At 40.6% G+C, this 288,358-nt stretch overlaps 3 protein-coding genes and 1 long non-coding RNA gene across 20 annotated transcripts; 2 read left to right on the top strand and 2 right to left on the bottom strand.

Moving 5' to 3' along the window:
• Positions 1–8,013: 8,013 nt before the first annotated feature.
• On the top strand, positions 8,014–57,991 carry GUCY2C (guanylate cyclase 2C). 2 transcript variants are annotated; one of them, XM_030003104.1, is made up of 28 exons: positions 8,014–9,612; positions 10,387–10,543; positions 11,466–11,578; positions 12,891–12,958; positions 16,871–17,086; positions 19,494–19,615; positions 20,486–20,582; positions 23,275–23,389; positions 24,602–24,737; positions 26,934–27,019; positions 27,453–27,564; positions 31,532–31,613; positions 33,926–34,031; positions 34,587–34,649; positions 35,249–35,320; positions 36,271–36,375; positions 37,624–37,710; positions 42,452–42,584; positions 44,360–44,497; positions 48,130–48,218; positions 48,951–49,042; positions 50,646–50,804; positions 52,195–52,387; positions 52,780–52,954; positions 53,877–53,975; positions 54,736–54,830; positions 55,465–55,541; positions 57,398–57,991. In XM_030003104.1, exons 1-28 carry the CDS (start codon positions 9,490–9,492, stop codon positions 57,570–57,572), a joined length of 3,285 nt encoding a protein of 1,094 aa, XP_029858964.1. In that variant the 5' UTR covers positions 8,014–9,489; the 3' UTR covers positions 57,573–57,991. The 2 variants fall into 2 exon arrangements, 1 of the variants encoding a protein (XP_029858964.1); XR_003921705.1 differs by lacking the exons at positions 54,736–54,830; positions 55,465–55,541; positions 57,398–57,991 and adding an exon at positions 53,012–53,111 and having other exon boundaries at positions 52,780–52,918; positions 53,877–53,902.
• Positions 57,992–62,150: 4,159 nt separating this feature from the next.
• On the top strand, positions 62,151–102,909 carry PLBD1 (phospholipase B domain containing 1). Of its 2 annotated transcripts, XM_030003209.2 has the most exons (11): positions 62,151–62,279; positions 69,897–70,116; positions 76,849–76,932; positions 78,856–78,994; positions 85,681–85,845; positions 87,028–87,172; positions 93,865–94,065; positions 94,178–94,318; positions 99,627–99,812; positions 100,942–101,048; positions 102,659–102,909. In XM_030003209.2, exons 1-11 carry the CDS (start codon positions 62,204–62,206, stop codon positions 102,824–102,826), a joined length of 1,632 nt encoding a protein of 543 aa, XP_029859069.1. In that variant the 5' UTR covers positions 62,151–62,203; the 3' UTR covers positions 102,827–102,909. The 2 variants fall into 2 exon arrangements, with proteins under 2 accessions (XP_029859069.1, XP_040976517.1); XM_041120583.1 differs by lacking the exons at positions 62,151–62,279; positions 69,897–70,116 and adding an exon at positions 70,171–70,351.
• Positions 102,910–103,563: 654 nt separating this feature from the next.
• LOC115336368 (activating transcription factor 7 interacting protein) lies at positions 103,564–222,415 on the bottom strand. Of its 13 annotated transcripts, none has more exons than XM_030003208.2 (14): positions 164,582–165,639; positions 152,058–152,144; positions 147,550–147,695; positions 146,241–146,378; positions 144,321–144,386; positions 143,515–143,588; positions 142,908–142,996; positions 140,933–141,571; positions 139,265–139,332; positions 122,695–122,773; positions 115,348–115,503; positions 114,207–114,392; positions 110,435–110,547; positions 103,564–108,996 (listed from the first exon to the last, which is right to left on the bottom strand). In XM_030003208.2, exons 1-14 carry the CDS (start codon positions 165,630–165,632, stop codon positions 108,580–108,582), a joined length of 3,309 nt encoding a protein of 1,102 aa, XP_029859068.1. In that variant the 5' UTR covers positions 165,633–165,639; the 3' UTR covers positions 103,564–108,579. The 13 variants fall into 13 exon arrangements, with proteins under 13 accessions (XP_029859068.1, XP_029859067.1, XP_029859060.1 ...); XM_030003207.2 differs by having other exon boundaries at positions 115,348–115,506; XM_030003200.2 differs by lacking the exons at positions 103,564–108,996; positions 110,435–110,547; positions 114,207–114,392; positions 115,348–115,503; positions 122,695–122,773 and adding exons at positions 133,110–137,887; positions 211,545–211,625; positions 212,183–212,349.
• Positions 222,416–236,167: 13,752 nt separating this feature from the next.
• Positions 236,168–262,912, bottom strand: LOC115336349. 3 transcript variants are annotated; one of them, XR_003921727.2, is made up of 6 exons: positions 260,794–262,912; positions 259,172–259,217; positions 256,989–257,119; positions 251,649–252,114; positions 250,587–250,659; positions 236,168–236,272 (listed from the first exon to the last, which is right to left on the bottom strand). It is a non-coding gene; the product is annotated as an uncharacterized LOC115336349 (long non-coding RNA). The 3 variants fall into 3 exon arrangements; XR_003921725.2 differs by lacking the exon at positions 236,168–236,272 and adding an exon at positions 239,018–245,701; XR_003921724.2 differs by lacking the exons at positions 236,168–236,272; positions 251,649–252,114 and adding an exon at positions 239,018–245,701.
• Positions 262,913–288,358: the final 25,446 nt, after the last annotated feature.

Below are 288,358 nucleotides of genomic sequence, written 5' to 3' on the forward strand. Positions count from 1 at the left end.
TCCGAACTGCATACAGTAGCTGATCTCTCTGGCAAACCCTGGATAATTTTCAAGCACTGCCTGTTTCCTATAGCATCTCTGACATTGCAGTTTGCTGCAAATAAAATAGATCTTGTTACAGAGGAACACCGTGCGGTGGAATTCCCCAAACTTATTTTTATATTGCCTGAATTGCACCATTAGCAATTCCAGGGCAGAGGACCGCTACTGCTGATGGCTCAACTAGCCAAAAAATACATGTCCACAGACAGGAATAACGAGGTATCTACATTTCTGCTGTTTTTCCTTCACTGAGAAGAAAAATTCTTTGCACTCCATCAGAAAAAAAAAGAGGCTTTTTTTTGTATGAATAAATATATCCTGTCACACTGTAACATAGTTGGTTACATCTGTAACATAGTCCAGCAGTAAAGAACTTCATGCTGCTTCTTCAGAGTGTGGGTTCCACGTTCGCCTTCTCCTGATCACTTCAGGATGGCTTGACCCACCACGATGATACACCCGGCTCACAACTGTCCCCGAGAGGTTACTCTGCAACCAGGAACCATGGGAGGACAACAGCACCGCGATGGCGTCCCTTGCTTATGAATGTGCTTTTGTACCACAGGCCGTAAAGAAGGAAGGCAAATAATCTACTCTCCCAGAGAGGATTTCTCTGCAAGAAATTAATTTTGAGTTAGTCAGTCAAAGTGATAAGGAATGTGTGCTAGTCATTTCGTCTCCTTTTATAGCTCTTCTGTATTAAGTAAGGTATTATTTCTGTCAGGAGGAAATTAATTTTCTGTAAATAATTCTGAAATTATTTGCCTTTTCAGAGATTTGATTTTAAGTGGTTTTTTTATGTTGTCAAGATTGTATATACAGACTAATTCATATAATACAGATATCTGTCCTCTTATCAGTTGTCTAGGATTTTCTATTATCTAACAGAAAAAAAAATTCAGCAGGCTAGAAGGCTTAAGAGTCTCCTCTATCAGAACCCTGTGAAATCAAGAAAAACATCTAGATTGACAGGGATATTGTAAGATGCCTTTTTCCTTTCGGATCTTAAACAATGCCTCAGGAGTACTTCATTTCAAACTGCAAGAAAATAATAATTGTTGTAAATAACTCACAGTAATTTTCAGTACTGCCATAGAATATTCTGACTCTGTTCAGTAAGCTAGGAAAACTGAAGATTTTGGGTTGATTTTTTTTTTTTACTGTACAAATGCCAAAGTAAACTGGGTAAAGGAGGAGAAACAAAAGGAGCAGAAGGTGTCACTGGTGAAGGTGTCATATTTTTCAGTGAAATGCAAGTAGACAGACAGTACATTAGGCAAGATTCTTATTTTTTTTAAAAAGTAACTGAAAATATAATTTTACTACATTGCTTTCTTCCATTTTTTATACAGATTCTTTCACGAGATCCTGCTGTTCTAAGAAGCAACATACTAAATACAGCTAAAATATTGCCTCGGAAGAAAGCTCTCAGATGCTCCACTGGTTTCTCCCATTTCCTAGTGGCTTCCTGAATTCTTACGTAGTGGGACAAAAGCTGGGGAATGTGTGAGAGCTAACAGATGTGCAGTGTGAGTGGGTTAGCTGTGGGCACAAGAAGGACAGTGTCAGCTGAGATAAAAAAGTAATAGCAGCCAAACCAGTTCCCTTTTATTTGCAGACAATACTTTTCATGGCACCAGTGGGACTCCAGCATCTGCCTGCTTTGTGGGAGGGATTTTCTTGACCAACAGTTTTGTGATCACACAGAGCAGGAAGTGCTCAGAAGCACGACATGTTTCTTTGCTGCCTGCTTTTTGCCTGTCAGGGGGGACTCTGATGGGAGACATCTAACCTTAACTATGCTTTGGAGGCAAGTCCCCTCAGCACTGCCTGTAGACACACACCTCTTCATGTATAATTTTGTTGCCTCCAAAAAGATAATGTGTTCCATAAGGGTTAGCTTCAACTGAGCTTCAACTCACCTGCAAGATGAGAAAGTAAAAATTTATTATAACTGGACATAATAGTCTGGCTTCCAATTACAAAACTGGAGACATGTTATACGTAAAACAGAACTGTAGGTTACATTTAATAGCAAGGATCCTTCTTAGCTGCTTCAGCATGACTCAAATGGAGTTCTGGCACGTTCTCAGCAGGCAAAGATGTGACTGCCTGTCAGATCATTCCCTCATAGGTGAGGTCTACAGCAGTCTTAAAGGACAAAGTGATGAGTTTGGTTGTGATTGTAATCAATCAAAACCATAGACTTTGCCATCAGAAGGGTTGCTAATTATAAATTGCACAAGTCAACAGGTGGGCCATGGGCTGAACATAGTGTAAAAATTATCTCCTGACTTGTAGAGGTGCTACCTGTACATAGTGTGTGAGCAATATAAGTACGGGGCAAAATGCTAGAATTTGGCATTATGGCAATTGGTGTGGACTCTCTGCATACAGGAATGGTCTAAAACCCATTCAGAGCAGTAGGAGTTTCCATTCATTTCTAATGTTCACTAAAGTCAGTTGTGTAGCAAGACACATGTAATTTAATGCTGTATTCTCTCCAGCATCATATTGACCAAAATATTTTTGGCCTGTCTGGCGTAGAAATTATTATTAAGATGCAGACCAAAGTAGGCAGAGATGTTAGAAACTTTTCTTCATCTGAAATGCCAAGATGACATTTCATAAATTAAAGACAAGTCAAGAAGTTCAGCTACTCTATTAATAATGCTGGAAAACTGCTGCAGTTCTTACCATCACCATTCTATTAGCCAGTGGCATTATCTTGGAGGCTGTCAGCTGTAAAATGATTAATGATCATGTTTATTCCCACACAGAATTGCTGGGAGAGGGAATTGACTTACATTGATAGCAGCAAAAGGGAAGTCATGCACCTGTGACTAAACACCAAGATAAGCATCAGAGAGTGTAATGAGTGTTTAAATAAAAATATCAGGGAGTGGAAAGTGAGGTCTAAGAAAAGGAGAGGAAGGAGGGGAAGGAAAGAAAAAAGGGAGAGAAAGAAAAAGCAAGAAGTGGAAAAAAAATCATCATATACCAAAGCAAGAGGTTAGGAAGTGACCTTTGCATCAGCAGAAATCACATGCTTCAAATTCTGTAATGTCTGGGTACGATCATGTTTTTTCAGTAATGATGTTTCACCATGTTCTGCCTCTTGTATCTTTGAAAATGCATCTGACAACATCTCAATATAAATGATATGCAAAAGCGAGAGCAATGAAATGCTCCCCTGCTAAAGCTACAAAGGCAATACCCTGAGATGAGTAAATGGGAAATGATTCCTTTAAAAGCAAGGAACTTGAAGAATATTTGCTTCTTTTTTATGGAGTCAGCAACATCTGAGCCTTAATCCACCCTGAATAGACCACCCATGATGAGAGAAGGTGAAATATGTAAGTTGACAGCAAAGACCAGCCTGCAGAGGTGACAGATCATGTGCGCGTTTACTGCTCTTGTCAGGTCTCTATTCCCCAGCTCAAGAAAGCAAACAACAGTCATGTCAATTAAAGACCTCCAAAAGGTGAAATGAAAAGTCATAATTTTTATCTTTATTTTGGTAGGGGAACCTCTTTTTTTAGTTTTCACTGGTGTTTGTGTCTGTGATTGTATGGGTTTGTGGGAACTGGACCTTCAGAATTTTCCTGATACTTCCAGCACCCAACCTGTCATCAAGATTCAGTCAAGTTAATAAAAGTAACTTAAAAGCTGTCCTTGTATGGGATTTCAGCATCACATTTAGGTAAGTATTTTTGAAGTTTATGTATGTAGAACCAAGGGAGGGGAGGCGAGACAACCCGCTGATCCAGCACAAGTCAGTGTCAGAACTGAAAATACAATGCATGATCAGTTGGATCCATACAAACTTACCCAAGCCAGAAAACCACATCATTGCAAGTTGCAGTTGTACTTGTCCAGGACATGTGCTGATACATCTGCACAGTATTCCACTGCCATATGGATTTATAGGATCAAGAGTGCACTAGCTTGAAGATCTCATAACTCCTTCCCATCACATAGTATAGCCGTGTATAATGTTTAATAAAAAGAGTTTAAGAAAACTGAAGTATGTGTCCAAGACATAAATTATTACACACTCAAGACATTTACCTTTGTAAGGAAAAACAGAACAGATGTTTGCACATTAGAAATAGCTTACATTTGTTACTTGACAGAGCTGTGCCCTGCTGAGTCTAACTGAGAGGCTAACTGTTACGCTGAAAAGAAAAATATGTCCTGTCACTCTGGAAACAAAGTCGTTTAGCGAAAGACTACAAAACCAGCAGTTAAGAGGAAAGACTTCTTACTATTTATGTCGGTAGTATACAAGTTAGATGGATGAATAATCACTTCAAAGTGTGTATGTGTTGGGAAAGGGTTAAAAGGGAGAAGACTTTCTTAATTGAGCTAGATGTTTATGATACATCGGATATTTAGCTTCATCTTCTGGTATATGGCAACAAAGATCAATGGGAAGATGGGGCCACCACCCAAGCTGCTGGTAGTTTGATGCAATTCCTATTACAACTTTTCTTATCCTTGTCTGTTGATTTCCTCTTACTAGATTGGTAACTTCTGATGAGAACAGTCAGTGCTTTGCAGCCTAATTCCACTCTAATCTGTGGCAGCAACTATGAGCTCCAAGAACAGACCTAAACTCTCGATAACCTGTGGGAATGGCAATATAATGATGACTTCACCAGGATCTGTACTGGATCAGGATCATGCTGTACTATCAGGATCATACAACACATGACCCAGATATTTGCATGCTGTTTTACAGGCTTGTTGTTTATCAGTAGATAGTTTCAGTCACAAAGAATAATGTTTGTAAAGTCTTTATGTTCTTGTGTGGTAAATGAGAAAAAACCGATCAGTTCTGAAAAGTCAACATAGCTGCTATGCAGCTGCTATACATGTATACTATATACATATATACAGCTGCTATATATATATACTATACAGCTATGTTTGTCATCATTTACATTACTGTCTTCTAAATCTGGATAGTAGAAATATTGTAAAAATCATTTAAAAGACAGAAAAAAATGTTTTCCTGTCCTTGGTCTTCTCTGTAATATTGAAAGTTAAAGAAGACTTCTTTATACTATACAGTCTAGACCTGTACGTTACTGACATTAAATAAACACAGACATTACAGTACTGTAATATTTTCTTTTCTGTCTGTAATCACATTTGTGATTCCAACCTCAAAACTGGAAAAAAAAAGGAAACTGAAACATTTCTATTTTATTTTTCTTCAATGTGATTTTCTAAATCTTTTTAAAGACAGGGTAAAAGCCCCAGATAATCAAAATAATTTGGAATCAAGCTTAGTAATAGTTGGTAGAACTTGAAAACAACATTGTTTGAAGTTTTTCTACATTTATCCTGTTGGCTAAATACAATCAACTACTGCAACATATAATGTCTCATGCAAATTTTATATTAAAAATTCTGCATTTTACAGAAACAATATTGACAACCTCATTTATTCAAAAACATAGGCATGGCCACTGAAACCAAGGAAATTTGTTTTTTAAGTGAGAATTACATACCTAAATGTGTCCGCTGTTGTTTTTATTTACATATCTTTTCAGATTTTTTTTTTAAAGTCCTTTCTTCAGATTTCCCAATTTTGCAACACTAGAGACTTGCAGCATCTCTTTTATTTTAATGGAACCTCAGATTCTTGTGTACTGTCAAAGATCCCAGCTCTGGAGAAAATAAATATAAGATACAATTGTGAAACTCATAAGTTGATCATAACGATCATAATCACATGACACTAAGAAAATAAATAATTGTAGCAAATATGTAGAAAAAATTTCCATTTTAAAGGACACTGTCAAAATATTTTATTCTGCAACATAAAACAATGATATCACAATGCATGTTTCTTTACAAAATAGTTGCTTGAAAAATGCTACATTAGTTGTCTTTGGTACCAAAGAAATTGAAGATGAACTTACAATATGTCTACATTGTCTTCAGACTTACTAGGACTATTGGTGCCAACTTCCACAGTAATAGTTTGACTGACTGGGGGCAGCTGATACTTTTACGTAAGTCTTTGGCTCTTCTGAGCTTTCTGAAATTTTCATTCCCTGTCTTCTCTCTATTTTCTCCTCTCTGAGTGATCAAATGGAAATAATTATTTGTAATTAAGTAAAAAAGAAAGTAGGCTACATGCCAGTGAAAAGATCCTAAAAATGAATGTGGTAAAGGTATTGGACATACACAGTGCCTTGTTCTGAATACGGTTGCACTTTTACAATATGAGCTGGATGGGCAAAGGTACTCTGTGATGCCCAGGTTGGCTTATCATTCCCATTTTTCAGGACTCAGACTCTACAAAATAAGCCGTTGAAACGAGGAATGCCCTGTCACATGGACCATTAAAAAAGGACTGGAAAATGTTCTGTAGAGCATAATTTTACATAGGCTGAGAGATTTAGAGGAACAAGTCTTTGGGGTTTTTTTTGCTCTCATGGTTTCTTTTTCTCTGTCTGAGTGTCTTTGAATGTTCCAGAAGACTGAGAGAACCTCTCAGAGTAGTTTTAGATCAGGAAGTCAGTGCTGATTATTTGTTTCAAATACACCCTATAATATCTGGTTGTTTATTATCCAATAAAACAGAGGGCAGAACAAATAGTGGTGTAGAATCAGGCACTAAAAATCACTTTTCACTAAAACCAATGATAAGTTCTCCACTGAGTTAATTTGAGTTGGTGTTTTTAATCTGACACAGATTATAAGAACACCCACAGAGACCTATTATGGTGTTTTGTAGCTATGAGATATATGCACAAGTATTATTGTTGTTGGTGAGGGACTGAATTTTATCTTCAGACAAATAAATACAGGGCCCGCCTATCCGAATCTTAATCGTCCCTGTGATTCTGAAGGCAGAATAAGTGATAAACTACAGGGTTTGTATTCAATGATTGAAGGGGAGACCTCCATCAGCTGTTAATAATGGTAGGATTACAAAGATGAGGTACTCAAACTGATGTACACCTAAGAACTGACTCTTTGGATAGATACTTGCACTTAGTGAAGATATTTAATGCTAGGATCTTTTTTACCTTTCTGACAAGATGATAACAGTAGCTGATGCCTAGAAGCCATAGCTAGAAAAAAATGCACTGGGGATGTCAGGTGCAGCTTCTTAGCACCTTATGCCTTAGAAAGTAATTAAACCTCGACTCTTTTAAGAGAGAATAAGTAGTTCTAGAAGATGTGTTTTAAAGATATTTTTGGAATAAATTTTGTGGCTTATCCTGCGAGTGTCAGGAGAGGTTACATTAGGCAGGATATTCATTGTGTTTGAGTGTCTTGCCCTGTGCCTCCATGCTGTCACATTCTTTTGGAGGAAGGCAGTGTCATTTGCATTGCCTTCAGGATGCTCCCATTACTTGTAGTTCTGTTGTAAGACAGTATTTCTAATTAAAGCTGCAGTCACCTGTAAGAGCCAAAAAGCTTTTTTTTTTATTTCCTCTGACACATAATTTTACTCCTGTGTTTCTGAACTGTATCCCTCCCTGACTAATCTTTGAGGTGTGAGAGCTGGCTCACGGTTGGAGAGAAGTTACTGAGAGAGCAGAGGCAGTGCCCTGAAGAGATGTGGAAGATTTTTGGGGGTATCTGGCTGGTTTGTGTCACTGGTAACCTCTTGGTTTTATAAACTGCTAAATCGGACATTACAAAAGAATTAGATGAAGTTGGCTAGGATCACTGGGAACTTAACTTCATTCTGCAGCCAGCGCACCATGAATCGACTGGCATTGATGTCTCACCTCTTCTATTCCCCGGGGACTAAAGATCCCTCAGGCACAGGCAGCACCAAACACAAATATACAGAAGTTTTTGCTTTTGCTTGTGGCAGGCCCATCAAATTTTGTGCTTTACACGTATGACTTACTCATTTACTTTTTCTTCTCTCCACCCTCACGATCATCTGTGGTATCAGTAACTCTCATGTTTACAGCATGATGCCACAGGTTTTCTTTGTCTCTCTTATGCCATGAAGCAGATGTTACTGATCAGTGTGCCAGGCAACTGTGTCTAATGTGCAAAGCCCCGAGGTACAAGGGAAAGCGTGGTGTTCGGCCGGTTCTGGGGAGTGCTTGCTTCACCCCAGCTGCAGCCTCCTGCCACGCTCCCTTCTGCTTCGTGTCACCCAATGCTCAAGGCGTGCTCCCATCATGGGACTTGACGCTGAGAGACTACGCACACCGGGCAATTAAAAAGTTGAGTGGTCAACAACTCATTTATAACATGTTCCGGCTGGGGACTCCCTGTGGCACTGTGAAGGCAGGGAGCAAGGGAGAGAGTAAAAAGAAATGCTGTGCTAAGGCTATAGTTGATTTTACCTTTTGTTTTTAAAGGATGTTTTTAAGCTGCTGTGCAAACCAAAGAAATGTGTGAATAGATACGAAACCAGGGAGACCTCAGTGCCATTACATACTCCCTCTGTGACCAGCAATGTAAAATGCTCAGTTCTACTTGCATTATCCACGCTGGCTAACTGTTTCTCTCAGATAGGCTAAGAGTAGTATAAAAATGCAAATCTTACTCTGCTGAAGTTAATGACAAATCTCTTATTGCCTTATATGGGATACGTTTCAAGGATTTTGTAACTACCTAGAAAATGGGGCAGTGACAAGCAGATGATCTCAGCGTGAAAAGCGATATTCCATTCTCGGTCTGTGGCTCTAGCCAGCCGTACTAGTCCAGATATTTACATGACAGACTGCTAATTTAGAATTACTGTATTACTAATTACAAATGCTAGATTAGATATGCTGAGGTGTTCTAGGTCTGCTCTTAAATGCTGGTTCATGGTCTCCTCTGTTGTTTGGTATAAGAAAGATTCAAGCAATAATCATTTGGTGTTAAAATAGGATAATGTAAAAAGTCTGTGCAAATATATTTGAAGTGTATTCAACACCTTTTAAATACAGGCTTTGAAAGAAACCATGCAATTGCAGCTCTGTTTTATATCAAAAGCATGGTTACTTACACTGCTGCTGATTATTTTCCTTGTCTTAGAATTATTTCAGGAAGGTAATAAAAGCAAACTGATTTATTATCTGACAGCCTCAGTCCAGGTTTCAGTAGAAAAACAGAAGCTGCTGTAGGTGTGCATAAACACCCCAAATTCAGACCAATCACACTAAGTACTTTATTTAAATTTGCCTGTTGATTCCTTTTACCTTGCATTTCTCCTTTGTGCCCAGACTTATCCATAAGGCTTGTGGGATTTTTGTCTTCCCTTCATTCTACCTACCTTCCCTGAGACCATTCTCAAGAAAAATACTCAGGAAAGCCCAAGAACCTGACCCAAGAACAATGCCACAATGTCCTTTAGTGTGTGCCTTTTAGCGATGCCATTTATAATTCAGCTTTGGTCCCACAGGTCTGAGACGTTGCCTTGAGCTTTGCTAATCCTTACCTGATGCAAGAGGTTGCATTGCATAAAGCATGAGTATGTTGGGCCCCCATCTGAGCAGCCATCTGGCAAGGTGGAAGTGGGCAAGGAGACCTGTGCTGCCTGGGAGCAATGTGTCTGGGGCAGACCTGGGGCACTTTAGTGTGCAATGCTGGGTGAGTACAAGCGGACAAGCTTTGTGCTGAGTCTACTCTGTAAGTAAAAATGAAAGCTTTGGTCTGGAGGACTGCAAGTCAGACATTTTTGCCAACACAAGAAGTGCTTTGATGGTAAAAGCTAAAGAAATGAAATTGGTAACTTATCATAGAAGAAAATATACCCTTGATTTATGAGCCCAGCCAGCACAGATGGTGTGGCAATGTAACCAGAGATATAGGGCAATGCAAACATGAAGTAACCATCTGTTTTCCTCTAGGCTTTAGCGGACCTTGTATTGTATTTCCATTTTAAAAAGTCATCTTTACAGTCCATTTGTCCCCTCCCCTTCCTTCTCTCAGCTCATCCCTGTGATGAAGAGTTAGTGCCCTTATCAGGCAAGGGTTCAGGTAATGCTTCAGTTTTATAGCCTCAGCCTTTCCATGAGCAAACATTCACAGCAACCTTTAACCTCTCTCCTTTCCTGAGTTTTGCTGTTGCTAGTTTTTCACAAACAGAAGTGCCACCTAGTACACTGGAGGGGTGGGCAGCGGTGAACCAGGGAGGGGGAGAGGGAAGTGCCTGAGAGAAGGATCCTACAGGTTGTCTTTGAATATACTGCGTGGAGATCTCTTTTATCCTATCCAAGAACAAAACCAATGTAAAATATCTGAAAGAAAGAGGTTTGGAAGAGAAAAAGAAAAGAAAGAGCACACACAATGGGTCTAAACTGAGCAATAATGAAGCAACGGATGTTGGGTCTGGCCCTTTGGCCTTTGTTTTTCTCGCTCCAGCTGCTGCAGCAAGTTGGTTCAAATGAGTGTAGCAACAACAATTATGTGATCAATGTGATGCTTATGAATTGCTCGGACTTCCCATCAACTACTGATAATTTGAAATTAGCGGTGAAGCAAGCCTTGAAAAGGATACAAAATGAATTCCAGATGACAGGTAAGGCAACGGGTGTTGGTTATCCCTCTCCTGCTGTGGTTTCTTGTCAGACTTTGTGTCACAGCTTTCTACTCATCTGACCTTCAACAAACTGCTCCCCAGACAGGCTTCTTGCCTGTCCATTCACCTTATGTCGATCTTACAGAAATAATGACCTCCCTCTGTAAAAAGAGAAGTGCTCTACAGATGGGAAGAACCATATTTGCTTTCATGGTGTTTGGGCAGACTCTTCCTGCATGCTTTTCTGGAGATGTTCAGTTGGGATTGGGAACATGGGAATTGCTGAACTGGATCAGACAACACCAGTGATCCATCTAGTGTAGTAACTGGGATGCCCTTGCTTCCTCTCCTGGTGGGATTAGCCTCTACTTTCTGAAAATAATTTTCCTCTTGACCTCATTGGTTGATCACATTATGACTTGAAGCGTAAAGAATCTGCAGTCCATATGTCACTGCAGATGATGCTTTTATTTATTTTGGTATCTTACCTGTCCTTTCAGTATCACCAATCTACTGTCGCTCTCTAGAATATCATGGGAAAAAGAGGTTCTAATGAAATGATACCTATTCCCTTTCTGCCCTCTAGTTGAAGAGATTTTGTCCAATTTTATTGGAAAGTGGTCTCTCAGCTACTTCCTACAGAGCCTTAAAAAATGGCTCTAATAATGGCCAACACTAAAAGTACTTCGTACTGAAAGTACTAACACTCAGCAGAAGTTGTCAGCAGTCCACACTAGAGCAAATTCTACAGTCTCATGCTAAGTAGTGGGGGTTAGGTGGCAGGTGGACTTTCTAGCAGCTTTTTTTGTGGGAGATGTCCTAGCATAAGACTGCTCAGACCTGTGTCAGAAGAAGAGGTATACAGTGTATTAGTGGTTATCTGCAACTCATGGTGCTGTTTACTTTTACATTTGTGTTACAGGGGAGAATGTTACAGTCAATGCCACCTTCCACACCTTTACCTCATCACTCTATGTCTCACAAGGCTGTCGTACCAGCACCTGTGAAGGCGTGGAGCTTATCAAGGAAATTTATGTGAGTAGCAGGCTTCTTTAAGTTGATTTCCTAAGAAGACAAGCCTTTTTTTCTTTCTGTGTGTGTGTGCACATGTATCTCTCTGTCTTTCCTTATTAACTTTTGATCCTGTTCTTCAGTTCCAAACAAATTTGACAGGGAAGTGAAGTTTTCAAAGAGAAGATGTTCCTGTAGGTTTTGTGAAGACAACCAGGCAAATACTGGAGAGAGATTCAATGAATGCTTCCTGGAGGCTGTCATTAGACAGTTAATTGCAGTGCTGGCTAAAGCTGCCTTCCGCTGCAGGTTCCTTTTCCTATGCTTAAGTTGTCCTCTTTTTTATATCTGCACCGCCCTTTGTGTGGCCACATAGCCAAAGCAATCCATTTAAAAAAAAACCAACAACCCACCAACCAAAAAAACCACCCAAAAGCCCAAATCCAAGCCCTCAAACAGCCCAAACAGAGCAAAAACCATCCATTTCCAACAGGATCAGACCCTGATCTGGTTCACCATCAGTTTACACAAATACACAAAAGAGCCCTGCCAGGATGGGAACATGCAGGCAGAGAGATTATTAGGCTGGCACTGATACCAAAGAAACATGTATGGAACTATGCCCAGAGGGCAAAGATTAAGTGCTCACTTCTCACTAGAAGTCACGTGGGAGAAACTATGGGAACACCCTAATATGGGGAAAAGCTTCGGTTAGAACTGGCGCCTTACAAGCAGCTGTGTTTCGGTGGATTTTCTCTGTCTAATAACTGCCACCTCTGAGTGAAGCTTTGTTAATCCAATGTGAATTCTCAAATCTACCAATGTATGAGCACATGCTATAGTCTTTGTTAAGAAGTCCCTCATGACACACAAAGCTACGGGTCAGGCCTCCATTTGGTGGTCATGAAAGGATTTTTTTTCATACAAGCTTCATATGCACATATCTAATAATTTTTCTGATACACGGTATCTTGTAATTCCAACTCCTCTTTCTTCTGCAAATGCAAGCACTGCTGGGGGGGTGTAATTTCATATGTGCAATTGTAACAATTGCAACATTTTAATCCTAACTTGCTGTCTGTCTCTTAACGAAGGTCATACTCGCAGGCACTATTCTGTCCTCTGCCTTTTCTCAGCTTTCTGTGATTCCTCCCTCCTTCACTCTAGGTTTGTTCTTTTAACCTTTCTGTAGTCCTTTGCTACTCTGTTCTTGCTTTTGCTGGGTAAATTCTGTGACGCCTTCTGAAATCCTAAAGTTTTCTTCATTCTCCCATCCTCCTCTCTCTGCCAGTCCACTGCACTGTCCCCACTACTGACCCTTTCTGATCTCTTGTAGGATACTGGCACACTTGGCTGTGTCATCATAGGACCCGCTTGCACTTACGCCACCTACCAAATGGTCTCGTAAGTACGACCTCTTCCCCCCAAAATTGTGATGTTAAAGATATCAATTGCTGAACAAAGTTGTTTTGTGTACAACAAGCCAGCAGAGACATTGGGGTTTAGGATACATCAGACACCTCGAGGTCTACAGTCAAGGCAGTAAGACTCTTATGCATAGCCACTATGTTTGGTATGGAGAAGAAAATCCCCTTCCAAAGCCCATTGATGAAATCCCATTGCTAGCAGGGAAATTTTTCTAATTGCTGACAGTAAGTTGATGGATTGATTAAGGGCTCAAAAGACTTAACTCTTCAGCAACTGCAGCAGGAAAGAGATGTTAGCTTGAGCCATGTAGACATCGCAGTACTGCAGCAACAGGGGTCCTTCTGGGTGGGTGTTCAGTCATTGAGAGGGGCCTGAGTTACACATATTAAGAGAAGATCCAAAACCTCCAACCGTCTTCTGTAAAGAGTGTTTAGATGGGGAGCAGCCAGTTTCATCCTAACTCTTCTGCCTGAGGAAACATTCCTGAAGAATGAATCTCTTCTACTATCGTATTATACATGAACCTGTATAATTCTATTCTGTATTGTATTATACATTAATATGTTCATTCTCAGATACTAGGAAAACTGTAAGCTGAATCTGCAGACTTCTAGCATAAATCAATTAACCACCCCATCAATCGTGACATACAAATCCATGTTGTTACCCATGTGAATCACTTCCCTTTTTAAACTTTGGTAGCCTTTTGGTTTCACTGAGAGATACTGGGAAGATTGAGACACTTTTACCTCAAGCTTTATCTGCTTTTATCTCTATACTTTTCCTTGAGTGGCATGATGTGATGGGTTTACGGTCAGTTCATCACATGTTGTTTTCTGCCGCTTCATCCTCCTCAGGGGGAGGACTCATCACACTCTTCCCTGCTCCAACGTGGGGTCCCACCCACGGGAGACAGTCCTCCACGAACTTCTCCAACGTGGGCCCTTCCCACGGGCTGCAGTTCTTCACGAACTGCTCCAGCATGGGTCCTTTCCACGGTGTGCAGTCCTTCAGGAGCACACTGCTCCAGCGTGGGTCCCCCACGGGGTCACAAGTCCTGCCAGAAAACCTGCTCCGTGGGCTCCTCTCTCCACAGATCCGCAGGTCCTGCCAGGAACCTGCTCCAGCGCAGGGTTCCCACGGGGTCACAGCCTCCTTCGGGAAACCCACCTGCTCCGGCGTGGGGTCCTCCACGGGCTACAGGTGGATATCTGCTCCACCGTGGACCTCCATGGACTGCAGGGGGACAGCCTGCCTCACCATGGTCTTCACCACGGGCCGCAGGGGAATCTCTGCTCCGGCGCCTGGAGCATCTCCTCCCCCTCCTTCTTCACTGACCTTGGTGTCCGCAGAGTTGTTTCTCTTACATGTTCTCACTCCTCTCTCCGGCTGCCAAATCTGCCTGTCCCAACTTTTTTCCTTCTTAAAAATGTTATCACAGAGGCGTTACCGCTATCGCTGATTGGCTCCGCCTTGGCCGGCAGCAGGTCCATCTTAGAGCCGGCTGGTATTGGCTCTCTCTCGAACACAGGGGAAACTTCCAGCAACTTCTTACAGAAGCCACCCCTGTAACCCCCCCCCCGCTACCAAAACCTTGCCAGCAAAACCAATACACATGACCAGAAGTGAATGCAATGTTACCAGTGAACACACGTGATTGATTTATAGAAGAATTAAAAGAATAAGTTTTACACATGTATAGAACCATGGTGAAATATTATGCAATATACCCCTTTTTATCCATAGTGCCTCCTAACTTTGTGTTTGCTTTTCTATCTGCTGGATATGGAGCTGCCCAGAATGATGCCAAAGTCTTGTCCTCAGACTCTGACACGGTTAAACCAGTAAAACCTACGCATAGCGGAAGTTTATGCAAAGCAATGAAGAACGCTAACAAACAGGCAGCTGGCTTTTGCCCGTGGTGTGATAGCTTTGCAAATCAGAACAAGTGCCTCACTTCACAGCACTTTAAGTGTGGGAAGGCCGTTCCATGGGCAGCGGGGCGGGAGTGCCCAGGGCCTGCGGCGGCCTGGCCTGGCTGCTGCCTGCGCTTGGCCGCTGCTCGCCGGGTTTCATCTTTGGCTTGTCAGAGGGACATTAGGCAAGACTGAGTGTTAACTGCAAGAGCTCTGTAAGCACAGCGGCTGCTGGGATGTTGCGACAGAAACGTGGAAGTAAGAAGTGTGGTTTGTGATTAGTCTGCCTGTCTTCCTCCAAATTCTTCAACAGTTCTAATTCAGGAAATCATTGGGCAATGATTAATGGGATGAAATTTAACAAGTCCAAATGCCGGATTCTGCACCTAGGATGGAGTAATGCCGGGCACAACTATAAACTGGGAGAGGAGTGGCTGGCGAGCAGCCCTGCAGAAAGGGGTCTGGGGGTGCTGCTTGGCAGCAGGCTCCAGAGGAGCCGGCAGTGTGCCCTGGCAGCCAGGAGGGCAAACTCCATCCTGGAAGGCATCAAACACAGCATAACCAGCTGGTCAAGAGGGGATTATCCTGCTGTATTCAGCGTTGGTGCGGCCTCACCTTGAGTATCATGCACAGTTCTGGGCCCCACCATTTCAGAAGGATGTGAAGGTCCTTGAATGTGTCCAGAGGAGGGTAACAAAGCTGGTGTCAGGGCTGGAAGGCATATCCTGTAAGGAGCGGCCGAGGACTCTGGGTTTGTCTAGTTTGGAGAGAAGGAGGCTGAGGGGCGACCGCATTGCTCTCTGCAGCTTCCTGAGGAGGGGACGTGGGGAGGGAGGTGCTGAGCGCTTCTCCCTGGTTCCCAGTGGTAGGAGGCGTGGAAATGGTTCAAAGCTGCACCAGGGGAGGTTTAGACTGGATGTTAGGAAGCATGTTTTTACAAGAGGGTGGTCAAACACTAGAACAGGCTTTCTAGAGAGGTGGTCGATGCCCCAAGCCTGTCAGTGTTTAAAAGGCATGTGGACAATGCCCTTAATAACGAGCTTTAGCTTTTGGTCAGCCCTGGATTGGTCAGGCAGTTGGACTAGAAGATCGCTGTAGGTCCCTTCCTACTGAAATAGTCTATTCTAAGTCAGTCAGAAAAATGTCCATTTCATTAGTGAAATACTCTCCCTGGCATTACTTATTACATCATCTGTGTCCGTTTCTGTTGCAACAAGTATAACCCTGTAATTTGGTAAGTGGGCTTTACCTGGAAAATCAAGTTTTGTCACAATAATGCTAACAACTCTAATGGCCATGTTTTTTGCAGGCAAAACTCCCTGTCATAAGAAAACACTTACCATACAAGAACTAAAATATTTTGAGTCTAGTCTGATAAGATTGCAGCACAGGAAAATACTTCTATCCTTAAAAACTTATTGTCTCTGTGGATAAAAAATATCTTTGTTTTACAAATTCCCTGCCAGCAGAGGGTTGCCGTAGATTTTTCTTCCTGAATGCTGCTGGTTTACAGCTCCTAAAATATGCCATAGTGAAACGAAAAGACTTTCCTTTGAGTCGTTGGAGTAAAGCTTTTTTGGTGGCAAAAAGCTGTTACCCTCCAGCACCACCCCAATAAAGAGGTCTAATCTATCCCATGTTAATGGCAGCTAGGGAGCAGAATCGGATGGGTCCTTGAGCGTTTGGACTTCTGCCACAGCCCTTGGGCTGACATGGTGCATGGTACCTGAAAGGGGCCAGGGAACAGGGGGCAGTGAGAGAAGCTGCCTGGACCCGTTCAGCTGGGCTTTTCAGTGCCAATACTGACTCAAAATCTGCTTGTGTTCTGAATGATCCTTCCGTTTCAGGTTCAAATTGCTGTTAAACTAAGGCAGGGCACAAGAGGAGAGGGAGCTGAGGATGGAAATCATGTGGTAGCTGCCTTGGTGCGACAGCAATCCGTTCAGACTTGTCCTCTTGTCTCTCCCTTCAGAGTTGAAACAATACTGAGCCTGCCTCTGATCTCTGTAGGGAGTTTTGGACTGTCCTGTGACTACAAAGTAAACCTAACCCGCCTTTTGACCCCAGCCAGGAAAGTAAATGAATTCTTCTATTATTTTTGGAAAGAATCTCAGCTGCCGTTCAAAACCACAACTTGGGAATCTGCCTACATTTACAAGAGGAATGAAAACTCGGAGGCGTGCCTCTGGTAAGATCTGGATCCACCTCTGACCTGGCTGTTGATAAACTCCATCTCCATCCTCAGACATGTTGCTTATGAGCTGTCCTTTGAGTCCTACATTTTGGGAGGTGCCTTATGGCTACCAAGGAATGAGAGAAGGAAAAGATGAATTATACCCTTTAGCTGTACTTCATATCTGAATGTTTCACTCAGTCTACTTTTAAGTATTCTCAAGCCTTGGTTTTTCCTGTGGACAGCATAGCCCACATGTTGTCCCTGCTGGAAATACCTGTTTACTGCATCCTTAATGTAAATAGTGTGACATAAGAGGCTTCTCCATCGGGCTCTCCATAGATGCTTTTTTAGGTCAGGGGTCTTATCAAGCTCTTGTAATGTTTTTCCACATTAATGGCTTCAATCTGTGGGCATGCTTGTTACTCCAAAACATTTCTGAAGTTCAAACTCTACCTTTCTTTGAACAAAATGACCCCCAATGGTTGAAGAGTTTAAGCTATGCTCTCACTGGTTTGGAGCAAAGGAGACAGTTTTCACTTTGTGACCTGAAACATCAGCCTGTGCTCGATTCTCAAGAATGCTGGGTTTCCTCCTTGCCTAAAATCAAAGGCTATTTTTAGTCAAATAGAATCTTTAATATACTGAAATTTATCATTATTCTTCTATTATTGACTCTTCTTTAATTTTCAGCTCATGTGAGTGTTTCTATGCTCCTTTGAATTTTTTTTTCCGATTTTGGGACATAAAATGCTGATAAATTAAAAAAAAAATCTCGTTTCTGCTACTAATTTTATAAATGTAGCACGAATGCAGCTAAGAATTAATGGAAATAACTATTATTTATCTTTCTAATTCATAAGCTGAGGAACTTGCAGAATTTTAAGCAAAATTTATGACTCTATTGGCTTCAGAGGGACATAAGCATGTACTTCGAGAATATTTTGCATACAGAATTTTTTTTTTTATTCTGAATTAAGGGGCCTAAAAACTGATCTCCAGTTCACTGTTTTGTAGATATTTAGGGACTTTTATTGTTTCCTCATTCTTATTTAGTATAGATAGCAACTTGATCACATGATGTAATTGCTATGCTCACCTGTCTTTGATGCTTTGGAACATCAGTGCACTTCACTTATCTCTTATGACAACCCCTATTTCTCCACGTTTGCAGCTATAATTGCCAATGCACTACACACACTTTAGCTAAATCCCTTTAATCCTGCAGGTTTCATACCTTTCAGGGAAGTCAATGCACGTTAAGTTATTTCCCAAGTGTTTCTTACCTTGTCTTTATTAATATGTCTGTTCAGGACCTTCTTTATGACTTCAGAATTGTTCAAGCTCCTTTTCTTTATTGTTGAATTAACAAAAAAATTTTAAATTAATTTTGTATCTCTGCCTATTTTTCATCTTAATTAGTTGTAAAAATGCATCTCATGCTGCTTTAATAGAAACTGTTAGCTTGAAGGTTTTTCAACTGCCTAATTTAAAAAAAATCCATTTTTGCTAAAGCACAAGTTATACTGCATGGGCTAACTGTTTTCCCCATATATGTATAAAAATAAGTGAACACCCACAGTGATAGCAAAATCAGGTTATGTCTTAACTATGCATATATTCCTGTAAATTAATGGTTAATGATTCTGTTCCTGAAAAAAAAAGGAAGCAAAAGATATTTAGTAGTTTATAAGGCTGGGATCTCAGTGTTGCTAGATCAAAAATTAAGCAGTTTGAAAACAAAGAGATGTCTTTTGGTTTTCCCTCTGAATTAACTTTATTTCAGACAGATTGCCTCTTCTCAGACACAACATGTTGAGGCAAGATTAGGATTTAGGAGTTGGCTGGTTTTGCTTAATCTTTAAGCTAGCTTTTACTCACTTGGTTGGGTTTTTTTTTTTTTGCTGTCCTAAGTTTTCCCCTTTAAGTTTTAACTGAGTCAGTATAGGGTTTTTTTGTTGCTACTTTCCTTCCTTCACTTCTCTCACAGTCAGGGTACATGTGTGTTTTTTTATCTCAGCTCCCATTTACTCCTTTGAACCTTCACATGTGTCTTCTAAGATTACCACTGATGTCCTAAAACAGCAGTACTTCCTGGCATTGCCTCCCAGTTAGTCTCACTTACTGTAATTTCCCCATATCCCTGATTTCTTTTCTTAATTGTTAATGTCTTATTACATCATTGTATTCCCCAAACCCATCCTTTGTACAACCAGGCTCAAATACCTCTGGGTGACTTTCCAAACACTTCTTTCATGCCCTGTATTGATTTTCTCTCCTCTATTGCTGCAGAAAAAAATGTTCTGTACCACCTTACAAACACTCTTGTGTGCTGTAAACAGCCTGTCTCACATTTTGGCTTATTTAGGAGAATGTGAGGAGCTAGCAATTTTCTGACAATATCTGTGCTCCCTTGTGCCAGGTACATGAATGCGCTAGATGCTGGAATCACACAATTCTCTGAAAACCTGAAGTTCAAGGAGATTTTAAGGACTCCAGAGCAGCTTAAAAAAACTGTGCAAGATCCAAACCGGAAAAGCAATGGTAAGGGGTGGCTGAGGGTGCACTCTCCCCTGCAGGTAAGTTGATTTTCCCAGGAAATCAGACACACCCCTCAGTTACATTTTAGGAATAGTCTTTCCACAGAAATGGTGGATAAACACAGGTACATCATTTCACATGGATTCAAACTTAAAATGGCATGAAGTTCCTAGATTCCTCTCTCCATCCCCATAAAATATGGGGGAATATCCTGGTTCCAGAGAGCTTTTGGGGTGAATTGTCCCATCTAGGCACAAGCTCCATTTTGTGACAGATTCAGAAATCCGGGAACCACAACTCCTCCTAAGAAGGGCCTTAGATACTACAAGAATGCTTAGCTCTCTACCATTCCTGTGTTTGCAGCCCTGGTACATATATGGGCCTCATATGTGCCATTAAGGAGCACTTCTTCTGGAAGCAATGCATCTAAACTAGAAAAATGGATGAGGAAATACCTTGTCTTCCCCTAAGACTAAGCACCTGGCATCAGCAGGCCAAGTGAGCGCGAGAGTAATAAGTAAGCCAATGAAACTATTACCTGAATGCCATTTAGCTTAGAAATGTTCATATTCAGTAGTCCATATTGCATCAGAACTGCCAATGGTTATTTGAGTGAGATAATGGTAGTGCTGTGATGCAACCAGACAGAAAATGGTGCAGGCTTTGAGGCAGCTTTTACCACTTTCCCTCAAATATCGCAGTCTTGCTGCAGAGAGGCTGTAGTTCCGTGCCTGGGTCCCAGCACAGCGCAGGTAATGTGCCTTAGCCCAGCATTGCTCTACTGCCTGCTGCTCAAGCATGGGGGAGCAGGCAAATGTCCTCTTCTTGTCTGTACCTTTCACCAATCCCTCTCCATTTTTGCCCAATCTATAGTGATCATCATGTGTGGTTCTCCAGCTGACGTCAGCACAGACCTAGGGACGGGGGAAGTGGATAAGGACATTGTTATCATCCTGATAGATCTCTTCAAGTAAAGTATCACCTTTGCTTTTTCTCTTTTCTCTGCAGTTTGCTGAAGGATAGAGGTAACGGAAATAGTCTGAGTGGAACTGTTTTGTTGAAGAAATGCTCTCTCACAAAATGTTTTCCATTGCCGTCTTTCCTCATGTCTTGCCATTTAAGCTACTTAGTATTTAATTCATGGCACATCCTCTACAACATCTTCTTTAGTTCATGTAATATTTTTCTAAGGCAGTGACAGAGCAGGTAGGGTTAATGTCATCCTGTGGACTACCCAGTACAGGAAGCCATGCAAGAACCACAGAGTCCAAAGTTGGAATGGTCATGAGCTGTTCATATGAGATATTGTACATTTTTCATACACACTGTCCAACCAGACAATTATGTAAATGTGGCTTTCAGTATATTTTTCTAGGCTCCGTTTATTCCATTTTAAAATGATTTACGAGTGGTACAACTGTCTCTTCCACTTTATAACTCTTCCACTTTATAACCATCTCTTCAACATCTTTATAACTACATAAATCTAACTTTTCAGAGATGTTTCTTAGTATAAAACCTAAGTTTTCTGTTGTTCAATTTCATCTTTATATTACTAATTACAAAATCTTTATAGATGAGGCCTGATATAAACTGGCCTTATACATGGTAGCCTGAAAAGCTTTGTCTGTATATGAGGACCGAGGGCTGATCTCTGGCCCTAAGCCTAAGTGACACAGCACAGCTCACATCCATATGGCTAAGCGTAGATGCCCAAACTGCCTTTTGGGTATGGCTCCAGTCACCGTAGCAAGTCACAATCTGGGAGAAAGCTAGTTGGCCAAGACCAAAACCATTCCCAGGACTGTGCTGGCAGCTTAATGGTATGGATGATCACGGGGCAAATGTATGTGCCCATGTCTCGATCTTACTTATTTCACTGTTGATGTAGCAAAAGAATCCATGAACTTCCAGGGCCTGTGGGAGTTCCCAGCCCTCACATCTAAAGCTGACCTTGCCAGGGCAGGGCTGAGGCACTTTGGATTAATGTCTTCGGTCATTTAACCTTTGGGTCCAAACTGGAGCCTGTGGTTCTAGTTCTAACAGGATCTTCTCTGTCCTGTACTCTTTCAGGTTCACCATATATATTTTTCAGAAGTGCCTCTAAGAGCTTTAGACTTTCCACCATTTTGTCCAGGCACTAGGAATTCCCAGTTGCTTTTCCTGAGGCAACTGGCCACAATTCCTGTTTCTTTGCAAATGCACAATGGGAATTATGTACATGAGTGCTTTTACTTACTGGTGTTGCATGTATAATTGTCGCCTCACAATAGGTGAGGCCCATTAGGGGTTTCTCTGCTGTGATATGCATCCTTCTGATATACCCAGCTGCCTCAGCCCATTTTATCTGCTGCCCTCCTTAAATTTGCTACATACCCCTGATTTTGCTGAATATCTCAAATCACGTTCTTCTTCTTAAAACAGAAACAAAATACAGACACATGTGTTTGATCCAAACTCAAGTTGTAGGAGAAGACAGTAGGCAATTTCCCATGCTTCTCCAGGAGTCAAGTCCCTCAGACAAAGTGACTGATTTAAATTTTCTTCAGCTCTGAGCCCTCTTGCAGCCAGGACACAAACACAGTGTTTAAGCCTCCCTCAGGGGAGGTGGGATGCTGTAGGATTATCCAGCCTGGTGGAGTCTAATGAAGCTTCTTTTTCACCTGGCTAGTTCAGTCCAAGCCTAAATGAAAAGCACTTTAAAGTTCTTCAGGGTGAAAAGTGCAATGTAAAAAGGTTCAGGGAAAGGCAGGAACAGGGCTCTGGTGTCAGGATCCCATCTGATGGCCATGGAGCAGACCCTGTGGTCTCTAAAAATGCTTAATACAGTACTGACTGAAAAAATAAAAGGATGATCAAACACAAATAATGAGAGAAGGCTCATACAATTATTTTTTTTTATCAGTGTAGCTATAGCAATGACAGATGCTGCCACTTGACACTAATATCTATTACTAAATTCCTCTGTAACATGTGAATGCAGTGGTTGCCAGTCTGCGAAGCACTTCCAGATGGCCTGTCAGGGTGATGAAACCTAAGATACCTGAAAGCTACAACCTTTTCTGCTTGTTTTAGCATAGTTTTCAAGTTCACATAGTTTCCTGTGATTTTCCTAGCTCACTGAATTAAAGAAATAAATCAATAAGCTGCTCTCTGCACCTCTCCAATTGTTTCATGCCCTCCTGTTAAATGCTTTTAGTGCAAATCCTGCTGTGATCAATTCTAGCAATTCTAGCAAAAGTAGAGGAACATGCAAAAGAGTGCAGAAACATGCACAATAACATGAAGAAACTACAGATTCTGTGCACTACTGTGGATTCCAAGAGACTCAGTTTTAATAAATATAAACTCCTGCTTGAAAGAAGAGGAAATAAACAGGACAGAAACCAAACAGTTACAATAATAGCAATAATTCACTGCAAACTTTGAGTTTCAAATTGCCATATCTCTTTGATATTACCTTTTAATGTAGCTAAGCACAGAAGCTGGCATCAGGGAATGAAAAACATGAAGAGTTTTGTCCATGATGAAATTTTATTTTTAGAACTACTGTTTTCACCTGTTAAATAACAGTGCCGCTGGGGACAGGAGAGTGATTCAGTCATGGTTACCACTGCCCCCGTTGCTGATTGTTCATGGGGTTCTTGTGCTTTGCTTTGCAGTAACACGTACTTTAGGAACAACAGCTCAGTCCATTACATGCAGAATGTACTTGTCCTGACTCTGCCACCAGATAATTACAGCTTGAATACCATGAAGACTGAGGATGCCATCCTGGTAACCACACTGTTTTATATCTGATTATTGCATTCAGTTAATTCATGTTCATGCACTAGGAAATGAAAACTAAAAATGCAGCTGTAATCATCCCCCATCATGCTTCTATGCTGATATTTTCTTATGTTATCGTGGGATGACATTTTATCCTGTTGTAATGATGTAAAAATATTGTGTCATAAGGCAAATATGCAGGCTGTTATATTCCTGCTTTGTGAAGTTCAACTCAAACTTTTAATTTGGTCTGCAAGTGTGATGTTCATGGGGCGTGAGGGAGAGTTATAGATACATGGCCTTCTGACTCCACATCTGAGTGACTGACAATCTTACATGTAGCTGCAAGGCATCACTGAAGGACGACCTATAGGTGTAATTGAGACGTGAGCATGGAAAGTTCAGAACTAACAATCGTTGACTGATTTTTGTGTGCAGATATATGTAAGTGGTGGCAACCATTGCCGTTTCTGTCCAGGGGCTTTCCAGTTAAACTTCAAAAACAAGAACTTTTTTTTTTTTCTGTAGGAAATACATATTTTTTTAATTTCCTGAAAAGCAGAAACTATGCAAACCCTGCATCTGCTTAGTGAAACTGATACTCCTGCCGTCTGCCCAGGAATCAGGCTAAACATGTAGACTTCCTCCCAGGATTTGTGGCTTTGAGCTCCAGCTCTCCAGCAGGCAGCCTGAAGCTTCTGGCTGGATTTACAGGGCTTCCAGATCCCCCAGCCTAGGCTCAAGGCTTTTTGGGTGCCAGCTCTATAGCAGGCTGCTGGAAATTCTGGCACAGCTCCTTGCCCCTGAGCTGTGGCCATCTGGAAGCCCAGACTTGCTGGCATCACACCAGCTTACCTGCACAGAAAGTCTAATCCAAAGCCAGGGGCTTTGGGTCTCACTAAGCAGACCTGCCCAGAACCTACAATGTAGCATTTCTTGAATCCTCTGCGCCACGATCAGCATGCTAGAACTTTACATTGGCCTCTTACAAGTTTTCACCACATCCCTGTCTTCATACACCAAAAATATATTTTGTTTATCTTTACTTTTCCAAGGGAGGACACTGATGTGGCATTGCCCATCTACTCACTCAGTGTTCAGCAGATTCTGGTCTTCCATGCTGGAGTTTTTGCCAGATGGAAACCACCAAAGATACTGTAGCTTTAAGGCAGAAACATGAACTCTCAAATTGCCATTTTCCTTTTTCTTCTGTTCTAGATGGAAGATGACTTTTTTGTTGGCTATTTTAATGCTGTCTTACTGTTTGGACATATTCTGAAGAAATTTATCTTCTCCCAGATCCCAGTGTCACCCCTCAGTTTCATCAATGAATTCCGAAATACCACTTTTGAAGGTAAAAAAAAGGACAGTCCTGTGCAGGGTTCACTAAATTGATGAGGGGAAAGAGATTTGGTTTTAAGCACTCTTAAAAGAAGTAACTTCTACATTAAACAAATCCAAGCCCTTCAATAAGTTTTATTCCCACTCTTTTTTCTTTTTCTACCATTTTTTCCAAGGATGTTATCTTCAGTATTAGCAGAAGCACTACATAGCAGTCATGCAGAATCACCTCAGTGCATGCAACACAGAAGACGTAGAAAGTCAAAATGACGATCATTTGAAACATTGCAATTAGCAAGACTGTTTGAGGACCAGGCTCCATTCTGGGCTGTTGTGTCTTTCCTGCTGCTTTGAAGTACAAAGCACATTTAAAGAATATTGCTACCTAAGGAGGGGTGGGGGAAGGAGGAGAGACAGAGCTTCCCAGCCAGCAGAGATGGAGGACAGGGACGAGGATCTGAAGCTGGTGTCATTCTTTTGACAAAGAGCTGAGTTCTTTATAGGGAGATGATTTGGAGAATGAGAAAGGGGCTAGAAGAGTGAAGCATACAGGTGGGTTTCAGAGTCCATGCTTCCTCCAGAGGCAACTTGGCATTCAGGTTGTTAGTTTGTGACAGTGGCGTTTCTAAGCTTTCCCCCAAAGGTCCAGTCTTTACTTGAGTCCAGTATGTATAAAATATGATTGATGTTCAAAATGACTCTGAAGTCCACTTAGCTAAGCTTTAATGAAGTAGTTTCAACCTTTTTCCAGTTTACAAAGCCATCGTAGGCCTGGGTGCCTGCAGGGTGAGTGTAAGCCAGCTGGCAATGGGTTGGCTCTTCTTAGTCAACTTTCTTGTTCTTCTCACAGGTTGTCTAGCACCAGTGGGCTTTTGTAGGCCACGGGCTTAAAATCACAGAATTCATTCTTCTCATTAGGAGAAGACAAAGGCAAGACTTACACAAGAAGTGACAACATTACCTCTCTGGGAGCAAAGTCCCAGCTGTCACTTCACATCAGAGATCTGTACCAAAATGATGACTCAAAGCTTTGTGTTTATGTCCCATCTGCTTTCAGCAAACACATGTGTAGAAGTTTCCTGGGTTTTCCTAATATAGTGTAACAGGTTTTGGGCTTAGCTTTGCTTTAACCGTGGTATTCCAAACCTAGCAAAATATAGTTTACAGTAAACTCATCTCTTCAGTTTCACTCTAAATTTGAAAGGTAAGTTGCACAAACTTTTTTACTTATTCAAAACAAATCTTGCACTCACATTAGTGATGGGCTTAGTTTTAAAAAAAAAGTCCTGAAAGTGGCAGGTGTTGAACCACCTTCATTCTTTCTTGTGCTGGAGGCTGGTAGAGTAGGGAGTTCATACCATAATTACTTTGATATTAAGAAGGTAGACCATGAAAAACTTAGCATCAGTTTCTGAGGTGAAAAGGAAGAAGGTTAATGCCCAACCTAAAATAATGATGATGCTGAACTTTAGGAAAAATAAAATTAGTCATCAGCAACAGCAGCAAAAGAGCAATCTGAAGCTGATCAAAAAGACTCTCCGGAAAAAATGAAGGTGAGACTTTCAGGAGTGGTGGGTATTGGCTAAGCTTGTGCTCTTGTTGAAATGACTAACTTCTTAATGAGAGCAAAGTCAAGCCATGCTGAGGGACTTAGGAAGTTCCACCTTAAAATCCTTGGAATGTGCTACATAGGCAAATTCTCAATCTGCACGTTTGTTGACATACAGAGGCAGGAGCTTAAAGGGAAAAAGAACCCGGTTAAAACAGTATAATTAGAGCCAAGCAGGTAGCTCTCAAAAGAGTAAGGGCAATAAAAGTATCCCTATATTTCCTTTCTTGCTGATAGATTCAAACTGCAGGTGGAAACAGGCAATTTCCCTTCTCACTTCTAAAATGGTCCCTTCAAGGGAGGTTTCTCTGACATTCTTCGTATGCTGAAGAAACCTGACAAATATATTTTTCTATAGCTAGAGGGAGACTTTCCTCTTCAGTGCAGTCAGTTCAACACCTTTTATTGGGTTTTGCAGAGAAAATGTAGTGTGCTATTAAGGGAGAAGTAGTGCCACACTAAGCTGATAGGTATTCTAGCATGTACATGAAGAAGAAAAACATCCCAAGCATGAGAAATCCTTTTATTTATCCCATCCTTCCTGCCACTATTTGTGTTTCCGAGAACACAAGCCCTCTGACTAATTCCTTGTGTCTACAGGTGTACTGGGTCCTGTGACTCTAGATGAATTTGGGGACATTGATACCAATTTGACTCTGCTGTACACGTCACAGACTGCAAATCATGTACGTATGTCCAGGGAGCAACTGTTCAGCCTTATATATGAAAGGAGAAACAAAATGCCCTGTACTATTGCATAAGAATGATGAAAATAACTACACCAGAAGTGGTGGCATACCAAGGCATGCCGTGCATGCCAAGAGGGGCTCGTGAGAGGCATGCTGGAGACTGACAGGATTGATGTCATCTGGTGATTCAGTAAGTGAAGTGCAGCTGGTATTTTGTGGGACTGAAACATTTCTTTTCAGAGAGAGGGGAGGAATGAGGAAGAATATGGCAGCCAAGCATATGGCTATGCCGAGATATGCACCACTGTAGCAAAAAGACCAAGAAGTACTTTGAGTTTGGGCAATACATTTATTAAGGGTAGTTTGAAGCAAGGGACAAAAGAGGGAGAGCACAGCTGCTGACTGCATTTCTTCCCTCCTACACCCATAGTTCAGAACTCTTCTGTATTTCAACACTCAAAAGAATGAGACTCGCGCAATGACTACCAGTCCGGATTTTGTCTGGAAGAACAACAAGCTTCCCAGTGATACTCCAGGCTCTGGTGAGATGCCCATTAAACCTACCTCTTCTTCGAAGACAGGTCACACAGTCCTAAGATCCACCTGCTGTGCGATCCAGCATGCAACCTTCACATTGCCCCCAGCCAGTGACACCAGGAGCTGGGGGCAGAACAGCATCTTTCCTTCCTCTGCCCCAGCCTGCCATGTTCTCTGCATCCAGCCCAATTCTAAACCTGCATTTCTGTTTAGGCACTACTAAGTCTTTCATGGACTCCATACTGTACCAGTGATTGTGGAGAATACCATGGCGTGTTTGGGAAGAGGTGACCCCCAAACATAAAACCTTCACTAGAAGATGGTGGTGGTGTGAATCGTTTGAAAGAATGTTCAGGAAAGACAGCAGAATTAAGGTTATGATGAGTTATCTGACTCTGCATTTCTGTATTACTGATGCAGCACGGTGGCTTCTGCTTGCCCCTTTCTCCTTGTTGTAGGGAGCTGGGGAGACAACAGAGCACTGTGCAGGTTCAGGGTACTTCTCTGGAGGGGTCTCTTAGATGAGCTGGCTCCTTACAGAAAAACGATGGGAAACTAGGTTATTGCACTATCTCCACTCAAACTTTAAATCTGAAATCCCAGAAGTCACCACCTCCTTTTCTTTTGAGATCTTGGTGACTCCTGGATAGAACAGTTGAATCCCCTTGTAATTCAGCATAGCAGAGTAGAGCCTTGGCAGCCTGAGAAGACTGGGATTGTTTCCCCAGGTAGAGTGCTGTCACATGGTGATTGGCAATGGAAAGGTATATTCTTCAGGGTATGATATGCAGGATAAAGATTATTGCAGTGGCAGTGGTTGCAAGGTTTAGTGCACAGTGGGTTAGTTTTCACCTGACTCATTCCCATCAGTGAGTGTCCAAAGGTGTCACTGTTAAAGGTCCAGCCTCCATTAGCTTGCTGTACTGCTTACCTCCACTAGCGAATATTGCAATGCAAACCAATAACTGGAGGAACAAACACCATCTGATAACTAAAAGTCTATTCACAGTAAGATGGTACATGGATTCAAACACTTTTATTCCTCAGTAAAGTAAATCAGATGGATTCAAATTAGGGCTTGCTGCTTGGCCCCAGCCTTCTCAGTGTTTCTCCAGTCCCATTCTCATTCATCCCTTTGTCCCCACAACATGCTGTGCTGTCAGAGGATCTCTGTATCTTTAAAACATTCCCCTGAGTTCATCCTTGTTTGAAGCTGCTGTACAAAGGCAAAAGAAAAATGTTTGGGAATTGCAGAAAACCAGTGACTACAAACTAGCAGCTTAACATTCAGCACTCAACAAAGGCCTGACTTTGTAGCCAAGCTACTCTAAATCAAAGTAAAACCACCTTCCACAGGCACTTGATTATTTTGTTTTCACATTTCTAAAAAATAAACCTTCCTTCAGTGTGATTCTAAACAAATATATTCCCCCAAAGGGCAACTTTTTATGGCCAAAGTTTAAGTAAATTTAAGTACAGCCAAAGCCAGTCAAAACTTTCCAACCAGAACTATGTTTCTTCCTCCAGGGAGGTGAACAAACACAGCAACCAGAGCCCTGCTCCTTCCTAAGCTGTAACTGAGAACAGCTGATGCAGTTCTGCTACCCTCCTTCCTCCTGGCATCCCTTAAAAAAAGGTGCTTCATCCACATTTTGCCATTATTCAGAAAGTTTGAACCCCTGCTCTAAACGTGGATAAGGTCAGCCTTCAAATACACAAAGGTTTCTGGTTCCAGAGGACCTGGAAGCAGTTAATTTGTGATGCACTCTCCCTTTGTGTGTTGTAATACCGAGTGCCAGGAGGTGGTAGCAAAGCCTCAGGAACGGGAAATTGCTGTCCCACAGAGTTTCCATGGGCAGCTTCGACCTGCTGATTGTCAAGCTGCAAACCCCTATTCACAAAGTTTAAGTTTTAGAGAATTCGTAGGAAATGGCTTTGCACATCCTTGTGTATATGTCGTTTTATCGTGGTAACTCAGTGTCCTTCCTTGGTGGAGGGAAACAGTAGTACTGACAGTTCAATGGAGAGCATCAGACTAACACTAAGTTACTCGGAGGCGCTGCGACTGATGCTGGGATGAACACGCAGAAAAAAGGTGGGGAGATGTGATACACAGAACAAAAAATCAAAGCCAGAGAGCTGGGTCCAAAATCCAGGTTCCTAAACTGAATTCTATGTTAGATGCAGACACTTACACTGGTATGTTCAAAATCCCTGCCCAGCTGGTGTTTGATTCTGGAGCTAGTGTGTGTCTTGTTGCTTTTTAATTTATTGATTTTGACACTTTATCATTTTCCTGTGTGCCTTTATTTCTGTTTCTAGGCACATGCAGATGTGCATTAGCCTCAGTAAAGCTGACTAGTGCAGCTCTTTTACTGTCCGTAACCAACATGGCAGTCTGCAAAACTAGATTCTCCTCTGCCATCTTTGCCTGGAAGACTTGCTCAGTAGGGTAGGTACACTCTAGATGTGTGACCACCAGACAAAGCTCTGCCCTAATGGCTTGTTGCTCTTCAAAGGAAGTTGGTGGCCACAATTTTCCTTCCCAGTACCCCTGAGCTCCAAGAACTGACCCAAGATAGGCTTCAGTTCACCTTTCCACATTAAGACAATAAAAATTACAACCTTAAATAATCAGTTCCCAACCTTGCCAGTTCTGCCTGCCTGCTCAGGACTAGGACCCTCATGTGATTTTGGGTCTAAGTCCTCAGATGCCTGAACAACTTCGTTTTCAAATTGTTTGGCACCTGGCAGCTTCCAAGGACACTAATCTGGCAGTGCTGCACCAGATTAACTTCCCTCTATAGCATACAAATTCCATATAGTCCGCTCAGTACCACTTGTCATCCCAATGCAGCATACAAATGTGTTCAGGAATGAGTCCACAGTCTCCAAAGCTCTGTCTACAACAACTACAGAATCACTTTAAACAACTGGGGCGATAAGGAGCGAACCCAGGTGCAAAATTTTGGAAAGTTTGTGTATGTTAAAAGCTGTACCATGATCTTCATCTTGACCTCTTCTTGGATAACAAGTTCTTGTGAGAAAAGCCTTTCAAATCCACAAGTGGCTGTACTCTGTATCAGCTGAAATTCTGGGTGGAAGCTGTGGTCTTCAGGTGTATCCCATCCTGAAGCAAATTATATCAGTAAAGACTCTGAGTGACAAAGGTATGGGTACTTGTGGTAAATTCACTGTCAAAGGGACCTGTCTTTCACACTGGGTGGGTATCCAGCAGAACTGGAAAGGAAAAGACATAGGTTATAAAGCCTGAATCAGAAAGTCATCAGTGAGTATTGTGTTTAATGGTAAAAAACATAGGGACCAAACCTTTGTTCCCCAGTTCAGAGAAAGCCTTATCCAAATAAGTCAATGAAGAGCCCATTTTGCATTAAGGCCTGGGTATGCTGGGGGAAAACAATGTTTCCTGCCTGCCAGTGACTCTGATTTCAAATGGTCAACTGGTTACCCCATCTACATCCCTATCCCACAAAGAGTTGTACCCAAGGTTTGCCTCCGCTATCTTAAGTAGTTACTGAAAGGAGAAATTTGGCTACTTCATTTTTTAAAATGTGGTTACTAAGAAAAGTCAGCTTTATTCCTGGACTATCCCAGTTTGTTTTTAAAGAGGAGAACACCTGGAAACTCTGCGGCTGAGCTGATGTGAGATTTAGTGCTGTTTAATGCACCTCCCACCTGGGTGTCCCTACAGAGTGCCCACGCCTCAGGTGGGGATGTAAGACTGCACTGCTCCAGGTCATGCTTCAACCCGCAGTGAAAGAGGCAGGCATATGTCATCTCTAGGCAGTGCCGGACTTTACCAAAGCCTGTCAATTTGGATGTGACCAAAGAATATCCCTGCTCAGCTACTGTGACTTGCACATGTGTGGGTGAGGGTAATTTCTTAAATACAGTATTGTTTTTCAGTGTCCTTTGTCAAGTTGTTTATTTTTCAATTTTTCTTCTCTGCAGGCCCACACATCTTGACCATTGCTGTCTTTACACTCACGGGAATTGTGATTCTGGTTTTGATCATCTCTTTGATGATTCTAAGGTACCAACCCCTTTGGCCCTCTGTTTGTCCTTGAACAGTTTTCCTCTTAGGGCCTTTGATCTCTGCTGAAGAGCCATTCATTAGCTTACCTTACATAACTGGGTGATTGCCCTCAGTATGAACTCTTTAGTATATGCCAAGTAGTGTTTGCATCCATAGTGTTGTTATGTCAGGTTAATAATCAAGGTAGACGATGCAGCAAAGCTCAGAGTTTTTGCATCTGCTAAAAAGCTCTGATTCCTGTACATACTCAGAAACATACGTTACAGAACAATCTTCAGACTTTTTCCACTTACTGCCCATCCTTACCTTACTTAGGGTTCACTTAAGTTTCTTTAACCTATCAGTGACATAAAAGTTCAATCTAGAAGGAGGTATTTGTCTTGAGTCACTGTAGGAATCGAAACACCATGAGGTTTTGGTGTTTTCATTGCATGGATCCATCCATCCCCGGCTCAGTCCAACTCCTCACATACAGACTTTTCTAACAGCTATAATTTCATACACAGTTCAGCTTTATCGTGATAGAAAAAGGAGAAATCAGTGATGTCTCCTTTGCTGGAAGAAATGCCACCCCATTTCCAAAGTATATGATTTTCTTTCATATTTAAAAAAATTGTCTTTACTGTGCATCTGTTTTCAGTAGCTCAGCATCCCTCTTTGCTATATATCTGAGAACTTCAGAAAAAGTGAGAAAATCAGGTCTTAAGAAAACTTGATTAGAAACAGATACTACTGGGTCTCTTATTTTGAGTGGACCAGTCTGCCTTGCTAACTAAAGCTTTTCACAAGGGAAAAATCAAAGATGAAGGTATACAACTCTTACACATCCAGTTGTACTCAGCAAATGGAAGAGCTAATCATTGCCACATCTAAGCACTAACATATAAACAGACATGTAAAGTTTGTAATGGCTACGAAAATTGATAAAAATCTGTCTGGAGACAGTTTGGACTTGTAAAATGTTCTGTACTCTTCCATATTTGCAGATGCATAAAATCTAAAGATTCTGTTTAGATGATTAGATTATTATTGTATACATATCACTGTAATATTCCCAAGCATCAAATATAGAATAGATGCCTGAGGATTTTTTAGAATAAAGCTTGCCCTTTTAGTGTTGAAATAATAGCAAACTTCTCAACTATAATTGCTACTGAAGAGTGTTCCCTAACAAGCAAAGGAGAACAGAGACTGAGCTATGAAAATGAACAAAATGCCTCATTATTCCTTCTTCATCTCTCAAGTTTCTAGGACGCTTGAACTATCCCACACCTCCCTGTGTAGTTCTGACCGCTAAGTAAACAACCAAAGTCCTGAAAAACACATAACTAAATATTAGACCAAGTAGATTTTCATTCAGTTTGATATGTACTTAATCACCAGCTGATACCAGTTTCAATTGCAGTACATCCTGGTGATACAGCTTACAAGACTGAACTGAGAAAAACAGTTCTTGCCACAAGAACTCCCTTTTCTTATACATGTGTGAGCTAAAATATGTTGGAAAAGGGAATATTTGTATTATTAGCCAATACCATGGGTTCTCCCATTTGGAGCATTTGCCAGCAGTCATCAGGGTGTTGGGATTCCCCTGCAGTCCCTCCAGTCAGTCCTGTGGTTTTTTTAATAGAGGAAGGACTTGCACGGCTAAGTGGGTAGTTTGATAAGTGCTAGTCTTCTTGCAGCTTTTCTCTAAGAGAAGACAGAGTCTGCTCTGAAATTCTGCAAGGGAGGCAGCAGTTTCCTTCTCCCCTGAGGGAGAGGGCTCTTCCCTCTGTCATTTTTTACAAAATGTGCAGAATACAAGGGACATGCACAAAAAGGCATCTCATCTCAACACTCTTGCTACCTCTTCTCCTCACATTGTATTCACACCAGCTCTTACCATCCAGTGTTGATGCCAGGATTTCCTTTGGGTTGCATTTGTTTGTGGGACCTCACTTCAGAGTACATTCAGTAACACAGAGGAGAAGACTATATAAAATCCAGACAGCCCTGTGTGCTTTAAATTGTTCTGACCTCCCTTGAGACACTGGCAATTGCCTAGCAGTTGTTCTGCTAAATCTGTTCTGTTGTTCTGCTACGTCTATGGAATTGAATGAGAATTTAGGCTTTCCCAAAGCTAGAGGAATTAGAGCAGCCTCAAACTGGGAAACTGTACAAGAGTCACAGGGCTTGTGCTCAAGCCTTACCCACCTGACACTCCATCCTTGTGTCATCCTCACACTGGAAACTTCCCTGTCCTAATCTCCTGTTGTGGGTTTCGATTCACTGGGAGGATGTTCTGAATGAGTTCACTCCTTTTGCAGGAAGTACAGGAGAGATAATGAGCGTCGGTGGAAGAAATGGTCCCATATACCGCCTGAGCAAATCTTGCCTCTGGAGACCAGTGAGACAAGTCATATTAGTTTGAAGGTAAGAGAAGCATGATGCCTGAATCTAGGTCTTGGATTCTGTCTTCTAAAGACCATCCATCAATGCTGGGGTGTTGGCATGCTCCAAGTGCAATGCAGGCTATGGCTCTGGTAGAACTAGGATCTGTGAAAATTATTTCTTTTTAAATTTTTTTTAACCCTCACTTGGTGTATTGAGGAAAAAAAGAGATTATTCTCCATCTACTGCTCCCTAATAGAATGTATCTGTTTCCCAACAGTCAAGCTCATTTTGTGATGGGGGAACAGGCTGGGTATTGATTTCCAGTCTCTTCCACACCACCACTGTTACAAATAATATCCCTGTGCTTTGTTATGCCTCTCCAACCCCCAAAAACAGGAAAGCAGCAGGTGGAGGCCACGGCAGCTGTGGGAGCGGCATGGATGTCTGGCACTTTCTGTGGCATGCAGTGGCACTCCCTAGAGAGAGAGACTTATGCTTCTCTGTGTGGTACACACTGACGTTACTTATCTCTCTGGACCTGCCAAATGGGGAGTAGGTGATAATTGCAAGTTGATTATTATTCTTTGTTCTCAGATCGATGAAGATAAGAGACGTGACACCACCCAGAGACTGCGCCAAGGCAAATATGACAAGAAGGTAACCTGCCTGCAGTGTCCACACTCCCTCCCTTGGCTTAGGAGGGCTCTTTCTGGGAGGAGATTGTTCCTCTCCAGAGACAATTCCACCTCTCCCAACCTTGCAAAATGGCTTGATCTTACGGAAGGAATAAGCCATTTATTCCAAATCAGGTGCTTTGCATTTTGCTTACTGACAAGAGGCAAAATATTTGACTCCATGAACGCCTAGCCTAGTCCAGAAGTGCAGAAGCAGAAACAGAGGGACCTGAAATTTGATACATTTTTGGTACCAAGGAGATGAACGGATTAATGGAGGACAGGCCATTTACATGGCAATTCTTGTACAATCAGTAGAGCTATCTGCCTGACTGAGATATATTCATGTTGAGTTAAAATTTGCATCATTGACAGTTCTAAATAGTTCCTATCTACCTGGTAAATCTTTTGAAGGAAATACAACTCCGTTACTTATTAGCTGATTAACTGATACTCCAACAGCTAAGCAGTAGACAGGTGTTTCTGAAGTATTTCTGTGTATGGACATTTCTTGGAAAAGAAAGATGAATTGCTGTTGTACTAAGCCTATGATTTTTTTACCCACTGTTATTTTTTCTTCAGGTAGTGATCCTAAAGGATCTCAAACACAATGATGGTAATTTCTCAGAGAAGCAAAAAATAGAACTGAACAAGGTAACTGTTGCATGTAGCAACTGGACACTGCAGGGTGGGATGGAGCCTATGAGTGAAGTCATTGCTTTCCACTGTCAACTCCAACAGCCATTGCTTGTGCATGTTTGTGAGGTGGATGGGTAATGAGTTCCTCAAAGGATATTGCTTGATGAACTTTCTCTTTGTGTGTGTGATCTCATCACCAGTTCAGAGTCTGAATTATATGCCAGTGAAGCTGAGGATGAATGAAGTAATTCATGCTCTGTCATATGGCCTTCCTAAACACATTTTTATAGCTGATGCTAAAAGGCAATGCACTCTTTTTGCTCATATCATGCTAATTCATTAGTAGCGGAATGTTGTAGTTAAATCTTATTATTGAATGCCAAATGCAGCTCTTTAAATATAAGTAACTGTCTGCTGACTTGTGCATACAGACTCTTCCAACATGACAAATGAATTTGGCTGCAGTACTGCATCTTTTCTGAATGAATAGTTTTCCTTTTTACACAACACAGCTATACTGCAAATTCAGTAAGCTCTAAAAATACCTCAAAGTAAACTACAGTTGTCTATATAAATGGACAAAGTCCATAATATCATGCAGCATCATTAAATTTTTATTACTTGCTCATTTACTGAGTGATTCACAACATTCTGTCAGTCATAATGGCTATTCTGGTCAACTGGGAGGTTTGAGTAGAAAGGCAATAATGGAGACTATAGTGGGCTCTGGAATTAATTTGCAGTATCCAACAGCAGCCACTCTTATCTCCCTAATCCAGAAGGCTCTGGAATGACAAATGTCTTCAAGCACTTCACTCAGTGCCTTAGTACACACTGGTTTAAAGGAAACTCATACATCTTATCAAGGCCTGAGATAAAAAGCCACATCACACAAGTATCCTTGACCTGTGTTTCTGTGCTAACAATGATTGCTTTTAAAAATAGATGCAACATTTCTGCTCTAGCTCCTGCAGATTGATTATTACAACCTGACCAAGTTCTATGGCACTGTGAAGATAGACACCATGATCTTTGGGGTGATTGAGTACTGCGAAAGAGGTTCTCTGCGGGTAAAGAATTTTGGAGCTCTCCTTCCACCCCCAAATTATCAAATTTCAAATTAAGGAAAAAAATCCACATCTCTGTCTCTGGCCTTGATGCTGCAGCCATGGATGGAGCAAGTGGTGGCAGATTTCTGACTCAAGTTCCCTCTCCCTTGCTCGGTTCTCTCCAGCCTTCCCCAGGTGCTGCTGCAGCTGCCATCAGTTTGATGGTTCTCAGCAGCCAGAGGATAAGGTGAGGTGCAAGCAAGGAAAAGTACAGGCAGAGCTGTGCGCAGGCAACAGCAACAGCCAGTATTTTTATTGTGTCCCCTATTGGGAGCATATAGGATATAACTTGTTCTTTATTTTCCAGGCTGTAGCTGTTGTCTCTGCTGATGCCCTTGTTGACCCCATAGTGCCCCCAGAGTGTGAAAGAATAGAGAAAAGGATATATTCCATACGAATAGGGGACAAACAGTTTGAGGCTGGAATATGGCAAATCCTGTGCTGTAAGGGACAACAGCCTTTCATTTCTGTTTATAAAAAGAAACGGTAAATTGATGCCTGGCAAGTGTTATGGAAAGACTTACTGTTTGTTACTACCAATATTATTTCAGCACTGATCATGAAGTAATGGTGGCATCAGCTCTTCTGCAGGCACACATGGTCTCTGATTCTGAGTTCATAGAAAGACTCTCATCAGTAGCGGTAGTCTCTGGAACAAACTCACAGCAAGGCAGCAAAATAACAGCTCTCTCTCTAGTTCTTTTCTTGTAAACTGGCACACTCATGGAGGTTTACTTTTAGCAATGGAAATCATAGTGGCTGGAGGAACTGTAAATGACTGGCACTTTAAGATAAAGGAACAGTCTAGTTTGAACTGATAAAGTCATGAGTAAATTGGTAGGAAATGGACTGTGAGCACAAACCACAGAGATTCCTTTCCCTTCCTCTTGCACACCTTGCCCATTTCTGTCTCAGCTATTTTGCTTTATTAAAGACCCAGCTTTAAAAGCAAATTCACTATTTATCTTTAATTACACAAAAACCTCTTTTCTGGAGTCCTCAATTTTCTAGCTCTGTGTAAACCTAAAATATATTTCATATTCCCTGTTTTCTGAGTCAACTCCTGCTCTAGTGCATGTACTCCCCATAAAAAATGAAGGGCTACCTCTTTCAGTCTCTGGTTGAAAGGCTATGTGATTTAGATACTCATATCTCATCTTCTCCTTTTTCCTGATGGAGTTTAAAACTACTCTTTTCTTCTCTTCACAGGATGTTTTAAATGATAAAATCTCCTACCCTGACGGCACATTCATGGACTGGGAATTTAAAATCTCCATCATGTACGATATTGCCAAGGTAAGCGGGCTACTGACAGTGCACTGTTAATCAACCTGTCTGTCTTGCCAAACAGATCCTCTGGAGAAGTGAAGCTCTCAGGGTTTTCTCCTTTCCTTGCTAGAGGATGTATGCCTTTCCACTTTTTCCTCCTCTGGGGATAGGTATATGGGGCAGGAGGAACCAGTGGCTCTCAAACTGAAGGGGGAAATGGGAGCCAGAGCTGGCTTTGGGTTCTTTATAAATAAACAAATAAAATATGCCCCAAAGAAATGTGACCCTCTTGTGGTTTAACCCCAGCCAGCAACTAAGTACCATGCAGCCACTCACTCACTTCCCCCCACCCAGTGGGATGGGGGAGGGAATCAGGAAAAAAAAGGTAAAACTCGTAGGTTGAGATAAGGACAGTTTAATAGAACAGAAAGGAAGAAACTAATAATGATAATAGTAACAATAATAAAATGACACTAATAATAATAAAAGGATTGGAACATACAAAAGAAGTGATGCACAATGCAATTGCTCACCATTCACCGACCGATGCCCAGTTAGTTCCCAAGCAGCGATCCCCCCAGGCCAACTCCCCCCAGTTTATATACTGGGCACGACGTCACATGGTATGGAATACCCCTTTGGCCACTCTCTGTCAGCTGTCCTGGCTGTGTCCCCTCCCAACTTCTTGTGCCCCTCTAGCCTTCTTGTTGGCTGGGCATGAGAAGCTGAAAAATCCTTGATTTAGTCTAAACACTACTTAGCAACAACTGAAAACTTCAGTGTGTTACCAACATTATTCTCATACTGAATCCAAAACATAGCACTATACCAGCTACTAGAAAGAAAATTAACTCTATCCCAGCCGACACCAGGACAGACCCAAAGATGAGAGTGTTACAATCTGTTGACCAGTGGCTCTGATTAGTAAGTAGGGCCTGTGCAGTCACAAGACCTGCAAAACACACTGCTCTCTGGCCTCAGGTAAGGCATATAAAGGAAAAATGTGGTTTTTCAAAATGATGAAATTATTCCAATTTGGATCCAGAGACAGGATAAACTTTTTCTAAATAAACTGTTTATTTTGCATCCTGATTTTCTCACTCACTAGAGTGAGAAACTAGAAACTAGAGCTATCCATTTCAGGCAGTTCGAGAGGGAAGACATTAATCCTGTACAGAAACCAAGACTCGTTTTCAGTAGCTTTCAACAGATCTTTACGTTTTAGGTCCTTGTGGTAGGAAGACTCAATATGAACAGTAAAGGAAATTCTATTCTACATTAGAGACTTGTATCTGCTTAGCTGGTAGTTAAGGAACCTTTATAATTCACAGGTATAATAATTCATTATACCTCTGCAGGTAACATAGAGAATTACCTCTGCCTTTTTTCTAGTGATCAACTGCTCTCCTCTTCCTATTGTTGGTTTGCAGTTGGACAGTCCTCCCATTTCCCTACATGCATCAGTTCAGATTTGGTCTCCACGATGAATGACTCCACTGTGTCTGTTCTAAAGAGATACTGAAAATCTTGCTCTTTATTAAAGCCCCCTTAATCCAAATTGTCACAGTTTGTTGGCCTTGTTAATGACTTTCAAGTTCAGTTAATGTTCAGCATTAAGTTTCATTTTAAATAGCAGCAGCAGAGTTTCCCTTCCTCCTTATAGCATATCAAAAACCACGGTATTTTTTAACCCTTTGCAGTTCACCTTCAGATGTTTCCTAAGAAAATAGGGATTAGTACTGGCTCTGTTTACGAGAAGGAGAGAGAAATCCCAGTCGCTCTGAAGGAAGTGACGAAATGCCCAGTGACTGCACTGGGACTGGGACTTCACAACCCCACTGCACCATTGGTAATGGGGACAGGACATGGAGTCTGAGGATGGGTGGCTCACCGCATCTGTTCTGTGGAATGACTCCTGAGCATTATTGGCCATGTTAGTAGAGATGGTTCACAAAATCTTCCTGAAAACTTGTATGTACCTAGGAATATCAGGAAACTTACTGTCATTTGGATGATCTGCCAGCCTCTCCTATTCCTTGACCTGATGGTGTGGTGGAGCCTCTGGGACCTAGACGTTTCCATTAATTTCTTTTCTGGCTTTTCCCAAACCACAGCTTCCCAACCTCCAGGCACCCTGTCTATTTTTACTTGAATGGCTTCTTGCTTTACATAAGTCACTTCATAGCCCTTCAGCTCCAGTTCCTCTCATTCCAGCACCTGCCCTTTTCAAGACCAGCCCCAGCTCGCCAGGCTGTTAAAATCCCTGTGACTGGCTCCTGCAGTTCCTTTGCCTTCCTTTTGATATGCTTCTCCCTCTCCACACCACCACTTTCCTACAACCTGCTTTTACCGTTGCCCAGACAGTCCTCAGGCTTTGCCTGCTCTTCATCTGGCACAGAAGCTGCTGCATCAGTGTTTCTGAACAGAGGTTGAATACTTTCTATTCCCTGGTACAGCTAGACTATTCCTAGAGCAGCCCTTAGTCCACTAGAGGAGGTGGTGTAGGCAAAGGAGAAGCCCTAAAATGGCTCCATTTACTTTTTTTTTTTTTCCTATTTTTTGCTATCTTTGCTGTCTCTAAGTCTGATGGCACCACCTGTAGCTACATGGATTTGGCTACATGTGACCAAAGAGCTCTGATGAAAGGTCTGCTAAGAAGGAATTGCAGTAATCAAGCCTTGCAGTTATTAGTGCACACACTGTTGTTGCAACACTATTTACTAAATAAGGGGCTGCTGCAGGATATTGTGCAAGGGATTGTAATATTCCTGCATTGTGTCAGGAAAAGGGTTCTCAGTCAGAACTAAAGCTTCAGAGCAGAAGTTACAAGAGTGCCTCAAGGATTTAGGAGTACTGCACTGGAAGTTGTTATAAATTTTGAGAACCACATTGTGGGTTCTTAATAGGCTCTGTGTTTGCAGGTAAGTGCATAGGATAGTTGGAATGAAAGAGGAAAACTTTATCAGGCACATCTATAAGACTTCTGCCTCCAGAAATTGTTAAGAAGAAAGCCCTGGTATAAAGAAATCAAAATTACCTTTGCCTGCCATTTGATGCTGAAACTGATTGGGAATTCTGCTGTAGCAATGGGTATATTTCCTGGCTGATGAAAGAATGAGCTGGAAGAAGGCGCAGCTGGAGGAAATAGGACCTAGAGCAGGCAAAACATCCTGGATAGTGTCATCAGGGCTGCATGAGAAAAGCTGCTTAATCAAGAAATGTGTTCCTTGGATATAGTGTGCACACAGTCTCTGTAAATTTTGGCATGATCTAGATAGGTCCAGGATAACCAGTCCAACGACATTCTCCAGGGATTGCATCTCTTGAAGGCTGCTTGTGTCTTAGACATACATCTACTGTGCCCAAAACTCAGCTCATGTCTCAATGATCTCTTGCAGCATTTGCTGATCCATTCCCAATTACAGGTATCCAGTATTTGGAGAGAAAACCCAGCATGTCATACTGTGTATTCATGACCACATGAGCTAGGTAACCCTGATTAAAGTCTATCTAGCTACCAGTTATCATACAAGAGGATGAGCTATACATGTAGGAGTCTAAGTGGAAGACCATTCAGAATATAGATTGTGCTTCATATAGTGAACTACAGGAAAGAGGACTATAGGAAGAAAAACAACAAGCAGTAGGCTATAAGCAGGTGTGAGCTTAAGTAGTTCAGAAGAGAGAGAGGAAACAGAATAAACAGTAGCAAGAGAGTGCAAATTAGCATACCTACTTCCTTCTTCAGTTTATGCCCACTTACTGATGTCCTTTTCCTGCTATGCCTCAGTGCTGGCCCCTTCTCATGTATTGCACTGTATTCGAGTGTCTTAGACTAAATGAGATAAATTCAGAGGTTATCAGTAAAAACAGGCAAACTACACACCCTTGTATGCCTGTGTGTGTTGTGAGGCGAGTCTGAATCTCAGGAAAATATAGCCGAAACTGCATCTGCCAGTCCTCATGGTGCCCAATTCTGAGTTTAGCTCATGGATAGCTGATATGTATTGACTAGTACAGAGAAAACCATAATCAGTCTGGTCAGAAGAGACCTTTATGGTCGTCTAATCTGATCCCCTACCTTAGATGTCACTGCTCATTGCAGGGGGCGTTGAACTAGATGACCTTTAAAGGTCCCTTCCAACCCAAACAATTCTACGATTCAATATAAGCCTTAGTGCATTAGACCACTCTTTAGCCCTCTGCTTTGCTGAAGAGGATCTGCTGCAATGTTTCTGCATGAAGTCTCTGGTGTATGGTAATCTTCAAAGATGATACAGATAAAAAGAGCAATTCCTCACACCTATGGTGTCCATTGGATGAACATGTAGTTGGAAGAACTTTTTTTGCGTGACATTCCAAGAAATCTGTACAAATTTACCAAGAAAGCATTTATTGCAAGTGAAATCAAAACTTCTGCGGGAGGAAATAAATTTTTCTAATTGCTTGTGTTCTAATCTTATCAAAACCCAAGCTGCTATGTCAGACTTTTGTTAACTAAGAGGAAGGATAGTCTTCCACAACATGATCCATCTCCTTGTTTCTTAACATTGACTGTTCCTGTCATCTTGGAAAGTCTCCTCTGTAAAATAATATTTGTTTCCCTCCATGACAGGGAATTGTGATTCATGCATATCCATTGCTGATGAAGGCCATTTAATTACTTGGACAGATATTACACTAATACTTCACATTCTTGTTGAATCTGGTAACAGCTGAGTGTCTCACATGTAGTCCTGCTTTCCTCCTCTTTTATTATCAACCACAGGGGATGTCTTACCTGCACTCAAGCAAAACTGAAGTCCATGGCCGACTCAAATCCACAAACTGTGTGGTAGACAACCGCATGGTAGTGAAGATCACTGATTTTGGCTGTAATTCAATTCTGCCTCCAAGGAAAGGTAAAAACAGTACCCAGTTCGACTCTCCTTCATGGTTTACAATCCAATGGAATTTTCTTATATTCATAGTCCAGTTGGGCCTAATTACATCTTGCACACAGTACAAAACATACAATATGATTTTGTTTCATGTAGCAGTCAAATGATATCTGAAAACACTGTCTTCACTTAAATAACACAATGAAAGACAATTATTAGCAGGTAGAGAAAGAAATCAGGCAGTGTAGGTGAGAAGGAAAGGAAAGATGTATTTTCAACTTACAGTTTAGAAAACAGATTTCACATGTGGCTGATATGCAAGAAACATTTTCAGCATCCAAGGCCTTCATGCAAATAGCTCTCTTCAGCAGTAAAGCTGAACTTGTGTGAAGAAAAAAAGGAGTTAAGTACCACATGATCTTGTCACTGATCAGATGCACGTGTTACCACAGTGCTCTGTGATTTAATTTAAACATTAACACTTGTGACTCTGATCATCCTTATATGCAATGATAAGCTTAATGTTTTTCATTCCTTAAGTAGGAATCTAGCAATTTGTGTTCAATCAGATTGGAATAATTTTAACAGCTTTTCTTTACATTTTCTGTTCATCTCATATTCATAGGACATTTCTGTGAAATAGAGCACTCCTTTCTACTCATCTTTTCCTTCTTACTTGATCTTGAATGAAAAGATGAGCCCATCTGAAATTATGTCATCTGAAACTGTATAGTAGAGCTTGGGGTATAATGAGCACACAGCACTGTGCCATAACTGCAGTATATGATCTGGGAAGAAACTGTGTTTGCAACTGGGTTGAGAGAAAATTTTTACATTCAGACACAAACATGTTCAAGACTAGCAATGAGAACATAAAAAAAGAGTAAGAAAAGTGCACTGAATGTAAATGCTCTATTCATTCTTCATTTTACAAATCTCAAATTTATATTATTGTTACATTGTAATGTATTTCTCTTCTTTCATTGCTCACAAGCAGCCTCAAAATTTCTGGTTACTAGATTTCCTTCCTTGAAGAAAACTTACTGTTTCACAAGAGATCTACAGGTTTATTGTGGCTGGATGTTGCAGCCTGGTATCGTAACACTGTCTTCAAGGTCACTGTGTGCAGGTCACTGTTATGACACATCACCAGCATGTCATAACAAACTGTCATACCATGGCAGCATTCTGGTTTTGAGGTACAATGGTGCATGTTGCACTAGAAATACAGATTAATAATTTCTGTAGAAAGAAAGTGGTTATGAGCAGGTAATATTATGTCAGGCTCAAAAGCACTTGAGAGTTATTTCAATAGATTCATGACATCAAGGCCGCTGGGAAATATTAGAGTCTTCTCATCTGGCATCTTGTATAACAAACTCCATTCATCTAGCTCAATAATTTATGGCTCAGATTTTTTTTATAGCACTGGCATTCCTTGGTCTTATACAGATGCATAGGCTATTTCTAAGAAGCCCGTGAAAGCTAGCTAAGAAAAGCAAGTTCATTGCCAATAATCATAACTTTTCTGGAGGTGTGAGCACCTCAGGTCAGCAAATCCCAGACAATTGAAAACTACCACATCAGAGGTTTATCTAACCTGTATTGATGTCAGCTTTTCAAGAAAAATGCTAAAGCAGGAAATAAACAGTACCAGTGGGCTCTGGGTTTGATATGGAAATAGTAAAAGGAAATATCACTATAGACAATGTATGCTCTGACAAGGATCACCCTTTTTCAATTACTTCTTTCCCTTCCCCCTTTACCTCGTCCCTCATTGTCATATGGATCTTCAGACCTGTGGACAGCTCCTGAGCATCTCCGTCATGCTGATGTATCTCAGAAGGGTGACGTGTACAGCTATGGGATCATTGCCCAAGAAATCATCCTACGCAGGGAGACCTTCTACACTGGACACTGCCGGGACAACAAAGGTAAATCCACAAATTTCTTCTCCATTGCAGCCTTCTGGCCTTTTGGGATGGTGTAGCTGTAACTGGCCCATTCTCCACGTTTTGTGAAAGGCACTGTCTCTGATAGCTTCTTGAACTGCTGCTTCTTTCACTGTGTGATGAATGAAGAGCCTCTTTGAAGGATCTCACTGTGGGGGCAAGTGTCCTTATTCTTTTGGTAAATAAAGTTTGCATTGAGTTTTCTTGCCCTTTCTTCTCCCTCCTCACCTTGGCCACAGCATTACAGAAGTTAATGTCGTACAATGCTGTCCAGATTTACTGTAACATTTAAAGGCCACGAAGGTTTTTCTATTATGAATGGTGCACAACATATAATAATTCACTCATTAGGCTTCATAAATCAGCAATGTCAACACAGAACAACAAAAACTCAGCAGCATGACACAAGAACAGTTGGCATTTAAAAACTGGCAATTCAGATGTTATTCAAGCCTGTCAAAATTAACTTTAGTCATTTAACTTCTGTCAGAAAAGGCATCTCCTCCTGTAGTGAATCCATTAAACCCTTTTTTGTGCATTTTGTGACATTGTTTTTGAGTGGCTAACAGCCCAGTCAATCCCAGGCATTATTATATATTAGAACTGACATAAAAGCATGTGTGGGTTTGGGATTTTCCTAGTGACAGTTACCAACAACAAGTTTAGACATTGCCTTTACCTCTGAGTCATTCTGATAGATTCACCTCACATTTGTTAAAACATCTAGCGCAGCAGCTGGACAGCCTACTAGCTCTTTTCCTGAGATACATTTGAGAATAACTTCTGGGGCATGTTCATCATCCTACATTATCACAAATCTATGTTCATATTTGGGGAAACACAGTATTTCACATCACCAACTCTTTAATATAAATGTGGACCTAAAAGAGATTAGAAATGCCTGTTCCCTTTCAAGCAAACCCTTCAGGACTCCATGCTTAAGATAAGGTAGAGAAAATAAGTCTTTCTGTTCCTTTTTCTTGGGAAGAGGCAGGCATAATCCTAATTAATGCAAGGATTTTACAAATATTACCAAAATAGATGGAGAAAGGAAAGAGCAATGCTGTTCCTTGCTCATTTTGACTTGAAAAGCAAATCTATAGCAAACTATGGATTTAACTGTTGGTTGAGCAGTTACAGTTTTTCTGTGTTATGTTACTGGTTATTTAATTGGCCTCAGACACAGTGTTTCTGGGCTCTTCTGAGATGTGGTGGCATCCTCACTGCTCTGTGTTTGACCCTGGCTGTCATAGTCACAACCTGGTTCCTTGTTTTAACTTTGACCTGTTTCTTAACACTGCATTTTGTCATTTTAAAAGGACAGTCCCTTTCAAATAGCATTAGGTTAATCCATCCAGCTGAAATTTTTAGCACCTCCAGGTGCTGTTGCTGGAGATAGTCACACAGATCAGCATGTTTAGTAAGACAGCAATAAACTCACGGGGCCTGAAGCCTGTTTGGTATGTCTGGGTTCAGTGTAACTTAAAAAAATACCTGCTTTGTAAACTTCAGTTGAAATTTTAAGTTTTCTATTCAGTGAGGAGATTGTTTTCTCCCCAAAGCTTTTTCCTTAAAAGCATTACTGGATGTCTAAGATATATACGTTGCTGATCTAATGGCTTTTGGTGTTCTTGTTTTTTGATTATGCAGTTTGAGTAAATGTGTTCAGCCTAGTTTCAGCAGTTCATCAATTTTCATGTAACAGAAAGGAACGAGTGTTGTTATATATCGCTGAAGTGGCTCCTCATTTAAATGTCTGGATTCATTCATTAGCCAAGAAAAGGCAGCAAGAGGGCAGACCATACTTATTCAAACAACTTTGAATTTTGTTTGTGGCATCATCTAACTTTGGAAGAGAGTAGCTCAAACTTGGGGTGTCTATTAATTTACAAATATCTAAGATAAAAAGAGGGAAAAGAATACCAAATTAGAGTCAATGGTAACAGGCAAAGAAATATCCCTGTTGCGTGTTAGACTCATTTGGTTTTTAAGTCTCCTGCAGAAAGTCTTTCAATGGCTAGGCTATCAGAAGTTAATCTCTGCAAGTTAGAAGACATGATATTGATATTTCAGGACAACTGATATAACTGCTTCTCCAGGACTTCATTGGCAGCAGCAAGGACTATGTTCAGATTTTAAGAGAGTTGTTTAAAAAACCCTGTACCCAGCCTCCATCCAACAACTTAGGAAAACTAAACTCAACTTCCAGGTATTCAGTGAGCCAATCTTCTCAACATGCGAATATGCATCAATCAACTTAACATACAATAATGTTGCTACTAATGAGAGAAAAGAAGTCCCACAAAGATGACGGGCTTTCAGAACTGGATTTCTAATGTAGAGAAGTAACTAGGTCAGAGTCTTCTTCACTGACTTCTCTGTGAGACAGCTGTTAGGCCAGCTGGTTGCTCCACTCTTCTGCAGAAACACCTTATTCACTGCTCAAGACTGTGAAATCTTGTCACGTACTGACACTCAATTCAGGCTGCCTCCTTGTTCCACTACTTTCTGCCACTGGCTAATTGCAGTGTTGCTAATAGTTGCTGTTACTTCTGCTCTAAGGTGTGTGCGCAGCGTGGAAATCCAACACATTCCTCTTGCATGCATGATACTTACACAGATTCTTCTGTCCCTCAGCCCCCAGAAGACTTCTTAGCAGTGTTTCCACTCCATAGCATTTGGGAGACTCAAGTCTCTTGCTCCTTCTCTAGTCTCTCATTTCTGTACCACAAAGCTGGAAGCTACTGTATCTTCTTAGGGTGATCATGAACAGCGGCCATGCTTAGGCAGCCCTAGCTGCTCAAGACTTGCACCTACCATCACGATTACAAACCTTCCTCAGCTCATTATATGTTTCCTCCAGTAAATTTGTCTCCCAAATATAATCAGACATTATTAATAAATGTGTTTCATGCTTGTTCATGGATCCCTTTCTTCCCCCCAGAGGTAAAAAATTGCTTTTCTTTTTTAACTCCCTCCCTCTGGAACTCTTGACACCTGGAGGAGAAGGACAAAGAGAGATTTTTGCTTTAGCTCTCACTTACTCTGCTTAAATCAAGTTGTGCAAATGCAGCCTGCATTCTGATGTGTTCAGAATCCAAAAAACATTCATAGAACAGATTTCATGAATAAGAATATAAATGAGCTAACAAATGCAATGTTTTTAAACCATATATATTAATAGCCTAGTTTTAAGGAAGCTGAGCATCTGCAGGATGATTTGAACTGCTCTGATGAGAGTTGTATGTCTCCACACTTTTGATCAAGTTGCAATGGGCTTTCCACATTGTATTTTACTATACTTCATGCTGAGAGGCACACTAATAATGCCTAACATTCATTTGGGAAGGTGCCATAACCATGTCTACCGTGACCAATAAATACTCATGTACATTCCCATTCATTTTGCTTTCAGGGGCCTTCAAGCCAGCCAGTTTTGATCTTGTGCCACATATTTAGAAAAGCTCCAAAGTTGAAATTCACATCAAAATGAGGGAACTGTCTTCAAGGCTTCTATTTGTACAGTAACTCGTAACATCTTAGGACACTATCTGTAAAGAATGTCCTTCTTATGTTTTTTTTGTTTAAAACTTTACATCTTTTTCCTGTGTTAGAGAAACTTTACAGAGTAGAGAGCGGCAAGGGAGTGAAGCCTTTCCGACCAGACCTGACCTTGGAAACAGTGGGAGAAAGACAGATGGAAGTAAGCTAATAATTAACTAAGCCATTTTCTGGGTGAACGGCGGAAGTCCTGGCCAAACTAGAGCCCATGATCATGGGAGGATGAAAGCTATGCACATTTTATGCCAAATGCCCTAACCTCATGGGAAAAAAACAGTATTCTATAGTTGTTAGCAGTGAAATGAAATACAACACATGAAAATTATTTCACTGGAAAGAAATGAACGCTTATATGGTACAACTCTTCTGACCTATTTTAGTTATCTTTAAGATGGGATGAATCATACCTCACATATACCTCTCTCCACTGATTACATAGCCCCTAAGGCTTCTTGCTTAGGTGAAAATGTATTGCAGACATCCACATATTCAGCAATGAATCCCATTCTTTCTGGCTGAATCACCAGTTTCAGAAAAAACCCAAACTCACGATATTGGAAAAATAATTACCACAGCATTTACCTCCATGTCAATAACTGTATCTGGCACTAACTGCAAGGCTGGATCCATTTACTTGCCTTTCATTTATGTATTCCAAGTTCAAGTTAAGATCATGTCACTAGTCACCACAGAGTTAAGTTTAAGATACCTGCAATGAGTGTCCTAACCATAGACCCAAAACAGTTAGTCACACATTTTAATAAGTTGCCGGTCAAGAGTAACCAGAAATTCCCTAAGGAACTAGTGCTGTTTAGCACCATTATCCTTCTATATCCATTACTCAGGTGGACTTTCCTCAAATTTTTGTTTGAAGGTGTATACACTAGTGAAGAGCTGCTGGGAGGAAGATCCAGAGAAAAGGCCTGACTTTAAGAAAATTGAGAGTACTCTGGCTAAAATATTCAGGTAAGCAGCAGAGGCTCTGTTTTTTAAGACGCTCCAAACTCCTCCTAAGTGTTAGAAAGCTCATTTTAGTGTGTAAGCTGATTATGATTTAGTCAGTGGAAAAACTGTGTGTCTTCACTTAGAACCTCTCTTATTCTTTGGCAGAAAAGTAGGCAAGCCCGTGTGTATGTGTATGTACATGTGTGTACATGAGCATCTATGCATGTATTAGCTGAGTGAGGGTAAGGTGATCACCATACCTCAAACTGGTACATTGTGAAAGTAGCAAGCTGGATAATTAGAGATTTAAACCATTCAAGTAATTCACCCCCTGTCTCTAGTCAAGAGTTGGATAGTGACTCATGTCATCTAAGTTTCGGGAAATGAATGTACATAAATGTTTGGAGGATGATTAGAAAGTTTGGATGAACTGGGTTGTGGCCATAAATGAGTTTGGATGGTCCCAAATTAAGCTGACTAGAAGTGTGGGGTTGTAACTCACCAGAAGTATTAATTACAGGGTTTTGTTGGTATAAAATTGTGGGATAAAAAGGGCCATAGCTGGATGAACCCTGTGGGGTTATACAGGCCCTTCACCTGGCCAATGCTGCATTGTTCCTACAGAGTTTGGTCTGAATTAATTATTTCGATGTCCAAACAGTGAGCTTTTTATAATTTTTCTTGGGAAATTGCTCCCCAGTTTTTAAAGCTCTCCTCATCAACAAGCCCCAACAGTACTCACATCATTTTACATGTTATATGGGCAGAAGGACAACTGCATTATGCATAACTGAATGTATCAATTGAATAATCTTACTGCAGCTGAATAGAAAGACGTCCTGGTTCAGCTCCTAAGCCTCCATCCTACAAAAGCAAAGAGGTTGCCTCTTGCCACGTGCAACATGGTGTTCTCATCATGGGGGGTCTAAGATGGAGCATCCCTGACATAAAGATCTGTTTAAAGTACGAGTGGTTGTACGATACTAATCTGACTCTTCCAGTCAGCCCAGCACCATTTACTTTCAGGGTGCTTTGGCAAGTGCAGGCTGCCCAGACAAACAAGGGTTATAAGTGGTTCATGTTACCATACTTCTGCTTCCAGGAGGTAGTAGGCTGGAGTCTGCAGGATCTTGTGAGCAAAACTAGCCCATGGGCTGCTAATTGTTCCATTGAATTGTTCTGTCTTCTACACAGGGAGCCCCAAATTATCTTAATCCTTCCAGCTGAAGTGCCCATCTAAACATTATATGCAATTTTCTACCTACTATCTTTAGCTTCCTCTCAGGATTCAAGCTTGTCAATTACTTTTTACAAATGAATGTTCATGGATTGCCCAAGGTAACCTGGAGTTGACAATATTAGCAGGGCTAGGTGATTTAAGGGTCCTTTAAGATTTACCAGCTCTAAGTGACAAGCGTGGATCACAGACTTTCAATTCATATACCTAAGCCCTCCAAGCAAGAAAAAGAATGATGCACCTGAGGCACTTTGCATTCTAACTACATGGAAGTCAAACACTGGAGAAGTTTTCTGTTGCTCCTTTTTTGCCTCTTTTTTGCCTCTCTCAATGATGTGCTTCCATCAACCTTTCTTGCTGGCTCCTGTGTATTTCTGTTACTTGCAGTAACTACCATGGCCAGACCAATGAAAGCTACATGGATACCCTGATCCGTCGTCTACAGCTGTATTCCCGGAACCTGGAGCACCTGGTGGAGGAAAGGACAGAGCTATACAAAGCAGAGCGAGACAGAGCAGACAGGCTTAATTTCATGTTACTTCCAAGGTAACTGGCCAGGAGGATTTTCACTGGCATTTTATTTACATATATCACGTGATTCTTGGTGAGTGGGGTTGGGATTAATATTAATCTTCCATTTCCTTCCCCTCTGATCTGATCCTGCTGGGGAGGAAAGAAGAAGAAGCTGTCCTTGAGGTCTCCACCCTATGGTGGAGTTTCATGCCAAGATGGTGCTGGGACCCGTTATCTTCTTCCACCTCTCTTCAAGCACAGAATCCCATTTTCCATCACAAACCTCTTTTTCACTGCCTTCTGGGGAACACATAGATCTACAGTGATCCCACATCACAGAGCTCTGTTCTGCTCCAGCACCTCGCTAGGTAGAAGGAGTGTCTCCAGCTGGAGAGCAGGAGTGCAGTCCAACTTCAGGCTGGTAGCAATGCAACAGAGGGGCTGAAGTGGCCTGGGCCATACTGGGCCAGACTGGGCTAGATGGATGCTTCAGAGTATGGTATAGGACAAGTATTATTGATAGTAGAATATCGGTAATGCCAGTAATTTTGGTATTGCAATCATTTGGAATAGTAAAACTATCCTGGTATGTCATTACTAGTTTCAAGGGTATTTAAGTAGTCAGAGTATTGATTTTATGACTCATCTAAAAAAAAAAGTGTCTGTTCAATCCAGTTTTTGAGGAAAATTTGAAATGATCTAGCTGTGTAGACTGTGCAACAAGGAATCCATGTTTCCTTCCACTCTTTGTTGTTCCTACCACTCTATTATGGTCTCCTTGTAGATAGAACACAACATTGTGCAATACCTATAATTTTCTGGGTCTCTGTCAGTTACTCTCTTCTAATATCTCCTCTAGGAACAGATATTTTCTTGGACTTAGAAATGCAAGAAAATTAAGGTCCCTCTGAATAGATATTGACTGTCATGGTATTGAATTTTTGTTCCATAAAATTATCAGACTACGATATCTCATCTGAAATCAGGATGAGGTGATGTAATTATCAGGATGAAATTACTTCTGTGCTGGAGAAACAGAAAAATACGTCTGTTCTTACTTATTGTGTGGCTAGAATATAGGTCTACATATCAGAATTTTCAGAATTTCAGTTTTAAATTTGAGTCAATATCCCTATTTCTGATCTTAGCCAAAAAGCTCAGTTGTCTGTGCCTCAGTTTCCTCACGGCTATTAACATACTTGGATTTTGTAAGGCTGTAGCGCATTAATTAACATTAGTAAGTGCTTTGAGGTCCCTGGCTAAAAGGCATTATGAGCATCTAAAATGTGATTACAGTGGCAGTTTTCTGCAAACTATTTGATGTTTCCTACACAGAAAGCAATGATGTGGTTTGGTTGCATGAAAAAATACCTTTAATATTAAACACCACTCATCTGTCTTCCTGCCTTCTCTATTTCCACAGGCCAGTAGTAAAATCTTTGAAGGAGACTGGCCTGGTAGAGCCAGAGCTATTTGAAGAAGTCACTATCTACTTCAGTGACATTGTTGGCTTCACCACACTCTGCAAATACAGCACCCCTATGGAGGTGGTAGATATGCTGAATGATATCTACAAGAACTTTGACCACATTCTTGACCATCATGATGTTTACAAGGTGATTATGTCTGCACTTTTGCTCAGTGAACAACCAGGGGACACACAAATCAAATTGGATGATGTGGTAGACTTGGGAATCTGCCTTCTAAGCAAAGACAAAAGAGAGAAAAACAGGTCAAGATGACCTCATTTCAACATGCTTTCAGTGTGCCTGCTTATAGCAAATTTTCTATACTAGGTGGTCACAGATTCATTAACTGGAATGCTGGGTACAGTTATGAACACTTATATACCAAAAAGGTGTCAGCTACCTTAAACTAATCAATCCTGCTGTCCAGGGAAGAAATGTTTGATCATAAAAAAGAGGATCAGATAAAAACCTTTCTGCTTTTAACCAAATATGTAATTTGCTATGTCTGCAGGGAGTGAGTTCTGCTTTTGTTTCTACAGGTGGAGACCATTGGTGATGCTTACATGGTGGTGAGCGGTTTACCAAACAGGAATGGCAACCGGCATGCAGTAGACATCTCCATGATGGCTCTGGACATCCTCAGCTTCATGGGATCTTTTGAACTGAGACATCTGCCGGGTCTGCCTGTTTGGATTCGCATTGGAATTCACTCTGGTACACAGTAGTGCTAGATGACAACAGTGACAATGTATTTGCCTTGTTTTTGAACAGAATAGACATCCATAGAAGATCTGGTAGTACATCACATGCAACTGCTCTCCTCATGAAGAATCAGGTTGAAAACAATGTACCTGGAGGAAGAGCAACAGAAGTAAATAAGCCACTGGTTTGCTCCCCCGTAGTGAAATAGCCCATACTCATTAATTCATAGCTTAAGTCAGTAGCTAGGAGGAGCACCTGCCATTGTTCCTGGTATGATTAAGCCAGTTGTATCAAATAAGCCTTCACAGATCGCTCCTTCCTGACCAAAGTGGAGATCAGCCATGGCCAGCTATGCTTGTCTAGCCAAAAAGTGCAGGCCTGTATATTTTGCTTTGGAGGCAAAAGTTCTGTCAAGCCTATGTGGGAATTAATGTTTGAATTTATCCATAAAAATACTTTTTATCAAAGGGGAACTGTAGATAGCTCAACAATCCCAAGTACTTTGGGAAATTTTATCTTTTTATTTCCACAACCACCTGAACACCAGCTGCCAGGGGAGGAACATATCAGTGAAAGTGACTGAGGCACTGGGAAACCACTTGAGGCACTGCTATGCACCCCTCCATAATGAAGCTTATTCTCTTTTTCTCTTGCTTCCAAAACAGACGGTTAGTAACTGTACTTTGCAATATAAAAAACTGTACTGTGTCCCTTTTATGCTCTTATTGGATTACGCAAGACTAACAAAGCTAGGCTTGGCTTGGAGTGGAAGGGGAGACCACTAGATATTTTGGGAAGTGAGGTACAGAGTATTGCCATTGGTGAGGAACGCAGAGTTCTAGCAGGCAACTGTGCTGCTCTGCAACAGTGAGACACCCTCCAAATGAATAGTCTCTTAATCCACCTTTTTTCATCCTCTGCATCCCACTTCTAGGTCCATGTGCGGCTGGTGTGGTTGGAATAAAAATGCCTCGTTACTGTTTGTTCGGAGATACGGTGAACACAGCTTCGCGGATGGAATCCACAGGCTTGCGTAAGGATTTAATTTTAGCTGTCAGTGTAACAGGACCAAAGGCTATTGGTTAGTTTGTGACTGAAGTATCTGTTTTCAGCTGAGAACAATTTATTATCAGCTTGCAGAAGTTTTAAAGATGAAGGAGCCCTATTTGTTTTGATTACCAATTATTTCACTGTTCTGCTGGCCAACAAAGAATTGTTCCTTCTTCATGCTTCAGTGCTGGTAACAGGGAGTACCTAGGCTGGATTGCTGGCTGAGTTCCTCTAGAGGATATGACACTTACGGGTCTGGAATTTAATTTTACTCTATGAATTGCAGATTTTAGTTCAACCTAGAATTGTATTACAGCTTTGTTGTGTAAATTTTAAGTATATTTTAAGTTGAAGCAATTATGCCTTCAACTTCACCATTACAGAACTCTGGCAAGAGCCAGTTTGCCTTCCTTCTGCCCAGTGTCTTCACACGACTATTCTCTATATAGGTCACTCCCAATTATTCTTTTCCCTTTTGGCATCTAAATACTACAGATACCATGGTCACCTGTATTTCAGATCAACGGCTGTACCACCTATTCCTCCCTAGATACAATGCTATGTAGTGGAGTCAGATTTTTTTGTACAGCAGTGTAACTGACTCTCATTTAATTTGACTCTCAGAATTCATGTTGATAATAATTGGAGGACCTTCTGCTATAGCACCAGTTTTCACATATACTTAATAGGATTATGTGGTACATTTCCAGGCTGAGCTTTCATTGTCTTTTTTTTTTTTTAAGCTTTAAGGATTCATGTAAGTGGTTCCACTATTAATATCCTGAAAAGAACAGACTGCCAGTTCCAGTATGAAGTGAGAGGAGAAACGTACTTGAAGGTAACCTTTACCATGCAACACAGAGAAGAGGGATAGTATAAAAGTATTGTATAGCTGAGAGTACCCCACAACTTGATTAACAGCTGGGGAACAAGGGTTACAGATCAATTGGTATCCCAGTCTCTAGTGGTTGAAGACTCTTCTATAAAGACAATGCAGGCAATGAATAGCTCCCCAAGTCATGAATTAAAGCAACATAAAGATGTGGAGAATAAATGAAACATACCATTTGTAAGAGAAAATTGTGGAGTGAATGAGTCTGATGGAAGGGAAGCTGAATCTATTGTTAATTTGCTCATGCTCCGATATCTGTCTATCTACCAATCCATTTATTTCAGTCTATGACATTTGGCAGATGTCTGTACTTGGGAGCTGATGGCAGGCAGCACAAATCACTTCTCCTACGGCATGTGTCTCAGGTCACAGAACAAGGGAGCGGGCATGCAGCTGCATCTCCCCCGTTACTATTCTTCTCAATGTGAATTTTAATCCTTTGCTGTCAGCATCAGTTACTGAAAACAAGAAAAGGCAAACACGGCAATGTGCAATAGAGTATTATTTAAGTAAATTAACTACAGGAAATTGCATTCTAATCCTGAAATTGTGCTTTGTCTTCTTTGTCATACGTATTTAGGGCAGAGGAACAGAGATTACCTACTGGCTGACGGGTACTGAGGACAAGAAATACAATCTCCCAACACCTCCTTCTGTGTAAGATGGTCTTTATATGTGAAAAGGGAAGAGAAATTCCCAGTGCTTGCGCTTTAGCCTTCACTGTTCCTCCCTGGCACTTGTGGGTTTGTTATACCACTCAGCTTGCCTTCAGCAGTCAGAGGCTTAATAGTGTATGTGCATATAAACATATGTAAATATGCATGACATGGGACTATGTGTGTGCTGAAGGTTATTTGTATATATAAGCGCTTAACAGGTTCATTTCCTTGGAAGGGAAGTAAGACTTACAGGACAAGTTGCTGGTGCGGTAAGTGCAAGAGGTGGATGGAAAAATGAAAAACATTACTATTCCCAAAACTTTAGTCCTAATGGCACCTGTGTGTGACAGTACAGTGAGAAGATAACTGCAATTGAATATGCAGCTCTCTGTAATACCATGTTATGCCTGTGAGCTCCTGCGGGGGAACTTGTAGGAGGAATGAAACTTGCAGGATTTCAAGCAGTATTCGGCTAGAAGAGGCAGACAAAGTTACTGTAGTATTGCACAGGCATAAAGTCTTTAAAAATTGAACAAAATCTTACTTTCTAACACATAAGAGATAAGTTATCAGGAAAAAAATATGAGGTTGATGTCCTGGAACTGAGCTATCATTTTGCATTAGTATTGAATAAAACATAGTAATAGCGGAAGTGTTGTTTTTGAGAAACTATGCAAAACTGAAGTCAGGATAACTGGCTGCATTTATTTCATGCGTATATCACATACAAGTACTGCATAATTTCCTGCAAACTCACTAAATGTGGAAGTTCCTCACTTTCTGCTCTAAACTCCTGTGTACAGTCACTCTTTACTAAGAGGGAATTTGCTGACATCTGCTTTGAAATGACTGTTTCAGTACAACTTGAAGCAATTCTATTGCAAATTGTAGTTTGCTGGATACATTGGGATCCCTTACGGTGAAAGGCATAAGTAAATGTTATAGCTTACTCCTACTGCAAAAGTTTTGAATCTTACACAATGTGTCCATTGCACAAATAAAATTCTGCCCGTTTATTCCTATTACCTAAGAGGAAAGAGGAGGCTAAGAGAAAGATAAAGGTTTTCTCAGGACATTTGCAAAACAGAAACAATCAAACTTTTAATCTACTACAGAATCTTATGAACTTTCATATTTTTAATGGGAAGTCCAAGTGTTTGTCTCTGGGCTAAGCAGGAAATACTGCCAAGCCTAATTCTATGGTACATCTCTTTTGTAAACTCAGAACTCCTTTTTTTTAATTAATATGATCTGTCAAGACTATCAGAATTATCAAATTGGCAGTTATTCTGGAATTCAACTATTGAAAGTACCTCTTGAGCTTGATGTGGTCAGTGATGTTTTTGGTTTTGCTTCCTCATGTAGGCTCTGACTGATAAAATTGCCCCTTAAAATTGTTATATATGGGGTACTCCAGCAAAAGCCAGATACACTGCAGAAATTTATGAAAAGCTGGCAACTCTGTTACTGAAGGCCACCTGAAGTTGAATAGTGGAAGTGCTGGTGCCAGGAATGGTGTTGAGAGCTAGAATCTATTTTGATTGCGAGTGAATCTAATTTATGCCTTCCTTTTCATGCAAATGATCATGATTTTTTTCAAAGTCGGTAATGACACAGCTACAGACCTCCTGTCCAGAGACACTGATCCGTACTATCTGGAAAAATCACATGGAAATCCTGAATTATATTCCCAAATCCAGAACCTGTATTTGGTTTTGCCCACAGTTTTTATAAGTAGTGTGTGAATATCATTAAGATGAAAGTGGAATAGAAATGTTTAAAAAACACTGGGGATCTGGGGATGACTAAAAACATGTGAATCACTGAATTTTTTTTCCATCCTGTTGCTTTTAGGGAGAACCAGCAGCGGTTACAAGCTGACTTAGCAGAGATGATAACCAATATTCTTCAGAAAAGGGAAAACGAAGGATCCAAGATGCGGGAGCTTTCACGGGTAGCTAGCTACCGATCAGGTACCCTGGAATACCTGCAACTGGTCAGCACAGAGAATTCTGCCACATATCTTTAAAACTGGATGTCTAGTATGGCTCAAAAAGCTGCAGCAACTCTCTGGAGTACTTAATGTGAAGGCTGGAGGCTTACACTCTCAGCTAGAGGAGAAAGAAAATGCCTTTTCAAGCATCCTTTCTACCATCTGACCTGCTATCAGTAAATCAAACCTCTCTTCACTGTAACGTTGAAATTATCGGGTGACTTCAGTAGGACACATGCAGCCCGATTTGAGCTAAATGAAAATATCTGCACTTGAGTCTGGAATATAGTGGGTTTTTTTGTTTTGGTTAGTTTTTAAATGTGATAGCCTGTTCAATAATCCACTTCCGAAAATATTCACAGCAAAGCCTTAATTTGTCATGATTTTTAAATGTTGTATTTAATTTGTAATTTTTATCTGAAGAAAGATTTGCTGTAATATATTTGAAAATAACATTAAACATATCATATGTAAATCCTGGATATGCTGCCATTTTGCTGCTTCTGTTGTCTTCCCCTGTGTCTCATGTGTTTTGTTTAATCAAGTTGACTTTCTTCAAGAGACAACACTTCTGTTATTTACCTTGGGAGATTACTCCAGAAGGTGTATGGTTTCTAAAGCTTATCTGAATCTCTTGGGCCTGCAAAATGAAACTGGAAATCTTGTAAAACCAGACACTTTCATATCTTTTCTCCACTTCTGCTTCTGCCCCCAAACCAGAAGTGCAACAGAAATGAAGGAAACAAACTTATCTGAAATTCTTAAACCTCAGAAACTTTCAATTCAACTTTTGGATGAAGTTTCACAAAGAGGCAGAACTCAGGTTTTACTGAGATGACTCGCTCATTAACTGCCACCATGGCATTTATATTAATAAACAGCTTTAAAAAGCAACCAAAGCACAAGGGATGCATGTAAAAGAAAATCAGCATTCACACGAAGAAATAACTAGTGAGTGAAACTTTTGCAAAGGCCTGTTGTGCCTTGGTGGCTTTCAAAGCAGAGCTACTTCTTCTACCATTGTCAAATATTGGTCAGTATTCAAACCCTAAAACTTGGTGCAAAATCATTCTTTTATGGATTTGAACAGCATCTTTGTTCAAGTAAACAACTGAAAATTTTTTAAAAAGAGCAAGCCAGTTGCCTGTGTTTTTTCTTTGTCAACCTAAACTGGCTTTGTAAGAACACACACACACACAAAGAACAACCTAGGTGTAAATAGACAGATCTGAAGTGCAAAGATTCCTGGAAAAATTAAATCAGGAGGTGCTGCAGGGCTCATACTCTTGCCTAATGAATGCAAATACCTACACCCAGGAACATGATACAGACAGAAGGAGCAGATAGCATGTAACCAACAGCCACAGCCTTCAGATTGTCTTAAACTTGGACTGGCACTAATACTATAACATTACTTCTTCAGTCTGTGTCCTAATGGAAGTGTTCATTGGGATAAGGATAGAAAAAAATGTCTGGTATTCTAAAACTGGTATGTATTGAAAAGACTACCAGTACAGTAAAAAAATATAGTCTGCTATTTCCTACCCTGTGGTGCCAATCATAGAATCATAGAATTGTTTAGGTTGGAAAAGACCTTTAAGATCATCGAGTCCAACCACCAACCCAACCACCACCATGTCCACTAAACCACTAAACCATTTGCTGAAGTGCCTTGTCTATGTGCTTTTTGAACACCTCCAGGGATCGTGAGTCCACTACTACTCTGGGCAGCCTGTTCCAATGCCTGACAACCCTCTCAGTAAAGAAATTTTTCCTGATATCCAATCTAAACCTCCCCTGCTGCAACTTGAGGCCATTTCCTCTCGTCCTACCTCCAGCCACCTGACAGAAGGGACCAGCACCCACCTCACTACAACCTCCTTTCGGGTAGTTGTAGAGAGCAAAAAGGTCTCCCCTCAGCCTCCTTTTCTCCAGACTAAACAACCCCAGCTCCCTCAGCCGGTCCTCATAAGACTTATGCTCCAGACCCCTCACCAGCTTTGTTGCCCTTCTCCGGACATGTTCCAGCAACTCAATGTCTTTCCTGTATTGGGGGGCCCAAAACTGAACACAGGACTCGAGGTGCGTCCTCACCAGTGCCGAGTACAGGGGAACAATCACCTCCCTGCTCCTGCCAGCCACACTATTTCTGATACAGGCCAGGATGCTGTTGGCCGCCTTGGCCACCTGGGCACACTGCTGGCTCATATTCAGCCGGCTGTCGACCAGCACCCCCAGGTCTTTTTCTGCCAGGCAGCTTTCCAGCCACTCTTCCCCAAGCCTGTAGTGCTGCATGGGGTGGTTGTGACCCAAGTGCAGGACCCGGCACTTGGCCTTGTTGAACCTCAACAAGCTTCGTCTCTATGTCTGCATTCTTGGGTGTGACCGCTGTGCTTCTTGGCACCACTGGACTCTTCTGGTTGCTGTATCTGATACGCTCAGCAAGTGTAGCTGTAATGCACTGACAAGCGCTGGACTCCTCAAGCCTGAAGAAGCCCACTACTACTATCTTAAGCAGAGCTGCTCTGATCTTTGAAGTGAATTAAGTCTGTTTTTAAAAGAGGAGTTTTGTGGGTTTCATCCTCGACACCTCTGAGATATAAATTATGTTAGAGAAATGTCTGCTGACACTGATTGAGACAATTAATTTAAACAGTGTTTAGTTTTCAGTAGCTCTTCTCTTTCCTGCATTCTTCAGATCATAAATTTAATATAATTCTTTGAAGATAGTTACCTTAGCAATGAGTCAATGGACCCAACTTCTGGTAGTGTGGTTGTGGTGGTGGTTGTGTCCCTGGCCATACCTGTCACCCATATGTGACAATAAAATCAGTTTTGACTACCCTTTTTAAAAATTTGCTCCTGGTTTCTGGATTGAATCTGTCAGATTCAATGTCTTACCGTTGCATCTTGTTATCGAATGTTAGATCAAAGAGCCCTCTACCACCAGAAATCTGTCACTGAAGGTCCTTCAATTCACCTCTCCTGTTTTTTTTAAGCAGTTATATATATATAACAGAAATGTTATATTAAAAACCTAGTGTGAGATATAATTTTGTTCTCCAAGTGGAAAGGATTTTGGCTGCACCATCACCATCCATTTGAACTTAACTCACACCCCCAAAAATTCTGTGAATCCCTGAGCTGGGAGCATGTGGAAGTGAATCTTTCCAAATACACAGCTTTGGTCATATTCAGGCCCTCCCCCTGTCTCCATCTCATTTTTGTCATGCATCCGCACTCTCCTCCTGTTTCAGCATTGTATATTTGTGCTCTCTATCCTAGTTTGCATGTGCCTCCAATTCCTGGCCATGCCCATCACTTGTACACAGAGAATCTTGTTTTAAACACTACTTTTTTTTTTTTTTTTCCCTCTGGTAATCCTATACAGGGAATTCTATGGAAAATATAATTTTTTATTTTACTTCACCAACACAGTCAAACTGAGAGCAGCATGTGGCAGAGGTGAATTTCTCACTGGAAAAACCTTTGGAAAATATTCCTCCAGAGCAAACACAGCATCCATTCATGATTAGACATTTAAGAGTTATTTTTCACTGGGGAGGCAAAAAAAAAAGTAACAGCACTGTGTTTTATCCTTATCTTTTGCTGAGAAGTAGCCCAGAACAAAACAGCGATGGGTATGGAAGGACTTCTGCCGCCGGCAGTTGCGTTACAGTGCTCTCACCCTGGGCTTGAGGCCAAGTCTTGCTGTTTGGCCTGAGCTGGCTGGCGTGTGACCTCGTTATCTGAAGCTATTACAGGCACCGGTATCAAATTTGAACTATCTTAAACAATTACCAAAACACAAAGTCCTAACAATGGCTGTTTTAGGACAGTGGTAGAGTATCCAACACTGGGGGAGAAGAAAAGGCAGCATCTCAAAATGATGTGAATCACGGGGGCAGGGCCTGTTTCTATCTGTAAACGCTGAGAGAAGGACCATCCCTCAGCTTTTCTGCTGAGACACATGCAGCGGTTGTTCTTCCGAACAGGGCCGAAAGCTGCTCTTCCTCTGATGCAAAACGCATAGTTTAACAAGACGCCACCTCACTCATGTTGCTTTACGGGGCCCTTTCCTGATAAACCTTCACCCCTTTTTGGTTCATCACCCTCGCCAAGCCCAGTGGCCCAGCAGGCACCAGCCTGCGGCTCCCTCCTCGCCGCCGCGAGCCGGCCAGCGTGGCGGGCAGGCCCGACCTCAGCCCGGAGCAAACCCCACATCCCGGCCAGGCCTCGGCGGCTCCACACAAGCGCCTGGGCCCTGGGCTTGCAGCTCCCTGGCGCCTTCTGCCATCACCGCCAGCACGACGGGCTGCAAGGCGGCCGGGCACAGAGGGCAGCGGGCAAGCCGGGCCGGCGGGGCGGCCGGCCGCCCCGGGCCCAACAGCCGCCTCGGGGCCTCTGCCGCGACACTTCGGGCGGGAAGCGCGGTCCGGAAAGCGGCCGCCGCTGCCGGCCTCCCCGGGGCACGTCCCGGACCCAGAGGGGAGAGGGCGGCCGGCGCGGGGGGGCAGCCCTCGCACCGGCAGGGCCACCCCCAGCACAGGGCGCCGGGGCGGGCGCCGGAGGAGGCGGGTGCAGCGCTGAGACCTGCCCTGAGCGAGGGAACTTCTTAAAGTCCCGCCGCCTCCCGGCGCCCAGAGGAGGCGCGGAGGAGCAGCAGCATGGCCCGGCTCGGCGGCGGCGTGTGCTGCTTCTGGGGGCTTGCCCTCCTGTGGGCGGCGGCGGCGGGCCGAGCAGGTGAGGCAAGCGGCGGGGCGGGAGGCCGGCCCTGAGAGGGCGGCAGGGGGGCCTCGCCCCGCAGCCCCCCCCGCCCCACCCCGCCGCGGCGGGCGAGAAGGGAGGGAGGCAGCGGGGCTGCCCCCAGCCCCGGGGGTGCCGGGCGACCGGGAGGGGCTGTCCCGCCGGCGGAGCCCGGCTCGGGGCTCGGCGCGGCCCGCCCCGGGGGGCCCGCCCCGGAGGACCCGCCGGGCTCCGCGCCTCACCTTGAGCAGCTGCGCCTCCTCCGCGGCTGGCTCCGGCGGGAAAGGCCCCCCGTGCCGCCCTGGAGACGGGTGCGAGGCGGCGATGGGCCTCGTCCCCCGGCAGTGTCGCGGCGGTTAAGCCCGTTCCCCTCCCGCTCCGGCGGGACCCCGCAGGGCGGGGAGCGGCCCGGCGGCCTCCGGGGCTTGCCCGGAGAGCACCTGAGAAGCGGCCGGCCGGGGCGGGCTCGGCCGTGGTGCCTCGTGGGCGTCAAGTGCTGGCGCCCGGTTCCCGCGTGCCTTCGGAACGACTTTGCCGTTCCCGGCATGGGCGAGGGGATCCAAAGTAAGAATCTGACAGATGGGAAGCTGCCTTGGGCACCCAGCGGTGCTGGGTTTTAATGTAACACGTGTGCGCGGGAATCATTTAGGATGGACACCTCGGTTGGGTGCTGTGGCCTACCGCGGGCTGCAACTTGCATCTTTAACAGAGTTGTAGTGCCAGCCTATGGGTATAGGTCACCGTCTGTGTTTCAGAATTTGTACCTATGCATGATCTGATGCTTTCTGAGTCGATAAACTTGTGTTGCCGTTACAGTAAGTAATTCACCAGTATCTGATTAACTTAAAAGTTGAAGTTGTTTTCTATGGTATAAAAATCAAAGTTGTTTTTTATGGTATAAGCACCACTTCATGCTAATTTTGTGCTCGCGGTTGCTTTTCATCATATATTTGCATAATATACTTTTCCAGTCAAAGTTGTAAGGCTCAAATTAGGGTAGTTGACTAACTGAAATTTTTGTAACGCTTTTGATCTTCCTCTGTTGACTGAGAGTGCTTTTCTGTCTCCTGATTCTAGAGCTTTATTCTTGCTCAACTTCAGAGTCAGGTTTGGATGCAAGCAGAATTTGGCAAGTGCCATAATGGTGCATTTTGGTGAGCTCCACGGTTTTCCATAGAATCTCGTCTTCCTGCTTAAAAATTTGGGTTTCTGCTTGGTATGTTTGAGAAACATTGCACCTGTGGACACACGCTCTGATAGCTAACTATGTGCTAGAAAAGATAGGCCAGTCAGGTGTGAACATAGGATTATTATTATTATTATTGTTTTTTTCATTTCAAAGTATGAAACAGGTTTACCAGCAACTGGAAGGATAGGGAAAGGAGTCACTAAAGAAGGGAGTTTAAGAAATGCTGAGCAAGTGTGGAGTATGTGAAAGTGAAGCTGCCTCTGGAGGGTCAGTAAAAGTTAGTGACAGACAGCAGCCATTTAGAGCAGAATGCCCATTAGAGAATTCTGGATACCATTTGTACTGACGGTAATAGTAGGTTGTTGGGGAGCAAATCTCAGCAGGAGAGTATCTCCCTATTCTGCTGCTTTCAGTGAATTCTGAAGATCCTAAGGGCTAGATTCAGTGCTTATCTTCTGGAAAATTCCTAGTTAATTTATTAATTGCCACAAAACAAGGAGAGATTAAGGTAACAGTTGTTTTAATGTCCAAAATGTTACAAGCATCTCATTTTGCCAATGGTCCTACCTCATCTTGGAGGCCTTCTTTTCAAGCCTTACCTGAATTGGCAAAACCTTTTACTGTACTGTACTGTATTAGCAGAACTGAAGGAGGGGTCAACTGTGAATCATGCAGAGGGAGTGAAAGGAAGTTTGGGGTATAGAGGTGGTTTCAGCTAATACCTGACTGATTGCTCACATCATAGTTCAAGTACTGGGAGAAAACTACCAAGTAGCAAATACAAATGCCTTTAGGCTATTTAATGGTGTAAACTTGGCCTTCAGCACTGTGAATTGTCTAGATTTTTTTTTTTTAATTGGTTCATTGTTCTTTAGCATTTTGAACGCCTTGAAGGATCTTCATCATGCTGGTTGGAAACTGTTTCTAGAGAATTTTACTCTGGTAAAAATGACTTAAATTTAGGGACTATGAGAGGAGTGAAGCTACTTGTGAAATTATTTTTGTTTCCTCTGTGGATGACCTATACTGGGGACCTATAACTGTTTTGGCAAGTTTTCTGCATCAGCTAAGGTTTACCAGTAAGTGTCCTTGTGAACATGAAAACCATACAAGACTCAAACTCCTAATTTATAGTTCACATTTGAATATTGCTTCTCTCTCATGTAAGCACAAATCAGGGGATTAGGCTTCAAATAATGACAGGCCTGTTAGAGGCAAATTGAAAAATTACTTAGACCTGAAATGTATGAGGAAATAGGGTGAATTAAGGCTAGTAGAATAGAAAATGCAAATACCTTATATTCAAGGAGAACAAGAAAGCATTTACACCTTTAATTGAAAATTACTGGGTTTTGTGTTAAGTTCTTGTGTGGTTTAAGCTAATCTCTAAAGAAGTCCTGGGGTACTTAACATTCATTTTTGTAATGGATTCCAATCATAACTGTACTTCGAAATCTCAGTTGTACTTTAGAGGTATACAACCTTTTTAAACAGTTAAAAGGATGGTCCTAAAATTTTTAATGGGAAGATGGGACAAGCTCTATCAAATTACAAAACTGAACAGAAATATCAGATGCTCCTTATTATGGTTGACCTGAAATATTTAAATACTACACTGTCCTAATGTAATCTTTACTACTGAACATTAGCTGTAGGAGAGGGTATAGTGAAAACAGGAGATGTGCAACTTTGTGCTAGGTTTTCTGTGTTTCGAAGTTGTGCAAAACTAGTTTTCGGTGAAACAGAGTGATAGCTTCCTTATTTAGTGGAAAGTTTATAGGTGGAATCAATGAAATACATTTGAACACCTCTACAAAAAAAGGCTTCACCTTTGAAAAGCCATAGATAAAAACAAGCATGTAAAATATAGATAAAAATCAGTAGTTAAGGAAGCCAGTGGTTTTCCTATTATTAGGAGATGCTCACAGTTGTTAACTTAATTTGGCTTGTTACATGCAACCTGACCAGTGCTTCATTGCTTGTGAGTTAGCTTGTTTCTCAGACTAAGGAAAAATATGAATATTAATTCTCACCCACAAACCTTGTAGCTCTTTCATCTGCAATAAAAAGGGAGTTCCGTTAATTTCTCTAATCTGAAAGTCCAATAGCCTATCTAGATATATGTATGTTTTAAAAACAACTTATGGCTGGGAAAGCATAAGGAAAAGCAGCAGTACAGCAAGATGGCCCAATACAACTGCTGGAATAAGAGATGCTAGGGCCCCTGCCTCACCCTCCAGAAATAAACATAAAAATGCCAAAATTATTCAAGGGGAAGGGTCCTGTTGTTGCAGGACACATATGGGATTGTTTGGAAATGTGCAGTTGCTTCTTGTATATCTATATTTCATGTTATACTTCAGTTCTGGATGGTTTTCTTGTCAAGGGTAGTGCTGCTAGTTTAGATGAACACAGATTAAATTGTAACAGACTGAGTGATAGCAAATGCTTTGATTACATTGTAGTGTAAGCATGTTTTAAGTGTACACAGATTTATAAGCTTGTAGTTTTAACTCCATCTGTAGCAAGATAAGTCATTATCTTCTAAATTATAACAATTACTGTATGATTATATATGTGTTCCTTGAAATAAACGTAGCAATTTCATATGTAGGTATTTGACACTTTAGACCAGGGCAATTAGATTTGCAGAAACTGACATGAAAATTAATGAGGTGAAATGGGATGATGAGTGGATAAGTTGGAAAAAAAAAACCCCAAACCAGTAATGGGAAATGATCTTTTCCAGCATCACTGTTAAGCTGCATCTATTACAGCTACCTTGATGCTGTTCCTCCAAAGGCCTCTCCAGGTTTGTTGCAAATTATCCTGTAATTTAATGTTTCCCCTTCTCTCCCATCCTCTTCTAGTCTTGGTTTTCTTCAGTTTAAATTTGTCATATAGTGAAGCTGGGGCAGGGCAAACTCCAAGGGTAATTTTAAAGTTTGTTCTGACTTTTGAAAATAGCTCTGCATGTTTATGCTCTGGCAGAGCATAAAACAAAGAAACACAGCCTGCCGTGTTAGAATACCTGTGTTAGATCAGTCTGTCTGGCAGCAGCATCAGCCTTCTTTTAAAAAAGAAAGCAATGGCTGTTTTGCTTTAGGCAGAAGAAGGTTTCTTTGACAAACCTATTTAGTCTGTGGGCACTACTAACAATACCCAGCTGCCCAGTTCCTCTTGACTACTCGCCACCTCTCTGGAGCCTACTGAAGAGATGGGAAGAAGATCGTCTTTTTCCCCTACTTTGTTCTTGCTCTTTTTACCTATTCCTCAGCTGTCTTTGTGTACTGGGCACGTGGTCTGTCTCTCCTCTGCCCTGCAGTGGGCTTCTTGGTTGGAGTCAGCCTTTCCCTTTACTGCTGGATAGGTTAGTTGTGTTCTGCACTGACCCCTTGGAGCACTTTTTCACAGGACCTCCCTTTCCCTGACCTCTTTGCTTATGTGAGCTTTAGCTGTGTAAGACGGCCTTTGGCTGTCTTCAGTGATGACCCTTATCAGCCTGCTCTTCTTTTTATAGATTTTCAGTCTGAGTGATTCCCATGTTTACCGTTAAGCTAAAGTAGCAGTTACCCCATGTATTACTAGAAGATAGTTAAGGAGACAACAGAAAAGTAAGATTATAGCTGCTTGAAGAGTTATCCAGAGTCTGTCATGTCTCAGTCCTTTAAATAGCCTCAGTACCTGGCAGACGAAAAACATGTTTTTAAACACTGTGTTCCAAGTTCCTGAAATGACTTCATCTCTAAGTAGAGATTCATGTAAAAACTTCTATTCATAGAAAGGGTGGGGGGGAACCCAATTCCTTCTCCATTAAAATTCTGTTCTTGCTAATGCTTTTCCTGTCCATGTGAGAAGTGTCTCTAGTACATCATGAAGACTGACATAGTGGTACAAAGTCTAGCTGGAGGCCAGTAACTAGTGGTATATGCCAGCGGTCAATGCTGTTCAGCATCTTCCTTAATGATTGGGGTGATGGGGCAGAGTGTACCCTCAGCAAGTTTGCTGATGATACAAAACTGGGAGGAGTGGCTCATACATGAGGTGGTTGTGCTGCCATTCAGAGACCTCAACAGGCTGGAGAAATGGACTGACAGGAAGCTTATGCAGTTCAACAAAGGGAAATGCCAAGTCCTGCATCTGGGAAGGAATAACCCCATGTACCAATATATGCTGGGGGGCTGACTGTTTCGAAAGCAGCTTTGTAGAAAAGGGCATGGGGGTCCTGGTGGACGCCAAGCTGAACACGAGCCACCAATGTGCCCTTGTGGCAAGAAAGCATAACTGTCTTCTGAGCTGCAGGAGGAGTGTTGCCAGCAGGTGGAGGGAGGTGATCCTTCCCCTCTGCTCAGCATTGGTAAGGACATGCCTGGAGTTCTGGGTCCAGTTGTGGGTTCCCCAGTACAAGAGAGATCTGGAGCTACTGGAGAGAGTGTGGCAAAGAGCTATGAAGGTGATTAAGGGACTGGAGTATCTCTCATGTGAGGAATGGCTGAGAGAGCTGGGACTGCTCCACCTGGAGAAGAGAAGGTGCAAGGGGGATCTCATCAATGTGTAAAAATGCTTGGGGGGGGGGGGGGGGGGCGTAAAGAAGATGGACCCAGGTTCTTTTCAATGGTGCCCAGTGACAGGACCAGAGGCAATGGGCACAGACTGAAACACAGGAGGCTCTCTGAACATTAGGAGATGCTTTTTTACTATGAAGGTGAGCAAACACTGGTATGTGTTGCCCAGAGAGGTTATAAAAATCTCCATCCTCGGAGATACTTAAAAGCCGTTTGGATATGATCCTGCGCAACTTGCTCTAGGTGACCCTGCTTGAGCAGGGTGGTTGGACAACATGACCTCCAGAGGTCCCCTCCAACCTCAGCCATTCTGTGATTCTCAGAAAGAAACAGTTTTAGCTATTCTTGCTGGAACACTAGGAGAGAACAGCTTTCCGGCTGTTGAATGACACAAATTATTCCACAGTCTGGTAAAATGGATGAAAACTGGCTTAAAGCGACTGAGTAACTGCTATGTCAAAAAGTGATTAGTTGGTGAAGGAGTTTGGTTCTTGGAAAATGTTTTTGCTTTTTTATTCAAATAACTCATGGCTTTTCATAAAAATAGCTTCTTTATGTTACGTTTTAGAATACTGAATAAAGTGAGTGCACTTAATTTGAAATCAAACTAGCTGCTTAATCACAAACATTTTACTTGCAGCTTTTTGAAGAGCATTAGGTATTGTGCTGGCATTATATTGCCTTTTTTATAGCTCCATTATCCTAGCATGCATACTAAGTATTTTGTGTGAGATCATCCAGAATTAGATCTAGCTCTCTATTTTGCAGCTGTTATGGGCATGATGCACAAAATGAATTGTTGTGAGGAGTAGTAACCAAATTGTAGTTTCTTTCTATAAACTGGCAGGACTAGTTGCCACACTGGAGAAGGGTCGGGGAATAAAAACATTGCTAGTTTCTCAGTAGTTGTAAGCGTTTATAAGCTTAGCCCTTAAACCTTTTCAAATAATTCTGGGAACTCTGACTCATGACTTTTGAACTCTTTTCACTTGCAATACTATAGTAGTGATTTGGTCAATCATGAATAGAGATCTGATGTAATCAGGTCCCATTTTAGGGAAGGCTGATTTAGAGTTGTAGGTTTTTTTTGGGTTTTTTTTTTTTTTAGAAAGCAGTTTACCTTGCTCTTTGTTCTTCAGCTCAGCAGGATTAAAACCCAACTAATGAAGAATGTTTCTTAAACAGCAGTCCAAGCAGAACTCTGAGCAGTCTAGTGCCCTTCCTTCCCATACATTTCACACTTGTGATCAATTCTATTCCAGCTGGGTGATGGGGATTGTGTGTCTTATAAAGGACTGCATACCTGTGGTGCTATTGTCTTTAAGCTTGTGATCCACTGAGTTCTAGCGCTCCTGTTTGGTAATGCCACCTCCAGGATTAGTTGCCCAGAAAGACAGTTTAGAGAACTTTTGTAGCCTTTTGAATCTTTAGGTGGAAAACAAAGTCAACAGTAATTTGTAATCCTTTGTAGTTGCTAAGGCATGCTGTCTTCTAAAGTTACTTTCAATAAGATTTGTATAGATTTTCTGCTGGGCCAGGTAAGGAAATACGTTTCTGAATTTTATGTCAAGACTCAGCTGTGTTGGAGCTCTATACTGAAAGAGTTGTAGATAATTTCCAGAAGAGTAACATGAAAATATTTAGCTGTAAGCTTTTGTCTTGGTAAAACTCCAGTTAGTTCTCATGCCACTTTTCAGTATGTTAACATTAGTATTGCTTTCCATAGTAGAACTAAACCTGAGGGAAAGCTATCAAATTAAATTTTTTAAATTGCAAAAATACTGTCTTGACATTTCAATATTAGATAGGAAATACCTACTCATGTTTGTTTGTTTCCCTTGCCCCCTTTCTTCACCATAGAAATCCGCTATGCAACTGTGTACTGGAATAGAGCTGAAAAAACACTCCAGGTCAAGAACATACTGGACAGGAGTGGAGATGCCTATGGTTTCTACAACAACACTGTACAAACAACAGGTTGGGGAGTTCTGGAGATCAGAGCAGGCTATGGCAGTCAGACATTAAGCAATGAAGATATCATGTATGCGGCTGGCTTCTTGGAAGGCTATCTCACAGCTCCGTAAGTACCTCAGGAAGCAACTCAATGTATGACGCTTCCAGTGGATTTCTGTATACTTGTGAGTTGTTTGTTTGTGTTTTTCCTTTCCCTTAATTCCCATCCATTTAAACTAACCATATATTCTGCAGTTGTGTGCTGCTCTTTTAATTAGTAGCAGGTATGAAGTATAGCATCTTCATTATGGGATCAAGATGTGCCCTCTCCTTCTCATCCTGCAGGCTCTCCTAACACCTTGGTGAGATAGATGAGTACTGTATCTATATTACTGATTAAGTAATGTAATCACAGAATAGTGTATGTCTAAGGAAGTGCGTAAGCCCTATGTTTTAAATAATAACTATTCTTTCTGCTACCCCTTTTGTAATCTCCCCAGCCTGTAGTTACGTGACAGGCCAACAACAGATGAGATAATTGAGAGCAGATCAGGCAGGGAGTCATGTTGCTAGCAAGGGCTGCAGGGCTTCCTTAAGGACCTTTTTCACCAAACACTGTCAAGAAACTGCTGGGGAGCAGATACTGAAACTTCACAGCATGGGGAGTTTAGTATCTCTTGGAGAAGTTAAAAAAAAAAATGCTGATATACTGATAGGCCTGCAAGCAGACTGGTGTGTGTCTAGAAGGGTCAGTGTACTCCTGAAAGCCTGTTGAAGAGAAGATGAGAGACTGAATATCTCCTGCGATGCAGATCTATGAAACTGACAGAATTTTATAGTTGTTTCGAATCCAGAGCAGGTTTTTTTTTTTTCCTAAAAAAAATCCAACCAACCAACCAAAAAAAACCCCAAACAACCAACCAAAAAAACCCCCCAAACCCAAACCCTATTCTTTCCTTGACTAAGTTGGAAGACAGTATGGCACTGTGACATACTAACTGGTAGGATATAGCTGGTGATATAGCTAAGGACATGACACATGGCTTGTTGAAAAAGGTCCGTCTTTTCCTCTATCAAGTTAGTCATAGGAAAAGAAGAATTCCCAAATTCTGATGCATGGCTGGGGAATAGTTGGGAGATGCTTGTGATGGATGCAGTGACATGAATTTGGCTTCACCAGCTTTGCTTCCAGAACACTGAAATAAATACCCATAGGCTGCGTTGAACAGGCCAGCAGGGGAAGGTTGTCTGTCGAACAATTGTCAGATATGGCTGCTGGACAAGATTATATTAATTTAATTAGCAAGACGTTTTAAGATCAGTTAAGATTTATGGATAGTTCTCTGATCATATGATATGTTAATGTGACTCTCTACTAGATTTTGCTGGAGACACAGCTAGGTCTCTGGAGAGTATAAAGGAATTTCAATAAAGTAATAATTGTCAATAACAAAACACTTCTGAGGGAAAGAGTAAAGGAATCCTAGAGTTCTGAGTGTATAGCCTCTACTCCAGGCAGGAAAGGAAATGAAGTATATGAGACATCTGGATGTGTGGTGTTGGATTATTTGGCGCAAGAAGTTACTGTTATGTGCTATTCAGTCAGTTTATTTAAACTACGTATGGATCTGGGGGATGCTAACATTACATTTAGAATATTGTTAAAATTGGGTATTGCTCAACACATTTTTTTTTTTTCACTAAGGCTTTACCTAGGTGTGCTAATCTAAGTGGTTAAGCTTAAGCTTTGTCATACTACATAGAGAGCCCAATCTATGGTAAACCCAATTGCATGGCAAGTAGTGTTTTAGCAGCAACAACCTACACTCTGTTCCCCTTTGCCTCCACAGTAGATTTGTGAGTCTTTCTGGCTGTCTTTTAAACAAACTTAAGTATATGCCCATTCCTTTAAACACGGTTTGAATGTGAAAGAGTGTCTGCAGGGACTTTATCTGATGTCTTAGTCTATGCTTAGGTTTAGGGGAGGGAGTTTTTCCCTTTGTTTTTTTCCATGGGTGTTAAGTGAAGATCCACAGAAGTGAAGGTACTCGCAAGTTACTCAGCTCAAGGCTTTTGCTTTCTCTAGGTCAGATGCTTACTGAAGCTGGTTCTTAGCCCTAGCTGTTGTTACTGCAGGGCTACCAACTCCAGCACTGAGTGGCTCTTTGTAGAGAAGTGGCTATAGTAGACATAGTAATGAACAGAGATCTTAAAGTCTGTGGAAGTGAAGTTGAGGGTTTGTATCAATGTGGAGAAGCAGGGTTTGAGACTTTGGCTTTTAAGCAAAGAGGGAAACTCAACTGTTTTAAAGGAGTTTAAGTGTGGGAGTGGGTTAAGATACAAAACCAGAAGTAGCCAAAGCCTTTCTTTTCTGAGGAAACTGAGAAAACCTGAAAATGCTTACCATCATTAAAATGACTATCAAATACTATACATACCATCTGAATTTGGGTTTTGGCTATGTCTTTGCCCCATTGTACATCTATACCTGCAGTGGAAACATATTTCTCACTGGAGGTTATGAATATAAGCTTTTTCTGTCAGGTCTTGTAAAGCTATTTCAGATAAAGAGGGCTTCTCTTTGAATAAAGAGTATCTAAGAATACCTATTGAAAATGTTCCAGCTAAGGAGCAGAGATGAATTAGCGATGTACTCCCCTGACCCTTGAGAAGATGGAGAACCTATTTCTTCAGGTTTTAGCTGTATGACCTTGGTGGGTTTTTATTCAGCAAACTGCAACTAATGAATCCTCTTATACAGTGTGTTTGCAATTTCCTGAACCACAGGAGTAGTGAGAACTCACTAAGTTTGCAGATGTTAAGATTGCTCTGAGCTCTATTTCTCCTTTATCTTGCCTAGAGATTCACAGAATCCTAATTAACATGCAGGCAGATGTTCTTTGTTTGGGACAGTTACACAAGTCTTCTGAAGTAAAACCAGGAAACGGTCTTTCCCAATCTGTAACTCTATTCCCATCAGACTGCCTGGCCCATTCAGCCTGTCTTCAGGGAAGCTCTCTAGCACCATTGTGACTTATGCGAAGGTGTCTCTAAACACTCTCATTCTGCTCTTGCAGGCATCAGTGTCCGCAGTAGCTGTGCACAGCTCAAACTTTCTTTTTAAAAACTTGGTAACAAGGGAGAGTGTAACAGTGCGTTTGGCTGTCGTGAAAGCTTTATTTGCATCAACAGCCACTTAGCTACCAGAGGGAAGATGCTAGTGTCACTTGCCTGTGCAAGCACCACCTTGTGTGGCTTAGGTGCACCCCCACAATGTGAATACATTGGGTATGTCTGGTAATTGAAGTGCCCTCTAGCACATTGCTGCCTGTAGCCTGAACAACTCCAAGGTCTCCAGCTGTCTCACATCTGTTTGTGGCAATGACTCCGTGAAGTAGAAATGACCCAAGGTGGCTCTTTGCAGAAACCCTGAAGTCTTCCAGGAAGAACTCTGATGTGGTGCATTATTGGGAAGGATATATTGCGAGCCTGATGCCAAGTTGAAGTACAGATTCCTGCAGAAGTTCTCTAGTGAGCAGGAGCTCCCGCTTGACAGTGCCTGCAATTTGGACATCTCCAGGAATTCTCAGCTAGCTCAGTTCTTCCATTACACTTAGGGCATGAAGGAGGGTTTCTAGACACAGCTAGGCCTCATGATGTAAGCAAAAGAATGACAAAATATCTCTTCTAAAAGTGTATGCTTTGTCCTTAGTAGGAACCTAAGCAGAATGTAAGACAACCAGATTTTAAAAAAACCAAACCAACACCCCCCCCCCCCCCAACCCCCCCAAAAAACCCAACCCCAAACAAAAAACCAACCCCAAACCCCCTATGCTGGGACTGTCTTATTTCAGATTACTGGGGAAGAATTAATCTGAGCTGTAGCTATATAGGTATGTGGTAGAAAAAGCAGTAACTAAGTTAGTCAGACCTGTGTACCAGTGAGGGTAGAAACACAGGCCTTTTCTAGAGCATGATTCATCTTTATAGTGTTGGCACCTGATTCAGACAGTAGCTGTCTATTTTGAAAACACATAGTTAGGGGTGGAATAAATCTAATTCTAGTGCTTGTAGTGTCTGGAGATCAGACATTTGTTTTTATCACCAGTCTCCCACCTCTCTGTAAGGTCCAGTCCTATCATCCAGCCAAAGATGTTTGCTCCGGTTTTCTTGCGTATGAATTATCTTCCCCCATTACAAACAGAAGTGTTAATGAGGCCTCATTTTACTTGGGGAATGGCAGAGCACATCCAAGTCCATGATGTTAAGCACATACTTTTAATCAGTTCCAATTGTGGCATGTTAGGTGCCTAAGAGCAGTATTTAAATTTGAAGCAACATTAATTGTACTCTTTTCTGATATGACCTCAGCTCACCTGAGTCCTGTCATCTTTCTCTCTAATTTGAAGAAGCAGGGCTCTGCTTTGCTGTTTTTACGCTCTGAATTCTTGTCCCAGCTTTGTAATTGCCTTGTGTTTGGCCTTAGATACAGTTGCAAAGCTGTACCTTAACTATAATGATCCAGTTTACTTCAGAGGGTAATACCCTTACAAAACATGCAAGCCACGTGCATAGAAGTGTTGTTAAAGCAAAAAAAGTAAATGGAGCAACTAGGGAAAAAATTCTCCATAACCTTGGACATTGAAAAAAGAAAAATAAATTCCAGGAATTGTCTGTCCTCTGTTAGCATATACAAGAGGGAAGGCCATTAAAGAAGCAGTTTTCAGTCCCCCAATTCTGAACTAACCCAGTCTTTACATCAGTCATCACAGCTTAAAGATACTACTAGTGTAAAATCTGCCTTGTGCTCAATAACCTTTGAGTGCAAAATGAAGAGAGTAGAGCTGATGGTTGAGCCTGGAAGCCTGATCATCTGTTCTGGCCTAGAGAGTGATTAGAGTAGTATCCTGGCTGGTTTTATCCTCCTCATCTGGTTGTCATCCCGAAAAGACCATCTGTCAGAAGGACTGTCTCATGCTATTTGCTCCTCTTCTCTAGTGCCGTGAGAGCCCTGACTTGTATGGAGTATGTTACGCTATAATTTCCTTCCTAAAATTACTTGGGATTTTTATTTGCCAAATTCTCTGTGACTGCAGGGGTGGAGAATATTGATCTGTCTCTTTGTCCTCTTCAAGAAGTAGGTTATGATTATGGCATGTAGTCTTGTATTACATGGGAGACAGGAAACTCTAGAACTAAAATTGATACTGTAGCTGCAGTTTCATGAAAGGTGTAATGGTGTGAAGCTGCTGAATGCTCCCCTCTCTTGCCCCAGTACCTCCTTCCATGGAGCCAATCCCTCCAACTTGTGTCTGCCCTGGGACTGATCAGGCTCTTTCGTGCATCAGTTCATCTACTAACACAGTAGAGAGCTGCCTTCTTGCACCAGCTCCGTTGCTACGTAACAACCCAATTCAAACTAGAAACTGCCAGAAAAGTAATACATGTTTTTTGCTGGGTTAGTGTTTTGCCTGAACGCATGCAGACAGTTAGATTTTGTAGTCAGAATAGTACCAGAACTGAGATGAGAAGCAGCAGGGTCATGCAATCAAGTACTTAAACAGCTGGGAATGGGGCAAGGGACAGAAAGAGAGGGGAGAAGGTCAATGGATGATTCTCTAGTCATCAGCAAACTATTCAGTCATCTCTGGCTGTATTCTCTAATTATGCCCTGAGGGAAACTGGGAAGAGCTCCTGTCTGCATCCCTCTCAGAGGAAGCTGCCCTCATGAGTTTCAATACAGGGAATTCTGTCCTGCTGGCATGTGCTTTCCTCGAGGCTGATATCTGTTTCTTAGTTCTGTTTGCTTTCTTTCAGCACTTGGTAGGAGCTAATTTTACTGATGACTGATGTAGTTCTATCAACTCCAGACCTCAGCAAAATAACTTTCTGCTGATTTCCACCTAGAACTGAATATTCCTTTTCTCTCTTTTTTTTTTTTTTTTTTTTTTTAATTTAGTGGCTGAAAAATTGTTGGTTAAGTTTGGCCCAAATTAAGAAATGTTGAAGTTTGGTTTTGGCTTGAATCAGACAATTACGTTTCACCTAAAATGGAAGGGTGATTTTTAACTTCTGGACTTCTGAGCAATTTTTGGCAGTTGATTTCATCTTGAAATGTAAAGGACTTTGCTTCAACAAAACAAACAAAAAAGCCCCAACCAACCAAAAAAACCCTTGCAAATTTTGTTCGTATTAGTTAATGGGGATGAAACAGCTAACTGAATTCAACAACAAACAAAAAAATCACAATAATTTTGGTCTCCATAAAGTTGAATCTGTTTAGAGCTGGCAGGAGTGTGAGTTTCTGTGGGAACATGTAGGATCAACTTGCACATACTTTAAAATAGAGATATTTAGCTTAATCAGAAAGGAAGGAATATGATTAATGGTAAGTAAAACCTGCTAGATACCTGGCTGAAATTACCTCTCACAACTGAATCAGCAAGTTATATTCTCCTCACCTCTGTGTTTTTTTGGTTCCAAATAGAATAGCTCTCCAGCAAACTGTTTCTGTTGTGCTTTAAATTAATGTGCTAACACTGTGAAGATGCTTCTGGCCCACAAATATTCCCCAAGTGTGGAATTTTGCTATGAAGTAGTTCAATCTCATTCTTGCTTACTTTCCATAGTACAGTAGTTTGAGCAGGTATTAACAAGGTCGTTTATTTTAAGTTAAATTTCAACAATCCATTTGTGTTACCTTTGCTGTTTGTCATGCACTGAAGTAATTTCTGTGATTAGGAAAAGCTTACTTTGTGGACTGTGTTGCTTGTCTATCAATGCTTGCTGATCAATGGGTTGATAAGCAAAAAGAAGGGCAGATGCAAAATAATAACTTCTGCTACTCTTGTTCTTTCAGGCACATGTATGACCATGCTGCAAATATGTATCCGCAGTTAATTAAGAATCCCACCATTCGAAGTGGAGTTCAGAATTTTATGGCGTATGTATTTAGTTATTAGAAAAGAAATTGTTCAAGACTTGGGGTTGGAGGATGACAGAATTTTCGAGGGTTTTTTATTCTCTTCCTTATGGGCTAAAGAACATATATGCTTCCTTTCCCTCTGATTGAATGCCATTGGTATGAAAAAAAAAATATCTAAATATACATGAAGAAGGGCATATGCCCTTCCCTAATTCCGATTCTTTCAAAGAAATGTTTAAAGCCACTGCTACAGATGGATGTGGATAATGCCAATGAATTCTGAGGGTCGTTCTAGTAAAAATAATTTTCTGAAAAGCTTGTATTTTGAATGTTACGCTGAACAGTGTGGTCTCCTGGAACCTTAATCTTTTTAGCATTGTGTATCCTTTCCTTCCTCTGTTAGGTTTGCATTTTGTTTATTCTACCACTGATGTAAATTCTGTTCTAATCATAAAAGTCCTGATTCCCTTTTCTCTTCAGCTGTATAAATCAAAAGTAATTCTGCTCAAATAATGCAGCTACACTGGTGGGAAACTACAAGTGGGAGAAGAAGCAGGCCAGGTACTGGGAAACTCAACTGTGTTTACCAATTATTTTAATCTCCTTAGACTTATGTTTTCTTCCCTTACAAATACATCTGTGAAACCTTGGTCATTTCTGGGGACTATTTTTTCCATCTTTCCCTTGTTTTGTGCTTTCCACAAGGGGTTATATATCTAATTCTGGTTTTGGTGTACTTATATAAAGTTGATTGGTTTTAGCTTATCCAGAAAGAAGAGGAAAAAAAATCATAGCACTCCCTTGCCATTGTTCTTCAGTATTGCTGTCCTCCTTGTGAGAAAAATGGTATAGCTACCATATCAATATGTAGGTTTTTTTTCTAGATTGACTGAGCATAGCAGCTGTATCCCCCAAAATGTGTTGTTGGATGGAGGGGGGCTATACTAGGTGGCCTTTTATCATTCTTCTATTGCCTATATCCTGGACTCCTGCATCACTGCTTTACTTTACAGCAGTTTTGCAATAGGGGCTGCTGTGTTGTCCTGGAAGTCTTTAGCCCTGAATGCTCTGACCATATCCCAGTTTCCTCTGACATACTTCATGCACCTTGTTATTTCCAGAAAGGTAGATCTGGCTGGTTTTATCACCCACATATTGCTGGAAGAGTTTGCTTCCTTGCCAGGTTCATTCTCTTTGTTGCTGCTGTAAGTAAAGCTGGATGGATAGATACAGGAGGATGGAAGAAGGTGGAATCTAGTCCTGACTTACTCTTAACACCTGTGGTTCTTCTGTGGCCCTTTGTCCACAGTAAAGCAGGGAACTCTGGGAGATCCTTATAACGTTGGCTGCTCTTGCCATAGGGTCTGTTCAGCTTGTGCTGCCTTATGCTCTAAGCCTGGCTAGTAACCTCTTGATTGGATTTGGCACATGGGATGGTTGTGTTTGGCCTCCCACCTTTTCCTCAGAGGAGCCTATCAGTGGTTCTTAGGCAGTGTTTGAGCACCACAAGCAGAAAGCCTTCATTGCACTTGCGCCTAGGGGAAGGAAATAGGCTCTTCAAAGGTCAGTCTATTTTTTCCTTAAATAGGCATTTAAAAGGGAATGGTTCATCTGACTTATCAAATGCTTGCTTCCCTTTACTGACTATAAGGGATGCTAGATCTGATGTAGCAGAGTCCCCCCCAGAGGTGGAGTCCAACTCTTTCTTTGATACTAAAGTCTAATATCTAGGCACGCTACTGTAGGGTATGTTGCATGGATCTGAACATTTACATGCAGAGGATATAACATTTAAGTTGCAGGATTTCCAAAGCATGATTTGCCTCAAAACACTAGGAAGCTTGGATCATCTGGATCATAATACATTTGTCTCTTCCCTGCATTGTCAATTATACTCTAAAACAAAACCCAGAAAACCCCAACCTGTTTGTTCCTCTGCAGGAAACAAGATCAATGGACAAGACAACAAATCAGAAATAATAAGGATGACCCATTTTGGAGGCATGCTGGCTATATTATTGCACAGTTGGATGGTCTGTACATGGGAGCCCTCGAGTGGGCTAAACTTCACAAACAAACAGTAAGATTACTGCATCTCTTTTTCAGTAGCTGGGGATGGGATGTCAGAGGACAAAGATGGGAGAAAGGAATATGATTTAAAAAAAAAAAAAAAGAGGATAATCAGTGGCAAGTACTCATTCTGCATGCCATTCTACAAAAACTTCAGTGGCTGTTCAATGTAGGTAATGTGACTGAGCACTCGGGTCATGCTACCACAGATGCTTTGTACTGGACTTGGAACCCTGGGCGCTCACGTGCTGATTAGATTGGGGGTGGCTTTTTTTATCCATGAGTGAATGTTGGAAGGACAGACACTTCTAAAGTGCTTGCTGTTGTCACTTTACAATTGTTACTGAGCAAATGACCCTCTAGGTATAAACAGTAGCTGCAACAGCATGAATGAGCATGTGGGGAGTGTGTTAAAGCTTTCATTCTTATTTCCAAGCATCAGATTTCAAATCTTAAAAGCCTCTCTGTTTTGGAGTATGTTTTAGATTGCTAAATGTCTTCTCCTTTTCTGTCTTCTCAGTCTCCCATTACAAAATACATAGTCAGTGCTGTGGCCAGCCAAATGGGGTAGGTTTTTTGTTGGTGTTTTTGTTGTTGTTGTTGTTTGTTTGTTTTTTAAAGATCAAATTAGAATTGTGTTTTGGATCATCAGCTTGTGTGTAATAGCACAGCTCCTTTAACTCCAGTAGAGCTATGGCAATTACAAGGCTGTCCTTAAGTCAAATGTCTAACAGGTTTCTCAGTGTGAGAGGGAGGACTTGAGTATTTGTAGTTGACCCTTTTTGTCTTGGTTTAACCATATCAAGCATTCAGAGAAGTTGGGAGTCCTAAATTATAAACAGTTGGGTTTTAGTAAAATGAACACCTTTCTTGTGTAGAACTTACTCTGGGGCTTTCAGCTCAAACAAAAAAAAAAAAAGTGTTCACAATAATGGAAAAATCCATGCTGGTGGGCCTGAGTTATAGGGAAGATACTAAGAAACCTTGACTTTCTAGGAAAAGAACTCATTAATTCCCTTTCATAACACCTGTATCTGAAGACCCCTGCAAAGCACATCAATTTCTTTGGCTGCTTCAGAATCCTTTAGATTCAGATGGGGGGGAGGAGAAAGTGCTGGTTTGTGTCTGAGCTATTTCTTTATAATAGGCATGTCCTACCTGCAACGTGTATTCCCTGATACTTATTTAGCTGTGTATTTGATACTAAAAAGCACTGATCTCTGAAGTGACCGAGTCATTTTTATCCTCTTTTCAGAGATCTCATCAGCATGCTTATATAAAAATGGTGCATTTAGTGAGAGTTCAGACATGTGGTTCAGTCTGAAATATTTGTGCCCTCTGTTTTTGAATTATATGCAGTGGATTTATTTATTTCTTTTCTCAGATGTGCCTGGAGCAGTTGGTGGGATTTATTTTGACTCCTTCCTACGCCATTCACAATTTTAGCTTTGGGTATTGTCACCTATGTTGAGATCCATATCTTTTTATTTGAAGCAAAAATGTTCCCTGTGTATGTATTTCTCACTTGAGTGGTGCTGCAGTTTCCTCTGTTTACCAGAGCCAGTAAGTTAACATCAGTCTCTTACTTTTGAGTATAGTTTAGACAGCTGCTCTTGCACCTAGGTGTTTGGTTTTCCTTGGCATGAAAATGATACCTGACAGCTCTGCAAAAGTACATGCAGTTGACTTTGTTGGATACCATGCTAATTTTTAAATACTTTTGGGAGATTAGGCTACAACAGTGCTACTTGTATACATATTTACTGCTGTTAGGATCCCCTTCAGGAAATAAAGAGCTTGAAGATTGTTGCTCCGAGCTTACATGGACAATAAAAACAGGTGCAGATGTAATGTTACTGACTAATATTCTAGCTTTGACACATCCATTTACTTAAGAATCAACCCAACTTTAAACTGTTGGTGCTTAAAAAAGCAAACTAAGTTAACAACCACCCCCCCCCGCCCAAGACCAACAGTATCTTCCTTATTCCTTGTGATTAAAGAACTTCTGCCCTCCAAAGAGGCTGTTTTCAACTTTGCTCTTGCAGTACATGTTATAAGAATGTTAAAAAGGTTGTTTTATTTAATCCCTTAGATTGTTAGTAAGTAGAATGTTTGGCAAATAAATTCACCTAATAGGTGATTTTTTTTTTTAATTTTTTTTTTTTTTTTTCTCTAAGTACTTTGGTTCAATTCATCCAATGTTGATTGGATCTTTCTTTGGGCAACAACTGCAGTAACAAGTATCTACTACTTCCACTAGTAATTTCTCACCTTAAAAAAAAAAAAAAAAAAAAAAAAAAATTAAAAAACTTGTTACTGAAAGCCCCCACAACAAATTCTGCATGGTTTTAAAAGCAAGTCTCATTCCTATTGCATGTTTTCCTTACTGCTTTGAGATTCTCTTCTTCCCTCTTTCCTTTGGTAGATACTACTTTTGTTTCATTAAAAAAAGAATCCTTTCTATATGTGTATTGTCATATGATTATTATCGTTGGTAACAAGTTTATCTTTTGCTCTCTAGTGGTGCAGTAGTTTGGATTCATGGTGGTAACACCCATTAGAAATACTGAGAATATCTCATGTGTGGGTTGTAGTGTTTTTATTTTCCTTTTTTACACCCTCACCCTTCCCCAAACAAACCAAACCCCCAAAACCCCAACCAAAACAGAGCCAAAACCCAACACATGACAGGCTGTATTTTGTTGCCTGATGTTCTAACTGCTATTGGGAAAAACTATGCATACTTCTAAATTCAGGTGATTACTCTGTGTGCAGAGGGCAATTTCCCCCCACTGCCCTAAGCTTAAAAGAAGAATAAATGCTGCAGAAGAAAGGCTGGGAAGCCTTTTTCCTTAACTCCCAAAAGATCAGAGACATGTGGAAGGATCAGACATGTGGAAGAGGAGGAGATGGATTTCAAAGTTCTTGCATTCTGTCCGTCCCCCCCCGTCCCCCCCCCCCCCGCCATGAATGGACCAAGTGCTCTCCTGAATACTGAGAAGGGGATTGGTTGACAAGGGTAGGCCAAAAGATCTAAAGGGGATGGAGAAAAGGAACTGTGTTTACAAAGTCTGTGGCAAAGTTGAATAAAATTGTTTCCTTTTCAGGAGAATGGAAACAAGCTGTTTCAATAGCTAATCCGCTTTTAATTTTACACATTTCATGTGTCAAGGTTTCTTATCAGCACCGCACATACCTTTTCAAACTTGCAAGCAGTTGGAGTTTTAAATTTTGGTGGATTAGTTGATGTGCACTTACTTGAGGAAGACAAGTGAAAAGATCAGACTTTCCGTTGTTCTGTATCATGCGTGGTAGTTTGAAGCTATGCCAAATCCACATAGTGCTTAAATGAGAGTTGGATTATGTGCACACAGGTCACACTGAAATGTTCCATTTTTCTTTTCTCCCCTAAACTTCAGGTGTACTTCACTTGAAAGTTATGGAACCATTGTGTCTGCCACAAATAACTGAGCCTTAGTACAGAAAGAAAATTTGGTTTGAACTGTTTGATAGTAGTACTAGTAAATATTTTTTTTTATTCCTATATGTATGAAGCAAATATTTTGTAGTGTACTGTTCTAAACTTTTTTTTTTTAATTGCATGGAGTCCGGTTTCCAGCAGGGCTATTTTAGGTAGGTGCTTCCATTAAGACCTACATGAAGGCAATGTATATTGTAAACTGCTGTATTTTGAATTTGATATTTACAGGTATCATTAAGAATGATGTCAAAATCTGAATACATTTTCATGTTAAAGTGTGACATTATTCCATCTGGTTTAGCAACATTTTATATCCAGTAAACAAACCCAGCCCTTTTCTCAAGACAATTTCTGAAGGAGGGGCACTCAAAGAACATTAAGCCTTTTCATCTGCCTAATGCTCTACCAACGCTGTGATTAATCTTGGGCTTGTCTACACAGGGAAATTGCTCTTGAATAAGGAGGTGGCAGTGTTTTAAATACTACAATGATTCTAGGACAGCTCTGTATTTGTACTTCCTTATTTTGTATTGAGAATGCTCACGCATGGGGAAGTTACTGGAAAACAATTGTTACAGAGTAACTTGTCTATTTTAATGTCCCTGTAGACAAGCCTTTAAGGTTGGTTGTCTCCTATCTGCTACCCTTTCTAAGTTTATTTCTCCTTACAGCTGATATAACTGAAACGCAATTTGATTTTTTTTTTTTTTTTTTGGCTATTCAGGATGGTACCCTAGAGGAGCCACACATTCTAGCAAAGGGACTTTTTCTCTTGTTGTGGCTATACCACCTCTTTGCTCGTCAATTTAGCTCATTCATTCACTCTTCTTCAGGATGTAAACCATGCATGCAAAGAGTTTTCCTGACATTGCTGTGTGAGATGGGAGAAGGTGATTACAAAAGATTGTAATATGCCCTATGTTATACACTTCTTATAATGCACTTTTTTGTCTAATTTTTGCTAGTGGGCCCTGATTAACTCCTCATAGAGAAGATTTCTCCATGTAATCTGGAAATCCCCAAGTGGAGTGCTCGACCTTGTGGCAGATGCCTCAGGCCGCTCCTGAAATTCCCAGATTTGGCCTGCTTTGCAGACACCTGAGTCTCCTGTTTGAATGCATTATTTTACTGAGACTCCAGAGAAGCTCTGTGCAATGTGTTCGTGTGATGTCACAGAGCATCAGAAAATCTTAAACACAAAACCGGGTTTGTGCAAGCACAGTAATGAATTCTTGGAAATGAACTGGAACAAAATTTGCTTGCCCCTCTGAAGGGGAATGAAAACAGAACCCTAGTGGGTGCTTAACAACCTAGTTCCTCTTTTACTTCTCTGATATTTTGGCTGGTTTTGGGAGCTGGCAGCCTAATCTCACCCAGTGGAGCCCTAGGAATTTACATAACCTTTGCTTCTTTGTTTGAGTGGGTTTTTCCTCCTGTTTTTTGGCAACCTTTCTGTGAGTATAGTTCTGATAGCTTCCTTGCTTGGCACATTTGTTCTAGCTTGAATGGACTTCCTAGTAGTTACTGAATTTTTGACTTGAAACGACTGTAAGATAGCACAGAAATGTGAAACTTTTTTAAAATACACAGGCAATTTCAAGTGATGCTGCAGCAGTATCAGTGTAGCTACCTGTAAATGTTGCAATGAAGGCAGGTTTTATGGAGGAGAATACGGAGTGCTAGCAAATGGATGGCAAGTACATTTAAAATGTCTCAGGGCTGGCCGAGCATTCTCGTATGCAATCGTGTTTGCTCCCCTCCTGGTACTGTACAGTAATGCCTGTGTAAATCAGACACTGGAAAACAGCTTCTCCTCATTGTGTGGTGTGCTTGCAGACCTTTAAGTGCAGCTAGATGGGGAAAAATTGTGCTGAAACAGTGCCAAATCTCTCTATATGGATTCCAATGAGATAGCAGTTGTTGGGACTGGTTTGTAAATGATTCATACCACTGAGTTACTTAAAACTGTCCAAAGATACATCTCTTGATATTTGTCAGTTGTGGTCTTTGCTGCTCCCTGTTTGGGTCCTTACAGCAAAAACATGATGAGCTAAAGGAATGTAACATATATGAAGGTTTGCTTTGGATTTCTTCCTTAAACTATAGCTTCTGTTAGGGCCTTCTGTGATGCATGATTTTAGTTGTGAGAATGGCTTATTTCTTTCACTTGTCTTGGTAAGCATTGTGGGAAGGTTCAATTCCTTCCCCTGCGATATATGGACTAGAGTTTACATTGGTTTTGGTTTTCCTGCTGGTTATTCTCTCTGCCAGAACAGCAGATGGATAACAAAGAATTCAGCCTTCTGAATAAAAAATCAATGGATTTAGTGCTGTTTATTTCTTCCATGTCATTGTCTACCCTTTATTGGGGTTTGTAGAGAGATCAGCTATACAGTTTAATAATAGTGATTTATATTGCAAGCAATGTGTTTCTTTACTATATGATTATGCATTCTAAAATTACTATTCATAGCCCTACAGTGATATGTGTTCTGACTTCTTTTCCTTAAGCCTTGCCTTAACTAAAGGCATGGTGCAAGCAGGAACAGGAAAGATTTAGAAAATGGTCTTTCAAGGTTGAGGTTAGATCACTGTTAAGCTCTTATTTTTGAAAAGGCAAATTAAGAGAAGGTTCTGAAGACCATGTTGCACAATGAGCTGTGTGGTTAACCCTGGCTAGCTCCAGCTGTAAGGGTTTTTGAAAGCACATAGCGGAGTGCCCTTTGACTGACTTCCTTTCTTCAGCTAGTTCCGTACGTGATTAGTATTGTTAACGTATCTTGCTTCCCTGATTTGTTTCCTCCTCCTCAGTCCTGAGGATGTCTTAAATTGCAGTCTTTATAAAAATCGGAAAACTCCCAAGAGTGTTTGTTAATGTAAGGCTTTTCAAAGACATCTAGATAAGAAAAGATCTAAATCTTACTATTACCCCAGCATAACAGTAACAGCAGACTGACTGGTATGCTGTTTGCAAAGACACACAAAAGTTTCATCAGTTAGCATTGCTAATGCCACTACAAGGGCCAGACCCGTAAAGATACCTAGGTGTCTCACGCCACACTGAATTTGAGCATCTGGGCCTTGTGAGCAGGTATTTCATAGACCATGTAAGAGCTTCCTTTGAGAGCATAAGAAAAATTTTAACAGCTGAGACTGACTTGATGCTTCTCTGTCTGAAAGTGCTTTTTGTGGTCTTTTCTCCCTTTCCTCAGCCACTGAGCATCTTTGATGTCCAGTTTCTGAATGCAGTTGGAGACCTGTTGGACCTCATTCCTGCATTATTTGAGTATTCTGCACGGAGTGGACAATGCAATGTGGAGCCAGGAAGCCATGGGAAATATCAGTGGGATATGGGTCACTGCTCTGCACTCATTAAGGTAAGCACCAAGAACTTAATCTCCAGTGACTGTGTTGATTTGTAGTGTCATGAGTCTGCATTTCTGGAGTCTTCAGTGTTTATGTTGCGTGTGCATAAAGAGACTCCTGTCAATTAAGGTGCTTTTATGCAGTTGTCATTTGTGCCTCTATAGGATTTTGGGTCCAGTTTTTCTCACTCCTGTTCAAGGGCAGGGAAAAACCGAACCAAAACAACCACAGAGACTGACAATGAAAAGCTACTAGAATTACTAGGGAATGGGGAACTACCATGGAGAGGAGACTGGAAGAGTAACTTGTTTCACCTAGCCAAGTGAAGTCTGAAAGGGAGTATTGCAAACGTCTACAAATACACTCGGCAGATAAGCAGGGAGAAAGGGAAGAGGGTTACTTAAAGTAAAGGACAGTGCTAGCACAAGAACAAATGGGTGCAAGTGGCTGATGTTCTCTAAGTGTTAATAGTGATACTCTGGAACAGCTTTCCAGTGGGAGTAATGACAGAAAAAACGCTTTTAAGGTAAGTGGCTGATACATGGATTCTCCGTATGCTGACTAGATCCTTGATAATTTTAACTGAAAAATTTAATTGCCACCATGATGTATCTCAGAGCAACAATATTCACCTTAAACTGAGAAGCATTCATTCAAGGATTTGCCTACAGCAAGAGGTTTCTGAGCTAACAACAAATCTTAGAAGCAGTGAAATACTTTGAAAAGATGTACTATCATAATATATATTTACATTTTCAAATTGAATTTACTTGCATTTGCTTCTGTACTTTAAAGTCACCCAGAGGCATTTTCAGAGAAACATCATGTTCTAAGTTAATGTTGGATATGTTTGCAGAGAGCTGATCTGAGTGTGTAAATACAAGTATTCAAGAGGAAACTGGGGAAACAAAACATACTATGTGATGCAGGTGTCCCAAAAAACCCTAAGCTGTTTCATTTTGAAAAATAACAAGTAATTATTTGAAAACAACACATGGGCAAGAATTCTTTCCAGAGGTTTCAGAAATTCATTGTTAAGTACACAGTTAAAAGCACAAGAATCTGTTCCTTCTTGAACAATGCAATTAATCAAACTACTCAAAACAAGTTGTTCTCCCAGTTTCTATCAAGTACAAAACATGCAGAGTATAGTAGGGTCTGAAATTATTCATCTTTCTGCTTCTGTTTTCCAGGTTCTACCTGGATATGAGAATATATATTTTGCCCATTCCAGCTGGTTTACATATGCAGCCACACTGAGAATATATAAGCATTGGAACTTCAATATAGTTGATCCAGACACTACCACCAGCCGTGTCTCATTCAGCAGTTACCCAGGTAAGGTAAAGAAAACCAAAACAATGTAGATATCCAAGATGGCACGGACCATCTTTATTGTCTTGCAGATGTCTTGCCTGTAAAAAGGATGATACCTCAACAAGCACTGACTTCAATCCACCTTAAAACTTTTAGCCACCGAGAGGACAAAATGTAGTCTTCAGTTTTCTGGCTTGAACATGATATTGTTGTTGTCATCATCTTTTGTTGTTGATTAATCACTTTAAGTGCTCTGAATAGTACTAGTTAAATATTCTACCTCTGGCACAAACATGCTGCTTTGAATTCTGCTTGTGTAGTCTGCAGTCATATCAACTGTTGAACTCCTCACCTTGCCTATAGCATTCGCATGTTTGGTAATAACAGTTTTGTGGCATGACTCGTGCTGTAATGGGATTATTAGAGAGTATCAAACGCTAGCCATGTGAAATTGTATTGACTTCTTTGGTGTTGGGTTAGCAAACCTTCAGTTCTTTTCTTTGGTCCCCCCACCCTCTTCCAGCTTGTCTATAAGGTGTTGCAGAGTGGAGTATTTTTTTTCTGCTTATTTCATGTATTAGTAATATAGCCAGCCAGAATATTTAAAATCTCTCTTGGGAATATTAGGCAGCATATAATATTCTGAAGTTTCCTGGAAGAATGTTAGAAATTGCCAGCAGTTAATGTTTAAGTGGTAAAATATGTACTCTTGCTAGAGTAGCACCAAGAAATGTGAACATGAAAAACCAAAGCAAATCTAAGACTCTTAAGAGTGAGTTAGCATTGTGCAAGTTTTTAAAGGTGGAATTTCAAATTCAAAAATACCCAAACACTCAATCTTCATAAACTTTGTAAAGCGAAGTATGCGCCGTAGGAGACTGTCTCATTCTGATGAAATTTTGGTGGGTGATGATTTCAAAATGTGCTTTGTTCAATTACTGTGCTTGCCTTACTACAAAGGCAAGGGTCCTTCATGGCAAGGACTCCTGAGACTGTGACTGGGAAACTGTTTTGAAAAGCAGTTGCATTCATTTCATGTTGAAAGCAAGTCTTTTTCTGTGGGTTTCTGACACTCCTCAGTGACCCTCAGGAAGGCAACATCTTCTGATGACTGAGATTTTTGCTTTGACTGAGGAGCAGAGGTATTCTGGTGAATGCCTGTTAAGCGTACAGCCTTTCAAGAGCTTGGGTTATCTCTGATTCCCTTGGACGAATTTCGCTCGCTTGTTGCAAGGAATTTTGCCGAGCCTGTGTAACATGGTAGAAAGCCAAGGTTTCTCTCTCAGCTCTGTTCATCACCTGAATGTACAGAAGGTTATTCTGGATCTTGTATCTCTCAGCAGAAATACTGTTGAGAGTATATAGTATATAGAAATACTAGTTCTATATACTAGTATATAGAAATACTAGTACTATCCTTCAGGAGAATGTGGCTGTTTCACAAGTGTTGCATGCTGCATTGTGCTGCAGATTCAAAACTGGGGATCAGGATCAGCCATGCAGAGCATTTATTATTTTATTTTTGGTGGTTGTCTATGGTGATGTCTCTGGGTTGTTCCTTTTGTGGGTTCTTTGTGTAAAGTGAAATGCGAGTCTTCTGTTTTGATGAGACTGATGAAGTGTGCTGTATGGGAGGTTACCTGAAAATCAGCTACTACTACGCTGAAATGCTCAGGGTCTGTTCACAAGTGTACAAAATCCCAGTGTGCTTCCCTGAGACTGTTGAGATTTGCAGAGATGGCTCGTTTAAAAGCTTGCTTGTGCCAGGTAGACTCTGACATAGTGATGTGGTAAGGTGTACTTCTACCAACAAAATTGAGTTAGAACTGTTGCAAAACATAGTTCCCATGGCTACAGTGAAGTGTGAGAGACCTGTGGTATGCAAAGTGTACTCACTGGCTGCCTAATTACAGGATACTATCACAAGCACTAGGCAAGCATAATCCATTGACTACAGCAAATTGCAGTAGCTGTGGGTGTAGTTCACAAACTTGCAGCTTTCCAGGGGATGAGTAGGCTCTAAAGCACTGGCTTGGTAATGATCTAGGGACATCACAGAGGAAGGAGGGAACTGCCAAATTCCTTTGCTCCGTGTTGTGATGAGATGAAGCCTTCTATTTTTAGGGCATCTGACCAAGGAATCTGCAGGTCCTGGCCATGGTTCATCTTGACGACTGTAACTTCTCCCTGCATGCAAGTTCTCACTCTTATTCTCTGTCCTGATAGACACTAAGAACCAGTAAGAAAGGCCAAGCTAATAAGCTCTCCTGAATAGTAACATGATCCAGATGTACATAGAAGTATTGACTTTTGGAGGAAACAAAGAGCATTAAAAGACAGGTGTCCTTCCAGGCCTTCAGTGACACCTCAGTGAGTAATTAAAAGATTTCTGTCATCCAGTAGATTGGATATGAAGTAAAACTCTTCTGCTGTCCAAAAGCTGTGTCAGAAAAGCATGAAGGAGTCATTTGCCTCCTCAGAAGGAATGTGCCAACTCCCTGATTTCTCCTGGGGTCACAGAGTAAAATTGTCCAGATTGTTTATTTACTGAATTTCAAAAGACAGGCTACTACACTGCAAAAATTAATATTTGTTGTGACTCAAAGGATATAAAGATTAGTCACTAACCATGATGCATGTCAGTGTGTGCATTATGATACAGCTAGTGGGCCTCATGCTTCCTTGCTTCTGCTGTGTCTGAGCAGGTAGGAGGACAGGCAGGAACTGCAGAGTCCATCCTGGCTTCCCCAGCAGTTCCCCACATTCCTGCCAGCATGCTCAAATGTCCAGTGTTACAGCATGTCCCCACTTTGCTGCTTTGTCCCTTTCAGAGCAACAGTAGCGCTCCAGAGGCACAGTCAAGTGGAAATGAATGGTAGTAATAATCTCTGCTTTTGCAGAATGATTTAGCCACTCGCTGCTCGTTTCCACACTAATCCTAATCCTCAACTGAACTCCGCTCATAGTCTTAGCTTTCTCTTCTGTTGAAAGCATCTGTGCAGAGCTGCATGCATGACAGCTCTGTGAACCTCTGGAAAGGAGGAATGTCTCTGAGCTGAATGCTTGGGCACCCCCGACTTAAGTGTCTTGTTCAAGCTCTGGACATAAATACTTAATGTGATTGGTGAATCCATGCACAGCAGGGAGAACTTAAATTGTACAGACACGTTACAGTTGCTCACAAATGTTGAATGAAGCTATGCTCATTTAGGGGGGTAAGAAATGCGATGACAGCAACTAGGTAGGTGCTCTGTTTTGCAGGACATACCTAGTAAGATCAGAGAAAAAGCCCCCCCCCCGCAGTCACTGCTATACACTGTCCCATTGAGGCATTCAAACAAATGAGCCCAATTAACTGATGAAATTTGCAGTTTTTCTTGAACAGCAGCTCCCAAGATTTCTGTCTGTTTGGATGGACCTCTTATTGAACAGTTAGTTTCAAACCACATTTAAGAAAGAGAGTCTACCATTTGGACGCAAGCACTCTGGTTTGGGTAGTGACCTGCTTTCTCTGGGCTGAGCCACAGTCTTGTTAAGTATGTTACTCTGATTTTAGCTCTTTAAGCAAAACAGTTGAGAAGTTTACTGCCACCTGTGCTCCTCTGGTCTGCTGTTGGGATCTTGCTTGGTTGAGACGGGCTATGACACGGGAACAAGATGGCACAAGTTGTCTTGACGGATGGCTATCCATGTGTTGCTATGGCAGGAGAGAGAAGTGACATGTGTCCTTTGTTTTGACGTAAACTGGTGTTAGCGCAAGATCAGAAAGTGCAGCATTATCCTTCCCCACAGCCTCAGCAAGAGCTAGGAGAAAGGAAACATGGAAATGGTGGTAGCCCTTGTATTCAGGGGACCAGCTTGCTCATGAGGTATTGCCAGACCATTTCTTTCTTCCCTGCTCCCTCCAACATCTGTCTAAAACCTGTAGGGAAGCAGAGGAAAGTGTCTGATGCACTTTGGAGATGACAGGCCAGAGCTATAGTGTGGGACATGCTATTTCTTAGTGCCTAGGAGAGGTCTGCAAGTGGAAGGAAGGCAGCTGGCAGGAGTTCAGTCTTGGCATGAGAAGCATCTGCTGATGGGATTAAGAAAGCTAATCCAGAGAAGGCATCTCCTTTCCTGTTGTCAAGTGTGTTTATAGCCCAGAGCATCAAGCATCTCAGCTGGGAGATAACTCTCATCCCTATGAAGTGATGGCTAGACCTCATGTCTCTGGCTTCTAGCGTGTAATACTGACCCTTTCTGTGCTTGACTGAGCACAATGACCTTCTAAAACACCAAAAGAGCTGTCCTATCTGGTTCAGAAAGAGCAGAGAACTCTTGTTCTCTAGGAACAAGAGTTGCCAGGAACGTGTTACCCCCCACATACTCTTTGGTGTGCTGACTCTCTGGAGAACACTGTGGCTCAGATTTAAAAAAATATTTTGCTTTGCTTGGCTGATTAATATTGTCATGATGAATGAAACTTGAGACTCTGGAAACTTCAGTTTTCCAGTGGTGAATGGAAACTCAATCTAAATGGCTCAGACCCAGAAGATGCAATCAGAAGTGCTTTTGCTTGTTTCTATGTAGGAAGAATCGGGTTTGTTGCAGGGGGGGGGGGGAAATAAATTGATTGAGATTTGCTGACAAAAATGGGAGATGGGTTTACAGAAAAAATAGGTGAACTGTACAGTGAAATAACAGTTGACATAAAAAGCATTTTTAATTAAAACAGATCCTCATACATACTTAAAAAGACAAGAATGACACAAGAGGACACCAAATATCTGCTGATATCTCTAGGCTTCACCCAGGTTTTATTTTTGTGGATCTCTTTCCCCTGTTCTATGTCTTTTAACTTCCCTTTGTTTCAGGGGTGCTTGAAGTCAAAATGGTAAATGTCTCAGAATAATTAGGCTAGTAATAGTGTATCATGGAGGGCACACTGTATTATAAAACACTGCAGGATAAAACTTGGTAAATACTAAGGCCCAGAAGGAAATCCCCTTGTTTTCAGCTTGGCTGAGCTTTGCAATTTATTTGAATTAGAGTTCAAACTTCAGTTAATTCAGCATTATCCCTTGTGTTGACACTTGCTTTGAGTTGAGTTTTTCTGTTTTATCTCAGCTGTTGATTGAAAAAGAAGAAAAAACTATTCAGTTTGTTTTGAAGTAGGGCACTTAGCATTGGCATCCACATGGGAATTGGCTCTGTTTGTTTGGGCAAGCACTTGACTTGGTACACAACAGTTTATCGCTGGAGTATCCCATATCTTTGTATAAAATAGACTGGCAGAGCCAAGTTTAGAGTGTTTCTCTTCTTATTCTTACTTATTTGAGAGAGAACCTTGCTGTTGATGTACATAATTTATTGACACTTTTTCTGTCTCCAAGTATAAAATACTAGTAACCATAAGCTGCCATGGTTCTTTGTCTGTTCTATACTGACATATTTTTAGAGAACAGTTGACCACAAAGTATATTTTCCTGGATTGGTTCTGATTTGAGAACTTGAGACTTTAACGAAATCATGCTGAAACAGAGCCCTTAAGCATTACTTTTGCTTGAAGGAGGTCTGCCTTTTGATGAAAACTCAGCAATAGGAGGCAGAGCTGAGTCGTCTTTTTGGCTGTCATAGGTTGCTGACCTTAGTTCGTTTGCAGAGTGCATTAATAAAGCTTGCTGTAGAAGATTTCATAGTGGAACTCAACGATTACACTGTTGCATAGCATTTTAGCATTTTGTACCCTTTGAAGAGTGATACCATTAAAAGCTCATTAGCAAGAGAGCAGGTTCTGGATGACTTCCCCATCAGGAGCTCAGTTAACCTTCTTTCCCCAACTTGGCAGCAGCTGTATCTTCTGGGGAATCTCAAAGTCAAATTATTTCTGCTTTGTAAGTAGTCACCATGCTATCCATGGCATTGTAGCTGACCTTTGCAGCTCTGGATACCACCTCCTGGCATGGGATCTGCAATTGGACCTAGTACTTCTGTTGGCATGTAACCTGGGAGGGAATCCTGCCCAGGGATCCATCACTATGTTGAGTTTGCAGGGCTGATAGGCATAAAAAAACCCCAATGACAACATGTCAGAAAGAGGAGTGGGTAAAACTTTCTGTCATGTACAGGATGTGGTTTATGATTTAAGAGGTGTCCATTTCTTGGAGATGCTTTTAAGAATAGTTAGACTGGAAAAGATTAAACTAGAAGGAGGATTTTTCTGCTTGCCTTGATTTTAGTCCAGAAGGGATTAATTTAAAGGAATAGCTGTTGTCCTTACAGAATAAAAATCTAAAACTGAAACTCGTTGATGAAAATCTCTTTGTGGAGTTTGTACTTTTGTTTTGGTTTTCTTTGTTGTATTTTTTAAAGGAATTTCTTGGAAACAAACACTCACCAGGCACTTACAGTATGTAATCCTCAGCATAAGAATAAGACATAGCTTGACATATGAAGGAGAAACTTCCAAGCTTGGGATGCAAACATGAAGCAAATGCTCTAGACAAAGAATTAGGTTCTGTGTTGAAAGCATGACAAATGAGAAACTGTGCTGACAGGTGGCCTTAAAGCACTTGGCAGAATTCACCACCTCACCTTTAATATTTGTGCAGTTTGATTTCAAACACACATGTTGACTCATTCATATCCTCTTGGCTTGTCTCTCTGTCTTGTTCTTTGTGAACCTTTCATATAACTCTTAGATAACAAATTTTGTATTATTGCTGTTTAAGGCTTTTTGGTGTCCCTGGATGACTTTTACATACTAGGCAGTGGCTTGGTAATGTTGCAGACTACCAACAGTGTGTTTGACCAAACCCTCATGAAGCAAGTGGTGCCTGAATCCCTGTTAGCTTGGCAGAGGGTCCGCATTGCTAACATGATGGCAGATGGTGGCAAAACTTGGGCAGAAACCTTCTCGAAGTGCAACTCTGGTAAGTACACTTCCATATGAATCTTTGAAAAAAGGATGTGTTCCCTCTCCCCCTTGTACCCTTTTCCTTGCCCAGGCAGGACATGTAACTCTCTCTTTGCTCTCATGGCTAGGGACCTACAACAATCAGTACATGGTGCTGGACCTGAAGAAGGTCAAGCTGCAGAAGAGCCTTGATGATGGTGCATTGTACATTGTTGAGCAGATCCCAACCCTTGTGGAGTATTCTGATCAAACAAATATTCTCCGGAAAGGTAATGGCTTCTATAGTAGTTACTGGCTTAGGGAAGCCATCTTTTTGTGCCAGCTGATGGAGAATCGTGCTTTGTACCTGGGAGAGGTTTATTGAACACTAGTGCTGAGTTTCAAGTTAGAAAGCTTTATGTGAACATCCCTGTCCTGGTTTCGGCTGGGATAGAGTTAATTTTCTTCTTAGTAGCTGGTACAGTGTGTTTTGGATTTAGTGTGAGCATGAAGTTGATAACACACTGATGTTTTAGTTGTTGCTAAGTAGCACTTAGGATAAGTCAAGGATTTTTCAGTTTCCCATGCTCTCCCAGCAAGCAGGTGTTCAAGAAGCTGGGAGGGAGCATGGCCAGGAGAGCTGACCTGAACTAGCCAAAGGGATATTCCATACCGTAGGATGTCATGCTCAGTATATAAACTGGGGGGAGTTGGCTGGGAGGGGTGGATTGCTGCTTGGGCATTGGTCAGTGGGTGGTGAGCAATTGCATTGTGCATTCCTTGTCTTTTCTTGTTGGTTTTTTTACTTGTTTTTTTCTTTTTTTTGGTTATATTCCTTTTCATTACTTTTATTATTATTGTTAGTAGTATATTTTATTTTACTTTAGTTATTAAATCATTCTTATCTCAACCCATGAGTTTGGGGTTGGGTTTTTTGGTTTTTTTTGTTTTTTTTTTTTTTGATTCTCTTCCCCAGCCCACTGGGAGCAGGGGGAGCAGTGAATGGCTGCATAGTGCCTAGTTGCTGGCTGGGTGTCGTGGTTTAACCCCAGCCAGCAACTAAGCACCACGCAGCCGCTCACTCACTACCCCCCCGCCTCCAGTGGGATGGGGGAGAGAATCGGGAAAAGAAGTAAAATGGTTTAATAGAACAGAAAAGAAGAAACTAATAATGGTAACACTAACAAAATGATAATAGTAATAATAAAAGGATTGGAATATATAAGTGATGCACAATGCAATTGCTTACCACCCACTGACTGATCCCCAGTTAGTCCCCGAGCAGCAATCCCCCCAGCCCCACTCCCTCCAGTTTATATACTCGACATGATGTTACATGGTATGGAATATTCCCTTGGCCAGTTTGGGTCAGCTGTCCTGGCTGTGTCCCCTCCCAACTTCTTGTGCCCCTCCAGCCTTCTTGCGGGCTGAGCAGGAGAAGCTGAAAAATCCTTGACTTTAGACTAAACATTACTTAGCAACAACTGAAAACATCAGTGTGTTATCAGCATTCTTCTCATACCTAACTCAAAAACATAGCACTGTACCAGCTACTAGGAAGACAATTAACTCTATCCCAGCTGAAACCAGGACACTGGGGTTAAACCATGACAATCCCTCTGTTGCCAGGTCTATAACGTTGTATTCGTTTCTCCTGTATGCTGTGGCAGAAGCAGGGGAGGGAAAAATAGACTTCTTTCTTTCTCTCTTTTTCCTGCTCTTTTTTTCTCTTATTACTTTGTCCTGTCTTAGAGACCCATGAGGAAAAGGTGAGGTCTATTTGAAGCAGTACTAAATAACTGTGATGCTGTGGGCTACTTTAAATGTTTGGTGAGTGGGTCACCCTACAAGGAGATAAGCTTTTAAATAAGAGAAGAAGTTGTCTGTTAAATTCAGCTCCTGAACTTTTCTGGAGCTCTGTTATCTGATAAATATGTGCTGTTTAAAAGATTCCTTAATCCCCCAACAAGACTAGCAACAAGTTGATGGAAAACAAGCAAACAAAAATATAGGTGAAGAAAAACAGCTGCTGGCAGGTTTCATTCACAAGTATTTTCTAGGCACTTTGTCAGCATCCAAAAGCCTAAGCTCATTCCACAAATCTAAGTGTATGTCTGGTGCTTTCTGCTTCCTCTTCCAATCATGTGCTCAGGAGGTGAATTGAGGAATTGTTCTTTATCATCAAAATGACTAGAAATGCATTTATGTTAGCAGCTGGGGTTGTTTTCCTTTGGAATTTTCCCTTGTGTCTGGCTCCTTGGAAGGTTCTGGCTTATTTTATTGCCACAATGTCAATATGGCTTTATGAGATGTTTCTCATTGATAATTTGGAAAAAATCTCTTGTCTCTCCCTTTATGCTTCTCTGGCTCCTTTATCTGTTGAAGATAGGAAAGTAGGCTGTTGCATCTTATCTTCCAGTGTTTGTGTGTACTGCAGATGGTGAAATGCCTTGGGCTCCTCTGTGCAGTGTTGTGGATTGTGGTGCAGACAAAAAAAAGCTAATGGAGACCTCTAGCTCTGGTGCTTGAAGCAATGCAACCACATCATGGCAGTGCCTCACCTGTGCAGACTGAACAGGCTTAGAGGGTTCCCTGAGGTCCTTTTCAGCAGTGATTAGAGAGAGCTGCTCTGTGGGATTCCCTGTAGGACTGAGACCAACCCCTGGGCTTGGGCACACAGTGACCACTTATTCCCTCCTAGGAGATCTCGTGGTTGCTCTGTTCTGGAAGGTGGCAGCATTCATTAGAAGTTACATTATTTTACATTTTCAGTATGGCTTTTCCCAGTTATCTAAATGCACCTTATGTGTATTGGATAATGCAGCAGTCAGTCTCTGGTAGCTTAAAAATGAGAAGGGCAGCCCCCAGCAAACAGGGTGGACTAAGCACTGCAGGAGTGCTACCTTAGAGACCTCAGCTGCTGTAAGCCAGCACTGCTCCTGTAAGCAGCAGATTTGGACTCCTCCATGCCACGCAGGACACCAGACAAGTCCCATCGAGGCCCCTGCCCTGTTCCCTGGTGCTCGGAACAGCCCAGGTGAAGGAAGTTTGCCTTTCTCAAGAGCAGTGCTGGCTTGAAGTGTTTGTAGAGTACCTGACCCTGGCACACTCCATAATTGCCTTGTAGCTGGTATCCAAAGGTAACGCACTTCTAACACTCTGGCTGGTCAGAGCGAGTTTGTGCCAGCATTGGTTTTTTAAGTCTCTTCCGAGCATAAACCTAGAAACAACAGAGAATGAGAATTGAGTTCTCAGGTGAACAAAGACAGGCATTGCTGTAGTAAGCCCTGTATCCAAGGAAGAAGGGAGCATTTTCTTGTATGAGTTTGAAAATAGAAAGTTGGGGTTTTGTGTGGTGTTTTTTTTGTTGTTGTTTTTTTTTTTTTTTTTTTTTTTCTATGGCTTCTGTCAGCTTGTGTCTTAGGCCAGTGGAGGTGAGTTCTAAAAACCAGGAATCTCTTACACTGCCTTTTCCAGGCAAAGATGTCAAGGTGCTTTCTGTATGCTGACAAAGAAAACTCAGGAATCCTTTAAAGCAGTTGAGGGAGAGCAGTACTGCCTCCAGTATAGGGACAGGGCACAGGAGTGGGCTGCAGTTCAGATTTCCTGATGATGAGCAAGTAGTGCATCCATTTCAGCATCAAAAGCATCACATCAGATCAGAACCTAGGATCTCAGTCTCTTCTACCATACACCTAATCTTCTCATTGCTCTCTCTTGATATTGCTGAGATCTCTTGCTCTGATGGGCAGAGGAGGAGAGCATTTTGTTTCAGAGAATTTTTGCTGCCTTCACGTTGTCTTCCTCACCCCCTTTTCAACCTTAGAGCATCTCTGACTTGTTTTTGTTACTGTTCACCCTGCCAGGCCTAACAGGCAGGTTTCACTGGCTTAATACCAGCCCTTGAAATAGTTTCTTCTGTTTTAGCAACAAAAAGTTTTTCCAGGTAGGGAATGGGGTCATCTGTATGCACTGCGTTCATGTGAGACAATAGCACCTTTTTGAATCACAACTAAACCCTACCGATTTGGAAGCTGATGTATCTGTATCCTCCGGCCCACGTTGTTAGAGGCTGGCAAGTGTGCTTATTTATGGAGGACAGCTGTATTACAACACACCACATACACAACCTGTTTCCTTCAGGTAGGCTCTAGGTCACGTAAGCAAATGCCAGCAGACAGGGTGTTCCCGTCAGCTGTGTGCTAGGCAGGACCCAAGCTGGTAAGGCCTCCACTCAAGTCAGCATTCCAGTGCTTATGCTGTCTGCATATCTGTCCTTTGGGAAGTTTGGTTTGTACCTCTGTCTATCACTCCCAGTGAGTCCCAGTTCATTTTCTTGAGCACCTTACAGCCAGACTCCTTACGTTGTGCTGGGCTGATGTAAATACATGCAACACTGCATTTACTGGTGTCTAGACAGTAAATCTCTAAGCCAAATCCTGTTGTGTGTGATTTGAGAAGCAACATTCCCCACTGACAAGAGAAACTCTAGTGCTTTGGAGAGAACCTGAAAATGTGCTGTTCTCAGGACTAGCTCAGGTTATATACTCTCTGCCTAAACATCCCTTGGTGCCTGCCTTGCAAAAAATAAACAAAACAAAACAAAACAAAAAAACCCCAAAAAACAAACCCAAAACAAACAAAAAAAAACCCAAAGAAAAACCAACCCCCACAAAAAACCGTTAAGGTATAGGTATCTATTTTTATTCCTTTCAGGACCTGCTGTACCCAGATCCTGACCTGCATGGTCTCTGGGCTCTTTACAAGCTTTTCTGCTTTCTAGACTAGTCTTGTTTCAGGCAGTTTGTATGTCACCTACCTAAAACTCTCTCTGGAGTTCTGGCTGGTGTAACCCTGCTCTTTAGAGTTAACAAAACTGCAGGATTCACACTTGCTCTTGGAAAAGTTAGGGCAGGGCTCTGCTTTGCTGATCAATCACTTAACGGTCAGAGTGATTTGACATACTGGCAAACGTGCAGTTATCCCCCATCTTTCCTTATCACTGCGTGCAACCACAGCTTTCCAACTACCACTGCACAAAGCATGTGTGTGTGGTTCTTTGCTGGCCTGCCTCCTGTTCACCCCTATTAGCTCTGTGGTCCATGTGTGTTTGTGTGTCTCCGTCCATCCCTGACATCTCAGCATGGTGTATTCCTCTGCCTTGGTGAGATGGGAATGCAGGGGAAAAAGGGAGTGACTTGAAGCCTCTTGCTGGGAAGTTTGGTGGAGGTAAATGATCTTACACTCCTCTGAGGTTGAGCAGGAAAACCTCTGCAGGAGGGCTGTGGCTGCTCTGCATGTTTGCCTCAGACTCCTGCAAGTCTGATCTCAGCTGTTTTGCAGAGTGAGTCCTCAGGGTGGAAATCTGGGGGCGGGTTGCCTCGGTACAGTCTCCAGTGGTGTTACACTGGGAGTTAGTCCTGGTCATGCCAGTGACTATTGCCTTATTTTCTTGTGTTCAAACCAGTTTGATGTGTTATTCCTTGACATGCTGTTAAGGCAATGCAGCATTGAAAATAGTTTATTTTTCTTTTTTGATATAAGCAAGAGTGTTCAGCTTTTTTAAGTGATTAACAGATAAGGTTTTGTTTCTGGCAGGTTACTGGCCTTCATACAATATCCCTTTCCATGAAAAGATTTATAATCTCAGTGGGTACACAGCATACGTTGAGAAGTATGGCATGGATTTCTCTTATGAGCTTGCTCCAAGAGCAAAAATCTTCCGTCGAGACCAGGGCAAGGTGACCAACTTGGAAAGCATGAAGTACATCATGAGATACAACAGTAAGACACATGTTTATGTACTGTAGAGCTGATCTTAATAAAGCAGTGTTACTTTTATTTCTTGGATTATAGAGGGAAGCTGCAGCCTCACATACGGGTCAGAGTTATATTACCCTAGGTGCAGAGTACACACAAAGTAAAAAGATAACACAAGCTTACTGTTGAGGTAGGAAGCCAGGCTAAAATTACTCTAACAGAAACAAGACTGGGTTCCTGCTAGAACAAAGGCCCTTGGGCTTGCTGTTTGACCTTTCCAGAGAGCTTCTGACACTCCAAGAGACTCTGTGGACTGCTAATACCTAATATATCTACAGCCTGTCGATCTTGAAAGCCTTAAATCCTAAGCAACAGTTAGGTCAGATCAGACCAGAGAATTTAGCGTAGAACTTCAAGGTTTTTTTTTTTACCCTGATCTGGCAAATGATCTTTGGTAGGTAATGCTCTGCTCTGCTTTTTCCTGACAGGGTTCTCCTTAACTGGATTAAAACCAGCTTAATTAACTTCTTGCTAAGTGCATCTCTAAGTACAGATAGCTTTAGATGCTATATTTTTATTCCCAATTATAAGGAGCATGCTGATTACCGGGCTTGGGGTTTGGGAGGCCTCTCCCAGGGTGGGGTATCAGTACTGTTCGGGCTGTGAGTTGCAGCATGCTCATAGATGTTGAGGCTTGTCCACCTTCCCCTTCTAGCTTGCAACTACTACAATGGGTGTTCGAAGGCTTTGCTCCTTGCTACTTACTTTAATCGAGAACTGGAAAACCAAGGCTCTCGCTACTGCACTTTTCCCTTCCCTTTCCCCTCCTTTCCCTTTCTCTTCTGCTTTTCTCTCCTGACAGAGTTCCTGCAAGCTCTTGTCAGGTGCAGTTGCAGATATTTGTGGTTAGAGGTTGGCAGCAGTGCCCCTGGGATGCAGAAATAGCTGTATGGACTTGGATTAGGAGCTTGTCTACTCCTGTTCTGTGTTGAGCACTGACTTCTAGCTGGTACCTGGAGAGGAGCATGAGAGCAATGTGATAGACCTCTGTTTCTGCCAGCATGCTTAGTGGCTTGGGCACTTTGCATCAGCTTTTTGTGAGGGGACTAACTTGTTTTTTTCCTTCTTCCCTCTCTACCACATTTCTGTCCAGACTACCAGCGTGATCCTTATGCTGAACGGAATCCTTGCAACACCATTTGCTGCCGGGAGGACCTGAATCCTTCTTTTCCAGTGCCTGCAGGCTGCTATGACTCCAAGGTAAATTACCTCAATTTCAGTATCTGCTGAACGTTTGCTGCAGCCTGTTTGTGCTCCTATCATCAGACCTGTAGCATGTTTCCCTGCACTAAGGCAGGCATGGCCAGGCATGTCTGTTCCCTCTTTCGTGCTGTCCCAGTGCTTGGGCAGATCCTGAGATGGTAATTGTGTGCAGAGTCCTGTCTCCTGTCCCTGACACCAGTCCAAGCACAGTGGCCGAGGGCAGAAGATACAGGGGGAGGTGTGTGAAAGAACTATGTCCATGGGAACTTGTGGTGTTTAGGGGTGTATTGGGTACAAGGGGTTAAACCCCAAAGCCTTGCAGCAGGAGGAGCTTAAGAGAAGGCTGTAATGAGTCTTCACATCACTCTGGGGAGGTGACTGTTGTACAGCCTCAGCCTCCTGTTTGTAAAGACTGTGTGGGTGCCTCCCCAGAGCCCACAGGAATGTGTTTTCAGCCTCGTTTTAGCTTTACCTTTACAAAAGCCTGGCTCTTTAGTAAGTCACCCTGCTCCAGGGCTCCACCTCTCTGTGAAACTGCTTTGAGCAAAGTTTGGTAGAGATCATTTTGCTTTCTGGGGGGATGTGGGAAAATCCTTAGACCCACTGTCCTGGAGAAAGCAGCAGTTTTTCTAGGCAGCTAGTATGGTATTTTCATGGTGAGGGACAATACCTGAGTAAGCAGCTGTCCGGCCCTGGTGTGCTGCGAAGTCATACAGTGTTTTATCCTGTGGGATCCAGCCTGCTGCGTTTCTGGATTATGAGTTTGGTTTCTAGGATGGGCCCTGTTGAGGCTGTTTGGCGCTGCCAGTGCTGTGTGTCCAGTCAGCGGGGCATAAGCCCAGGCCAGCTGCCTGCTGTAGTGGCCAGTAGGAGCTCCTAGAGCTGGTTATTACCAGATGAATGCAGAAAAATTGCTGTGTAGAGGTGTCTGGTAAGGGAGTAGGTTCATGCACGCTGGTTGTGGTGCCTTTGCCAGCACAGTTAGGCAAGGGGAGTGGGCTGGGGAGGACAGGGGCCCTAAGAGGGGCATTGAGAGAACTAGCCCAGAGCAGAGCCAAAACATGGCAGTTAAAACACTAAAGGCAATTTTAGTGTCTCCGAGTTTGGGAAGATGGAGCAGGCTGGGGACCTCTTGGGAGATAATGAAGGAACAGGGCAGAGTCTGAGCAGCAATATTAACTCTGTGCTGCCTTTGTTCTTTCCCAAATTACCCTGACAGAGCTCTAGGGGACAGCCCAAGTACTTAACACGCAGCAGAGCTTGTCAGACCCTCTAGGCTGCCTGCTGCAGCTCCAGCTCTTTTGGAGATATGCAAACCGAGGGAGGATTGTCCGGAGGGCAGATGTGCTGCCTCTTTCACCCTGGATAGTGCGAGGGCTAGAGGGCAGTGTGGGCTTGTGCTTTGCTACTGCCCTTCAGCGCTGGCTGTTTTGTGGCTGAAGATGCCTCGGTGCAGGGGAGGAATGCTGCCTGATGAGCATGCATTTCCCCTTGCTCACCTTCTTTATTGTTATTAAATCTCACGGAGCTGTTCCTGCTCTGTGGGATTGGGTGCATGTCAAACACCATGCAACCCTTTTGCCCTCAACTCCTGTCCTTTATTACAGGTGTCAGATTTCCGCCTGGCTTCAGCGTTCACAGCCACTGCCATCAATGGCCCCCCAGTACAGGGTGGTCTCCCTGTCTTCACCTGGAGACGGTTTAACCACACGCGACATCAGGGCCTGCCAGAGTCATACAACTTTCATTTCGTCACCATGAGGCCAATCCTGTAAAACCAGCATCAATATTCCCAAATGGAATTTTTTTAATGGAAATTTTCATTCCTGTGTGTAATAAATTGACCTGGATGTCCACATCCCTGTGCCTTACCTGCTTTCCCCCGTCCTGACTGCCAGGCACTTTGTACTGACATAGGCTGCCTTCGTGCAGCCCAATGCATGTTCTGCTCTTCTGAGCTATTTGGGTGGCCCTTCCTCTGTCTAGGATTGATGGGAAGCAGGTGTGACACTCCTTTGGGGTGATCTGAGCCATAGTCACAGCTGTTCCCAGAGCAGGAGAGAACTACAATGCAGTCAGAGTGATCTATCCCTAATAGCACCATCGGACCTGCTTCCAGGGCTGAGCCAAGCCAGGTGGCTGCTTTGGGCCATGGTGGCCTTATCTCAGTGCTGGCTTGATGTCTTTTATCTGAGCAGTGCCTTTGAGATGTTCTGTAAATTGCCTCTCATCCAGGAATGTCACTAGTTGAGAGCCCATGCTGTTGTTCAGTGACCTCTTCGCCTGCTCCCTCAGCTGTGGAAGTGCAACATGACAGTGAGATGGCTGTGAGGGCTGAGGCTGTACAAATGGCTGAGAGGCAGCATCATGCAGTTGACTTTCTGGGAATTGCCGCTCACATTACTTGAGCAAGGTGGCAACACTTCTGAAGAGGAAGAGCACGCACTGGGCTCTTTTTGAAAGAGTCGTCTCCTGCAACATCTGGAACTAAGCACACAGATGACTCAAAATGTTAAAAACCCAGTAGTTTATTTCAAAGTAGAAATTTCAGGCTTATCAGACAAAACCCCACTACAGTTAACACAGACACACACGCTAATCTACAGTACATACAAAAAGGGGGAGCTTGCAACTGCCCAGTTTAAATTGGACATTAAATCAGTCCTACATTTTTTTTGTATTTACAAGTCCAGCTGTAAACCAAAACAAGAAATCAGATTCTGAGTTTCCTAACAAAGGATTGTGCATGTTTGACTCCCAATAGCCAATAAATCACTAAAGCTGAACAAGACTCCCCAAACAGCTACTACCCAGTTATCTCATTTACAGCTATACCCCATTAAATTAAGACAGCACTTCAAATATATATATGTACGTGTGTGTGTATATATATATATATATATATGAGAAAAAAAAGAATGCTCAGCCTGCATAATGACAATGAGAAATAAAGATGCTTTTTTTAACAGGTACTTAGAACGGATGAAAAGCTTAATTCATTTGCTTTCTCTTAGCTATCCTTATTTTTTTTCTTTCTCCCCTCAGAAGGTATTTGGAAGGGAATACAGATTTTGGTGGCAGGGCTGGCTCAGTGTCATTTGAACTCCTCTTCCTCCAGTGTTTTCATACAATGCCCACCCCTACCCAAACCAACAAATTAAAAAAATATATATTTAATATATCAAGCTTCTGTTTAAAAAATCTGGATAGATATTTTTGACTAAATGAAAATACTCAAGAGTTTATAAGATGACAGAATCACAGAGCTTCATTTTGTACAGTGTATGCAATACTCTAAATACTGGGGAATGGCTGTTTGGGGAGCAGGAAGAGATTTACCTGTCCCTACATAGAATACAGATTCTAATTTATTGGACATTTAAGACAAACAGCATCAAGGAAGGGCTGAAGTGACTATTTTTGTTACAGTACAAAACAGTGCTCAGATTCTACTGTTGGGTCCAATCGTGCTCCCACTGAAGGCATGAGGGATTTTGCCGTTGTTTTCAAAGGAAGCAGGGTAAGACCCCTTATTTTTACAGGGAAGACACCATGGGCATTTCCAGCCTTGTGCTAAAAACCTTGGGATGGGCGAGTGTCTCAGCGCTTGTGCTCAGTGATCTAGCGTGGCCAATGGTAGCACAAATAATTTGGAAGAGGAAAGTCTAAGACCAACTGCTACTCCCAGGGAAGCATGGAAATAAATACAGGCTGAGGGGAACCTGCCTCTGCACCCTCATCTTTTCTGAAGCTGCCACTGCAGATGCAGTAGAGATGCTATACCTACAGTCTGCCCCCCTTCCTAGGGTTTAGTTATTTGAATCCAATAAAGCGTTTTTAAACATATACTGAAATAAAGGAGGCCTGTGAAGCTGTAACTAGGAGGAATGCAATGGAAAGGAATGGCATTTTGCCATCAGCACTCCCCAGCAGGGCTCCTCTCCAACCAGAAACTGAACTAACTCAAGTTACTTTCAACCTGGACATCCAGATGCCCTTGTATCACACAGAGAAAACAAACCAAACCTAGAACAAACCAGAAAGTAAATGGGGATGGAAAACACAGCTGGAGAATCAGTACCACGTTTGCTAAAACACAGGGAACTAGATCCAAGGTGGTACTGCTGAAATGTGAAGTACCCAGTGGCAACAGCAAAACACTAAGTCAGGAACAGCTTCATACCAGGCTACTGAAAATAAGATGGAAAAACTTGCATGAAGTGCAGAGAAGAAACTAAAACCAACCCTTCCACCTAAATTTAAATATGCGAAAAATCTCAACAAGTGGATTATTAGAAGCCTCCAGCAACTAACGCTTTTATGACGAGCCCAGTCTAGAAGCATGGTGTTAACAGACCTGTACTGAATGTTCTCAGGTATTTTGGTAATACATTCAAATAAAGTCTATTAAATGAAATAAATTATTTCTGAACGTTTGTTGCTAGCAGAAATTTAGTTTCTCAATAGTTTTATTGTTTCTGGGAGGTAAAGCTTAATAAAATAACCAGCCACCCCACAACACAGGGAAAAGCACCATGAGTTAAGGAATTAAGCAATACTCCCATTTGTTAGTATAAGGGGTGAATACTCACTGCAGAGATCTGCTCCACCATGAAAATGATTTCGCAGAAATGGCAGAGTTCTCTCTTTGTGTGTCAGTGATTTAAGGACCAGCTACCTGTAAGGTCTCCAAACCGAGCTAGGCATTTGAAAGCCAAGCCATGCTTTATCACATACTTTGCCCCCACCACTTGCTTAAGACCCTGAAATTGGACCTTTAAGAGCTCTGCTGGGATGAAACAAAAGAGAAGTCAGCTTTCACCCCACAGCTGCCATGGCTTCAGTCAACGAACAGTAGCTAGCTTCTTTAATCTATTCACAAAAAAGCAACTGCACTCTGCCATACATAGCAGAAATGGATCTATTAATCCAGAAGCCAGTTTTTACAATCAGTTCAGTTGAGAACTACATCTTTCTTTAGTAAATAAAGATGAGTCTTCTTTCTCTAAAGATACAGCCCACAAAACCTCCAAACAGTATCAGACCATCCCCAATAATACCTCCATTGGAGGAAAGAAAAACATTCTAACACAGGACTCTCACCCCCCACCTATCCCAAGCAAGACAAAGCTAAGAACAATCGTGACCTAAACACAGGCACAAACTGTAGAAAAGCTCATGTAAGTTTGGGCTGGAATCACAGTTAAATAAGCAGCATAAATTCTAGGTTGTATTCTTATGTTTATTTTAACTTTCAAACTATAAAACCTCATTGTACTGATATGGCCAATGGCCCTTTGGTACCACCTCAAAGACACATTAAAAAAATTGCCCAAGGAGGACTTGACAGCCATCAACTGGAATGAACTGCTCTAACCTCTACTACAGAGCTGGCTTTGTAAGGACCCAACTTTCCATAAGTAGGCTAAATGCATTATTAAGTAATTATTCCTTGAAATAGGCAGTCAGAACATTTAATGAAACATAGAAAAATTCAAGGCATTATTGATTATTGGCACCAGTAATACAGGGACAACTGTTACTCAAAGGAAAGGTTACACATTGTTCATACATGAGATTGTGTGAACCTTCTCTCATGATAACTTGGATTTAGACAGAATTTTTGCTTGCCCAAATCAATAAAACTGCTATACTTTAAATGCAAGTTTCCATACAGAGAATATTTGTTACTCACCTGATAGAAGTGACAATCCCAGCTACATGAAGGAGTGCAGTAAAATAGTATAGACAAAAGTCTACAATGCAGTTTCTTTCACTGTAAAAGCTGTCGAAGGGAACACAACTAAAGAACCCATAATCTCATAGCATATTTCACCAGCATGTTTTGGGATTTGATTTTTCCTGCCCTTTCTGACCTTGCTTTACGTTTAAAAATGTTGGTTTTAAGAATGAGGGCACTGAAATTAAAAAATGTAATCTTCTACAGCTTTGCTACATGGTGAAGTGGATTTAAAAAAAAAGACTCTTTCCTTTCTAAATCCACTGTTTGGTTCTGCTGGGCAGGAATGAGACAGAAAAGTGCCCAAATAAACAACTTACATATACCTTCTTGTCCAGGTGCATTACAATTTGGTTCTGCAAAAAGCAAGATTAACATGTCAACAACAGTGGGGCAGATGCACCCATTTCTTTTCTCAGCTCAGAAGCATCGTGAAAGCATCTATTAACATTTGCAATTGCTCACAAGTTTTAGGCCAGTGTCTAAAACAACTCCTAAACTGCTTTGGGTGCGTTAGCTTTCTGCAGAGGCAGGCAGGTGATGAGAGAGAGGACTGGGAAGCCAACTTCTTACCTTTTTGTACTAACTGAACATCCAAACTCAGTGCAAACAGCTAGAAGCTTTCATGGTGCCACACCACAGAGGTTTCTTCTTTGGCTGAACTGCAGCATACAGCTTTCCCAAAAGAACAGTGAAAGGCTCTGGTGGAAAATACTGTCTGTATACTCTAATATTCTTGACAGGACAAAAACAACCACTCAAGAATTATAGTGAGGAAAGGGTTGAATGATACTGCAGACAAAAACAAATTCAGCATCAGCAGGATGTACACTCCCCGGTCTTTACAGAAATAATAATTACTGCAGGCCAGGAAAATGAGAAGCAGTAATGAAAGGCTCAAGGGTAAAGGGAAAAACAACTCCAAGCAAATAAAAGAACACCACAAGGTATCTGGCTACATTTTATTTCTGAAATTATTATTTAAGGCACAAAATAAATCTAAAAAATAGGGCTGGATGTATGAGGGGAGGGGCAGAGAAATTATCTGAACAAGAGAGGTGTGAATGCAGTCTCTACAATCCAGTTTCAGATCTGACCTGGGAATGCTCCCGGTGTGAGTGGGTGAGGACGGTGAAAGTAGAAGAGCATTCTTAGTTAGGAGAGGTAGGAGGTAGTGGGGTGATTTATTTTTTTCCCCCACCTCCAAATTCACACACATATTGGTTCCCTGGCCAGAGTCAAGTTCCCTTCCCTCCCCTCAGAGACCTCATTACAGTTTGTAAAATAAGACCAGACCACTCAATCTTCCAGTACAAAAGTGAGACCTTGAATCACCCCACATATCACAGCATGCTCACAGAGCGGTGGGGGGCAAGAGGTTCTTGCCCTCATGTTAGTGCCTTGATAGATATTACAGATGTGTATGTTTTGCTTCAGACAAACTGTAATTTATTATTTTGTTCCCACTCTGAAGCAGAATCCCAGGCATCCAGGGTGCCCTTGGATAAAGGGTAGGTAGGTATCTAGGTGGAACAGCTGTCATGGAAAGGAAAGTGAAATTTTCAAGCGGCCCATGACTTGAGCTATCCAGAAGAAACAGGCTCTCTTGCTGCAGGTCAGACTTTATTTTTCTTTTGGTTCTGAATGCATGTAGTGTATCACACGACTGCCTAAAATAATCCTGCAGAGAGTGGATTTAAAAGTGAATTTCATGCATTGGATCAGCCCCCCAAAACTGGGGTAATTCTTGGTAGTAGGACAGGTTTAAAGGCTCCAAAGATCTCTAGTTTAACTGCTCTGGGAAGAGATCACATCTGTGGACTGGGGGTCACAGAAGGGTCCAAAACGTCCATAGATGTCCTTAGCCCGGACTGCAAAGTAGTATTTGCTGCCAGACACAAACTGTGTAAGAGTGCATGCCATAGGTAGCGGGAGGGCCTTCACTTCCCCTATCTTCTTCCACTGGGAGGGCATAGTGGCACTCGGGTCCTCGTGGTAGGCGTAGAGATGGTAACTGTCCACAGCGGCACAGCTCCGGTCCACCTCCATAACACTCCACGACAGCACAATACCATTCTGGCTCTGTACCCGTGCCAGCTTCAGCTGGGGCTTTTGAGGCAGAGAAGTGTTGGCAGCTTCAGGGGGCAGCCGTGGTGGCTGTGGTGCCTCTGGGAGTGGGGCAGGATGTACAGGGCGTGGTGGCTCCTAAGCAATGTAAGAGCAGTAAGGGAAAGGTCAGAATCTACATCAGTGGAAGGCAGCTTTAATTCATCATTCCCCAGGCAAATGGAAGCAAATGAGCCTGCAATTACCCAACTACCACAACTCTAAGTCCTGTGTGCAGAGGCAAGAGAGCAGCAGCAAATGTTGAGAAGGGGTGGGACCAAGAATGCCATCAGTTCTTATTTGCATATAAATTCCTAGCTCTACAGATGATCGTTGCCACAATTATTTGCCTATATCCTCTTTGCTTCCCACCCAAGAGGTGATGGACTGAACACTGTGCCCTTTACCAAGGCTGAGCAGGCAGGTTCACAATGACTTTGGGCTAATCTACATTTTGAGCGGCTGTTCCCACATTACCCAAAACACCCCAGGCAGTGGATTTAAGCTGACAACTCATCATCTTTTCAACAGGCAGGTTTTCAGTCACAAAAGGAAGTATGTATAACAGTGCCACATGGATTTTATTACCTTAAATTGATTACAAAAGCTCAGCCTCAGTTTCCAAAAAATTTTGGCACAAATGTGGCTTTCCATTGATTTTTTTTTTTTTTTTTACACCACAGAAACAGTCCTAGGTCTCTCATTTATGTTAGTTAAGATGAATTTAGGAATGTGGTTACAATGAGTACAAAATTTTGTTATTCTTCAAGCCAGGGGCCTTTCAGGTTGGAATCTGGGGTAGTTTTTGTCATCTTAAGTGTTCTGTGTGATATTGGCTTGATTTATTCTCATTATTTATCACTGGGGAATGCATTAAGTTTAATGGTGTCTGGATTGAAAGAATGGTGAGCCACCTTGTTGGTAACAGATTTACCATTTCAGGACACCACAAATAATGTGACTGCCCAACAGTGAGCATACAGGCAATGTATTTGGTTCAGTCTCAACAACAAAACCATAGGAAATGAGTCAAAGTAAATTCTCAAATACTTAGGAAAAGGGGTTTGACGTGATGCAGAAGTAATCACCCCCAACAATGATAAAAAGCCCTCTGAAATTTGGGAGTTGGCAACCTTGAGGGTCTTGTCTGTATCTTGTTCTCCTACCTCAGTTTTGCAAACAGCTATACTGAGGAACTGGTCATCCAATTCATAGGCAAACCATGACTAAACTTTTTAGTGGCAGTTCTTCTGTACCCTTGACTCCACAAGTCAGCTGCAGAAAATTCATGCACCATTTTTCAACATGTGCTACTGGTGATCTGGAGAACTCTGGGGTAAGCTAACAGATCGCATAGCTTTTACCGTTCTTGGCAGAAGTTGCTGCAGGTGATAGGGTGGTGCTATGCACGTGAACTGGCTGCAAAGTGTCTACAAGGCATTTCACTATTCTGCAGTTCACACTAAGTGATCTGAAAGACATCAATGCAGAGACAAGCCTGTAAATTGCATTAAGCAATTTCAAAAGGAATACTCACAGCATGCACTTGCGGTGGTCGATGATGCACTGTAAGTTGAGGTGCTCCAGATCCAAGAGTTAGTCCATTGTTCACAACATATGCAGTTGTCTGAGGCATTCGTACTGTCATACCTATAAGAAGCACAATGAATACTTTCAGTATTCAATACTTAAAATCAGCTAAACAGAACACTGGAAGACCAACTCCTTGGTTCATCTGGATGACACCAAATTTCAAACTGACGTGGTCTCCTCAAACTGCCAGCACACTGATGAAATACTGCACAACAACAAAACCAACTCCTATCCTCTGAAGCTGTCAAAGTGAAAGAGTGAGTGCTTATGTCTGCGGAGGGGACAGGATGATGTTTTAATAATTTGTAGCATGAAAGAAATGGGTGGGGAGGGGAAGTGTGGGAGATACAGGGAGCTTAAGTATGAAAACAAAAATTGCACCACTTTGGGATTCAGAAAGGAAAACAAAAGTGCTGCTGCAGCAGAATTATATCCACTCAGTATTCAAATGCCAGAAGGCTGTGCTATGGATGGCACTGAAAACAAAAAAAGGTAAGTGACTGTCCAAGAAACTTGTCCTCCCTCATAGAATGGACACCACAATGGATGTTACTCACAAGCATTCCCATTTCATTCTTTGCCACAGCAAACTGACCTGACTGGTAGGAATAAACTAGGTAGTTTTATAGCCTTGTAGATATCAAGATCTCTTGCATATCAAGATAATATTATCAAGAACTCTTGCAAACTACCAAGTTTTCATTCATTTTATACTACATCTCACTCTCTTAAGTAGCATTTTGTCTGTTTACGGTTGGAACACGTATGTTCTGTGAGCTCAAAGCTTTTGCTCATCGTTATGGGTTGCCTAGGGTGTCCCTCTATTTCTATCTAGAAATACAAGATCTGGGGCAATCTTCACCGCCCCCTAGTTCCACACTTGTATGAGATCGAAGCATTCTAGTACTTCAGAAGTGAAGCTTGCAGAGTGACACATGTCAGAAAACCACAGCTACTGTACGGTAATTTCTTCTCTATTATAAACAGTCATCAAACTATGATCATAGGTGATGAGTACCAGAAGTCTATGTAATCTGTGAGTCTGAGGCAGGGAGCTCAGAATGCTAAATCTTAATGCTTTTATAATAAAAGTGCTGAACCCTAGGTAGCTGCTTCACATCTTTTTCCTATTGGCACATCTATCTAAGAAGCTAATGAAGCTGTGCAAACTCCTGTAGGATAAACTGTCACCTGAAGTGGCTGCTTCTCATCTATGAGAATCCAATCAGATATGCTGCTTTAGCATGACTGTCATTCTACCTCAGGAATTTACAAAAATCTGAAGAAAGATGGACAGAAATGCCTTAATAAGATATAAGATACAAATTTAGCATTATTTCTAGGTAGGCATACTACTTAGTTGACGTAGAAGTACAAAACTACAATTTGAGACCACTTCGGATGAGTTCTCACAGTTAATCTTTCAAAGACAAAGTGCAGAGATCTTACTCCTGAAGAGTAAGACACTAAAGACTGTTTCAATGACAATATAAACCAATACACATCAGTAGCAGCATTTCTGAAAACTGTGTAACACGGTGAAAAATACAGAGTGGACTATAAGAAAAAACTTGTGACAACTAATAGGGATCAAGAAACACAACTGCTTTTTCGTTAACAGTACATGAAACCTATCTACCTGGTATGCAAATCTGAAGCCTTGAAATAATGTGTATTCTAAGTAAACTGGTCTTTTATCTACTTACGCTAACCATCCGGCTTCCTTGTCCTGAGGTACAGGGAATGCACAATGCTATGGAGGAACCACCATTTTCTTACGTCTTATGTGGCTTGTCAGACAATAGTACTGTATAATACACAGACATACTTTTCAAGCCAGAGTAACAGAACTGCCTCTAACAGAAGCGCAGAAAAGTCCAGGTTTGAAGGGACCGCTGGAGATGATCTGGCCCAACCTTCTGTTGAAAGAATGCTCTTAGATTAGGTTATTCAGGGTCTGGTCAAGCTGAATCCTAATTATTTTGGTGGAAACCTGCCTTGATTTCTGAGAATTTGTAAGCAGACAACTAAGGATAAGCTTTAATTGTATCACTGGACCATCAGGTCAGAAGCACATTACACAGAGACCTGTTTTTGGATGACCTTGCCTGGAAAACTTATCGATTCCCTACTTGATTGAGTTCTCCTAGAAAGGGTCTTAAAATAGTGTATTACCTATTATGTGTTCTTCAACAACACATTAATTATCTTGCATGTCTAACACTGAAAGGTATTCTGTAGATATTAATAGTAGTGATGCGTATTTAGTCACAGTAACTGCTCTAGGAAGTAAATTCTGACAAAATTTTTTGTATTTTGGTACAAAAGAAGAAAATACTACTAAAAATAATTAACATAAGTGAATGCACGGTTAAGTACTGAAAACTCCTTCCAAAACAACAGACAGATCACACATCTAACTTGTAGCTAAGGGTAATGATGAAGAAAACTAAGTGTGGGCTGAGGTTACCTTGGTTATGAGGTTATGAGGTTACCTTTTATGGCCTTTTGCTAACAGGAACACAAGATACAGACATGCCCCTCAAGAGATACTGTTGGTCAGAAGAACCTGAACTCAAATGCACATGGCACAAGAGTGTAAGAAGGAATATGAACAAGTATTCTGAAAAGAACAGCAATTTCCTCACAACCTGACATTTCATAGAGAGCGCTCAAGAACTGTCTGATCGACTTCTGTTTAGCTAGCACAGCTGATTTTTCACAGTCTATGACAATGCAGCCGAATCCACTTGCAAGAGATACTTAGAATTAAATTGCTACAAACACACATGGATATTCTCCTTTCCAAAACCTATTGTTTCAGAACAATGAATCAATTATTTCTGTACAAACCTACATAGGTACAGTCTTACGTGGCTCAAGCACGCAATGTTCCGAGAGTGTTCAGATGGTGTCTAAAAAATCACTACCTGGACATCACAAAAGTAGGCTCATACTCAGTGCACTAGAACAGGGAAATTTATGTTTAACATAACGGTGTTAAGGTAACCATAGTGTAGAAATTATGGGGAGCTAAGAAAAGGCAGTTAAGATCCACCACTTTGTAACAGAATATAAACTATCATTTAACTTTAAGGTCTTTATTTTTGACATCTACTACTCATTTCAGAAAATGACTCAGAACCTCTAGTCAAGTTAACTCAAACATGCATCAATTTCTAATACACTTGGTGAGAAATTTCATCTGTCCAGGCCTAGAGATAATAAGAAAATTTGCTGGTCACAGAAGATCAGAGATTGTTAAGGAATTACATTAGGATGCCTGATACAGATGTAAATTTTAGACAGGAAATCAAACACGATTTACTACATACTTGTATGTTTTAATCTTACTCCATAATAACAAAATGGTCTCTAACTATCTTTCTACAAACAGTGGTGCTCATCGTATTACCTTCTGCTACCTTGTAAAGTATTGGGCATGTCATCCAGAGATGCTTAATTGGCAGAGCTAGTGCCTAAGATGACCCAAATCCAGTTTTTCCTTGTTCACATAGCTGCAGGGGGAATGACTTCTTAATAGCCTGAGATTTTCTCAAGTTTGTAAGCTGGAAAAAACACCTAACATCTATAATTTGGAACAGTATTGTAAACAAACAACAAACCCAAAACAAAAAACCAAACCCCACATCCATCAGGTAGAACATATCAAGCTGTGTCATGCTAAAATGTGCATGGAAGAAAGCATCCCCTACCTCCAGTCTGTGGGTTGACTGGCCTTAAACCTGGGCTTGGCACTACAGCTCCTCTTACAGGATTCTGAGCTGGTGGTGCAGGAAGAGTGGTATAGACCACCTGATGGTTAGCAGGGGCTCTTGGTATAGGAAGTTTCGCTGCAGTTTGAGTCACTGGCCGATGAGTTACATTCACTGTTGTCGGAGCTGGAAAAAGACAGACAGAGCATAACCTAGAATTGAATTCCATGACATTAAGCTGATATGCCTATTCCAGAATACTCACCTCCTTTGGAAAATTGACTTATCTGAGCCATGCAAAATAAAAACTGCCTCTGAAATTCTATCTGCTTTTGATAATCCAAGAAAAGAGAAAACAGCCTAAACAAACAGTAATTTTCACCTGAAATAATAACACAAATATATATACAAATTCCAAACAGAAAAGATGAACATAATACTCCCCCCACCCCCCCAAAAAAACCCCAACCAACCCATCCTGAATGTAAGCACAGCTGTGGAGAATATAAAACCCACCACCAAAGAGCCTGTAAAACAGATCAGTCATAAGACAATGCCAATGCCAACTAATCTTCAACAATCATCTACAGAAGAAGAGAGTAAAATAAAGGAAAAAAAAAGAGGATCTATGTTTCTTTATGTTAGGAAAAAAAAAAAAAAAAATCACACTGCAGACAAAATAACATTTAACTAGGGATGGAACTTCCATGTCAGCCTTGCCATTCACTCTGCCAAAAGGATTAATTGCCAAGTGCAGGTGGACAGAGCTAGGAGCGATGTTGCAAATTTTTTTTTCCTCATTACTTAAAATAATGCAACTGCTACAGGTTTCTTCTCCCCCACTTTTACAAACAACAGTATATTTAATAATTTCTGTGACCATCCTTAGTATGATTTCTTCCTCTCCATAGAATTAATTTGATCCTGAATTCTTTCCAAACCAACAGGACTATGTTTCCCTTTCACTTCATCAGTTTAAAAAAAAAAAAGTTATGGGAAACTGACTAGAATGAAGATTAAAAAGTGATTCAAACATTCTGAATGTTCACCTGAAAAGGTTAGCACGATGTAGAACACACAAGAGTCCAGTTTAAGAAAAAAAGCAGTCACTGCATTACATAATGATGTAAAATTTAGTTACCTGTAGGTAATACATGTATGGTGGTCTGGGAAGGTCCACTTGTTGGCACACCTGTCTGCTGCACAGGGTTTGGCTGCAAAGGCTGCAAGGGGCGAGCCAAGGGCTGGGTGGATATGCTTAATCCTGTAACAGGTGTCTGGTTCTGCTTCTTGCCGTCTGCTTTAAAGCAAAATAAAGTCATAGACAATAGCAAACACAAATTAGAACATCACAGAGTTTTAAAATCTTTTTTCCACCTGTCATTCACAGATTAGCAAAGAATATTTCCTAGTGTGACATTTCTTTGATCTTTTCACTCAGCAAACAAAACTGTAGAAAATTCATTCAACTCCCCTCACTTTCATCATCTCAATCTTTTTCTCCCCATACTCCATAACGTTTCATTCCATCACCATGAAGTCTGTGTATTTCAGCATAATTTGGAAACCTGAATTTAATGGAACACTATGCCAAAGTCTTTACAAGTTTCTACTAAAAAAAGAATAGCCTAAAAGCTTAAAAAGGCATAAACACTGCTGTACTCAATTTGTTTCAAAAAAGTGATAGAGCTCCCTAAATAAATCTTGCATACCTTTGATGCTTACATCCTTTTATTATTTGCTGACTCTTCCCTTTGTTCAGTCTGTTAGGCAGCCCTGTTTGTTGCCGTTTTGAATTTTCATGCTATCTTCTTAAAAAAGGGGAATCACTTTATTATTTATAGAAAACGTAAAAAAGAGAATTTAAGCTGTTTCTCACATTGACACCCTACTCAACATGACTTACTGACTTGTGAGAAGTAACAAATAGTGTCTGTATCTGTAATTTACTACAGCAGTTATCTTTTGCTGCTTTAGTGTATTTGTGACAACATAAAATACTCATTTGAGTGCAAGTCTGTATGTAATCAAGCCTCTGCACAATATGAATAAAGAAGAATTCAGAAGCTTTTGCCTGGATATTTCAGCTAGATTACAGCAGTAGTGGGCAAAGACTGCACCACCAAAACCTAAAAGACACAACATAAAAGAGTAGGTTTTAAGGGCACTCATGAAAAAATGATTTGCCGTAATAAAATTGTACATGCAGCAGCCACTAATTTAGTAAAAGAGCACACAATATAAAAGATACGTTAATTTGTATTTTATTCTTGAGAAAACGTATTGACAATATATTGACAAACACATTTAGAAACCATCAATTAAGTAGACTAACTAGATTTCAAAGCATTAAGAACAGGGTTAATGGCAGTGTAGCTCAAAATGTTGGGTTTTTTAGCAGTTGGAGACTATTTTGATGGTCTCACCAAGCTGTCTTTAACACCAGATACTAGTAGCTTGAAGTAGCACTACCCTTCACAAACTGCTATATGATAAATTAAATACAAGACCTCAAAAATAAAAGACAATATAAATTGCAGACCATATTGTCTTTCTGTAGACTGAATAGCTGAGCTACTTCACTGAAGTCATTTGATGAAAACATAATTTTCTTTTCCTTCTTTCTTCAAAGCCTATACAAAGAGCAGTAAAGGGATACTCATTTTGAAAACAAAACGTGAGATGTTTCCTGCTCTTTCATTAATAGGTCTTGTGATTAGTTCGAGCTTCTTTTATTTTCCATAAGTATGAGACATTCCCCAGTGTTCAACAAATAATTTGACTCTGAAGAGATTCTTACAGAGATGCATACACCTGTTTACTTTGAATATTTACAGACTGATGCACATTTCAACTGTCACTGGATAATGTAAGTGATGCGAGTGCGTTCTTAGTCATGACCTAGAGAAGAAGTGCTCATGAGCCAACTAGTAAAAACCCAGATACGTTACTGCTGTAAGAATGTAGTTCAAGTGAAAATGACAGTCTGGACAATGTGAGGGCTTTTTTGGTTTTGCTTTTGTTTTTAATCTCACACAGAAGCACGTGCATTTTTCCCTGACAAATTAAGAGCCCTGCTGAGATTCCAGTTGCTGGAAACCAGGTCAGAATTGCACCAGCCACAGGAAACGAAGAAAGATAACCAACTAGACTTCACTAAATAAATGGAAACAAACAGGAAAGGCTAATTTAGCTACTTAAGTAAAAAATCAGCAAGGAAAACAGGAAGACTGAGTGCATAGTCAGCACAGGACTAAGGTTAAAAGTCATACGGGAACAGTTCCAGTGCTCAATGAACACAGGATCATATTCATTAAAAATGTGGACCTGGAGGACACAGAACAATCTGATTTATGGAAATGAGCATAAAATGGAAAAGAATAGGGGCTAATTTCCATACCAGAAAATGGGCCTACAACACTGCAGTTATAGCAGGAAGGACTTTTAATCAGCATACTAATTCAGAAGTGGTATAATGTCGTTACAAAACAGCAAATAGACCATACGCTTGTTAAAGAATAAGACAAAAAATGATCCAGAAAACTATAGATTTGTTAATCAGATAAAATAGCTTATGAAATAAAAACCTGATGCTGTATATATTTAATCATTTTTTCTACAAAAAGATAAATGCAAAAAAAAAAAAAAGTGGAACATCAAGAGTACACTTGTGTAGCTTGCTTAGATTACAAATCCACTTTAGACTAGGGATAGGTATCAGCTAAATCTATTAGTTGTTTTAGTATTTTTATGAAATAATTTGATGTAGTGCTCTACACAGATATTTAATATAAGGGACAGCAAGGGGACTGTACAAGTACAGCAAGATACTTGCAGACAGAAAAGTATCTAGATTATTCTTTGATAAAAGGATGACAACAATTGTTCTGAACAGAAATTAACAACACTGTTTCTCAAATGTTACCCAACATTTTCATTAATAATTTTTGCACATATCAGAAGGCGTGCACTATGTTTAGTTGCCACCAGTATGGAGGTGGACCAAAATACCACACAGGAACAAAGGTAAGACTTGAGAACTAGAAAAAAGGTGACACTAGAGAGTACAACGTCACCCATTTAGGAATTGGTAAGAACTTCTACTATTAATGTGGGAAATCATGTGTGGGGCAGTGAAGATGATCAGGAAAACCGGCATATGTTGTTAATTATGGAATGTCTGTGCGTTGCTTGTCCAATAAAGTAAAGAAGAGAGGAAATGCAAATCAAGGCTGCATGAGGCAAGTGTTTCCACAGTGTGATGGTAATACTTTTTTCCCCTACATGAAGCACTATTTGAATGCAAACTGCTGTATGTAAAAAAGGGGCTGGAAGTTAGAGACAGGTGTTTCTGTGTTAATAAAGTGGGGTTTCAAAATGCCAAACCAACAGCTGCTGAAGGACAGCTACTCTGGTTTGTAGGAGTACTGTGTCCAAACCCAGTGGCTCAAGCACATGATTAGAGGTCCTAGTCACGGTGACACTAAAACAAAACAAAACAAAAACAAAAAACCCCACAAACCCCTCCCCCAAAACCAACCAAACAAAAATCTTCCACCCTCAAAACATGATTAGCCCTTAAAGATAATGCACAGGGTTTTGTTTATCCACCATGACTGAAGACTGGGCCTGATGACAGTCTATATAGGTCTGCTCTTCCATGACCCAATACAGAAACTCTGATTTCAGCTTAATATCCTCACAAAACACCTAAAAATTCCATAGTTGTTAACCTAAAATTTAAGTCTAATTTACCCTATATGTATACTTTGGTATACAGTATTACAGATATTAATTATTGATTCAAATGGAAACTTCATTGGAAAAAGGAAGGCATGAAGAGTAGATTACATGAACAAGTTTAAAAATCCTCCACAGTATTAAAACATAGTTTCAACCTAATTCTTTAGTAATTTCAACCAACAAGGACGCACATTGTAGTTGTATACTACCATAGTTGTACCAGGAGAGATTTAAAGGGCAGCACATAATAGACATCTCTCTCCAGATATTAACATCTATTTAAATGCCTTTTATAAGCAACAGAATTAGGTTTACTTAGTATGCAGGTGACAGCGCTTTAAACAAAATAATCAGGATCTGAGTGTTTCCAGGAACACTATGTAAGTGTCGCTCTTCTATTTGAATTAGTACTGAACTGATATTCCAGCATACTGCAGTAAACACCATAAAGCTGGAGGTACTTTCTATCCTGAGGTTGTGTACCAATAAATCTAGAACAAATTAAAACTTGCTCCACATTTGCTGTAAACAAAGTGCAGCGGAAAAAATATTTGGCCAAAGGTATATACATGCATATGATTGTGCAAAAGCTGTCAGAAGTGTACTCTTCCTGCTTTTAACCTGAATGCTATTATCAGAACACATGAATTACTTCCCAAGAAACTTGCTCAAAATCCTAGAGGTGTGTTTTCACTATATGGTGAAACTCAAGCTTTTATTAGGGTTTGAGTCCATACATTTCTACAGCTTATATGAAAAATACTGACTCTAAACATAACGAACTCTAAACATAAACTAATCTGCAAGGCTGCAGACTATGAGTGAGAGTGTCTGGCTTCTGCTCTGCGGTGAAGAGACATACAGGAGCTAACCCAGCCTGAAAGTACCCCACTAACCCTCTTCCTGATGAAAGGACCATTTTCTAAAACCTGACAACTAAGGGGAAAGAATCTCAGAATATCCCACAGGAGAAAATTGTTAGATAACTGGCTCAAGCCCCCAAAAAGAAGCTGAGAAAGAATTAAGTTACTATACTGTAATGCAACTGCAACTCTGCCATGGCTGCTAGCACTTCTACTTAGAAAAGCATTCTTACAGTTGCACATGCAACCACAGTGTTGCTCCTTTATGGTAATTGTGAGGTGAAGACATACTTTATGCAATCAGGGAAGAAAAAACTCTCTGAAAAATGTTATTTTTGATAGAAAAAGATTAGCTGAAATACATTACAATACTGCAACATGCTACTTTAAAACATACCATAAATCCATTTAGATCTGTTGGTATCTTTTACAGGACATTAAATAGGACTGGGGAGCTTAACCTTACCTGACAGATTTCCACAGCCCAAGTGCAACCATCTTTCTTATGTTTTTGAGAACTAACCCTCAGAAGAGATGACAGTGGTAAAAACTTGATTCCCTATGCTATTCTGACACTCAGCTAAGAGATTCACAGAATCATCAAAATCCTGGCTGGAAAGGACATCTGATGGCTGTGTAATCCAACCTCTTGTTGAAGCTGGACTGTCACCAACACTAATTCAAGTAAGTTGCGGTTTTGCCCAGCTGAATCTTGAGAACATTCAAAAGTGGAGTTTCTACCATCCCTCTGTGCTGCACTACCTTGCTTCTGGGATTTCTTTTCCCCTCAAGCTCAACTTGAACCTCCTGAACTTGTAGTTCATGGCCACTGCCCCTTGCTATGTATCTGGCACTGCTGAGAAGAGTTGTGCTCCATCATCTTTGTGACTATCTATCCTGGTTTCAGCTGGGACAGAGTTAATTTTCTTTCTAGTAGCTGATATAGTGTTGTGTTTTGGGTTTAGTACAAGAAGAATGTTGATTACACGCTGGTGTTCTCAGTTGTTGCTAAGTATTTATAACTAAGTCAATTTATACTAAGTTTAGACTAAGTAAAGGATTTTTCAGCTTCTCATGCCCAGTCAGCAAGAAGGCTGGAGGGGCACAAGAAGCTGGGAGGGGACACAGCCAGGGCTGACCCCAACTGGCCAAAGGGCTATTCCATGCCATGTGACGTCATGCCCAGTATATAAACTGGGGGGAAAGCTGGCTGGGGGCCACTGCTCGGGAACTGGCTGGGCATCAGTTGGTGAATGGTGAGCAACTGCATTGTGCATCACTTGTTTTGTATATTCCAATCCTATTATTATTATTAAATTATTTTATTACTGTCACATTATTATTTTTTTTTCTTCCCCTCTGTCCTATTAAACTGTTTTTATCTCAACCCACGAGTTTTACTCCCCCCCCCCCCCCCCCCCCGATTACCTCCCCCCATCCCACTGCGGGGAGTGGTGTGAGTGAGTGAGCGGCCAGCTGCGTGGTGCTTAGTTGCTGGCTGGGGTTAAACCACAACACTATCCTCCAAGCAGCTCTATGGTGCTATTACATTGTCTCTCAGTTTGCTCTTTGCCAAACATGCCATGGTTTGTCGATCTCTTCTCACTGGTCATGTACTCCAGGCCCCCCACCATCCTGACACCATCTATTAGGCCCTCTCCAGTGCTACTACAACTCTTCTAAACTCAAGGAAGGGGGACCCAAAATTGGACACCATATTTCAGGTGTGGTTGCGCTAGCATCAGTGTGGGGGGAATACTAACTTAAATTTAAATGAGAACACACTGTTGGCTCATACTCAATTCGGTGTCCACCATATATCCTCTACTGATAAAAGAACCAGACTGTCAGCTATCTATCTGAATTGCATCACGCTTCTCTAATACTCGTATACCACATGCATTACCCGTTTGGTGGTACCATTTAATTTCTTCCTCACTGAAAGAAATACTACCGCATACCAATATGATTTTCTACATTTGCGTAATGCAAACACAGAGCAAGTCAACCTATTAAGAATGTACGTGTAGAACTTGGAACGCGCTAGCTAGAGAGATAGCTATGGAGGTTGTATAGAGGAATCACACTTCTTAGTGGCTGGTCTTCAGAATGCAGTGCAGGGGCATTTTACCCCTAATAATGGGTAAAAATTACCATTATTAATCTAATAGTAGAAATATTAATTTTTCAGTTAAGATGACAGTGCAATACATGGTCTTAAGTATAGACTCTTACTACTTCTCTGAAATACTATAATTCTTTGCTAATCCAATGCTAATTATGATTAGACCTGCCCACAGTTACGCAAGACTTATAAAAATAATGTATTCTTTTAAAAGATGAAGTGCATCCAAACTGCCAAAGGATATAAGACCACAACTATACTTAATCTTGGCATACCGTCCCAAAGCAAAGAAGAGAACTGCATTTGGTATTTAAACTCTTGCACACAAAGTTTTTTAGTGAAACAAAATATTAGAAGCTGTAATAATCTAATGCCTGAATACCAACTGTAGAATCAAAAGGTCTTTAATTAATCAGTAAGCAGAAAAATGAAACAGATCTTGGAGAACTTTCCAAAATATAATAAAGGACTCAAAAATCTCAAATTATTCCCCAAGCCTAACAGATTTAAGCATAGACAGCAGCAATGCTTAAAATAAGGGAAAGGTAAAAATCTTAAAGAGTGTTCTACAGTAAGTAGAATTCCTTTTATTTAATGCCTATCAGAATTCTCTAACAACAGTCCTGTTTAACTGAAACACCAAGGAATAAAATACGCTAAGCAGAAACAGAAAGTTTATTCCTTTCTGTCATTCATGGGATGAAATAATACTTGTAGCTCAATTACCCCTGCAGCTAGCAAAATCTTTTTCACCTACCTTGAGAAGAGCCATCATCCTCTTCATCCAGTGTAAGATCAATGACACCTCCTGAATCACTTCCTGTGACCTTCGTGCTCTGAAAGACAAAACTCCTTCATTTTGCAAAAGCAAATCCAGGGAACACAGGTGGAAAAGGGATACGAATTGAACATTCAGGAGGAGACGTCTCAGAATTGATACATTTATTAGAAAGGAACTGATGAAATGAGCAGGAGGAGGAAATTTCAGACAAATTTCCCAGGACTTGAAAAACAGGCAATAACCAAGTGATTGTATTGCGATATCAAATATTAAAGTATTTTTAGCTTTGTAAGGAGTAAAAAAACCTGATGACCAGTAGCATATTATTATTTTACAGGTAAATAAATAACAATTTGTTGTTATAGAGTATCTTTCAATTATGAGTCTTAACATTTTAATCTGATTGTAATCTGTGCTTTCCTCTATAGTAGTATAACCATTTGACAGAACAGTCACCAGGACAATACATTACTTATCTTGAGAAAGCCTGGCCTATGTGCCTATAAAGAAACTGACTTCACAATAAGAAAAAGGGAAAGCTACACTGGAACCTGTATGCTTATAAAACATGTCATCAAAAGCCATCAGAAAACTCCGCTTCTATCCAGCTTTTTAAAGTAATTTCATTACTGCATTTTTATCCGTTATCACAAATTTTAGCATTCTATTATGCTACATATGAAGCCATTTGTAACCATCTCTCTAAAGAGGATAGAGGGATCTTTTAAGCTGTTGTGAAGGCTAAATGCTATAAAAAAACCTAGAGGACCATCAAACAAGATTTATTGTCTGGATCAATTGCTGTCCCTTGGCTGTTCAAACTGGAGGGACCACCAGCATTTTCCTTTAGGTGATGGAAAAAATATTGAGGGAGGTCCTATATAATTCTGAGTTTTTAAATATACTTTCTAGAAAAAATCCTGAATGATGTCAATTGCTGCAAAAATCGGGGTTTTTCTTGGTTTTGTAGAAGAGGTCATCATTTATTGTTGGACTGAACTGCTACCCATTTATGGATTAGAGTAAACCAGGTTCCTTAGGACAGACAAAGGGTTAGGAAAGCAACATAATTATCAAAATCTCTGAACAATTAACATAGAAAAAAGCATAGGAGTTATCAGCCCCACATACCCTGTACAAATACCAACATGATAAATCCTAGGAAGATGAGAGATTTTCCTGTGCAGTCAGATGGGGACAGATGCAAAAAGCCTAAACATTGAGATTATCTGCTCTATGACCTTTCATCTGGGTAAAACTAAGCCTTTAAGGAGGTCTTAAAGACAATTCTCACACAGGCAAGGCTTTGAGGAGAGGGAAAAGAGGTATTGTACGATTACTAAACACAAACAAAAGCTGCGTGCAAATTATCGGTCACTGAATTTGGAGTGCCTGACGTGACTGATCTCTTCATTATGCATTACTACAACCTCTTTTCTTCTTGCCTTAAGTTCTGATGCTGCCATTGATAGAATTCTGCTAATAACCTACAAGACACAATTTTAGTGAGAAATACCTAACTACTTATGTTCACAGGCAATAGAAGAGACCTCTATAGGGACTCTGTCTTTGCTATACATAGAGAAACATCTTTCAGATTTATTAACCATGGAATTCTTCTGCTGAGAAATTTCTATTTCAAAGACTTTCCAGCTTCAGTTTTCTCGATGAGCTGATTTACCCACTTGAAGCTTAAGATAAAAGGCACATTCAAATAATCAATGATTACTGGATTAGCATAACGTCAAGAGGAATTTCATGCCAACTTGATAATCTTCCCAGACAACGATGTGCATTTTGAACTATGTCTCTCTGCCAGGAGAAAACAGACTGAAAAATGGAGGGGGAGATTTATAAGGAATTGGAGAAAGAAAAAACTAACACAAAGCTATTCATTTCTCCCCAATGTAAAATACATTAGTCTGAAGTAACTTCCTTTCAATTCTTCCTCTGCAAGGAAATCTAAATCCTTAGAAAAATACTCTGTATGAAAGCTAACTGTTTTGAAGCCCTACTTAACAGTGCCAGTTGAGAAAGTTCTTTGAACTTCCAAGTCAGCAAGTGTCACTGCATGCATTTTTTTATTTTGGTGTGTCTGGAAGGCCAAAATCTTGAGTTAGTTAAACAGGCAATTATTAAATGATAAATCCAATCACCTGACGAGGTCTCATACACGCACTTCTCAGGAGCAAAGATCTTGTAGTTAGCCACGCTATTTAAAGTTTTCTACTAAACAACCCTGGTAGCAATCTCCTCAACAGGAACTCTCCATTAAGTAGTTAGGTTCTTTCCACAACCTGCACTAGAAGTAGCAGATCTGCAGGGCAGCATTTTGAATGGTGGTCTGTGGTACATCCCCCAGCCCTGGTTCCAGGGCACACAACCCAGCTGCTCCAAGAAGATACTGTACTCCGCACACAGCACACCCCGAAGTCCTGACTCCCCAGAGCCCCCAGCTAGATTCCCCTAGTTCACCGACCAGGCATCTCCCTTGAATGAAATTTAGGGGTACGGGAAAATTTTAAGGAAACCTGAAACACTGAAAATGCTGCACATTGTGTTTCCTACCTAGGCGAGTATGGTGTAGGCAGGTTACCCCACACAGAATAGACTTCTAATCATGCCTGCCATAAAGGTCAGGATTTTGACTATTCAGAGCATCTATCTACATTCAAAAGGAGGAGGAGTATCCATTTCTATATCCTGTAGTGTTGGCACACAGTCTTCAGATACTTGTAGGTATCTCAAATCCAGGAAAGAAAAGGAGGTTCAGGAAGAACTGAGAATTGGGTATTAGAAGACTGGTCCACACTACTTTTTTACGGTGAAATTAAGCATCTCCATGATCTGAGAGAGGAGCTTTATCACCCTATTCCAGATGCTTCTGGAGAGTTGTCACTTACCACCTGAATGGTTAAGGCCTACAAATGGAACCATTTGAAATCATCCCTGCCAAAACCAAGTAATAAATGATTTTCAGAAAATCCTGTGCCCAACCCATCAAGAAAATAAAAACGTCCCTTTTGAGTATCATGACTATTTTACTCAGAAATTCTCTCAGGGAAATTTTTGTTGCTACAAGGACTTGTGAAAACTCCAGTTTATAACAGAGCTATGTTTGAGGAAAGGCTTGAGACAACTGTTATTGCTTCTGTAAAAAGAAGGGAATGGGATTCTGAGGAGAAGACTGCCATGTCGCACATCAGGAGAGGAGATTCAGATGTGCTGCTCTGGGCAAAATTAGAAACCAGCCTAAGAAGGCTTGCAGCCCTGATGAAGGCAAAGGGAAGCCTGACATTGGGCTTTCAGTCATGTGTGAACAACATTCACATTTATGTCAAAAACTGAAATAAGAGAAGCAGCTCCTAATATTAGATTTCAGAAAGCATTTGGGCAGAAACTGGTAATGCAGAAAAGCAAAGCCAAGACATTCTGGTCTGCTATTAGCTGTCAGCTTTCTCCAAAAACAGGAAGCCAAAAACCTGAACCTGCTGCAGCTGATCTCTGCAGATGAGCAAGATGATGCAATCATAACACCTTTTCATCAGCACAGTCATGCTAGTGAAATAACACCATTTAATGAGAACGCAAAACATATGCCTCATGCTTTAGTTCATATATTGCCTAGCAAGTCTGAATAACAGAAGATTCAGTTGCCTTAGAATATTAAATACGCTGGAACAGAAACAAAACAACCACAGCAACATAAAGTGATCCCTATCTATTTAAAGATCACAGTTACAAAAAACCCAAAGCAAACAAAACCACAACACCCCAAATCACTGTTTCATAATTTGTCAGAACCAGAGCACCAGTCTCCAAGCAGACCAGAAGTGGCACTTAAATCTGATTATTTACAACAGCATCTGGGTAGTTTCTAGTAAACAAACAGAAAAAAGTTTACATTGAGATTTAAAATAAATGTAAACTGCCAAACTCCCTTTTCCATCCTTCTTAACAGCTCACATATCTTAAGGTATATGACTGTAAACTCCAAGTAAGTAGAAATCCTCCAAAACACTGTCATTCACGCTGCCATTTTGGACGTGTTTTATTCATAGCTGATGAGGTAGCTTTATACAACCTGGAAGCAGCAACATCACAAAGTGAACTATCCAGTTAACCACAACTATATCTGAGCTGCCTTAGTTTAAATCTTTCTCTGCTTTCACGTAACAGCCATGAGTATATCAATCTTAACACAAGACAATGCAATGAAAAGAATAAATTAAAAATGGAATTAAAAATTAAACCTAACAAATCCTACTCTGAAATGTCACAGTTTTGAAGATAAACGTGAAAAAAAATTTAGGAAGAAAGCAAGGAAAATACAAGACCGCATGCTTTCCTGACTTCCTAATTTTAATATAGCCACATCATTATTCTTCATCTGGTTGGTGAGCTTCCATTTGCAATTAAGATGTTTTGCACAAAAACGAGTGTCCTGTAACTGAACGTTTCATACCGAATTCTAATGCAGATCCAGCCCAAGAAGATGCACATAACTTAGAGTGGAAAAGCAAAACACTAGGTGAAGTGGGGGAAGAGGATTGCAAGGTATGATTAAGAGCAGAAACAAAGGTGAAAAAAGGAAGCAGCACAAGGAAAAAAGGCAGCAGGGGAAAAGAGAATTACAAGCCAAGCAGCAGCTAAGCATGCACCACCACAAATACAGAATGATGTAATGCTACTCTGCTCTTCTCATTCAGAGTTGTGTGTTTTTCCTGAAACAGCCAGCCAAGGAGAAGGCACTTCACATTTACAATCTTGATCTGTTTTGGAAAGTGCATTCTTGAAAGAAAATCTTGTCAAATTGCAGGCCCTCTGCCCCAGCTTCTTCAGTTTGCAGTGTCATGTCCACACCTACCACATTTACCACTATATAACTATCCCTGGGCTCTCTTTGCATGCCAAATGCCCCAGGCAAGCATCTAATTGGGCAAGTGTGAAGGAAAAGTGTTTTAATGCCAAGCACACAACTTGTGAAAGCAGCAAATGAAAGACCCTAGAAGAGGGGCAAAACCAAAAGAGTAAATCCTTCTCGCTTTCAAATATCTGAGTGAAACCTGGCAAATCCTGAAACAGAGGCTAGGTCATAACCTCCTCTAAACACCACTTAATCAGTTAAGCGTAAACTGCTTTATAGTGCATATGGAAGATAAAATAATGAAAAGTATTTATAAAATGAATGCAACTATTCAGACTTGTGTATTTTTCTCACTTACTGTTAGAAATTGGTATTTTTAAGTGTTCTACTAGCTGCAAAACTTTAGCTGAAACGTGATCTATAGTACTGATTCTTCTGAGTAACATTTTCAGATTTTTTTTTTTTACCATGAAAACTACTAGAACCAGACTAATTTCTTACATAAAGTCTCTATTCATATTACAGTAATTACACTTCAATTCAGGGTTTTCTACAAAAGGATTGGTAAAAGTGACCCATACTCAGAATCTCATGCATTTTCCACTGCATATACCCTGACAATATAACATCTGCTTTCTTCCAAACCCAACCACTAAAGTCTTTTTAACAATTAAAGAAAGCACTGAGAAACAGATGTACTGACAAATAAGATACACTTATGGGAAGAAGTCTAGGAAAAAGTGGCTGTAATACAGTTTTCCTTGAGGAAGAAAACAATTATACAGTGACTTTTAGAACCAATGCCATACAGGTATTATAGAAATTTCAAAAAAGAAGTATAACAAAAGTATAATAGAGTTCTTAGAGGTAATAAAAATCCTGGAACTTGTTAAAAATGCATAAATACAGTGAACAGGGTCACCTGAATCTAAAGTAACAATTAAGATTTGCAATAAAACTAATGTAAATGCTTTATGGTTAAGAACTTCCTTCTTTTGGAAGACTGTCATTATATCCCCTATGCCACTGATTGGAATATCTAATAATTAACCTACACACTAGTCAATAGTAAATTAATAAAGGGAAATCAGAAAGGAATCAGCCCCGTAATAAAAGGAAGGGCTGTCTCTGGTGTTGAAATGATTCTGAAGCAGTTTCCTCATCTGCCTCTGGAAAAGTAGGGACATCGAGACAGGCTACTGTCTTTTTATGTTTTTCCACAAGCTGAGACCATTTCACACTGTTGTAAAACACACTTTAGTGGGAGAAAGAATATCACTTTAGCTTTGCTATCCATCAACTTTTTCAGATCAGCACTGCTGCAAATTAGGTTGATTCATCATTTGTAATTTTGAAAGGAAAGAAAAAAAAGGGGGAGGGGGAGTAAAGAAAAAAGCTATTCCCATTTCATGGGGAAAACAAATACAAGGAAGGAGACTGAATTTAAAGGCCAAAGCACATATGTTGAGAAAAGGAGGTATCTCCCACCATAATTACAAGAGTGAGATTAACACAGAAAGTAGTTATATCATCACAGCATATATATGTCAATGGCAAACTACTGAAGAAAACTGGGAAAGAAATCTCTAAAACTCAAATTGAACAGCACATGCTACCTGTTGCATCATTTTGTATAACAGCACACATACACACGCCAACACGCACATGTATTGTACCACATGAAAAACCAAAAGGTAAATGTTGGTATTTTGAAGAAAGTTTTGAATATGCACTTCTGTATTCACATATGATATATATGATTTAAAAAAGGTTTTGGTATTATATAACGCCACGGTTCATTACATAGAGATAACAATGCTATTCATTGTAATGCCACCTGCTTTTCATAAAGGAACATTTCAGTACGTAAAAGTGAAAAACGAAGGGAGAAAAATGCAACAACAAAAAAATACAGCGCAAAATAAAAATTAATTCCAGGGTACTAAAGATCAAAATTCTGAAGATTATGTGTGGCACACTGACACAGTGCAGACAATTTTATTATCAACAGTTTCTACAGTAACAAAACAGAAAAAATTCTGAGGGTTGTAAAACAGACAATCCATGAAGCATCACACCACCACAATCATACATGACGCACCAAGGCGTTATATAATAGCAAAATCAATCTTAAATTATGGGAAGTGATGTTAAAAATATGTTCTGGGGACAGGGTGTGTGTGGGGAGGGTGGTGATATGGTGTTTGTATGCATAATTATAAGGCCCATATTACGATTTTAGTCACCCATATACAAAACTACAGATTTCAAGCACAGTCTAAGCAGCTGTGGAAATTATTTTTTTTAATACATTTTTGAGCATATCTCAGTCACTAACTGCTTCAATGTCAGACTTATCACTCCTTAACAGTTACTTTTTCCAATGCAGTAACTCCCACAAAATTGAAGTAATTATTCCAGCCTTATAAAGCTGTCATGAAAATTTATTTGACCAGGTATACCAAATGTATTTGTCATCTCTTACCAAGATAAAAATGAAAATGAAAATGCAATGAAGTTAGCAGTTTACCAAGATCGTAGTTTGCACAAACAAAATTTCACAGGGCTGCAATACATGTTTTGATAGCGTGTGGTTGCATACTCGTGTAACACTATTAACAGATATTTTATGTATTGCATTTGCAACATTGCTGTGTACCCCTTACCCTTAATTAGTACTGTGCAACACCTCCTACAGAACAAGAACAATGCAAGCACAGAAAAAATGAATAACCAGTCTTAGTAACCCTTGTGTATTATATACCCTCTCATTTCTTTTGTGCAAAGACTACACTACACGTTGGCTCTGCTACCCCTATTGATAAGAATTATAAACCAAGAAGGCTGAGAGATTGGTTGCCAGAAATGCTGTTTTTAGGCACTAGCTATCATAATTCCAACTAAAAGCCACAAAGGAACTCTTGACACAATGCTTAAAGTATTTCTCTGCTACTGTGACTTTGTTTTTCCTTAATCAAAACAGTTAAAAGGGTATATAATAAACACATACATGCATGCATGTGCACACACACATCTCTCTACTGGTTCTTACTCTTTTAAGGTGAAACATCTACCTCGTTCTCCCAAAAGCCCACTGACAGTTTCCCAACACTATTATGTAGGATGGCCATCTTGGATGATGGAAGATCACCTTATTAATCAGTAAATATATTTATAGTACTTTTCAGATTAGTTTAATGCGGCCTTTAAAAGCTATTATCCACGTCTGGTGCAACGACATCATCAGCTGGATTGTTTTAATATTCCTCTCCATTTTTTGGCCCCAAATGACAACTCGGAGCCCACAAAACACAAGTATATTTACTTACTGCAAGCTGCTCTCAGTAACTGGGGGTAGTTTAGGTAACACTGATATGGTCTCAGGGAAAGAAAAATCACTTTAAAGATCATACAATTTTGTTCCTTACAAGAGCCACCCAATTCAGCTACGTGATGTCCTGTTGGAAATTTTTCAGATTATTTTTTTTAAATTCATTTTATAAACTGTCCTCCTGCTAATATCTTTATAATTTGGATTTCTAATTAGTCTCAGGTAAAGGTTCCACCTCACAGATGACAGCTAGTTGCATTTTAAACAGCACAAATGTAACCCCAGGGTCAGAGACAAAAATCAAGTAGCCCATTTTACATATATAATTATGCATGTTTATTTTCAGTGACAAAACCATGAAATGCAAGGAACATATTCATCAATAATGCTTCAACAATATAGAATTAATAGCTGCTTATAAACTGTAAGCTGACATATCCACTTTGTTCACATTGTTTCCCAACAGATATTCACAAATTTTGTTACACATTGCAAAGTAAAGGGATAGGAGTTATAAATGTACTTTATTAACATTTTACCTGATGAATTTTCAATAGTCAGCAAAATATCTTAAATGAAACTGTAGTTCAACCAAACAAATCAAGGCATGTCAGAAACAATGGGAAATGGATAGGACACTGGTGGTGATTTTTTTTTCTTTTTTTAAACTAATATTAGCTGAAAAGGTGAAAAGCACAGATGAAATTTAGACTGAAAAAAGATTTACTCCGTAAGAGGATAAGGTGCACCTGGAGTGGAGAACAGGGAAGAAAAGACTATTCACTTGACCTGGTGTTTTAATAACGATAACGTAATCATTCTTTAGCAGATTGACTTTATGCCATCCATTTTTAACACATCCAACCCCATTTAAATTTGTTCACTGTTATTTTATGTCACAATGTAATAAAAGCTGCTTTCATAGATTCTCTTAGTATACCATAGCTATATTTATATATAATATATATAAATCCTGTATCTATAACTGGGATTCATAATAAAATACTGAAAAACCATTCTAAAGATTTGTTATATAATTAAAAATGCCTTTGCCTCTGTAACAATATTATTTACCCCAATACATTAAAAGTGCTTGTCATGTCTTCAGAAATGCAATTCTAGGACCTGAGGCACTGGAACGGCCATTGATAAAATGACTGGGACTGGATAACAACCCTTAAATTTCTGCGTACGCAGGAAAAGCTGAAGTTGAGAGACTAACATAAATATAGTAAGATGCCCCCTCCCACACCCCTGTGGTCATTTCTTTTGGAGCAAGAAGCAGAGGAAGGCTGAAAAAGGAGCAGCAGTCATACAGCAAAATCATACGTCCGAGCTGCTTACTGAAAACTTTGACTACACTGATCTTAACAGTATGCAACTATTGAGAAGATAACTCAGGATAACCAAAGAGATGTACCAGACTAAAAACACAACAAAGCCAAGAACATGTTCAATTTCAAAGCATCCTTCCAATGCCCTCAGGTATTTGACATTGTGCACAATGGAGCTCTTCAGGGGGCACACAGAACGTGGGTATAGTAAAGAACGTTTACCTTCTAGATCTCCCACACTGTAGATCACAGTACCTTACTGCGGGGATGAATTACTTAAATAGCAATAAAAGAATAAAAGATTTAACATACTGTAAGATACTGTGCTAACTTCATAAAAATAAAAAGTAATTAGGGTACTCCTTGAAGTAACAGCAGAGATTTCCAAACTTACCAGGAAAAAGCACAGAAAACACAAGTTCTAGATTCACAGCACCAGTACCAAAGCTGCATTATGAAAATGAGATGCAGAACTAAATATATGGATGTATTATGGAAGGTTCCAGTCACTCCCCACTGTTTTCAGAGTGATCTCCATCAAGGGAAATGGAATTTAATCAATGACATGGCAGCCATAATTTAAAAAATTAGTTTAGTTGTCTTAGTTAAGGCTAAGCGCTGTTTTTTTTGCAAATGGAATGAAATATTCTTATTTTAGGAAAAGATCTAATTAGAAAATTCAAGAATGGCAGATGACTAATTTCTTTCAAACTGTATTTGTTATATTCAGATTTTTAAAGTGAATTTTAAATGATGATTAACAATTTTTCATTACATTTACATCAAAAGTCTAAATTTAAGTTTAGACAAACAAACTGTACTTAACCTGTTGGTCCACACCAACATGCTTCACCTATAATGGAAAGGAAAAAAAAAACCCAAAAAACACTCAGATATCCTGCTGTTTGAGGTTCTCTGCTGATACTGCCACTAGAGGAGTCCAATTCATGTTCATTTTGATAGAATTCATTATGTTCACACAGCATAACCTGTACTGCAATGAACAGGATTGACTTGAAATTTTATCTCACAGTTTAAAAGGGGAAAAACAAAAAAAAAGGGGGGGGGGGAGACCCCCTGCTCCCCATATTACTGTACGCATAGCCAAAACTGGCTTTACAAAAGCAGCAAAACACCCATTCTGTATGCCTACTTCAGCTTTTCTAGAAAGGCAATACATGTAGGAAAGACTCATTTAACACTTTGGGTGGGAGGGGGAACAGGAGAAAGATTTTTCAGTTCTAGAAGGTTAGAAATACGTTCTATTCATTAGAATTAATTCAAATATTAGTGGAAAGCTTCGAGAACACGGACTCCAGCTCTTGTGAGGCAATAATACTTCCAGCCCAAACCAGGAGTGCTTTTTCTCATTTTCAAAAAAAATTTCCCCCATACAAAAATAAAAAGCTAGTAATACTGCAGTCAGTAGCTTTGAAGTATCAGGTTCAAACTGAAGGTAGTGAGAGGACATTGTATAGTTGGTGCCAACAGAATGAGAATTTAACAAATGAGAAGCCCAAAATACCCAATTACAAGCCAACAGAATGGAAGTTAAGTTAGAAGCCAAAGGATAATTACAAGGAATCAGAGACATGCCCAGATTGACCAAAAGAGTCCCTTTTTCAATTTAAATCACCAACTAGATTTGTGTTAAGGAATGAAACAAGCAGCAATATGCTGTTACAGTAAGTTACCTAGATGCAGTTAGGACCAGAGCAGGGCATGTGGTCAGTATGACCACAGTATGCAGCAAGAGGGAACAGAAAAGAATCATCTCCTGGCAACATACTTTTCTTGTTTCTGCAGAATAAATGTTCAACACCTGTATGCTGGAACAAGCAACTACCCGAGACAAAGACAGGACTACTTTTTTTTGTGGGGAGAGATAATACATACCCATCTTGATGAAAGTTTAGATTAAATCTCTTCAAACAAGAAATTAAATTTGTTTGGCTGAATTATGAATTTTATGAATCCCTAAAATTTGGAAATTTATGTTACTCTAAAATATCCTAGAGTAAGTTACTGCACAGTTCTATATTTCGAGGACTGTTTGCCCTTCATTTTTTCAATTTTTCTTCTTTCTAGCTATTAGGAAGGATTACTTTCTTTACCATTTTCATTTGATTTACTCTAGGCTTGACAAAATGATAATCCTGGATCCAAGATTTCCTTCCTCTAGTCACTGATGTTGTAAATTAATGCTGCGACTAAGGACGTGTAGGATTGTGCGTAATTAATTATTATATAAACAATTATGTCTCATCAACTAGCTTAATCATTATAACAGCAGCAAATAAAAGTGACTGTAAAGACAATACGTAAGATGAATATAGCGCTTTCAAACATTTTAATCTTTAGCATGATCCATCAGAAAATGGAACACACTATGCTGGTCTTACACTTTGGAAAACTGATGAAGTATGTATGAATAACCTACCCAAAGCCACAAAGGTGAACATTACCAGCCAAGACAAAACTCCAAAGTTCAGACATCAAGTCCTCTGTTCAGACTATAACAAAGTGACAAATCTCATTCAATATTTGAAAGCCTTTCCCAGCAAGGAAGTTCTCCTCAGAATTAAGAGTTTGTCATGGTCAATTTGTTATTTCAGCTGGGATCTTTCTCTATTTTGTCCACTGCTGAGCAAGATAACACTTCCAGTGAAGTCCTTAATGTGATAAACCATGTGTGTACACACATACACACATGCATTTCAAAAGGATGAAGCCATTCTTATTTCATTCAGTTGATATAATGGAAAACAGTTGTAAATGCTACAGTTTCTTCTTCCAAAGTGGACCTACCATAATTTGTGATTTGATGACCAGTTTTCCATTTTTATTTACAGGAAGATATCGTGATTTGTCAGAATCTGATGAAAATTATGGCATAGAATAGCAGAGACAAACCATGAGTTAGATTTTCAAGTGTGATTCACTAAAAATGAACTATGACTAGCCCTCCTAATTTATAGGGTTTTTTCCATTAAAGAGCCTTTTAAACTACAATTTCATTTCTCTGACAAAATTCACATCCACTATCCTGAGAATTTCTAACCTGTAAAAATCTATGGAAAATGTAATGATAGGATCAGTTTACTGTAGTGAACTAATCTAAAAAAGTTAAAATAAAAATATTTGGATAGGGTTTGGTAGGGAAGAACAGGATGTGCTTCTTGTGAATTATACTATACTGAGAAAGACTATACTGACTATACTGCAAAGACAATGTGAAATGAAATGGAAAGGGTCGGTGAGAGGAAATACAAAAAAACCCTCTCACAAGATAACACATACAGACACAACACGTCAACTCTAATTACTTGCTATTTAAGCAATAAAGGTGTTCTCAACTCTAAGAACCTTTTCCCTGTTTCATGCACAACTGAAGAGATCCCAATTTTATTATAATTTGTATCAAATAGTGCCTTTGGAGAACAGAATGACTTAAATCTTAGCCAGAAATATTAAATAGGAAAAGGAAAGACCTGCAATACAAATCTGTAGCTCACAGAGAAAATCAATTTACAAGAAAGTTTAAAAAAAAAAAAAAAAAAAAAAAAAGGCACAATCCTCTGGTAGACCTGATAACAATTTGAACAGAGAGGGCAACAGTGGTCAAGCAATTCCAGGTGTTTTCATGCATACGTGTATATTTGTAGTGTATCTGTGTCTATTTCATTCAGCTTCTACTTTCTCCGTGCTCTTCAGTAATCAAGTATTTGATTTGTAAGATGCTACATTAGTGCCAGCAGGCACAAAATGGTATAATAAATACACTCTTCACAAAATATAAAAGCCATGCACTTAGTGAAGAAAGCATAGCTCTTCAGCTAAGTGGAAATCAGTATCTCCCTTTCATTTTTTTAAAACAGCTCTGCTCAGCCACTTAAAGAGAGTCCCAGCTGCCACAGAAAGTCATACAAACTCCAAGCCCTGCTCTGTTTAAGTTTCTGTTCCATAGCTCACTTCAGGAGTGCGAACAGGATACTTCTTGCTGAACTAGACCGTAAGAAATTTCCTTAGTAGACCAAGTGAAAAAACAAGTCTGGTAATTTTTTCCATTTTAGCAAATCATTTGAAATCAGTTCCATTACAGAAGCATCAAGTCATTGGTTCTTGTTTTATCACACGCTTTATAAAGACAGGTTTGTTACAACAGCCTTGATGGGGACTGGCAGTTAGGTTCCCACTGGCCACGTTCTTGGGGAGAAGCACCTTGGAAGAACTGTGGTTCAACAGGACAGGGCTTTTGGAATTCAGAGCTGGGCGTTCCTCAGGGACTAAAGTCACAGAATTAGCACCCGGTGGCACCACAGATTTCTTAGGGAATAAAATTTTGCTTTGTTCTAGAACAACATGGTTTATAGAAGAGGTGGAGGCACCAGATATTGATTCTTTTATCGCTTCGTTTGGGATCTTGCTATATATGTAATTGGGGGCGTTATTCTCCATTATATCTGACCAAGCCCTGTAGCGAACTTCCGCAGCTCCCCAGTAGTGTCTAATAGCAGACTCGGAGCGATGGCCTGTCACTGCCATTATTTCTCTAGGCCCCAGTCCTGCTTCACACAGTAGCTGGATGGTGGTAGTTCGGAGAGAATGATTGGTGTATCGTTGAGAGAGCCTGGCTGCCACACTTATCCTGGGCATCATGGTACCTAAGTAGTTCACACCCATTGGTTCTCTTTTGTACCAGACAGGCTGTTCTTGCATTTGCTCTGACGTTAGCTTTAAAGGATGCAGGTAAAAGGCAGGGGGCTCTGGAGGCAACTTAGACAAATAAAGCTCCAAGGAAAAAACAGGACAGTTTGGGTCCCCTGGCATATCATACATTTTACCCATTTTATGAGGATCTTCTCCATTTTTTCCTTTGCCAGGATGCCTAAACATAGCGTATCGACGCCCATTCTTGTCCTTCTCAACAACAAAAGCATCTGGAGCCAGATCTCTTAAAATTTCCCTCCCTCGTTTGGCAAAATGCAACTGCAAATCAAACCACACCTTGTTGACGAGTGCCAGTGGACTGTGCAATCCCAGCACACCAGATTGTTTAATCTTACGCAAGTCCTCAGCAGCTATAGGAGGATGGTGGTGAGTCTCATCCTTTCCCTGCATGCGCAGCATCTTCAGCACACTCACAAATACCATGTTTGCACTAGCAAACTCTTTGTCCTTCATTAAGCAAATCTGACGATTATAAGGTGGCATTTTGAGATGCCGGTTTAAGCCAGCACGCATTGACTTGTAGCTTGCCACACTGTAGGTATTTCCATCATGATTCCTTATTGTATAATAAAACTCTCTTAGGATATCATTGAGTTCACTTACTGGGACCAACTCAAAGCTAGGATCCTTGCCATTTTTGGCCAGCCATTGTTTTAATAGGTTAGCTGCCCAGCCAGTCTGCTTGTGGGTGTTTTTGATGCTCTTAGCATCCTCTTCCTCTTCCTCCAAGCCAAAGAGGACATCCTCGGGGAAGTTAAAATTCGTCTGTGCTGCTTCTACTGCTTCTTTATTTTCTGATGAAGTCTCTTCCTGTTTCAACTGCTTTTCGAAACAATTGATCAAAGTTGTACCATCAAATATGCCACAGGTATACGGAACACAGCGAACTACTTTTTGATCTGAGAGCTGTGAAGTGCGGAGCAATACATAATATTTTGGATTTTACACAACAAAAAGCAGGTGGCATTAACTGGATTTTTCAAATGATATGGCATGTCAATTCCATACCTCACTAGCCAATTAAAATGCATCAGGTCCTTCTTTCTTAACCATGGCATTACACATGCTTTAACTGATTTGACTGAAAGCAAACCTAGAAACATACACTATAACAGAAGACTGAAAACCGGAAAGCATCATGTGTCTTTTATTTCCCTCCTCCTTGCTCACCTTCCATTGATAAATACCACTATCACACACATGCTGTTTTTCCAAAATCTTTTCCGGGTTTCAGGCTCTACTGAAGAAAAAAAATTCCAAAGTATGCATCTTATACTGAAAATTAAATCTTAAAACCATACATCTGTCATCCATTCTGGTACTGAACTTCCTACATATCAAGTATTGACAAATGTTTTAATAGCTATAATCCACAGGTATCTTTGAAAAATGAAGTTCCAAACAACCATTCTTTATGAAATGCCTTAATAAAAAGGTAGAGTGAGGCACAGTTTATGCTGTATAATACTTGTTATCTTTGCCAGACTATTTCTGCAACAAGTGAAAACCAGAATCTTGTCCAGTATATTTTCTCCTTGCTTTGAAATACAATTCAGATTTAACTGTACCTTGAAACACTATTAAATGTGGAAATTTTGGCTAGAAGAAATTAATTTTATTCCCCTTAATAAAATGACTTCCAGTTAACAGCAATATAAGCATGATGTGCTTTGTGAAATATCTATACACAGAAAGAAAATTAATTACAAATAATTTTAAATAGCTTAATTTCAACCTTTAAGTTTCAAAGCAAGTTCAACAAATTTTAGATGAGGAATCCAGAAGTACTGCAAGTTCTCCTTTATCATGAAGTAGTTATTCCTGAAGAAAATTTCTTTTCCTTTTTGTTTTTCCCTGTGACATATGGCAATGAAATATTAGAACTCCCAATTCTTACTAACTTCTAGATTAGTGTGGATATGAGAGCGCTGCAATAATTTACAAAATATTTGTAGCTCTAAGTTCAAGGCCTTCAGACAAAAACTGGGCAGGGTTTTCTTTTGTATGTTAGCTCTGTTTCATCAGACAAGTTTTTAGTGTGCTCCTGATATACTAACTCATCTACTTACACAAACCCCATCAGAAAACTTCTGAAAAGATTATCAGAAGCTCATGCTCAATACTCTGGATCAGAAGAAGAAGAAAAATACAAACGGACAGAAATTAGAAAGGATGGCACAAAAAAGAAACTAAAATTGTTTCATTATGAGCAATAAAGGTAAAGAACTTTTCTCCTGTGGATTGTAACTTTAGAATTTTTTATAGAAACAATCAACAACCTACCTGTGTTGTTCCCTCAGCAGTTCGCTTGTTTGCCGAAGTATCTGTTGGTGGCCTGCTTGTCTGGTTTTCTGAGGGGTCAAGAAATTGTTCATTTGCAGTATCTAATCAGTACTAAATACTACTATCACCTATACAAATTTGGAGGCAATATTCAAAATTGTTTGATACTAAACATTCAGTATGTGGCACATTTAACATTTTTCTGCCCTGATTTTCAATTATAAGTATTCAAGCGTGATAACTACCATTTTTCAGAGGGAACAGAAGATACAGAAAAGCAAAATGGCACTTTCCAGCCTAGAAGCAGTATATGTTCCCTTCCTTGAAAGTCTGACAGTGTATTCAAAATGTTTTATGAAAATTCCCTTGCCTATCTGAGGACAAAGCATAATTCCAACCACTCCTCCCTCCATACATAAACTGACAAGATATTAAACTGAAAAACAATTACAAATATTCAACATTTTTGTACAAAAAATTGACTGAACAATGGATGGTTAAACAGACTGTAAAATACATAACAGAGGCAATTTGTGCAGTGAGACTGAGTATTTTTATTAGCTCAGCCAAACATATATCTAAACTAGCAACTTAAGCAGAAGTTGCTTGAATATTTGATGTAGACATTTAAATCCAAATTCTCTGTTCTTATTAATTTTAACCAGAGCTTAGCAACAGTGCTGGCCCAAAGCAGTGTTTCAATTCTGGTGAGAAAACTACTAGGGTATACACTAAGGCTATGTGAACTGCACAAAATGAGACATTTTTTGGACACATAGGCCCTTCCTTTGGTCACTGTGCCTAATCTGTCACAACCCTTTTTATGTTGTGTTAAATCATTATATTAGCTTTAGAGCTAAAAATAAATACAAAGCATGTAACTGTCTAACTCTATGGAAGACAGATTTTAACATAGGTAACTTAGAGATGGGAAAATGAAATAAAACTAGTTCTGATGTCAAGCTCTGCTTGAGTTCATTTTAATTGTGCCAATGAGAAACTTGTTATAATTCCAACTCACTTAAATCTTGAGAACCTCTTAGAAAAAAATTTTCAAGGTACGTAAAATCAGCAGTGCAGGGAAATCATCGTGGCATGGTGAAAGATGGAGAGAAAATACTTAAAAATATTTAATCTAGATACTGTTATTTAAACATTCATTGTGTTCTGAGACTTTATTTTAAATACAATAAATGTACTTCTTTGGAACTATGTTAGCATTCAGTTGCATTTTTTCCCCCCATTTTGTTTACTTTTAAGTGTTGTGAAAATTAAGTTAATGACTATACTTTCCTTTCAGTATGTCTTTGCTTAGAAAGGCAGCCAGATTATTTTGAGAGGCTGTATTAAAAATAAATACCAAGTTGGTAATGGTAGAATAGGAGTTTCTGACTTCATGCTAGGAATTATATAAATCAATTTCTAAATAAAATAAAGCTGACAGAGCCACGCTGCTGACTCCTTCTAAGGAGAGATTATTTACAACAATGGCTGAAACTCATCTGTGACAGAGATGATTTTGATCTTGACAATTTCAACAGAAAGGCAACCCAGAAGAAACATCTCAGTAAAATAGACTAACAAACAAATTTCCACAGGAGTGCAGTTTTGGGTTTCCCTTTGAGAATTATTTTCTTTTCCCAGTGTCAACATTCAAGCATAACTTACCAACTCTGGGCGCTGTAATGGTGGGTGGTTCAATAGGAGCTGTGCTACTAAATGCAGAGAGGGGAATCTTCATCTGTAGGGGGGCTCGACTGCTGGTAGCATTATAAAGTCCTGAAGTACCCACTGTGGGCAAAGAAGTCCTTGTGGCCTGGGCAACAGGATGTGCAGTAGAAACAGCCTGTACTGCCAACGTTGTGCCTATTGGCCCAGCACTGGCTGGAGAGTTCCTTTGAATGCCAGGACTGGGCACAGATGGGCTGTTATTTGGTTTAGTTGGGTTAGTGGAGGCCAAAGACACTGTAGTTTTGGTAAGGCTACCAACTGTAGATGAGCTTTGTACGGATATAAATTCAACGTTGCCTGACTGTTGGTTAGTGACCAAAGTCCCTGTGTGGCCTTGCAGGAGCTGAGGCTGGGATGACACTGCGACAGGTACATGCAAGATTACGGGCAAAGACTGCAATGAGACAGACACTGACTGAGTGCTGCCACTGGGCACTTGGTTAGTGCCTACAACCGTAGCTGCGTTAGCTGTGGGAAGAACTGCTGTTGTCAAAGAGCTGGTGGAGGTCACTGGAGTCTGAGGCTTAGGGTGTCCACTGACAACTGTTGGAGGAGCAGCAAGACTGGAAGCTGGCACTACACGCCCCCCCCCCAAAAAAAAAAAAAGAAAAAAAAGAAAAAAAATTAAGTATTTGAACCAAGTCGGAAGTTTCACTCCAGCACAACAAATGGAAACGATTTACGATGAGGGTGGTGGGTGAGTCACTGGAACAGGTTTGTCCGGAGAAGTTTTGAATGCTCTATCATCCTAAGTGTTCAAAGTCAGGCTGGACAGGGCTTTGAGCAACCTGATCTAGTTAAAGACGTCCTGGCCTATGACAGGGGGGTTGGACTAGATGATCTTTAAAGGTCCCTTCCAACCCAAACCATGTTATGATTCTATGAAAAATGTGGTATATGATTAGCGTTTTTGCAAGAAAGGTTATAGATAGTCGTCTTCTGTTGTACACTCTGATACTCAATGGCCTAGTTAAAGATACAGTCAATACTGTATTTCTGTCTGAAAGAATTACATATAAATGGCAAAAAATTAAGATATACAAAGAACTATGACACAAACAGGCTTGAAGAAAGCCCCAAGATTCAACTGTTGAGAACACATGAAATATAGCATTTTAAACACTCATTACAGAAATGGAAGAAAAACTGGTCCTTCAGAAAACACAAGAAAAGAAAAACTAAGTCAGTTATGACTAATTTGCTTTGTATAGGTAGGACCTTGTATCCAGAAGGTTCTACTGAAACCAAGGATTAATGTGTCAGAGAAGATACTCGCTTTTACGCAACAGAATTTCAGGATTAAATCTAAAGATCAGGAGCATAATACAATACAGAAAGCCAGTATATGCCTACTATGAGATGATTCTGTGGAAAAGATTCAGCATTCAATATTAGGTGAACTATTTTTAAAACCAAACATGACGTGACTACAATGAATGTAATTAATAGTGGTTTTGATTCTACATTCCCTATAAAATTCTAACCCAGAAATTCCATTTTTCAACTTGATTCCCTTTAGAAATGTGGCTTATGACTTCCTTTAGTTCCCCACTCAACTGCTGTAGCCATTAGGTAGAAGGGAAGATACCAGCATCCTACTATGATCAAGTACAAAAAATTGCCTGTGAGCCATGTGTTTCACCTCTCAGCAGCTGAGAGAGTGCAAGTTTTGCTGCCATACCCAGCAAGCAGTCTGCTGAAGCATCTCATCTACCCACATGTTCTGGCTGGCCAAATCAACACATTTTTTCCCTTACCTGGTAAGCACACTACACAAATATAAACTGGGAATGTGGTAAGGAGCTAAAAAGAATGATTTTTGATGTCATATGATGTTCAGTTAGTTACTTATTTAATGGAAAGCAGTAAAACTTTTAAGAAGTGTGTGTATATTCCATGGACAGTTTCTTACCTGCATTCACAGGGGCTTGAAAAGTTGCTGGCGTGCTCTCTCCTACATTCCTCTTTGACTCCAGCATCTGCCTCACTGTGCCAGCATTTCTAAGAAACAAAGTTTCAGTTAGCATTTTTCAATGAGCCACACCAGCTATAATTATGAACAGTAGAATGATGAAAAAAACCCCCTTATTTTACAGATATTCTTTTCATTGACATTTTCTAAACCCATTTATTTTCTGCCCCCCATGCAAATTAACTTTGGATATTCCCCTACTGAAAAAAAAAAATATATATATGCAGAATTATTTGTAAATTTTCAAGTGCTTGCACCAAGTTTGCCTTTCACCGTGAGAATTTTCCCTTCCTCGAAATTAAACTTCCATTTTTATCCATTATAACTGCTGAAACAACACTCGTCTCAGTTTACCTAAGAATGGATTCAATACTGTCCATTTATGACTTCTGTGAAAGAAAATCAAATTTTACAATTGAAGAGCAATGAAGGAAAAGGAAAAGCACTTTAATTAAAAGAAGAAAATACAGGGATTACCCATTACACGACATATCTTAAGTGTCCTATTATAAATTTTAACATGGTCACAGCTATGTGGTTTGCTTACCGATATGTCGCATTGATTGTGTTTGCAGTGTCACTTGCTGCTTTCCCTGGAGACAGGGGTGCATTTGGTGAATTCTACAAAAAAAAAACCAAACAAACAACAACAACAAAAAAACCCAAAAACAAAAGGCAAAAAAAAAAGAAGCCATAACAAGACAACTGTAAGTCAGCTTGCAAACTTATGCTTTTATTATATTTTATATTCATTCATTTCTGTGTGAGATACACATTTTCTGGAGCCAACACTGCAGGAGAATTTGACATGTTCTACAACTCCCCCAAACCTTCTTGGTCCTACCTGCCTCCCTCTCCTACATCCTGCCTTTTCATAAGTGTCTTGCCTTCAGGTTTTTATAGCATGAGAATCAAAATTTCTTCTTGAACGTTCACGGACTTTTAGCTTCCACTTCTTCACAGTAATTAATCCAAAATAATCATTCTGGACACAGAGAAATACTATTGCTTGTATCCATTCCTCTCCTCCCTCCACCCCCAAAATCAAGGTACTGGGATTTGCTCTTATTTACTCTGTACTCTTCAGACTGAAGTAAATTAGATTTACTGACATAGTGTTTAAGGTGGTTTCACACTAATAATACCTAAAGAACCTTCTGTACAAATCAGAATTACACAACAGATGTCAAAAGACTATTCTTTCATATCACTGCCTTTAACCAAACAAGACAAACCTACTTTGTGAACGCCATTGAACAACCAGGTCACATCTTTCTGCATATAAAATTTCTTTGTTTTCAACACAAAGTTTAGGCTAACTCAGAAAACAAATATAACAAATCTAGTTCTTACTTCCTGTCTTTTCTTCAAGTCCTCCCTGGCTGCTCCAAACCGCTTTGTCAATCTAGCAATTTTAGCCTAAATGGGAAGAAGATGAAAACAAACAAACAAAAGCATAAATATCCTCCCCAAGAACCATCAAAGAAATTACACAAACTAAAAGATATATAATTAAGACATCAAGTCAAAGACTATTTTCATATCAGGGGAAATTATTCTTCCTTGACATACAGTACAACTACATTACTTCAGAGCAGCAGAAAGACACATACATGTATCACAATCAAGGTATCTTAGAGATAACCTGAATTATTTTCCTTCCTATTCACAATTGTACAAGCAATCCATCTTGCAGAGGTTCATGTAATACTCTACATGAATGAAAGCAACTGAAAGCATTTGACTATTTTAATGCCTTATGTACCAACCATATTGAAAAATGCACCCCTTTTTGCCTTTCATATTACCCACTCTTTCCCCATTTAACCTATTTCTCTCTCTCACTGATACACTACATATCACACACACCCCTTACTGTCAGCTTTGTTCTACTCTATTTGATGTTCAGGTGTCAGGTTCATTATCTTCTTAAGCACCATTCTTACATCTCGTCTTTTACTTCTTGTGCTTCCCCCAATACACTATTTGGTGACCATTCCTTCTTTAATTGCCTCAGCATTACAAGATCCTAATTTACCCTGTCTAGGTTGCAGTTCTGATGGCTGACTTAATTCTGGAGGCAGTAGCTGTGCCATTTGTTCTAAGCAGGTACTTTTTCTTTTCTTTTTTTTTTGCACAGAAACAAGAGTTAAATTCTTTTTACGAACTCCTGAAAACACTAGGTTAGCACTAGAAGAATGGAAGATTTTTAAAAAATCAGCAAGTTTCATATACCATGATTTCAGAACTTCTTACCTAAAAGGAGCTGGTCCATTTAGAAACCTCGCCTCTTTCACATTTTTAGAAAGCAAGATGACAGGCTACAATTATAGTCTGCCTTTAATTACATTTATATGTCAATTTCTGTTACCTTTTACAATGTAGAGGTGTTTTGGAGCACCTTGCGTAATAAAAACCAAGTAAGCTGACATTACGAGTATATTAACATCAACACGTTCACAGCCTTATATGATGTTATTAATTTGACACTGTAGTTGATGGCTAAGCATCTTAGCACTTAACAAAAAGTCAGCATAAAATGTCTGGGGTGGCAAGGAGGAAGAGTTATGTTGCATGAACTGGTCTGGCAAACTTCCATACTTTTTTTTATGTTAAACGTAAAGTGGCCTTATTGTTTGAATTTGTTATGACATAAGCTCTTAATTGTCTTGTCATTCAAAATTCTTTGATTTTTGTGATGTTCCTCACGTCACCACTATGTACATCATTTCTATAAAGAATGCAAGAAAGCATACTGCATTCAACACTAGCTATTTTTTTCCTTGCTAGAACATAATTACTTAGTTTCTGGGGAAATAACATGGATAAGTATCATGTGATGTTTCTTTGTTTGAACATTCTACAAAGTCCAGTACTATTGTCCTCCTGTTTCTGCACTTTTCTGTTTCTAAGTGAATTTCTGGCTTCATAGAGGCATTAGATATTTTCATACTTAACATTTATTTGAAGAATGTCTAAATGGAACAGAAGAGTGGAAAAGTGGTTTACTAACAACTAATGAATCAGTTTGCCAGAAGGAGGATTTACTTTGGGGTTTTTTGATGATTAATTGGTTGCTTGCTTCTTTCTGAGTAGGGAAATAGAATTTTACAACTCAAAAGCAACATTAGTATTTGCTGCTCCCCCCGCCCTTTCCCTTTGTGGAGTCAAAACAGCTCCCCTACTGACAACTACAAGAGACTTACTACTAAATGTTGAGGAACTTATTTTTAAATTTGACTCTAGTATGCAGTTCAACATACAAACACTCACCTGTAGTTCAGTAAGCACAGTTTTATGCCTCTTGTTACATTCTACTTTCTCTATTCGGGTTTTCAAGTCCGCCAGAGTCTTGTCAAATACAGCACACTGTAAAGCAGTAAGTTTTTCTTCTAACAGTCTCTGGATAATCTGCAAAATTATTATTAAAAAAAAGAAAAATAACAATGCAATCCCAGAATTTGGGAGACCATCTATAAAAATATACGCAATTCTTAACAAGTATCCTGCTACAAACAGAACAATGACAACAGTTGTGCCTTGTCAATCAAATAAATCTATAATCACCAGTAAGCATGTGGTTGCACAGCTAAGAAAAGTTTCTACATCTATTTTGGCAAATACAAATGGTCCCTCTTTGCCATTAATTCAAGAAATTAATTTCATTGCAGTATGATGTGTATAAAAGCTTATCACATATAAAAAGAACCTTAACTGCAGAAGATATTTTCATAAAGTGCTGTGTTTACACAAATTAATTTTTCCTTTTACTTTTCTGTTCTTGAGAGGAATACTGGCATTCAAAGAACAGTAACTAAAGCCATTCAACAAAACTTTATTTCTGAGATGCGTTTTCCCCCTAGCAGAAATGCCCCACGTTGCTTTTCTTGCAGAAGCTAAAAATGGAAAGAGACTCATTTCCACAAAGTTTACTTGATACCCTATTATTTATTACAAATTTTTTCTCCCTCCTATACCTATTGCAGTGCAAAAATTTGCCTTAGGAAACAAAAAATAAACAAGCAACAAATGTCGTTCAGTTTTCTGCATCCTACATCAACGAAGTTACAACATGTACTAGCTAACTAACTAATGAAGAAGGGCACAATCTTTTTTTCTTCAAGACCAGGGGTTTCTTTACATGCCAATGGTGCAATCAGGCAATTAACAACTCTATAACAATCTGCAAAACACTATGTTGATTGCACTCTTGTTTGGAGGCAGGCTTTCTTTAAAGCTAGGCACACAATGAAGTGCACCACATATAAACCTTTATACCTCCTTTGCTAAGATTCTCCATCTATAGTCACATAAGACCTAAGAGTTTAAATATTTAGCACATTTCAAATTTAATTCTGGCAGCACAGTTTAAGTGGTATTTGGTCTCTTCTTAAAAGCAGGGCTATATGGAACTTTATATGAATTAAATCACCTTTGTTATTTGAATTACGTCCCATTTTCAACCACAAAAAAGAGAGTGTTTGGGGGGCAGGGAGTATGTGGGAAAGGATAGCTAATTCGAAGATGGTAAGACAAGTGACAGGTGCGTGTTTGCCATCTTTGCTCCACACTTCCATCCTACCTTTTGCAATTTTTGGTCAACATCCTTTCTGGCTGTAATTTTTACTTGAAGTTCTGCTTCATAATCTTCTCCCATGTACCGACGACGTTTAGAATGAACACTGTCCATGTCCTCAGATTTGGAACGCTTTCTTCTTGACGCTTCACCTGGAATAATTAGATACAACTGCTTGCGAGGAACCTTTGAAAAACAGGTATCTGCAGAATGCTGTGATTATTATGAAGTTTCATTTGTCGCCAGTTTAAACTTTTTCATCCTAAACCAGTAAGAAAGCCTTTGGAAAAACAGGATGTTTGATGACATCAAAGCAGAACAACAGTCCCTTTTGTCTCTGTACACTGCTGCCCTGTTAGTGAGTTCTGCTTTGTAAGACACCAAACCATGGCTCCAAATGCAAAATGGCTCTAATACCACAATTCCCTTCTCCAGAACTTGCCTCCAAGTTCTTCCTGCTCCCATCAGCACCTTCCTATAATGAAGTATGCCTTCTGAGAAGCATAACAAAACTCTCTTCTGAAAAAGGAATCCTTTTCTCAGGATTCCAGCCAAATAAAACCACACCTATTCTGCCTGTGTCAGCAATGAACTTTTTTTCTACCTGCCATGAAGTTTTAATCTGTACCTCCAATCCCTGACTGAAAAAAGATTCAAACCTTTTTCTTACTTCTTGGGTAAGAAGGAAGTAAAAATCTAACAAAAGAACAGGCTCAAAACAGAACTATATTGTAAAAATCATTTTCATCACAGCGATGAAACACAAAAGAACCAGAGAGACCTCATTCACTCATCCAGCTCCTGGCACTGTATCCTCTAGAGATCCACATATAAAAAAAAACAAGCCTAGGTAAATTATCAGGAAGGGAAGCTACAGAGCATACTGTGTGTACCTGACCACCATCAAAACACCATAGGCCATAGCCCCCAACCCCTCCACCCCAAACCTGAGGATGTACAGGAATTAGATCAATGAAGATTCACTGGAGACTGAAACAGCATAACAAAGTTACTTTCCACTGCCATTTTATTCTTTTACTTGTACTACATACACTCTGAGTCGTATTTCTAACTTCACAAATTTCTTATAGTCTGATTCTTTGATGGTTAGATTTCTGATGCTTTCAGTCTGATCTGACTTTCTGATGGTTTGTGATTTTTTTTTGAGAGTTGCACTAATGTACTAAAAATTATTAAAAGGTAGTATTTTAAAATCTGCATGACAGCCTAGGTTATTTTTAAAAGTTTGTGAAAGCGTAGGTCCTCAGATTTAGGTAAGTTTTATAGGGCCACAGGGATCTTCATAAAAATTTGAAGAATGCTGAATATTTGCATATAAATAAATGTTTAAGGTATGAGTTCATCATTTTTTTTTCCAGAATGCCTGTAAACAGCGGAACATGAAGAAAAAAAAAAAACCCAAAAGACAACCAACCAACCAATCAGAGCTACATCTCCAACTTTCTTCCATCCATCAGAAAAACTTGTAGAAATAAAACTAAAAAAACCCCGTGTATAGTTAGAACACTACTCCTAGACTAGTGAAGACAAGGTTATTATGATCTTCAATATGACTCTCTCCTCCTCCTAGTCAGTCTCTTTAGAAAAAGCTTAACCACTGAAGAGTAGAGTAGTTTGTAAACATGCAAGAGCTACTTACATATTTAACACAACATGTTTAACGTTCAGGTACTCTGTTCTGAAGTAGGTGCTACATCTAACTTTACTGCAGTTAGATTCTCTTTGAAGAGCTTCAGGGTGCTTGCTACTAATGAAAAGGATCTATTTAAAGGAGGCTGTGACTTCTAGGAAACTAGCAGCTTCTAATGAACTGCATCAGCTATTCTTGATCAAAGGGTGCTTTGTGCTTCTGTTCCAGCTGATTCCTTAGGGAGGCTCAAACACCGGTTCAGCAGGTACTAGGGAGAGGTCTACATTACTGCTGGGCCTAGAGTACAGCTCCCAGAAAGCAGCGAACAAACACAGGACTTTGCACAGTGGGTTGCACAGAAGGGGGATGGTCTCTGCACTCAGTAATGGTGGTGATGTGCCACATGGTGTGGTCTGCAGCAGCCACTGGAACAACTTTCCCAGTAGTGTCAGAGCCTCTACCCAGAGTGAGCTATTTTGGGGGAAGATATGGCTTTGCAAGCCTTGGGCTGCAGGGATTATCTAGGGCCTCCCATTCCGGCTAAGGCTGTGGCAGAGGGAGATGAGCTTCTTGGCTACAGAAAGTGCAAACTAGTGGGAGACCTGTGTTACTAGGTTAAAGGAGCTATGGGAGGAGGTCAGGGATGGCACAACATCAGAAATTATGAGAAACAGATTGGCTGGATATATGCCAAGATCCTGCAGCCTCAAGAACCGCAACCCCCAGTTGTACCAAAGGAGGTACAGTTACACCTGAGCTTATGCAGATGGGAAATGGAGACTCCCATGATGACAAAGGCTGGAAGCACCAGGACAGCAGCTCCCACTCTGCCTGCAGATGTACAGGACAATGACAGATTTGGTTCAGTGCCCTCATAGCAGATATGGGGCGGGCAGCTCTGCCCCGTGAAATGTCTGAACCGGCTAAGCCTGAGCCGTGCAGTAGCACCACATATTAGTAGCAAGTGACTCTCCGTCTGCAGGGTATGGAGGCCCCCATCTGCTAGGGACAGGTGACCTATGAGAAAGATAAAGGCAGTATGTGGGTGGGAATGGGCTTAGGGAAGCCAGAGCTCACTCTAAGCTGAATCTGGGGACGGGCATGAAAGGTACAAGTATACCAGTATACCAGCAGCAAAAGGAAAACTAGGAAAAGTATGTCCCTCTGCTGAATGAGGCAACAGAGCAAGTGACAAAGGACACAAACAACCCAGGCACTCAATGCTGCCTTTGCCTCAGACTTTAATGAGAAGACTTGCCTTCAGCAATGCCAGCTCCCTGAGACCAGTGGGACAGTCTGGAGTAAAGGCAGACTTGCTCTCAGTGGAGGAGCGCTGAGTTAATATTTAAGCAAACTAGACGTACTCAAGTCCATCCAAGCCAGGAGGATGCACGCACGAGTGCCAAGGGAGCTGGCTGAGGCGACTGCAAGGCCACACTCAACCTCTGAAAGGTTGTGGCAATAGCAGAAGGTTCCTGGGGACAGGAGTGACATTCGCTTTCTTCTAATCCTCAGGAAGGGCAAGAAGGACCCAGGGAATTACAGCATGGTCAGCCTCACCTCAATCCCTGGGAATGTGATGGAGCAAGTACTTCTAGAAATCATCTCTAAACATATTTAGAAGGTGATGGGGAATAGTCAGAATGGATTTATCAAGGGGAAATCATGCTTCATCAGCCTGATAGCCTTCTATGATGAGATGACTGGCTTAGTGGATGAGGGGAGAGCAGTGGAAGCTGTTTATCTTGTCTTTAGTAATGCTTTTGACACCCAAACCACTCTCAGAGACAAACTGATGATGTATGGCCTAGATAAATGGACTGGGTCAAGTGTTGTTCTCCAAGAGCTGTGATTAGCAGCACAAAGTCCATTTGGAGCTCGTCACTGGTAACATACACCAGCGGATGATACTGGTACCAATGCTAACATCTTCATTAATGACCTAGGTAACGGGATTGAGGGCATCGTCAGCAATTTGCAGATGATACAAAACTGGTTGCTACAATAGACGGGTTATGCTTCCATTCAGAGTCACCTTGACAAGCTGGAGAAATAGGCAAACAGGAACGTCATGAAGTTCAACACAAGGAAATGCAAAGTCCTACACTTGGGTAGGAATAAACCCATGTACTAGTACAGGCTGGGAACTGACTGGCTGCAAAACAGCTTTGCAGAAAAAGCCCTGGTGGTCTTCACGCACATGAAGTTTAATGTGAGCCAGCAATGTGCCCTGTTGGCAAAGGCGGCCAACAACATCCTTGGCTGCCTGAGGAAAAGTATTGCCAGCAGGTCAAGGGAGGCAATTATTCCCCTCTAATTAGCACTGTGAGACTGAACCTTGAGTCTTGTGTCCAGTTGTGGGCTTCTAAATACAAGAAAGACATGAGCATACTGGAGAGACTTCATTGTAGGGCCACCAAGATGTTTTATGGACTGGAGCATCTGTCATATGAGGAAATGACAGCTGGCATTCTTCAACTGGAGAAGGCGGTTAGGGGAGATTTTTTAATGTGTGTAAACTACCTGATGGGTAGAGAGTGAAAAAAGACAGAGCAAGACTCTTAGTGAGTACCAGTGAAAGGACGAGAGAAATGGATGCTAATTGAAATACAGGAAATTCCATTCAAACATATCAAAACTTTTTTTACTGTGAGGGTGGTCAAACACTGGAAGTGGAACACTGGAAGGTTGCGGAGATATTCAAAACCTGTCTGGACATGGTTCCGAGAAAACTGCTCTAGCTGACCTGGTTTTGAGCAGGTGGTTTGGACAAGATAATCTCCGAAGGTCATTTCCAACTTCAACAGTTCTGTGCTTCTAACATGTACAACCAGTAGAGCATAATAGTTTTAATATCACGTACTTCTCTCTGCGTGCTTCTCCTCTTCTTTGTGGGCCTCTTCTTCTCTACCCTCTTCACTCTCCTTTCTTCTCTCCTCCTCCACCTCTTCTACAAACAGAACAAAAAACCCCAAGTGTTACTTATGCTGACCTACAAAAGTCTCGTAAGAGTCCTATTGAATGCTTATGAAAAACCATGCTGGGGAAGGCAAGAGAAATAAGTGTGACACAGAAAGAAGGCAGAGATGAAAAAAATCAGAGGATACCTTCAGAACAAAAATTTGAACTACCGTACAACACAGGAAGATTGGCTTCTGGATTTGCTTAGCTTTAAAATCAACTGAATGCCTCAAAGTTACCTCTGAAATTTTTAATGTAGTTGAAGTTCTCAATAAATTATTTTAGTTTATTTTTCACCTAGGAAAAAAAAGTATAAAAATTTCAGTAACAAAATACTAATATATTTCTATATCTATTTACAATTGGCAAATTCACCCATAATCTTAATGGTAGAAAAGGCCTAGATTCTTCTTTTCTTAACAAATATGAATTTTCATTTAAAGTTTCTTCCTGATATAAAGTATCACAATTTAAGACTAGTTATTTAAACACGTAACAGTTCAGGAAATTCTTAAAAAAAGAAAAAATCTGAAACAACACCCCCAAATGCACAGAGGTTAAAATGAAAAATGTTAACACTTCCTGAAAACTTTTATTACATGTACCATGAACGTCCATTATGTGTTTTGTACAGGCTGTATTTGCTACCTCCTGTGCTCCCTACATACAACATAAAACTATTACTTTTAAGATTACTTTAAAATTGATCCAGAATATAACAGAACAAGTCAGCACTGTTATGCACATCTTGATCTGTACACTCCTCCAATTTCCTATTTTCATTTTGTTATTACAGCAGAGTTTACTAGCTTTTTTAGACAAAGTTCCTGCTGCAAAGATATGCCTGGTGTTCTCTTAACAATAAATTTAACTTCTGTTATGAAAAACATTTGAATGATTTAAAATAAGTCACCTAATAAATCAGAAAAAGGAAGGAGTCAGAAAACCAAAACCTGAAATTATGAGATTTTTCATTTTGTTAATTTATACAAGAAATAATATTCATACCACATAAATTCTTCAAACCCAATCTGATTTATTTTTAAGATAATAAAATGGCAAAGTGTCTATGCCACCTGCTTTTAAGACTTATAGACAGGCTTCATATATTTAATTGTCATCCGTAAAACAGGACTCATTTACTTAAGAATCTAAAGGAGAGTCATTAAGTTCAAGAGTACTTTTCCCACAATTTACAGATTTTAATATTCAACTGAAAGATACAAATATTCCATGGAAAGATACACAGACCTAGAATGTCTTTAAAATATGTTACAAGTTTCAAAGCTGAGCTTTCTGAGTTCTATGTAGAGAACAAAGTAATTTCAAGGACAAGTAAGTCCCTTCCTTACAGACTTCCATCGCTCTGAACAAGTTTAGCTCGTTTAACTAAAAGTGGTTTAAACACGGTGCCCAACTAAACCTCTCTAGTTAAGAAGGTTCAAACCATAATACAGAGATAATTTTACAACTGCCTAGCAGTTATTTTTCACTGATAAGCTGCAATCTCATTATCCTGATGCTAGACAGGCAGAAGCAATGAATGCAATCCTTTAAAAAAAATAGTAATTTGATATCACTAAGTTATCAATATATTTATCACACAGTTGTCTTAAGTCACACTATTTGCTGTGGATCTGAACACAAAGGTGGTCGCCCATCACTAAAGAGTTGATAATACCTTTAAATAATTTCTACAGCTGCAAGCATTTAGATCTGCTTAATGACTGACTGGATGCATATCTGGATGTCAGGTCTACCAAAATATACCTATAAATATAATAAAAATAATAAGTAAGCATAAGAGTATCTGAACTGTATTTGCAAGTTATTCTGGACTGCGCTATCACACTCTTACTGTTCCATAATCCTGTAACCACAACACTCTCCTTACAGATTAGCTAGAACTGATGTGCACAGACAGCAATCACAAGAAAGTACAAAAGCATAGCCTTTCTAAGTAGTGAATCCTTGATCAAGCTCTACCTAGAAGTTATGATGAAGCAGAAATACAGGATTTGACTATTTTTCTTTAGGAAAAAATCACAGATTCATGTATTTTCAATGGACTCATCATGACCCAGACAAGCTGGAGAAATGGGATGACAAATGCTTTATGATATTCAACAAGGACAAATACAAAAGTTCCACACCTGGGAAGGCAGAACCCTTGCAATGACACAGGCTAGGGCCCGCATGACTGGGGAGCAGCTCTGCTTTCAGGACTCACATAGACAGCAAGCGAAGCATGAGCCAACAGCGTGCCCTGGCAGCAAAGGAGGTCCACAGCATCCTGAGCTGCATTTACAGGAACAGAGCCACTGTATCATAAAAAGTGGTTAGTACCCTTTACTTGGCACTCATTATGCCATCTTTTGATAAGGAGCAAGGGACTGCTAAAGGGCTGGGGAACATGACCTGTAAGAGAGGCTGAGGGAGCTGGGCTTGTTCCGTATGGAGAAGACAAATCTTAATGAGGACTTAAAAAACAGCTTTTCGATACCTGTAAGGTGGCTTTTGAGAAGATGGAGCTAGACTCATTGTAAAGGTACATAGCAAAGAATAAGAGACAACACGTGTAAGCAGAAACAAGAGATTCCAACTGATAGAGAGAAAAACATTTCCAACATGAAGAGAGTCATAGAATCATTTAGGTTGGAAAAGACCTTTAAGATCATTGAGTCCAACTGTCAACCATGCCCACTAAACCATGTCCTGAGGTGCCTTGTCTACGTGCTTTTTGAACACCTCCAGGGATCGTGAGTCCACCACTACCCTGGGCAGCCTGTTCCAATGCCTGACAACCCTTTCAGTAAAGAAATTTTTCCTAATATCCGGTCTAAGCCTCCCCTGCTGCAACTTGAGGCCATTTCCTCTCGTCCTATCTCCAGCCACCTGACAGAAGAGACCAGCACCCACCTCACTACAACCTCCTTTCATGTAGTTGTAGAGAGCAAAAAGGTCTCCCCTCAGCCTCCTTTTCTCCAGACTAAACCGCCCCAGCTCCCTCAGCCAGTCCTCATAAGACTTATGCTCCAGGCCCCTCACCAGCTTTGTTGCCCTTCTCCGGACATGTTCCAGCAACTCAATGTCTTTCCTGTATTGGGGGGCCCAAAACTGAACACAGGACTCGAGGTGCGGCCTCGCCAGCACCGAATACAGGGGAACAATCACCTCCCTGCTCCTGCCAGCCACAGTATTTCTGATACACGCCAGGATGCTGTTGGCCACCTTGGCCACCTGGGCGCACTGCTGGCTCATATTCAGCCAGCTGTCGACCAGCACCCCCAGGTCTTTTTCTGCCGGGCAGCTTTCCAGCCACTCTTCCCCAAGCCTGTAGTGCTGCATGGGGTGGTTGTGACCCAAGTGCAGGATCTGGCACTTGGCCTTGGTGAACTTCATACGATTGGCCTCGGCCCATTGATCCAGCCTGTCCAGATCCCTCTGTAGAGCCTTCCTGCCCTCGAGCAGATCAACCCTCCCTCCCAACTTGGTGTCGTCTGCAAACTTACTGAGGGTGCACTCGATCCCCTCATCCAGATCATTAATAAAGATATTAAACAGAACTGGCCCCACTACTGAGCCCTGGGAAACACTACTTGTGACCCGAGTCATTGGAACAGGTTACCCAGAGAGGTCATCCAGTCTCCATCAGTGGAAGTTTTCAAGATCTAACTGGATAAAGTTCTGAGCTACCTTGTCTAATCTCACAGCTGACCCTACTTTGAGCAGGAGACTGGACGAGAGACCTCTTGAGGTCCCTCCCAACCCGAACTACTCTATTATTTGGTCACAACTCTCCTGCCTATTATAAAATAAAAAATTATCAAGTGATTCAAACACAAAGCACAATATTCTCTTCTTTAGTTATTTATTACCACATTTTTAGTTGGGAAAAAAAAAATCCATAAAGAACTTAAAAGATTACCACTGACAAATCCAACATCCATTAATAGGTCCTCCAAAGCCTGTTGGACAGAAGTGTGCCTGATTTCTCATTTGCAAAATCCAGTGGATCAAAAATGCAGCAGTTGTGCCTTTGTCTGCTACATTAAAGAAACCTCTTTCCACCATATATTCAGCTCCTGTTTGCAGATAGTATTGACCTTCTTAATCTTCTATTGGATGAACAAAACTTAGGTTCTTTTAAGCCTTCCAGTAAAAAGTTTGTTTCCTAAATGCTGAAATATTTTTTTCAGCAACTCTCTGAAAGCCTTCCATTATCCCTTTTTGAACTAAAACCCAGAAATAGAAATATTATTGCAGAAAAGTGGTTCATCAGTGCCATTTAAGTGTAACTTATTTTCCTGTTTGTGAATTCAAGAATTTTGACAGCTAGTTCTATCACAACACAGGAACAAAAGTTCATGTTTAGTTGTTTATCTGCCATTCCATGCTCTGAAGTTCTCCTCAAACATTACTTTCTAGAAGACAAGCTGTATCCTTTTAAATGTTAACTGCACTCTTTATTCTTAAAAAGTTGTACTTGGGTGTGCTGCTTGACTTCAGTCTCGATTAACAAAGATCAGTAACAAGTAAGTTCTCTTTCAAACTATCCCTGGAGGGCATGAAATGCCATTGCTGTAGAGAAGCCTAGAATCAAGGTGTCTAGAATGCACTCAAAGTGCTAGCAATTCTGAGAAAGACAGACTTCAGATTTGCTTTGGTAGACATACTCACCTGGTCAAACTTGAGACTGTCCAGATTAGGTAAGAGAAAGAACATAGCAACAGCTGCACTAGGTAAAACCAACAGTTCACCTAATCCAGGATACTGTCTACAACACTTCCATGTCAACACTAGATGATCAAGTAGCAAAGAATGTAAGGAGGAGAAAAAGAACATAGTTACACAGTCCCAGAAAACTTCCTCAGCTTTCTGAAAAATTGCTGGTAGAAGACCTCCAGAGCCTTAGGGTTTCTGTGCTTGACAGCCCTCAAAAAAATCCCTCTTCCACAGAAGACGAATGTAGGTAAACTTCTAGCAGTCACAGTGTTGCTAGCAAGAAGCTCCATGGTTCTTCACATGGAGAACCATCTCTTCTTCCATGCCTTGATCCTCCCTCTCACTTTCTTCCTTTCCTCCATTTGATACATGAGGTTCTTCTACAGGAAAAGACAGCAAATATCCATTCTCCATGCCACTTACCATTTACAGATCTTCGTCACATCTTTCCTCCATCTCTTTCTTCAGGCTGGAAGATCCTGCTCTAAAATACAGTCCATTCTTGCCTAAAACTTCTCTCTCTGGTCTGATATGAGTCAGAAAGTGAAGAAGCTGTAGGAGACGAGCTGACTGTGTAGAATGGACAAAGAGGAAATAAACTACAACCTTGCAGAGATAAAAACCCAAGGCCCACAGTGCAAGGGAACAGGGACAGCTAGAGGCTATATTCAAAATAGTAACAAATGGAGATTCTCAAAATGGAGGAGGTAAGAAGCCTGTCACTTCGAGCAACAGAATAAAGACTCCCTCTCTACCTGCAAACCTGCAGTTACTGAACAGGGTGAAGAGAAGGGTGAAGGTCACAAGGGCCCAAGGCAGTGTTATCACCAATCCTCCCAATGAACTAGGACCAAAAAAAGCTCTAGTAAGAGTGCATGCATCCAGAAGATCAGCTGGCTGAATGACAGGTGTGGCAGACAAGGTCTTCACACCTTTCGCTGCGGTAATCTCTGATGATCAAGAAATTACTGAGCAGGGACTGAATTCATCTGACAAAGTTGAACAAGAGTTCTGCAAGCAGGCTTGCTAACCTAATGAGGAAGAACTGAAACTAGGCATGGTAGGGAATGGTTCTCATAACCCGAAGCTGAAGTATGGGAGGCAGCGAGGAAAACATCTGGGGGACAGCATGACAGGGAAGGTGCTTGCTTGTACTTTGTGAAAGCATCATGACTCAGGGTTCATCATCATCTCAAGTATCTGTAAACAAATGCAGCACAAGAAACAAGAGGAATTACTAGTCCCTGCACAACTGCAAATGTACGATTTCATTTGGATTAAGAGAGACATGGTGGGATAGCTGAAATGACTAGTGTTGCAACAGATGAACATAGTCTGTTCAGGAAAGACAGTCTGGAAAGGGTAATGAGTGGTTGTTCTTTATGCAGAGGAGTGCCCAGAGCTTTGCCATGGGACGGGTGATTGAGCACTTGTGGCCAAGGAGAACGCGGCAAAGCAACACGGGCAGTGTTGTGCTAGGCACTCACTACAGACTACTTGATCAAGGAAAGTCAGTAGAGCCATCTCACACAACCACAGGCCTTAGGACTGACTCATGGGTGTACTTTAACTGGAAGGGCTATATGATTGGGCACAATCCAGGTGGTTTCTGGAGTGTGCTGAAGATAATTTCTTGACATAGGCAATTGATGAGTCAGCTGGGGGAGAGACTCTGTTGGGTTTGTTGTTCACAAACAAGGAAGAATTGGTCTGGGACATGAAGGTCAAGAGTAGGTTCACCTGCAGCAACCATGAGACCGTGGAATTAAAAATCCTGCAAGAAGTTAGCAGGATGAATACTATTACAGTCCTTGCCCTCAGGTCAGCAGATTTCACCTTATTCAGGACCTACTTAGTCATATCACAAAGGGAGCTGCCATGGAAAGCAAAAGGACCCAGGAGAGCTGGTTGTTCTTCAAGGACAGCTTCCTCAAAGCATGAGAACAGTTCATATAAATGTGCAGGATGCAGAGCCAGCATGGAAGAAAACCAGCATGGGTGAACAGGGAACTCCTGACAGAACTCCAGTGTAAAAAAGAATTACACAGGAGGAAGAAGTAAGACGAATACAGGGACATTGTCCAGTTGTGCAGGAATGGAGTAAGAAAAGCCAAAGCTCAACTGGAATTGAAGCCAGTGAGGGATGTGAAGGGCAAGAAGGGCTTCTGTAACTACAATGGCAGCAAAAGGAAGGCTAAGGAAAATTGTGGGGCCACTGCTCATTGGGGCTGGCAACCTAATGACTGGGGACATGGAAAATGCTGAGGTACTCAACTTTTCTGTCTCTGTTTTTCACTAACAACTCTCCCTCCTAAGTTCCTGAGAGCAGATCGAGAGATGCTGGCAGAGTCTGCAGAAGTGAAGTCCTATCCACGGTCAAGGAGACAGAGCTACGGAACACTTAAGCCAGGTGGATATAGAGAAGTCCACAGGAACAGATGAGATGTACCCAAGAGTGCTGAGGGAGGTAGGCTGCTGGCATTGTGAGGCCCCTCAACCATCTTCATGGCAACCAAGGGAAGTTCCTGATGACTGGAAAAAGGGAAATGTCGCAGCCATCTTCCAGACAGCCAAGGAGGATGATTCAGGGAAACTACTGGCTGGTTGGCCTAACTTGACATCTAGGGAAGGTTATGGAAAAAATCCTCACAGGAAGCCATTGCCAGGCACACAAAGAAGAGGGAGGTGACTGGGAGTAGTCAGCTTGGATTTAGTAAGGGCAAATCATGCCTGGCAGACCTGGCAGCTTTTTATGATGGGCTCAAAGAATTGGCATCAGTGGTATATAGTCCAGCTTAGCACTAGAGGCAGTCCTCAGGGATCCACACTGGGCTGGTGCAGTTTATCGTATTTACTAATGACCTGGATCTGTGGGCAGGAGATCACACTTGGCAAGTTCACAGATACAAACTGGGGGGAGTGGTAAATATTGTGGGCCATAGCTGCTATTCAGAGGCACGCTGGCAGGCTGGAAAAATGGGCTAACACAAAATGCAGCAAGTGCAAATACAAAGTCCCACATCATAGAATAACCCTATGCAGGACAGGCTGGGGGTTGACTGGCTAGAACGTAACTTTGTAGAACAGGGCCTAGATACCTGGTGGAAAATAATTTGAACGTTAGCAGCAGTGTGAAGCAAGTTCAATAGCATTTCAGGCCATATTAACAAGAAATGCGTCCAGTCCGGTAAGAGAAGTGATCCTCCTTTGTTCAGCACTTGAGAAACCCCTACCTGGATCATTACGTCCAGCTTTTGGATCCCCAGTACTAGAAAGGCACTGACGAAACCACAGCAAGTCCAGCGGAAAGTCACCAGAAAGGCAAAGGGGATGAAGTACATGCTGTATATGAGCAGGAGATGACACAACTGGCTTTGTTCAGCCTTAACAAGTGAAGGCTAATTGGAGATTGTATCACTGCCTTCCATTACATAATGGGAAGTGAGAGAAAAGATGGAGCCACTACTCTTTAAGGTGCACAGCAACAGGACAGGAGGCAATGGACACGTTAGAACGCAAAAGATTCCAATCAAGCAGAAAGTTTTTCCCTGTTGAGGCTGTTTAAATATTAGGATACCCAAGAAGAAGTTGTGGTATATCCACCCTTGGAGATGCACAAAAGTAAAATGCCAAGGTCCCTGAGCCATCTGATATAATTGGACCTGCTCTGAGTAAGAGGTAGGAATAAATACCATCAGAGGGTTTAATTAAAATTACTCTGCAATTCCATCATCTTCCCTGTTGCTCTTTCACATACCTTTTCCAGTTCTGTGACATCTTCTTTGATACAGGGAGGGAGAAGGAAACAGGATTATAAAAAACATTTAAGAGCTTGGTGTCCCATAGTGAAGTTTTCCTCAATTTCTTAATTTATTCCCAGCATTCTTTATCTGCTTTCTTCAACTGCTACTATATCAATGTTTTCACTATGCTTCCTACTATAATCCTGGAAAATCATTCTTGAATGGTGAGTCAGTTCTATCTTCCTATCAAGTTATGAACATTTTCATACTCATCTGTACCACTTTGTAGTTAACCACAATGAGTTTCATCTGCCATTTTTATATCCCAGTGATTCAGCATTGTAAGATTCTTCTACAGCTCTTCACAATATCTTCAGCAAACTGTCACCTCTCCAGTCACCCTTCATTTTAAGTAAATTATTAATTCTGTCACACAGCATGGTCTCTGGAACAGATCACTGTAGACTTGCATTCCATTCTTCAAATGATTATTTCCTCCATGAGGACTTTCCATCTTATCCAAAGACAGTTCAGTTTCCAGAAGTTCTTGGTAAGAAATCATTTGTGTTTGGACACCCAAAAGAATGCAAATAAATCAGTCACGTCTTCCTTGTCATGTGCTGTTTTGGGTTTGTGTGGCAGCGTCTTGGTAGCGGGGGAGGGGTGACTCCTGGGAGAAGCTGCTCGAAGCTTCCCCAGCTCCAAGTTGGACCTGCCTCTGGCCGAGGCCATCAGCGATGGTGGTAGCGCCTCTGGGAGAACAGATTTAAGAGGGGAAACCTGCAGTGGGGGAGGAGGTTGGAGTGTGAGAGAAACCCCTGTGCAGATACCGAGGTCAGTGAAGAAGGAGGGGAGGAGGAGCGCCGGAGGAGGGGATGCCCCCGCAGCCCACGGTGAGGCGGCAGGCTCTTCCCCCCAGCCCCGTGGTGAGACGGCAGGCTGTCCCCCCCAGCCATGGCGGGGAGCGGGGGAGCAGATGCCCACCTGCAGCCCGGGGAGAGAGGAGCCCACGCCGGAGCAGGGGGATGCCCCCCAAGATGGCCAGGACTCCATGGGAAAGCCTGCGCTGGAGCAGGCTGTGCCTGAAGATCAGTCCACAGAAAGGACCCACGCTGAAGAAGTTCATGGAGGAGTGTCTCCCGTGGGAGCGGGAGCAGGGGACAAGTAAGGAGTCCTCCTCCCCCTGAGGAGGAAGGAGCAGCAGAGACAACGTGTGAGGAACCGACCCCAGCCCCCATTCCCCGTCCCCCTGCACCACTGTGGGGCAGGAGGTAGAGAAAACCGGGAGTAGAATTGAGCTGGGAAGGAGGGAGGGGTAGGGGGAATGTGTTTTTAAGATTTGGTTTTACTTCTCATTATCCTTGTTTTGATTTGATTTGTAGTAAATTAAATCAATTTTGTTTTTTCCCCAAGTTGAGTCCATCTTTTGCCGTGACCATAACTGGTGAGTGATCCCTCCCTGTCCTTGTCTTGACCCAGGACCTTTTCTTTTTATTTTCTCCTCCTTATCCACCAGGGCCGGGGAGGGGGCAGTTGTGAGCGAGCAGCTTCGTGGTGCTTTGTTGCCAGCTGGGCTGAAACCACGACATGTGCTTGTTTACTTACCCAAAGATCTTCCGTCACAAAAATCCTGAGTGCCAACGTAGCCTTTGTATTTACTAATTCTGCTTCAGAAAAAGATTCTATTAATCTGCCCATTTGAAGAAAGTCTTCCAGTACCATTTTTTACATCATTGTTTAGCCATGCTGGTTTTCATCTGGGCTTTTTGAACTGTACTTTTTCATTAAGCAGCTTGCACCTGTGCCACCAATATAGCATCTTCAAATGATCTCCACACCATCTCCAAAGATTTAATTCTCACAGACTCTTTCCAAAAGTTAACCTTTATCTTCTAAGATAACTCTTGTCTTCTTATACAATTGTTTCCTGCCCCTGCAACCTCTCTGCTATTAGCTTTGTTACTGAAAAAATGAAATTGGCAAAAAGACTGCAAGATTTTTGTATTAATACCATGTTAAATTTAGTACAAAATAGGTCCCCAAAAGATTTGCTTGAAGTATTTCACAGAAGGTACTATTCAGAAAAATTTAAATTCCCTTCTCTGCAACTTGATGGGCAAGCTTTATGAAGCTTAGAATGCAGAAATTAACAGATGACTGCTGGTTAAGGACAGAACATGCTTCACAGTGGCCAGTTTTCATTTCATTAACGGTCTCAGTTACAGCCACGCAACTGTAAAAGTCATAAACTATTATAGCCAATAAATAAAACAACTAGTCAACAGAATTTGTCCCGTCACCAAAACTGAAAATCTGAAAAAATACTGCTGGATACAATCATTTTAGACTTCTGCAAATTGTAGTCCAATATTTAATATTCACTTCTGCGTTTTTCCTCCAGAGCAAAAACTACTCTGTGACCAGAATGTGTTTTCTCATTGGGTAAGATGAAAAAAAAAAAAAAAAAAAAAAGCAACCCTGATATCTTAATTTCATTCAATTCAAGTGAAAGAACCCTTAAACTGCAGCAAGAACAAGGATCATCAATTTATTTGTAATGTACACTTTATAAAAGGGACTTGTAACACACTACAGCTTTGACACAAGTACACACAATGTTCTTTCGCCCTGCAGCTCCCATCTCCAAATAGTTTCTGGAAGACTTTAATTGCACAAGAATGGTATCACTTTTGCAATCTCAGTGCAACACCTAACACCTAAATAGGATCCTCAGAAGAAACTATGGAATCTACCTTTTCTCTGTTTAACTGGCATAAATTTTAAAGGTAAATACCAGAAAAGAAGGAAGAGTCTGAAACACGGCTGAAGAGACATACTCTTATCTCCCTCTCTCTAGTTGTTTAGAGACTGAAGACTCAGAATGCCATCACACATTAGTGAAAGACACTGTTTCGTCATTAGTGAAACAAGAGTTGAGAAACTATGGTTACTAACTTGCCAGACGCTGAAAGACACCTGAAGCTTGTTTAATCTATGGAATTCCTACTCAGTCAAGCGTGTTTAAACACATTTGCACTACCATTGTCGTCATTTCATAAAAGCTATGCAAGGTGGGGAGAAAAGAAAAAAGCCACCCCAAGATCATTTGAAACAACAGCTTTCTTAATTGCAGACAGAAGAGCAGTGTCAACTTATCTGTAATTTATTCATCTGTTTTATTTTCAGAAGTGCAATAGTATGACAATAAGTGCCCTATGTAAAAAATAAACAAAAAATCCTTACAAAACTGTATGACAATAATAGACTATAGAGGACATCCAATTCAGTTTAACATAAAAAAATCTTCTGCTAACTACAAGAAGAGACTGAAGTACCAGCTTACTGCAATCAATGCTTTCAAATGTTAATCAGTTGGCACAGTCACCAGATAAAAGGTCAATAAAACCCACTATGATTTAAATGTATAAAAGCTATATAGCATGAAAACCATACATGACTTGCGTTTTTCATGAAACCTTTCCAACACTGTCTTTTGGTGAAAAAAAGAAATTTGAAACAAATGGGACTTGTGGTATGCCTGGATTACCAGCATGTTTTTATTCTTACTATTTATTTGCACGTTAAAGAAAGTCGAGATCCTTTCTTCCCCTCAAAAACAGAAAATGAACACAGTTCTCTTCTCACAAATCCTTCTATTTCATGTCTGGCAATTACTCATCTTCCCTCTTCTTCCACCCACCACACCACCCCAGTCCGCAAAAAGTATGAGGAAAAAAAAACCCAAACCAAACCAGATCTTGAAGATGACAGTTTCTTGGTGTTAGCTTCATTTTTTTTCCGGGCCTCAAATTCCATCCTTGAGAACTGTAAGACTACGTAACACAGAATTGCTGGGTAAGGCTGCCTTTTTGATTTAGAAACATCACAAGTGTGTCATTCTAAGAAATGAACAAAATCCCAGACTTGAATCAAAACTACCCATTTATAAAATTCTTACCTGGAAGACTTGACTTGTTTGGTAGTATTATTTCAGCACGTTCCTCCTTCTCATCACAAGCATCCTCTTCATCAGACAGTACTAAGAAAGCCTCTTTTGGCAGACTTTCACTGCTTTCCTGCTTGGATGGTGAACCCAAACAGTTGTCTATCTTCTCTTCTAAGTCTGGGACTGTGTCATCCACTGGAAGCAGAGAACTTTTAGAAAAACAGCTCAGTTCGTCTTCAGCAGGGGCTAGTTTTTCCAAAATTGGAATAATTTCATCTGTTTCCATAGAGTCAGTATTGTTCAAGATACTTCCACTTGGCTCATCTATTGTCTTCTGAACAGTGGTTTCTGAAAGACCTGCAGGGATGCCTTGTTTGTCCTTTGGTTCCTGGTCAGCTTCCATACTGCTAGAGATGGCTTCTTCTCCAACAGCATCTTCAACAGTTCCTTCCTCAGTCCTTTTTGCCTCACCAGATGAATTGGAAGTAATAGTTAAGTCATTTGCTTCTCCCTTCTCTTCAGAAGAGTCACTGATACCACAAATTGATTTACTTTCACCTTCTGATGGGATGTCACTCTCTCTTTGGTCCAAATGATCTTTTGTATTATTTTCTTCATGGAAGTTATCTTTATTGCTACCAAGCACTCCATTTTCAGCCTCACAAGCTAAAGCAGTATCAGTATCTTTATCTTGCGCAGGAGTAACATCCTCTGGAGGCAGCGTTAGTTTGGGTTCTATGTCATTGACTATGTTCCCTGCCCTAATTTCAGGGCTTTTCGCTTCACTAATTTCATCAGAAGTGGTTCTTCCTTCTTCAGAGTTAACACACAAGTCCACTAGGCCATTAACTTCCCTCTTGTCCTCCATACAGTCTGTATTGCCTAAAGGGGAATTTAAATCAGAATCTCCATTCTCATGCTTTCCATTTAACAGTTTAACTTCAGTTGTCTTCAACAGCTCCTCTTTAACCTTATAGACAGCTTCGAGTTGTTGTCGATCACTTACTCTCATGGTTTTTCGTGCTTTAAAGACTTTTTTCTGAGGTTCATCTGTGCTATCCATCTTGACCCTTAAAAAAAAATTCAGAAAGAATTGTGAAGGTAACAATTTATTATCATCATATGACAGTGTTCCTAAGAAAGACTGTAGCATTTAGCACATTTTAAAAGCAAACCGGTTTAACTGCATCTACAAAAACAAAGAAACACCTGACAACATACTTAAATTTTGTTTGTCCTCAGAAAAAGTGAATACAAGTTTCTATGTATGCTGCACAAACACATGTATGTAAAGATCACCGAGATCACACTATAACGTTATGTAGTAATATTCTGACCACACATTTTAGACCAGTCGTCTCATAGTATTATTATAGCAAAGCCACATAATGAGGTTTTCTAGCTAGAAACAGATATTGTGTAAGAGCCAGCAGCCTCTCTTCTTATAAAAAGTAAGAAATATTCTTGGTCTACCAGTTTACATTTATCTTTCCAAAACTATGTAATTTCACGAGTTTCAAATAGAATTAACGACTGGGGTAAATGACAAGATTTTTATATCAAGTAACTTTTAAGAAAACTTCAATATATTGAAAGAATTTCTGAATGTGTTATTAAGGTACTTTTTTTCTTCTGTAGAGATAAAATAGACATTCAGTCTCCATGTTTATACAATGGTTAACTGAACTTGGGTTTTTAGAGCACTTTCATTCAATTTGCAATAATATTTTACTAAGACCATTTGTGCTCATAAAAACTACATGTCTTGTAGCTCCTTTTAGAAAAACATCCTTTTTCAAGGAAAACTGATGGGTTTGCCCTCCATATAATTTTATTCATTCCATCCACTCATGCAAATATTAAGAAAAATAAGAACATTAATATATAAAAAGTTAAGAAAAATGTTGTTCAAAAATCTACTTTATCAAATCAATAGATGGAGTTAAACCCAGCAAGCATTACCTAGGAAGTTAAAATAATTTTGTTGAAATACAACAAAATCTTATTTCATTTGCTTCCATTAAACAAAACAAACAAAATCCAGAGTTTCTTGGTTTAGAACCCAGTTTTGAAGGATCAGATATTATGTAACAATATTGTTCAGAAGCAGAAAGCAGTTAAGGAACTTGTTATATCCTAAATGAAACTCAGCAACTAAGATCTTGAATCAGCTGATGCTAACCAATTTAACTCTACTGAAGCTACTACACCATCAGAAATTACTCCTGTCTAGGATATGGCTTTTCTTAAGTTTCTCAAAACATGCAAAAATTCACTTGGGTAACAGTACTTAAAAGATATTACAGCAAGTAGACAAAAAGAAAGAAAATAAATCAGGCAGTTATCTCTATACGAATTTTATTTTATTTTTTCCACAAGCACCAGATAAGCGAGTGTTTGTACCATTGATAAAGCAGAATTATTAGACAAAGAATGCCTTTTAAGTATTTAGTACAATTCATTTTGCATCTTCCCCCCAATCCACTTTCATTCACAGAGATGAGAAATTCATTAACAAACTGCATTTTGTCTTTTCAGATGGGGTATACTTTTTAAAAATTATTTTTTGGTAAAAAAAAGCAGGACTACCGCCAACCCTAGCTCAGATCAGCGATGGTTTTATACAACCAAGTCGTAAAATTCACAAAACAGATTCCACAGCCTGTAAGTAACAGTCTGGCTACACCCTCTTTGTAACTAACCTTGCCTACAAGTTTTATTTAGGCAGCCGTAAGATCGCCCTTTAGCCTTCTCTTCAGCACATTAAAGTTGTAAAGCTCACTTAGCATCTCATCATAGTTCATGTGCTTTAGGCTTCTATAATTTTGTTAACCCTCTGCTGGATCCTTCCTAGTTTACTTGGAAGAGTTTATTGATTAAGGAAATTATTTAACATTTATGCATTGCCCAACTACAATATTCTATGGTAAGATATGAATATATATTCTAAGGTACAATATGAATTCAACTATCAAGACAAACTCTAAACCTCACACTCGTGTCATACTGTACTTTACAATTATAAGGCTTCTTTTACGCTTAGTTAACATGACCTGACAAAAATATGAGCAAAAGAAAGCAATATGATTTAAAAAAAAAAAAATCCCCATTTTGCATTTCCTATTAACATAACATTGAGATTCCTTTCCACTTTATTTCAGTTCTTTTCTGCATGACAACCTAGAATCCTTGTATTTGAGTAACTGATGGTGCTTAAACAACACTTCGATTCACACCTCAGGAACAGATGAACAAATCTTCACAAAAGGTTGTATCAGCTATAGACTCTCAATAATAACCATTAAGATGTGATTTTTGCCAGTCTGAACTAGATTTTCTGAACGGGATTGCCTATTACTGCATTGCCACTAGTGGGAGCAAAGTAACACCTACAGAAACACTGATCTGAAACATCAGTTTACTTGTTTTTAGAAGACGTTCTCATCACATAACCATTTCCAGTCAGATGAAATATGAACTGCCGGTGAGCTGTTTATGTCTCTCCAGAGCTGCCTACATGCTAAATACGGTATCTTCATATTCCTCCAGAAGAGAATACATTTAACACAGTAATTCTAGTCCTGAAGTTAGGAGAAGCATATCAAAACCTCTAGTATTTCAGAAGTGCGCGTGCAGTTTTTGAAGGCACATCCCTTCTTTCTTCCCAAGAACTTAGAATGTAAAGCACATTTTTTTCACATCACTATAAAACCATATATCATGCTGTCACATAATAGAGTTATCATCATCATACTCACGTTCCACGCATATAATCCCCTACAACCAGCATACATACTGTTACAGATGTATATTTCGTATTGGATATTTGGAAAAAATTATCCAATTTGGAAAAAAAAAAAAAAAAAAAAAAAAAAAAATTCCAGGCTTGGCTAACTTTGAACAATTCCAAGAGCTCCTAACAGGTAACCAGATAGTGAGAGTCTTCTGTTAAAGTAGTACAAGGATACAGGGCCTTTATATAAAAACTAAGACAAGTAGTTTGACCTCCCAGACTACAACAGTTTCTTTTATAAGTATTACCCAGAATTTAAAAGTCCTTATATTACAAAATTCACAATCCTACTTTTCCTATAACCAAAAGATATACTAACAGATCAATAAAATGTTCACAACTTAAAATCAAATTCATAAGTGCGTCACTTGAGTAATCATAAAATACAACTTCAAACAAATTAATATTTTCTGCTCTAGCTTCTTTAAGCATCTAAGCAGCCTTTCACTCATATTTTTAACATGAAATAAAATACAACAAATACAGAGTAAAATGAAGGGCACTTCCTCTTTACATTTGCCAAGAACAGCAGTCTAAAAAAACAAACAAACAAACAAAAAAACCCCAAACATCAGAATACCTTTATATTGATGCTTCCTTACTTTTTTCTTAAAAAAAACACTGAATGAATAAGCTTGAATTTCCAATATATTTCAAAATAACGTTTACTTTGTATCTTAGGATATTATCCAAAATCTAGATTAAAAACAAAGCTCTAATACAGTTCTACAGTGAACCTGTATGAAAAAAAGGCTTCTCATAAAATTCCATTGTTAGATGGTTATTTAACTCGTGCATATTTTCAACTCAATCCCACAATCTTTTGCAACCAAAGAATATGCAATAAAAGCTACCGTGACAAAATTATAAGCATAGATGAGATTAAAAGATGAACGCTAAACGCCAGTTAACAGCTAAATATCATGTATCACTGCAGACCAGCCTTAAAGCATCTCCAGCCATACCCACAAGGGAGCACACTGCAGCCAAGTAACACGTTTCACGTGAGCGCCGAGTAAAAGAAGAAACAAATAAATCGGTAACCAGTCCAGACAGGTTTGGCCATACCAGTGCAAGCCAATCAGCAGCCATCTGATAAATACTGCCTTCTAGTCTTTCAAAGGGGTAAGGAGGTTGCCCTTCAGAGAGCAACTCCAGAGCAGGTTACGTGAATTCAGTCTTGCAAAAATAAAACATTTAAAACGAGTCATGTTCTAAATGAATGTATGTTCGTAGTCTTCCTTTATACTTAGCAATTAACACAAAGTTTAGCTACGTTTGCTATGCACTTCCCTCATCTGATGCTTAGGTATTTTCAGTTTTTACTCATCGTGTGACCAAGTCACAAGAAAGAAACAAGTGGCCGAGGCACCAAGCCAATGGAGGGGCACCTTTTATTTCAAAGAAAGGTGTTTGTATGGTGCAGCACAAAATGACTCCTGCATGTAGAGCTAAGTGTGTAAGGCTTAAATGCTGTAAATAAGGTGGTAGGTTTTGGTTCCCTTTTTTGTTTTGAATTTTTTAAACACAATAATCAATTCTGAAACACCAACACACACAAACATTGCGTATATTTGTTTAGATACCATTTATGAAAATTTCCTTTTTAAACTTGAAAGTCGTATATACTTCAGCATCAGAGACACAAACACACCATTAGGCACCTCCCTCCAGTAATATTTGGAGATTTCTTTCTCACAACCAAATGTGTGCTACACGGCAAAACCAAAACATGCCAGTGCAGCTAGAAATACTGAAAGGATTCCTCTCTCAGCAATTAAAAAGTTTTCCCTCTATTTCCCTTTCTTTTTTAAATTGTTATTACTCTATAGAGAGATCGCAGCTCTAAAGCAACAAAGGAAGGTATTAGCTTAGCTGCTGTGGATTAGCCTATAATCGTGTGCTCACATGAGCAGCCCCAAGAGCTGCTTGAAACGTCAGCCAATCAGCGAGCAGCTGCCTGAATCCTGCCTGGTAACAGGCAGCAGACAAAGAGAAAGTCATGGAAACAAGGGGGGGGGAGGGGGAAGCTGGAATCTAAACAATAGTGCACAATGTGGTTTGCATAATATCACCGGTCTAGAACAGCATTGGCACAGGGTTCCTGGAGTGCACGCAGTGCTAGCCAAAAGCACCACAACCATAAATATTTGCCAAAGCACGAGAACTATATGGAGGAAGTAAAGCCTTTGATCAAGAAAATCAGTGCTCAAATATGCAACTCTACTTAAAATATATCATAGTCAAATCAAAGAAAGCAAGGCAGCAAATGGCCAGGAGTATTTTGTTCTAGATGGAGAGTCCCAGACAATGGAAGTGGTGAAGAGAACCTACCTTTGACGTAGCGGTTCATAAAAAGCAGTTTTCAGTTGAAATCCTCTATAGCAATGTTGATATAAATTGTCAGAAATTTAAAAACTATTTTCAAAAAAGAAAAAAAAACCTACTTATGATCTACTCTTACAGAACGTGTGCTAAAATAGCGTGCCAATAGTTTGTTTTTCTACCACTAATACAAGTCTACTTATCTGACAATGCAAGATACACACCACCAGCTTACTGAGATCCATGCACAAATAGTTGTAATATGTATGTAACAAACAAAACAGAGGACGTGTAAGTGCAAACAATATTCCTTCTAGCACACCACAGCTGATTTGAGTTTTGCTCCCTTTTAGGCTAAGATTACGTTAGTGTTGGCTGAACACAGTGAAAGCAGAACGTGCCCTTTTCTTAAAAAAAAATTACATCCCCATCCTGCCCTATTTCACCTAGCGCACATACAGCAAGACAAGTTCCACCGTAATTAAAACCATCTTTAGCCTATTTCCCCGCGTTCCACGTCCAGCACTGGGGTTCGCGGTTTAAGAAACAAGCGGCACTCTCCCCCGCAGCAGAGCCCTGTAATTTGCCCAGCGCACCCGAGGGGGAGCCCGCCGCCGCCGCCGCCCCGCGGGACGCGCCAGCTCGCGGCCCTCGCCTCGGCACGGCGGGGGAACGGACTCGAGCCCCTGTCCGATTGGCTGGAAGGAGCAGCTGCACGGCAGCCAATCAGAGCGCAGCTCCTTAAATTCTACCCAGCAACAAACGTACGCGAGGCCGCCGGCAAGCAGTCGGCCAGGGCACGACCCGGGACGAGCGGCCCACGGCGCAGACGAGCGGGGTTTTCCAAGGCCTAAGAGAAAGTTGAGGGTTTTCACAGTTTGAGACCCGGAGCTGCACAAAAGCGCTAACCCACGCGTGCAGCGCACTGGGGGCACGCAGCTGCAACAAAGATTTGGTGCTTAACGTGCAGGAGCATTTTTAGGCTATTTTGAGACTACTGAATTTCTGTGATGTTAAATGCTGAATCAAAAAAACTGCTGAGATCCACCTCGGGTTCACATAGGGCTGCTGGCAACCTTTCCCTTCGTTAAATACCGTGCGGTGCCCGTGGTCTTCTAGTGTCCCAAGAGAAGCGTCAAAATCGGTGGTTTTTCACAAGCGCAATATGACTTCTGCCTTGAAAGTAGAGGCCGTTCTCCCTCACCCCTTGCAAGCTGCCTTTTGAAGAACCAGTTCAGTAAAATATTAAGTCCACATGTGTATCTATGCCTAAGCAAAACACCCAAATGGATGGTTATGGGCTTGGTAAACCAGAGTAAATTCACAGTACGGTTTCAAACAGGTTGTATGGTCTTGTGTACTGTACTCAATCGACAACTTCATGTACAAACTTCAACTATGCTCTCGTCACTTTGGCGTCACAGTCAATTAAGCAGTTGTCCTGTGTCTTCTCGACCTCCAGAGGATAATACTGCCTTTGACTTTGGCTCATGAACATGTTTCTCATACTAAATTAGTGATTTTAGAGTTCCTTTCCCATGAGGCTGCCATGCCTCATGGGAAAAATGGATTCCTCATGGGAAAAAAGGACTATCAGGCCCATTTACACAACTAAGATCTTTCATCTGCTGGTGGTTTTGCAGAATTGTCCTCACATGGTTCATCAATTTATGCCTTGATAACTACTACACATAAAATGTATGCTTTTGACGATGGAAGAATGGAAAACAAGACAGACACTTTCCTGGGCAACTTTTAATTAAAAGACATACTCCCGTTAGCCTTATACAAGCAGCTCAAGCGCCTTAGAAACACCTGCTCTTTAGCATGTGAAGCTTAAGATCCTTCTCCAAGAAGAGCTTTGTCTTTTTCTTGTAAACTAAATTTTAACAGCCATTTAGGTCATTAAAACCATAAAACCACCTGAGTGGAACTCAGCCAGAGCAACAGTGGTAGATACTGTGTTTTCTTACTTCCCACAAGTATTAGAGATTTCAACTTTCATCAACAACTCAAAACATAAGCTCTCAATTCAGCTGTAAGATCTCCAAACACTAAACAAGTACTGCTGTTTGAGATATCTGTAACAGCAGAATTCAGGTTTTTTTACAGACTGATTTTTTTAGCACAAGCTAAAGCACTAAGAGTATGTTTCTTTCTGCAAAAAATGGATTTAATTAAGTTTTATATAAAAGTTGAATTTGTGCATTTTAAGACACGTTTGTGGAATGGTTTTATTATACACAGTTTAAATGTTATACTGCAGTTCCATCTTTGGCACAGGATTAACAGTTACCACTATCCATAAATATGAGGAGGAGCTAGTAATTCCACAGAAGTGGACACTAACTGCCAGAACACATCTACAATTAAAAACTTATCCAACTTCTCATATTCCAAACTTAAAACCTTAACAATCTAAATTAATTGTTCATGTACATGCAGGCCAAAAAAATGAGAAACTCTTGTGAAAAAAAATCTTAAAAAAAAAAAAGAGGCAAGATGTTCTGTTCATGTTTAGGCTTTTCTATGCATCATAAAATACAGTATTTTTTCCTTTTATAGGTGAAATTTCAAGTGAAAATGCAACCAGCTATAGCTGCGAGAAGGTGTCACTAATGTATGCAGAACTGCACGGGTTTAAAGCGGATCTCTTTACAAGTCTTCTGTTAGATAAAACACAGAGTAACACTAGTCTAATGAAAACATTGATACATTTACCCTTAGCATTCTGTGAAGTATCTTCTAAACTAGTTCATCCATTACATATGCAAGTAAGCACAGTGATGTAACCTAGGCTTTCAACCACTTGCAACTTAGTGACATCAGACTTCAGGGGTGAGCTGTCTGATGCTAACCATGGTCCCCTGAGGTCACTTCTCACACACCAGAAGTGAAAAGAAAACTTGAAACAAAGAAGGTGACACTATATTAAAACGCTATTGTTTATCATGCAGACACATGCCTGTTAGAAGTTTTTTGCGAACGTTAGATTTTCTCAGCAGCAAAAAAGCAACGATTTAAAATGGAACTAAAATAGCAGTTGACTAGTTGGCTGTGGGAACCTGCTGGTTTTGTAAAGTATCATCAGTATTTCCTCTAGGGAAGATACCTTTCCCAGGAGGGGCAGCCCACCTGCTGCCCCGCTGGCTTGTTCCTTGCTCAGACCAGTCCTTCCACACACAAAGTCACTGACGAACTCCCACCCAGCGCATCACCTCGGACTGGTGCAGGCAGGTCTTCGGCATGCGAAGGAAGCAGCCCTTTCATGATTTCGTTTAACTGAAGCCCAGAAGGGATTCTTCATAATCTTTAGGTTGGGGGGCAGGAAGGCTATTTGCCTGTTTTCCACATGAAATGATGAATTTTCGTTCCGTGGGTGTCGGAGGCAGGCCAGCAGGGAGCCCCTGCAGCCATCTTGCCCCCTCTCCAGCTCCCGGGCCAGCCGAGCCGAACCTCCCCCGCCTGAGGGCCCGGTACTGGGGGAAATTTGCATACCCGCTCGGGATTGGCTGCGGGAGAGGTGCTTTGCATAAACCAATCCGCAACCGGGAGGCGGAGCTGCCCCAGGAGGCCCGAGCAAATCTGCCCGGCAACCAGCTAAAAATAGACCGGGCGGCCCGGCGCGCCACCGAGACGGGGCGCGACAGAGCGCCCCCCCCGGCAGTGACGCGGTGCTCCCTCCGCCCGGCCCGTGCACCCGCGGCGCTGCTGCCGCTGCCGCTGCCGCCGTCGGGGAGGGGAGGGGCTGCGGGACAGGCACCCCGCGAACAGGAGGAACGAAGGGACACCCAACCTTCGGGTTCTGTGCCAAAACTGGAGGCGTTACCTGGGGGTCTGGCACACTTAACTCTCTCAGGTTTTTGTGTCTTTTTTTCTTTAATAGGAAAAAGATTTTCTGAAGTCATTCTCTTTTCAAATCAAAACACAAACTATTATGATCTGCACATTTTCTTCTTTCTCGCCTTCGTTTCTAAACATGCAGAACAGAAACCATCTTTCTTACTCTCTTTAATATCCCACGTCAGTTTGGTGACATGAAAATGGAGTCATCCACAACAGATGTCATCCAATCCTCATTCAACATGGTCTCTTACACCTGAAGCGACAGACTTCTTTTTGGCTCCTGAGTTACCCCTCGGTAAGACACACCTCACCAGCGACACACCTGTACAATTCGTGCACTCAGACTAAAGGCAGTGTGGGATCTGGAAAGGCGAGCAGGCTGAACCAAGACAAGAAACTCTGTGAATAGATAAGGCATCTTGAGAATAAAAATTAAATACAAAATGGGGTAATTAAAGCACAAACGATTATGTAAATACGTGTTCTATTATGAGTAATTTCAGCAATGACCTACATATACAACATTTTACCATTTTCAGCCTACAAAACAGGTATCATCTACACAAGTTTCATTTTCAGTACTAATGAAAAGACAGCGTAAACTCTTCTGACTGCAGCAGAAGCAAGTACAGAGGTTTCCGCACTTTTCTATCCACCACATCTGCCCCCGGGTTTCTGTTCCATGGAACTGGTTAAAGGCAGGTCAAAGCCAACATAGTGAGATGGGTGAGAACAGCACCCAATACGCACAGGACATGTACGGCTGCCTAATCCAGGTCTTTGGCAGCCTGAAAAGCACCATCTGATGCGTAAGGTATACATAAGCACCTCTGATATGTAAAAATGTATTTTCCACAAGGCCGCTGCAATTAAATAAGGAGGGGAGGAAGAAAGGCGGCCAATGCAGATGGTCACAGAGTGACCACCAGCAACAGTTGATAGCTTTTGAATGACTCAACAGAATCACAGAAATTAACCAGAAATCCCAACAGAAAGGTTAAAGTGAAGGAAGAAAAATATCTGAATATAAGAAATCTTCAAAATAACATTAGAAGGACCCCCCCCAAACCAAAAACCACAAAAAGAGTTTGTTGTAAAAGCTACAATTTACCAAACCTTTACTACCCATACCTACTGTCAAAACTATTTGTCACAAGCATCCTCCTTCTTTAAGGGAAGGTAGCTTACTCCATAGATGTTAGGTAGCTACTGCTAATAAAATTTTACTAGCAACTGTGCCCCCACTGCCCAAAACACAGTTATTCATTGATCAGAGGCTAAATGTTTTCCAAAAGAAACTAATGTTGGGGAAGGATGGGAACTGAAAAACAAACTTACCAATCTAATAGTCCATTCATTACTAGATACAAGAGAAAAATTTAAAAAGCTTGTTTTCAGTGCTGGTAACCCACTGTATTAATACACTAAGAACGATAATGCAGGTAATTCATGTTTTTACAACAATAAGCAGTCCCTCTCTAATAAATTTCTATGGCAGTCAATTTCTTATTGTACCAAGCATACAACAGAATAAGATTTATTTACCCTAGTAAAAGTGTACAGTGGCAGATTAAATTGTCTTGGGTCAATGGGAAGACAATTATTTTTTTGTATTTGCTGCTAGGAAGAGATTTGCAAAGACAATTATTTTTTTTTATTTGCTGCTAGGAAAAGATTTGCCACATGTCTCAAAGTTGTAAAGACTTAAGAAAAATTACCCAAGGTGTTACCCAAACTGCACTTTAAACTCAAACACGTAAGCAACCAGAACATATATGATTCTTTAACTTAAGCATGCTTAGAACAAGCTCTGCAGACAGATTGCCAGACTTGAATTAATTCTTTGCTAAACTGACCAAGGAACGGGAAGCAGAAAGCGGACAAACACAAGGTGTTTTTTTAATGTAGTTCCAATCATGGAAATAAACGTTAAAAACAATAGAACTAATTTTGAAATGGGTTTTGATGACAAAGAGTAACCTGAAATGGTATAGATTCTTGATGTAGTCTTCCTTTCTAGAACCTCCAGCGTGCCCCTCTTTTCTCACTATACTTGCTGCATCGTCAGTAGACTTATGATCTCACTACACTCTATTTGCCCGAGTGGTTTTGAGACCAAATGCAACATCTTAGATTTAATTCTTACCGTATAATAGTCTCTCTTTTCTCATTAGTATCTTCTCGACATGCTTTTAAAATTAAATGCAAGTAGGTATAAATTTTGAAACAATGTCACACTAGTTCTAAGTGGTACAGTTGTATTTATCTGCATCAGCAGCACCTTAAACAAGCAGCAAGGCACGATATGCCTTATTGATTTCTGAGGTGCTGACTTACACCTAATGCCAATACGCTCATGTCAATTCAGTCATATACTTGGAAACAAACATACTTGAACCACAGGAATGTCCTGAAAGCAATCACTAAGTTGAGGGGAAAATCCTTTTGTACTTGGCTCTTAAAAAAAAATAAATTAAAAAGTTATTCTTCCTATCAATGTTTTTGAATGAACATTAGTAACAAAACTGCATCCACTCCACATAAAGTGTGTTGATACTACATTACACAGTACACAGTCACGTTTGTGTATGAAGGATAAAATAAACAGAGAATATGATGCAAGCACTGGTGAGGTTGCATGTGAATTCAGATCACGGACCTCAGCCACGTTAAAGCTAACTTTTTAGTTTAACTCGGCAAATACAAAACAACCCAGCAAGTAAAAAAAAAAAAAAAAAAAAGCCTCAGCCCAGGTCAGCTGTCTGATGCTGTTAACCATGCAGGTGCTTTTAACACTTAAGCCAGCACAAGATGGGGCAGAAGGGGTAACAGAGAACAGCTTCAAGACTAGTGTATTGCATACCAGCCTTTCAATACCAACTTACATTAGCTGTACAACTACAGCACTGAGCTAGACCAGGGAGCTTAACCTCCAGATACGTATTTAGTAGGATCAGTGCTTTGTTAAACTCAGCTCCTTGAACTAGCTGACAAAACAATCACAGGAACACCAGGGCTGCTGCACCAGAACATGCAACAGAACAGCCTTTAGTTTTCCAGGTGGGCATGTATGAGTCAAGGACTTGCTGTAACGGACAGCCAGACCTTCCAGAGGTTGACAAAGCACTACAGGTGTCCCATAAAGTCAGCTTCATCTGGTTATTCAGGCTTTTTAGGGACAGGGCAAGGAGGCTATTCCCACAATGAAATATATTTGATACCTTCAAGTATATGTCTTCTTAATTATTTTTAAATGCTCATAACTACTCTGACATAAAAGCAATAGGTGCAATAATATTTACATATATAATAATATGTAGTTATTTCTTGAAACCTTCAAAAATAAAGTGCTGTAAAGCAGCAGATTAAAGATCTAATTTAACTCCTGGTTTTGGACTGTACTAGATTATACAGTGGTGGAAGGACCCTGAAACAGTCATTTCTATTGGACAGAGTATTAAGAAGAAAGGGAGACAGAATTTGCCTCTGCTCTATGGACAATACCAAGTTCCTAATGTGAAGTTTTATTTAAATACTTCCAGACTTATGTGCTCAATTACAGATAACAAATGTTGATTATACTTGGTATTATGAATTAAATACCATGAATAATAGTACAGAACATATGGAAATCCATACTACCCCATCGTTTTAAAAACATTTCAGTGAACATCCTGCAGTACGTGCAAACATTTTATTCTCTATTTTAAAAAAGAAAAAAAATATTTGTGGTGGCTCATATAAATATATACACATACTAAGCTTTTTGCCAACTGACCTAATGGTAATCAAGTATGTTTAGTATTACTAAACATTACTTTGGTCCAGTTAAATGCATTTCAGCTGTAGAAATTTCCTGTGGAAATTCTCTACTCACTAATCTATTTGGATTATCCATTAATTTAGTGACTTGGTCTCTATTTTAAATATACCAGAAAAATGAATTAAAGAAGAGTATAACTCACAGCTGGTTTGGATGGCTCTACTTAATATTCAGCTATCCCAAACAAACACAAAGTGTTACCATCACAAAGTTGAGTATTGCATCAACTAAAAAGGTCACACTGCTGAGAAAAATCCATGTATAGTGTGCCAGAGTATCCTTAAGGGAATATAACTATTGAAGATTGAAATGGCTTAGCCTAAAACTAATTACATCTTACATAAACATGATTTGAAAAATTCATGTGTCTGCATTTGATAATCAAAGAGAATAGTTATTTGTGACAAGGACCGACAGGGAGAAGTAACCCCTGAAGGGGTCACAGATTATCCCAAAACTCAGAAGAAAATGTCTAATCTTTAGCAGAGGTTAACAGCATTGAAGCATTTCTCCCCTCCCCCCACCCCCCATAATTTTTGCTTACAAAGACAGAAAACTGATTTCCCTGGCCCTATTCTTTCCTGAAAATAAAAACAAAACAAAACAAAGCTTGAGAAACCATATCAGGAAAAAAAAAAACAGAATAAAAAACCCCAAACACTAGTTCTGCTTGGCATATACCAAACAATTGGAGTTTTTGCTCATCTAAACCTCTTCACTAAGTATTAAAGACAGCTTACAAGTAATCATTTGTGGTTTTTAATTACATAGTACAGTATGACTTCACAGTAAATACAAATAATAAATGTACCTTCCTGTGCAGCTTATCAGCATTTAATATCTAGGGATTACAATTAACTTGTAGAGATTATAACTTCCAAGATAATTTGAAAATACACACAACAACAAAGAATCTAACGTAAGCAAACTATAACGTAGCTGTACTAAGTTGCCAAAAGTCACCTACAAATACAGTAATTCAAATTTGATGCAGTTTTCCTGTCTTGGGGGAACTAGTATCCAATGACCAATCCGATCATTTGGGGACACACGCTTCAAACAATAACACATAGAAGTAGAGAAGTTTCGAGCACAGCATTCCAAATACACCTACTGGGGAACTAGTTTGGATTAGATGACTCTCTCCTTTTGCTGGTTACCAGCAGTCACACCTGTCTTCAAACCAGATATCAAATACTGATCTTGAACAAGGTATGCAGAAATTCTGTCACATTTATAATACTGAAATAATTTCCAATAAATATTCTAGATATGATCATTCTGATCTCAACTGATTGCATTCACTCCTTGAATCCCTAAGGAAGAATTTCAAACACTGCAGTACCAAATCTGAAACCAGGTACAGACAAATTGTGCATGAATTCAACAGCAATTCAAAAATGCTGTTAAACAGATGAAAATAAATTCTAATATATAAAAAAGCCAATAAAATTTCCCTCCAACAACAATTTTAAACAAAGCTGGTTTACCCTGTTTATCTTTTCTGTCCTTACACACACTTCATTGAGATCAAATGTTTCCCAGACTTAAAATTACTGGAGAAAGAAAAAACATGTAGTTCATGCAAGAAGTGGAAACATGGTAGGGAGAAGGAAGGGACAGAAAGAGAGACAGAGAGGAGATAGGAATCTTAATTCTAACTGCATTATGAAAAAATTTAATTATGACCGGAGTGAGCAAGTAGTCAAATTTACTTTTATTGTGCTTGGTACTTTATGACTCCTTTGCTAAGAAAGACTTGGCTTATTCCTCTACTGAATGCATGTATCTTGCACTTATTTTACTGATGGAGAACTGAGCTGTAGAAAAAGAATGCTAACTGGCTTACTCAAGATCAGACAAAAAGCCTGGAAATAAAACCAACCAGCCAACCACAACAACAAGAACACCCCCCCACCACCATTTGCAACTCTCTAGTCTTTCCTACTGTAATTTCATTTATGCCTTGTCTTGATTAAAAATAACAGTAAAACACCAGTAAACTAGTTACTTTCCAAACTCAGTTTGTAATATCAGGTCTTGCATTAGATTATTCTAAAGAAAACTGATGTTCTCTGAAAAAATAAGAGTGACATCTACCCTTCTTTGCCCACATTTATTTACATTTGTAGCCTATTACCACAACCACTTAAGCCTGTGTTTTGAGTCGGTGCAGTACTCTAAGGTGCTTTGACAAATATAATGAAACTAGGAAGATATTTTATTTGATACAGTTAATGCAAAAAGGACACACAGCAAAGACTGCATTTGGCAACACTCCTGTGCCATTTCTTGATTTGTAAACATCTTGTAGCTGCATATAATAGAAGCCTAAGATGAACAAAATGTTTTCAGAATATTTTACCTTGGCGGAGGGAGGGGGCAAGGGTAAACTCCTAGGCCTCTAGCACTTAAGCTTTTTTGGAGCCTAGTTCCTAGGCTATCCTACAATTATTGAAGGTTCCTAGTTATTCTACATGACAATTGGTAACATTAAGGAACTACTTAGGTTTGCTTTTATTAGCAGCTCTTTCAGAAAGATCAAGCTGATAGCCCACCACTGAAAACAAAAAACCCCAGTATACTACATGTGAAAATACAGAAAGATCAACAGTGTGATCATTAGTACCTTTCTGAACACTTTTCTCAGTTAGTGAAACCTGTAGTAGAAATAACCTGAAGAACTGATGTCTCTTTTTTCCATTATATGCCTGGATAACTAAACTGAGTCTTCTGTCCCTCAAACAAAATTAGTATTTCAGCTGTGCTAAACATAATTGAAGTAACCTGTGCAAGTGCCACCAATGCACAGATTTAATTTTCACTATTGGACAGCATCCTCTCTGGATAGGTCAGTACTAACTAGTTCTAAAGAGAAGCAGTATAAAGATGAGCATAGCGGCTCCAAAAGATGCAATGTAAGCATTTACACTTCTATTCTCTGTTACCACCCAGAACAAAAAGGCAAAATGAAAAAGCTTTATTTCCATTGATACCATTGCAGGCTACCTTAAAAATGTGGTTATGTGCAAGAAAAAACAATAAGCAGGCAGAAAAAACATACATGCACACAAAATCAGGAAGTCTTTTCTACATATTTTCACATTAAAAAATAAAACTATGAAAACAGGAGATTGTTCCAGTTCTGCATAACTTATTCTTGCCAATACAGGCTTTGGAATTCTCCCAGAAGAGACAAGAAAGCATCTCCTCTGGCTTGTCCAAAGTTATACATGTGTCAATTGATGAGCTGACTGTTACTAAACAGAAACTATTGTATAAAAGCCCTGCCTCTACCTCAGTAGGAACACCAACTTGAGATTCCTCCTACTTCTATCCAACTAACAATTTTCATAAATCTTGTAGGAACCAATTTCAAAGTTTCTATAACTTTGAAGTTTGGCTGAAATCCGTTGGTGGGTAAAGCAGCATGAAAAGGAATAACTTTTGTCTCAATATGAAAAAGATTTTTTTACAGTGAAAACAAGGATTCACTGGAACAACTTCCCAGGGATGTGGTAAAATCCCCATCACTGGATGCTTTCAAGGTAAGACCGGACAGGGTGCTACATAATCTCATCTAGGCTCCCTTTCCCAAGGAAGGTTAGACCAAATGATCTTTCGAGGTCCCTTCCAACCTGGGCTATTCCATGAACTTAGCCATAAGACTGATTTTTATGACCGAAAGATCAGCATTAGCTGCCAGATATTAAAAAAAAAAAACCCTCTAAAATGGGACTTTTAAAGGTGGACAGATGGCTAGTCCACCAGTCTTCTGAAGGAGTGTTACATCTTCAGCAACAGAGCAGTAACTGCAGAGTTGAAGAGGTACCTTTCAAGCTAAACAATCTTCTACCAATAAGCTAAGCCATTAAAAAAAAAAGTATTCCTCTGAATGTTATATACATACACACACACATATAAAATGTATTTTATATACCTTATATATTTTGTATTTATATCGATATATATGGTTGGAGAAAATGTGATCAGCTGGCTTACAGTGAGAAAAGTCTAGAAGATGTTAATTAGGTTGTGAACTTAAGGATCTAGTTTTATTTGCATAGGATTTTAAACACAATTCTTGTATATGGAAGCTGAAAAATACATACAAACAGTAGAAGATCAGACTGAAATAAGCAGAAGTGAATACCAAGTACCTGACTTCCCTTTCTTTGGTCAACCAATACGATTGGAGCTTCATTTTGCATCTTCTTCTTGAATTCATTTTTTGACTGTTTACTATTCTGACATGGTGAGATAAACCATTCATTCAGTAAATGCTGGTGATAAAAATATAGAGAAATATACTTGAAGATGCTGCAAGGAATACCAATTTTAACAGGATCTTACAAAACTCTTCAGATGCAAATAGATAAAGACAGTGGTTTTAATACTTAAGGGTGAAGGAGAAGTAATGAAAAAAAGAGGGTATGCGTCAGAATTTGTATTTATGAATACCCTACATTACAACATCGTTGTTTTAAGGGCAAGGTACACTGCAAGCCTTAAAGATCCCATTTTAGAAGGGGAAGGTTATTTTCAGAAGTCCAGACTAGGGGACACTGAGCAACTGACAGAGACTTTAAAGCGCCTGTCAAAAACACAGCACTTCTTTGGGTGGTTTTTTTTTTTGGTTTTTTTTTTTTTTTTTTAAATTCAAAGAATTCAAGTGAAAACATCAAGATAAACTTAAAGTGCAAGGCGATGGAATGCATTTTTGATTCAGAACCTCACATCTACCAAACTTGTTGATTAAAATGAGTACTGTTAGAATTTCCACAAATTTAGACTGTGCTTTCATACATAGGTTTCAACCTTCACATCCCATTTATTCATCTTAGTCTTCCACCTGCAAAATTTCATTTCAGAAGAACGTTCAAAACAGTTCACAAGTTGCATAACTAGGAAGCTAGATTTCAAAATATGTTTGCACTAGGAAATCTTTAAGTGAAGGAAAGAAGAAATGAAGCTGCTGCCAGTAGGGTTTGCAGAAATTCTCTAAGAATGCACAATACAGTGAATAAATGCACAGCAGGGAGCATTGTAAGGGTCACAGATGATATTAGGGCAGACACAACAAGAAAAAAATAATTGAAAGCAATTTATCCCCAGATACAATGAAATATTTTTTTCTCCCAGTTCTGCTACTATAGCCTAGGCACAACTAAACCAGTATAATCCTGCCTCAAATTCTGAAGACAAGTCAAGGAACAGAAATACAAGAGCTTATTGGTACTACAATACAAAATATAATACCAAAATATTTGATAGAAAGTGTTGTTTACCACTAGGAAAAGATCAACTTGCAAAATCAGTTTTATTGCCAGTTGTTGTTTCCTATCCCTGACAAAGGTAGTTTGAAGCATCACCAGAATGAGAAGAAATCATTATTGAATTTCATGAGGTAAATTAGCTTCTTTAGACATCCTTCTTCAGACAGGCTCACTTTACAGCAGCACCGCTGCTGTAAACACTCACTGTATTCATCTGTGGCCACCAGAGACTACCACAGTTGCTAAGCAACATCTCTTATTTTCGTTTCATCTCCATTTTGACATTTGCCATTTGGGAGTATTCATTGGAACCTAATGCTCTTTTAATAATCTCCATCTCGTTCCTCTCCTTTTCCAAAGACCTGTAATGCACTGATTGCATAACATCAGATACCAAATGAAAAAGTGAGCTTTTCACAACTGTTTTATGAAATGCAATCAAGTAGATTTTACAGGGACCAGTGAGTGCTTTTTCTTTATGTATGGGAATCTGCCTATACAATTCTGTTTTGGTGATCCTCTCCCATGAAGACTTCTTTCCCCAAGTCTGCACACTAAGCCATCAAAAATCAGAGGTGGGGGAGAAAAAAAAAAAAGAAAAAAAAAGAGAGCGAGAGAGAAGGAAACGCCTCTTTTCTCCTATGCTTTTCTAAATATCTATGTGTATCTTCTGCAGATAAAATATCTTAGAATATTTGTATGGGGCAAGAAACAGCCATCATAGTGCTGCAGAAACCCCACTCAGTTTCAGCAGCTGTCTTGCCTTTTCTGATTTCTAGTTTCTCCACTTAAGGTAAGCAAGAACAGAAAGTAAAGACTTTCATAGTAACAACAGAAATAAAAAATTCAAACCATAGAGCAATTAGCATATTATCTAGATTTATTCTACTCTTGGAATACATACACTTCATAAATGAGGTTGCACCCTCTCAGTCAAAGAATATAACACAGGAGCCTATACATGTTGTCCTTCCCTCTTACCAGAAAAGGACCAGTCTAAACAACCTTCAGTGACCCTACCAATATGCAGACATCAAGCAGCAGATTCCACAATGGCAGGAAAAGAAAACAGACTGCAAAAAATCCATGCGGTCAGTGTATTTCTGTGGATAATATTGCTATGAGGTAACTGCTCCTTGAGAGACTGCCCACACAGATTGTCATCTAACCCAGAGGGGCTTCCTACCGAACAATGCCTTACAGGACAGCATCCTATGCCCCACACGGTTACTCTGCACACTTTGAATGTGGTAATAGTATTCAAAAGAGGCAATGACTTCTCCAGAACTCTAGCAGAAGAAGCACCACCACTGCTATGCAGCACCACCCTATATAGTTTCATCGATGTTCATACATAGAGTCCCATTCTCATAAACTCTCTCCCGACCTTATTAAGTAGCATTTAAGCACTAAGAAGCATTCCTGATTGTCTTGTAGTAAGGGTTCTGTTATGTGAACTGTATGCTGTGACATTTCCCTTTGGGCTGAGGAAGGACTGAAGAAGAAAGAGGAGAGGATGAAATTCTAATAATTAGGTATAAGGTCTTGGGATGAAAACCGTAAACAGCTATATTTTTATGAAATACTAAATAAGTGGAATCATGCAAGCACTTCAGATAACAGCTCTTCAAATCATAGGCTTAAACTGATCAGGGATAAAAGCAAGTGCTTAGTTAACCATTTGAAATAGGAGACAACAAACCTGACTGATCTTACACAGATGTCTCAAGGACACAGTAAAAAAATTTAGATAAAAGTAATCCAGCTATTGCACCTTCTCACCCTGCAATATGAATCTTAGTAAAAAGGAGTCAACTAGAGTTTTGTATCACTATAAAAATGAAAGTCATAGAAGATTTCGAAGCAGTATGAGACTGACAAAGGAAACACTGTGGAGAAAGAGGGTTTCCATTTTTATTTCTTATATAAGTAAGTCTAGTTCAGGACTTACAGTAGAACCTTCTGGGTGATATACTGCCAGACCACATCGAGAGAGACACTGAGAATGAACTGATAAGTTTGTGTGTACAGAAATTGCATGACCAATTTTTAGTCTATTATGACATTTCTTTTGTTTCAGGATCTTCTGTATCGAGAGGCATATGTGAATGTAGTCTTCAAGGAAAGAGATGTTTTAGAGTCATTTCTGGACAACCCCCTGAAAATACCAGTCTTAGAACACTACCTTGCTTCAAAATCCAGACATAACGGCTCTGAAAGAACAAGGACTTGGTTCTTCCCTTTCTATGAATATATAAAACCCACTGCTGTTACACTGTCCGTACCTGAACTCTCTCATGGGAAAGCAGAATTGCCTGGCAGACCAATTAGATGGCCTTATTTCTCAGAGCATTCTTAAGCATCTTCAGGGAAAACGAAATTCCATGATTTTAAAAGATCATATAGCTAGATTGCCCATCTCCACCTGGAAGTATTCTTTCCAAATGCCTTCATAAGGGTAAAGGACAGATATGTTACATGCATTATTTTTTCACCCGTTTGACAAGTGAGGGTTTGATGAGATGCTTGCAGCTGACATTATAACACTGTCTCTGGTCTAGATACAATCCACTCTAAAAAATTTTTTGCATAGAGGTACTTTTGTGGAGGACTTCTGAAGTCTGGCATGCTGCATGCATGCAACAAATCTTATGTATACTTCTACCAGTATCTCTTTATTAAAAAGCTTCCCTTCAGTTAGTCATTTTTCTTGCAAATTCTTATTGACACAGGTCCCTTTGCAGCCTGGATTTCTGTGATTAGTAAACCATAAAGATCACTAAAATTACTCAAAGAAAGCTGGTTACTTACAATGGTGATGTCACTTGGATTAACTTTTCAATCACGAGTCTCTATGAACAAAGTGCTCTAGCTGCCAAGTAGCTTGCATTTATCTTTTGTGTTGCAGGATGACCAAATGTCAACAGCCATACCTGTAGCAAAACACTAGTACTAGGAATCTGAAATATTTTCTATGAATTACAGCTTGTTGTTAATATTACAGAGGAATGTGGACTTCTAAAAAAAAAAAAAGAAAATGAGATTAAAACTGGTAGTCTGAAGGCATCTCTTCTCCCTGACCAAGAAAGAATCCATCTTTGTGTTTCCTCAATTTCTTAGAGAAAGGTCCTTGAAGAAGAAAGTAGAAAAAAATGATATGCAAAATGTCCTCTTGACAGTCCTCTTGAACACAGCAGGCTGCAGGTTTTCTCAGGCTAGGTTTCTTAGAGGACACAAATGCAAAATAAAAAGGAAGACTGCAGAGATGTTCAATCTGATAAATGAAGACCTCTGCCTTTTAGACTATGAAGCTACAGGCCTGAAATGAGATCAACTTACACTTCCAGAAATATTTATGTCTTGAGTTAAGAGGTTCTTCACTGATTACTCCAATGAGGCTTGCAGTTATGCAGGATGCAGAAGAAACACTCAAGAAGGCATTCCTGGCTTTAAACTTCACATCTAGGATGATAGGTTTTATTTCCCCCCCCCCCCCCCCCCCCCCCCCCGCCATGGAATTCTTTTCAAAGACAGCTATCAATCCCAGCTTGCAGTAACTCAACACCATCAACTGTGTGTGGTAGCTGGCAGTGAACTTTTGGACAGAAGAAGTCAGCCAGCTATGTTTTGTTGATGCTGACTTTAGGTGAGATCATAGATACTAGCCTGGTGAACTAGAGAAATATATCTAGAGATACGATCCTGCTAGGACCCATGACTCCTTCTACTCAGAAAGAGCGGGTCTATAGCCACCTCCAATGCCCGAGTTGCATTCCTAAGTGGAAAGGATGGAAGTAAACAAAAGCAAAACCCATTTCTTCCAGTAATGAGGTCATTGTTTTTCTTGCTACTGCAAATCTTTAAAAATAAAGATGACAACATTACAAATTCATGAAACATTGATAGTCTGCATAAAACATCAAACTAGCATTCACAGTAGCATACAATACCAAAAAAGAAAAAAAAAAAGCTCCAAGTTTAGCTTAACTAATATATTATTTGGCAATGAATGAGCCAGAACAGTCCATAAAAAGTTTTTGAGCCTGGACCTAAAAAACAATGGCCAAGCTATAGTGACACTGCCAGCACTTTCAGTAGTGGTTAATACTTGGTCTGTAAAAGACTCCTCCAAACTGCTGTCTGAAAAGCTCAAAAGAGCTCTACAAAAACCATCTTTAATTTTACCATTGTGGGAGGGAGAAAAGCAGTTGATGAAGCAACAATCCAGGAGCACCATAATCACAAACACAGAAATACATGAAGAATTTATACACCTATTTTAGACTGCTTGCCTTCCCAAACTCCATAGAAAATTATATGGAGAAAAATGCGTCCGCACAGAGTCACTCAGAGTGATCACCTACAATAAACGTCTGTTTTTCTTGTCTAGAAAGCTTCCCAAATGCCACCCAGAGTTAGATGCCAGAAGCAGACAGTATGAATTTTACTCAGCAAAGCCTCCACTGACAAATGGTATAAAAGCCTCAAAGGAAAGCTGTCTTAAATTTTGACGATTTAAGTTTAGCTGTAATAGCTCAACCTCCAGAAAGGTTCTACTCAGAAACCTTTAATATCAAAGGGAACATTCTAGATGTAGCTCCTCCACAGGCTGACTTTTGCCTGATAAACCACCAAGCCGCAATGTTTGTTTGCTTGCTTCCTGTGAAGAAAGGACTGCAGTTTCACGTTATCCCAAAAACCAAAGGCTAAATTTCTCTTTGAATGACTGAAGACACCAATATACATCCTTTCTTCACGTGCTGGCACATAACATAGCTGAGCTGTTTCCTGATCATTTTGCAGAGTAACTCCAGACTCTCCTGACAATTCTGTATGTGACCATCTCTCTCCAAGTTTGCATCTGTGACTATAAAACTATCTTATTTATGTACCCAAAAGGTGAATATTAACCAGGTCATATTCATTCATCACCATGGGACCTTCCTGGGGAAGAATTTCTCTAAGTAATAGAACACTGAGGAAAGGGTAGCAGAAGCTATTCAAATGGATAACCTCCTGAGAATCCTTCTAATCAATTTTTCTTGTACAGCTCCAGTGAAAACTGTCTGCATAAGAAACTATTGATCCTTGAAGGGACATTTTCAAAAAATATTTGTTTTGAGAGGACAAATGTTCCCTCTAAGTTCTATTTTTCTCCCTTGAAATAAGGCAAATTTCTGTGAAGTCTTCTGTGAGTATTCAAGACTGAGTGTGCCAGGATAGTGTTAAAAGACACCCCGCATGCTCATCTATGAGAAAACTGTTAACAGAACATTCTACTTTATAGTTATGACATTTTTATTCCAAAAAAGACTTCAAAAAGAAGCCATCCAAAAGGATGGCATTAAGATGCTAATCAGCAATACTGCCAACCTCCTAAAATGCTCATAGTAGTTCTCCTCAAATGGCAAGACCTTGTAGGTATCATAATGGGAATGAACTGTTGTAAAATTGAGTTGACTATAAATACAGAGCCCAAGGATTCTTTTCTGGCATTGAGCCTAGATCAACGGTTAAATTTTTCCCCACCTTTTAGCAAATACTGGATTATTAATCTATGCTAGTATTGGTCCAACAAATGAAGTGGTTGTAACAGTAAATGTGGCTATAATAGCATAAATCACAGTAGCCCTTGAAAAAAAGAAAAAACCCACTTTTTTATTGTTTATGAGGTAGTTTGGCAATAGGTCTTCTTTCTGTATCAGCATATCCTTCTTACGGAGGGATAAAGAATCTTATTTTGAATGAACAGTATAATTATAATACCTAGCAGTCTTTCATTTTTGCCTGGAAGAAGCCTTCATCCCAAACGTGAAATTTTTTTAATCTAAAAAGAATAATACTGAATAAGGATTCCACCTCAGATTGGATGAGTAGTATGCTTTTCCTCTTTTGTAGATACTTCCTTAACCGAAGTTGTTTTGTTGTTTTTTAATACTGAATAGTTTGATAGGGACAACACAACCTCTCCTGCCAAGTCACTTTCTCTCTGGAACTACATCAGAACTGGAGGTAGTTACACTTTCTGATGGACAGTATTGGGATATTCTCTCCAAAATGCTAATAGAGAGAAACAGATTCTGGTTAGCATGTTTTAGCAAAATCCTCACAACAGTGACAGAAAACTACTTCCTTCGCTGTTTTTCTGAGTTTGTCAATCAGACTTCAATGGATTTTCTCACTCTCCATCTCAGAGTAGTTGAAGAAAGGGACAATCCTTTTTGCTATTCTTTTTGCTGGGGCTGCACATTTTTTGCTTCACAGCAAGATCCAAATTTAGTCTTTCCAGATTCTTTTTATTGCGTAGAGCAGAATTTGAGATAGGAGTCCTCTGACAGCAGGACTCTGGGTTTATCCTTTTACGGAGTCTTTTTAACTCGAAGGCTTATGCATGTTTGAAATACTGACTTCACAAGGGGCCTCCTAGACACCTCTGCCTGGTTCAGTGGAGATCCTTTGTCACAGAGTGTGTTTAGCCTACAACCAGAGTACCATGAGATGCAAAACTAGCCATCAGAGTTCTTTCTCAACTGAGATGAAACTAGGCTGACATTGCTGGCATGACACAACCTTGGTTCACTTTGAAACCGTACAAAGATGATGAAGGTTGGAAGGAAGAGGGAGCAATGAGCTTTAGAGCCTCTTACTCTGTCTCAGAATCCTGTTGGCCAATCCCTTACTGCCGCAGTAGCTTCAGAAGAGCTGAGTAACTGTTTCAGTCAGTTCAATTTCTTCCATCTTTCCACTCTTATCCAGCCAAGGAAGAGTCGCTTCTCTTTTAAGCAGAAGAGGTTTTACAACAGAGGGTCTGCCAGCACTTCTTGGAAGATCTTCCTTAAAAAGGTTGAAAAAAAATCCTGCTCCAGTCTGAACTCTTTAGAGGACCTGAGACTTCTCCAAGAAAAAAAAAAAAAAAAAAAGGATCATCTACATGCTCAAATTTAAGAGAAGATAAAATCTAGTTTGCTTCTCTGATTGTGGCTTTCTTCATCTTCTGCACTGTATTTGAGTAAGCTGAGGAAATGAAGACAGACCTAAGGCAGGAAGCATTTCAACAGAAGTTAGACTTGAAAATAGAAGGGTGTTTATTCAGTCAGACTAAATGACAGCGTGAGAAAGAACCACCTCACATTACACCACAACTTCCACACATTTCTAGAACTTTCTCAGTGTTATTCTACAGAGAGATAGCTTTCTGTAAAGCCAACATAATAAGAATACTTTCCAAATTCAGTAAGAGAGATTAGACTCCAACTCCCTCCAAACCAAAAGCAAAACTTTAACACACAAAGGTTATGTAATGCCCTTGGAAACAAAGAATTCATTTTTCTCCGTCCTTGTAAAATATGCTCCTTCACTGAAACCATCAAAACTTCTGTTTTACAATTACCACACATATTTACAGGATTTTTGACACTGAAGTAAAGGATCAATGTGCATTTTTGCAGTGACAAATCCTATACACATTCCTCAGCCCCTCACTTCCACACTATTCTGTTTCTACTATGTTGGCAGAGCAGTTTGTGAAACACAGCACAGTGGGCCAGTGAACCAGCTTCCTCCCTAGTAGCCCTTCAGATCAGTTTTCTGATCTAGGTCCTTGCTGTGCCAACATAATGAACAAGATGGCAAAGGCTAGGAACAAATAGCTAGAACCAGGAAGTTACAAGGGCTGCTTAAGCAGTGTTGACGCAAAATGTTGAAATCACATCTTAGATTATTTCCAGCTCATTTTCAATCTTCTCAAGCCATAACTATCGGTGGCTTATGTACTCTACCACCAGATGATGGGGGGAGGGGGGGGGGAGGGGGGGGGGGGGGGGTGTCTACCTATATATGAAGTTCCTTAAGCTATGCTGTTCTAGATGCATTTTCTATCTCGTATGCCTACATACTCAAAACTCTGAACTCAACTTCTTCCTCCCTGTACACCCAGCTGTGTACCCCCCTTCCCCATGCTCAACAGCAAATGAGTTAAAAAAACCCCATGCTTTTGTCTCATCAGGGCAATTTCACTGCCACAAAGATGTCTTAGCTGTTCAACATTATGAGGTATTTAATGATAAACCAAAACTAGCAAAAGTTTTGTCTTGAAGTGTCACTGCAAACCAGAAAAATTCAGAAAGCTGTCAAGCAAGAAAAAAATCTGTACAGCTGAACAACAGTGAATACACCAGCTGTCCCAAACTAAGCCATCCCAGCTCCATCAGTGACCTCTGTCTTCCTTTAAGACTGCTGAGAAGTCAAATGAAGGCAGAGATGGTAAAAATCTGCATCTCAAGGAATTTCAACTACTGATAAAACTTTTCAAAATAGTTGCAAATTTATGTTTGAAGAAGTCCACAATCACCTCACTGCACCAGTGGAACACTTTCAGAACGTCATGTGGGCAGGTTCTGAAAAGAATCATCTGTTCTACCCATCACAGTATTTTCTTTAGACATTTGATATTTAACCTAATTCCAAAGACCTGCCCTGAAAAAAACATTTAATGACAGGCACACTCTAGAGAACAGATTCAGCTTTCATTGAACAGAAAAGCTGTGACCATCCTTAACTGATTCACCTCTGCAAGCTTTGGCAAAATAAAATATTCAACTGAACAGTTCTTGGACAGATGCAATGTTTGTGTGTTTTTTGGTAATGAAAACCAACAGCTGAGAAAACTTCCATAAAGTCTTGGTTCAGCACACATAAAAATTAAGACTCTTCTCACATCAAATATATTTACAGATGCCTCAGCACTTGAAACTAATGCTCAAAAAAAAAAAAAATTAAGAGAAACCTTCCAAATAAGATTAAGTACTGTGACCAAGAAGAAAACTTAGAATAATTCCTTAGAGATCTTGCTCAGTGAAAACACAATATGAACTACATAAATGCCCACCATAACTCTCCCTCCATCTCAAACAAACAGCCACACAAAAAAAAAGACTTCATCTAAAGATTTGGACTCAAGCTGCTAAGCTATTAAGGCAGAGACTATGTTTACATCTTACTAAGCCATCACAACTAGAGCAGAGGAAATAGATCGGTTAAATACACAAAAGCAATTCAACACCATGTAGAGAAGAACTGACCTTCGATAGGCAGACATGTAACACACCAGTTAATACATATTTTTTTAAACAGTGCGGATAACTCAACTTGCTTTGGCTTACCAAGTAGTTTGAGAAAAATAGAGAAATTATGAGGGATGAGATCTATCACAGCAGCACACCAAAAATTTCATCCTGGAACACCCCCTATTATTTTTTTGTCCATTCTGTTGCTAAAAGCTTCCCAGTATCTAAGCTAAGAGAACAAGGCAGAAGTACCAGCAAGCTGATCTACTTTTGAATAAGAAGCATGGTGCTTGTGCCACTCCTGTGATAAGGCAATGAATCCAAATCACCTGTCTGCCGTAAAAAACAATCTGCTCTCCTACATTGACTGAGGATAGCAGGAGCAGGCCCTGCCTCTGGCATTGTCCAGAAAATGTGTGCACCTGCACAGTAACAGGGAAGAACTCCATATACGTATCAGAATTACCTTGAAGTAAGGAAATCTGTCTAAAGGCTTGAAATAGACATGTGTGTATGCCTTGGTAACACATGGTTGCCTCTCTGATTCTGGCTGAGGAAGGTGCTACTGACAGTTATGAAATGGGACAAGACAGGCTGAAGCGGATTCTCTCTCATGTGGGAGAGAAAGGCAGTTTCTTTGTGTCTGAAACAGTATCTCATAATCCCCTCCACACCATTTGCTTGGGAGTGACACATGTCCTTAATCTGACCATCCTAGAGGATATCCTTGAGTGTAACCCTGAAGAACATCTGAAACATGTCTTAAGGCAGGTATCAAAAGACTATATGAGTGTGATCCATTTCTCTGCCTCAAAGTCATACGGGTAGTGGAACAGTCAGAATGCTGCATAGAAGCACCTAAGGAAGTAATGGTCTCTCACGCCACGAACAGAATCCTAAAAAAACCCAGAACATTTGGCACCAAAGGGTATTCTGGAAAAGGAACTATTTTGTTCATCAGGCTTCCTTCCCTTCTAGAAGTCTCAGTTCCCAGAAAGATAATCAATAACCAGGCTAGTGTCATGGTTTAACCCCAACCAGCAACTAAGCACCACACAGCCACTCACTCACTCACCACCCAGTGGGATGGGGGAAAGAATCAGAAGGAAAAAGGTAAAACTCATGGGGTGAGATAAGAAGAACAGTTTAACAGAACAGAAAAGAAGAAACTAATAATGATAATAAGAACAAAAATAAAATGACAATAGTAATAATAAAAGGATTGGATGGAATATACAAAACAAGTGATGCACAATGCAATTGCTCACCATTCGCCAACCGATGCCCAGTTAGTCCTGCAGCAGCAGTCCCCGCAGGCCAACTGCCCCCAGTTTATATACTGAGCACGATATCACATGGTATGGAATACCCTGTTGGCCAGTTTGGGTCAGCTCTCCTGGCTGTGTCCCCTCCCAACTTTTTGTGCCCCTCCAGCCTTCTTGCTGGCTGAGCAGGAGAAGCTGAAAAATCCTTGACTTTAGACTAAACACTACTTAGCAACAACTGAAAACATCAGTGTGTTATCAACGTTCTTCTCATACTGAATGCAAACCATAACACTATACCAGCTACTAGAAGGAAAATTAATTCTATCCCAGCCAAAACCAAGACTGCTAGACATAGAGGCAGTCTCACCAAAAATTAAGTCAAAATGCTCAGATCTTGCAAGGTCATCTTGTTCCGGAAACCGCTCTCTGCTTTTGAGAATGTGGCTTTTTCAGCTTCTCTGTTCACGATTTCTTCAAATTTGAGGTTCCATAGGAAGGGCTTTGATTTCTCACAAAGATCCATAATACTGCAAAGTTCATAATCATTCAGGTTATCCAGGCAGTGAAGGTGAGATGAAGCAGACAGCATACATACTGAATTCAGCTCTGAGTAGAGTCAGATACATTCTCAACATCTGTCAGTCTGAGGGGACGCGTGAAGATTTACACTAGATCCAGAGGCAGAGGTACAGTGAAGACCAAAGGCCCGGAGATTCCAAAGTCTCCATATGCCAAGAGCGGAACTTCACTAGCAAAGATGCACCAGTCTGTAAAAGCAGTGAAGCACTAAAAGCAAAAAAGGGAGAGAACAAAACAGAAGTGTTTGGGACAAGAATGTAGTTGCAAGAAATCCTCTACGCCTTGCTCGACAACTGGAGTTTCAGGGCAAGGTCTGCCTCTCTGCTGGCAGGACAACACATGTGTATCCCCATGGATACATATGGCTTTGGCCAAAAAAGTTGCCAAATTACTGTTCTTCTCAATCACATAAAATTGCAGGGGGGTGGGGACAACCCCAAAATAAAACTTTGGGATTACTCTAATACTTGTTTTCTACCCATAGCACACATGTGTTTGTGTGTGCATGCATAGGCACAATGACAAATCATGAAGGAGGATGTGTCATTACCTTTAGCACAAGATACTATGATCTGGAGAATAAAGCAGCAGACTAGTGCTGAAGACGATGTTGTTTACATTTGAGTTCCACTACTGATCAAAAATTTAGCCCTGTCAATTCAGCATTATGCCCTGCCTCAGTTTTTCTTGACTGTAAAGTGAGATACAGAGATGAGTATTTTTCTGCAAATTCTACTGCCAAAGGTCAGGAATAGCAACAAAGGGATCTAGAAGAGTCTTGCCTCTTGCATTTTCTTAGGAAAAAAGCTTCAGCTAGCCAGCAGGTGCAAGTGAAAGACTCAGTAACACATGTAAGTAAATACAAAAGCAAATAAATTTATTTTTTAAAGACAGCTTTTATCCAGCTTATGCTTTTTTAAGAAGAATACATTTCAACTTCACAATGGATATGGAATGTATTTCATAATCTTAAAATCTACACCTCAAGATCATTGCTTTTCAAGTAAAATAAAGAATGAGAGAAAGATTTCTAATACATCTGAAAATATACTTCATGCAATTTTGGAACAAAACCACATGAAATATTTTTCTTGTAAGATTACTTGGTATTATTTGAGGGAAAAAGTAAGGTTAGATGACTGTCAAATTACGACTTCCTATGATCCAGCATGATTTTCTGTGAAGCTTAACATTGATTCTGAATATCCTGGGTTTAATTCTTGATCTTAGGGCCATTATAACACTGTGCAAGACATACTTTACTAAGTAAGGGACTGCCCTGTTATTTATGAATGTTTTTCAGATATTGAATTCATTTTGAAGGGTGGAAGTTTTCATTAATAAATTCATTACTTCTAAGAAAATTCCACAACTTACAAGTTCATTCCAAATGCTGCTGTTTGTATAGTCTTTTTTTCAGAAGGATATTGAAATAAGCATGACCAAAACCCCCAAATAACCAAAGCAAAAAGATCTATTTCAGTGCTTCAGCATTTTTGCTGAGGATTAGAATGCTTCTCCTATTAAAGCAGTTTCTAGAAAATATCAATCACCCAAAATTTTAGACAGTGCTTCTAGAATCCATTTCCTATAAATTTGAATGATTTGATATGAGAGCCCAGAACAGAGAAAGTGGTATATTTTGATGTGGAAAAACGGAACTACTTGTGCTCCATTATCCGAACACATGCATCTTAGTTTAAGCAAAGCACAATGCCATGTTTTACTTGAAGAGTTCTGAAGTGCTCAGACCTTCCAACTTTAAGGACAACAGGATGCAGAGACAGAGGTTATAGTAAGCTGTGGTAAACATGAAAGTTCAAGGAACTTAGGAACACACAGAATGAGACTCAGTAGCTTAAGTACAGGCAACTAGTGCTGGTTTTGATGCTCTATAATCTGCACGAAGCTAGCAGATGTTACACAAGACCTAGAGGAGACCAGTGCCCTTCTGCCCTGCTGAGATGCAGAAGTCACATCCTAGAGCATCTAAAATGGCTCTACATGACTATGCCTGTGAAGTGAATCCTATCCTTGAAAAGTAACCAGTGCTAAATTCCAGAAGCGTAGGAAACTCACAGCAAATGCCTCCTTCCTTTCTCCAAGCTACCAACAAATGGTTTCGCTGCTGTAGAGAAAGTCTCTTGGGGACTACCTAAGCCATGTAATAAAACTAATACTTTGTGGTATACTTTTAAGGGACCCAAACCCCTAAAATGTCATTTTCTTTATACATTTAATACATCAAAAGCAAAGCCCAATTCAAAATTATCCTTGTGCTTCACCAAAGGGCACGGTACATGGGTGCATAAAGGAAGGCTTATTTAACCTCTAAAAAGGACTGAGGTGAAGAGCTCTTCAGCAAATCAGTATCACTTCCAGATTTTTACTCCAATAAGCCTTTTTTTTTCCCCATCTAATTTCTACAATAATAGCTCAGAAGAGCTTAGAAAAAGATTTCGCATTCAAATCTTGAAGGTGTCATGGTCCCCTACCTTTCCAAAACAGAGTTAAAGGAATTTCATGATGTTTTCAATAAAAATTAAAAAATCAAATCACTTCACCTCTTGACTGACCTTGAGAAACCACTAATCTGGAATACTGTACTTCCAACTATGTATTTCCAATTATGTAACACTTTTAATCTGGTGACTGATCTCCCAAAGAAATAAATGATTTGATGCACAGTAATGAAGTGATTCATGAAATAAAACACCTGCTTAACAGATAGCAGAAAACAAGCTGCTGCTTTTCGTCTTTTGTAAAATACAAGACATTGTCATGTTCTGTCAGAACATGACAATCTATTTGTGAATCTTAAATAGGAAGACTGAAATCCAGCTGTAAGTTACCCTCAACTTGAAAATGCTTTATATCAAAACCACCTCTATTCCTTGGAACTTAAAACTGTATTGCAAATCAAGAAGCAATTCTTTGAGCAAGCTATAAAGCTTAGAAAGTACCTGCTTAGTTTGGTGTCCACAGAAACCTTCTCACTTCCACAGCTGGTACCCAGGTGCAAAAGTTCAGTGAAATCTCTTAACATTATATCCAGACCACAGTATATTTGCATGTAAGTGTTTGACTAGTCACATGGCACAGCGTAACGCAAAAGAGGCCTGGGAAGTAGATACTGCCATTTTATGCATTTGGCCTTTCATGTTAGAGATACCTTATAATTTTAGAATTACATCTGGTCGTTGTGTTTTTGGGTAGACCTAGTCCATGTATGTTAAAGTGTCAAAGCACTAGGCTCCACATCTCAGCATACTAGTATTGTGTGTTCAGGTTCACAGTATCGACTCAGGTTCAGTGCTCACTGACTTCAGTACCTGTGCAGACACTTCGTCTGGACCAGCCTTCTTGACGATCATGAAAGCAGTGCTGGACACCGAAATGGTTTCTTCTCAAAATTCAAACAATTGTAAGCTGACTTTATTATTTGGAACTGATTGAAGCTAAAAGTTTGGACACAGCTACTAACGTATTTTTTTTAAATAGTCAACAAATCCTGAGAATTTCCATCTTGTTTTCAAAGTGCACAATTCTCAAAGAGGAAGCTGCTGCGAACAGTATGATAGCCTTTCCAAGTGATGCAGAAGCTACAGCAGTTATCACAGCAATCCTTCAACGTGTGAAGAAAAAGATCCTATCAATAATTTTCAAACTACTACATATGCTGCATTTGAACAGAATAGTTAATTATCACAGCTGTTTGGGAAGAAAAGTTTCTTTTCCATTTTGCCGTAACTACAGCACTGATCACCAAAGTGCTTCAGTCTTTCTCTAGGGAAAGTCAGCAGCAAGCAGGGACTAATAAGTCAGGGATACATGCTGCTTTCATTAACAGACTTCAGATTAAAAAAAAAAAAAAAAACAAACAAAAAAACCCCAAACTGAGCTTACATATTAAAAACTGGTCAGATTTTGCATACAAGCAAACAGCACTGTAGGTGTTAAGGGATAAATAATGTTCAGCTCAAGTATCAGCCAGTTTATCAGGTTTGCACCAGTAAAGTGCTTTCATTATTCTGTAGGTTGTTGTTCCAATATCCTTGTTAAATAAATGCTAGTTCTTTGTTAGAAACAATCACTTCTCTTTAGAAGATGGAAGCAAAGCCTTCCCCCTAGAGGAAGCTCACCTCCCATACTAAGTTAGAAATAATCATGGCATGTCCAAACCAACTGATAGCCTGCACCATCTACTTTAAGTGGAGTTAAAATTAAGTTTTAACATTTTAACTTTGATAGCTGGATTTTCTGTGCCAAATGAACAGTCTTGGACTTTGTTTTGCAATGCCTCTCCTCCATTATTGAGTTGACTGATAATTTCCTAGCCTGGAGAATGCAAGTTATTTACAATATTTGCCTTATACTGTCAACAATGCTTCCTGGAACACACATGGAGCTCTTGTGCTGGCATACATGATACTCAATTTATCCTAGCCAATAAAAGAAAGCAGATGCAATTCTACAGCTTTCTCACTTTGAGAACTAGCTCATGAGACATTAGTTTGATTCTCCCTGCTGCTGTCAAACACGTGGATGCCATTAGGACAGTCAGAACAAAATCCTGGGCTACAGCATGTCGAGAATTCTCTTTCCATTGCATCCTGTGATAGCAAATCCAAGTGTGACAGAGCTTCATAATTTCCCCTTCTTGGCCCCATAATGAAACCACTGCATGCACTGCAAGTTGCTGATGCTCTACCTCAATCAAAGCCGGAAAACTTCATAACTATTTTCAGTAAAGGTAATACATTCATTGTTTGCAGCATAGATTAGCTGATCTTTCCTAAGTAGAGTTCAGATCTATTCAGAATAGCTAAAAAAGGCTTCACCCTTCCCTCTGTGAGGTTGCTGATGGATAACACAAGGGACCTCTTCCCCTCCCACCCCAACACACACAGAGTACAGGCCTCTACCACAACTGATAGCCATGCCTGTGACTGATTATGACACTGAAGTTCTAAAACAAGGCAGTACAGAAGTCACACTGTTCACAGCTTTAAATATTGTCCTCTTGGATTAAAAAAAACCAAAACAACCCCAAACCCAACAAAGCAGATTTAAGTGCAAAAGGAAAACATCACTTAAGGTGAAATTTTAGGGCAGGTCTGACCACAATTTATGAAAAAGACCCACAACAAAACAGAAATCAAATTTTAAGTAAAAAGAAGATAAGGTCGCTGACTACACACCTTTTCTTGACCATAAGGGTTTTCATTCAACAGTTACCAAGTTTTCCTGCATGGGGACTAAGCCTTGCCCAACTGTCGTTTCAGAAGGGAGGGGGCAGGGGAAAACAACAAAAGTATCCAGAATCACTGCAACATGTCTGGTGAAAAATACCAAAATGCTAGAATTAAGGAAGACATTGTAAAGCACGACAACGAAAGGAACCTTATCTAGTCTCATCAGACCATTAAATGCCCTTAGCCATCCGTTTGCTGGAACCAGAAAGGCACTTGGCTAATGCAAAGCTGGCTAACTTTCTTGACCTCATCATCTGAGTATCTTATCTAGCCAAGAGCCAGAAGATGAGATGGTCCACAAGTTATTCTTGGGCAGAAGATCTAGACAACCTTTGTGGGGTGTCACCACATCAGTATAAGGCTGGGCATGGTTTGGCTAAGCATGTAACCAGCTTGGAGCCAAACTAGTGATAAAGGTTGTAGCAGTCCCTACTAGGTAACTGTATGCAATAACCAGAAATGTAGATTACAGGGAAGATTTCATGCCAGCATTATCCCACACAACCCAGCTGCAGAGTCGCCATAGTGGGCAAGTCACACATCAGCTGTTCCAAATCCACATGCCATCTAAGTGCCACAGGTTGGCCATTCTTTTGAGCCTGTCTTCAAATCAAGATTAGATGTCTTTCTGGAAAGAGACAAAACACACAAGAAAGATTCACTGCTTCCTTTACTCACAGTGTAATTAAAAGGAAAAAAAAATTAAAAGGACCATTTTTAAATATTAGTTGCTCTGCCTCCGGCTTCCCATTACTCCCTTCCTCCCCGCCCTGGATTGGAGAGCCTATTTTAGTAGTCATTTTTGCTTTCTGAAGAAACATATTTGTCCTGGTTTCAGCTGGGATAGCGTTAATCATCTTCCTAGTAGCTGGTATAGTGCTATGTTTTTGAGTTAGGTATGAGAAGAATGTTGATAACACTGATGTTTTCAGTTGTTGCTAAGTAATGTTTAGTCTAAAGTCAAGGATTTTTCAGCTTCTCCTGCCCAGCCAGCAAGAAGGCTGGAGGGGCACAAAAAGTTGGGAAGGGACACAGCCAGGAGAGCTGACCCAAACTGGCCAAAGGGGTATTTCACACCATGTGACATCATGCCCAGTATATAAACTGGGGGGAGTGGGGGGATCGCTGCTCGGGGACTAACTGGGCATCGGTCAGTGGGTGGTGAGCAATTGCATTGTGCATCACTTGTTTTGTATATTCCAATCCTTTTGTTGTTATTATTGTCATTTTATTATTGTTCTTATTATCATTATTAGTTGTTTCTTTTCTGTTCTATTAAACTGTTCTTATCTCAACCCATGAGTTTTACTTTTTTTTTTTTTTTCTGATTCTCTTCCCCATCCCAGTGGGTGGGGGGGAAAGTGAGTGAGCAGCTGTGTGACGCTCAGCTGCTGGCTGGGGTTAAACCACAACATATTCAATAGAATTACTGCTTTACACTAATGCTTTCTTTTAAAACTTAAGACTGGGCTACATAAGCAAAAACCTAGCCTGCACATCAAAGGAAATAATTATTCCACTCTGCTTGGCACCTGTGAAGCTACATCTCAAGTATGGTACATCCACTTTTGGGACCCTGAATGCAAAAGAGATATTGGTAAGTAGGTCCAGTGAAGGACCATCAAAACGGTTGAGAGCTGGAGAACATGACAGGTGAGGTGAGACTGGTGAGCTCAGTTTGTGTAGCATGAAGAACAGATAGCTAAGTGAGGAGAACTAATTGCTCTCTTCAACAACCTTACTGGCGTTCATAGAGAAGACAAAGCCAGACTATTTTCAGAGATGCACAGCACACTGACAAGAGAAAACAGATACAACTTGCAGCAAGAGAAATTCCAGATAGATACAGAGAACAGTTCTTCACCACAAGGGTGGTCACACACTGAAACAGCTTGTCCAGAGTGGCTGTGGAATCCCCACCCTTGCTGATTTTCAAACCTCACCTTGACAAACCCTGGATCAACCTGGTCTAATTTTGAAGTTACCCTGCTTTAAAGAAGATGTCAGACTAGATGACCTCCAGAGGTCCCTTCCAACCTAAATTATTGGTTTAACTTTTAAATTATTTTACAATTTTGTGTTCTTGAGCCAGAGTGATTTTTGTGCCTTTTCCCAGGGAGCTGTTTGTTATTTAAGAAGCAGCCTGTATCAAGGCATTTACACCAAGGAACCTTGTTCTAAAACAAATTACATTAGCATTTTTTTAAAAATAAAGTTTATTTCCATTAAACCACCTCAGCATTAATTGCATTTACTGAATCCCTCAGTTGTCCCTCCATTATTTTCCCCCAGGATTTATGTGAGGCTAAATAGTTATTTAGGTCATCCTCCTTGACCTTTTTAAATAAGAAGTCTTCAATCCCCTTGTATTTTAAGTTTTTGTGAGGGACACCTCAGAAAAGAAATATCCTCAGCCCACTCTTTTAGAACTGCTGGGTGCAGATTACAAAGACCTATTTATAGCCTTTGTTAAGAAATGGACTTCTTATTATCTTCCTTCTAACTTCTAGATTTAAGTCACCTGTGAGATATTATAATGCAATCTCATTCTATCTAAAAAACCCAGTAGTATCTACTGTAATCTTCTGCCTCTTTCACTATGAATCATGTTATCATTATCACCTACATTACTGTTAGAATTATTTCTCAATTTTTAACAATCTCACCTTTGTCATCCTTTGCTTTACTAGTCAAGGTTTTCCCTCAGGAATATTTTGTTTCTTTTAATCAGTTTTCTACATTTTTCATGCCCCACTCAATGCCATTTCTCCTCTACCATCCTCACACTTACACATTACAGAAAAGGAAGGAGGGGCCCTGAATTGCCTCCTTCTCGTTGCAATGAAAGCAAGGCTGATTTTAACAGAGTTTGCCATATATGAACAACCTTTACAGTTGTTAACTGTGATTTCTAATGTAATTTATTTGGGGAAATCTACCATATACCTATTTACATACTTTCTCACATGCACACCACACCCCTACCCCCCCACCCCATTTTTGTACTTTTTTGAGTTTGGATTTGCATATAACCAGACCTCTAAATGACAAGCAAAATTGTGTCCCATATCAAATCTGAAGTTATCACTAAAAAAAAAGTTATCAAAGGTTTCAAAGTAAATGAGATACATACAAAAAAAGACTTATTTGGCCCAAATTGTTGGCATGCAGCATTTTACTCTGCCATAGCAATGCAGAAGTATACCCTTCTCTATTATCATTAAATTCCCCCCTCCTCAATATCGACCAGTTATAGTTCTCTTTGCTAGCATATTTACATCTTCTCTATTGGCCTTAATTCACAGTCCAGTTCAGAATAGCTCCAATACTTTTACTCCCTATCGCTGCCATTTTAAGCTCAAATAATCTACCTGCCTACTTTGCCGTTCTACCTTTTTAGTTTTGTTCTCTTCAATTAATCTCATTTTTCCTTCAGCTGGATCAGGCCCGTCTACTGCCAGTTCCACATCCCTAGCTTGAGCTGCTGTCTACCTTTAAGTGACCATGTTCTCCTTGGCCTGTTCATGCATCTCCAGCTATCTCTTTTCTCTAGCTCAGAGACTTCCCAGATCCAGTCATTTTCTTTTACCATCTCCCCTTTCCAGTCTCCCACCCCATCACAAAATTTTTGACTTGTAAAATATAAACAACACAAATACATTTGTGCAGAACTAGCACATCTGCCCCATACAGTCCTTTCATGTGCTACATGCATAACTACAATACAGTATATTACATAATTAGCAATACTGTCATTTTGTTAAAATATGCTGCCCTAAGGCAAGCTTATTGTCTTCTGAGGGTGGAGATCAGATAAATATCATATTCTGATCTGTTCCCCTATTTACAAATACACCTTTTTAAAATTTACATAAATGGACTTGAGAATGTGCATTTATACTAAAAGATACATGGACAACAGATTAGTGTCCCATACTTTTAACAGTTTTGCCATCTCAAAAAAAGAAGAGAATTCAAACTACAACCAGGATAATGAAGTTTCTTCATAACACCGTGAAGCCAAAAAACCACCACTGGTGGATTCGACCTTCTTAATTCTGCACCCTTTTCAGGGGTAAGTTCACAGTACTGCTAAGCCTCCATGTGCATCAACTGGTGTCACTATAGAGACAAAAATAACACAGTAGCAAAACAGTAGAGGTTTGAACCAAATAAGAACAGTAACATTAGCAACTACATACTCAAATTTCTAATATTTTTTAAAGTCTTCAGTTTTACTTAAGTAAACATTTTACAATAATTGCTAGTTAATGTTCCCTGAAACAACAGCAACCCAAAAATAATTACAGCAAGAACAAATGACTTCCGGGCTTCGCAGAAAACACCTCTTATATTTAAATTTAATTCCTGGCATTCTGCCAAAGCGGGGTATGGGCACCTAAGTGGAAAAATAACTTCAAAGGCCTCTAAAACATTAATACAGAAAACGAGTTGCTTGTCTTACCTGGCGAGAAGGTGGCACGTGCAAAATGAGCTTCCTCCTCTGAGTAAGCCACTCACATGTAGCTCATGATACTTATGCAAATGAGCTACAAGTACACTTCCAGGTCAGCCATCTTGATACTAAGATCTTGTTCGGTTTACATAGCAGCATGAGTACTATTTTTTAGCCAGCCTGAGCTACGCTGTTGTACCTCTCAGCTAGTAGCCTACATCTGCTTGTTAAAGCCTGCTGGAACTCCCACTTCTCCACACAAGTGGCTGAACGTGTCAGGAGTGCCCCTGCAGCTCACTGAGCATGCCACAGCCTCCAAGGGAACGTTGCAACGGCAAGTGCCTCCAGTCCGACTCTTTGTACTGCCTTCTGTGCTGCCAACTATTAGCACTGCAGCAACTATGTGCAGTGAAGTACCTCCCACATACCACACAGTAGTACCAACAAGCATAAATTTATTACAGCACAGCGCAAGACAGCACACTAAAAAAAGAAGAAAGCTGAAATTTCCTCAGCATTCTCACTTACTAGCAATCTAATTACACCTAGGTTCCTTTGTACATCTTTTCACATTCATCAGCACGGCTCTTTCGGTCCAGAAACCAGAGTGCTCCTGCAATCCGTGCAAAGGAGAACTCCATGACACGTGTTAGCTGCTGCCGACATGGAGCCAGACTGCAGTTACAGCTAGCTGGCGCCAGTAAAAATTTACATAAAGGGGGCCTCATTTCAGGACTAAATTGCAGCAGGATATTGCTGAGCAACACCTCCCCCTGCCCCCCGCGAGACTACTATGGGTTCTAGAATATATTATCTAGTTATTTGCTTATAATCCAGATCCATGTCAAAAGTCAAGTGCTGCTCTTACTGTTTATATAAACGAAAATTGACAGTCTCTGCAAAAGAAATTCCACCTTGAAGCCTGCTCCTAGTAGGCTGCTACACACTGCACTGTTCACAGCAATTCTGGTGAGCGCTCTGTAGTAACTAATAACACCGAATAAATGGGTAATGCTCAATGCTCAGCAACCAGCTTTTCTTAAACTGGTATTTTCAGTATTTTGCAGCCCATCAATAACAAATAACTACCAGCACCAAGTAAGACAGATCCATTTTTAACCTAATGCTGACAGGTAACATGTCTGCCCGTTTAATTTGCTGTTTCCACTTCACATTTAACTTTTCTTCATTTAGGCAGATGAAGAAAAAAATGCCCCATCTGGAGCTGTGGACTTTATCTTTTCAAGTACCTAAAAGATACAGTGACAGGGAGAGGCAGAAGCTTGGATTTCAGCCTCACTCTGAGTCCAATTACATTAATAAATGAATTTCATTCTACAAATCCTTATTCTAAAGTCATTGTACTTTTAGGGGGAAAAAAGAAGCCAGGCTTTGCTTACTATTAAGTGTGTGTATGTAAAGGATGAATCATTCGCCAATACCTTTTTCCTCTCATTTGCGGCCTTATAAGAAACTCTTAGAGCATGAAACAACTCAATGCCAATAAACATACTGTTTATTATACTAACTATAAAAATGAATTTGTGAAATCTTAAATAAAATCAAGTTAAACTGACAGTAATGTTTGGTTAGCTACACATCTAGCAACACTGCTGTAGCTGCAGCCACAGCCTGGCACCATTTAGGGGAAAAGGAAAGTGATGGAGACAGTGATGCTTGTCGATGCCAGCAGGGCAAAGGCAAAGCGCCTCAGGACCATATGAGCCTGCTTTTCACCACAGGCCTCTTCTAGTTCCCTGCACTGTTCCTCTTTAGAACACCAACAGTGTCAAGGTTATATATAGTTAAATTACTTTATATATGCCCTTCCCACTGTGAGCGTAATTTGCTGTATGGCTGGTTCTAGGTTATTTGACCTTAACACAATTTGTTCACCTGTCCTATCAAAAAGATACCAATTTTGTATCTGAAAGTATTTAGTAGTGCAAATTACCCTTCATTGGTTGTTACAATTCATCCTCAACTGTTGTATCCAAAAGCCTAAAGTGATGTGTAAGGGAAAAATAATTACTTTTCCAGAATGACTGTAACATTAAAATGACAGCCATTAACTATACAAGTGATCTGGTACACTTCTTTTACATCACATGTATCTTTTGATTTATCTTACTTTCAGACAGATTTGTGTATGTTAGCACATTTAAGCATTGTGCAGAATACATCTTTCAGTGATGCTGTTGTCATTTGCAGAATGAATCATCAGATGAACAGCCTCTGAGCTTAAAAATAAAGGGCACCAATGCTGCTTTAAAAAAAAAAGCCAACCAAAAAAACCCTTGTGTTTCCCACATACAGCTGCCTGCCCCCCCCCACCAGGTCTACAGCTTTGTGCACAAATACCAGAATAATAGTACGACTCTCAACACAGTAAAACAGATACTGCAAAATAAGAGCCTTTACTTAGAACATTTTCTATTCTTGGCTCAGGGAAGTCCAGGCCACAGCTTGCCAGCAGCCCCGAGGGCGAGCTCTCCATCTGCTGTCTGGGGGAGGCACCACCCCGCTTCCAGAAGGTTCTGGCAGAGTCACCCACACTCCCTCTGCGGCTGTACCTTCCTCTCTGCGCCTTCTTGCCTCTCACACCACTAGCCATGATAAAGCTCATTTTCAAACGCAAAATGTTTTTATAGAGGAGGAGCAATTGGTTAGAAATGCACCAACTCAGCTATACAGGGTGCAGGGGGCTGCCTCTGAGCCAGGGGTGAACTGAAGCAACTGGAGGGCTTGCTATGCCCCCAACCAACCGCAGCAGCGTCTGCCTGCCACGTACAGAGCTGACGAACTGACCCCAAGAACTAGCACAGGGGCCCGCTTTAGCCACTTCCAAAACAGGGTATTTGCGTGGGGTTTTTTTGTTTCCAGTTTTGGTTTGGGTTGGGTTTTTTTGATTGCTGGGGGGGTGGGGTGGTGGTGGTGGTGTTGGAGGGGGTTTTTGTGGTTTTTTTAAATGCTAGAGTCTAACCTGGGAGAATAAACAATAGCATACTCAATTATATTATCCAGCAATTGCCACTGAAGAAAAAGCCAAAATGTCTGTCTACCTTTCCCATGTTTAGCATGTGGTCAGTGGAAACATGAGAGCTTTTATGACTTTGCCTTCTCAAAGCCAGTTAACAGGACTCTTCCTCCAACATGCACAAAATTTTCTAGTCTCTCATCAGAAGCAACTTTAAAGAGCAGATGTTACAGTCAAAAGTAATAAGGCCAGCTGCATTCAAGATAATTACTATTAAGCTGTATGGTTTCAATTGCTACGTATCAAAGACAACATCCTCAAATTTTAAATGTCGGTTGATTCATCTCAGAATAGAAAGGTACAGAAAAGTCTGCCACAGAATGATTTGCCTAATTCAGACACAATTTTAGATGTAAAAGCATTTCACTGACAAAGTTCGTCTAAAATAAAAGAAAAAAAAAAACCAAAACAAACAACCCCCTGATGACATCTGTCACTAGTAGCTTGATTAAAGAAGAAAAAAACCCACCACAGAGCAAAAGAAAAGGAAAGGCCCTGGGCCTTCAGTAGGCAACACACACAGAGGCCAAAACACCCCCTTCCCCTCTGTCTTCTCCTCCAAAGCATAAAACAGAACAAATTACTCATCCAAGAGCCAGAAGTTTGGTAGTTCCCAAGTTTCTCTCACATTGATCTTTGAAAGGCACAGAAAATTATGTTCATTTCTGAAGTAGAGACAGTCTGTCAACCCATTATCTTAGCCAGTGTGGTTTGTTTCAAGATATTTTACGGCAGAAGCCTGTATCAACAGGAGTAGGAAGGCAGGAAAGGGAAGGGGGCGGGGGGGGAGGGCTGACACTAGTTGTATCCGCTTTTCTACCACAAAAAAGGGGTGAGAAAGTGTCTAAACCAGGTAACTTCCAGGCAGTAACAGTGTCCAGTGTTGCACTCCCTTTCTTTTAGAAAGGGAAAATAGTCAGTTTGACTCCTTATCAACTTTAGAAAAAGCAGATTTTGCTCACTTAAATTTACATGAAGAATTTTGTCATTTACTAAACAAATACTGAAAAGCTGACAGATCTTAACCTGCAAATCAAGGTGATGTAGAAAAAAAAACACAAACAAAACATTTTGCCTTACTCATAGTTCCTTTGAAGACAGTACATTCTTGAGAAAAAAACATAGTAAAGTTTACATCTAAAAATAAAGGTCCGATTTAACTGTTTAATAATAGTCATAATGTGACTAAGTATTTAAGATGAAAAACAGTTTTAAGTGCTTGGTAACCATTTATTTCTAGTATCTAAAGAACCAAGCAAGTCAGCTGTTTGAAAGTTATTTGCATGCATTAAACAGTATGGCGTTAATTCGACAGTCCATTCCAGTTGGTTCCTAATCCTGCCTGAAATTGTTTGCTCCCAAAATATCTACCAAAATAGAAGATGCAGCTATGCAAAATGAGACAATTCTGAGTTTTAAGAGGAACATAAAAAATAACCAAGCCATGTTAGAATGGTTCCAAGCAAGTACAATTTAGTAATGAAAAACTATCCAAATAGTTGGAGCACAAATGAAAATAAAGTAGAATCATTTTCTTACAATCAAATACACCATCTTAAAAAAAAAATGAATTGAGAAAAAAAAGTGACTCTATACACTCCTTCAGAGTAAACTACTGTTGGGTATTTCTCTTTGAAAGTCACGTGTATTTGAGACTGCTACCCTATTAGCAATTTATTTACTGCTGAAAGCCTATCCTTCAAGTTTACTTATCAGCAGTACAAAGCTAATTGTTCTAGAATGCAGCAGGTCTCAGAAGTGGAGAAAATGCAGATGCAAGAACACTGAGCAGAGTCTGACAATGCATCTTGCATTAAAAATGTATAGCGATCATCAATTCAGTTGAAGTTGTTAATTCATTATACACAACTATTTCTAATTCATATCAAGAACTTCTAATTTATGTATTTAATAAAAGAATATTATTTTTCTTTTAGCATCCACTGAAGTGCCTTGTTCCCATGCAGGTAAATCGGTGGGTTTTGTTTTCTTTCTGAAGACTAAAGAACACATTATTAACACTATAGGAGGGACCAAAGAAGACATCTCACTGTCAGCTACCAGTACAGTACTACTGTACAGCAAGCATTACAGTGTACTTAGACTTCTGGAAACAGGGATGTGTTCCATATGCAACACAGGTTTCAAAACTTACCATATTTTATGCATTCCAACACCCACTTTAGAAAAAAGAAAACCAACCAAAAAAACCCAAAACCAACACCCAACCAAAAAACCCCCAAACCACCCCACCCACCCAGCTCATACAATAAAACGCTACAGCTCCCTGCTGGGCCAGTCATTTTGTACAGCACTTCCAAGAATTACACTGTTTTCAAAACAGCCTGTTAAAGAGCAAAGTAAACCAAAACCAAAGGGAAGACACTGAGACAAGAGCTTTCCTCTGAACTCTGGCAATCTCTGTGTGCCTCTTCTGTAAAATGGGAGTAAGCTTACTCAGCTCACAGAAAAAAAAAAGGGGGGGGGGGAGGGGCAACAAAAAAAGGCACAAAAAGGACTGTATGAAAGACATGGTGTGAATGTACAATATTTTACTCAAACGTAATACATGTGAAGAACCACTCCTCACAGGGAATGTCAAAATTATACTCCTTTCCTTTTCATGTTCCCATTAAAGAGGGGGTTAACAAAAAAACCCCAAACCAAGAGAACCAATAGCACTTGACAATTTTTATACGCTTATTGTTTTATAACATTTTAATATGCTCCTTAAAAAAAAAAAAGCAAACAACGAAAAACCCCCAAAACAAAAAACCAACACCAAAACCACCACAGGATGTGTATGGTAAAGTACGTTTTAGACATAAAATTTCATCCCCTTCAATGATTACAAAGTAGGAGTTCAGTGATCTCATCATAAAGAATGAACTGTTTCTGCTTGCTTTGAACAATATGAGTTATTAACATCTGGAATTAATCAACAACAGTAACTGACTAAAACTCACACAAACACAAACCTCAGATATCATTTATAAGACTGGGGTCAGGATGACTTGACTCAGAGTATTTTGCAGAAAACCAGAAAGATTATTGTTTGGGGGTGGGAAGAAGGAAATCTCACTACATTATTAATCTGCATTCATTAGATGAAGTGAATGTATGGCAAAACTTCACATTTTATCAAGATAAATGCATTTCAGTAGAATTTGTTGTCCAAGTTCTCAAACAGTTTAAAGTGCCTAAATGTTCTCAGGATCTTAACTATCTTACCCAATCAAGAAAAGCCACTATGAACTAAAATCTGCCTTAAATCAAATCCACTAAACAAAATTCCACTACCAATAAAACAAGTAATAAAACTACCTACCTATATTTCATCATCACCTGTGACCACACATTTGCTTTATTCCTGTCATTGATCTTTTATCCTAAAGCAGGAAAATCCTATGACCAATTACTTACAAATTTACAGTTAGCTGAAGTTAGCAATCAACCTGGGCTTAAAATCCTGTATTTTACTGATTTTTTTTTAATTTCTTCATATCAAATGCATATGGTAAACATGGAGAAAGCACATCTCCTGAGAACCTGATGTGCACTATCTGCCCAGAATACTTCGTTTCTTTATAAACAGTGTGTTGTCTTAACAATAGAAGATCATTTATAGGAACAGATACTTAATAACTAATTTAACCACTCAGTGCTTTGTTACAGAGTATGCTAAAAGGACCAAATTAATGTACAAAAATACTGAGGAAGGACTACACTTTTAGGTGTTTAGTACCAGCTGTCACATCCTTAGCGCTAAGTTCAACTTCAGACAAGAAAATACTATGAGCTACATCCTGATGAGTTATCCAGCTCTTCTGCTGCTCCTGATACATTTCTGGAGAACTTCAAGTAACTGCCTATTTAATTACTCTCAAATTAACTCATATCCAGCTTAAGATCCCATAAAGACCTTAACTAGGTATTTGAGACAGACACAAACCAAGATTATGAGTGAGTCCTGAGGGGGGGGGGGGGGGGGGGGGGGAATCTTCTTTCTCCTCCTCCTTTTATGTTCTCCCCCTCCCCAAGGGAAAAAAAGCTGAGCACTGCTTTTCTCCCACCTTCATGTCCCTGGACACTGACACTTATTGACTACCTTTTAATGAGTGTTGAGCATGACAGATAGCTAGGCCATGAACCAGTAACACACACAGGAAAAGACTAGGCCGTATGGAACCATTAGCACTTTGAAAGTCAGATTTCAATTAAGTTGTACAAAAGAAATAAAAGAATAATTTACCTTGAAATTTTCATTCTATCATTTGTAGTAGCTCTGCAGAATTTATAGTAGTGTTACTCTTGAGTAGCAAATAACTGCTACCTGCAAAATAGTTAACATTTACATAATCACTCTTATTCCAATGTATTTACAAAGATTTTGTAGTTCTTATCTACACCAGAGAAAGTTACATGTTGAAAATATGATAATCAAATGTAAATCTAACCATTTGGTTACAAAAATTTAACAAAGTTTATAAAGAGTTTATTTTATGTTTTAGTTAAAGTATGAGGTGAGCTTTTGAGAAGGGGCAGAATAAAGTGAGAGCTCTTCTGGCCTGGTAAGGAAGTAAGCCAAAATGAAATAATTTGATTAGCAAGACATACGGGTATGACCTTTGACCTCTCCTGTCCCACCCAATCGACCCTGTAACTGAGAAAGGATAGAGGTCTATGAATTATTTCAGTGAGAGAGGGGAGGGAAAACAAAAAAAACAAGAAAACACCAAACAAACAACAACAAAAAAAACCACCAAAAAACACCTTCCTGTTGACAAAAAGAAGACAATATTTTATGATATTTTATACAGCTTAGAATTAGTTAGTTGTGCCTAAACAAAGTTTGAAATTGTTTCTCAGCAAAGCAGAGCTGGTGCTTACCTCTAAGGTCTGGAGCATGTGATGCCAACAGCTCTGCTCATTTGCATACAGTCAAGCTAAACTGCTGCAATGAAGAGCACTTCGTCAGCCATTTTGAAACTGCACTGCCTGAGCTGCACTGAAAATGTGATTTAAGATGGCTGCAATGTGCACTCAAGACCAGCCACTCAGTGACAACTCGGCAGTGCATATAACATTTATACAGCAAAGCACCTCCCTCTTTGCCACACTGCAACAAACTGCACAGGCGGGGGGGGGGCAAAGAGGGGGGGCAGAGGAATGGTTTCTTTGACAGGCAGGAAATGGTTAATGCACGGCTGCAACATTGCAGCTACTCGGAACACCACTGGTAAAGAGAAAACTAAAATAAACCAAAAACCACCGAGAGGCAGCCCTGCTAGGTCTGCGATCCAGGATTTGTATCACCTACTTCAAATCCCTCCCGACTCCAGGCAGTTCAGAATCCACGTCACATATTAACAGCCACAGATACAGAGCCAGATCATGCATAGAACTGACATACATTAGGGAATACTTTTCAAGAGCAGGCTCATTTCAGTCTTTAAAAAAAAAACAAAAAACCAAAAAAACCACAAACCTTAAAAAGCTTAAGAAACTGATCTATACCTTTTTACAGCAGCACCTATTTTGAACTATTGTGTAATATCAGTTGCCCAATAAAACAGTTTTACTTGGGGGGGGGGGGGGGGGGGGGAGGAAGTTCACTTTATAAATAAGGAAGCTAGCAAAAAACCCAAGAACACTCCAGAACTTCAGTGGCCAAAAGAAATCAAGTATCTCATCCCTTATGAATGATGCAGTATGTCATCTAAGTTTTTCAAAGAAGAGACATATCTAGAATCCCTTCAGCAATTTTGCTGGAATCTTCTTGTAACAATACTAAGTAGTTTGTTCCTAAAGAACTGGTTTGGGAACCTATGGGGCCACAGAGGGGCTGTCAAGCAGATACACAATTTTAACGCAAGCAGAACTAAATAGAATACAGGTTCCTCTAATGTCTGTTCATTAACGCCAATCACACACTCTTGCCCAGGCAACAGTGGATCAGTTCTGGAGGGAACTCCTCTATATCTGCCTCACTTCATCATGCACACCTCTTCTACAAAATCCAAATACGGCTATTTTAAAACAAAATAACTGCAAGAGCACATGGGCAATCCTGAAGGAAATTAATGTTGAATTATTACTAACTATCTATCAAAAAATAGTCTTTGTGATCCAAAATGAGCCCAACACGGTAAGCCCCCCCTGCCCCCAAATGCAAGAAAATGCCCTCCATCTACTGCTTTTATGAAAATGTCTTAACTTATGTAACTGTGCATGTCTGTTGCCAGCTGTAGCTGGTTATTTCAGGACTGATTAATCATGCCAGCAGTAGCTGCCTGATGCACTCATCACCACCACAGTCAGTATTTCAAACTTAAAAAATGTTGAAATGCACCATCTAGTGAATAAGGACAAAAGGAAAAGCATGATTTGCAATGCAAGAAAAAGCGCATTCCACACATGTAAACAGCTACATTGATTATTATTGTATTTGATAATACTGTACAGATTCAGAGGACTAAATTAAAATATGCTTGAAATTCAAATGCCCAAAAGACAAGCCTCTCAAAAACAAATTTGTGAAGACTGGAGAACAACTTCATTACAATTAATTTAAAAGTACCCACTACGCTGAAGCTTTTCTTCAAAAAGACCTATTACTAAATCAAAAATCAAGTTTACAACAAATTCAAAAGAAACGTTTTCTACTAGCCAGTCATAACCCCATGTTGCTTACTCTGAACTTCATATACAGAACACCTTCAGCTTAGAGATTTACAACAACTTGTAATATTTCAAAAGTCAAACTTTGGATTTCATTTGTATGACAAATATACATACACTTTGATTTCCACGGTAGCAATGTTTTAAATAGAAGACAATTCTATGTTTAGCTCACCTACAAAATTCCTACAGCAAAAGATGAATTCTGACCTCCAGTCCTGGAAGTTCAACAAAAACCTAGGCAGGTTCTAATCCAGAACCCAAGACCTGCACTTTTACAACACTGCATTCTCTGACATTCAGTCTTGGAGCTCGATATATGGAAACTCAGTGACTTCAATAGGTTTGAACAGGCATAACTACTTGGCAGAAAAATTTCAGAGAACACTTTCACTCAGCCAGAGAAAATAGAACCCATCTCACACTCAAGTTGCTGCAATCAATCATCTTACCTTGTCAGAAAGCTTCATGAACATGCAGAGGTACTGATATGCTAATGCAGACACCTAGTTGCAAAAAATCTAGCTGAATGGTAAGAAACCACATGTATTTACTCAAGAGTTCACTTCAATATACTTTGGTTAACATACGCAGGTGTGTTAATATGTTAAAAAATATTAACAAACTAATTTTAAAATAAACCCCGATGCTTAATTAAACACAAAATTAGGAGTAAAATAACTCACCTGAGAATGCTTTGGAAACATTAAAGTGAACCTACACTAGTGTGGAATTCCTGTATTAGCGAGAGACTACAATTTCTTATTGCTACTTAGGGTGGCATCTATACAGGTTCTCTAAAAATAAAAAATAAGTAAGAAAATTGGGCATTTAAAAAAAGATTCAGAAGGGAATTTAAACTTAGCCCGTTATGTTTAGTTTTCTCTTAAATATGCAATGAAAACTTGGAACAACCTTAACTCTACCTTCTTCTGATGACATGCCAACACAATGCAGTATCATCTCAGCAAGTTCAATTATTCTAGTCATAAGTTAAAATTTAAAAAAGAGCTTCCATTTTCCAACTGTCTCATGAACATCAAACAAGAAACTCAAGAGAATGGTACCCTGTAATTTCTCTAATTGTTGCCCTGTATAATACCACCCCCCCCACACCTCTTAAATATCATTACACAGAGTCAGACTTTATACTAGGGCTCCTACGCTGAAGAATCAAGGGGAGGCAGAAAATTCTGGACTTTCAGACAGGGTTTTATGTCATTTCACATTACAAGGGCAGTAAAAAAGCAGCTAAAGCATAAATAATTTCTTTTGCTTAAATTATACACTTAGAAACCAGTCTGCTACATATCATCCCCATTTCCTTGTGTACAAACCACATCTCATCTACTTTTCTCATTTATCCTCTTCTTTTGTTGTTCTTTTCTGTTTTGATGGGGTTTTGTATGTTAGTTAACATCAAGTGGACAAAACAGTTCTTACACTGATGAAATTCATGAGAGACTACTACTGTTTGTATGCCTCTGAATTGAAGTCTCAATAGACCATCTACCGAAACCCTCCTTTATTCCTGTATTTACACAGGCCAGCAGGCTGACTTCAAGAAACATCTCAACTCTCACTCAGCACTGCAAGAACTTCGCAGATAAAAAACTACTTAAACTACTGGGGAAAAGGAGGAGTCCATGATGATCATGAGACAAGGAACACTAGTGTCCAGAAAGTCAAAGTCTGCACAACATTTGAGGTCTTCCCATAATTCCAAGCCACTTGATGGTAGGACCAATGAAAGAAATTTTCAGTGTATTGACTGAAATCAGCAAGCATGTATGTTTATGTGCTAGTTTGCTACCAAACAGATTTTGAAAGACTAAAAAAAATTAAAATGCAACAACTTTCTTAAATGACCTTCTGGAAACTGCAGTAAGTTGGAGGCAAAGGTATAAGGAACTTCTTTCATGTCAGGTTGTTGGTTTTTTTTACCATAACATTTCTTTACACTATTGTGAAATGGAGGATAATGCTTAGGACAGCACAAAATAACAGAGCAAGTATACAGGTTATTTTAACAGCTAGCTGACACATCCACAGTCATATCATTCATAAAACCTGTGCTTTGAGTATGTGAATTTACTTAAAGAGCATTTTCAGAAATTGGACCTAGAAGAGAAGAACATTTTTCCTGTATTAAAAATATCCAAGTTGCACACAGCAACCAAGCTCTACTAGTTTACCTAAATATATTGGAAAATAACTTATTAAAAAAAAAATACTTCGTACACAGCCATCTAATTTACTAAGATCTCACATGATTTGTTGTTCATTCCCAGAAGAAATAAGAGCTGGTAACTCATGAGTACAGTTTTTAGTCGTTTATAACATGTACAGCTCAAAAGAAAACATCTTAGAGGGCACAGGTTTTTTTGTTGTTGTTGTGGTGGTGGTTTTTTGTTTGTTTGTTTTTTGTTTGTTTTTTCTAAGTTACTCATAAATCCCAAAGGAACATAAAGGGCATTTATACAATATACATACATATACATAGTGTTCTGAATTCCTTCACAGTGACATGATGGAAGCTGACATACAATGGAGGATCAGGCATTTATTTAATACCATGTAGTTACTATTATGTCTTCAGCTACACCACCAAGGAATCATTACCAAAAAAAAAAAAAACCCCCCACAAATGGCGGGGGAAAGAATGGGGAGAGACAGACTTGCTCTTAAACACACTGGCCATTTTAAAAAGTAAACTTCAGTGGTACTGAACAAGATAATGAGTGAGCAATACAACTAATGAAACCACATTTCCAGCACATTTATAAACACTGTCTTGCTACTTTTCATCAGAGTAACCTCAGGTTATCATTGGTGCCTTACCACGCTGGACAAGCAAGTGCACATACACGTCTAGTTTGAAGCTGCATGTTGATAGGACAGCCTCCATACTGCTTTGACAAGCAATACCTATGTCCTAACTGACAGCAAGTTATCCCCCCAAAACAATGTGTAACTGCTAAGTCCCTCACTGGGGACAATGGTAGCCTCTTCTCACCCCAGCTGCTTGTTTTCACAAAATTTCCAGGAATGAATTATCTTTGATACTTACTACTCTGTCAAATTCCTGAAAACCAACAAGTCTTTCAAGAACTACTAAGGATAGAACAACTGACAAACAATTATCACATAAAATTGGACTACTATACTAGAACTGAGCAGATTTCTGTTAAAACTTGTAGGGTTGTGGCACAATTAAACATTTTTGTCACATACCTGTTTTGCAATTTTCTGCTCTAAGCAAAAAAAAATCATTTATATTTGTTAGACACATTTGTCTTATTAGTGGAATTCCTAAGTGCCATTTAAAAAATGCATAAATAAGGTTATTAAAGTTCATGCAGGCATTATTTTTCACTAACAGCATTCTGGTTTTTGTTTAATACTAACACAACCTCAAATGAAAACATAAAACACAAAGCCACATAAAACTCAAGTGTAGATGAAATTCTACTCTCAACTTTGTGATGTTTTTTTGCACATATATACGCACACAGTCAAGATAGAACAGAGATAAGAACTAGAACATTAACTAAAACCAGAATATGCAACTAAAGTAGAAGACCAAAAAAGCCCAACCAAACAAAACAGACTCCCATTTCTGAATCACCATTCAATTGTTTACACCCTGAAAAGCTAGAGAATGTATTGGGTTTGTTCAATCTTTACCATTCTAAAAAAAAAAAAAAAAAAAAAAAAAAAATACTAAACACATTCTGCAGATCCAGTTTCTGGATAACTAATATCAGTACTTTGTATCTCCAAAATTGATCACACTCACTTTTATAGTCTGATGTGTAGGCTAATAATGAACTTCAATGATCAGATGCTTCCAGAGACTTAAACATTCTACATATGAGCTCAAGGATCTTCTGACACCCACTGCTACAGAAATGGGGCTGGGAGGGAGGGGGAAGTAACAAAAAACCCCACACAAACAAAAAAGGTAAGATACCTAAACATACTGCAAATGATACACAAAATCTCTTCAACCAAATGAAAATTAAGATCCCACAACATCATCCAAAACTTTGCTTTTAAAAAGATAACCAGAACTCAAAGGCTGACAAAAATCTATGCTCCAGATACTCCTGACTGAAAATCTGAAAGTTGGAAGACTTTACAGTTACCTTCTTTGGGATCAGTCACTAGGCTTTAAAATCCAAACCAAAACCAAGCTACAGAAATTTTAAATATGAAGTATTACACAATCCATACCTAAACTTTATTCAGAGATCAAGACATTCTTTAACTGACCAACAAGAGCAGCTGATTACAGAGATTGCTTCAGAGAACAACCTAACTTTCTCTCTGCTTCTTAATGAGCTGTCAAAAAAACCACCAAGTTTTTTGCTGCCCCACACAACAGCCCTACCTTACTCTCCATTCTGTATTCGGATAAGTCACTGCTGCTTGATGAACAGTTTCTTCCAGTAGGGTGGAAACACAGGAGTGTTTTTTCATACAGTACAGCATATAGTTCAATGACTATAACCGAAATACCAGAATTACAAGTATACTTCATCAAAGCATCATTTGTGTTGGCCAGTTCATGAGATCCCAATTGTTTTGTATGTGTAGGTGAATTTCTCAAAGTAACGTCATATACTAAAGAGAAGTAAAGAGTTGAGCCACAGATTTAACTGAAAAATATTAACAATCTTAGATTTCGCTGCATTTAAGAGAAATATTACATAAAAATATATTGCAGAGAAAAAAAAAAACACCACCAAAACCTCCACGTTCACGTATCATAATAGTTTTATATCTTGCAACTTATTTTCCTCATCTAATATCTCTTATGAAAACTGTGATGTACATCTGTGTCACTGCAGTAATTTCCAAAATAAATTCATAATACAAACATATAACTAGGCCACAATATAGAAAAACACCAGGTGGAGAGCAAATGGAAAAAAATGCATTCACGTTGCAAACTATTTAAGTAAGAGCAACATACTGGTAAAGTATCTTTTGGCCTTACTATCTACATTTAATGAATAACCTTGAGATTTTACGCATAAATATAATTTCTGACAATAGGCCCAGATAAGCCTAATTAATGATTATACTATTAAAAACATCTAGATGGGGAGAAATTTGATTTTTTTTTCTTGTTTTGGAAGGAAAATAGAGTAGCTGGTTTACTTTTCACTGTGGAAATATTGCCTGTTTGTAACAGAAAAAAAATGCCTTCTCCCCAAAATCATGAACACAATGAAAATGAGGATTTAGTTACTAATTAGGAATCAGTTACTAAAATAGGATTTTTAAAATTGTTGAACATGTAAACTGTTTCTGTTTGCAACAGATTCTGTAAAATCAGTATTTAAAATTAAATTATTTTTACTCATAGATTGTTCAGTCTCTTGGCTAGCAAGATCACCTCCCATGCTGGGAGGAAAGCGTATGTCTATGTTATACCACATTTCCTGTCTTTATGCCCTAAATTAAAGTGTTACTAAAGGAGCTTTTACAGGAAAACTAATACACTACAGTTAATGTTGATCTTCTAAATATGCGAAATGGGCATAACAATACAAGCTAAAGCAAGAGGTATGAGCAAATGCAGGAGAGCGTGCCATGTATGTGTATCTGTTGGGATTAGCATCTTCTTGAAAACAGACTTTGTAATGGACAGGAAATGAGAATTAAGAGGTTCCTCAATAAGATCATCAAAATGAGTGTTTCAATTGATGTATGTAATTATTGTATCCTTCTAGGAATCAATTCTGTTATGAGTTTCAAGCCTACACAACATTCAAGATAATCTTGTTAAATTACCTCATACAGCAAAATACAACACTGTTCCACATTATCACAGGAAGCATCAGTCCAGCACTGCTACACTTGGTAGCGAGGTTGCAGCTGATAAAAAGCCTTTTACTCCAAGCAACGTAGTAAGTCTACTAAATTAAGAGCATAACAATGAGACCACAAAGATCTCTTGAGATTCCTTTAAAAAGAACAGACAATGAGCAGTTACTTATAAACAGTGACAAAAAAAAGTTTTTCTGTATTTCAATTATTTAGCATTTATCGAAAAGATGTATTGCTATCCAAAATTATTAGTACAATTCCTTTCTGGATTATACGTACATAGGAGCTTGATTTGATACTTCTGGGTCATACAAAACAATAAGATAACTGCCAAACTTGAGGAATAAATAGTGGGTGTAATTGCCATGATTCATGAATTGCACAAGTCCTCATGCAATCATCAGTGAATTCATTTTATGATGGGCCTGACAACTACCATTAGCCCCATTTCAGAGCTCTGTAAACTGAGAAATTACCTACCCAAGATCACATAACAAATAGCAGTGTTTTTTGTTTGGTTTTTTTCCCCTCCAAAGAATTCTTAATATTCGAGGCAATACTCTCCTTCATACCTTCCTGTAGGACTGCACAAACGAGTACCTAATCAGAAAAACATACCAGTTTCTTACACTGACATCTGCTGTTTGTGTACAGAGTTCATATTTAACATATTAATTTCAGATTTAAGCAGAAATTGAGCACATTCTTCACATTTTTACTTTTAAAAACGCAAATATAAGGTAAATATTAATAACTCCAATAATTGTAACTACATCAAACTGGTATAACAGATAATGGCCCAAAATATATTGTAACTTGCAAAAGAGAGCCAAATAGCATGCATGTAGAATATCCTGATCTTGCAGATGCAAATTTCAATAAATTTATTCATAATAATATTGTATTGTTTGTGTAATCTGGGATACTGACCAAACATATTTATTTACTTCCGCCAACTAGCATGTTAAATAAGCTGTCTAGATGCGCAAGTGTTATTTTTCTGTGACTGCATGAAGGCTGCAGTTTTAAGCTCATTGACTGTTGCCTAGAAGAGTTGAGCTGTTCGCCCCTTTATTTTAAGGGAATATTTCTCCATCAACAATTCCATCCAATTTTGCCATCCAACAAGTCCATCTGTGTTAAGGGTCACACTGACATTACAATACATAGATTTATTTCAAGATTACTATTATGCAACAAAATATTCTAACGTAGGCATTTCCACTGGCTATCTGTCAAAGACTAGGAAATCTAATAAGAAGGATATATACCTGTTAAACAAAAAAACTGCTTGAGGACAACGCTACACCTCTAACAGGCCCCAATGTCACGTCAGAATTAAAACGTGAAACACTTAACCACGAATGCAGTTTCAATATTTTAAATGCTTAAGCTCAAAGAAAACTGGAAGTTCAAATGTACCTTCTTTACATGAATATACTACTTAAACTCTTAACTTTTGACATTTTGTTTGATGTGGGCCTCCACGACAACCTGCAGTAGCCACTCCGGTCTTGTTTGCTGATGACATCACATATATCATAAACAAGGCATAGCTAGGCCTTTTTTTTTTTCTTCCACTAAAACACCCTCCTTTCTAGCAAATTAGCATGCCCATATACTTCAGAAACTTCAATCTTAAGTTCATCAGTGCGCTTCTGAGCGCAATAACGAGAAAAACGGTTTTCTCCTTCTTGCTTCTACAGCCCATCTGCTGCAACGCTCCACATCCACGCCCGCCCTATTTGCGAGGCTACCCACCGGCCGCATACAGTACCGCCCAGGTCGCGCCATCCCCAGTTGGAACAGAGAGTAAGGAGACGCTTTCGAGGCGCCAGACACACCGCTGTCCCACCCAAACGCCCGGCCGGTGCGGTGCAGGAGGCGTCTCCGCCTCGCCTCGCCTCGCCGATGCGCGAGGCAGAATGCAGTCGGACGACCGCCTGGTGTCGCCCAGCTCTCTGCGCCTTTGGAACTCAGCGGAGCGCCCCAGCCGTGCCCTGGCCCGCGCCAGACCTACCCGTGACCCGCAGCGGCTGCCGCGGGGATCCCTCCACACGCGGGGGGCGGAGGAAGGCGCCGCCCCGCGCCCCGCTCCCCACCTCCCGCCACCTCCGCGCGAAAACGGCAACGCGCATGCGCGCCGGCGCCTGCACTGGAGCCGGGTCACGTGCTCCCATGCAGCGCGCGCATAGCTGCGCCGCCCTTGCGAGCGGGTGTGGGTGCGCGCAGCGGCGCGTGTGCAAAGCTGCAGCCCCGGAGCATGCGCACCGCCGCCGCCGCCGCGCAGGGCAGCGCTCCTCACAGAGCGCCGCCGCCGCCGCCCGGCCGGTCGGTCGCGCCCCGAAAGGGACCTGCGGTACCTGCGCCCCTGCGTCCCGCGGCAGCTCCCGCCTCGGCGCTCCGCCGCCGCTCCCGCCTTCCCGCCGCCGCCGTAGATTCAAAATCGGAACCCGCTCCAGGCACCAACGCCGCCTCCCCTCGTCGCACGCGCCGGGCCGTTATGCAAATAAGCCCCGTGTCCCCTCCCCTCTCTCGGCCGACCCCGCCCCCTCCGTGGGCACAGGGGCCGGCAGCGGGGGCTGCCTCGGAGCCGGCCAATCGCAGGGCCGGCCATCTTGGCGGCATGCAAATGAGCCGCCGGGTTATTTAAATGAGCAGGTGGCTCCGCCCCCTGGCGGGCGGTGGCGGACGGTCCTTGGCGGTAACGCGGCAGGGCGCGCCGCAGCCCTGGCTGCCAGGGGGCGCTGTGGTGGGGCCGGGGCGCGGCGCCGGGGCTGAGGGCCGAGGGGCCGAGGGGCCGGGCGGGAGCGGGCGGCCGCTCGCCTCCTCCGCCGCTTGCCTCGCCCGCCGCTTCCCGTGCCCTGGGGCCCCTCTGACACCCTTGAAAGCCTGCCCGAGGTCCGCGGGGCAGCTCTGAAAATAACCTGGGCGAGCAGCCTCCTGTGTCGTTTGCGGCAGCTCCCTTACTGCCCCTCTCGTCCAGCTTCTGGGCTGTGTGCGGGGTAACCTCAAGTATTCTTTGCGACAGGCCGCGCCTGGCCAAAACACGGAGGTTTGGGGGGGGGGGGGGTTAACTACCGGCTTCGGGTTTCAAGAGTGCCAAGAAACCAAACGGTACCATTGGCGTGGCTTTAAGTGGATCTAAGGCACGCGGCCTCCCTGGGTGAGCTGCAGGTCAAAACCGCAAGTGGCCATTTCCCACCTGCCCTCCATTTCTGCCTCAGAGGTGCAGGTGGGAGGGGGAGAAAACCGGGGGACCTGCTTGAATCCGAGCCAGAACTCGGCACCCTTCATACCACAGCCAAAGGCGGGAACGACCGTTGCCAACAGCTGGTCTGTCCCACAAGGCACGGAGTCAGGTCAGGCAGAGAGACCGGCGGCTGTATCCTCAGGTACACAAGAAGGTACAAGAGCATAGAAGGGCACGTGCAGAGTTTTCAGCAGAAATGCTGATACACCACCTGTGCTCATCTAGTGCTGAGATTCAGGTACCGGTCACCTACTAACCCTGCAATGGAGAGTCCCATTCACTCCTTCTTGAGGCCAATAAGGTTCACGTTCTTCCTACTGGAGGCATGAAAAATGGCATCCTGATTTATCTATTTCAAGAATAAGCTAAATATGAATTAACTTTTTGTCTGTTGGGTACAGACCAGGCTGACCAACAGAGCACTCTGTTCCTATATGTCATGAAATAGTACCTATGACACAGCCATTGTAAGAGTCCTGTCAGGTGTGCGTGGTGGATTGAGGGTCAGTGTTTTAAGATGTTGCCATTCCCAGTGGTTTGCCTGACCTCCCTGCCACATGATTCCATTGCACTGCCAAGATGGAAGAAGGAAACACATACATGTGCCCATAAATTTGTGCAAACAAATCTGCAACAGTGCTTTAAGCAGGTGTACTAGCCTGGGAACTTTAACTGCTGAAATGTGAATGTACATCTTGCTCTGCCATCTTTGCTACAGGTGTGACAATTTCTAAGAGAAAGTGTGGCAGACACCTGCACAGTAATTTCTTAAACTTTCATAGCTAGTTTTATCAAGCTGCAGTGCAACACTGGAATGTTTTGGTTTGGAAAAAGGGAGATTTGAATTTTAGTTGAGTCTTCTGAGCTTTTGCCTACAGAGGACAAAGCATTTCAGAAGGAAAGGCTAGAACTATCCAGAAGTGGGCAGTTCCTAGCCATGCCTATTGTTTAACTTGAAATTTCACTGCTGGTGAGCACTTTTGTGGAGTCTATGCATATGCATCCTTTGAGAGTCAGTCAGGAGTGAATGCTTTGTGGCTAAAAGATGCATGTTTTCAGAAGACTGGGTATTAGTACAGCCATCTCTATGGATAACAATTGGTGTTATTTCCAAACTTAATTTAGTATGGAAGCAGTTACAGCAACATAGTATTTTGTCCACTGCAGTGCATTTCCTGAAGAAGGTTTTGTCACCCTAAAAAATACACAGTTTGTCAAGTCTGCATTTAGGTAAATTTGCTGCTATTAGCTTGATTTTTTTTCCTCACAAATAAATAGAAAATACAGAAATGCACTGTCGTGGTTTAACCCCAGCCATCAACTGGCTCTATCACTCCCTGCCCTCAGCTAGACAGTGGAGAGAAAATATAACAAAAGGCTTGTGGGTTGAGATAACGACAGGGAGAGATCACTCAACCAATTACCATCACAGGCAAAACAAATTTGACTTGGGGAAAACTAAATTAATTTATTGCCAATCAAACCAGAGGAGGGTAATGAGAAATAAAACCAAATCTTAAAACACCTTCTCCCCACCCCTCCCTCCTTCCTGGGCACAGCTTCACTCCCGAATTCCCCCCCCCTCCCAGCAGTGCAGGGGAATGGGGAATGGGGGTTACGGTCAGTTCATCACAAGTTGTCTCTGCCGCTCCTTCCTCCTCAGGGGCAGGACTCTTCACTCTTCCACTCTTCACTTCTCCATGAACTTCTCCAATGTGGGTCCTTCCCACAAGCCGCAGTCCTTCACGAACTGCTCCAGCATGGGTCCCTTCCCTGGGCTGCAGTCCTTCAGGCACAGACTGCTCCAGCGTGGCTCCCCCACGGGGTCACAGGTCCTGCCAGCAAACCTGCTCCATCATGGGCTCCTTTCTCTATGGGTCCACAGGTCCTGCCAGGAGCCTGCTCCAGTGTGGGCTTCCCACGGTGTCACAGCCTCCTTTGGGCACCCACCTGCTCCGGTGTGGGGTCCTCCACGGGCTGCAAGTGGATATCTGCTCCACCGTGGACCTCCCTGGGCTGCAGGGGGACAGCCTGCCTCACCATGGTCTTCCCCACGCGCTGCAGGGGAGTCTCTGCTCCGGCGCCTGGCGCACCTCCTCCCCCTCCTTCTGCACTGACCTGGGGGTCTTCAGGGTTGGTTCTCTCACACATTGTCACTCCTCTCTCTGGCTGGAGTTTCCAGGGTTCCCCCCTAACCCCCCTTCTTAAATATGTTCTCCCAGAGGCACTACCACTGTTGCTGATGGGCTCAGCCTTGGCCAGTGGTGGGTCCGTCTTGGAGCCGGCTGGCAATGGCTTTGTCAGACACGGGAAGCTTCTAGCAGCTTCTCAGAGAAGCCACCCCTGTGCCCCCCCCCGCTACCAAAACCTTGCCATGCAAACCCAATACATGCACCAAGAAATGAATGATTAAAAAAATCTTTCTTGGATCTCTGAGGAAAAGATAGTAGAGAAAATTTGAGTGCCTCAAAAAAATCCTATTTGTCTAGCCTAATATCTATCTCCATTTGGTGATAGGGTGCAGCAACTGAGGGGACCCATCAACTGCTACTCTACTACTAGAAGAGATGGGATGCTGTTGATTATGATTACCCCCAGACTCTAGATTGCTGACAATCTCTGAAGTGTTTATAAGTTTACTTATAAACATGATACTGTTCTTTCAAATGCTGAAGAATCCAGCTGTCCAGAGTTTATACGTTGTTCACAAGGACAGAAACCGAGCACTCTCTGAAAGAAGTTCTGTAATGAAGTACAGAAACATGAAAGTTGCCACTGAAATCTCACACTTAAATAGCATGGGAAAGTTTCTGCAAGGTCCTGTAGACCAATGGCTATTTCTTAAGAATTACTCATAAATATTTCAAATGCTGTTTAGAAGGGGAGTTTTTTGTGGTTGTTTTGTTTTGTTGTGTGTTTTTTTTTTAAATTATTAATAAATTAGTTACTTGAAAGGTGACAGGAAACAAATGCATTCAAAGTTTTATATAGAATTGCCTAGAAATTTAACTTGGTGTATGAATTCTTTTTGCAAAGACAGGATGTGATCCTGTTCTTCACCAAAGCTTTACAACAGTGACAGAAGTGGAATATAATAACTTCCTTTGCTCCGTAACAGTTACAGAAAGACAAACTATTAAAAAGCAAACAAACAAAATCAGTTAATTTTTTTCAGAACTACTTGTTGATAACCAAAGACAATAAAGATTAACAGAAAATCAGCATCAAAATTATTTTAAATGGAAAATTTATTTTCATTCTTGTTTTACTTAGCACAAATTATGTTAACATGTTCATCATGATATCATAGCCGTTTTCTATCGTACAGGTACATATCAGATGATTTATTATTGCTTAAATATGGATTTATAGAAAAACGAAAGAATACACCCCATAGGGTCTTTTAATGCCAGTGTTCCTTTTTCGACTTCTTTCTCAGGCAATATTCCTGTTCAGCCTTAAAAGCAAAAACACCAACCTGTATTTTATTTACTTTATTCACGTACTCCACAGTTGTGTTAATTAACTCCAGAGTTGTATTAATGTAGCTGTTACAGCAAGTAAGTGCCCTGCTATGGTATTTTAGGTACCAGTATAAGCAGTAGACTAACATCCTTAAATTTGAAGAGCAGTGACCATATTTGAATTATCAGGTTAGTAATTTGAGGAAGCGAAAGTCCAGATTTCTGTCAGCTGCTCTTGCTGAAGTCAGACTGGTCATAAATTCAAAGCAGCAATGGTATCTGTTTATATTGCTCAGACTCTTTGCAAGAAGAAAGTTAAAATAAAAAATTGTTGAGAAAATATGACTTCAGCAGCTTTTCACTTGCAAAATTTATTTTTTTGCCATGAGAGTGATGTGTAAAGCCAACACTACACTGGAGCTAAATTTACAAGATACTAAAATTTTAACACCACAGAAAAGTAGATGTCCATGTAGTTCAATTTCCTGTCTGAGGACTCTGCTAATGTGTTCAGGCATTGTAATGATAAACGCGGAGAAAAAGCCAATAGATTCCAACACACTTTACAAAATTAAAAAAAGACTATTTTATGTGCAGCAGAGAATTTCTTTTTGATGCTCTCAATTCTCCACTGAACTTAAGGCTTGAAGTATGCATATAACATTTCATTTTCTTATTTCCAGGTACTGTCATAGGACAGCTCCCAACCTATGAATGACATATCACTAATAAGCTGATTACATGATACTTCTTTTTGTACGTCAAATTGTGTTAGAAAGAATGAGACTTAACACTTTGAATATTTCCCAAATATTAACTCTCTGCATATGATTTAATAATTGCTAATGGAGACATTGCAGAGTCACAAACGGGAATGATAAAAGGAAAAAAGGAAAGTGATGCACAAAACAGGCATAGTTCTCAGCATGAAAATGTACTTTTTATATACAGACAACTAATGACTTTAAAAGAAAACAAAATATGATCACAAGAAATGGTTATCAATAGGGAAAAAAAGAAAAGTCATTTTATTTGTACATTTTATTTTTAAATCATTGCTAGAAAATGTTTATTAACAAGAGGTCACCTTGCTAAATGGATGACACTTTTGAGCCAATAAGATTTATGTTAATTCTTCTTGGTAATGGACTAGATTAATAAGTATTTCTTGCATAGTAATAGCCTAATAGGATGGAATGATTACAACTTCTCTGATTATAAACAGTTCCTACACAGGGCAAAAGAAAGACCATAATACCAGAAAGTAATTTCACTAACAGAAATATTTCTGGCAAGAAAAAAAGATGTATCCCTATCTGACAACATAATCTGTGATTTAATGACTCATTTGGGACTTTAAGAATTTCACTAGGAAGGCTTAAAATGTCACTGAAAAAGGAATTGCACGATACCCTTCTGGTGAAGAAAACCAGAGATTTTTAAAATTCCTTTTTCATATAAAGGCACTTTTTTTAAATACAGAAACTTAAAGCACACCAGCAGGAAGAAATCTATGAAAATATGTTAAGACATTCCCTAAACTTTTTAAAAACATAAAATTAACAACATAGAAAGAACAAAACCATGGTAAATGTAACCAAAATACTTGAGGAAATTTTACTATAATGAATTAAAGCTATTTAAAGCATTTTCACTTAGGTTAGTTTTCACTGTAGATTAAGTACCTTCCCATAATATGACTTTTGTAAAACATGCTATTATCTATTACCTTTAAGAGTAATAAGAGGATTTGGGGGAAATTCCTAAATCTACTCTGTTCCTTTCTGATTTCATAATAATTCTTAAAAATAAACTTTACTAATCATGAAGTGAATATTCTGCTGCTCAGCTGTTTTGTGATGGTGACTTTGTTGTATTTACTAACTTATTTATTTACTGAGCAAACATGTTTAGGTTAAACATTTACCAGTCATTTTTTCCTCTGAGTTGTCCTCTCCGTTTGCTACCTTCCCCTCCACCATAACAAACTAGGTCTAACTTCATTTCACGTTTTAATAAGAAAATTGTATTTTGTACTATAAAGATTGATATAGTTCAGTGGTAAGTGCAGAATTCAATGATGAAGAAGTAGTGACAAAAACATGTTTTTATAGCTTGTTAAATTTGTTTCTACTACTCTAAATTATTGGTATTTTGAGATACAAGCAAGTATCATCTGCACCGTGAATTCTTGTGCTTAACATCTAGCTAAAGAGTCTATCAGACTTTGAAAGAAAAAGTAAGTTCGACAAAATGTCACCTGATTGACAATTGGGATCTATTAAATGAAGATCCTTTTCCAAAGGGTCTAAAAATTAAGTCAGTTCTAGGCACCAATCAGGAATCTGTTGAAAAGAAGAGCTTGTCTTCCATTGTCCCACTTACTCTTTGATATGAGAAAGTTGTGAAACCTAGTTGTAAAAACAGCACATGATATACTGGAGAACCTTACAGCTATAAAAGCTCTTTTGGTTTTAGCTATTTTTCATGCAGTTTATTTTTAATCACTAGAAGTATTCATGTGGTGCCCGTGGAACAATCTGGTTTTCATCAAGTCTCTTGACTATGTAACTTACTTCCTGAACACAGTTGTCTTTCCATTACTTCAGAGATAATTGCTCTGGAAGTAGCTTCGTTTGGAAGATGCCTTTTTCCCCCTAAAAATGCAAAGTAATACTGCGGTAGCATTGTTATTACAGTAGAGGTTGAGAAATCAGTGCTCAGTTTTAAGTCCCACAATACTACTTAGATGCAATGTGCTTGACCTCCAGATTACACAGGTAATGATGAAGAAATATAAAGAATATTTCATATATTTCCTCCTTGGGAGTATGTTTTGACCTGTTGGAAGAAATCTATCTGAACATCACTCTGGAATGTAATGAATATGGAATGTCTTCAGTAAATGAACTATGCAGATCATCTGAAATGTGTGGGCTGATTTTTGTGTAGTCATGTTACTGACAGTTTAAATGAATGAAAATATTTGACCTTTTTGAATGTTTAGAAATGGAAATACTTTCTTTAAAAGAAAAATTTCTATACTGTTTAAAAAGGCTTACCCTGAGGGTGAATCAGTTTCTTTTCTCAGTTTCTTTTTCTCAGCCCTTACCTTGGGCTTTTTTCAATGTAATACCTGCCTTAGATCTTTCTAGAAAGTGGAAGACTCATGGGTTAATGAATCCAAGTGGTAATAGTGTTAATAAATTTCTCAGTAAGTTATGTGTATCTGCAGGAAATTGCCAGTGAAGAATCAGATGCAGAGTGGTCTAGTAACAACTTAAAAAGGTAAAATACTTGGGCTTAGCCGCAGTGAACTTTTTCAAGAAGACATTAATTACATAATAATTGGGACTTAAGAATATCTCTTGATCGCCTCAGCTGTATTTTGAAAGGTCTTTTTTTTTTTTTTTTTTTTTTTTCTTAAACACAGGATGATCAGCCTTGTATTAACTTGCTGGAGGCTTTGTAAATAAAAAATTGGCTGGCAGAAAAGGGGTGGAATGTAAAAATGTGCTTGTTTGGGTTTATTTATTTGTTGTTGTTCATTTTGTTATTGTTGTATTTCTTGCTTGGGTTGAATTTTCTCCACAGTGACTTACAGTGAAAATGAAGGGCAACTTAAACCTCACTATATTTATGCCAAACCTAAAAAATCAATCATACTTATTTAAAAAAAAAAAAAAAAAGGAAAGGAACCTTTTGAAGTTTTGGTTTTGTCAGTGTTAAGTTGCCAGTTATTTTTGCTAGATGTCATTGTGTTGCCTTTAAAGTGTTTTCCTAATTGAAGTTGTCATCTAGTATTTTTTGCCACATTCTGAGTTCTTTCTCATGACTTCCTCCTATAGGTTCTTTTTATTATGTGGTAAAACAAGATCAACACCTCTGGTATAAATATAGCTTAGAAAATATCAAACAGTTCTTTGAATACTGAGGCAGGTAACTAACCAAAACAGATGATATTCACTGATCCTGATTAAAGTCATCAACAAATGGAGAACTCAGCACCTATCCATTGCCAGTTACCACCATCTTACTTAATAATGTATTTAATTTCCATGACTTAGCAGAATAATTTTAGATGATTTCTCCAGATGTTGGTGTACTTGGGAAAGTGAGAAAGGAGCTCTTATATTTTTGAGGTAGGGGGTCCTACAGATCATAATATATACACATTACACATACACTAAGGAAGGAAGGAAGGGAGGAAGGGAGGGAAGCTTAGGTTCCCCTTTCACCAGGGAGGTATGGTCCTCAAAATTTGAATGAAGGAGCCACTGATGAGAAGATCTTCTTAAAATTTGGCTAACAGGCTAATATGTACACATAGAAACAATCTTATACCTCTGCCAGTGTAGCAGGGCCCTCTGACAGAGATATTCTCTATGATACAGGGACCTGAAATCACTTCTGCATTCCCAGTTTTGTGTGAGATGCATCTGTTCTATACCAGCCATTCCCCATGGCTGTGAAGGCTGTAAAGAGTGTATGGATGCCTGCCTATGACATGAGAAGGGTGGAAATTAAACGGAAGGGGACCAGTTGATTACAACAAATAGTAGGACTGAAAGTAGAGCTGCCAAGCATTTATCTTCTCCACCCATTCCATTTACCGCATCCCTTAATGTCCTCATCCTCTGCCACAGTTGCAACCTACTCTCTTTCTACTCTTTCCACTTCTGCATTCTCTAACCTTTCTCCTCTTCCAACAATCTTCTGCGTGCCTTTGTTCCTCAATCATGCTAAAATGGTAAGAATCTGCAAGTGCTATTACCAGTTCATGTTTGGGGGCTGCATGCCTTGTAAGCCCTGAATCAAGTGTTACCAAAGGTTGTTTTCCTTTGATCACAATCAGTCCCATTGCTCAGGGGACAGGATTCATTATTTCAACTATTTATCAAAAATTTTCATTTTGTTTTGACAATAGCTATGAAACATATCTGCTCTACAACTGTACAGTCCATTGCTTGTGACTGAAATATCATGAGCAGGTGGGGAAGGGTATTCTGAGCTGTTCATCAATCATTTGCTTGTCCAACTGGGTTGCTGTGGACTGGATTTATCCCTTTCATGGCTATGGGTGTGTTACTCAGATTCCTAGTTTCCATTCATCAGAAATGGCACTGGACAGAGTTAAAGCTGAAAATAGATCATGTTATTTCTACCTTACTATCCTGCAAAAGTGTCTTAAGATTTTATTTACAAAAATAACTACTGAAGCCTGATTTGAAGCTGTGGCAAGAGTATAGTTGCCACAGAACAGGTATAACAGCTGTTTTATTCAATATAACCAATCTAAAATATATACATAATAATTATGTTTTCTGTAATTTCTAATAGAATATGGTATTAAAATAAAAATGGAATTATCAATAGCCTTTATGAAAGTACTTAAAAATCTTAGTCCTGGACTCCTGCCATCCCTGCAGCCCCCCTGCCACCAAAACCTTGGCACCTACATGCAATACATTCCTCCCCTTGCCTTTGTGAAACACATTTTTGTTATTAAAATATACATTCATCACACATCCTCCACAAACTTCACTTGCAACATCAACAAAAAATTCCCCACATCAGAATCAAAGTAACACCATCATGACACTGACAAGGGTGAACGATATACACACACAATAAAACTCTACCACTTGTCCCTTCACCACAACAAAAATTCCCAACACCAGTACCAAAGCTCCCCCAAATTATTGCACTCCCTGGCAATGGCCAGTCTGAGTTTTGCCCATTATCTCTCCCAACTACTGTCATTATCTCAAATTCCTTGGGCCCCATGTTGAACACCAAAAAGGACTGTGGTGGCTTAGCCTTGTTTAGCAGCTAGATGCACACCCAGCTGCTCTCTCACTCCCCGTCTTCAACAGGACAGGGGGAAAAAATAGGATGGACAAGCTTAGGATAGTCGAGATACAGACAGTGAAATCACTTACCAGTTACTGCCACTAGCAAAACAGACTCGACTTGGGGAACATTAATTTAATTTATTGCCAATTAAAATAACTTTAGGTAGTAAGAAATAAAAACAAAAATTAAAACAACACCTTCCACCCTTCCCTATCTCGAACCAAAAAGAGCCCAAAGTTCCTATTGTGTAATAAATCATATATTTTCCTTTATTCTTTGCTTTTTGATAAAAATGCCGAAACATTAGTTCCTTTTACCACAAGCTGCTACTGGTTCTCATTTTATTTGTGTTATTCTGCTACAGTCTTACAAGTTGACATTTTAATATTTTCTTGATGTAGCTCACTGTATAAGTCAAATTATTTATTGTTAACAAAACCATCTTTTCAAATGTACCTCATTTGTTTTAAAAGGAAGAAAACAACTTAAAAACATTCAAAACAAAACATTATCTTATCATACTTGATTTCTTCATTACGACGGGCTAGGGACACATCTCTAAGAAAGTTCTTTCTGTGGCAAAAATACCTGTCTTGGAGCAGGAGGAACAGAAATAGATCATACAGAAAATCCATAAATACGTGGAAGAAATTATGCTGTCACTCACAGCATGTTCTAAATGCTTATAATATCTTTGAGCAAATTCATTCTTTATTTTTCATTTTCATATTAGCCCAACTTTCAGATAGCAATAGCTCTTTATGATTTAATCTGAAAGAAAAACATGTTTTCTATTAAGTTGTATTACATTCATAATACTGCTTATTGAAATGTCAAAACTACTAAAAATGTATTTGATTGAAAATTCAGACATTTTTAATTTACAAACACTCATTGTGTGACCTCAGTTTATCCTGGTCTTGGGCTCTAAAGAAAAAACAGAGAGAGATCTCTAGAACTCAATGTGCTAACCAGAGTTAAATAGCCGACCCTCGTGATGCTAGTGCTGAGTTGCCTGAAATGAGCGGAATGCATCATTTTTAGTGTATCTGGTGGTAGGTAACAGTCAGCTACAAAAATATAACTTTTTGTGTGACAACTGACAGAGAAGTAAATATTTCGCAACACTTAAATGACACGCTTTCTACACAGTATTTGATTAACAGACCTGGCCAACAACAGAAATAATTGTTAGAAATATCGCTCGAATTTTTGATACATTTTGAAAGAACATACCCATTAAAACATGCTTAAGAAGTTTAACCAAGTATCTTTTCTTTCTTTACATCCTCCTCTCCACAATCACTCTTCCATTTCTGTCCCCAAAACCTGACCCACAAAAATGTGGTTTGGAATTGCATTGGAATCTGGCCAGAAGTCTCTCTGTCAAGAGACAGAGCTCTGAACAGAAGACATGAAACCCTCAGGTGCATAGTCAACTTCAAAATTACTAAGGTTTTTAGGTGCATTTCTCTCCAGTCTCCTATGCAGTTCTGCCTTTTGTACTAGTCTCATGCTAATGTCCAGCCCATTCTCTCCTGAGATGTGTCGACAGGGCATGTGCTGCTTCTGTCTTACCTGTTCCAGTGGCTCCAGGCTCTGATATCTCTTTTGCCTTACCCTTTCCCAGCCTGTCTGTGGCTTTCACTTCTCCCTGAGATGTGAAACTGTTCAGGGCTTCTCTAATCAGTTGAGAAAAGAGCAGGTTCACTCACATTTTTGGTCTCCTAGCAGCAAACCAATGAGGAGCTACATAGCTCCCAGCTGGCAAACCTGTAAGCTACAGCATTGGAGCACTGGCAGAAACCCAAAATTTTTTTATATATATCCACCATAACTGTGAGAATTGGAATTACTATACAATAATACTCAAAAGGAGGCAATACTATTTATCCAGGAAAGCCACCTACCTGTTGCAAAGGTGTAAAAGGTTTGTATTGTTTCAAGTTTTGCTTGGATGAGTAATTTCTTTTGCTTTGCAGTTTTTTTCTCTTTTTAGTGGCCTTGCTCCCTCTAATTTTAAAGTGGCTTCTTCCAGTTACTGAAAAGTAATGTCCCATTTGCTAGAAAGGTTTTGGTTTTCCACTATACTATTCTGCTTCTTGCTGAGGATGAGCACTGTGGTTTTACTTGCTAGTTACTTGCCAGTTCACTCGTAGAGTGCTAAGAGTGGTTCCCTGGCATAGGAAACTGAACGCTTTTAGGGTTTTATTTCCCACTCGAGGTGATCCCTTCACGATGGCTTGTCTCCGACCATGCACACGCGTGTGCGTGCACGTGCACACACCCCCTCTTCAACTCCCTTAGGCACCTTCAGAGAAAACCATTTCCACCAACACATGGCATGAACGGAAGTAAAACAAAATATGTCTGCCCCTTAGCTGAACTGTGACGGCGGCGAAGGGTGAAGGGCCACTGTGCAGCCTGCCTGAATTCCCAGCCTCTGCTTTTAGTGAACAACCCTTTTTCATATTTCTCCTCAGAGCCGTGGCGCAGCCAGCGGTCCAGCAACTGCGTCAGGCAGAGCTGGGAGTGCGGCCCAGCCTTGCTGCCTCCGGCCACAAGGCAAAGGCATCGGGGAGGGCATCCTGGCGTTCCCCGCGGCTGACGGCCAGGCCCGGAGGTGCGGGGCCTCCCAGAGAGGGGCCGCCATGGCGGCCCACCGACCAGGCCCGGGGCGCCGGAGCTGTCACCCCGGCAACGCGCGTGAGGTAAGCGGTGTTGCCTAGCAACCGGGGCTGCGCTCCAGAAGCCTCTAGAGAGTTCCGAGCGGGGGGGAAGGGAGCTGCCGGGCGGAGGGGAGGGAGCGGGAACCTGCCTTGAACGCTGGCCCGAAGCGGGACAAGCGGGGGGCCAAGGGCAGGCTGCGGCGGCAGAGGCGCAGCGGGCGTCCGCGGGGAGGCGCCGGGCGCGCCGGCACGGCGTAGGCCTGGCGCCGCGGGGCCTGGTGGCGGCGGTCCCCGGGGAGGGCTCCCCACAGGTGCTGCTCGTCCTGCACATCTGCTGCGTGCTGCCCTCCTCGTTCTGACAGGGGAGTACAGGCAGGGCGCGGCGAAGAGCCTGTGGTGAGGCGAAAGGATGTTATGGAACATCCCTGCGCCAGCTTTGGGTTTCTCGTTGGAGGCTGAGTTCAGAGGGAGCTCGCTGAGCGTACCACTCATGCAGCGGAGTTGCTTTCTAAAGGCATGTCACCAGGGCAGTACCTTTCTTTTTTCAGTAGCGTTAGTAATGCCAAGAGGTAAACCACCGTTCCTGAAAATAGAATGTGTTTATGGAGACTTGCTGAGATCTAGACTTTGCATCCTGACAAACGAGGTCACAAGTGACAGAGGTCCAGAGGAAGCTAATAGAGATAACCAGATGTGAGTATAATGACAGTTAATTTTCTTTGTTTTTCAGTGCTAGACGTTATGAAAATTCGCAACTGGCTCGTGCCAACCAAGGAGAGAGGCTACGATGCAAAGTATAGAATTACAAGAGTAAATATTTATTCGTGCATGTGAGGTGTCCCAGCCAAATTGGGGCACCCCAAATGCAGTTTTACACAAGGTTCCTGTACCCTTCGAGTGTTCAGCTACAACACGATTTGACTAATCACTAACTCAACACTACCAGTCACTAATCATAGTAAAACTTTGCAAAGCAACTGTATTTCTGCAGCATTCTAGGCTAGGATGCTGGCATTACCTTGGCTGTTTAAGGGTATCTTTTATTCTCCATGGACAGCTCTAAGCTTCCAAGAAGCAAAGTCTTTATTTCCAGGGTCGGGCTGTCCTTCTGGTCCTTGCAATGAGCTGGTGGCCATTAGTTTGTTTTGCTTAAGCACAAACAATACCAAAGTCTCCAGTAAAATTCCCTACTTCATTACACTGCAGTGTATACTGTGAACTAACATATATTAACAAAGTTAATACATTTTCATACTATAAAGACTGCTTGATAAAATAGTTAGGGAAGGGAATTTTCATAATGTGGACAACAGATAAGAATGAGAAAGTATAATACAGAGACCTAATGATGGCTTCTACATTGACTGATTCCTCAGAAAAGACATCTGGTGGTTATGATGGACGTGTAAATCTTCACTGAATATGAATTAACAAAAAGTAAAATAAAAAAATATGAGGAGATATACAAAATTGGAAGAAAAATTACACCAACAGTAGTAGAATATTAGCCTGTCTGTCTGTATTCTCTCATATGAAATAGTTTTCAGGTGTGATACTTCCATCTCAAACAGGTACACCATTACAAAAATTTGAGTTCAGAGATGTCTGAAAACATTGATTAGAACAAAAATAAAAAGTTGAGAATGTTTTGTTTAGAAAGTAGTAAGTGGCAACAGCTATAAATGCTATGAAAAATACTGAGTGGCACAGAGATTTCATGCTGACTTTCCATTTGTCCTTTCAAAAAACATGTCGAGGGCATGTGAAAACTGAAAGACATGCACTTTGGATGTACTAAATTACAGCAGTCAGGAAGCCTATCAGGGTTCTAGTCTCTGTATTAGAACTGCCTGGTGCAGCCCTTGCTCCATCTGATGTGAAAGAAATTGCTGCAGTATGACACCTTCCTATCACCACTGTAGCTTCACTCAGACCTGAACTATTAAACATATGCAATTTCTACATCACATAACAGAAACGAGGTCAACAGCTTCATAAGATGTGTGCAATATGGGCAATACGTGCTCACAGCCCAGAAAGCCAACCATATCCTGGGCTGCATCAAAAGCAGCGTGGCCAGCAGGTCGAGGGAGGTGATTATGCCGCTCTACTCCACTCTGGTGAGACCTCTCACCTGCAGTACTGTGTTCAGCTCTGGGGTCCTCAGTACAAGAAGGACATGGACCTGTTGGAGTGGGTCCAGAGGAGGCCACAAAAATGATCAAAGGGATGGAACACCTCTTCTATGAAGACAGGCTGAGAGAGTTGGGGTTGTTCAGCCTGGAGAAGGCTCCAGGGAGACCTTACTGCAGCCTTTCAGTGCTTAAAGGGGGCTTATAAGAAAGATGGGGACAGACAAACGCCTGTAGTGATAGGACAAGGGGTAATGGTTTTAAACTAAAAGAGGGTAGATTGAGACTAGGTATAAGGAAGATATTTTTTACAATGAGGGTGGTGAGGCACTGGAACAGGTTGCCCAGTGAGGTGGTAGATGCCCCATCCCTGGAAACAGTCAAGGTCAGGTTGGACAGGGCTCTGAGCAACCTGATCTAGTTGAAGATGTCCCTGCTCATTGCAGGAGGGTTGGACTAGATGATCTTTAAAGAACCCTTCCAACCCAAACTATTCTGTGATTCTATGATATCTCAAATAAAAATGTATCCCCTTTTGATCTTCTTGAGTTTCATTCTACTCCAGGGATTAAACTTGCGTCTCTTGCATCCAAAAGAGAAACAAATTCTGAGCTTTTTCCATTACTATCGAACTGTGCAATGGGAAACAATTTTCTAATTGTTTTGTTAAAATCCCTACGTGGCAATCTGAATTCCTGGTACTAGACTGATTCTACAGGTCTTCTGTTTAGCATTTTAGAATTGCCATTTTAGTATAAACTTTCATACTAACTGTGAAGTGGGTATGTTAAGGAGCAGCCGATGAGGAGCCATGCTAGAAGCAACTATCTAGGCAGACTCACTGCCATGGTGCTAAAAGCAAATTTGTGAAGTCCCAGATTTAGTGCCCCCTCACCCTGCGGCAGGTTAACTCTGCCTGGATGCCAGGTGCCCACCAAAGCCACTCTATCACTCCCCACCTCAGCTGGACAGGGGAGACAATATAACAAAAGGCTCATGAGTCAAGATAAGGACAGAGAGAGATCACTCACTAATTACTGTAATGGGCAAAACAGACTCGACTTGGGGAAAATTAATTTATTACCGATCGACCAAAGTAGGGTAATGAGAAGTAAAACCAAATATTACAACACCTGTCCCCACCTCTCCCTCCTTCCTGGGCTCAACCCCACTCCTGATTTTCTCTACCAAATTCCCCCCAGCAGTGCAGGGGAATGGGGAATGGGGGTTACGGTCAGTTCATCACATGTTGTCTCTGCTGCTCCTTCCTCCTCAGGGGGAGGACTCCTCACACTTTTCTCCGGCTCCAGCATAAGGTCCCTCCCACGGGAGACAGTTCTCCACAAACTTCTCTGACATAAGTCCTTTCTGCAGGCTGCAGTCCTTCATGAACTGCTCCAGCGTGGGTCCTTTCCACAGGGTGCAGTCCTTCAAGCGCAGATGCTCCAGCATGGGTCCCCCGCAAGGTCACAAGTCCTGCCAGCAAACCTGATCCAGCATGGGCTCCTCTCTCCATGGGTCCGCAGGGCATCTGCTCCACTGTGGACCTCCATGGGCTGCAGGGGGACAGCCTGCCTTACCATGGTCTTCCCCACAGGCTGCAGGGGAGTCTCTGCTCCCATGCCTGGAGCACCTCCTCCCCGTCCTTCTTCACTGACCTGGGTGTCTGCAGGGTTGTTTCTCTCATATGTTCTCACTCGTCTCTCTGGCTGCAGTTTCTGTTCCACAGCAACTTTTTCCCCTTCTTAACTATGTTCTCCCAGAGGCACTGCCTCCATTGCTGATGGGCTCAGCCTTGGCCAGTGACGGGTCTGTCTTGGAGCTGGCTGGCACTGGCTCTGTCAGAGACAGGGGAAGCTTCTAGCAGCTTCTCAGAGAAGCCACCCCTGTAGCCCCCCTGCTACCAAAACTTTGCCACGGAAACCCAATACACCCCCCCCAATTCCTTTGCTGCAAAAAAGCACCATCTATCTCAAATTCTTCAGACATCAGAATTTTACTGTAAAGTACAGATCACTGTGGCTATAAGTTCTTCTTATGATTCATGAGCACACTTCATAGAATTTCTGAAGTGTAGCATCCTATTCCTGGTTTCTAGTTGATGTGATAAACTTCCCTGGCTTTCTGTCTCCCTGTTTATCACTACCACTAGCACCAGTTGGTCAAATTATGGCCTGCTGCATTAGAAAAGAGTGCATGCTATTCTTTATAAGATATATGGAAGAGAATAATTCCATCTGTAAAGAGACCTTGTTTTACACTCAGCTTGAGTTTAAACTGAAAAAGCATTTAATATCAAGCACAGAACAGTAACATTTTTATAGTCAACTCTCCTATTGAAAGCACTGTATTTTACTTCATCTATCCAACTTTTGCATGTGCCCTCTTTTACTATTTAACAGTGCTAAACAATTATATATGTGTGAGTTTCCTCTGCCCGACCCTTTACCATGCATATTGATAGGCTGATTTGTTAATATATAATTCTGATTTTGTAAATTATGTCACAAGCTTCAGGGTAGTGAAAAAGCAGGCCTGTAGATCTTTACAGTGTTGTCTGACATTTGCAGTAACAATAAAACATTTTAGGAATAAACAGGCTATGGATCCCTGATTCAGGAAGCTTCAGGCTTACTCAACAGCTTTTTGTGTCATTTTACATGACCCATAGCTCATGCATCAGTGGTGCAGTGCTTCTGCCTCCTCTCACTCTGGCACTCAAGATCACGCTTACCAGCTCTGCGTGGGATGTGGTGAATGAGGAGTGCGAGAGAGCCTGTAATGACAGGCTGTGTCCATGGCACATGTCTCCCAGTGTGCTGTTCTTCCCAAAAGCAGGTTCCCTGGCTGCAGCCTGTGATGCGACTATCAAGGGGAACTTGGCATGGGACAAAATGTGTCACAATCTTCTCCTTTGAACCATGGGGTTTATTGCAGCTGGTCTTTAGAAGCTGAGAAGTCTATGCTTGAAGAAAACAGTCAGCTACTGGGGGTTTCAACTATAGCTGCCATGCTGTGCACTAAGAAAATTACCACTGATGCTGTAGTTCCTGAGCATCCTAGGCTACGTTGCTATAGTTTAGGAATTAAAAGCTATTTTTGCTCTTCAGCTGCAAAATTAATGGGTCATTTCTTAGGGATGCATAACTAAAGTAACAGCCTTTCTTTCATGTGGAAAGCAACAGTCCTCCCTGTTTATACTAATTAATGATTTCATTGTATTTTTTGGAAGTGCAAAGGTGTTGGGCCCAGCTTTATGGCCAAACACGAGTGTAGAGATCTACCTTATTTTCTCTTTCAGTTTCAGTTTCAAGATGGAATGTGGCTTGCATGCAGCTGCAGTAAAGTGACAGATGGAAATAATAAATACTAGAATTATACTGATTAAAAGTAAGATCCAAAGGGAAAAAACATCCTATTATAGTATCTTATAAAGATGTGTTACAACAAGTGTTGGATTTACTGTAAATCTCTTCAGAAAAAATACAGAGTTAGGATTTAATAATTCTCAGCTCTCCAATTGAAGGAAAAGGCTAATTTTCCATAATTTTTTTCTGCCAAGCATATTTAATATATATGAGTTTTTCAGTTGCCCACAGATTCGTCTTTTTAATTATTAAAAAAACCAAGAAAGGCACTAGTGTGGGAGAGAAAGGAAACTTTCAGAAAGTGAAATAAGTTTCCAGCTTTCTTATGCAATGGTTGCACTTAAATGTTCTGTTTTGAAAGAGTACAGGCTCGATATTTGGTTAAAATTCATAATACAATGACTGTAATTACACTGAAATTATAGCACAGTTACACCAGTAATTTTTTATCCTACAATTACCACTAATTCACGTAACCACAAAGAGCATGGCTGGGAATAATTATAGTGTAACACAATGCTTCATGTGAACACAATGTACATCTGAGATACGTATACATACATACATATAGATGTGATTGTGAGTCTGTCTATACATGTATGTAGAATTCAGATACAGAATACACATACATGTGTTGCGTAGAACAGGAATAACTGGAGTACCTGTACAGTTACTTCATATTTGTATTGGCATCAATTAATCATTAAAACAGCATGACTTTACTGTAACCAGCTATCAACTGGACTGAAACAACACTGTAATTAATCGCTGTGTGATTATTTTGATATCCCATATGCTTAAAACACAAAACATTTTAACTCTCTATTGCACACCTTTTTAAAAGTTGACATAGTGACTTTATTCTAATCTCAGTTACTTGCAATTGTTTATAATGTGCATGTGTTGAAATGCCAAATTTTTTTAAAAAATTAAACATTGAATTATTTGAGTATGATGAAATTATTCCAAACTTGGGTTTGATGCTTTTATAATTCAAAAATAGGTAAGATGTAGAATTTTAGGTTTGTAATATTAGTTTTCTATAAGAAATACTGAGAAGTCACTACAGTTTGAAGCTATTAGAAAGACTAAGATATTCAATGTTCCACATTATTATTGGCACATTTCACATTAGTCTTCACAAGAAATTGTTGAAAATATTTTTTTTACAGTGCACTAGCACTTTCACTATAGAGCGTAAGGAATGCTTATAATCTAAAGAGTCAGACAGATGTGAAGGAGAAAAAAGACAAAGGTAGAGCAAAATAGTAGAGGTGATCTTTTTGGTTCCATGACTTCTGTCTTGGTTTTTCAGTTTCAGGATGTGGCTTTGTCTCTCTGCATTATATGGCAGAAAAACAGAAGGGGTTGGTTGCAGGAAACACAAAGAGAACGAGAAGCTGTGAAGGACCATTGGAGGCAGGAAATGCAATGTTTGCTGAAAGAAGGAAGTGAGAGCCATACAGGACGCAGCCCATCAGACAGCGTTAGGAGAGTTAAGAACAGAGAGTACTGTGCAATGACATCATCAGTGAGCCCACTGAAATTACTTCTGTGACTATGTCTGCCAACACCAAACTCTGGTGGAGTCCCTACAGGAAAATGTTTATCCTTCCGCTTAGTTCCTATAAACACTGAGTGATGGTGGGGAAGACGATGACTCTATGGGAACTATGTCATTGAATGATGAGGTGTGAAATAATGATATTTGTCCTACAGCAAGGCTACAGCTGAAAATAGAATGCAGATGAAAAGGACTGACTTGCCAATGTCCCTGCAATTCTACTTCTGCATATTTAGTAATTAAAGTAGAAATGTGTGGCTAAGTCAAGATATGCATTTACCATTCAGGACACCTTTGCAACATCATCTCTGTTGTGAAATCCCACTGGTTGTGATAGTTCAGTTTTAACAGCATGTTCCTCTAACTTCCTCTCTTTAGAGGCAAGAAAGCTAATACAACCTTGCACACTACATACCCTCCTGCATTATATTATTGCATCTGTAAACGGAGGGTTATATATTCAAATCCTTTCCATAACTGCATGCCTGCATAGCAGTATGGCAAGGCCATATTAAATACTTGGAATGAGGCTCTCATTAGTGACTTTTCAAGAAGACTCACTTTGTAAGCTACCAAGCTTAGTCAGTCAATTAACCTCTAAGCCTATGTACTATTGTGTTTACCTTACCTGCATGCACTAAAGTCAGGTTAATACACCTATGAAAACATGTATCTTCGAAGTACCTGAACCAAGCAAGGCTTAGCAATATTTACGACCATTATACAACCATATATATATTCATCCGTGAACAGACCCATATGTTCCTAAGCGGACCTTCAGTAAGTGTCTCACATTCATATGGTAATAATTATTGCATGGGTGGGTCTGTTTTATGATGGCATACATAAATACGTAATGCTGTTGGTATGAACAGCGTAGACAACTGAGGAATGTTACAACAAACGTGTAATAACTCATTTCCTCCACAGACCGATGATTACAATGCGTAACTTCTAATGCAGGAAAACTCTTATTCTGAAATGGAACCATGTCTGAGGTGGAATAGTGCAGGACAATCACATAATCATTCCCTCTTTTAAAGTACTTCAAGGTCCTTTTTTTATCAAACTTATTAAAATTAAAAGCACAGGAAGAAAAAAAATCTAGTCTTTTTACTGAAGCAAATGGGTTTTCCTTGGCGGTCTCCTGTATAGGCACGCTAGCTGGTGAGAACTGATTAACTTGAAACCCAAAATAAGATCCTTAAATATGAACAGCTCACTTTTATAAATATCCAACATCAAGAGGTAGAGAAGAGGGAAACTGGAATGCAAGGGCAAATTGCACCATGTTTATGCTGGGGTATCCTACCAGCTGATCACTGGATATTATATTTGCCTTCTGATCTTAAACAGACAAACAGATGACAAGATATTTTAAATTTTGAGACTGCTGTACTGTAGGCAACAAAAAGTGTAAGTGCTTAGGAGGTGAGATCCGTTTAAGAATGTAGAAATATTGTGACATTATCTGTATGTCTACCTGAATCCAAGTCACTTTTTCTAGAAATATTTTTTGGGGTCAAGCCAGCAGCTTCCTCTTGATAATACAAAAATGTGATTTGTCTATCTCCTTCCAAAGAAGTGCTTTGCAAGAATTATTTGATTTTATTTTCCCATGGGAAAAAAAAAAAAAAAAAGAAGATACATTGAAATCATTGAATGTACATGACAGGAAAAAACAAACCCAAACCAAAAACCAAACCCAGTTCTGGAAGGTAGTGAGAGTAATGATGCCCAGGATCTAACATCAATGGACTCCTCTTGAATTAACATGGCTAACAAAGGAAAGACTTGGAAGACATTTAAAAACAGACCAGTGAGCCAAAATGAAAGTACAATAGCCTCAGGAGTGTTTATTCTTCACCTTAGAACCCACTTATTCTTTATAAAGAAAACCAAAGGAAAACTAATGAGTCAATATGACTCATATAGTTTCAGGAAATGGCTGTATACCCATTGCCAGATTATATCGAGAAGGAATGACCTCATTACATCTGATGACCAACACAGAAAAGACCTGTGTAACTTCCCTGGTGGTTTCTTGCTTCCCACAGCAGCACTGACAAATATATCCAAGAAGCTGGCACTGAGTCTTCTCACCTGTTTCACTGCTGCACATATGAGAGCCCTGCAGGAAACAGGTCACATTCAATCCATATATGTTTCAGATAAGCAATTCTGCTGCCTATTGCTCTCCATCCAGCATTCCTCTGCACTGGGATCAGCTTCTCCGTTTACTTGTGTATAGCTTCTGTCCTCAAATCGACTTGACCTGATACCACCTTCCTGTTCTAAATGCAAGTGCACCATGCAGTGCAGGTGTTTGCAGTTACAACTTGTTTACAAGTATATGCAGAAAAGGGTACATACTTCCTTAGAGTGGCCACACTTTTCTCTCCTTCTGTGCTTCAATACAGTCCTATCAGGATCCTCCTGATAGATCCCTGTTCTCTTGAGAGAGGATCACATCCAATCCTAGCTGAGCAGCTTCTGAAATACCAAGACCTGCAAGCAGTTGGCAGTGCTAACACTGGAGGAGGGGTATTTATGGGACATAGACTAGGGGCACTACAAAGCAAAGGGTCATTAGCAGTACTGCAATAAGGGAAAGGGCAACACCAGCACTTCTGTTGGTGCTATTGACATGATCACCCATACTACATGGAAGAAATTCAATGTTTACAGCAAAGGCCATCAGCAAACCCCAGCAGAAGTTCTATAAAGTTTGAAGTTGGCTTCACAAAGTATCCAGACAAATTCAGCCCCTAATGAGGTGGTTTCTGTCAATGTGTAGCCCAGAAGTAGAGATCCAGATGCTACAGATACTCCTGGAAACCTGGTGAAGACCCAGTCTGAAACTGGTACACAGAGCTCATCTAGCATTACCTGCTGTGTTATCATATGACTTTACAGAGAGAGCTAAGCTACCTCATTCCTCATAGTGCTTTAGCACTGTCACACTGTGAACAGTTAAACGTGTCTCTGCATCCCCAGGTTCTGTCTGCACATCTTAGTGCATGAAAAGCTGTCTGCACCAAAGAATTACATTTTCAATAGGCTCATTTCCCAGAGATATATCCTGCAACCTCTGACTGTGTAGAAACAGGAAAAATACAGGAAAAAAACCAACAGGAAAAATAAATTTGCTTACAGTCCATTTATTTACCTTTCACATTTTAGAATGCAAACTGAGAAAAGTAGAACACCTTGAATGCATTATAAGGCACTCACTGCAATTATTTATATTTTACTTACATCTATGTATATCTTTGCTGTGTGTGTGTTAAACTTTGGCAAATGCTTCACAAGACAAATGCTACCTTTTCTAGGTTGCTCACAGTGCGTTCTTGCTAATTCAGCTAGAGACTTCGACCTTGCAAACAGCATAATGCATATTTCCCAAAAGACCAGTGACTTTTGAATGAAGCCATTCTGCCATCTGAAATGCATCGCAAGTAACACCTTCCACCCAGAGAGCCTGCAGGTCTGAGCATGCAATTACAATCACAGCTGCAGATTCCTTAGATGCTCTCTAAGCGAATACCAAATCTGTATAGGCTTGAAAGTCCCGTAGAAATGACCTGCAAGTGAAAAAAATGTCCTTTTCAAGTGCACTTCAAACTGGGAGTAGGAATCATCAAAAAGTGAAAAAGAACAGCAAATTTCATCCTTGCTGGCACTCAGCCTAGTATTTGGACAATAAAGCTTTTTGTGGTTTTTTCTTCTTTATTTCCACGTGCATACGGCACTCCTAATAGATAGAGGCTGTCATCCGCTGAGCACCTGATAAAGCTCCAAGGAAGAGAGAGGGATGAAGGACAAACTTGCTGACCTCATATCCGCATCTCAGCAATATGGCCAGAAAGCTGACAAGTGAAGAGGACAGGTATTTCACAGCCTTCCAATTGGAATTCATTCAGTACATATCTATCCTAACACTTAGAAAAGTTTTTCTAAAACTGTTAAACATTCTTAATACAAAACTACCTTCTTCTCTTTCCACTTTGTTACTTCTCGACCTATTCCAGTGGACATGAAATAAAATAATTATTCTTCTTACAGTCCCTAACTTGTTCTGCACAGGGAAAGAAACAACTCTCTGATAATAATTACTTCTGGTCACAAGTGGCCACAGTTCCAAAGTCACCCAGTGTCCAGCATCCCCAAAACTTCATGATCTGGCCATTTATTTAGGTACTTTGCATAGCTTTAGTTGTTTTGAAAATCTGCCTTTGAGAACTAAGTGCTATTTAATTTACTATGGATAAGTTTAAAATCAGGCTATTTTGTGATCTTAAATACTTAACACCCCCCCCGCCCCCAGGATCTGGAACACTGGCTGGCAGATTTACAGATTAAAAAATTTGTTTTATTCATTTTTCTGATGGAAATGGTGTTATGATGAGCCTCTTCTAAATATGGAGAATTCTGAAGAAAATAAAATTATATCCATTCTTTAACAGCCAGGGTTCAAACCTCTTGCCTTTTGTTTCCCCCAGATTCTTCTTTCTGTGCTGTCGGCAGACACCTGAAGGGGAGAAGTTTGTGTTATTGCAGCTGAATGCTCTGGGAGATATTTGTTCCTGAACTGTTAACGGTATCTGAAGACAGTCAGGAGACTAACCAATGGAGATTACCTATCAGGATGAGGAAGAAATTGTCAAAACCAAAACCTACACAATTTCCTAGCATGCTCAGGTCCTCAGCTGGCAATGCCAAATCCGAACAGCTCATCTTCACACAGCACCAGAGCATGACAAGTAAACATCATGCTACAATTTCAAGATATCCTTGGCTGAGATACCCTGTGGCTAACTAACAGCATGGGAGAAATGGTGCTTAGCTGTTGAAATCTATTGCAAAGCTATATGGATCTATTTTAAAGCCTGTGCCAAAGTAATTACATAGAATTCAGAATTTACAGTATAAAAACCAGATGGAAGCCCTTTCCATCGCACAATGCAATGAAATCTGTTCCCCATCCAGCACAAGCACAACCTGCAGAGGATGAGGCTGGGGTAAGAGAAAGACACAGCTGAAAGGAATTCACTGATCTGATGCCTCTCCTTGACAGGGCTGATGAACAAGAAGAAACCTAACTGGGTGAAGCTGAAAGAGCTGAGGTGGATAATTTTCTCCAAGGACCCCAGCTGAAACCTTTTCTTTCCAATACAGAGCTCATTTCTGCCTCTGCATAGTTCATTTGACCCTCTTCATACCCTTCTCTGTGTGACTTCTCTCCAGTCCAAAGCAAACAGTCCTATCCCCTCAGATGAGAGAGGTAAAATCTGCAGCCTAAATAGAGGTCTCCTGACCTTTGGATGTGACTTATGTTTCCCAGGGAAACTGTGTGCATTTGATAACTGGCATTTTCTAACAAAGACACAGTTTCAATGCTGCTGCAAGGGAAATATACTGAATATGTCAAACAACAACCTGCAGCATTATTTTCATCTGGACCTTTCTCTCTCTGTGACTGATGTATAAAAGCATGAAGTTAAGTCAGGCTTCATCTCTTCCCAGTGTTTCCAACTTTACTTCCTTTACTCCTGTACACTGAGGCACAACAGCTACAGAACTTATTTTTGTGGGGAAAACAAGAAGCTCCATCTCTCCATTCTCTGTTCAGTCTCATGCTCTTTGTGTGCTACGTGTCTGTACACACACATGCACACATACACTTCCCATCATAGCAATGTAGCTCCTCCATCATTACAGGGTGGCCTTCCATCTTGTCTCACTGTGGAAAAATTCAAGGTCCAAAATTTATCCATCAATATTTTGTAGTTTTGCTGGCAAGAGGAAGGGCAGATAAGATTTTGGTTCCTTACAGCGTAAGGATTGTTTAAAAACGCATTTCTCTCTGATGAGAAATTATTTCTGACAACCAGTTCCAGGGTAGCTAAATTTGCTGGCCCTGGAGGGCTGAATGCATAGTAGGAGGGGTAGAATTTTTCCTAAATGGTCCCAGGAGAGCTTAAAGAGCTGGGAGGGTAAAGCATAAGATCACCATAATTAAGTGGTATTATATTTATTCCCAGCTCAACAGAGAGAGATTACTGGCAGGGAAATGTATACATTTTGAACTTGTGAACTTACCATTTTATGCACAGTCAGAATCACAGCTTCCCTAATTTGTATTTACCTACTATTGTACTGATGGAAAGACAATTTGAGAAACAGGAAAATTTGATTGTAAAAAGCTGCAATAACTGACATAGTAGAATCACATATAGGAGCAGTACTTGGAAAAAACAACTTTGAGATCGGCTGCATAGATGTCAATTTTTCTGTGTCGTTTTAAAGTAGTAACCAGCTTTCTATCAGCCCAATGTCAGCTATCTGTAAAGTCCTCAGAAGTCTATTTAAGTTCCCCATGCATGGCTTGTAGCATGAAGTGGATGTTGGGGCTTTTTGGAAGTGAAATAGCAAAACAGATTATATTGTTGGTGCTCTACAGATCTGAACAAATCTTAAACTTTTTTTTATCCTCATGGTTAGGCTCCATGTCGTTTTCCACGTGAATCACGGCTGATACTGTTGGAAGATGCTTCTGACTAGTGTCTGGACAGAACCTTTCAACACATACAGCTTGTAACTCTCTATGAATCAGAGATAATTATCTGTCATACAGCGAAGGTGTACAAGGCAACAGAAAGAGCTGGACAGTAGAAGAAGTTATTTGGGTCACCACCCAGTTTTAAAATGTATTTACTTTTAATCAGAATTTTCACATCACCTAAACTTCATGGTGTTCTTCAGTTTCTGCACCTCTAGACAACTTAGCAAACAGTAATCAGAAGCAAAGTAGCTTATTTCTCAAAAATGAAGTCTCCAGATCTTTCCTACCAGGCGCTATTCTTTACTGCTGGATTTCCCTTTTTTTTTCCAGGACACAGTGTTTCACCAGTACTCTCAGTACTGATGAATGCTTGCAAGTGTAAGCACTTACAATGTGGAGTGCATTCCATTCAAGTTTGCAGGACATTCTGTACATGGTGTGTTGACCTATGTATGCCTTCTGGCTCTTGCACAAGGACACAAGGCAGCTCCGTTTCCTGCCATGAGTCATCATTCAAGAATGGTAAAAAAGGAAGGAAAAAAACCTGAACAGATTCCAGGGAAAAGCAAGTAGCAGCTTGTGGTTTTTACAGACAGAATTACATTTTTTTTCCTTTTCAGTGACCATCTTGGTAGGAAATCCCAGGAAGGTCGGAGCCTTGTAGTTTTTATTATGTTACAACTAGCCTGAGTGGAAAGACTGTATTAGAGCATAATGTTGACCTTATCTAGCTATAGTGAAGTAGATGCTGTCTATGTGTTTGTCTCCACTAGAGTTTCACAGTGAGAAATTTTATGAATACACACATGCACAACCCCTTTTTATCAATGAAGATACAGTCTTACCTTAAAGAATAAACTTTTAGAACCTGGATCAGTTGTGTGAAGAGTGTACACATTAACCTTTACAAATATCAGGTGCCTCAAGTTAAATGGCCATTAGTTAACTTGAGGTAAAGTCAAGTGAAGGCAAGCTCTGTTGGGAGCATGGGAAGTGCTAAAAGACTTTTTCTGAATGAGTTAGTCTGCATCTTGTACCTTCCCTTGAAGCAACTAACTGGTTACTATAGAAGACAGCATACTAAATTAAACCACTCTAATCTACCAAAGTAATGCTTTCCTTGCTGTAGATGCTCAGAGAAACATCTTGCTAGACCCCATCTTTTCCTGATGCTTTCTGTTTTGTTTCTGTCAAAGTGTTTTTCTGTCTTATAGGCAAGACCATTTTCTCTCTGGGGACTATGGGTTGGCAAATGAAGTTACACACTTTTTTTCAACATTGTCAAAATTTGGGGGATTTTTGTTGGGGTTTTTTTTGCTATAATTTTTGACAGGAGCAGAAAAAAAACCCTGAAGGAAATATATGGTAATTAAGATGTGGGGGAAGGGAGGAAAGAAGGTGAAGAACAGCACAGGGAGGAAATGGGACTCAGCTGGCTAAGAAAAACAAATAGAACATGGAGGATGAACACCAAGAGGTGAAAGGAACAATAAAGAGATTTTCTTGTGCTCTTACTGTGAAAAGGCAGGATAAGCATTTCACAGGTGTTAAAAAACACTAAACTAAAAGGATCAATAAAGCAGAATCTGTCACCCAGATTTTTCCAACTGTTCTTAGGCTAGGAGTGAATGAAAGTGATTCATTTGCCTGGTGGCTCTCGGCAGCTTGTACAAAATGAGCTGACAGTTATTTTCTGAGAAAGTAGTGTTCATATCCCTCTGCTTCACAGGGCACTAATCAGTCCTTGTGTTGGCATTCTGTAGTAGAAGGCCTATTACAGCAAGAGCACAGAAACTAAACTGCTTTTTGCTTTAGCAGTGGTCTTGTGGACTCAGAGAAGAACCACAAGGAGAAGGAGGAAGTAGAGTGGGTATAAAAGTTCATATGCTCCTACCCACACCCACCTCTTCTGAGGGTAGACAAAGACTTTCATTGTCAGTGATCTATCGAAGGCAGAAGGTTCTCTTTCAAAAACACCTGCAGGAAAAAGTACCTTATTCTAGTATTATTAACACTCAACCGGAGGGGGAGAACAACATCAGCTGTACCATCACACCACAGGTTGGCTTTGGGGCTAAAGTCAGCTTAACAGGGCTGCAAAGGTCAGCTGCTTGCTCCTACCCCCAGCTGTCTGCCACTGCTTTCACTGTGCTGATAAACCCTGCCCTAGTTTTGGCTGGGATAGTTAATTTTCTTTCTAGTAGCTGGTATAGTCTTATGTTTCGGGTTCAGTGTAAGAAGAATGTTGATAACTCACTGATGTTTTCAGTTGTTGCTAAGAAATGTTTAGTCTAAAGTCAAGGATTTTTCAGCTTCTCATGCCCAGCCAACAAGAAGGCTAGAGGGGCACAAGAAGTTGGGAGGGGACACAGCCAGCACAGCTGACCCAAAGTGGCCAACGGGGTATTCCATACCGTGTGACGTCATGCCCAGTATATAAGCTGGGGGGAGTTAGCCTGGGTGGGGATGACTGTTTGGGAACTAACTGAGTATTGGTTGGTGAGTAACTGCATTGTGCATCACTTGTTTTGTGTATTCCAATCCTTCTATTATTATTGTCATTTTATTATTGTTATTATTATGATTATTAGTTTTTTCCTTTCTGTTCTGTTAAACTGTTCTTATCTCAGCCCATGAGTTTTACCTTTTTTTTGTCTGATTCTCCCCACCCCCCCCCCCATCCCACTGGGTCTGGGGGGGGAAGTGAGTGAGTGGCTGCATGGTGCTTAGTTACCAGCTGGGGTTAAACCACGACAGCCCTTTACGGACATGTACTTTACACCACATCAGAAATTACTAGTTGGAAATGTAACTTTACAGGGGGGAAATAGGTTGGTTGGTTTGTGTTTTTTTCCCCACCTTTTCAATGACCTAATTAACAGTGGAGCTCCACACACCGTTGTACTGATTCACTGGGGAGGGATAAATTGCGTTAGCAAGGGAGAAGCAGCAGGAGGAATAAACACCTTGAGGGTCAGGATCTGATGCTGAGAAAACAGTATTTGGAAGGACTGCTTTGGGTCCCCTGCTGAAGTGCTGGCTGTTTGTGGGAGCACTGGGAGAAGCTGTGTCAGACGAGGCTTTGAGATCCTGAAGAGCTCTGCGCCTGGCCCACCACACCAGCCTTGCACGTGGGTCTGGTCACCAGCAGCTCTATTGTTTTCCTAACAACTGTTTCCATAGCACTGTCATAGAGACAGGATTAGTCATCCAGGCTGATAAAAGTGGTGTACAAATGTTCACACTCCAGCACCAGTTGCTTCTTGTGGGGGAGGGCAGCAGCCGGTCTCAGAAGGCATCTAGGCAGGACTGGTTTGATGAGGGTGGAGCCTCTTTCAAGAGATTGTAAGCACAAGGTCCATGTTCAGCTGAACTGGCTGCTGGTACCAGGGAATGAAGTTCTATGCATTCAACCCATTCCTTCATTGGTAGCTGTAACAGTAATGTGGTTTCAATTAAAATATGAGATGGCAAGAGCTTAAGCCACAAGGAGTGCTTAGCGGCATTTCTATTGATAAGGAACCACTTCCCCCATCCCTTGGCACTGAAACCTGAAATCAGAAACAAAATTTAACAACTTCTGCCGTGCGCTTTTGGAGGGACAGGCCAAAACCAGCACTGTGCAGAGGCATTTCTGCAGACCAAGGATAGGAGGCCTCCAGAGCAGCTCTGGAGCATGGTAATGTGTGGGAGCTGCTATACTTGTTTAACAGGTTTAGCTGGCCCAGACGCAACACCCCTGGAGTTGTGGGTATTTCTGCCACAGTAGCCATCACCTCCTGGCAACCGTGAACTGACAATGTCTTCTTCCCCAGCTGGAAAAAAGACGAGGCACACGAGTTAGAAGGCTCCTCTGTATGCCTTCCCATACAACGATCTGTGCATGGGATTGTCCCTCCCCACGTGCTGAGAAGAGTCCCTCCTTCAAGAATAAAGAGCAAAAAAGATAAAGGCAATGGGAAACTTGTACATACAAGCCCAAATTTGTGTGCTCTCTAAAACTGTCTTGATCTGCTGAGGCTGGCAGGCGGCACTGACACTGAATATTCTCAAGTACATCACGCCAAAGACATTCATGACTCGATACTTCTGGACACAGGCCTGGTCCACATGTGTGAACTGTGCTCCAGGATCTCTGGCTATTTGATGCCTAGAAGACCACTCCTCCATGGTTAACTGCACCCTCAGACCTCTTTCAGTCACAAAACGGATGGCTCTAGCTTTAAGCTGGGTCCAGAGACAGGGGAAAAAAGAATGATGGCTTACAGACCTCCTCTCAGACACCATGCCCACCTAATGCTCTAAGTGAGCTGAGGGACAGTCTGGTCTAGTTTCTTATCCAAAAACCTTGCTTAGATTCAGCTTTATAGCTTCTAAGCAGAATGAAAACTGCCCTTTGACTGTCAAGTTTTGTCACTTAGACTCTAAGTAAATACTTTATTAAGACTCGTTTACACATGAAGCTTTTCCTGATTAAGTCCATGTGTGAATACTTCTGTTCTGAATAAGGAATATCCATGTGCAGCTATTTCAGAGCAGCTATTGCACTTTTAAATTCATTGCCTCCCCCAACTCACATTAACTTTGAAGTGCTGTTAAAACAAACATATTTTTGAAAGCTTGTCTACCTGCCAATATAACACAGAAAATTGAAGACAGAATGGGTGCTCTTCATGTTAGGAAGGGGTCAGAATAGCTGTTGTGCTCTTAAATTTACAACCTAACTTGTTTCACAATATTTCATTTATACAGACAGCCCTTGACTTTTTTTTTTTTCCCCTGTGTCACCCTAAAATGCCTAGCTTTGGTAGGGGGAACTCTCTCTGTTCCATGCTTTCCATGATGACATGATATAAAGAATGCTTATTGGACAAATATGACTATTTTGGGGGAAAAAACATATTTGTATGGTTATTTGAATAAAAATTCCTGTATAGGAGCCAATGCCATTAGGCTTAATTACTTAATCTATTTATGAATGTTTAATGTTGAGTTTGTTATTTTGCCATCATCTCACTATGTCCAGCCATTTTTCTGTGTAATTTTCCTTGCCTCATCACACCTAATTCCATGGAAAGGTCCTCCCGCAGATAAAAGTAAAATCTATCTGGGAATCAAAATATATTCCAAGCACAGTGTGCATACATCGACACAAATGCTGTAATTATGGTTGATGATTAGTAGTGAGTAAATATTTATTGCCAAAAATAAGATGGAGGAGAAGAAAAGCAAAAATATTCTTGGCTTTTATAAAACTTTTGTAAAATTGGAGCATTTTTAATTTCTTCCTAATTTCTTAAAGTTTGATTGACAAAGCTAAAGAAAATCCAGCCCTCCCAGTCTCCATGACTAATGGTGCCACAGAGCCAAACATTCTAAGAATGGATGCAACTACAGTGCAAGGGGCACTGCTGCCAGTTTGGTTTTGTTCAGAGGATGGGCAAAAGGGACTCCACTACTGATGCGTGTCCACTTGCAAAGTCTGCTGGTACACACTTGTAACTATCTTAATAAACATTTCTTAGTAGAGGCAAGACCTGCTGTTAAATGTCCTATGCCCAAGGGCAACAGCGGAATCTTGATGTCCTTTTATAAACTTTGGTTTTATTGACCCATGTCTTCTTTGCCTACCAGATGTGAACAGATTGCCTAAATCACATGAGAACAACAATCTGGATTTGGCTGTAGGACTCAATCACATGAGAATACAGGGACAGGTCAGCTGCCATGACCTACTTAGCTTTCTGGGAGGAGATGCAGCCTCTTGATCATGATAAAGCCCTTGTGTAGGTCGGCATGTGTGATGGTTTTTATGAGATTTGCTGTACCTATGAAGAATAGGAAGCTCATCCCCTGTGTAGAAATATGTCTGGTCCTGTAGGGAGTCAGGCATGAGGGGCAGTTAATGGTTGCGCCTCTGCTTTTCTTTTGAGCAAATAATGTGTTCCTCCTGGCAGCTTACAGTATGCTGGCAACCAGCTCAGCTCTGAAATATGAGCTATGGTAGATGGGGGGAGGGAAGGTCAGCCTGGAAGGGTGTGGGAGAGGATTTCCATTCCAGACACAGGCTTTTGGTTAGAGCACTATTGTTCACATGTGAGTTATTTGAATGATCAATGAGAAAAATTCTCTCTCTCCCCCCCGCCTTTTTAGCAATCCTAATGTAATTGTAAAGGAAGATAAACACTTTTTGTTATATTTTGCTGGTTTCATAGTCCTGATTGCATTGAGCGTTTCACAGTAAGACTTCAAAGTGCTTCTGCCTTTTCATTTTACATATGGATGTACAGTTTGCTTGAAAATGTGTCCAGCTCAAATCACATTAAGAAAACATTGGAACTATGATATACACCCATCAGCTAGACATAATTTTGCACTATTTCAAATTCAACTGCAGCGCCTCATCAGTTTTCAGCATTTTTTCTCTCATCCTAGGAAACAGGTTTTTACACACCTCTGCTGCCATTTGGAGAGTTTAGTCTCTATGCTGTCAAATACTGAACACTTCATGAAATCCCAGTGTTAAAGAACTCACAAACAATGAGAGAAAAACAAGAAATAACTTGTTTTAACAAATGAATTGCTGTGATAAGAGGCACTGTTAAAAAAATACGCATGTGGAATCCATGATATTTAAGCACATATATTCCTCATTTCTAGCCAAGGGATACACAATACAAACATGGGGCAATGTGTGATCCAGAACTGGTAGGATATCTTACATAATTACCCAAGTTATTGCTCAAAATAGGGGAACTGTGAATTACTTTTGGTAGGTTAAAAATGACAGCGGAAGCAGGAGGCTCTTTGATCAATTCCACTTCTTCAGAAAAACTGTACAGAATAATATTGCCTGAAATCGGCACGAACCTAATAACAGGAGACACTTTCTTAGAAAATCTCCAGCAAAATATATTTCTCCCGTACAGGTCTGATATTTGCCTGTTTTGTTTGCCAATACATACATATGTTTTGTGATGGAAACCATTCTCTGGCACTATAGAGGAGTACAAACTCTTTTCATCTTAGTCGAAATGAGGTAGTTGCTTTTTTGAAGGGAGATACTCTTCCACCCTAATGGAAAATTAATGCTGAAAGTTCCTTAGTCCAGTTCAGGAAAAGAAGTACTACGGAACATACTCATTAAAACACCCACCATCACCACCCATGGGTGAACTACAGAAATCAGAAAACTGTATTTATAAAAACTGTAACTCAGACAAATGCTATTGTCCAACCAATGAATGTAATTTAAAAAATCCCTCCAGGAATATCACAATAATAACCTTATCCCTGCTTTGAGGCAAAGTCCAATAACTTCTAAAGACCAGATGAATCACAATTATTTGGTCATTTCATAGCTCACAGAACTGTAAACATGGACATTTATAAACCATAGTCTGCACCACTGTACTGAGGTTCATCATTTTTTGTGCTGCATATGAACTCTAAGCTACAGTATACCAAACAAAACTTTATATCATTTAGAAGATAAATCTGGGAGAAAAAAACAGACCTCCTACTGAGGTCTATGGAGATATTTTGACCTCTGAAGGATTTCTGGAAGGAAGGATGTTGTCCTGGTTTCAGCTGGGATAGAGTTAATTGTCTTCCTAGTAGCTGGTACAGTGCTATGTTTTTGAGTTAGGTATGAGAAGAATGTTGATAACACACTGATGTTTTCAGTTGTTGCTAAGAAATGTTTAGTCTAAAGTCAAGGATTTTTCAGCTTCTCATGCCCAGCCAGCAAGAAGGCTGGAGGGGCACAAGAAGTTGGGAGGGGACATAGCCAGCACAGCTGACCCAAAGTGGCCAACAGGGTATTCCACACCATGTGACGTCATGTCCAGTATATAAACTGGGGGGAGTGGGGCTGGGGGGATCGCCACTCAGGGACTAACTGGGTGTCGGTTGGCCTGTGGTGAGCAATTGCATTGTGCATCACCTGCATATTCCAATCCTTTTATTAATACTATTGTCATTTTATTAGTGTTACTATTATCATTATTAGTTTCTTCTTTTCTGTTCTATTAAATTGTTCTTATCTCAACCCATGAGTTTTACTTCTTTTCCCGATTCTATTCCCCATCTCACAGGGTGGGGGGAAAGTGAGTGAGCGGCTGCGTGGTGCTTAGTTGCTGGCTGGGGTTAAACCACAACAGATGCAAATCTACTTGTTCCTTAATTCCTACTTTTTTGTGTGTTCGTTTGTTTTACTCTTAATTTAATCTCCTTCCCATTCTATTCCTTTCCTCTGCCAGCCTCCCTTCATCAGTTTTTGTCTTTCTTCAATCTACAATGCTTACCCCTTTCCTCCTATGCCTTGTGCAACTTTTCCGACCCATTCTCTCTTCCCATTCTCTTCACCATACTTGCTTCTCTTCTGGTGTTATCTCATGGGACCTGTCCTTGACTCTTCTAATTTGATGTTTACACTCTGCAAGACAAGAGACTGATGATAGTTTCACTTTCCTGTTCTCTTCCTCCTTCCTTCTTTTTGTCAAGTTCTGAGTCACCAAAATACTTAAGGCTGTAAAAAAATTTGCATTCATCACTGTGCTGCCATTTAAAATTATGGAGATGCGTAATACCTTGCTAATGTAAACTCTTCATCAGGAAATCTACAGAGAGGGAATTCTTCTAGAGTCTTCTCTGACCTTCTTCAGTCCATTTTTCAGAGGTGCTCAGGGCTGGACGTGGCCATCATGGGAATGAATTGGGTGCTTGTGCAGCAGCTCGGGTTCCCCCCCTCACATGTAACTAAGAGAGACCACCAGGCAATACCAGCTGCAGGTTAGACAGTTAAAGAGGAGACTACTGATCCCCTAGGCGTCTCCAATAACTCTATCCTGTTGACAATAACCACAACTCAGAAAACACTAATTGGAGTTTTAGAGCATGGGACCTCTGGAGAAAAATACCAAACCCTTACCTTTAAAATTTATTTCTTGCGAGTCTCCATTATTCATTAGTTATGATTACCTGTATTACAGCAGACACTTGCTAGTGAATCATAACTGAGGGTTCAGAATAGTTCTAATTATAACAACCTTTTATACATGAGATTTTGGAAGTATTTATATGTTCAAGATTTCCACATTAAGCCTTGAGAATTTTCCATGTTTAATCTCAGCTGGAAAGTATTTTGAAATGCTCTAAGCAAAATTAATTCATCTGGGTTTTTTTGTTCTTCTGTTTGACTTACCAGGAGGGGAGAAGAAAGCATTTTATTCTCTAAATATATTATTTGTCAAGGTTCTCATTGCTGTGGTCAAGAACCCACAGTGGAGAGCAATCTCTCTTGCTCTCAAAGATTTGGAGAATTTTAGAGCAACGGTAAACTTGCCCTGAAGCCAGACTACTGGTCTCCCTTATCCCAAAGGACATTACACTCCCTTTTCCAGTGAGAGATAATTAGAATTCCCTAAAGCAAGTGAATAAGTGAAAATGTTTCTACCCTAGCTGTTAAAGAAAGCTAAACTAGAATCAAAGAACTACATGTAAAGTTTTAACACAGGTTTGTATTATAAATTGCAATAGAAAATGAAGAAAACAGAGTAACACAGATAAGTAATTACTCATCCTAGAAATATATCCTGTTCTCTGTATTTTAATCCTCCACACTAACAAGACACAAAGCATTTCCTAAATGCTACAGCAACAAAGAATTTGGTTTATTTTGCACACATAACAAAAATGAAGAAATCCTGTTGAATTCTTAAGAAGATGGAGGAAGCAAAGAAAATGTCAAGCAACTGGTGAATAGCCAGGACCAATATGTCCCCAAAGAGAAACAACATACTGTTCAAATGTCATAAAGAAAAGAACCATCAAAGAGCCCACATTTCTTTGTGTTACCAGTAAGTTAAAAAGCTGACCAAACTCCAAGAGCATGAATCAAGCTTGTTTACAATTAAAACCAACAAAAGCTATTAGCCAAGGCCCAACTTAATAACAAATCTAGCGACTTCTCAGAGGTGTAAATTGTTAAAAAACGTGAGCAATACTCAGACAACAATGGTGATCTACCACACAACTTCCATCTCCAGCAAGAATCACAAGGGTTCTGTGTATGTTTCCTTTATTGTATAATCTTGATTCATTCCTACAACACTGTACACTGCATATGGCAAAGATCTTCTGAATGACCATAACGTGTACTGGAAGTATGGGATGAACTGGAGTTGTTCAGGCAACATTCATTCTGGTATTTTTGGAATGAATACTTGATTTTGCAGCCTTAACAATTATTTAAACGAGGATTTCTATCAGTAATTTTTAACAGAAAATGAACAAAAACTGACCTATTTTTTTATTCTTCCCTAGCAACTCAATCACACGATGTCAGCTTGACACTTCGGTCCTAGACAAGACCTAATTACAGACTTTTGTGACTTGTACTAGCAGAGAAATAACTGAGCTAGCATGTTTTCATCTGCTAAGCTGAGTGCCATGCCCTTGCAAGTGGATTTCACTACTATTTGCTTACCTCTGAGGACTGGGAAGATTCAGAAGTCATGAATTTTATTCCTGACCTGAAATAGAAATCCAGTAGGTCAGTGTTAAGCTCCTCTGCCCGTTTCCCTTGAAACTGACTCTTTCTGCTTCAGTCTTTCCACACTGACTCCTAAATCCTTGCTCTCTATTTCTAGCCCGTACTTTCTTGCCCAGCTCATGCAAACTTCTACCATTTCCCTCCCTGGGCAGTTCCACTCCCCTCCAAGATCCAACACAGATGATTTAATACCCTTTTACTTTCATTGCATATATTAGCCCTCTCCAAGGCCTAGGACCAACAGCTCAACAACCCCCAGACTTCACTTCCTCAATTCTCCACCCAATTTTCTTAACCTGCCAGTCTACTGTACTTCCATATTAAATCACAGTCTCTCTTTCTGTTTTCTCCATTTCTTTCTGCTGTCCCAGTTGTATCCCTGGGATACCCGTTCCTCACGTGACTTTCTACCTCCCATATCTCGGTCCTGCCCTTTTCCATTTAAATTAGGGCCCCTCTTTACAGTCCTTGGGCATCAATGGGATAGAGTAACTGAGACAGGCATTTTGGTTTTAGTCCTGTTGTTTGGCCATAGTCCTGCCCATAAACATGTCAGAGCTACAACCAAAGACCATGCTCAGTTCTTGGTGGTAGTATGCCCAATTTGGATGCAAGAAATGTGTCAGTGGCTAATATATTGGTGTGCTGAGACCACTATTTATCTCACTGATCAGTAGCAGTTCATTAACTCCCTACTCCTTAACTCCTTTACCAGCCTGTCTATATCCATCTGCTGTCCTGCTCCATGCATCCTCATCAGCACATTTCTGAGGCAAGGACTGCTTGGAGTTGTGTCTATACAGAGTGTAGCACAGTGGGATCTTGGTTCAGAGTGAGAGCTAGATGCGATTATGATGTTCATGATGATAAAAAAAGGAGAAAATGGGTGTGGGGATAGTCACCTCTGGTTATCCCCAAAAGATCTGTCTGCACAGTTAAAATTCAGCCAGGTCTGGGGCAGAACAAAGTACCTCTGTAATTTTGCAGGCACATGGTGTACAACACAACACAGCAGCTTAGGGTATGCAAGAAGAATCTTGAGCTGACCAAACCTAATTACACAAATTGGAGTTTGGTCGAGACATTAGGTTCAAACATCCATTCCAGCAACAAGAAAGAAGATGCTACAAGATCTTCTGGAAGAATACCTTATTAGTCCTCCAATTATATATTCCATTAAAAACATCAGGCAAATTGAGGACTAAACCAACAAATTCCATTTATAGTGTTCCATTATACTAAGCAACTCTTTACAGTATGCTTGTATATGTAGTATTTACACTAAAAAGACTGTATTTCTCTTTCATTTATCTGTCAGGACCCATATTCAAAGTTCGTTGTTGCCTAGGAAACAGTGGATAAAAGCAACAAAAGCAAAATATTTCACTGAACATCCTATGTGGCTTTAGGTGCCTGTAGTATTCTCAGTTGTTCCCACAGACAGGGAATCCTCAATTCTAGTCTTCGCAGATAGGTGAAAGATGAGTGGCAATTCAATTTTATTTAAAAAAGTAAACTGCAGTAATTTGAGATGAGTAGTATAGTCTAACGGTTACCTGTCAGATGATCAATATCCTGTGCATTACTTGACTTGACTTGCAGTGACCTTCAGCAACGCCCTTAACTTCATTCTCATGCTTGTGTGAACAAATTTTTGTCATGCTTACCCTATAAAAGGATCTGTGACATAGGTGATACAATGTTGTTTCTTAAAAGTGCAAGAACATAAACTTACTGTGCAATGTGTTAACCAAGACATCTGAAATATGCAAATGACTAAAATAATCTGCTTAATATTGGACTCATTTGTAATATCTCACATGTACTCTTATGGTTACGCCAGAATTTTGTAACTAATGAACACACTGGGGGAGATATCTGGGATAAAAGAGGAGAGAAAAATGCTGGTTTATAACTTAGAAATTTACATTTTTTTCTTCTAAAAATGCAATACACTTCAAGCATGACAAAATTAACATAGCAACTCTGACTGAAGCAACATGTATTTGCCAATGTTTGAGACGCATGCAGGAAACTGCTTGCTCATGGAGTCACACTTCTCAAGTAAACATGGGTAAAAAAATCTGGCTGCAACAAGTTTACAGTTCCTGCATCGGTGTCATAGATAATCAGGTCTGACTTTCTCAGGTGCAGAAATACTTCAAGACACGATATCCACAGAAGTGAAGGAACAGAAATGTTGGAACTTTTGTCTTTTTCTTCCTCTGATGGGACACAGGTACACAGTTTATTATTATAACAGGAAAAAAAAAATTTAGAAGAGCTAGTACTGGGAGAATAAACTGTCCCATGCATTTCAATATAGTTTTAATTCCCCAGTACAGGATGGGACCCAGCCCCATCCTTTGACAATACACAGTATCAGAAGAATGCAGCACAACTGGCTTACCCAAACCACCACAGCTGATTGCACTGCAGTAACCAATATAAATAGTAAGTAACTCTCTTGCTTCGTTATCTTTCATGTTGAGGATTGAGAGTACCTGCTGCTAGCTGTATTTACTTGCATATCTTCTTGGAAGAAAATAAGGGTGTGAGCAATTGACACATCTCTTTTACCCCAAGTACTAAGCATATTGAGCTGAAACACGAACCCCTCCGGTCCAGTGACTCTGTCCATATTTAGTACTTATAAAAGTACAATTTGTCTATATTGACATATGCTGACTCCTCTGGGCTTTGGAAGAACAAAATACAGCTCCTATCTCTTCCTACACCTTTAGGTTCTGCCTGAGCCAGAGTATCTCCTGTGACTGCTTTGGAGTTATCAGAGCAGCTCCACTTCTGATAAGACCTGTGAGAATACTGCTGTAAGCAAAATCTGTGTGGCCATAAGCATTTTTATCAATAGCCTCTCTAAATGCACCTGCTCCACCATTCCCACCTCTCCCAAAGCTGTGCCGAAGGGGAAAAAGTGACATGGTTATGCTCTGAGGGAAAAAAAAAAAAAAAAAAAAAAGAAAAACACTGTTGATGATGGACAGGTGGACAGGGAGCATCCTCCATTTTTCAGGGTTATCTGGAGAACAATATAACCCAATAAGAGAGGCAGAGATGAAAGACTGAAATTAGAAACAGATCAAATGCTTACAAGGAGATGAAAGACAGAGAGATGTGATCTAATATAAAGAAAGGGGACAAGGCTGTTCTTTTGCTGTCCAGTATAATGACGAGATGATTGAGTTAGCCCTTAGGCTGAAACACCAGTTTACATTGCTGTTACTAGCCCAGAGTGACAGAAAGAACAAAAGAACACGAAGAGCAGAAACTGCATCTGTTGCAATTGCACATCTCCACTCAAGTAATGGGTACAGGTGAGAAGTACACCATTTGTTAAAAGTTGGCTTACTGTGCTGTAGGTGGCCATTGAAAATTGATCTAGAAAGTACAATGTAACAAAATGGTAATGTAGGCTGAGGAAGGATAAAGTGCCTTCTACTAGGTAAGGTATTAAAGCATGAAATATTTCCCAAAGAAACTCAGGAGCCTGTGGCTCTGCGCTCCAGTGAGGGACGCTTTAATAACGAGATTGTATCAGCCACGGGAGGAAAAAAACAGCACATGTGTTTCAGGGGAGGTTGTCACTTCCCCTACAAAAGGGTTCAGGTGCCTTTTTGTACTTCAAACGTTACCACGGCAGATCAAATGCAGTGTTTGTCTATTTGCGAATGCAGCGCAAAAGGAACACAGAAGGCAGGTGTGGTTTGACAGGCGTTTCAAGGGAGATTCCAGGCAAGTCTAAAACCCCGTGCTGAAGGGCTACCGGGAAACACCAAGCTCCCTTCTCCACGCACCACCAGTAAGCCAAAGGCCTCCCGCGCCACGCTACCTCAGACGCGCTGCCCCACACCCCTCGCCTCCCAGCAGCTTGCTGAAATCACCCCGGGGCGGGCCGGGCGTTTTCTCGTCGCCTGACAGGTTTTTCCGCCCGGCAGGAGCAGGCTGTGCGTGGCGGGAGCGCCGCGGGGGGGGCGGCTCCGCCGTGTGAGGGCCAACGACCGCGCGGGTACCGGGGGCAGCCTTGCGCCGCGGCGGTCCCGGTCCCGTCCCCGTCCCCCCGCCCCGGCGGCGGGCAGCCCCCTCAGCCCCGGCCGGGCCCCGAGGCACCCCGCCCCCGCCGGCCGCAAAACCCGCTGCGCCGCCTGAAAGCCGCACGGGCCAGATGGAAGGACGGGGGTGGACTCCGCCTGGAGGCGGCTCCAGCTCCGGGCTGCGGCCGGGCCGGGCCGTCGGCTCGACGTCGCGCAGAACCCCGCTCCCAGCGCTCCGCCCGATCCAGTCCGGAGAGTAGCTCCCGCCCGGATGCAGGCGGCGTCCTCAGCAGCCGCTGTCTCCTTCCAGCGCCCCAACCGGCCCAAACCGGCTCCAACTGACGCGGGCCGGATCCGCTGGCCCCGGCGCAGCGCCGCCACCCCCCGGCCCCGGGCCGCCGGCCTCCCTGCCTGAAGCACCGCCACCCTGCGCTCCCCCGGCCCCGGCCCCCGCTCTGCCTCGGCGGGCAGAGGCGGCCTGCCGACCCCTGCGCCCTCCCCACAGCCGGGGCGCAGTCCGCTGCCGCCGCCCCACGGCTGTGGGAGCGGCTGCTGCCCTTGAGTCTCATCGGCGTGTTGCCTTCTCTGCCCTGGCTTCCTACCCGCCTTTCCGTCTCCTCCACAGTCAGGGAAATGGTGTGTGTTTTGCGCGGTTTTTTTTGCTTCCACTGAGGGCAGAAATGGGCCCAGCACGAGCTTTGCCCTTTTGCGGTCAAAGCTGCCTCTCTGCAGTGGATGTGGCCGCACCTGGGCCCCGCGCAGCCCCCTGGCCCCCCGCAGCTGGGAGAGAACCGCCATCCTTCCCTGCTTGTCCCAGGCTCGTACTCGGCTTCTTGCTCCCCGGCAGGCGTACGTGTCCTTGAATACGTGGGACCCCAGCTGCACTGTCCCCTCTTGTCACAGCCCTGCAGGGAGTAACGCAGCTCTGTCACCTGCCATGGTCATGGCAGAGAAAGGCCCCCGTGCGCCCGCCCATCTCCCCCCAGTCACCCCTGTCAGTACAGGAGACAAAGAAACCCGGGTGTTACTCTCTCCCTTCTGCCCCACACAGTCACCAGGAAGATAAGCACACCCTGGCTTACTCCATCATCTTTTTTTTTTTTTTAACCCATCCCCTGTTCTTACAGATTAAAGGAAACTTGACTCCATTTTGGAGAGGATATTGCCCGGAGGTTTGACTTCCCTCTGTGGAGCAATTTCCTCTAGCAGCATCTGGAGCAGAAGGGAGACAGCACGCCTTGTGCTGTGGGATGGCTCTCTGCCGTTTGGAGCCAGTGGCTGGCACGACTTCGCTGTGGCTGAGTGGTTTTGTCAGGCATGTTTTTGTGCCAGAGTGCGGTGGTATGTGTGCCCAGGCTTTAGCCAGCTGTGCCACACTTTTGGTAGTTTTGGTGAAAACTTTGTTTTCAGACCTCCATTCTTCTGAAGGCATTGAGGCAGCGACACCCACAACTTCAAGGGGGAGGGATAGGTATATGTATACGTTTGCCACTTTCTTCCCTGGCTTTGGTTTGATGATTCAGCGGAGTAGAGCTAGCATCTGGCTGCGGCTGAAGGAGTTCCCCCCTATCACCTGTGCTAGCTCTGGCAGTTGTCAGAGACCTCACTGAGCCAATTTAGTTCACTGACATGGTAGATGCTACTGCCATCCTCCGAGAGAAACATCCTGCCAGATCCATGAGGTGAGCTGGCTCACCAGAGTCCAGCAAATGCTGCAGCCAACTCTAGGGTAGGTCTGCTACGCAAGCGGGGTGTGGCAAAGGAGTAAACAACCCCCTCTGTGGCAGGAAGCTGTTTATTTGTCTCACTGATACTGTCAAGCTGTTCCTGAACAGTTCCTCCTTAGTGAGGAAAGGCAACCACATCTGATGATGTGTACCTCCACCTGAACCTCTGGAAGTCAATCATTCATCATCCTTAGGAGTATAAACACTATAGGTGTAAAGACTTCTCCCATAGGTGCATGCCATTCGCATCCACATCTGGATGTAGAAATATGTGTACAACTCCTATTGATTTTGAGGATGACACAGACAACAGGCACAAGTCATCTGGTTGGTATGTTGTGACAAATGTTTGCAAAATGTAGAGATTCCCCAAGGAAAGTAGGAAGAAAAGTTCATATGCATGCAACTGGTTGTCCATCCTTATATAAAAGGAGCTGTGGTGGGTTGGCCCTGGCTGGTAGTCAGGCTCTCACCCAGCTGCTCGCTTGCCCCCCATCCACAGCAGGATGATGGAGAGAATAGGAGGAATAGGAATGAGGAGCTCCTGGGTCGAGATAAAGTTGGGGAGATCACTTACCAATTACTATTGCAGGCAAAACAGACTTGCCTTGGGGAAACTGATTTATTGCTGATTTATATATATATAATTACAGATTTGGGTATTGGGAAACAAAACACCAAACATTAAAACACATGGCAAAACTCCTTTCCTCCCCCGTTTCCCAGGCTCACTTCACTCCTCCTCTCCAGACACCTGTCCTACCAGCTTCTTGTCACCGCAGGTCACACAGTCCCTTCAGCAAGGAGAAGAGTGGGGCAAGGGCAGGGGGGCTGTTACAGTCAGTACATAGCAGTTTCTCTCTGATACTCCTTTCATCTCACGCTTTTCATCTGCTCTGGCACAGGTCCTCACGGGTTGCAGAGAGTACCTGCTCTGCGATGGAGCACCTCCTCTTCTGCTGGAGCCAGCTGGAACTGGCTGTGTCCAGCACAGTGGCCTTTTCTCACAGAAGCCCCCCCTGCAGCCCCCCACTGCCAACACCTGGACATCTTCACCCTGTATGGGACTCAGAGTTATGGAATCACAGAATAAATTAATTTAGAATTATGACCTTTGGAGGTCATCTGGGGCCATCTTCCTCTGCCCTCCCTCCCACAAAATAGGCCAGTTTTGCAGATCGATCAGGCTGCTCCCAGCATTGCCCAGACAAATTTTTGATGTCTCCAAAAACAGTGATGCTGCATCCTCTCTAGGCCACTTACCCCAGTGTTTGAATGTCATTGCTGTGAAGATTTTTTTCCTTATATTTACTTGAAATTTTTCCCAAGAACAGTCTCATTCTGTTTACTCTGTAACTACCAATAGGTAGTACAAGGCAGCAGTTTGATTCCCCCATGGCCATCTTTCCAGTTTAAAGAAACTCATCTGTCTTGTAGAGGACAGAAACATTAAGGTTAGTAATAATGGAGAGTGAATGGATGTGGTGGCACCAGAACGAATGGCAGAAAAAATGTCTATAAAATGGCATTTTTTGATGGCACCTAGATTAGCAGGTCATTAAGATCTGGATACATCTACAGGCAACTTCTCCAGACACAAAAGACTGTCAGTATATCCTAATGACTCACAGAGATGGGAAGATGGAGAGACTAATTTTCATCTCCTAAAAGATACCAAAAAACCTCCCCCAACCATACCCAAAACCAAAAAACCACATCTACCAGAATATCTTGACACAAAGCTATGAACCCAGGAAAGCTGAAGGGCACTTGGTAGCTGGCATCGCTTGTCTTACATGTAATTGCAAGGGAGCCTGACAAGACCACTGGGACTGAGCATAAGTAAGTAAATTAAACCATTTTTTCTCTAAAATGAAATCACCTTTTCCTCTTACAGGGTGTTCCATTGTTTCTACAATATTGCAACATTATTTCCCAGGTTTTCTATCTTTTCTCCTACCTTACCTGATTCAGGCCTCAAACCATCTTGGTGGTCCTCCACTGGGCTTGCTCTGGCTTGCAAATACCTTTCTAGCACTGGGGAGCCCAAACCAGGACACAGTACTTCGGAGTAGTGCAATTTCACACGTGCTGAATAGAGAGAAATAACAATTCCCTTGAACCTGCTGGCTGTGCTTCTGGCTAATGCAACTCAGTAGTTGGCCTTGATTTCTGCAAAAGTGTACTGCTTAGCCATGTTTAACTTCTTGCCTACCAGGAGTTGCAGGTCCTTTTTTGGAAAGCTGCTTTCTAGTTGAACCCCTAAGCTGTACAGACTTGTGGGGTTGTTTTGTTCCAAGTACAGCATTTCGCATTTGTTTTTGTTGAACTTTATGAGGTTTCTGTTGACCTACTTTTCCAGTTTGCTGTGACTGCTGCTGAGCAGCAGCTCAGCCATCAAGCATGTTGACCTCTCCCCCTCCAGTTTTCTGTCCACAGTGTGCTCACTCCCTTCACCAGCTGCAGAGTGTTTTACAGAAGGCTGTTCACACAGCATCCTCACTGCCTGTTGAAAGCAATGCATCTACTCATTGCTTTCCTCTAAAATAAGAGCAGCAGTGACCTTGGGGGAAATTTATGTATGTGTACAAACATGTACACACACATGTGCACACACACACACATTACCAAGTAAAGTCTGAACAAAGTGGATTTAGTGAAATTCTTTACACTGTGGTGGTTTGCAGTTATGCTGCATTTTAGGTATCCATTTCAAGGACTCCCTGCTCCAGGAGTAGAAGAATGCTGCTTTTCAAAACAGGTAGTTCCTGCCTAGGCTTAAAACAGAGAAGATTTAAGAGAATAAGGAAAAACATGTCTCATTCTCATCTCACAGGAGGCTGTCTGCGAACAACTGTCTCTGCTAGAAGGGACTAGCCCCTTTATATAAAGCACAGCTTCCCCTTCCCCCACCCCATCCATTGCCTCCAGCCCTCATGCCAACAGAAAATACTTGCATTCTCACATTTTTCAGTAGAGTCGAAAGTATCCCCTCATTTTCACACTGTATTTATGACTTTCAAATGTTGGCAGACCTGGCTCTGGCTCTGGGAGGCCACTCTGACAAAGGGGAAGTTTCTGCTCTTACCTGCCTGCCTTCCTCCCTCCGTCTCCCTGATTTCCTTAGAAAAGGCAGGTCAGACAGTCTCTGAAATACTCTAGGGAAAGAGTTTGGATTTTTGTCTGTTACTGGAGGGATGAGAGAAAAAAAAAAAAAAGTAGAAACCTTCAGGAATTTAGGAAATCAGAAAACCATTTTACATTGCAACTGAACACAGATTATTTTGTAATGGTCATGTCCCACCCGCCCTCTTTGAAGCAGGACTTGAAAAAATTCCTTATAATACATTATGTCTCATTTAGGATGAGCACCAACAGCCCTGATTTTGGCTGTTCTCATTTGTGTCTCTCTCCTGGTCAATGGCGGTAAATAATCAGATCCCCCCCGCCCCCCCACACACCCCCGTGATTTTGTGGGGCTTTGGGTAGGGAAGTCTTTGGGTTTTGTCCGTACACAAAGAACTCGAAGTGAATACGTGGCTGAGCAAAATAGATTTTATGCTTACATATTTGTTCCAGTGTATTGAAAGGTTAAATAAATATTTACCTATTTAAAAATTCACCTCTGCAGCCTTGAAATGAAAACATAAATCTTGCCATATCTCCAGAAATGAGCCAGGGGAAATCTGCTAAGGGGAGTGCTCACTTTCAGTCAAGTTTGGCATGCTGGAAAGATGCCAGGAATAGTGGAGATGAGAGGTGCCTGCATTTCTGAAGAGGTGGTGATAGGGAGAAGAGCTGGAGTCAGTCACTTTAAGAGAATTTGACAGTTCTGGTATAATAAATTTAATTCTTCTGGCTTTTAAGGGCTTAGTATTGACATAATACACTGCAAGCTGCCATTTTTTTACCTTTTGCTTTAATGAGTCATATAAATAAAATATATGTAAAAAAAAAGAGACAGAATTAATTTATTGCTGTGTATAATGAAGAGCCTGGGAACAGACTGAGGGGTACTCAGATAATACATAATCTTCCTGTTCTGGTTCTGACAGTACCCATTATTCCCTGAATGCAGTATCTATTCAAGGGCTACCCAACAATCCCAGTTTTGGTAACTCACCTCAGTTGGGTTCCTGACCTACCACACAGTGCCAAGCCCGTTTCTTCTGCATCCCTATAGCTTCCTGTCAGAAACTTTAGCCACTGTTTCCTTCCCTTCCCTTTCTGGCTTTGAAATCCAACTCAGCCACTATCCATGGAAACTGCTATTTAAGTCCAGACTTCCACAGACCTCTCTCTGGACCCTGGAGGCTTCATCCTCAGGACCCTGAGAGTCTAGTCAGGGATTTTCCATGGACAGGACAGCTAATTGTGTCTAGTTACACTGTTTTTGTAAATAAAATTTGTTATTTAGACTAAGACAAACAGATGTTCCAATTTCATTTAATTTATGAGCTACAGAAGAATGTGAGTATCTTGTAGCCCAAAAGATTCCAAGTAGTTAAACATCCAAGAAATTACATATCCCAGTGTGTCACTAAGCTATATTCACTAGTGCAGCAGCTATGTTGTCTTCCTGCCACCCATCCACCATCTCCTTTTTCCCATTTTCAAAAAAACAGAAACTAAATAGAGGCTTGTTTCAGAATAGTCTTCTAGTCTTAAGGAGAAATCTGTCCTTCAACTGCAAATCTGCCCTGCTTTTTTTTTTTAATTTATTTTTTACATTTTAGCAATTAGTAGTGATGCAATCAGGGGAGAAAAGCGCAAAACTGTAGAGATGAGTAAGGAATGCCAGAGTCTGAGTTCTAAGAAAGTAGCCATTTGGATTCTTTTATTTTTTAGAAGGTGAAGGAAAATATGCGGCCAACATAAAAAATGTTTGAAAAATCACTTCACAGAATATGGAGCATAGAAGAAGTGTAATAAAAGTTCAAACAATTCTGTTCCTATGTTTCTGTTTAACAAGCAAAATAAGCATTCAGCAACTGTATTTTTTTATGAAGAGTATGCCAGCCTTTACTCTGAGTGCAGAATATATGTTCTCAGAAGATTCAAGTGTATTGGTAAATTAGTTAGAGTCCTTTAGGAAAGTTGTTTGTCAAATAATTTTTTTATTATCCAGGATTATCTTGTGATAACTCTTCAAACTTTTTGACTCATTAAACTCACTCAGGTCTCCTACTCTGACATAACTGGGAGATTTTTTTAACATGTGTTGTTTTTTCCATAATTTGTTGTAATTGAATGGTTTCCCTTTAGCAACCAAATGTTCTACTATGGAAATTTTAAAGAAAAAAAAAAAAAGTGCCTATAAGTAGCCTCCCTCCTCTGTCCAAAGCGGTTTAGGCTGTCATTACACTGCTATTTTAATCTCACAGAAGTATGAGCTGCTGTTGAAAGGAGCAGGCTGGTTTTCCTTCCGCTGTCTCGTGCCACTTCCCACCACTTTCCTCATGCCACTTGTATGCCTGTGGCTGTGCAATGAGTTGCTTCAGGGAACCACTCTGGTTGAAAGCTAATTCTTCTTTTGTTAGCCTAGTTTTCCTCACTGCGAGGAGTACAAACAGCAATGCCAGCCCAAGGGCAGTAACAAGAAAAGTGTCTGGAGCCAGGCAGGGAGGTAAACAGGATTATTCTTCAATAGTCATTTAATAGTCAGTTTAAGCTAAACAGGAATCACAAAAGTTATTATGTGCTAGCATTGGAGGTACTGCTACTGTTTTGAACAAGCTATTGATAACTTGATAGAAAACTGATTTTCAACAGAATTAATTAGTCTGCTTTTTGCACCCTCACAGCTTTAGTTTTCCAGCAAAAGACCAATTGTCTGAGAACCATACTATTTCAGTTTTGATAAATTCAGTAATTGTTATAGCTGCTGGGTGTATAATCTTGGCAAGCCTTTTAAGGGTCTAATGGAATCCAGGTACACTGTGCCTGCAGGCTTCAAAAGTGTGTTGATCTATTAAGGATCCATAAGACTAAAGCTTTGGCTGCTGACTGAGCGAGCTGGCCACAGCTATAGATCAAAGTTGTTTCAGCTGAATCTACAGGAGATTCTTGTGGCCAAATGCACCTCTGCCACTTTGGCCTCAAATTGTTCCATGAATTTGCCACAGGTTTAATTAATATGTATATAACAAATGTATAATTAAGTGAATAAAAAACTATGAAATGTATTAGTACATTAAAAAACAATAGAATTGAAATCAATACTTAAATGAGAAAGACTGCTAGTTCAGAATTCACGTGTGTGAATTCCTGTCAAATTTTGTTTTCATACAGGTATGTGAATTTGCCTTTGTTCTTTATCCCTATGATTTATTTCACCTAGGTTTGAGAATTCACTGGCATCTGCCATGATTACAGAAATTAGCACAGGTTTTTATGTAGAACAGGTGTTTGAATCCCTACAAGAAAGCCTAATAATACTCCTGGAAACCTATGTGTAGAGGATAGCCAGAAGCCGGCATGGGATCTTTCTGCATCATCTCTGTTTAGATTCCTAAGAGCGATACTGTCATCCTCAAACATCTTGAAATACTTTAAAATCCTCAAGGTCATCACACAGAAGCAGATATAGTGCTGCAAAAGTATTTTGAAGCGCTATATTTCAAGTGAAAGAAAGATAAAATTTTATCCACAAATCTAACTTTGTCACAAAAATGTGGATAAAAAATGTAGGAGTGAGTATTGAAAAAAAATAGAAGGTCTAATTTACTGAATTTCTTCTGATAAGCTTTCTCAAGAAAGTTATATTCAGGAGGCTTGAGGACAGAGAAGTGTGGGCAACCTGGAAGTGGAATAGGTTGATCAGGTGATGCAAAGTAAGCTGTAAGTGAGCAAAGAGTTGAGAGGGGATGGGGAATTGAGATGCAGGAGAGATGAGAAGTTGAATGAGCAGGAGGTAAGGAATTGGGAAAAGAGAGTTTGAAATTTTCTCTTGGCAAGTGATGAAGCCTGCAGATCTCTTGACAAAGGGTGCTTGCTGAGAGCTGAATACACTTGCTAGGTGCTGGCAGTACAAGAATGCTTCCTGGCATGCTCCCATACAGCCACTTACATAGGATTAGTAATGTTGGTCCTATACTTTTCTACAGTATAGCTTGACTGTGCTTCCAGAAAAGAGCACAACAATTTCTAAATCTGGATAGAATGGGAATTTTTCTATTCAAACTAAAATAAGATCTTGGAAAGTCATTCTGCTTTCCTGTTCTAAAATTGACATATTGCATATCATTCCCTTTTCGTGAGCTTGATGAAAATATTATAACCTTTTTGCTTGCGTGTTGTTTTACATTCACAGTCAAGCTACTGTGAAATCAGAGTTTATGTTTCACTTGTTTTTCAGGGAATTAAATTAAGGGCTTTGTACAAGTCAGACAAATACATGCTCTGTGTTGACTTTTTGTGCTCCATGGCATTTCTTTCATGTTAATTTCAGACATGGTTACAGAAATAAGATTGGTGTTCTGCAAGGACAGCTAGGGAGACAGCAGTATCCTAAAGTCTAATACTAGGTTAATCAAGACACAGAATCATCACACATACAGTTCCAATGTAGCCAGTGCAGCCTGTAGTTGGCCTTTGCAACAGTTGGCTTAAGTAACCCAGAACTGGACCAGCAAAATAAACCAGAAAGAATAGCTGCTGTTGTGTGATTTCAAAGCTTGTAAGCAGGATGGAGGGAGATAAAGAAGCTGAGGAAAGTGTCTTTTCTTTGTAAGGATTTAGAAAAGAGGCAGGAGAAACAAGTGCTGAAATAGAGGAAGGTCTTATAAGACTCAAAAGAACTGGGGGAAAAAAAAAAGTGACAAGAAGAAAGGACCCATGAACACTGAATATAAAGGAGCTGCATTTGCATGGATCTGTGCAGTGTACCATCTTAGGTCCCCAAGGCTGCTGGGATATCCGATAGCTAGGATTAGTGAGGTCTTGTTAACAGAACTGTGTGTCATTGCTTAGTGTTGTATAGTTGTATCCTGTGTATCCAGTAAGGCTTGTCTGTTAGATGATGGAGTGTCTTTGTCTGAACTGCTGTCTGCTTTACTGACCCCCTGCCCTGATTTATTGCTTTGGTAACTGCAAGAACACAGACTGTGCTCTCTGTGTCTTTCCAAGTTTCTTGTTGAGCAGGGTGAGGTGGGAAGACATACAACAGAATGTGCACCCAGGCTTGCAAGGTCACCTGGCATCTTCAGTCTGAGAGTCAAGGGAGCACCTTAAGGGCGCTTTATTGATGCTGTGCAAGGCTGTAAATCATTTGCCCACCAGCTTGATTTAAGTTGCTGAATGTGGGAGCCACTCATCTTCTGCTTCATAGTTTTGGTGTTCATCTCATCTGTGTTGGACATTGACTACCAAAACAGGAGACGTTGTTGATTATTTTCTTTGTAACTTATGACTAGTGAAGGTGACACACCAACTGTGTGGTCAAAACAAGAAGCAGTGGTGACCTGAGTCACTGTGGGATGACATTGCCTTTTAAGTGGACTCCAACTTGAACTTTTTTTTTTTATTACTTATGTATTCATAATGAATGAAAACTTGTACACCACAAGTTTAATCATTAGTGCAGACTTACAATTAACTTCTCTGAAATTATATTGGTTTTGAATCCAAACTGTGTCAAAGTAATATTTGCTTCAGCTTTGTCTCTAAAAAACCTTGAAGAAAGAGGATGAAATGGAATTTATTTTCTTTCTTCCTAGAAGTTTGTATGTCATGACACTAAAGAGAGCCTGGGATCACAGTCAAGAAGAAAGACTAAATACCCAGATGAAGAAAACAATCACTGTCATCTGCATAACAGGAATTATCTGAAAATGGTGAAATGGGAGTATCTGGAGTTCATGCTGGCTTTAGGAACTTGTTTAGTTGCTTCAGACAAGGCCTTCATTTGCTTTTCCTCACTCTGTAAGGCTAGAAACAGGATAAAAGTTGGATTGTAGCATTCTAATCTGAAATAGGTGGAAATCATTGTGTCATGGCATCTCCATGATTTTCTGCCATTTGTAGTGAGACAAAGCAGAGTGTGCAGCTCTTGCAGAGTTTGGCAAAGTACTGCTTTTCCCCTCTGCTGAACAGTATCCAATGCCCTCACTTGATCAAAGCTAAATGTAGATGTCTTTATTGATACGTGTTCTTGCACTGAAGGAGTCAGGCACCAATCCTGGCTCTTACTCCAGACAGGTCTAGTTCAATACAGACACCTTTTGCTTTGGTACTTGCAGTCCTCATTGTTACTTAGAAAGCAGTATTTTCCTTTTCAATATGGTTCAACATGCTGCATTAATGTTTTCAGTAATGAGTGTCTGTATGAGTAAAGTTATCTGATAATTCTGAATAGCTTGAATTTCTCATAAAATTTCACAGTGTGTCATAAGGGTAGCTGGAAACTTACTTGCCTTGAAAGATTGCATGTTACTTGCAGTGTCTTGTAGAGAGATGTGGGGTACCAGTAGCATTTCTTAATGATTTATTGTTGCCTGAGGCCACCTGAAGGTTTTCTTGCAGGAAGTGCTGAAGTTGTTAGGAGTTGGCTGCTTGTAAAGGGGACATCTCTTCCACGTAAAGTCGCACTTGCCCTCTGTTGCATCTGCTTGTTAGATACCTCTGATATCTGTATGCAAGAAGATATCCATAGCTCCAACTGGTATAGAAGACCATCCAGTGCACCTTGCACTTTGGAAGGAGGTAATTCTCTGTGATTTTATTTGATGAATTATGTATCTATATTTACTATTTTTCTACTCGAATTCAGGCAGCTGCTTCTCCTCTCTGTGACGAGTTCACTTTGTGCAAGGACCACTTATGCTGCCTTCTGTGAAGATGGGTGGGAGACCCACACACTGCAGGATATTTTGTTAGGTTGCCCTCCATGACAATGCTTTTATTGACTTATTTCTTCTTCACAAGTTTTATTCTTATGATCCTGCTTCAGAAAACAGAGTGAAAGTTGGGATTAGAGATTGCTGTGAGATATTTTGAATAGCTCCTTGCCCTCAAAACATGGTCATTTTAGCACTTCTTGACTGTGGGGGCCTGGGAATGCTTCCTGCTCGTGGGTTCAGCTACACACCCTGGTTCTGTAAGGTCCATATTAAGCGACATGGTAGCACTTCCTCCCTCCTCAAGTTTCCTACTTGCCATGCACATCCACAGATACCCATTAAGTGCAGCCATCGTTTGTCCTCTTGTGATGGGTTGACCCTGGCTGGTTGCCAGGTGCCCACGAAAGCCGTTCTATCACTCCCCCTCCTCAACTGGACAGGGGAGAGAAAATATAACAAAGAGCTTGTGGGTCGAGATAAGGACAGGAGAGATCACTCACCACTTACCGTCACGGGCAAAACAGACTCAACTTGGGGAAAATTAACTCACTTTATTACAAATCAACCAGAGTAGGGTAATGAGAAATAAAACCAAATCTCAGAACACCTTCCCTCCACCCCTCCCTTCTTCCCGGGCACAACTTCACTCCCGGCTTCTCTACCAACCCCCCCCAGCGGCACAGGGGGACGGGGAATGGGGTTTACGGTCAGTTCATCACACGTTGTTTTCTGCCGCTTCATCCTTCTCAGGGGGAGGACTCATCACAGTCTTCCCTGCTCCAGCGTGGGGTCCCACCCACGGGAGACAGTCCTCCATGAACTTCTCCAACGTGGGCCCTTCCCACGGGCTGCAGTTCTTCACGAAGTGCTCCAGCATGGGTCCTTTCCACGGTGTGCAGTCCTTCAGGAGCACACTGCTCCAGCGTGGGTCCCCCACGGGGTCACAAGTCCTGCCAGAAAACCTGCTCCGTGGGCTCCTCTCTCCACAGATCCGCAGGTCCTGCCAGGAGCCTGCTCCAGCGCGGGGTTCCCACGGGGCCACAGCCTCCTTCAGGAACCCACCTGCTCCGGCGTGGGGTCCTCCATGGGCTACAGGTGGATATCTGCTCCACCGTGGACCTCCATGGACTGCAGGGGGACAGCCTGCCTCACCGTGGTCTTCACCACGGGCTGCAGGGGAATCTCTGCTCCGGCGCCTGGAGCATCTCCTCCCGCTCCTTCTTCTCTGACCTTGGTGTCCGCAGGGTTGTTTCTCTTACATGTTCTCACTCCTCTCTCCGGCTGCCGAATACTGCCTGTCCCAACTTTTTCCTTCTTAAAAATGTTATCACAGAGGAGTTACCACTATCACTGATTGGCTCGGCCTTGGCCGGCGGCGGGTCCATCTTAGAGCCAGCTGGTATTGGCTCTCTCTCGAACACAGGGGAAGCTTCCAGCAGCTTCTTACAGAAGCCACCCCTGTAACCCCCCCCCCCAACCTTGCCACACAAAGCCAATACACCTCTCCTGCCTCTAGGCTCTTTCTGGGTTCAGCATGTCTATGTACCAAGCTCCCTCCTGATCTGCATCAGTGGCATCTATAGGCCAGGGAGATTGTCTCACCCAGGTGGCAGGCAGTGGAAGGATCAGAGCCTGGAGGCAGTGCCTTCGTTTGCACCCTGTAGCAGCTGAGCTCTGCAGTCAAAGCTTTGGCTGGGAGAGGGAGGAGGAGTTAAATTTGGTAATTTCCAGCCCTCCCAGGATCTTTTCCCGGCAAGTGGTGGATCGTGAGGCAAGCTGCCCTCTGGCTGATCTCTGTGTTAAAACACTCCCTGAAGCAATAGAGCTTTTGCCATCCTTTTGCCTCTGGTTTCTTGGCCTAGGTTTTCACTGCAGCCTCCCAGGGCATCAGTCTCTGCAAATGTCTTACCAAGGGAAGCAGAGCTGGTGAGACATCTGCCCCCAAATATTGTATACCTAGAGCCCAGACTGTTAGTGTGCTGGCTGAACTAGAGTTAGGGATTTCCCCGAGATGTCTGTGGGAGTCACCTGTGCTGCAGGACAAGCAGATAAAACGGAGACTCCATGAATGGGAAAAGCCCTGTCAGTGGGACATGGCACGAAGGGAAGCAAGTTGGAGAGGGTGAGGGAATGTAAGTGCAGGTGAGAGAAGTATAGCAGCAGAATAGGAGGCAGAATGCGAGGAAAGGGAGCCTCGTGGGAGCAGCCAAAAGTCTGAGGGTACACGTGTGGCAGGAGATTAGGCTGTAAGTTAAAGAGAAAATGGGTGGAAGAGAACAGTTGGATGGCAAGGCAGAAAAGGGAAGAGAAGCAGGTGGGAGTTAAAAAAAAACAGAATGGAAAACTCCCTAATCCTCAAGACGGGAGAATAGCCAGATTTCTGCCTAGAGCAGCCATGCAGAAGCCTGTATTTTTGTGTGTGAATTTGAGGTTTGATGTGAGGGTGGGTTCCTTCCCTAAAGCTAAAAAATGAAAAACTTTACTGAAAAGGGTGGGAATTTGAAAACATTCTATAATTTTAAAGATAGTATTGTCTCTTTTGGGGAGAGGGATGTGATACAAGAATTTTGCATCCTGGTTTTGATATTATGAAAATGAAAAGATTTAGATGGAGAAGGAAGTTAATTGTTCTTGAGAGATCTGTGGCCAGGATTGGACTAACAACCATTGATTGGACTAACAACTAAGAGGCAGCAGACAAGCGGGAATTGGAAAAAAAGAAAGTGAGATGTAGCATAACAACATACCGGAGTGGGGATTATGTCCTTGTAGTATAAAGAAACTTCACTTAACAATGCAGGGTTCTCTTCTTATGGTCAACAGCTGTAATATAACTAGTCTAACAAGTCAAAGGAGGTAAATTTGCTTGCGGGATAGCTGGCTGTTATTTATAGCACAAATTACTGAGTCTGCAAGTGTCTGCTATGCCCTCACCATCCTTTTTAGAAGCATCATAGCAGGTGTGTTTTTCAGGCTGTATCCTCTCCTGCTAATGCAGTTGGCCCAGGTCACCTGAGAAGAAGTATGCCCTTTTGAAAATACTTGAGTTTAAACACTGCTTACTTGAATTATTGAAGAAATAATTGCCAGAGGACTTTGAAGGCTGAAACTTTGTCCACCTGCGTGAAAAGGTGAGGGCCTGTGTGCTCCTGAGAATTTTGACTATCTATCTACATCTGCATTTATGTTAGCTTCACAATTAATGCCCTGCTTTCCTGTATTACAAGTGAAGAAGGGGTACTGTGCAGGATTTCTGTCTGTGTAGTGGGACCCGGATGTTTTGCGGCAGGTGTAAGCTTTTGAAGGAGATTGCCTAGTGATGCTGTATATTCCTCTATTTACAAGACTGTGCTGCTAAAGCATAGCCGTGGAGCAACAAGTGAAAGGAAAAACGCGCTACTCTCCACAGTAACTGCTGGTGAAATGACTAAATTAAGAAAACAAAATATGTAATCTTGAGAATTATAGTTATAATATGTTTTAAAGTTAGATTTGAAAGCAACAGATCTCTGACCTCCTGCTTCAGGAGACTGTAGAACTGCCCTCAATGCTTTTTTTGATCAAGCTGTCTCCTTAAAGTTTCAAAATAATATTCACTCTTGATTTAAAGATTTCAATTAATGTCTCTAGAAACATTGTTTCTATGACTAATTTATCTGATAGATAATATTTTGCATTGTGTTTCATGTTAATTTAATCTAGTTTCAAATTCCAGCTTTCAGAATATCTTTAACTGCTTTTCTGTGAGACCAAAGGACACTTCACTAAGAAAAAAAATCTCACCGTGTAAGTATATCTCAATTACTGTGAAGCAGATTCTTAGCTTTCTATAGCTCCAAAATATATTCATATAGACAAAGAAATGATCTTTGTAAAAACTGAAGAAATAGTTGCTATGTAGAATTTAAATTAAAAAAACCCCTTGTTAACTAGTATTTTGTGGTTTTTGTTTTAAAATATTATAAACAGCATGTTATAATTTAATGAACATGTGGCTAACAAATGTTTGAATAGCAATAATAATGCTGCTCTTTGAAGGAGGGGGTTGCATGTGCATGTGAGCAAAGGTCTGGCATTTTCTAATGTTTAAATAGTGAAAGTGTTCAAGCATGATTACCTCATTATTTTAAAGTATTATTAAAATATTAGTGGGGCACTAACATTAGGGGGCATTACATTTACCTCTTTAGTAAAAAAAAAAAAAAAAAAAAATTATTTAATTCTTTTTCCAGGAGTAGAGGGAAGACAAAATTTTCTCATATAATAAATATAATTCTAATAAATATACAGTATTCAACTCATTTTTTAAAATTAAGCTTTTATTTTATTAAGTTATTGAAAGACTACTTATTTTTGTGCGCCATGTTAGCTTTCTTTCACTTGTTTGAGGAACACCAGTATTCATTTCAAATCTAAGTCTTATAAAACCAGTGAAGAATCTTCTGAAAGAGAAAAGTGGAAAAACTTTTTTTTTTATTTGGCAGTAACACTCTGCACAAGTTATATTTTTATGTTGTGGAAGGAGCAAATCTATGTTTTCACCAGCATTATGGTACAGTATGTCTTCACTGTTTATATGTGGAGAATATTTACATAAATGATAGTGTTATCTCTTTATTACTGTGTGAATAAAACCAGGTATTTTTAGAGCAACTGCTGATTATTCAAACTGTTTTATCAAAAACCAGTAGAGAAACCGCTTCTCTCTCTTGGGGTGGGGGGAAGTAAAGGTTTTTATCATCAGACCAAGGTTCACAAACTTCTGGGCTTTTCTGCAAAGTAGTTAAGACAATTAAAATAGACTCTCTTAAAGAAAACTCCCTTCAGTGTTTTGGCTATGTGGCCACTCCACACTGTCAAAAGCCTTTTCATCATTTAAAAGGCTCACATACTTCCAGGAGAACAGAAATATGGAAGAAGAGACAGTCAACAGTTCCTTTGTTGTTCTGGAGTCAATCCAACATGGCGTGGGTTATGGCTTATCAAGTTTGTGAAAACAACTTTAATGCCATTCATCAAGAAAAGTCAGGTTTATATAGCATGCATTCTTGGGATATTTATTTATAATTACAGCTAGAAATACTTTCAGGTGTTGAGAATACCATTATAAAATGTGCAGAGTGCCTCAGAATTAGGACAATATCATAGTAGTCTGAAATGAACCCAGCACTGGTTGTTTTGTTATTAACAAATTTTGTATCTTATGTGGAGAAAGCAGCCAATCTAAAAGCTCTAGTCACACATCATGAGTGATTAGAACTTCAGAATTTCAAGAAACCTTGCATAAGCCTAGCAATCTTTTTGCCACAGATAACTGCACACGATATTTTTAAAACTTTCCCTCTAATTAGTTTGCTATAGTTGGAATTATAATTGGGTAAGCGTAGGGTTAGTATTTTACAGATTATAGAAAACCAAAATCCAAACAAAATTCACAAAGACATTTCTTAGCCCCACCATTTAAGCAATCACCCTTGGGATTTGTTGAGCAAGTAATTTTGAAAAATAATAAACCTAATTTTCTAATTGAAGATAGGAAACTTCACAAAATGAAAGACAGAGATGCATGCAAAAAGCATAGCTGTAAAATTTCTTGTTCAATTTGTCTGCTGATGACCTGAATATGCTTCTTCTGTGGAATGTGATGTAAAATGTGAACATTCAGCTGTTAGTCTTCTTTTTGCTGAAGTTGTGGGAAAAACAGGCTTGGAAAGTGGGCACTGACTTCTTATATTCGTGTTCTTTTAATTTACTTAGCCTGTACTGAGATACTTCAAAAAGGCTGCTTACTTTCTACCTCTTGATGAATCTCTGAGATTTCTCTCTGAAGATGAGTGTATGAATCTTGCTTCATAAGGAAGGTATATAATAGTGTGTGGAATACACAGCATAATCTTAATTTGATGTAGTCAGATGATTTGTTAAGATGATTTGGTGTAGTTAGATGGTGTTGATAAAAACAAACCAATCATTCTGTTAAAACACTGTAGCATAGGTATATGATAATGCTCTTCATAACAAGAAAAGCAGTCTGTAGCATTTCTGAACATGCAAAGGATAGAAATTTAGAATGAAGAGTTTTGTACCATGAGATTGCAAGTCTACTTATGAGATTGCAAGTCTACTACGAGATTGTGAGTCTAAGTGGGTTGATAGGTCCGCTAAAATTTACATCATCACTAGCGTAGAGTTGTGACTGATGTTACTCGAAAACATCTCACTTAAAGTCCTCAGATATTAATTAAGGGTGATGTTTCACGTGATAGAGCTGATCAAATAGCTTGCGGCTATTGAGAGGTGCTGTCCTGCTTACCCTTCCCCTGCTCCCATGTGTGCTTCTGTCCCCTTGCCTCTTGGGTGACTTTTAGTGAGCTGGATGGTCGCTGAAAACCATTGTTGCTGTACTGTTTGGTTTGCTTTCTGCTCCTGAATAAACTGCACTGATTGACCAAAGGGCCAGATGGGTGCTGTAGGGGATGGAGGGTATAGGGAGGTGTGAGGGGTGGGCAGGAAGGAATGGAGCTCCCCTTTGGAGGCAGCAAGCTCTTAGTCTGGCTGAGGTGTCTCATGAAGTCTTAACCCGAGAAGTACAGAGGAAGAGCACCCATTTCTGCCCCGCAGCCTAGGTTCCTGGTCCCCTGATTTCTCTCTCTAGATGTGGGTACGTGCCTGGGCTTCTGTTGTGGTTTAACCCTAGCCAGTAACTAAGCAGCTGCTCACTCACTTTCCCCCCACCCAGTGGGATGGGGAATAGAATCCGGAAAAGAAGTAAAACTCATGGGTTAAGATAAGAACAGGTTAATAGAACAGAAAAGAAGAAACTAATAATGGTAATGATAACACTAATAAAATGACAATAGTAATAATAAAAGGATTGGAATATACAAGTGATGCACAATGCAATTGCTCACCACCTGTCAACCGATGCCCAGTTAGTCCCTGAGTGGCCATTTCCCCCCCCCCCCCCCGTTTATATACTGGGCGTGACATCGCATGGTATGGAATACCCTGTTGGCCACTTTGGGTCAGCTGTGCTGGTTGTGTCCCCTCCCAACTTCTTGTGCCCCTCCAGCCTTCTTGCTGGCTGAGCATGAGAAGCTGAAAAATCCTTGACTTTAGACTAAACATTACTTAGCAACAACTGAAAACATCAGTGTGTTATCAACATTCTTCTCATACCTAACTCAAAAACATAGCACTGTACCAGCTACTAGGAAGACAATTAACTCTATCCTATCTGAAACCAGGACAGCTTCCCATGCAGTGGGACCACTGATTCCCCTTCCTAGTGCCTGTCCATGGATCACGGGCACAAGCAGCATGTCCCAAGGGACTTCCCAGCCTCTCTGACTGTGGGCTTGGTTACACTTAAGTGACGGGGTCAAAGACAATGTACCTAGCTTGTGTGGCCACAGCATTAGCTGGATGACTGTAAGTCCCTCAAAGCTATTTCTTTAACTAAATTTCTACACTTGTCATGGATACATTGGGTACCACAAAATGGTCTTTGCAATAATGTTTGATAGTGGATCTCATGGTGACCTCAGTCACCTGAGAAACACACATGTTGATGTAGCGGGGTGAAAGCTGGAAAAACGTGCTTGATTTTCTTCTAGTCTAGCTCTCCTGTTTTAAGTGCTTGACTGTCATTGTATATCTTTCAGATTGAATCTCAGATCATCTTCCAAGGCACAGCCCAACCAAATGTTTACATTTAAAGGTGGGCTGAAGTCCTACTGAAATAAAAAAGACTGGCTTGCACTTTGCAACCATTTTCCTGGATCTGAATAGGAATCAGATGGCTAGATTTAAAAAAATGCTGGTCACTGAAGAGAAAACTAGAGGGTTTTTTTATAAAATATGATTATTATTCTTAGGGGTTTTTTACTGTATATCTGCATGTTACTACAAGTCATATGTATGAGGGTGGACTATCATATGTAGAATGATTTTTCTGTGTTATCTTTGCACTCCTGCTCTCATTTAGTGATTTAGTGGGTTTTCACTCTGTGTGTCCTAATCTACAATGTAAATTTCTTTGGCAGGGACTGCCTTTTAATATACACTTTTGCAGCAACACTACAATTAGATATAGTTCTGATTGGAACATTGGGGGCCTACAGTAAGGCAAGCAATTACTAATCTTAATTATACATTAACAATACCGTGCCTGGCAGTTCCAGTCTTTGAGAGCTGGCCAGTGTTCCAGTAACAAGAGTAGTTACTCCATCTTTTCTAATACTTCTTTTTTGCCAGCCCACATTTGTACCACACATAAACAAGATATGCAAACCGACAGCAGTTCAGGGAATGCTTAATCAGAATATTTTGGGGGGTCAGGGTTTTAGCACCAATGAAACAATTTTATTGAACAATCTGGTCCAATACAGAAAAGGGAGCGAGGCTGAGCGGTGAGCTGCTTTACCAATGCTGCCATCTCTTGTTCTTTTTTGGTATTGCCACCCTTAAAAATTCATAGGAGGTATGGTCGGATTCTTAAAAGCAAAACCAAGACCCCTCCAAACCCCGCAGTTAACAAATGACATCATTTACTCCCCCCAAAGCCTCTCAACTTTTATGTAGATAAACTCCTTAAACACATAGCTGCATTTACTTCAAGCAAGGCTACTTTCCAGCTTTTATATTTTTAATAACTTCCTTGACTGGGTCACACAAACTGAGGTTGTTCTGAATTGCTGTCATTCAAATTAAAAATTAACACTAAGAAACAGAGAGATGAAAGGAATGAAAACAACAGATCTGTCCAGTAGTACTATATGCTTTGTGAACTCTTGAAAGGTCTCTTTTATGACTGGAAGCCATGATGGGAGTAGAGACTACAAAATCTTTCTTTCCGAGTTCACAGAAGTTGAAAACCCACTTTGTCTTACTAAGCAATGGTTGTTTTGGGGTTTCTATAAATAGGGTTTTAACTTAGTTTCCAGTGGGCAATCCAAAATGTTGATTCCAAATGATAATTCTGTGTGGAGATTTTAGTGGTGTTTTTTTTTCCTTTGGCCAGAAAGTTTGTCACTAAAAAATACCAGTTTCTCATACCTGAATGAATTAATGGAAGGCTGGATTCCAAAAGGCTTATATTTTCTTGAAGCTTTACAAAAAAGTCAGTTTGTTTTTTTTTTTTTTTTCTTTTTTCTCTCCCATTTATCAGTGTTTTAAAATGTGGAAGTTTAAGATTTTGGATTAAAATGACAATTGCTTTTAAGCTAGTGTACATGAAAAACTGAAATCTGGAGGTATCATTTTGAAATGATTGAGAGAGAATATTTCTGTAGAACCCTACTGAAATTATTTTTTAATTTTAAAAAAACCCACAGTTTTTGTTATGTTTTGATCTATCTTGAAAATTAATATGGTTAGATATTAATTTGCATGGAAGATAACATTTCTCAACAGATCTAATCTCTGTAGCCTGATGAAAATGAACTTTGTCCTTGTCTCTAAATATAGTCCCTCCTGGACAGATTGAAACAAGCTGGTGTGTTTATAGTCCCTGTCTTGGCAACTGTATTTGGTACGTAAAGAAAATTATGCCAGTCTAGGTGTTTTCACAAATGCTTTTAAAAATCCTTTTAAAATATCAAAATGAGTGATAAGAAAATTCAAGTTTTCATTTGGACTTCTGCTGGTTTTCCTCTCACCTTTACAATATGAGGTGGTATATTTCCAATGAGGGCACTGTTTTCATGAGAACTGGTCTGAGATTTCCAATACCACTCAGAAGTTATGTGTTACAGAATACTGATGGGAAGTGGAACAGAACTGACAGCTCAGAAATATTTGGATCTATAACACAATTTCACATCTGTTCCCTTAGAAAACCCCGGTGTAATGTCATTCTGTAACTCTGCTACTCTGGCATTTTAGTGGTGGAAGAAGACAACTGTTTTTATTTTCACATTCATTTTTTTATTACTACTTTTCTTTGACTCTTTCTGCTTGTGGTGCTCTTAGCTAGGTAATTTATGGCCTAATATCAGAGCCCTAGACAACTGTACTCCTTGCCAGAGGCTTGGCAATCAGATCTGAGAAGTGTTTTAAAGATGTGTTTTGTTTGAAATTGCTTTTCTGTTCTTCCCCAAATGAAATCCTCCTGCTACACACACTTATTTTGGCATGGGAGGAGCAGCAGTGGAGGAGAGATGGTGTGTGTTTATCAAGATACCTGAAAAACAAAGCTTTTGAGAAGCTGAAGCTTGCTGGGGAAATGAGAAGTGGGCCACTTGCATTTGGACAAGAGGTGGAGTTTTCAAAGACTGGGATGGGCGTTAGGGTAATACTGCTGAGGCCATGGCTAACATTTGCATTGTACAGGCTAAAGTAGTGGTCAACAGAGGTCTCCCACCCTGATTCTCTGAATGCACTTGCTGTAGCCCTGGGCGTCCTGTTGTCCTGAGATCTGCCGCAGAGCAACATCCTGAGTCTTTCTGGGTCCTACGCTGATATCTGACTGTATGCTGCTGGCCCTGTGTATGTTAGCGCTTCTTGCTCAGCAGGTCCCAGTGGCCTCATGGCTTCTGCATCACCATGCTTTGGGAACAGGGTAATGGTGGTATTGATTAAGGCCTTTTAGAAATGAAACACTTTTTCTTTGGCTGGTTTGTTTGGAAGAGAGCAAGGAGAGTAAAAAAAGGGTGTGTGTGAAACAGCAAGTAGAGCCAAGGCTGCTTTGGTTTCATGAGATCTTGTGGTTTAATAATATGGATGAGCTTTCTAGGGAGCTCTAGAGGGAATCCTGGTAGCTTTTTATTCATTTTCTGCTTGCTGCTGCTTTCAAACAGCAGCTCCCAGGTGTTCTCCCTTATTTCCTTTTGGTTTAGGATGGCTCTTCACTGCAGCTTCCATCCAGCTCCTCAGCTGATCTTTGCAGGTGTCTCTGCAGAATTTACCAACCAAACTTGTTTTCTCTTTCTCACCTGGTTGCATTATTGACAATCTCTCAGCTGCTTTTATACTGAGGAAGGGCATGCAGTGTTTGCAACAAGCTATGTGAACTGATAGTGACCTCTTTCCAACAGCGTTTTATCCGTTTCCTCTTACCCATTAGCTATTCTTTTTGTAAAAAGCAACTGTGGTTCAGCTCTGTGTGTTGTAATTGTCTTCCCTTATCTAGAAGTGCCAGTTCACGTCCTTTGCTGGCCTGTCCCTCCCTCTGCAGGATTTGGTTCATCCACCCTTCTAGCCCCTGTGCTTCCTTCCCTTCTACAGGCATTCTCTCTCCTCTGCACTGAGATTTTTAGCAATCACATGTATCGCACAAATCCCATTTTTACTTTTTAAGCATCTGTTTCTCCTGCTATTCTTTTATCTGGGTGCTTCATCCTTTTCCTGCTTTGGAAAATATCTGGTCCCACCTGAAGAACACAGTGTGATTTTTTTTTTTTTTTTTTTTTTTTTTTTTTTTTTTTTTTTTTTTATTCCCCCCCCAGCATTCAGAGCATACCTTTTGCTGACTTTTGATCTGGGCACCCACCCTAGAATTGATGAGAAATTCTTCCATTACTTTTTGGAGCCCTCCAGAAACTGAGTTTCAGCTTTCCACAAAGGAGGCGTTTCTTTCTCTTTCTGGGGTTACAGTTGGGGTAGTGGTTGGTCACTGCACAGTCATCTTTGATATATCTTCCTTTTTCCCTTTTTCTTTCTGGATTGAATCTCGGTCTTCTTTGTGAGGTCTTTATTTCAGTCATATAGTTTCTTTGTTTTAACGGAAGTTTTGATGGTGACCATGCTACTTATTAGTACTCCTTGTTGCATCCCCACTAGGAGACTCCTTAGTTTTGACCAACGTGTTGCCACAGCCTTAGCAGAGCACATCTGCCTTTTGCATAGGACACGAATGTAGGCTTTGGGCTTCAAAAGGGGAATGCTTGATAAAGCCAATATTAGTAGGATTGAATAAGGCCTTGAATTAAATAAAGCAAATACGTAACATAAAAAGAAAAAAAGAAAAGGTACGTAGTCTAAACATTCTGATGCCAAGTTGGAATTTGTACATAAGAGCATTGACTGATGCTATGTCTGGGCTGTGAAGTCCTGCTGGCATACCCATGTTATGTCAGATTATGCAAAATTTCCCTCACTTCCACAGGGGAAACCTCCATGATGGCAAAGATGAGGCTACACAAAGGGGAAGGAACTGCCATCAGTGCAGGGAGCATTCACTACTTGTACATAGGATACCCAATACAACCAGAGCTATAACAAGCTCCAAACAAGATAGGACCTTGTTTAGGGAACTAGGAAGTTAAGCAGGATATGGGCAGCATCATGGCTCTGGCAAACTAAAGGTAACTGCGCTGAGAATTGAGAAAAGAGGTAGATTCTTCAGTCTTAACAACCTATTGACAGAGGAAAGAATCTACTGGGAAAAAAAAGTGTAATTTTTGTTTTAAAATGTCATTGACTCAGCTTCTTACAACCTTGAAGTCATGCAAGGCAGGGAAGGGGATGGCCCTAGTAGCAAATGGCTTGGGGGAAGAGTGATGCTTTAATACTGATCATTTTCAGAGCAATCCACAGACAAGTCAGTTCTCAAACTGTACTGAGACCTGGGACAGTCTCTGCAGTAGCAAGCAAAGAGAGTGAAGCAAAGACTGTCCTCAGGGAATCACAGGGTATGTCTACATGGTGTATTATGGGCCAGCATGAGCTTGTGACTACCAGAAATATGTTGCATAAACATACCCATAACAAGCTGGTCCCTGAACATGTACGTATTTAGTATGGCAGAATGTTTGCGTATTGGAAACAATGCTGCCAACCCAAACATACAGAAATCATGTGCCAAGCCTCCCCTCCAAAATGAGATTGCCTTTAAAATTACAAGATTAAACCACCACCAACAACAACCTAAAGCAATACATTTTGGATTCTTTTTATTTGCCGTATGGTGTTGGAACTTTCATTGTCTGCTTGCAACTTTGCCACATTGTCATGAAAGCTAGAAATGTGCTTAAAAAAAATTAAATCTCAGACTCTAGGGTAGTTACCTGATTACAGCCTCTGCAATGCTCACAAAGCCATCAAGTATCACAAGAGTTGGGCTGGGTGTGACTACTCAGGATTGTGTAACTGGGGAGATTCACACCTATGTGTCGTGAAGAACTTGGATTTGTATGCCAGGGTGGGGCATATACATATTCAGATGAGTTGAGTAGAAGATAAATCTTGAGTGAGTTTAGAAGATGTGCAAGATGCTTAAGGATGTGTATAGGCTTTATTTTCTGGGGTAGTTTAAGATGTTCCTGTCCCCAGTTGTTCGGCTTCCCCCAGCGCTGGAGACTTCTGTCTCCCCAGCCAAGCTGGTGCGATGGGAAGGGTGCTACAGTACAATGTCAGATCACCTTCCCCAGCAGTTTAAGCTCAGATAATGGGCTCTGAACAACAGTGGATGAGGAACGCTTGTACCTTCTGTCCTCCTGGCAGTGGGAGTGAGGATCCTACTGGTAGGAGCGAGGAGATTGGGGGTGACATGCATCTGAGGAA

This window comes from Aquila chrysaetos, chromosome 26 (assembly GCF_900496995.4).
Source record: "Aquila chrysaetos chrysaetos chromosome 26, bAquChr1.4, whole genome shotgun sequence".
Classification (NCBI taxonomy): Eukaryota; Metazoa; Chordata; class Aves; order Accipitriformes; family Accipitridae; genus Aquila; species Aquila chrysaetos.

What these genes read in the sequence shown, in the direction of transcription:
- PLBD1 (XM_030003209.2), top strand. Translation starts at nt 62,204, where the DNA reads ATGGCCCGGCTCGGCGGCGGCGTGTGCTGCTTCTGGGGGCTTGCCCTC. An exon ending in CTCATTCAGCAGTTACCCAG is followed by an intron (nt 87,173 to 93,864) that starts GTAAGGTAAAGA and finishes TTGCTGTTTAAG; the next exon opens with GCTTTTTGGTGTCCCTGGAT. An exon ending in GTACATCATGAGATACAACA is followed by an intron (nt 99,813 to 100,941) that starts GTAAGACACATG and finishes ATTTCTGTCCAG; the next exon opens with ACTACCAGCGTGATCCTTAT.
- LOC115336368 (XM_030003200.2), bottom strand. An exon ending in CTGTGCTTACTGAACTACAG is followed by an intron (nt 144,387 to 146,240) that starts GTGAGTGTTTGT and finishes CTTCCCATTTAG; the next exon opens with GCTAAAATTGCTAGATTGAC. An exon ending in ACTTGAAGAAAAGACAGGAA is followed by an intron (nt 143,589 to 144,320) that starts GTAAGAACTAGA and finishes TTTTTTTTGTAG; the next exon opens with AATTCACCAAATGCACCCCT.
- GUCY2C (XM_030003104.1), top strand. Translation starts at nt 9,490, where the DNA reads ATGAGTATGTTGGGCCCCCATCTGAGCAGCCATCTGGCAAGGTGGAAG. An exon ending in ATCCTGATAGATCTCTTCAA is followed by an intron (nt 20,583 to 23,274) that starts GTAAAGTATCAC and finishes TTTGCTTTGCAG; the next exon opens with TAACACGTACTTTAGGAACA. An exon ending in GCGAAAGAGGTTCTCTGCGG is followed by an intron (nt 36,376 to 37,623) that starts GTAAAGAATTTT and finishes TTCTCTTCACAG; the next exon opens with GATGTTTTAAATGATAAAAT.